The sequence below is a fragment of the Vanessa atalanta genome, chromosome 10 (assembly GCF_905147765.1).
Source record: "Vanessa atalanta chromosome 10, ilVanAtal1.2, whole genome shotgun sequence".
Taxonomy (NCBI): Eukaryota; Metazoa; Arthropoda; class Insecta; order Lepidoptera; family Nymphalidae; genus Vanessa; species Vanessa atalanta.
This window is the reverse complement of record NC_061880.1, coordinates 4,878,485-5,133,620: the sequence shown is the minus strand read 5'-3', so window position 1 is coordinate 5,133,620 and position 255,136 is coordinate 4,878,485. Positions and strand designations below refer to the sequence as shown.

The 255,136-nt window shown below is 30.8% G+C and overlaps 15 protein-coding genes across 24 annotated transcripts; 9 read left to right on the top strand and 6 right to left on the bottom strand.

Moving 5' to 3' along the window:
- Nucleotides 1–2,169: 2,169 nt before the first annotated feature.
- On the top strand, nucleotides 2,170–5,248 carry LOC125067066. The gene is made up of 5 exons (XM_047675445.1): nucleotides 2,170–2,294; nucleotides 3,464–3,514; nucleotides 4,003–4,113; nucleotides 4,651–4,878; nucleotides 5,159–5,248. The coding sequence occupies exons 1-5, from the start codon at nucleotides 2,253–2,255 to the stop codon at nucleotides 5,246–5,248; spliced, it is 522 nt and encodes a 173-aa protein (XP_047531401.1). The 5' UTR covers nucleotides 2,170–2,252.
- Nucleotides 5,249–9,424: 4,176 nt separating this feature from the next.
- On the bottom strand, nucleotides 9,425–49,636 carry LOC125067018 (probable serine/threonine-protein kinase nek3). The gene is made up of 4 exons (XM_047675387.1): nucleotides 49,510–49,636; nucleotides 14,132–14,222; nucleotides 10,560–13,596; nucleotides 9,425–10,408 (listed from the first exon to the last, which is right to left on the bottom strand). The coding sequence occupies exons 2-4, from the start codon at nucleotides 14,194–14,196 to the stop codon at nucleotides 9,578–9,580; spliced, it is 3,933 nt and encodes a 1,310-aa protein (XP_047531343.1). The 5' UTR covers nucleotides 14,197–14,222; nucleotides 49,510–49,636; the 3' UTR covers nucleotides 9,425–9,577.
- A 14,288-nt stretch (nucleotides 49,637–63,924) lies between these two features.
- LOC125066933 (MORN repeat-containing protein 5-like) lies at nucleotides 63,925–71,512 on the top strand. The gene is made up of 8 exons (XM_047675263.1): nucleotides 63,925–63,973; nucleotides 65,037–65,133; nucleotides 65,773–65,847; nucleotides 66,428–66,552; nucleotides 67,534–67,720; nucleotides 68,701–68,868; nucleotides 70,627–70,822; nucleotides 71,367–71,512. Exons 2-8 carry the CDS (start codon nucleotides 65,102–65,104, stop codon nucleotides 71,424–71,426), a joined length of 843 nt encoding a protein of 280 aa, XP_047531219.1. The 5' UTR covers nucleotides 63,925–63,973; nucleotides 65,037–65,101; the 3' UTR covers nucleotides 71,427–71,512.
- Nucleotides 71,513–78,553: 7,041 nt separating this feature from the next.
- On the top strand, nucleotides 78,554–82,338 carry LOC125066917 (dnaJ homolog subfamily C member 21). The gene is made up of 7 exons (XM_047675242.1): nucleotides 78,554–79,007; nucleotides 79,132–79,276; nucleotides 79,382–79,529; nucleotides 79,661–79,875; nucleotides 80,163–80,387; nucleotides 80,587–80,934; nucleotides 81,660–82,338. Exons 1-7 carry the CDS (start codon nucleotides 78,817–78,819, stop codon nucleotides 82,194–82,196), a joined length of 1,809 nt encoding a protein of 602 aa, XP_047531198.1. The 5' UTR covers nucleotides 78,554–78,816; the 3' UTR covers nucleotides 82,197–82,338.
- An 89-nt stretch (nucleotides 82,339–82,427) lies between these two features.
- Nucleotides 82,428–82,769, bottom strand: LOC125067065 (transmembrane protein 230). The gene has a single exon (XM_047675444.1). The coding sequence runs from the start codon at nucleotides 82,767–82,769 to the stop codon at nucleotides 82,428–82,430; it is 342 nt and encodes a 113-aa protein (XP_047531400.1).
- A 2,676-nt stretch (nucleotides 82,770–85,445) lies between these two features.
- LOC125066930 lies at nucleotides 85,446–102,821 on the top strand. The gene is made up of 5 exons (XM_047675259.1): nucleotides 85,446–85,623; nucleotides 97,063–97,166; nucleotides 98,403–98,519; nucleotides 98,981–99,213; nucleotides 100,039–102,821. The coding sequence occupies exons 2-5, from the start codon at nucleotides 97,065–97,067 to the stop codon at nucleotides 100,430–100,432; spliced, it is 846 nt and encodes a 281-aa protein (XP_047531215.1). The 5' UTR covers nucleotides 85,446–85,623; nucleotides 97,063–97,064; the 3' UTR covers nucleotides 100,433–102,821.
- A 1,806-nt stretch (nucleotides 102,822–104,627) lies between these two features.
- On the top strand, nucleotides 104,628–113,378 carry LOC125066993 (protein Son-like). 8 transcript variants are annotated; one of them, XM_047675350.1, is made up of 15 exons: nucleotides 104,628–105,570; nucleotides 105,654–105,755; nucleotides 106,159–106,416; nucleotides 106,512–106,675; nucleotides 106,790–106,965; nucleotides 107,111–107,254; nucleotides 107,623–107,684; nucleotides 107,947–108,026; nucleotides 108,772–108,845; nucleotides 108,929–109,009; nucleotides 109,310–109,417; nucleotides 111,797–111,988; nucleotides 112,428–112,595; nucleotides 112,730–112,831; nucleotides 113,135–113,378. In XM_047675350.1, exons 1-15 carry the CDS (start codon nucleotides 104,720–104,722, stop codon nucleotides 113,174–113,176), a joined length of 2,604 nt encoding a protein of 867 aa, XP_047531306.1. In that variant the 5' UTR covers nucleotides 104,628–104,719; the 3' UTR covers nucleotides 113,177–113,378. The 8 variants fall into 8 exon arrangements, 5 of the variants coding, with proteins under 5 accessions (XP_047531306.1, XP_047531307.1, XP_047531305.1 ...); XM_047675351.1 differs by having other exon boundaries at nucleotides 109,292–109,417; nucleotides 112,730–112,826; XM_047675349.1 differs by having other exon boundaries at nucleotides 109,292–109,417.
- A 356-nt stretch (nucleotides 113,379–113,734) lies between these two features.
- LOC125066995 (iron-sulfur cluster assembly scaffold protein IscU-like) lies at nucleotides 113,735–114,734 on the bottom strand. The gene is made up of 3 exons (XM_047675355.1): nucleotides 114,505–114,734; nucleotides 114,121–114,424; nucleotides 113,735–114,030 (listed from the first exon to the last, which is right to left on the bottom strand). Exons 1-3 carry the CDS (start codon nucleotides 114,595–114,597, stop codon nucleotides 113,957–113,959), a joined length of 471 nt encoding a protein of 156 aa, XP_047531311.1. The 5' UTR covers nucleotides 114,598–114,734; the 3' UTR covers nucleotides 113,735–113,956.
- Nucleotides 114,735–115,031: 297 nt separating this feature from the next.
- Nucleotides 115,032–116,911, top strand: LOC125066994 (probable phospholipid hydroperoxide glutathione peroxidase). The gene is made up of 4 exons (XM_047675354.1): nucleotides 115,032–115,193; nucleotides 115,391–115,596; nucleotides 115,719–115,882; nucleotides 116,578–116,911. Exons 1-4 carry the CDS (start codon nucleotides 115,105–115,107, stop codon nucleotides 116,719–116,721), a joined length of 603 nt encoding a protein of 200 aa, XP_047531310.1. The 5' UTR covers nucleotides 115,032–115,104; the 3' UTR covers nucleotides 116,722–116,911.
- Nucleotides 116,912–117,238: 327 nt separating this feature from the next.
- On the top strand, nucleotides 117,239–119,251 carry LOC125066998 (protein Son-like). Of its 2 annotated transcripts, none has more exons than XM_047675358.1 (5): nucleotides 117,239–117,442; nucleotides 117,670–117,861; nucleotides 118,301–118,468; nucleotides 118,603–118,699; nucleotides 119,008–119,251. In XM_047675358.1, exons 2-5 carry the CDS (start codon nucleotides 117,706–117,708, stop codon nucleotides 119,028–119,030), a joined length of 444 nt encoding a protein of 147 aa, XP_047531314.1. In that variant the 5' UTR covers nucleotides 117,239–117,442; nucleotides 117,670–117,705; the 3' UTR covers nucleotides 119,031–119,251. The 2 variants fall into 2 exon arrangements, with proteins under 2 accessions (XP_047531314.1, XP_047531313.1); XM_047675357.1 differs by having other exon boundaries at nucleotides 118,603–118,704.
- A 357-nt stretch (nucleotides 119,252–119,608) lies between these two features.
- LOC125066997 (iron-sulfur cluster assembly scaffold protein IscU-like) lies at nucleotides 119,609–120,607 on the bottom strand. Its single transcript, XM_047675356.1, has 3 exons — nucleotides 120,378–120,607; nucleotides 119,994–120,297; nucleotides 119,609–119,903 (listed from the first exon to the last, which is right to left on the bottom strand). The coding sequence occupies exons 1-3, from the start codon at nucleotides 120,468–120,470 to the stop codon at nucleotides 119,830–119,832; spliced, it is 471 nt and encodes a 156-aa protein (XP_047531312.1). The 5' UTR covers nucleotides 120,471–120,607; the 3' UTR covers nucleotides 119,609–119,829.
- A 297-nt stretch (nucleotides 120,608–120,904) lies between these two features.
- Nucleotides 120,905–122,784, top strand: LOC125066714 (probable phospholipid hydroperoxide glutathione peroxidase). Its single transcript, XM_047674946.1, has 4 exons — nucleotides 120,905–121,066; nucleotides 121,264–121,469; nucleotides 121,592–121,755; nucleotides 122,451–122,784. Exons 1-4 carry the CDS (start codon nucleotides 120,978–120,980, stop codon nucleotides 122,592–122,594), a joined length of 603 nt encoding a protein of 200 aa, XP_047530902.1. The 5' UTR covers nucleotides 120,905–120,977; the 3' UTR covers nucleotides 122,595–122,784.
- A 1,768-nt stretch (nucleotides 122,785–124,552) lies between these two features.
- LOC125066739 (delta(14)-sterol reductase TM7SF2) lies at nucleotides 124,553–127,393 on the top strand. The gene is made up of 3 exons (XM_047674985.1): nucleotides 124,553–126,097; nucleotides 126,266–126,686; nucleotides 126,965–127,393. The coding sequence occupies exons 1-3, from the start codon at nucleotides 124,805–124,807 to the stop codon at nucleotides 127,249–127,251; spliced, it is 2,001 nt and encodes a 666-aa protein (XP_047530941.1). The 5' UTR covers nucleotides 124,553–124,804; the 3' UTR covers nucleotides 127,252–127,393.
- A 5,128-nt stretch (nucleotides 127,394–132,521) lies between these two features.
- LOC125067064 (Kv channel-interacting protein 4-like) lies at nucleotides 132,522–243,523 on the bottom strand. The gene is made up of 8 exons (XM_047675443.1): nucleotides 243,513–243,523; nucleotides 243,213–243,385; nucleotides 240,457–240,840; nucleotides 206,380–206,400; nucleotides 141,710–141,904; nucleotides 134,509–134,582; nucleotides 133,951–134,163; nucleotides 132,522–133,727 (listed from the first exon to the last, which is right to left on the bottom strand). The coding sequence occupies exons 1-8, from the start codon at nucleotides 243,521–243,523 to the stop codon at nucleotides 133,617–133,619; spliced, it is 1,182 nt and encodes a 393-aa protein (XP_047531399.1). The 3' UTR covers nucleotides 132,522–133,616.
- Nucleotides 134,999–137,116, bottom strand: LOC125067027 (small ubiquitin-related modifier 3). Of its 2 annotated transcripts, XR_007119707.1 has the most exons (4): nucleotides 136,934–137,116; nucleotides 136,662–136,778; nucleotides 135,306–135,550; nucleotides 134,999–135,245 (listed from the first exon to the last, which is right to left on the bottom strand). XR_007119707.1 is itself a non-coding variant. In XM_047675402.1 (3 exons), exons 1-3 carry the CDS (start codon nucleotides 136,949–136,951, stop codon nucleotides 135,413–135,415), a joined length of 273 nt encoding a protein of 90 aa, XP_047531358.1. In that variant the 5' UTR covers nucleotides 136,952–137,116; the 3' UTR covers nucleotides 134,999–135,412. The 2 variants fall into 2 exon arrangements, 1 of the variants encoding a protein (XP_047531358.1); XM_047675402.1 differs by having other exon boundaries at nucleotides 134,999–135,550.
- Nucleotides 243,524–255,136: the final 11,613 nt, after the last annotated feature.

The window sequence follows — 255,136 nt, the reverse complement described above, 5'->3', positions numbered from 1 at the left end:
TTAATGACGCTCGAGTAAATTAAAGCTTATAACCTTTCCGTGTGAACTAGTTATGCTACCATTAAATGTATATATGGAGGCAATCGGAAGTGAGAAATATATATAATTATCATAATAATGTTTTTTTTTATTTTTTAGAGCAAAAAAATTCTTTATTTTGTAATGTTATGTAATGATCCCAACACAAAATTATTTAGTATTTTAGTAATTAATATTTTAGTCTTGTAAACACTGTGCATTAATTTATAAAGTAATTTGTAGATATTTTGAGGGTTTATTACAAAGATTAAAATATGTATTGCAAAACGATTAAAATTTATTGTTTACCAAATTTTTATTCATTAAAGTTAAAGATAAGTTGCTATTATGATTAAGCTTTTGAAACGAATTTTATGTTTTTACTCAAGCGCTAGACTAGTTACTCAATAATTGGGATAATAATCGCAAAATGAAGGGCAAAATTATTAAAATATACTAACTTGAACTAGATTTTTTATAATAGGTTCCCAATAATTCATAGCATTTTTAACACAAATAATACTTTTTCCATAACTAAATTGTTAGTATTAAATAGAAGATGCTTAAATATTATGAATAAAAATAAAATGGGAACCCATTTTATCAATTCAGTATAATTTACTACGAATAAAAATGTCCTAAATGTAACAATGTATATGTTTTCGTCTCACAAATCATTTTCCATAGAATAAAAGAACATGCATTAAAATTAACAGATATGTACATCGACGCATAGCGATTTAATCTGTTTCTAAGATTAAAAATATGGGTTGTTATAAAAAAATAAAATAAAAACCCGGCAAGTGCAAATCCGATTCGTACACTGAGGGTTCCGTACTACCACAAAATATTGAAAAGTTTACTTTTTTTCTTTTTTTTATGTTATAGGGGGCAAACGAGGCTCACCTGACGGAAAGTGATTACCACCGCCCATGAACATCTGCAACACCAGGGGGGTTACAAGTGCGTTGCCGGCCTTTAAACTTTTACTGGTTTTAGATTTTCACCAATAAGTAATTATGCTACAATCCATTACTTCTTGTCGTTATTCATGTCATGATTCTAAGTCAAAATGAAGTATCTTATAAGTTTTGATTCTCTACGCGAAATTATGGGAAATACGATCTTTCAATTCGACGAATTTTTTGAATGCGTAGGCTTAAAGGTTCGATTTTTTCACAGCTCCAAGGGACTGCAAACCTCAGTATTAATTTCTGAGAAAAAGGGTTTTGCTGGGCGGACAGACAGACAAACAGACGAACAGATGGGCAGACAGAAAACGAAATAATCTTATAAGAGTTCCTCTTCTCCATAGAGGTACGAAACCCTAAAATGATAATAATTTATCTTTTCTTTTTAATTTTATTTATATAGAATAAAATTAAAAAGATTGTCGATTTCTCTATAGATATTTATGATATCTATAAATTTCATTTTACAAAGTAAAAGTACAACCGTTTCAGCGTTCATTTTATTATGATATAAGCTCAGTAATTTAGTACTGCTATTTCTTTTTTTAAACGCTAGTGGTGGTAACAGCCATATTCACGGAAGATAGAGACACGAAATTGATCGATACGGCTTTAGTTACTTATATTTCCTTGTTGATTTTAGGCGAATGTGATATTTATTTAGGACAAAAGACGAGTACCAAGGTTCATTTTCGCCCGTAGACACTGGACCAAGTAAAGAAATACACCGTTCTTGCGCCGCCAACAGTGGCATCTAAAATGCTGTGCCTGTAACTATCCTGTGTATACAAATACTATAATAAAAAGTATTAATTTAAACGGTAATATAAGTAACGAGTGAGTCTATCCTACCCGGTGTAAAGATCTGCAAAATATCTCCAATGAACAATAAATAATAAATCTGAATTTCTTGTCAATCGTTATCATCGAATAACAACTATTGCGCTATTTTATGTAAATAACACATCATAAAGATTATGATTTAATATTGAAGTTATCGTTAGATATCTTATCCTTTCTGTGTTCCAAGATTTTTATAATTTAGTATTAAGACAGTACAAATATTTTTAAGAATTTTATATCGTAATGTCATTATTTTATTGAAATGATTATCTTATGCAACTTCAGATACATGTACAAAAAATAATCTTTGACATGTGACACCTTGGTGGTTTCCCGTGGCACACAATAGCCGAACATAATTGTTTGGTATAAAACCTAGCACACAAATTCTATATCATCACTGTTGATTCACCATCAATCATGTTTCGTATTTCAAGCTTCTGTCTCCTAATTGTCCTTCAGGTAATATATAAATATATATATATATATATTTTTTTTCAAACAATTATAAAGTACCATTAATTGTTTATACTTGCTATTTTGGTTTGTTTTCTCAGTTGGGTTTCTATTTTTCGCGTTAGTTATTAGAGATGTTTTTTGTGGCTTCGCTCGCAGTTTAGGGGCTGGTCGTTAGGAGTTAGGCATAAAAAGTAACATATGACCTTCCTCGGAGATCAAGTTTGTGTCATACCAAATATCATCAAACAGTGATATGTCATTATTCAGTGGCCTATACAGACAATAAGGAAGACAGTTACTTTCGCGTTTATAATATTAGTATATATAATTTATAAATACTTTTTATCTCTGAAGACCAATATACGACTCAAGCATATACAAGCCCAGGTTCCTTTCTATATTGATCCTTGCATAATACCATATATTTTGAGATCAAATTGAAACGTAATCATTTTTATTTGCACGAGACGGTCCTGCTTATGGTTATTAAAGAGACTTATTTTTCGTGAAGAATAAAAATATACACATGTATTTATATATTCATAAATATTTTTACAAAATAATATTTAAAAAAAAATGTTAAATGAAACAGCAATTTTTCTTATAAATATTCGAGGATAATAAAAGTATATTAGATATTAAAAACAATTCAATATTGTATTGGTGTACAATAATAGTGTTTAAATCATATACAAGGATTATATTTATTTAAATCCACGTACTAATAACTAATCTTTAGATTATTTTGTCTTAGAGAAGAATGCTTTTCCAGGCCGAAGCGAAAATAATATGTGTACTAACTTCAGGCAATTTAAAACAAAATCTATTATATTACCGCCTAATGTATTAATACCTTGTACTGATTTTTTTATGCATTAAAAAAAGAGCTCATGATCGCCACTCACGGAGGTTTTCTTTTTGGCGCGATGTTTGGATCCTTCGGACATACAATTTCTGAGTCATAGAAAATGTGTCGTTTAGTTGGCTTTCATTATAAATAATATTCATTTAAAATATGTAATTAATGTAGTTGTTGTTTGTTATAAGATCAGATTGTTATTAGACTATTCTTTTTAAAAAGTCATTTTGATTTCTGTTCGGTACGAACACATTATTATTTATTTTATTTTATTTGATATAATCTGCAAAACGTTTTTTTTTCTATATTTAAGGTCGTGACCGCAGAGCCGCCTCCTCCTCATTGTAGAGTCATTCCCCGAGTGGTAAGGACACACTACTTATATTAAACATCTTTATATTTCACAGCTAAACATAAATATCTCTCATGTTATTTTTTATGTCGGTTGATGGAAGGTTTCCTTACGAAGTTTTCCTTGACCGATTCACAGATAAATACAACTACAGCGCTTAAATATTTTCATGTATTTCATTAACAATATTTTAACTCGAAAATATATTAAAGATCAAAAGTAATGTACTAAAATATCATTTACATAACTTGAAAAAGGAAACATTCTCGTATTGATTTAGCTTTTTTTACTACACCTAATCGATTAACTCCGCACTCGAGCACTCGATTCGGTAATAGCCAAAGCAAGTTAATGAAAATATATTTACTCGTATATATGAACATTGACACCAAAAAGTAACTGAATTGAAATTGAATAAATAACTAAAATTATAAATTAAGTACAACACATGAGTGTATCCTATACATACACTGTATATAAACGCAAACATTTATTTACAGGAAAATCCTACAAAATGCTGTAATTTCCCAAAAATATTTAAGGAAGAGGACTTCAAAGATTGTGATATAGAATTACCACACGAAAACAGTTCTAGACCAGGCCCTCCAGATGTAAGTTATATTATTAATACCCATACCGCCATCTAGTGACAACTTTGTTAACTGCTAAGAAAGTTTACAAACTACAATTATTTAATATAATACATATTCTTTCATTTTTACTCTTTGGTTAGTCTCAAATATTAATGACGCTTATTTTTATTACCTTTTATCAAATCTATATTTTGATTATTTATAATTATTCATACTATTGATTCTTTTGTAAAACTGCACATTTTACTATTCGCTGATTTCTTGTATACCTTTTCTATTCAATTACACACATATAAGTCACAAAAATAACACATTCAATATACATATATGTCTTTATAAATAGCAAATGGCTGGCATGCTTCGCCATACCTATTTATTTTTTAGAAAAAGTTATTTTAAGATTACCGTACCTCCATCTATTGTACGCTGATGGTACTATATCAAAATTATATTTTGTACAAGCAACTGTTCGAAGCAATGCATGAAAGCATAGAATACGAACATAGACATCGACTGATTTTGAAATATCACAATTATCATGTCAATTTTTTTTAGTGCTCCAAGCAGATATGTTTATTGAAAAAATACAATCTCATGAAAGATGATACCGAGGTAGATAAGGATGCAGCGACCGAATTCCTGGATAAGTTCGTTGAATCTTATCCCGATTTCAAGGATGGTGTCGAAAAGGCCAAGGAATTTTGTATTAAAAATGATTTGCCCGAATCAAAAGTGTGTCAACCTACAAAGATTGTATTTTGCATTAGTAATGTAATGTTTATGGTAAGTTAATTGATTTATTTTATTCATTAGCTTAAAGATATTATAATTTAAAAAAAATACATTACATACAAATTCTTCTGATTTTTATGAGTGAAAATTCATTCCGTATAAGTATAATATATTTATGCATAAGAAAATATTGAATATCACATATCAATGTCATGTTTTTATCATAAGAAATGCATGTATGTTATACTTGTCTAAGGGCGTCAGAAGGTATCGATGGAGAAAAATCTAATCACCACAAACAAATTTTCAATAAATATATTTTTTCTTCCAGGAATGTCCGAAATGGGAAGACGTTGATGACTGTAAGAAAATAAAAGATTACGTTGAAGAGTGTAAAAAATATTTTGAAAAAACTAATTAACATATTTTCGACGTTATGTAAAATACTAATATTTGTTGTTTGATTTTTGTAAATAATTATTATATTATTAAGGCGCATATTACTCATATTACTATCAATTATATTTACTCAATTCACATATTTTAAACCATATTTACGTTTTAAATAATAAATAAAATTAATAAAATGAAGCTTTTTATGTGTGCATTTATTAATTTATCGACAAAGCACTCGGAAAGATGCTCGGAAGCAAATTTAACTCTACTCGATTATGTTATACGGGCTGATACGGCCATACGCGATTAAAAAAAGACATCTTACAAAACGATACATGCTTTAAGCTTTTTACAGGTTAAAGTAAAAAGACAGAAAAACGCACATATTCACATACACTTAGGCATATTGTGTATATGATTATACACTGACAAAAATTAATTCATTAACATGCATTTCAGTATAAAGGCAGAAAGTACATACGTCACGAGGCAGGAAATAAATCCAAATTATTTTATTATTAATAATTAGTTAAATTAAAAAGGTAGAGAAATATTCCCTAAATTTTTTATTTAATTTGACTGATTAATCAATAGTTAGGATCTTTAACTCTATTTCCAATCCGGGTTCTTAAACAAAAACATGGATCACTCAAGGTTTATGAAGTCTATGCGATATCTCAGCATAACATAAAATCAATACAGAATGAAAGATTAAAAATAATGCAAAAAGAGTATATGACACTCAAGAAATAAATGCTATACTTGGTGGTAGGATTTTGTGTAAAGTTATTATTGTATTTATACTTCTTTAGGTCGGTTCCAATCTAGCTGGTGTGAGTAACGATAATATTAATGCCACGACCTTACAACGACTTTGTTGTGGAACAAATAGATTCTAATGAAATTTTTGCTGTAATTTAATGTTAACGATGAAATTCCGATACTGGTCGGGATGGCATTCCATCTAGCCTTATTAAAAGGTACTCACAAACTCTATCCCCTGCCATATCTTCAATCAATGCTTCTGTTTTATATTACCAATATCACTAAAGAAGCTATTAATAATCTTCATCCTTTTGCAATTTTAAAAGCATTACCAAATGTTTATTTATTTTATTTATTTATTTATTAGAATGTTCTTACGTTTTGTGTATAATTCTCTTGCCTGATATATCGAACAATATCATGTCATTTATTTCCATTAAGTCGGTTAAAATAAATGAACATGACATTCCGTCGATAACCTAACTCTAACAGAATGCAATATGTGAGCTCTTACAGTGTTCCTAGACCTCAAACCATTCGACACCACACTGTGTTCAGAGGTTCTTAAAAACAACTTCTTCGGCCACTTTAACTGTCGGAGCGACAAGCTGTCGATTTCTTATGGTGTTTCATACGGTAGTATTTTTTTTGTAATATTTTATCCAAGATAATGTATTTGTAATTCACATTACACATCAATATCATCAGCTTTATGAAATTCTTCTTAATATAAACTGTAAACCAACTATACCATGTCTTAAAATTAATCCTATGAGCAATATGCTAAAGAACAGTTACAAAGCTTTCCCATTGCGTATTTATATATCTGCAACATGAAACTGTCTGTAACTCTCAAGTATTACTTTTAATCACCGAACTGAATTCAATAGATGGAACCTTTAGTCCATATATATGCCCTAGATTTTAGTTATTATTTTTGTTTAATTTGTATGTTTAGTATTGAGTGAAAAACATATTTTTTGATGTATTTCTCTTGCATAACACGAATACATTCTTAAATAAATATTTTCTAATGACAAACCATGACAGGCAAAAGCGTCATCGCCCATCGCCAGCGGCATATAAAATTACATTATGGTGCCAACATCTCAACAGGGTGTCGCTGAGGACCTTAAATATTATGTGTTGTGTTTAATATGGCATTCGGTAAACTTCCTGGATCTACTCTTGTATTTTCTATCGAGGGATAAACATCTTTATCCATAGGTAATTTAGATAGATTATTTTTGAAATATTTCTTCATTGACCAGAGAGTCTTTCTAATACACTTTTTATGATATTTTATTTATTAGATGGTATATTATATAATGATTTTCTAAGATTAATTTAAGTTATAATAATTCCGTTACATTCTTCTGATACGAAATATGTAATTGCCACTTAGCAATGTTTTGGTAACTAACTTATAGTTAGACACCACAAATTGTGACAATAATTATTATTTTTATTAACAAAATATTTTTATAATCGAAAATTGTTATTTACCTTAGATGCTTATATACAATATAAATCGTATACAATACATAGCATTATATTTTCATAATTGAGAAAAATATTACTTATTTTCGTATAGTACTTATATATGGTTATACATTTATATATGTTATACATTTAATTTAATTTTAAAATGCTTAATACAAAATTACAAGCCGTTCTACCAATTTAAATACCTTATTAAGAAATGTATCACGTACATGTGTGACGTTTAAGAGATATGTATACTAATGTTGGTGGTGTGGTCTTACGAGTAAAATTTAAGTGTCAACTCAATATTTTGTAAAACTTCAAAACGTTTGTTAAACATCGATCACACCTTCCTTTGTTGTTTCAAACTACACAGTAAACATAATCAGTCTTTTGCCATAATTCGTCGTTATAGGTGGGTTTAGAAAAAAAGATATGAAGTTGTTGTATCTTTGTGCTATATTTTATTATGTATCCTTTATTTGAATTTTCGATATTATTCTTATGGAGTTATGCTTTTTGATAAGATATTATTCAATGAATTTCCGATATTTGCAGAAAAAACAGAAGTGTATAACTTGTTCAATATTCGTTAGTGATCGACATCTATAGTGTTGTTAAGCAAAATTATTCATCATTTTTAATGAAACAAAACGAAAAAACTTACGTACAAAAAATGTATTTGATCAGTCTGGCGATGTATGTATCTATAAATATGAATAAATGTCTTAATAATTTCATTTAACCACAAATTTTAAGGCAAAAGGGCAATTTGAACCGATGAAGATAAAGCCAGAAAAATGTTATGGCACTGACGAACTGATGGTAAACATTGATGTAATTATTTTGTGAAAAAATATTCATACAAAAACTTAAAAATGAAATTTATCATATTTATGAAAAAATTATAGGACAGAAAATGTTGCATCTTTCCGCCTTTTTTCAAACGGGAGGTGGCTAGATCATGCGGTGCTATTTTTGCACTGGTATTCATAGATAAAGAATATAATGTCACAGGAATGAGAAGAGAAGCCGTCAAAAAAGTAAGTTACAGTTACCATATAATTCAACAAATGCGATGGAAATGGTGACATCAATTACAAAATATTTAATATCAAATACTTTTCATTAAAAATAATTCAAACGCAAGCTTAACGATAATCCTCAATTTTCATTTCCAGTGTGAACATTGGCGATGTATTTTAAGTAAGTATAATCTTTTAGATGCAGATGACTTCGTAAATAATGAAAAATATTATACCCACCTCGACAAGTGGGTGAATCTTAATCAAGAATTTAGTAACGTTATGACCAGTGCCAAAGTGTATTGTAGAGAAGAAAATAGGCTTCAAATGCCATTAAATGTTTGTGAATTTTTTGATTTTCAAATTTGTATCAGAAACTATATAACTGTGGTAAGTCTTAATAAGTTAATTTCATTAAGTCTATTTAATGACTATTTCATTAACATAATCTAATTTAAAAATTGATATGTAACATCTTTCGTCTCGCTTTCCTGTGATATTTGGTAATGATTTAGTGAAATGTGTAACGGTAAGCCAGGGAAGCGCGTGCTATTTAATGTAAATCTTGCTTATTACCAAGGTGACATGTGAGATGTAAGGCGCATTTTTTTATTTTCAGAGCTGTCCAAAAATAATAAAAACTGAAAAATGCTATGAATGGAAGGAATTTTACGAAGAATGTAGAGAATACTTCATATAATTAATTAAACAAAGAGTTTCATTATTTTATTTTATTCTAAAACTGCATCTATAATGACAATGAAATGAAATTAGTTATTAAAATGTACTACTACTTCATTAATTACAATATTTTACTTATAATAAACATTATTTCATTTGCATCATCTTATAACTACACACATTTCATTTAGAATTAGTATAGAGGTGAGAAATTACGTACATAATAATGTACAAGTTACCTCTATTCCAATAAACCGTAATACTGTCACATAAATGTTAATACAGTGAATAATTTCATACACATACGTCATACATATATCACACTCACCATTATACCTCATCACTTTCCTTTTAGGAATATAGTAAATTAAACTAAACTAGCAGTCTTTTCTAAACCTTCAAGGTAGAAGCCTTGGATTATATCTACCAACATAAAGAATCATGCCTGAAGGGTTGTGTCGTACAAAGAAGAGGAAAGGCCTATCGAATTTTAAACGAGCTGGTTGAGAATTTCTTGCAGGGAGTCTTGCTTGCCTTGGTCGAAGGTGTAACGGCAAGTGCATAGCGTCACCTACATCATGGGGATCATGGAAAGCCCGTTGATAATCTCGTGGTTCATCCCATCCAGTAAGCCACCTGGAAGTTCTATGCTTATGTGAAAGATCTAATGTTTCAGGGTATTCTTCTATATGATGCTGTTCTCCAATAACACCTTCACCACACGTAACAAAAGATGTCAATTGTATCATATCAGACAAATAAAGATCCTTCGATGGACCGTTCATTCCACCTAAATCGGCGTGATTTGCATCAAATAATTCTTTCAAGCCCATTTTACGTAATGTAGAGGAAACATTAAAAATTGATTTGTGAGACAATCTTGGGATTTGCAGTTCTAAGCCATTTCGTGGTAAAAGGGTTCTTAATAATTGATTCCATGCTGGTGTACTTAGATCAGAGTCTAGAAATCGTTTTTCAAGGTTTTCTAAATCTTCCGCATGTACAACGTTTCCTTGTTGGCCGGGCATTAAGAAAAGTGTGCTAACAACAGAATTTGTATTGCCTAGTGCAGCAGCTGTGGCATCTAAAACTGGATCGTAGCCGGCAAGGAAATTACTCTTAAAGACGACAGCTGGTACAGGGACCAAACGCCTCTGACGCACATTTGGTGAAACTACGAAATACATCTCGCCATCTCTTCCTTCCACAGATGATCCACTGCAGTCAGTCTGGAAAGTGAAAAAAATGAATCAGAAAATGCAATAATCTAATAATACTATTATAATTTTTAATACTTTTTAAATTATTTATTAGATATATTTTTTATTAAATAACTCCTATAACATTATCATAAAATAAAAACTAAAAAAACATTCTCACATGAAAAATGTTAGCCGAAAATGCTGCCAATGGAGGATGCATAGTTATACTGTTGGATTTCATATATTCAGCAATTTTACCCCATGTATATCTTTTCACAAGTAGATTAGTTCTTCTCCTTATAATGTCACTAATTAACTTGAAATTTATTTCTTCAACATGACCATTATAAAAGTGTTGCGCTCTTTCTTTATAAAATGTTAAAATTTTGCCTTTAGTTCTTTCACTGTAGAGCTCTCTTATAAATGCTGATACAGATACTCCAGATGCAGAAGTAGTTTCGATGGAGTCAGATATATTTTTTAGTGTAAAATGTGGATTGAATGTAACCATATCATCTAACTTAAGAACTTCATTCATTTCACCTGAAGTTGCTCCTTTTGCTCCCATAAACATCATTGCTAACATTGACGTTATAGAATAAGGAGAAAAAACAATGCTTCGTTTTTTGTCTATATTTTCAGTTATGACATTCCAATATCTAAACGCTAATTCATTGCAAAGCTCCGTGAATTGTAGTACGTCTTCACCTAAGTCCTTAGTCGTTACTTCTAGCCCCTGATTTTCCTTAGGAAACTCTAAAGTAATGCCCTTATCATTACTCTCGGGTATATAAAAACCTTCAACTTTGTGTTTATCTTTACTTACATCATAAACTTTTGGTGGTGTAACAGTTGATATTAATTTCCAGGAGTTATTCCTTTCATTTGCTAACTCTTTTTCGTCAATATTTACTTTTTGTATTTTCTTTTTGAATTCATCAAATTTTGGTATTTCTATTTCCAATTTCTGAAATTTATTGTTAACCTTATTATTTTGTTGAGTAGTGATGTCTGGCAAGACTGACGTCACAATATTGCTTTCAGTAGACAAATTAATAAGCGTAGATGACTCGATCTTATCCGCTGCCTTAATACTTTCTGAATTCATATCCACCTTCTTTTTTTCTCCAGAATCGGTCAAGTTATTATTATTAACGTGTATATGCAATATACTACTACTGTTTCCTATATTACTGGGATTCAAATTATTAGAATGTAGAACATTTTTTATTGTACTGATATTTTTATTCATTGTATTTTTTGATGTATCGTTTTCTATAACAATATTTTCGTCTTTAAATTCTTTTATTACATTGGTTTTCTCATCGCTATTTTTCTTAAGAGGAAGAGCAGTAATGTGTGGTGGAAGTATTGTAGTATCAATAACTAAATTCGTAATTGTGGTGTCAATACTCAACGAATCATGAGTCAAGTATAAGTTCTCCTCCGTTCCTTTAATACTTTCATCTGATTTTGTATTATTTTCATAAGAAGCTATTGATGTAGGAGCTGGACCTTCATTTACTACTTGAGATATTAAATCATCTACTGAACCTGTGAGAATAAGATCCATCATAGGAGTGTTAGTTGTACTTAATATTGCAGTCGTGCTTGAGGGTAAAGATGTAGTCTGCACTTCTTTGATATCCAAAACTTTTTCTTCAGTATTTTCATTTTTTATGTGGGGGTCAATGGTAGATATTTTTACAAAATTATCAGATTCTTTAGTATGGTTTGCTTTGATTTCATTTTCATTTGCATTTTCAATAGGTATTTCAATTTCTACGTTCTCCTTGCTCTCTATATCAATATTGTTTATTTTTGTAGTATCTAATAAACTATTTGAAGTTGGTATAGGGGCGTAATTGTTGCCAAGATCAGAGGCTATTTGACTTATACTCTGAGCCACATCAAATAATGGTAAAGAAGTCTGACTTTCTATATCTTCACTTTCATCTGCTTGTGTTTGGCTACTTACGTTTACATTGCTTTCAATTTGATTGTTTTGTGGCGATATTAATTCTGTTGTTGATGTTGTTGTTAAGGGTGAAACGGATTGTGTTGTATTGATCGTTAAAATATTTTCATATTCTTTGTCATTATTTTTTAAAGGCGAGGGTAATATTATGCTTGATGGAATGTTTGTTATATTTTCATGTGAAAATACTGTTTGCTTATTGTTTAACAAATTTGTTGTTGTTTCAGCAATGTTTGCCGTTGTGGAAACAGGCGAAAAAGTACTTATTTTCTCATATTGGACTGGCTTTGCTGTTAAGTTTCCAATAGAAATATTGTTCTCATTTATATTAGCAGTATTTAAAAATTGCTGTGTTGAATGCAATGAATAGATTTTGTTAGTTGTAGATATTATAGACTTTGTTGTTGTTGTAGTTGTAGGTCGCATAGTCGTTGTTGAACTTGTTGATTTTGGCCAATTTGTTGTTGTTCTAACTATTGGCTTACTTGTTGTTTTTCTAACAGGCTGTTTAGTCGTAGTTGTAGTTACCTTCAAAGTTGTAGTGAAAGGCTTTGATGTAGTAGTAGTAGTGGTAGTAGTTGTTGTAGGTAATTCAGTTGTAGTACTCGTAGTGAGAGAAACTTCAATTAACGGTTTTGCAGTGATATTATTATTTTTGTCCTTAATTTCGGGCGTTGAAACACTGGGTATTTCATTACTTTCTTTACTTTGCGAATTTTCATAGTCCATATTTAAGTTATCTATATCGATAGTGTCTGTCTCAGGTGTAATAAATGAACCCGATGTTTTATCTGGCACTATATCTACCCCTGTGTTGCCAAATATCGAAGGTAAGATCAGACTCCAAGAATCTGAAACATCTGGAGTATCAAATGTTGGTTGTACGTTTGGCTTATTTTTATGAGCTTCCATTTGAGATTTCAAAACATTTTGAACATTAGTAACAACACTGTGTACTTTCGTGTGTGACGGTTGGCTAAAGTTGAAGGCTATTGTGGGTTGATTGTCATTAGCGAAAGTAACTAATCCGTCTGTTTCTTCTCCTGCCGCTACTATAGCCTGTATTTCTTCTAAAGTCATTAATCTTTTAACAAGTTCACCAGATTCATCAAAGGTATAAAATTCATATCTATCTGGCGTAAGCAAATTTACTGGACTTCCCACCGTTGCTGGTACACTTGATGGTGGCGGAAGACTGTTGCCAACGGCATCAGCTACGTATGGTAATTTCGTTCGCCTGAAACGTAAAAAAATATGCTTCTTCAATATTTATTTAAATTATTATGTATTCATTTTGTTTGTAATTGGCAACTGAATTAAATCTTAATCTACTTTATTTTATATTCAAGTTAATCAATCTATATGATAGACTTTTTATAAATATATAAGCATCCCTCTTATACTTTTTATCAAGTATCACAAGCAGCATGAATAATTCTTTAATAGAAAAACAATCAAAGCATACGACATAGCGTACATTTTGAAAAAACAGATTTTTTTTTAGCATTAGCAGCCCGTAAATGTCCCACTGCTGGGATAAAGGCCTCCTCTCCCTTTGAGGAGAAGGTTTGGAGCATATTCCACCACGCTGCTCCAATGCGGGTTGGCGGAATACACATGTGGCAGAATTTCGTTGAAATGCATGCATGCATGAAAAAACAGATAAAAAATAATAATTATCACTTAGCCAATATGTGTCTGAAACCTGAATTACATTTTTACAATTTTAAAAGAAGTATCAAGTTTTAAGAATATTTTGTCATATCAATTACCTGTTTTGATTGTTATCGGCAAACGCGCACGTCGCGGTGATGAGTACGCACAGAGTGAAGTGCATCCTGCCACTCGCACTCCCCACTGAAACTGTTAATATAATACTTTGTAACAATAATAATAATAGTGAACAAAAAGATAAAGCTATATGTGATTTTATATATCATTACAACAATTTATTATGGTATTCATATATTTCTCGAATGTGGAACGAGAAAAACAAAAGAAGTACACATTTTAAAATTAGTTTCTGTTATTTTGTGAGAACAACAAAGATTGAATGCGCTAAGACTGTATATAAATTATAATTATTTTATGAAAACAAGCATGAAGTTTTTGCGGACAACAAGTGACTAGTCAAGTCTGAGGACGACTCGAGGCGTTTGAATTATTGTGCTCCTGTCAGATGCGTATCAGGTAGACAGACAGAGACAAGAATGAAAAAGTATTCTTGCGTATCCACTTGACCAGACAGAAACATAGTATTAAATAACTCGCTCATGTACCTAGGCACGGTATATAGAGTGCTCCAGGTCACTCAGATCGGCAATTGGGTAAGTGTACCGATTTTTTCGCTAATTCGATCACTTTTTATATTTTGTTCTCCAGTCAATAGAAGTCAGTTTTAGTAGCTTGTATTATCAGGAATATAAAATCAAAGGTGCTCGAATCAGTCCAAAATTCGATTGTTACAATATTAGCTCATTGCCGATCTTTATAAACTCACCCTATTATAAAAAGTAAAATTACAATGGGCATGAAAACTTAAAGACGACATTGTAATACGTATATTTTATGCTTGTGGAGCTTGTGCTTTAAGTATTATGACAAGGTTCTTTCATTTAATGCCAATAAATTTGATAAGACTTGTAGTTTAATAACTGGGTAAACAGATTTAGATTTACGAAACGTGATAAAACAATCATTAAGATTTTTATATCAAATTAAACTGTTATGCAGATTTTCATAATGTGAGACCATCCATTGGATAACATAAATAGTGCGATAATCGCAGTTGACTTCCATAAACAAAAAACGAACTGTAAAATTAAAAACCTGCTAAACAAGTAAAACCACGGTCATTGTCGCGCAAACTTGAACTACAAGTTATGGCTCGAGAGCAAATAGCCGTAAAGTTTATCGCGCACTAGCGATTATTTGTCACAGTGACATTTTTATCGCTGTTTCTTCGTACATAAATTTTATGACTGCTCTAAACGTTTATAGATAATTTAATCTACCTTAAAGACGTTATCGTTTCTCTTTGATGAAAAATCACCAGTGTGCGCGTGACAGAGTTAATGTTTTGTTTTGCACCAACATGCTATCGTTTCTTTGAATGAGTAATTATTAATGAAGTCTCAAGAAAAGTCATTGGCCTTTTATAATTTTATTTTTTAAATAAAATCTATGTCCACGATAAAACATAATTAAATAAACTTTAATAGGCTACTACTAGAGTTTTATTTTATAAATATATATTAATTAAATTACAAATTATAAAGCAGCAATTTTCGGTCATGTATATAAAATAGATTTTGTAATTATTTATGTAAATACGAGTAAACTGCGTGTATAATATTTTTTTAAAGTACAAACTACATATTTTGTTTCTATGTTATACATATGGTATGAAATATTGAATTAATTAATCAATGTATTAACCATACAAAAATAGTAAACTAAATATTCGCACTTAAAAAAATCCAATTGGACGCTCCGGACCTAAAATATTAGAAGTTTGTCAAAATCGGACAGATAACAATAAATTTACAAACGAGAAATTAAAAATGTCAAACGCAAATAATAAATCTAAGCACCTAGGTATTATTTAAGTGTACAGAGACATGTACATAAAACTTCGAACGCGTGACCGGTTGTGTTTTAACAAGTTGTTTGCAAACGATCTGGGACACTTGACACTTGGTTTGTGTTACAAGGCACAACAGTATCTGCCTAAGTTGAATATATACTGAGCTTTAATTTAATAGTACAAATAAAAGTATAATAAATCAAAATCAGAAAGCCCAGATAGTTCAATTGATGGAATATTAATCTGAACCGAAAATCTCTTCCGGACGAACCAATGACAAATTATTGAATAATTCATAATTAAAGTGACAGCACTTTTGACATATCAACAAAAAGATCGTGCGTGTCGTTTCGCACTTACTAGTATTGTATCGACTGTGTCACAAGTTATTTGCAACAGAGACAACTTCGATAAGCTAAATATACAAGTCAAGACAGCTTTACATTTAATTTTTATTTAAAGTTCTGCAAATACTTCTAGTTTTATTAAATGTATAAGAAAAAGTAAGCGAACAAATTTAAAGAGGCAAACAAGGTAATGTCATACTAATGCGTTTATAAAACCAAAAATTAATGTTAAGTAAATAAGTAGATTACTTATCAAATCTTATTTATTTATGTATTATAAAAATATTTTTTAAAAAAGCGAGCATATAGTGATAATGGATTGAGCCAATTTCAATGCAATCGGTTTAGATAATGAATACTCATAAACAATGTCTAAATTAAATTAAGACTCGGCTCGTCAATTTTAATTATTTAGTAACGCTAACGCTACTATTAATTATTAAGACGGTCAAGTTCGTGGGTTATATGTCATATAAGAAACAGGTTAAATATAATATAAGAGCAATTAAAATAGTAAAAGAATAAGTCATCAAAAATAAAACCTTCTTTCTAAGTTAAATGATAATATGAATGGCTGCCTGAACGGCACATCACGCTCTGATGGGCAGCGACAATCTGGTCCGTTAGGATGATGGGCCGTGAGATTCTGCATAAGTGAGTGCTACCACGTTATGTAACTAACGAGACTTAGAGACTAATGTAAAAATAATCTTTAAAAACTAATGAAACATGGAAGATTTTAAGGAGCAATTGATATCCGGTTTTCTATTTCGATTGTTGTGTTTTTTAACTTCAATATAATAGTATCGTCTATATTACAAAGCAGAAAAAAAAATGAATTATCCGAGTAATTATGAACTTTATTGCCAATTCCTGTCTATAATAAGATAAAACTACTCCGTTCTTTACCGTAATGTGAACAAATAATTTTACTATTTGTAAAGGAAAATACTAATACGAATTTTGATTTTATCATCTATTTTAGTTGCTTCTTTTGTTTGTAAAATTAAAGTATTTTTATCTATTTATTATTATTACATTACATATTAATAATAAGTATATAATCGTAGATTTTTATAGAACTAAATATCTAAATATATTCTAACCTTATCTGCCAACAAAATATCAACAAACCGAACGTTCTCACTATCTCATCGTACTCGTAGATGCAGTCGTGATAACCGAACCCGATGATTATCTTAACAAAGTATCGAGTCCTTGACACTATTCAGAGCGATCCATACGGAACCTGTTATAAAGTAATAAAACTCCAAAATTCCGCTTGCCGGTCTGGTCACTGAAAGTAAACGCGGAGGTAACGGTACAAGAAGGCTTCGTGACAACAAAGGTCGACGAACTATCTTCGACGTATTGTTTGCGGAAAAATGTGTTTCTTTATATCACGCGATTTAGTAAAGCTAGAAAAAGAATTCGAATCATGACTTTCATTTGTAAATTTGTAATAACTTTAAAGATGACATTCTAAGAAGCGTTCAAAAACTCTACTTTTAATACTAAATATAGCTCGGTGTAATTTACAATTGAAGTTCCATCTAGATGGATGCAGCATCTAGCGGCTTTAGATTTAATTTTTAATTATTTATCTTATACAAAAATACTTTACTTTTGTAAATGTTAGGACGCATAATTTTAGCTCAAGGAAGAAAATATTAAAGCTAAAAAATACATAGCTATCAAAACCTATTAGTGATTTACATATTATTTTAAAGTCGAATAACCTAGTATGTACCTACATTACAAACAATAGACAAAATTGGCCGTACGTACGTAATTTTAACATGCCTCACAATAATAAACCACCTTCATGCGAATCCTTTTATCAGTAGAGCTTAATAGTGAATGGAATGCTATAATAATGAATTTGCTTTGAAATCTATTTATAAAGCAGACCTAATTGACGGATGGTCAACGAAGGCTTAAACTATAATACATAGATATTTACCTGGAGAAGATCTTCATTTGTAATTTAAAGTAGATCTGAGAAAAGATTTTATAGAGTATTGATTTTAATCCAATTGTAAATTTTTTAGCATAACAAGGTAAATTTATATGATAATATACATTTATTGGGATTGGTAAATGTCTCAACACGTTAATGGCAATTTCGTCTCGTAATTTTTATGAAAAGGCACAATTACGTTTTCTACAACTTAGAAGATAGAGCCAGTTATTTATAATTAGATTGCTTCGTTTTAAGCTCTACAATGTTTACATAAAGGCAAAATGTACGTTGAAATTTATACTATAAAATTAATCACTATTTATACATAACGGGCAATATGCTTATAAAATTAAAGATTTAATTTTAAGTCGAGGCGCTCTTAATTATATTCCGCTTGTTTACGATACTTATTTTGAGATACATAAAATTATACTATGTAAAACTATGTAAAGTAATAAATTCTATGTTTACTATTTCGTTAAAGCTTGTTATTAAACATTAATTAAATGTAATGTAAATGATGAATGGATTTAATTGTTATGTTTCTATTACTTATTTGATTGATTTAAATAAATTTTATATAACCTTTTTTCTTGTTTCGTGATTAATATATTTGTATATATTATATGAATTCGTTTATAAAATATTTAAAAGTAGTCATGAAAATATGTAAGTATGTTATTATTGTTTGTAGTTTATCTAAATTTTATTTCGAAGGGATCACTGTCTTAGACCCAGGTTTTTACATTCGTCATTTTTAAATATTATGTTGTTCCTTAAATTTTACGATCTATTAATTATTGTTGTATAACTGTGTCTGTACAATGTACACGGTATTAAGCATGTCAAAAATAAAAGTTATTTTACTTTTTCGTGACACTTGACATTTGTTTTGACAATCTATGAGAACTCAAATAAATAGAATGTATGGAAGATTATATCAATACTAAAATTATTTCATCAATATCCTATTTAATAACATTTTTTATACCAATATAAGATACTGAATATTTTTTAAATACGAATTTTAATTTACGAACGAACTATAAAATTGTTCAAAACTAACATCATAAGAGCAACGTACTCATTTCTACTCTCGTATTTACTTTGAAGTTTCAATAAATCTATAGAACACTTGTGGTTTCACCGTAAATTTAATATAGAATATGTGTTGGTTTGTGTTCTTTTCATTTGGATTTCAAATTCGATCTAAAAATTGCAAAGTTTTTGCATTAGGTAGCTTAAAATTAATTCGTTTTATAATAATTATTATAATATTATTGTTAATAAGAAGTAGATAGCAAGTTATGTGTTTTTAATAATTTTATCTGTGATAAAAAATCATTAATGTTAGTAAGGCGACAAAATCGTGCTTATTGAAAATAATTATATCAAATACATGTTTATCAATTTTAATAATAATATTTTTATCTCCTTATTCTTATCTTATTATTCCACAAGAAACAATGTGTTGTGAACCCTCTGAATTATAGAAAATAATGCGCGAAATCTTTATTAAAATAAAATATCTAGAACGGTTATCTATTAAAAAGTATCTATATGAATACACAAATTCCGAAAAAGAAAGTCTCATTCATCTCAATGATAATGTCTTACCAACAATGGTAAAAGACGACCGGAATTCTGTAGAAACTGTGACAACGCTAATTGAATTCATTACTGAAATAGTCACATTTTGTCCTACTTCGTTTTATTTGTATGAGCAAATTAAACCTAAGTAGATATTGTAGGTAGGAAACGGTACACAATATATGTACAACAACAACAACACAACGAAATGACACGAACGACCACATATACAACACACGTATCACATAAATGCAATTAATTTCCTCAAAGAAATATTATTACTCTTAAATATAAAGACATAGATATTCCTCCATCGTGCGACTTCCGAATATGTTAATTTACGTTAACGTAATGTTGTACTGCTATGGACGTTAGCGGTAAATTTTTCTGTTATGTTTCCATTATTAGTAAGAAACATGTGATAATAGATATTTTAATTATAGTTTTTTGATCATATAATAAATGAAAGAGATACTTACAGAAAAAAAAAATTATGTAATTTGTAGACAGTAGGTCATAAGTGCCACTGGATAAGAAGTGGTCACAACTGCCCGTATAAAAAAATAAACATCGGCACATTAATAAATATTAATAATTCCTTACAACACCCATGCGCCACCATTCTTGGGAACTAATATGTTATGTCCCTTGTGCCTGTAGTTGCTCTGGCTCGCTTATACTTCAAACCGGAACACAACAATACTAAATATTGTTATTGTTACCGTTTGGTGGTAGAATATCAGATAAGGCGATAGTACATACCCAAACAAGCTTGCACAAAGCCTTACTACCAAACAAACTGTTTGACCTATAATTAAATAACTAAAGGTATATGTTAATAAATTTATTAATCAACGATAACCTCTATGATGTTAAAAAATAAATAAATATCGTCGAAATAAAAGAATAATAAAAATAATACTATACGAAATAATGTATTAACAATTAAATGACGTATATTTTTCTTTTTTTTTAAATTAGTTGATAACGTTTTTCATTGAATTACATTTCGTTTATGTGAAATTAAAATAATTATAACTAAAGTGAAAAATATGTGTAACTGGTAACTGTTAGATTTTATCTTATGTAACTAACTAATGTGTAACTGAATTAAAATATTTAATAATTCTTTATAATTTCTTAACGTAATAACGAAGCCTTTTGCGGTCAACGCATACTTGAATACTAAAATTGACAATTTTCTTTTATGGAGATACTATTACTACTATATTTTCGCTGAGCATTCGTTTCTAAAAAAACGTTAAGTTCTAAAAAAACGGCTTGGCATTTGACTTGGAGATAACACAACTGAAATCGTTTCTTTTATAAGTATAAGAATTCATATTATGTTTAAAATTGCCTAACATTTACTCTCAAGTCATTTGTCCCAATATTAGTGCAATGTCATTCTCCTTTTATACGAGATACGAGGAAAAGCTTTTTAGACCTTGGAGGTTGAAATACACCGATGACGAATAAGATAAATGAAAGAAAAAAAAGCTTAGTCCATCTTACTTTAGCTTGTCAAGGATAGATTATTCCTTAATTTATCTTTTCAGACGTAATATAATTTAACATTTGAAATACAATTTCGTATAAACACCAACGAAGAAGTAAATTCGTATATTTTTATCACAATTAATGTATTCTATTACAATTTACCTATTTTTTTTCCACGAAATTCAGCCAATTTTAATGTATATTGTAGAAATAATTTTGAAATGCCTCTATAAGACAATTAGGACAGCATTAATTTTATTTCCTATGCAATGTGCATGTATGGTTTTTGGAAATAATGTGCGAACGAGATATCCGTAATGATGAGCTAGTGGCCAGATTGACGTAATGATTAGAAACTAAATATAAACTACTACATATACAATTTAAATGCACCGTCAACCGTGGAATCTAAAATTATATGATTAATTACACAAACACAAACCAGAATAGTTATACACATTATTAATATTTGACATGAGAAAAATAGAAAAACGTGCACTACCGCCGAATACTTTTAGGATGGAATTGTTAAGTACTAAAAATTTATAAACTAAAAGATTTTATTTAATATATATTTTCTCTCTCGCTATTAAGCGTGTACTTCGCTGGGCATTAAATAAAAAAATAAATAGGTATAAGACATAATTCTCTAAAAAGATCATTTCACATTTTTGGAATTTTGAAGAAATAGTTTGCTTGACTGACACATTTAAGCCACAATACGAAATAATGACTGAATGGAAATATAGATATTTTTTAAAATGATGTAAATAAAATATAATGCATATTTGTTGGTTTTTTATTTTACATTTACATACATCCAAGCGACAATCGGGTATTTTGTATGTGGATAAAGCAACGCTATGTAGATATATGGGCAATGATAATATTTGAGGATTTGGAATTTATTCATTGTATTATATATCATTTGGTAGTAAGAACAATTCGCTGTTTTGCCTGGAATTTATCTTTTTATTTTTGACAGTATAGAATAAAACTATCGTTTACGAATTTACCAACCAGCTTTGCAACAGCATGGTGGAATTACCTTCAAATTTTCTCCTTAAAAGAGGTTAGGAAAAAGAGATAACTATGATACACATTATACATATATAAATACATCTTATAATCGATGGGGTTTTGATCAATAAATACTCCTTAAATGTTAAACAAGAATATTAGATAGGAAGAAAAAACATTCTAGTATAATTTCTAATTATTTCAATATAAGCTGAAATTCTAGTTACTAATTTAAAGGTTGAGCATAGAAACTTTAGTTAAGAAAACTTTAAGATAATTTCTAGAGAAAACAATTACGAAAGCTAAAAGCAGCGTTTCATTTTACACGTATTATTTTAACTATTGAAACAAGAAAAGAAAAAAAATACTTGTGTTCAGATGAGTCTCTTGGCTTTATGTATTCATAGATTACATACATATTATTATTTACTTATTATATCCATTGTAAATAATATCTAAGTATCTTTTTTCTTTTTTTCTTTTATGATATAATATATATATAAATATCTGATAAGTGAGTGGTACCTACCCAGGCGGCTAGCACAAAGCCCTATCACCAAGTAAAATTCTGACAAATGTTAAAATAATGTTGCTATAAATGCGTTTAATAAAATCTCAGCATTGCTCACTTAAATAAAACCATCTAAGGTATTATAATAATAATTGTACATAGAATTAGTTACTATTAAATAAATTCAAACCTAATATTAAACAATTTCAATCTGGTAAAGCTACAAATATATAAATTGAATAAACATACGACGCTAGCTTTGATATATAGTGAATAGTATTGACACAGTAAGCATAAATAAATACGCTTCAAACGAAATTAAGCTCTATGAAACACGGTACATTTTAGAGAGAGTCAATATATCAATATATTTTATAAAGTTACAATTTATTACAGTCACATATAATTGCTTTAATGCATAATTGATTTGTAAAACCCACGCCATCATGAAATATTTTACTTTTACTTGCAGTAGTACAAACTATACATTATATTGAGATCGAAAGATGAACAACAATTATTAATTGCAATCACAATTAACCTTATCGAAACATTTATCTATGACTTTCTATTTATCGAAAAGATAAACAATAATCGGTATTGTCTAATTAAAAGATTAAAGATAAAATAAGGAAGAATTCTAAGGTAGTAATAAACCGTTAGAAGTAAATTTTACGGTTGTAAAGGATCGCGGCTTACGGAAATCTTTGATTAGAAAAGTTTTGTCTATATTTATGTCTTAACGTCAAGATGTTATTAACTTTATATACGATATAAAAGTTTAAAATTAATTTGATAGGTGAAGTACGGGAACGACAATCTGTATAAAGTTTTTTACGAGTATTACCTAAACTTCATGCTTTAAACTTACATTTTTAATGAAGTACATCTTAAATTATCCGTTTAAACTGAAAAGATGTAATTTAAAATTTACCTCACTAAAAACAAAGGTGAATGTTTCTTTGTATGTTTGTTCTTTGACATAAACGTTTGTGTAGACATATACTCGTCTTATTCGAGTATAAAGTCAATATGAATAGAACCTAATTATGAATCTAATTATGAATAGATTTCAGGAAGACACTAGACGTAAAAGCAGGAAATATTTGCTATGTTATAAATGTCTTACTCATCACCTACAAAGTATCACATTAATAAAGTAGAAACTTAAATCCCAAGCTTCAAATAATCAACTGACGCATTCACTTTAATGAATTATTTTTTATAGATCATGAATCTATCATATGATCTCAGAATCTTAATTTATAATAAACGGTTAGTCGAAATAAGAGTAGTATAAACCAAGAACTTAAACATCACTTTTAATATTTAATGACATTTACTAAACATAATCTATATACATATAGCTTAAATAATTTAAACTTAAACTTAAATTAAAGGGAAATTATGCCCAAACGTGCGCGAATGAAGATATAAAAAACAGGAACCATACATTTTTATTTGTTTATTGTAAGAGCACAAAACGATTAAAATAAATTTCATTCAAAGCTTTTACGACTTTTTAATCAAGAATGTTAATTTATAAATAAGCGTAAGGTATCTTCTATCTATAAATAGTTGCTATGTTGAACTAATTAATTAATCACTTTACAATTGAACATTTATACCCAGAATGCAAATTAACCAATGGTTATTATATTTTGAATTTTTGGGAATATCAATATGGCTTTTTTAATTCAGTTTTGACAAGAGTACTAATAACGCACCAACCAAACAAACCAAGCCTAGGCATTAACATTAAACGAAACCTAGACAATTACATATATTGTTTACACGCTGTAAGTCGTAAAAACTTAGATGTTATATACGATCGATAGTGATGGCTCACTTAAACTTTAATGGAAGCATTAAACACAATAGATGAAATATACCAGGCGGACCAATTAGTACATAAAAATACAAAATTGAAAATTTTAGTAATAAACTTATACTTTATGCTGTAATAATATTTATTCCATAGACCAGTTTGATTTTAAATTACAGCGAGACTAGTTCATCCGTCGGATAGTAGGCCACGCTACCTCCGACCTGATTTCTCTTCCCCTGACTGCAACATAAAAATGTAAAAGAGTAAGATATTTTTCTTTTACATTTTGTTTGATAATAACTTGTATCAACAATATAGATCTTTTTAAATACGAGACTGCAAGTTATCAATATATGTCTTTTAGTGATCAATACTAGGGCTAAATAAATAACACGTAGGGCTTATTAGTATTTTTATAAAATACTAATAAGCCCTACGAGTTATTTACTAATTTAATATAATGAATTGATTTCAAGTTAGACAACTGCGTTAGCATTAGCAATTTTTTTTTTTTTTAAAAAAATAAAATAAAAAATTTGCTTAGAAATTGAATGAATTTCCAATTTTACTAGTTTTATTACTACGTCTTCGTCGTTTGTCTTCTGTGGACGAAGTTTCAATTTTGGCTACGTCATTCTAGTTAAAATTGCTAATATTTTACGATGACCTTTTATGTATGGTTATTTTGTAAGCTTACCCTTTTTAAAAATACAAAAAGTTTTAACGAAAGCATATTTAAATTAAAATAAATTCAATAGAGTACAGGCTGTATGAGTTTGAGCTCGAATAGATAAAAAGATCAATTTTTCTTAAGCTTAACAAACTGTAATAATTCTTAACGATACTACTAAGTCATACTACAGGCATCAAAGAAAAATTCTTAGCTATTTTTGTTACAATTTAAATCTAATAAAAAAATCAGTCTAGGATGCTGAATTGCTGATCAATAAAAAAATAACGAGTCGTAATAATTATCGCTAATTAAGCTTTCTTTTCTGAAACGATGATTCGGTAGTATCAATTAGCTACATAATTTTTAAATTATATTTTCCTTTGCGTTTCAAGGACGAATAGAAATCAAATTAAGCACATTAGATAACTGCCGCTAAAGTAATAGTGTACAAGTCATAATTTTTGAATAGTTAGTGATTGGATGGTAATCCGAGATGAATAAAAATCTAAGTCGTCTTAATCACACTGATCTTCGACGTTCTGCATATCTATTATCGCGGAAACCATCACAATAATTATTTACGATATGTATGTATAATTTCCGTTAGTGAAAATTTTAGGAATACAAAAATACATTAAACTCTTCAAAGATATGTATGAATAATAAAATAGTCATGAAAGTTTTCTAAATTTCTCTCCACCTTCTATATTTCTCGTATAAAGTATAAATTATTTAATACAAATATATTTTAAAATTCATATCGTTGTTTTATACATAAAATTGGTAGACGGACGACCTGCGCCTGATGGTAAGTGGTCACCACTGCCCATAGACATTGGTGTTGTAAGTAATATTAACCATTTCTCACATTCCAAACGCATATATCATAAAAAATAACAAAGTTAATAAATAATAAATAAAATAAACTATACTTATATTATAAATGCGAAAAAGCTCTGTCTGTCTTCGAATATAAAAATCAGTAATATAACATAGATAGTATAGATTATTATTTTAGAAAATTCCTGTTATCTTCAGAACTACATTATCTATTTCAGTTTCTATGAATAGAACCTTGTCATTTGGCCTGTTTCCTGACATTACAAAAGGGCGTTCCACATCCAAAACAAAAGCGCACTGATGAATAATAAGACCAATTTGTTTCTGAGTGTTGCGAGCGAATTAACGTCATCCATGTGACATGCTGGATTAAGCGCTTTAATTATGAAAATGAATAACATGACTTAATAATTTATAATGTTAAAGTAAAAAGTGCTTCACTTGATATAAAATTTGTATTTCAAGAGAAATCATTTTATATATTACTAATTAATTTCCCTAACTTGTGTAAAGTGAAACTGTGCTTGAAACATGTTCTAACCCAAAATTATTCAATACATAATTAGAGTTTTAATATGAAAATTGGATACGTTACATTATCACGTACATAGAAGTATATGAAAGAGTTTATTTATAAATCAATATCAAACTTATTTATATATCAGTATATATAGTATTCAAAATTATACTATCCAAAAAAACAAAATTCAACTCTTCTTTTTTTCTAGTAGCGGATCAACAAACTGTTAATTAATGATGTACGAGTATGTAGTGTAACGCTTGTAATTTTGCTCAACACATCCACGCCATTTCTGTTGTGCTGTTCACTGATTGTGTCATAGTTGTGATATACTTAGCTAACTTGAGTAAATTGCTTTTAAGTCACAACACAGGGCCGTTCATCGTTGAAAAGGTCTATAAACGACATTCCAGTTCTATCGAAGATTAACCGCAGGCTCGACTTTAATCTAGGGCTACCACAGATTGAAAAACATCTACAGATAAATTCGCAATGAAATAAAAAAAAAAAATAATCAATATTTATAAAAAAATATATGTTTAAATCATTCGAAAATATTGAAGTTATTATTTTTTTAATTATTTTAGCAACCCTAAACAAACTTAATATAGTTTGTATCGCTGCTTTGTAAACTGGTACGGAATTGCGTTCGACATATGTAAGATCAAAGTGAGGCTCTGATAAATAATAAATCTTTATGAGATGTACGATTCTATTTATTAGTGATGACATATACGCGTACCTCTAAAACTGTTTGAAGTATAAATCAGTACATTTTGTTTTTTTATATTTATTTTTGGGTTTGTATCAATTACACTAATACAAATATTATTTTTATATTAAATCAATATATAAATAAATTTAAGTGTTACTTATTAAAACGGTTAAAAATATTTATATTTCTTACCTCTTGACCTTTCTTTACTAAATTAAGTTCGAATGAACATTTTTATTTTAATGTGTATGAAAAAAATAATTTACTACAGGTTCAATCTTATAACGTCAAGATTTTTGAAGCTAACACAAATTTGTTATCATGTTTATAAACTACGGAACTGAAATTTATTCTTTGCGATAAAATTATATTGCAGGAATCTTTAATATTATGTCAACCAACGTTTTAATCGAATCAGTACATTTTAATTTAGTCTACGTTAAAATGTAATAAATCAATAGTTTTCATAGTAATCATTATTTTATTCCTATATTTTTAAGCATACATTACTAATTTTCATAGGTATTTTATACGACCTCTTTGCTTAAGATAAAACATCGATAACCCATTAACCGATACAATCTATTTTAATATACATGAGAAAAATAAGTTACTGATTCCTTGCAATTTTCTTATTAAGACAAAAATCATGTCGAGTGGCTAACGGTTCCCGTCTAAACCACTAAGTAAGCATTTAAGATTCTTGTGCTAACTGCAGCTAAGTCAAGAATTAAGTAAGAATGCTGCCGCCCCCTTAACCCAAGTTGTTTGTCAAGTTTATGATTTAAATCTCAGTTCTTTGCTTACATACAAATAATTAGCCATTACCTAAAGTTTAAATATATAATAATTTCTGCGTTTCGGATATATCATACACATTACATACATTTTATATTTTTTTAATATGAGTAAATATAACATAGCCTAACCCTTTGTTCAGAGATAAGTCTATAACATATGTGGTTGCAGGTTCTAATCCAACTAAGACCAATAAAGGCTATAGAGGTTTCTAAAAAACCCCACAAGCAGCAATAGAGTTTGGGATAGTTACACTCTAATGTACGGATAGATAGATATAGATGGTTGGGTAACACGATGAGATCTATATAGCGTATTGATAGATTGGTGAATGGGTGATACATAACTGATATTAGATATGGATTGGTATATTGGTGGTTATAATCTAAATGTTGGTTGGTTGGAGTTACCTTGGCTGAAATTCAATCAAAAGGACACATCGTTAAAATACAGGACTGATGAAGTGGATTTAAATTACTGCTTGTTGCCCGTGACCATCTAATTATTAACTACAGCTTTATTAAATTTGAAATATTGTTGGATACTTCTTTAGCTGAAAAAGTTTTTAAAACTGCCGATTTTATTTATAGTGATTATCAAAAGCTAAGAACGTTATTGGACTAATATAGTAATATCAGTAACAAGTTGTTGGAAAGAGATGGTGATGATAATAAGAGATGCTACGCCCGCAACTTGTTTCATTGACCTAAATACAGTTTTTTCGCAAAACGCGAATACATACTCGTACGTACGTGCAAAAATCAAATAAAGGAATTATTTTTTTTGGATTTATATAAATTATACAGTAATTTTAAGAACAGGTGAAATGAAATTTCCTCGAATAAAAATCCTGAACCTAAAAACATGAACGACCGATGAGATATCTCCTCAGACCAAAACTCAAAAATCATATTCCAATATATATATTAAATCGGGTTATTAATATATATTAAATTTGAAGCTCCAATTTAAACAGAATATGTACGTTAAATATTTGTTTATGAAATTAGTAGTATTAACGATGGTGCATATGCTGATGGCACTGATTCAAGAGCTCAAATGCAATACGAGCAGTCCAATTAACTGTTCTGCGTTACTGCATTGTCACAATTCCGCAATTTATAACTATGCAATTGTATTGTTTGTTTCGAAATTCAAATTTTCTCTGAAAATGAATTGATATTATAAAATTTAATTTTAATGTAGTTTAGGTTTGGTAACGTAAAATGTTATGCGATTTTTAAACTATTTTGAACGTGAAGTCATTGTATTAATAAATAAGACTGAAAATAAATAAAAAGTTTTCGCCTGTATTGGTTCCTTTGTCTATGATAACTATTTAACAATTTATAAAAGTAATACAATAATATTGTAACTACCTACTTTTTTTAAATATGTCTATTATTTTCTAATAATTAAAGTATTTCAAATAATAATTCTTTCATAACGTGCATAAATAACTACCTGTCACAAATTCGACAATCTCATTACGTCATGATTTTTGAAGTTATAACTTTGTCTCTATCGTGTTTATAGTTAATAAGGCTGCGGTAAAATATGGAACAGAAATATACACTTCACGATGACATTATATTAATCGAATCAGTACATTTTAATTTAGTCTAAGTTAAAAATATAATAAATCAATAGTATTCCTAGTAATTATTATCATATATTTTTAAGAAAACATAAACATTTTCATAGTTGTTATTTACGACCTCATTGCTTAAGATAAAACATCGATAACCGCAATGGGATGAAATATGATTTATAATATTCACCAAATTTCTATTGAATCCGCTTTTCGCGCCAGCGTGATGGAAAAGAGTATTTATATTTCCGTTTATAATGTGAATAGTAGTATAAGCTGCTACTAAAAAGAAAATCTCAGACATGTAAATAAATGTTAGCGTTATATTAATATATTTTTCGCAAGACAAATTTTTATAGTGTACTTAACGTGCTATTTCCAGAATATATAAATTGTATAAAATCTTAACTTATTGTGAATACAATCTCATGGTAGAGTTGTGATACAAATTGCGGCCGCGGGCGATTTAGAGCGACGTCGGGACTCGACTCGTCGATTACTTTTATCGAGGGCGATCTGTACGAGGGAGGGATTAGGATATATATACAACGGCTTATAATCGATAGTATGTACGATATAATTCAATACAAATATTTTGTATATAATATCTTTGACTTGTTTAAGTCTTATGAAAAAAAGATGTAAGGAATAAAATGAGATGTAAACTTTTATTTGGTATGATCCAGATAAAATAGATAAGAATATTTGTATGCTTTAGAAAATTAATTAATTAATTTTATCTTTATGAAGTATAGTAAACATTTTAAGGTCAATAATACTGAGTTAAATGAAGTTCTGGTAAGTAATAGTTACACTGTTATATCACTTTATTTGAAATCAATGGACACATAATTATTTGAGTTAAAAATATAATTAATGTGAAGTCAGCCTAATAGTTATCATAACCCTTCATATCCTGAGGCAAGTAGTTTTTATTATCGTTGAGATGAATACCACCCCGCTTCACATTTCAAGTAGACAGTATAATCTGCTATTATTATTTATTTATTTATTTTTATTCACAAATTGTACATTAATATTAACTTTTTTTAAAAGTATATATGTACATATATATTCTTTTATTTCTTTTTTTCTTATATACTACCAAGTAGTATATTAAATAGTACAAAATTCTGTCATATAATTGTCTACATGCTTTTCTGTTTTCTCATTAGGTAGAATACATTTTTACTTCAAAGTATACTTACGATTTAATTTCCAAAGCCTTTAAGAGTTTATTAATAGCATATTACTTTATATTCACTTAACAGTTAACCATAACGATAAAAAATATGTAAAATATTAAAAAAATAGACCGATAGATTCGCTAATATTATGGTCGCTAGACTTTGTATATTTTCGACGTGTTAAAGGTTAATGTTATTTATAACCAAAACTAAAACCAATTCAAATTAGTGAATTAGACGTTCGCTAATCGGAGTAAACTTTTTAATTGACCAAGTTAAAAAAATAAGCAAACATTTTGAATATTAAAAATATTAAAAATATTACTACCAAAGCAATTTACCTTTATTTGGAATTTATTATTCTGACTCTTATCAACGCTTATTTTTAATAAATGATTTCACTGGTAAAACTTATTCTCTTTATTATCTAAGACTCTTTATTCCTTTTATGACATAAAAGTCGCCTTTGGGAAATATGTGTGGGTTGAAAGCGAGGATACGCTTAGGTTAACGACTATAGTATTATTACTAGGATAAATACCAGAATGTCAAAGAAAACATAAATATGTTTTGCTAACAATTAAGAGACTTATTTAAGATGATTAAAGATTTTTACTGCTTGTAATAGAAATTCACGCGGTTTCATATTATGGCTATTTGAGACACATAATAGGTTTTTACTTAGTGGTAGGGCTCTAAGCAAGCCCGTCTAGGTAGATCTACTCATCATATATTGTTTCGCCAAATAGTAAAGCTTAGTATTGTTGTGTTGCTTAGTAAGGGTGAATGGAAGTGTATCAGCTATAGGGGATATAATAACTTAGTTCCTAAGGTTGGTGGTGCGTTGGCGATGTAGTAGTGGTTAATATTTCTAACAGCGCGAATGTGTATGAGCGGTGGTGACCACATAAGGTGGCCCATTTGCCCGTACTCCTACCTATATCATACAAAAAGTAAAAAAACCTTATAACATTTTGTAGTAATAGATTATCTACAAACATGCAACAAAATCACGTCACAAATATTAAACTAGAATCCAACAAAAGTTCTTCTGCGTCTATAATAAGGGCTTATTAAATGAAACTTATTCAAATAAAATGCTCATTAAAATATAAATTTACTTGTTTAAGTAAAAGGTACTTACAAAATGGATTACAAAAGGATTTACAAAAAGTTGTAAAAGTGTAATTTAAAAATAACTTATTTTAATAAATACTAAATAAAATCATAATATGAATACAGATTCATCTATCTACTAGTACTACTACGTACTATTATATAATTTCAAACAATGTTACTTTTCCTAAGTAAAATTATCAAATACTTAGAAATTTCTCTTATCTAAAAGATACTCGTATACTCTAAGGATCTTCTGGAATAGCCATCGCTTTGATACAAAAGCTTTGAAGAAGAAAATGAAGCTGTGAGGCATAAACTGGACGATCAAGAGAATATTACATCTTCAACGCTTAACGAGGCGCTTAAATGAAGTTATAAAAACATCATCAAGCTTAGTGCGAATATTACTGATACGTAAGCAAAAATTAAAAACGTTATCTCTTTACAACGAAAAGTAAGTTGGGATATCATTACAATCAAATATTTGATTATAAGGACTTACGATTAAAATCATCGTCAAAACATATGATAACTTATTTGAATAAAGAAATAATATATTCATATAAATATTAATTCGATACAAGACTCGTATTGCATAAAATTTGAAATATCTGAATAAATTGCTATTCGTCATTCCTAAGCATAAGATACTTCAGGATTATTCTTTCTGTTTTATATAAATCACATTATGTATTAATAATTAAACTATTTTATTTATATATTTATTGATCCAACAGTTTACGCACATATAAAATTACATAATTAGTTTGTTTACATATTGTATTACAAACTAGAAGACCTTCTTCTAAGAATTAAAGTAAACCCATAGTAAGTATAAAGATGAGAATATTTCTTTTTGAGTATGTCTGTATGTATAGATTTATATAGGAATATTGTGTTTTTTATTCAAATCAAACATTATAATATTATAATGTTTATATGGCGTGTTGAATATGTTCATACACGTGTTCTTCCATAATATGTATATACATATTATGGAAGAACACGATTGAGACCAATCACAGACGTATATTCAGTGTGAGATGGAGTCATTTATAATAAGTACGCCACCTGATGGTAAGTGGTCTCCATCGCCTTGAGATATTTGTACTGTAAGAAATATTAACCATTTCTTACATGGTCAATGTCACCAACTTTTAGGAATTAAGAAAAGAAATATTTTGAGCCTGTAATTACACCGGCTCACTTACCCTAAACCTATTCACGAAAATACTAAGTATTGCAGTTTAGCGATAGAATAGGTGATGAGGGTACCTACGGAGCATGCACTACGCCGTAGTGGTATGACTATGTATACAGTCAAGTAGTTTGTGCTAAGTATTTTTGTGAGAAATGTGACTAAATCTACTTTCTCTGCCACTTCTATTCAGAATTCTATTTTTAAAATAGCTATTCATTGCATAATATTGTAATTTACATAAATTACAAGATGTAAGGAACTAGTTGGCTGTAGTTTCTAACGTAATACTAGAGCAACAAATTGTTCCCGTTGCCCATAACAGGCATCCAGGATAATTTGTCCGCAATTTAATAACTTTATAAGTGCCAAGGCGAGTTCGTCGGTATTCTTGTGGCGTTGAAAAGACCGGCTCTAATGAAGTTGTTCAAGAGGAATTACAGGTTAAAGTGAGTGTTTTAGCTAAGCAAGTTTTAATGAAGTATGCGCTGTTTGGTGCCAAGTTCTGCATATGCAAACGTTTCATTTACGGTACAAGACTTTTACCGAGCCGTATATTATGTTCCGTCAAGAAATGTCACTTGAAACAGATTAATGTTTTGTAGTAAGTATGTGAAAGCTAAATGTTTGATTTGTAATCTATCGAAGATACGCATAAACATTTTGAAATTCGAATGATGCGAAAATTTTTGATTTAATCCCGACGACTATAAATTTTTTATGTAATTAATAAAAAAATATTAAATGAAAAAATATAAACGAATAACATTTATTTTCTGTAAGACAATTACAGAAAGTTAAGTATTCAATATTACCATAATAATGAGATGTAAGTTAAAATGTCTAATGTAATACCATTAACTTCGCTTACATTAATTAATGATGGTGCTAATTACTCTTGCACGCTTTGTGGCGTCACGATAGTCCATATTCAAAGGCCTGTATTATGTTCATTACTCTTGCCTGATAATTACTTTCTCTTTTGATTCCTGAAATCTGAAATGCGTGCAAATCAAAACTTTATTTAAATTGTAGTTAATTTAACTAATTAAATAATTTTAAAATCAAAAATTAGTCGAGTCCTTCTTGCGTAACGACATTTTTTTCAGTAGAAACATGCTGAATTAGTTTTCTGTAAAATCATGTCCAATATGTTTTAAAAACAAAAGTCACACGTAAAAGAAAAAGATCGTACCATATTTCAAAGGATAAAACTTCCCCAGAATTTTCTGATTAAGTATTGATCTGAGTTTTATTTTATGAGTATATAGATACTTCGATAAGAGTATATATCAAGTATGTTTTTATTTACTGTAATATTTATTTGTTTTATAACTCACTAGTCACCCGAGCTTCGCAAGCGTTTTGAGCATCGGTCGTCAGGTGCTAGACATAAAAAGATTATATGGGAGGATCCCCCATTATATGGGTTTTTATCTTACTACATACCAAAATTAATCCTAGATAAGATAATAAGTGCTGTGAAAGCGCAACAGACACGCAAACAGATAGATAGAGTTACTTTCGCATTTATAATATTAGTATAGATACTACCTTTGTGCTACCAGTAAATATTTATCAAATAAAATGAATTTACATTTCGAATATTTTTTTATTTAAAAAGTATAAAAAATAAAAATAACCAACTTATTCTTAAGATGAAAATTAACTGGTGATAAGAATAGTCTAAAAGTTAATATCCAAGATGGGATTTATTCATTAATCCTATTACCCAATCTTACCAATAATATTACATTTAAAATGTATATAGGTATTATATATAATTTATTAAATCATTGTAATATATTATTTATATTGATTTTTCATAAAACTTTGCGAGGCTTATCACAATATAAGTAAAGCTAAAAATAAAGAATAAATTCATCAATTTTCCACAGTAAAAACAAGGACAGTCGCACCTGTACACTTTCATTACCGCCATAATGGATACTGGGCATTACCACTGTTCTAATAGTCTCTCGGAGACTCATTTCACCCGGTTTCATAATTAACTAACTTCTTTGCATGATAATGTAAAGTGTTAATATCCGCTTTGAATCCTAGCCGGACACTAACTTGAGTAATAGAGAAATTGAATAGAATTTTATAGTAGAAGCAACCTATTTTACAAACGGCTCTCTTGACCCAGGTGACCTCGAAATTAAGCACAGAATTTCTGCTAAACGTGGTTAGAATAACCAAATCTAACCCATCTCCTTAAGAGGGGTACGATATATTTTCCGCAAGGACGGTTTTTGGAATACTAAAGTATTATTAGAAGTGTTTTTAATTACAGTAATAGGTACTTAATTAAATTAATGTAAAGCAACGGTACAGCCAAAATATGTCATCAACATGTGTGTGTGTATGTGTGTGTTTTTTTAAAGTACATTTTGTGACAATTAAAACATTACGAAAAATTCGAATGAAAAAATTATGATAAACGTAAAATCTTAACCAATATTATAAATGCGAAATCGAGTTTATTTATGTGTTTGCTTGTTTTACTCACATCTTTACTACTCCACCGAACAGCATGAAATTACTATTTCCTACCTACCACCTGTTCCGCCCACATCAACCCGGTTGAAGCCGTGGGTGGATATTACTTATTAATAAAAATAAAAGTCAAGTAACATTTGCCTAAATTTAAAAATATGTGTATTTTTAATCTGTTGAATGTATTATTTATTTATTCTCTATTTTTTATATTTTACGAAAGCTAAATATGTTACTCAATTACTCTAGCGGTCTGCACTTTACGTAATGTAAGTAGTAAACGAAACTCGGTCTTTTTATTGAAAAATGTTAGTCGGGATCTCGTCTTGGGAAATATACAAAACATTCATAAAAGTAACATCTTTTGTGTTGCCTTTTGATTTGAAAAGAAATATCAAATAAATACTATCAAAAAATATATTTTGAATGCTATTGCTAAACTGACTCATTAGTTGAAAAGTATTTTTGCGTAAAATTATAGAAGAAATTTCATTCTCCTCTGTTAATGTAAATGTCTGTAATACTAAGGTTTTAAATTCCAGAAAATTTTAAATGTTATGTACATTTAAAATTTTCTGTCAATAGTTTCACATACTTAACATTAAAAGAAAGATACCTAAAATGTTGTAGTTCGTATTATTATAAATAGTTCCATCTAATAAATACAATCGGTGATGCTGTTGATGTCGTTCCGACATTTATGTTTTCGTCCACGGCGACCAATGTCAAGTAAGATTAGGCATCTATTTACATTATAGTGAACAAGTGTGTGAGCCAACACAGATGCAACCTCTATTCCCTTACTCGGCACACTTTCAACTTCCAAATTCCGAGTTGAATTTTTCGGCATAAAAATTAAATTATTTTCTATCGGTACGACATCAGGATGTGCCGCCTTATATCTAGCAACTAGACTAACGGGGCAGAGGTAAATACATTAACAAGAGTCAATAAAGAAAAACATAATTTAATCTGCATGACAGAATTGTAAAATAAACTGTTGTGTTTCACGTTTTTATTGGCACAAAGAACGTGTTACGCTTACAAGAATCAGAATTCTACTTCAGTATTTAGCATAATTTGAGGCGCAGAATTTTTAGATCCTTATGAATAATTTCTAAATTAAACGTGGATTTGCTTTTGAAAACATTATATCCGAAGAAAAATAAGCCATATAATATGAGACTTAAATATATTAAATAAAAATATACATTTTATAAGTGTATTTTACAAGAACTAGACGTTTATGGGAAAAGGATAGCTATTGCATATACTTTATAGAAAGAATAAAACGATGTAATCATCATTGTACTCGTAATTATATAACAGACATTTGTTATTAATTAGCGGTACACATTTTATCTGTCGTATAAATTAAATATGAAATTAAACCTTATTTAACTTTATCAGCCATAATTTAAAAATAAATTATTCATAAATATATTTTAATGTTTTAAGTCAGCTATAATATAAAGCTCTGATAGGATCAATATCATTTTAATTAATATTGCAGCGCAACAATTGCTTTCAAGTTAATTATTATCGGATCATTTTAATTACGATAATGATTTGATTTGCACATATTTATTGACATAAGCTCATGGGAATATTTATAACAACAAAATAATAATGCAACTACTACACCATTGTTTAATTAGAAGCGAATTACCAATTGTTATTACCAAATTACAATAAAGTTAATTATGAGAATTTAAATCACCAACGTAGGTTGACAACACAAAACTAATTTTCTTTTCGTGGACACGTTACTTAAACCATAAATGACGAATATAAGTATTTACTTCGTAATTATATTTGTATCTTGTAATATTATAGTAATTTAATTATTTTAACTTTCACAAAGTTATATATTAAGCATTTTAATGAAGGGAAATATTTTGAAACGAGGAAACTTCCCTGTTAATATAGCACATACTTTGACATCTTGCCTGGAGTTTAATTGGATGAGAATCTCAACTTATAGACGCACGAGCATAATTTACACGCTTAAGTATAAGGAACATCACAGCTTCGGTCGTGTAAAATTTTAGTAATAAGTAAAGTACATAATGTGCTACCGTTACATCAAGTCTTTATCATCTTTTATTTTTTATCAAAAAAATATAAGAATTTCGATTTTCAAAGATCTTACTTATAATTAAATAATTACTTTTATTAAATACGAAAATATATTGTGGTTTATACAGTATTATATCAATGTTTATAATAATTATTTTGTTGTAAATCATCTATAATTTCTCGAAATCATCTTTTTCTTCTTTGCTTTTTTTATAGGAACATTTTTTCTTTAATTATGGTTATCCCTATCAACACAGACTATCGCAGAAGTTTTTGCCGCATTACTACTCGTTCCTTGTTCCTTACCTACAAACTACATATATGTGTGTTTAATTCATTGATCTAATGGTGACGTAATGCGCATGACAGATGACAATTTTGTAAATTCTTACATTAAAAAGCTAGAGAATTGTTTATCACACCGCAGCTCATATACATCGCACAAATATATATTATTGCTAGACTTTAGATACTTCGTCCATTTATAATTAAATTAAAATGCTCTTATAAAAGCTAAAACGAATAAAGAAAGCTACTACGGCAAAAGTATTTCGATTGGATATAACCTAATTGAATAATAGAATTCAATTCAATAATACAACTCACGTACAAAAATAATTTGTTCAATATAGTTTAATAGCTTCTTCTAAATACTTTCCACTTTAAAATGTTACGAAATTGGCAGCTGTGTGTATTGTTGTCTATTGTTAAAGTGTTTTCAGGGGAGTGTCAAATTATATAATTTTCAATACATAATATAATTTGATTTATCGATTTTTTTTATTTTATTACATAAACATTTTAGACATATGTGCATTAAAATTATACAATCGAAAATATTATACCCATAAAATTGTTGCTTTTAAACATGCAACGTTACTGAATAAATTTTAATAGACTTAGACTACTTGTATGCTATGCTTATACGTATCAAAATATCAATCCACAGTAGGGTAGTGTCGCGGAAACCTCTCTTATTCCTCCTTAAGAGGAAGACATCGGTGATATACATATACTTCAGTGTGTTACGAATAGGTTATATTGTTAAAAATAAGATGCTGATAATAAATGGATTGTATTAAAAATATAGTATATGAAGGAATATGACTTAAAAAATAATTTTAAATACCAGGTCATAGTTTATATTATGACCTGAAGAAGGTCGCCCGACCCGACTGGATGCAGATAGCGTATTAAAACCATATTAAAAATTCAATTACCACGGCGAAAAAGCTTTTAAAATAAAAAATAATATAATATATAAACCAATAATTAATTATATTTTAATGTATATTGAACGCATACGTGTAGTCACTGATTGAAATTACATGAATTCAAATTGTATAAAATAAATTTCTATTGGTCCAAAGAATCACCATCAGATGTATAGATATAAAGATATAATACAACACAAGGTAGACATACAAACGTTACATAGATATCAGTCCAGACCGAATTAATTATCATCACAATAGTGAACATCACATTGCTAAAATACAATAATTATTATCATTCGTCATAACATTCACTAACATTGATAATTAAGTAAATTCCTTTCACTCACTTTACTTAATTATCAAACCTTCAACTAGCAACTACTTCCGATCTAAAACCTAATAAAAAAGACCACTTTGTGTAATATATATTTTCTGATATTTCGTTCATGGATGTGTAACAATGCATCTGAAATTCAATATTATATAATGGAATAACAGGATCATTTTTCATTTTTGATTTTCGTTAAGCTTATACTTATTAGGACAGGAATTTAACACTTTCGTATAAAGCGAATGGAATCTTATTTCCGCAACTTTATGTGTAAGCTTGTAATACATTTAGCGTCACTTCAGTATACTTTAATTTTCCTTTCCTTTTACAAAACAAAGCAAAATATGTATTATCATATCCAAAGATATTAAGATTTCGTAATCTATAAAATAATGAATACACTTTTCCCAAAACACACATGATGAATTTAATATATGAACGCCATTTTATAAATCACATTGGTAACATCTGAAAATATTTTTATTTGTAATTAGTTTTGGCTTACAAATAAACCTTGGCACTTACGTTAGTATCGTAAAAAGTACAAACAATTTATTAGATCATGAATGCACTAATAATTCTAACAAAGATGTAGCACAAGGGACATACAGTACAAAGCACATATTACAGTCGGTGGTATGTTTGAGTACTACTACACAAAGCTCTACCACCGCTAAATCCTGAGACTACAGTTACGGTACATTCCTCTACAACAAATAAACATTAACGAAGTAATAACGTCAGAAGCGTTGTATTTGTTATCTATAAAACTTCATAACGTATTTCGAATTCCATTGTTTATATCTCAATGATTCCATCGAGACAGTACGGCATTTCATTATTTATCTCAGGAACAGTTATAAATTATGCAACGAATCCACGAACGCGATACCTTTTGTTTCCCGACATTGAACATTGTTTTGTACTTGATTAGCATCGTAATGATTACTTGCTCTATTTCATAGTAATCTGTAGTACGTGAGAGAAAGGTGATATTTGCGGAAGAAACATAATAGGTTTTCAAGAGGTCAAATCCATAAGTTTTCTATCTGAAATTAATAATCTCTTAGGAGAAATATGAGTCCTATCGAATTAAAAAAGTGCATAATAAAATTGCATATAACTTCGTTCCAGAAATACTTTTATAATTGAAGAGAGATGTTTTGTTTTGATTTATAATAAGGGATAAATAAAATGAAGAATGCATTACAGATAAAATAAATGTGCCGAGCTACACAATGCAGCAAAATGTGCGCGCGTTGAAAAAGTAAGGATTCAGAGTGCGTCCTAAGTGAAGGCGGGCTGCACACGTGGAATCCTCCAACATATAGTATTTCGAGTATCTATTACGTGCGCGGCGGAATCTGTGTTGGGATACGCCTTCACTCAGGACGCACACTTATTAATCTAAACGTCTAAAACTTTACAAATAAAAGTACAACCATCACTACGATCAATAAATATTACTTGTGACCGAATTATTAATAACTAAAAGCTTCGTTAACCAATTTAAAAAAATAAATAAACCCCTTGTCCCTATTCCTCTCCATTTCCTTGTAAATATTTAAACAGGTTGCTCTATTTAGTTTCAATACAGTTAAGCTATCATTAAACTTCACGAACTTAAGTCAACGGGACTGGAACAAAAACTACGTCGCACGACAACAAAACAACAACTAAACTTGATGCCTTTTAAGTTGGACATAAGAAAAGTTAAAGCGACTATACACTTCACAAGATTGTAAATCTTTAGAGGGGCAGACGTTTTCTGAACATGTGTACGATATAAAAAATACATAAGATTTTTTACAACTACACTTGCCTCTGTTTTAGAATAATGAATTTGACTAATATGTTCTATCCATGTTATTGTATAACAATGGCTGAACTAATTTTAATATTTCGTAATTAAATTTTATTCCCCTTAATAATATCCTTAGGATCCTTAATAAAGTTGATATAATTCTAAACCAAGGGCTTAAGGTTGATATAATTCTTAAAAAAATATAATGTCACAAAATAAATATATAAAATAGTTAAGATTATAATCCTTTTTTTATGTCCTTAAAGCATTAATAGAAAATAAAATATTATTTTCTTTACATAAAATTATAAAATCATTCTAGTAAGGTGATTTTAATCGAACTATGTAACGATACTTAATACGGTAATTCGCTTACGTATGAATAGTGAGATATTTAAATTAGATAAATGATTTGCCGCAGTGTTGAATTATGCTTTCGCGTGTTCAGTAAAGTTCTACCACTTTATTGTCTGTTTTATTGACCATTACTGGAGCTGGAGATTATTTTGACTGACATTAAAATTCGCCCTAATAAGTTTTTAATGGAGGCACCTTGAAATCTTGAACCTTTAAAAATTACAAAGCATTTTGCCAACATCGAGATGCAATCAGCCGAAATTTGTATTATTCTTCATCAACCTTTATAATAAAGACCAATTGTTAATCCTTCGATTTCTGTGCCTCAATAGTTTTAATAATTCAGCACGCAAATTTATTTTTAAATTACCAAAACTTTTATTCCTTAGAATCCAACAACTATTTTCCTAGAAGATAACAATAACCGCGATGAAAAGTTTAAAACTCGTTAACAAACAATCCGAAAATATATTATTATTTTGTATAAAATATTTTAGTACGTTCTATTCATAAGATTGTCTATAGTGTATAGTGTATAGTCTCTAATAACATCATAGATCAGTGATAAAAAAGATCTAAAAAGGTTTACGAGATTCGATTACTCCGATTATTGAACCGAGCCTTCTGATGATTGCTTTTTTAAACTATTTAAATACAAGAAAAGGTGAAGCTTCGGTTGTTGTAAATTCAAGTCAAGTACGACTGAAGTGAACGCCTAAATGACGTTATTTCCATTTCAAATATTTACACAGTACTTCAATAAATCCTATTCTGGTATAAATGTTGAATATATTTTATTTAATACAAAATGTTTTCATATTTTTCGTTAAATAAATATGTAACATGATGGATTTTACTTTTAATGTTAGTATCTTTAGAGATACTATTATTAAAATTAAAATTTGTAACGTTAGCGTTACAAAATGTCGTATGTGACTTTTTTTTAAATTATGAATTTGATGTTGTTTTAGTTTAACACGTAACTTAATTCTGTAATAATGATTATTAAAAACATTAATAAGCGGAAAGAGCCGACTTGAAATATAATAATTTCCGGTATATAAATATTTAAAAGTTTTCTCTATGACCTTTATTAATTCACAAAGTTTAATTTCAGTATTAAGAAATAATAATTAAAGTGGGATTGACATAATGCTGTTGATGCTTCATACCGTTCACCGTGTTCTATGAAAAAAATATATACATTTTTCTTCACTATACAGATCGAAACCAGACAAACCACTTTTATGGCTGTATTACTGTTTGCAGTTTAACTTGAAACATAACTCGCAGCAAACAAATAATACTATAACATTACTCATCCGGGGAATGTATGTACGTGTAATAGGTAGAAAATATCGATTATATTCAAATACATACATTGTACGCGACAAAAATAAACAAGGAAAAATAATTAATTTAAATTAACACAATTAAGAAAACCAAAATAAAACTCTCTGAACTTAAAATTGCGGCTCAAAACTTTGACTCCCATGTCTATTTCGCACTCAGAATGTAAAATACAGGAAAGTGTAACCAATCAAAATAGTATAAGCGAATATGATCTTTATTATGATGCAACAGTAACGCGTTTCGAATATTGCAGTTTATAAGGCTTCTGCTTTATCGACGTTCGAAAGGTACCTTGGAACTATCCCGATCAATCTCCTGTTTTAATTATAACATTTGATTGCAAAATGCATTTTGACTCGATGAGTTGTTTACCTAATGTTTGCCTATAACTTAGTATATTCATAACTGTTTAACGCTTATTTGCATAGATACATAGAAATATTCTAAGATTTAGACAGCCAAATTTCACCCTGAAACATATATTTTTTATCCTTGTTTACTAGAGATATTATTATTTTAAATCATTGTCATATTTATCGATTAAACCAATCTTTTTTTATAAACAAATGCTTTCAGCCTATATAAAATGTAATAGAAAAGACAAAAATACTACGCGAAATAAAAGATAATGAATATAATAGTAGCAGTTGTTAATTCGTTATTTATAAAATTAAGTGAAACACATATACGTGTAAGACCTGAAAATAGCATATTATCTGCCCAGTCGCCATAAACCCCTCTTCGCCTGCAGGCCATTCGATTATTCCTAATGTAATTACGCCACTTTGCCATAACGCGGTAGACCAGCTTAATTGACCTGTAATATGATTTATAGAGGCAGGGTAACTAAAATAAATTAGTTATCTTGACGTAATTACCAAATTCCAATCCTTATTCGACCAGCAAAATATAAAAATAAACGTTAAAAATAGTAATTGCAGAAGCTAGCAAATAACTATCACTTTGTAACGTTGGTTTGTTTTTGTATTATACAGTGTTTTTTAGTAACTTTAAGAAAGTTGATGTTTTGTGTAACTAAAAATATTATAAGGAAACTTTTTCCTTTCAAATCCGTGAACATATCGCAGTTTATTTTACAACAATCCGATTTTGTCAACCATAGTTATATAAATATTTGTATAAAATGTATCAATAAACGAGTATGATGATGAGAATCAAATGTAACCGCAAATCTGTGTATTGTGTGATACTGTATTTGGACATATTATCTCGTTACATATTTCATTATGATCGATTATAATTACGACAGCTAAAACAACACATATGAATATAAAGGCACGTCACACTAGCTGAAATCGTAAAGTTTACCATAAATGAATTGATTTAATATATTTACAGTAATTATCCACGACATGCATAAATTATTTATAAAGTAGTTTAAAATCATATTATTTAAATATAATATCTAAACAACAAACTTTATTGGTGACTTGACAAACCCAAAACGTTGCTGACCTAATTTTTATATGACCTGCAATGCAGCAACTAGCCTATACAACAAGCTAAAAGGAACTTTTATTTGCTCCACAATTGTACAATGAAAGTTTTACAAGCGAGAGCTGATTGTATGATAGCAGTGTAAAATGGAGCGAAAAATTGACAACAGAAATAACTAAATATATTTGTTTGAAAAAGTTGTGCGCTTTTATTCAAAGCAATAAATACTCGTGTGTATTAAATTTATTGTAATCATATGCTTTAGCTTACATATAAACATAAATAAATTGCACAATGGATTTAAAGAGACTACAATACTAGTAGGTAAACTATTCTACTATTCATTATAATCAAAAAGTAAAATTTATGATAAATTACATATTCATATTAAAAATATATGATTGTAAATATTAATTACAGTAATGTATATAAAATGTTGTATCAATGCTATGTTTTTGGCTGATTTATTAATGTGATTTAAGATTATTTTTATACATCGAAAATTATTGACAACTGAATGAAAGTAAAATATATGAATGATCTTATCTTATTTAAAGTACATAATTAAACTCTGATATAAATAATGAGAATATATAATTTGTGTCATTGGTACCTTTCGTATGACACTATTTTGTAAATACATAATTTATCGCTTCACGTTTTTTACAAGCTTTTATTTCGCTTCGCCTTTTAGTAACATTCCTCCGATTAAGATGAAATTTGACATACACTTTTGATGCAGGTACACTTAGTACACTTTATTCGACTGATTCTGGTAAATACTAGATGCCTGTGTTTGAAAAAGGTATTCAACTTGATATTTTTATCATACGTGTATTCAAATGTTGAAATACGAGTTTAAGCTTTAAAGCTGGTCTGGTGGCACTTTAAAAATGTATATTAAAAATATTTAAAATAAATATGTAATTTTTAAAACACATTAAATGGCTGTCTATGGATTGCCTCGTTGTAACCCCAATTCTCAGTAGAAATTCTAAGTAGCAGACCGGTGTCTAGAAATTAGCAATGCATATTTTGCCGTAGGTCCTGTTGCTGAACTATTTCTGGTCGTGCCAGATTTGCCGTCTTATCGGATGATGAGAATGAGAAAAAAAAAGAGTGCGTTGGGCTTTTTTTTGGCTTACCTCTCTCTTAAGAATGATTGAAGTGAATAAAACGGTCAGAAGGATATTATAGTCTATGTCCAAACTTAATCTATAACTTGTCGTTATATGTAAATCTCATAGCAAAATATAACATGCAAGGCGATTTCACCGTCCGCACTCGTACTAATTACATATTATGCGTTTGATACAAATAATTCTGATTGCTGATTAAAATTGTAATCTAATATTTTTTTTGCAAAAAAAAATGCTTCATATTTTTTTTTATTATGAATAGGAACGGAATTCTTTGCTGACAAAAAAAATGAAGTCAATTTGGTTATTATTATTTCCTGTTTCGTTTTATTTATACATGCACAGCCGTATATTACAGCCTCACTAGACCAACAAAGAAATTCTTAATCTTAAAAATATGCATCATACAAACATACCACATATTATTTCAGTCCTATAAACTTTCATAATATGAAAGTTTCATATCAATCGAACAAGCGTTAATCTGACTAAAACAAACAAAACCTCTCTCTCTCTCTCTCTCTCTCTTCGAATTATTAATATGATTTTGCAACACAAATAAATTCTATAGTTTTTAAACAATTGTGAATTTCTAGCCTTAAAACTTTTCGGAATAAATGAATTTTATCACACATTTTAGCACTAGCATGAACTTTTGCGGACACTGAGTTAAAGCATTTTTAATAGCTTTAAAATGAAACTTCCTCGCAACGAGATTATACCGTAATTAAAAGTAAAACAAAAAATTTAAATACATTCTACGAATAATAAAACATTTGAATATGTTAATGTATATAAAAAGTTAATTTAAATTTAGACAGGATTCTGATTCAACTATCAAATTTTTTTTTTTTTATCGATAAAAGCCGCTAAAAGCCTAACGTGCTCCTAAATATTATCTTAGAAACGTATCTATGATGAAATTACATACATAGATATGTAGGCGATATAATATCAAATATATTGCTTAAAGTGCTAATTTGATTATTCAAGTATCAACAATATTAAAAACTGTAAGAAATATTCTATTCATGATCCTGGATGAAAGATGAATGGTCGTTTACCTTTCATCGAAGAGCGATATTAATAATAGTAGTAGCATTTGAATTGACCAATCAATACAATATTGGTCGTAATTCAACGAAAAGCTTACAATTTCCAGTTATTATTGAAATATAACCACTATTAGCCTTATGTGCCTCTATATCTTGTACTATTTCTCAACGACCGGTAGGTACTTGCGAAGCCGTATTTACTATTCAAGATAGACACAACGCTGCACATACGTTATGAATGCCATATCTTAGCTTTCTATACAAATAAATTATGATATCGCGTACACTCGCAAGATGTAATGGAACGTTACTTTAACATTCTGTAGTCTATGGGACTACAAGGAACTCTATATACAATCAAGTTTTACTCGATATAGACTATAAATACACAACTTCTGCGGGTGACAGTTACATAGTTGATCGCGTCTTGTATTTATTATATTCATTGAAAGAAATAAATATAAACTATATTTGAAAAATTGTTATTATTAAAATATGATTAAATACTCCAAGAAATATAATTAGAAAGCCAACATGGGGGAGTACCCAGGTTCCTCTCAACGCAGTACGTGTCGGGTCCAGAGGGGACAGCCAAAAATAAAATGTCTGTTGAGTGTTTTAAAATCTTATCAAAAATATGTTTATAAAATAAATATCACCGTTATAACCATTAAAGAGAAAAAAACGTAATAAGATTACTTCGGAGACATTTCTTAGTAATTACAAAAATTTGTCAGACTGAAACAAATCAAGCTCTACTTGTTGTGTTTAGGCTTCAGATTTGAAATGAAATAAATTGTTTCCGTCAATCAGAATATATAACTAAAATATCATTCGAAAAGTAAGATAAATTGTTAGAGTCAAGTGATTCAAATGCTATTGGATGAATAATGATCTTATTACCATTAGATTAAATTGGTATGTTTATTCACTATTCCCAATTTTTTGTTTTCTCGGATGCTTTTTTCTAGATGCAAAGTTGATATTTAAATTTCTACCAGATTAACATTATAATGTTTTAACATTACATGTTTTTGTATAAAATACGATTGGTCAAAGTCCAAAAAGGAAAACGGTAATGTCTTGATTCCAAGCAAAAGTCGTAGTTGAAAATCACAGTGAAATCCAAACAAGAAATAAGAGAAGAATCAAAACATTTATCATAAGTGAAAAGCTCACATTTGACTTGATTAAATGTCAAATCAGTCGTCAATAAGAATTATCGATTCAACACACTCATTGTTGATTTCATTTATAAATTTTACCAGTGAACAATATATATAATATCTACTCTACATTTACAAGCAATTCTTCCATTTGAGTGAGTTTTGGGCTATATTGTGTAAGCAAAGTAAAATTGTATTGAGTTAAATATTGTATATTTATTAAAATTGATTTGCATCGAAAGACAAAATTTTATTGAAATTATAAAAGTACTGGCAACATTTAGACGAGCAACATGTATTTATATTTTTTAAATTCTTTTTAGACCTTTATTAAACGAAATATTGTTTCTGAGTGTTGTTTTTTGAAATGTATTTAAAATTCATACGTGGTAACAACATTAAGATGTTAAAAATTAATTAATTTTAAAGATATATCCAGAATGAGAATTATCCTTCTTTAATTTCGTAACGTTACAATATGATCATAAATCTTGGAGGGCCTGCATTAGTTTATAAAATAAAATATACATTTTAAATGAATACTATTATTTACTTTATAATAAGGTTTTTTTGTAATTCTGTATGCATTTCAACCATTCACCACCACCGCTAGTTAATCTACCACCACACAATAATACTTTATATTTTAATGTTCCGGCTTGGAGGGCAAGCAAGTCAATATTTTACTTGGTAGGTAGAGCCCTGTGCAAGCCCGGCTGGGTAGATAGTGGTATCTACCCATGAATGAGTTGTCATTCATCATTTATTCCACCGCCAAGTAGCAAAAATGCCGTGTTTCGGCTTGAAAGGTGAGTGAGCCAGTGTAACTACAGCCACAAGGGACATAATTTCTTAGTTCCCAAAGTTGGTGGCATTGGCGATGTAAGGAAGTATTAAAATTTCCGACAACACTAATGTCTATGGGCAGTGTAAACCACTTACTACCAATTGGTCTATTTGACTGTTAATATTTAAATATATGAAATATTAAATTTTTCTTTTCGAAATATGTCTAGTAAAAACCTCAAATACTTTTGAAAGCTTTCCATAAAAACGTACTACAAATATTTCCTTTAAAAAACCTTAACGTATATCGCAAGCAATCAAATTCCCGAATAAGATCACGTCTCATAGTAAATGTATACACGAGAATGATAATAAAATACCTGTCCAGGCTAGCGTTGATAAAAAATAGTATATAAGTTTAATGTGCACGTAGAAACCTCACATTTCCAAATAAATTGTAATGCGAACCTACACCGCGGTTCGCCGCGAGACACGTACAATATTACGAGTCCTGCTTGTAATCCCTGTATGAAGTTATGAAGCTTTATAAAGTTATGTTTATTGGGCTTAGTTCTGTAATAATTTTGTTGTTTGAAAACGTTAGAGTAAAATTAAAATGCAATGATTTGTAAAACTAATATATAAATAATTTCACATGTAAAAATATATATTACATACAACTAAATAAATATCTAGCTAATTAAAAAATAGTTTTGGTGATAATGTTATTTGTAAAATTTTGTTTTTTATCACATTATTAATAAAATATATGAAACTAAAAAAAACTGTAATTCAAAAAATATAAATGAAGCTTTATATGTAATAATAATAATAATATTTAATAAAAAACAATCTTATTTACGCTTAATTAGGTTTGTTTTTAATATAACAAAATATAAAATAAACATCTTAAGACTTACCAATTAAATCTGGATAAAGTTACAAAGCTAATAAGAGTTGAAGCATCACGTTCCACGAAAACCTTAACAAGATTATTGTTTTTACCGCGCGAGCCTTCGCACAAGCTTTGTCGGCTAATGTCAGTAACAGACTGAGTCGTTCGTCGGCCACCGTGCCCCGCCGGCTATTACTCCACTTTCTGTTATTCCCTCTCTTGAGACAAGACCGATTTATCACGCCGTATCTGTAATCCCGGAACATCCTTAACTTAAGGCCCCTCATTTTTTATCATTGTTAAAGTATTATTCATAGCATACTGTACGAGTATACTATGCTTCAGTTTAGCTTTAGCATATAGATAGGCAATTTGCGGAAGTATTTTAATTTTTTTTTAATACCGAACACATAGAAATTTTAAATGTTGTACCTGCAAATATATTTTTTAAACTTAGATATACTACTTGGCTTGTCATCTTGTGTTGAACGTAATTTCAGAAAGTCAAAGTTAAATACCTATACTACGTTTGCCTCCATTTTGAATACAAAAAAGGAACGTCTAGTTTAAATTTGTCCATTTTCACTTACATGATCCCAGTTTTAAATGCTATTCAAAACATGTTTTTACAATTAATTAATTCCTTAATACGTTTAAAGTCACGCATAATTCAACTTGCTTTGCTGCCAAAATACTTGTTTTATGATAATTCAATTTAAGCTCAACATTTCTGATAAATTGAACAAACTCTTCATATCTTATTAGCACAGTTAGTAAAAAAATATTTCACATTATTTACTAGCATTATACATTTTGTATATAGCACATTTTATAATACAATTCTTAACATCAAATATTTACTTCTAAGCACGTAAATGGTAAATTTATTTATACTTTAGATACGAAAATTGCCCTGTGGGTAAGAGCTTTGTGTGGCTTAAATTTATTATGGGTCTGATTATATGAAGAGATGCTTACTACTCTTTATGTCATTAAGTGTAATTATCTCCCAAGTGTAATATGTATATTATGTACATAATAAGAATATGTTTCGCTCTAAAAAACTACCTTAACCAATAGACTGGCAATCATTATCATTGTGCTACAATTCCAGATGTTCAGGATACAAATGCCAGTTCGGGCAAAAAAGCAATTACTGGTTCTTGGTAACAGAGTTATGAAGTTCGCAGTGTTACATTCCCTTGCGTTGGAAAGCTCCTAAAGCTGTCGGACCTAAGCCGGAATCATTCTCTGGTCGTGTCAGATTTTCGTCCCATTAGTATGTGAGTGCGGTGGCCGAAACTCGTTCAGGAATTATTATAATATTTTTTGTTATTAACTTCACGGCTTTTCTTATTTATTCTTTTTTATATACTCGTGAAATTCTTACATAAAGATATTTATAAAATAGCATGACTTTTGAACTAAATTTAAAATATCATAATTAGTATAAAATTTGTAAACATCGTCATCCTGCTTTCAAATTTTATATTGTAAGCGCAAAAATATACTACTAAGTCGTGTAAAAATTCTTCAGAGCTATATATTTTATGAATTAGTTTTTTATTAAATGCGTATTACCCTTCCCTTTCCTTTACCAACTTTAGGTCGAGATAGTATATTCCCATTATTCAACTAACCCGGTCTTCTCTATAAATCATTCGTAAATATTTTATTCCAAAAGGTTTTTGTTTGCTCATTTATTTTTAACAATCCGTCCATATTTCCTAAGGTTATATCAATTTACGTTATATATATATGGGTATGGTTCCTTTTATTTTACATCAGTTTGTAGTTTGTAAGAAGGTCGTTAGGCAGCGCCAGAGTTTATTGGCAGGATATGGAGGATTTAGTAGTCTGGAAGATTTCCGTCCGTTTAAAACGTAAAAAACTGAAAGATAGAACCAATCGCAAAACAATAATTCAGTTTTCATTCTATTTGTCTTTAAGCTATAATGTAGTCATGTTTTTAGTTGTCATAATGATATTATATAGCTATTTCCCTACAGTTGTAACAGTCCTGTCATAAACAAAGAATTCGTCAGCAAGCGTCCTAAAAAAGAACCAAATCAGACGTTCCGAAAAAAATATAGTCGTTATTTAATAATAAAAAAGCAATAAATGTCTATTTCTATAATTTTCAAAAGTAATAGAGGAATGTAAACCAAACTTTCATATTTCTTTTTTAATTTATTGAATTAATGTTTTCTTTTAATAAATGTTCGACTCACAATACAATACGTTCTGTCTGATAAATAATGAAGAGTTTGGGGCCTAAAATAATTAAAAATGGATTTTTTCACGGGACATTTTTAATTCTCCAGCCATTAAGGAAGAAAAGATAAGTAAAAATTAGACACATCTCACATAAAATTTCGATTTGAACTTATACACAACATTCATTTACTTTATATTTAATAAAATACGTCTGAATCGGATAAATTGAAAACTTATCAGGTTTTCCATTACCCGACGGATAAAATTGGGTTGAGTTATCATTTGTGCTTAACACGTACGAGGCGAAAGAATACATCCCACATAAGTATTCTTCTAGCATAAAATCGAACCGAGGATTTTAAGACAAAAAAAGATAAATGAAAATTTAATTTTTCAAAAATGAGACTCGTTACAAGAGATTTCCAAATAAAATACTAAATAATAAATTATAATTTAATTTTATTGTCTTGTTTTCGATAACCTTATATAGTGGTAATATAAAACGATGACCATTACTTGTATTTCGTAAAATTAAAAGGTCTCAACAGTATAACGTTGTCGCGCACTCTATGATTTAAAAATAAAAAACCTTGTTTCACATACCAAATTTTTGGATATTTTTTAACAATAAATACCTACGCCACTCGTATTAATTTCCTTATTAATATTATTAATATATATTTTATTTATTTATTTTTAATAAATTAAGAACATTTTCAACAAAATAAAAATCAATTGTCAGATAAATAGTAAGATTATTTTTTATTTAGTATCCAGGTCTATTTTTCATATTGATGTCACTTTTTAAAGACAAAATTTTTAAACACATTAGTTTTTTTTTTATTTCTGTAATAAATCTGATGGAACGGCATTCTTTTATTATGAATATACTTTAAATTAACGTTCGAAAAATAAAATAAATAATAATTGGAATTGGTGTTTATTAAGCTTATTTATACAAGGACGATATTTTAAAAACATAAATATCAATATCTCAAATAACATCTTAAAAATATTTTTAATAATTTTAATTTAATGTTGTAAATAAGTCCTATAAAAATATTCTTACTGAGACTAGTAACTAAGTAGTAGTAGAAGTAGTAAGTAAGTTGCTTAGAGCAGTCTTTCAATAGTTCTATGCAAGTTGCAACGAAGACGCGTAATAAAAGTGATTTACTATTCGTTATGGGTCAGATCGTTTGTTGGTAACAATCGAAAATTACACGGTTATTCTTCCGTGGTATTTTGATTATCGACCCAGTCTACAGGCTTACTTCCTCGTTATGAAAGATAATGCACAATGAAAGAGAACCTAATATAAGAGCTCAGATAGGCAAAAATATTTCATATAATCTTTTAAACAGAGATATATTATACTGAATCGATGGAAGAACAATATCAACAAATTTAATTACATAATAATTAAACCAGACGAGAATATATATATATATATATATATATATATATATATATATATATATATGTCTTTTCAAAGTTAAGTTAATTAAAAGCATTTTTAAATGTAATAAAAAAATTAAATTATTTAAAAGCAGAAATAACCTTTTGTTAAGACTTGAACTGCAACGCAAAAGCTCAATCCTATGGCACAACTTATCAAATCCTGTTGATATTATTATTAATTAGTTATTATTCGTCGTTTCTAACTTATATTTGGAATGGTAATGGTGGAAAGGAATGGTTAATATTTCTTACAGTGCCTTTGTCTATGGGCGGTGGTGACCACTTACCATCAGGTGGCCCATATATGGGGTTGAGAATCAATAAACTCTTTGATTGCTCTTTGGTTTGGACTGCCGCATCGAAGTTTTTTCCTTGTAAGAAGTTGTCAAAATGGTAATTTGTTGAAGCAATGTGTGCGTACCAGGGAGTACCGTGGATATCGCACAATTATGTGTGATCTTGCGTTGTCGTGAAGCAGCGGTAGCCTAGAGCGATTGACCAGTCTTGATTGTTCAGCAGCTAGATCTACCCTCATGATTTGCAGTTGCTGACAATAGATATCTGCCGTAATCGTTTGGCCAGATTTTAGAAAGCTGTAGTGAACGACACCGGCGCTAGTCCTCCAAACACTCACAAGTTACTTTTTCTGAGTCAATTTTCGTTTAGGGCAGGATTTGGCTGAGTCTCCAGGGTACAGCCATTGCGAGCGCTTCCGATTATCGTACAATATCCACTCTTCATAACAAGTAATGATTCGATTTAAGGTCCCTCCACTATTTTGTCGGTTGAGCCAAGTAACACAGCAGTCGACGCGTGTTTTACAAGTTCGGTTCACTCAATTCATGAGGTACCCATTTTCAAGTTTTTTACTTTCCCGATTTGCTTCAAGAAGATTAATACAGTTCTATCACTCCGCCCCGAAGCCTGTAGCTATCTCTGAAGTCCTTTGTGTATGATTTCACTTTGGTTTCCGGCAGTCCATGGGAATGGTTCTGAAGGTAGAAATTTCCAAAACGAAAACGTTCAAAACAAAAAAGTAACGTACTTTCTTTTACGATTAAAAAAACAAAACAAATGAAGACCGCGGGATTTTAACATTTTACAGGATAAAAAGTATGACTATAATCTATATATGTGCTGAATTTCATATAGATCTATGCAACCTTTCTGGCGTGAGTAGCAAAACTAAAAACTAACAAAAGTAACCTTAAAATTTGTAATAATAATTATGTCACATATTTCGCAAGTCGAAGAGTAAAAATGAGATTTATTCAGAGCATTATTCGCATTATAACGTAAGGCCATTAATGAAAAAGTGTCCTAAATATTTGAAAAAGGTTGTATTTGTCTATGCGAGACACGTCTGCCGTGAAATATGTAAATTAGAACTCAGCGCCAATCCGTACTGAGCCTCTGTAATTCGTTGATTTATTATCAGTCAGGTACCACTGAACAGACCACTAACTTATAAATTATAAAAAACCGTTGGGTCATCATTGTGGGCACTGATCTTTGACGATAATTAGTTTCTGCCTTGCAGTAATATTTTTTAAATTGCACTTGGAACGTAGTGAAATGGCTTTTTATTTAATTGTTAGCAAATAATTATGTATGTAATTGGATTAGCCAATTTTGATACTTTTATTTGTTTTTTATAGATTTATACATGTGTTTGCACTTAATGAGTGTAGGATAATTATAATTAATTTAATCACCGATTTAATGGAATTAAATAAATTGACTTTAGAACTTTAGTTAGTTAGAAAGATTATAGTTATTTAGAAAACAATTTATTAACAAATGTCTATAACTTTACGTATTTATAACATAACTTATTAATATTACTTTATATTCTGGACCGAAATCTTGTAAGAGTGTATTAAGATAAATAAAACTTTTGATTGATTCACCGATATACTGCATATCAGAAACAAATTAAAAATAATTTACAGAAATAAATAAAAAATAAAAAAAATATTAAAAGCAGTTGACAACGTATGAACTACATGTTTTTCCGCGTGATCTTGAAAGTTTTTATAAAGGTTCGCTTAAATTTAAAGTATTTGTTTCATTTTACTATCCCAATCAATACAAATAAAATCATATACGCATTACATTCTAATTAATTAGCTACAACATACGTTATCATGAACAATGACCTATCGTATGGTTTTCAAGTATGATTAAACTTAATAAAAATTCCCATTCCTGACATTCTCGTAAAAAACGCTTTTTTCGTTGTTCTTGTAACGAAACATACAAAATAGAAAACGCTGTGTAACATGAGTTGCGGGATCCAACCGCTATGTTTATCACGATCGGTCATTTATTTTTATTATCATAAAAGTAGCGGTCGGTATGGTATAAAGTACTTCTGTACCGTAACGTCACGCTTTGGATTCGTTTGTACCGTCCCTAACACATCTTACAGTTTTTTATTTGGTAATTTTTGAATCGGACTGCGCACGCTCTTACCCATTTAGGTACAGTGTCTGTCAAAAATAATTTATAAACTATCTGAATTGCTATAAACTCATCCAACACAATTCGTTCACCCGCAAAATTGTTATAACATAAAAATCTACACAATGTGCAGCGTACATCACCACATAAAATAATCAATTTTCTTGTAATTAAAATGGAGAAATAAGGAAATTATTTTGTAAACTAAAATTTCACTAGGGAAAAAAACGCGCTCCCAAAAGTAAGAAACAAGATAAAAGTTATATAGACATGATTTATAGATTGTAACATACTTATACTTAGGATAGTAATATACCTAGTAATGTACCTATAAATAGTAATGTACAAACCAATATTATATGTATTATATATGTCATATGTAACTTTGAACTGAATAAACAGTTATTATTATTATTGTTTAAATTTTTCAAATCTCGGTGTACACCGGTAAGTAATGATCACGGACCAAACTCAAGTAAGCATCATCTGGGTCCTATTCTAAAATTTTAATTATTGCGATGTTTTGGCAATGTAATATTAACTTTATCTGATTGCATAAATTTTCGTACTATCCTACATGTGTTCAGTATTGCAGCTTTCTGTAATTGAATAAATGTATGTGAAGGTAAGTCAAGCGCTTGAAGTGCTGATAAAGTTGTTGCGGGATGATGCCTGTAGTAGAAAGAACTATCGATACTATACCTAGTTACTTTTTGTAAATGCCAATTTCTTGTTATTTCATCGTTTAATTCTGTGTATTTTGCTAATTTTTCGGATATGGTATTCTGTAAATTATGAGTATTTGGTACTGCAATATCTATAATGTAGCCAGTTTTATTTATTTTATTTATAACAGTGATGTCAGGTCTATTGTAAGGTATTGTTTTGTCGGTTAAATTGCTCTGTCAAAATAAAGTCTGTATGTTTGATTTTCTAAAACTGTTTGGGGTTTATATTTGTAGTAAGCTGTACGATTCTTGAGATCTATAAGGTTACATTTTAAAGCTAGTTTTTGGTATATTATATATGCAACCTGGTCATGCCTATGCTTGTAGTCAGTATGAACTATTGTTTTACATGCACCAGTAATGTGTTGTATGGTTTCAGAAGAGCTATTGCATCGCCTACACATGTCTGTCGGTAAGGTGGAATTTTTCATTATATATTTTTGATAGTTGCGTGTCTCAATTACCTGATCCTGTATTACTATAATAAAGCCTTCCGTCTCAGGGAAGAGCACACCATGATTGAGCCATTCGTTCGACGCTAGTTTGTCGACGTTAGGTAGGTTCAAATCCTGATAGTGTCTTCCGTGCAGAGACTTCCGGGCCCATTCGTTCATTTTCATTTGTTTGTCAATCAAAATTTCATTTGTTATCGTTTTCTACTATAGCCTTGTGTAAAATTGATGATGTAGCTTTATGGTGGAAGAATTCTCGCAATGTGGTTATCTGCTTATTATGAAGATTTACGATATCAATTAGGCCTCTTCCTCCATCTTTTCTAGGAAGTGCTATACGTTGAATACATGAGCGGGGATGATGTTTTCTGTACTTTGTCATAGTCGTGTTTAATGTACGTTGCAATTTCTTTAAATCAGATTTTGTCCACTTAATAATAGCAAAAGAGTATGCTAATGTGGGTATAGCGAAACTGTTGATGGCTTTTATTAAATTTCTTGAGTTTAAATTATATTTTAGTAAAGAGTTTATTCTGTGTCTAAATTCTTGTACAATTTTCATTTTAGTTTCATTTTGTAAAATTTGCTTTGATTGATCATAACCTAAGTATTTGTAAGTTTCATTTTCATCTAATGGTTCGATTTGGGCGCCACTTTCTGTAAAATAGCTGTACCTATCAAATTGGCCTGCTTTTACTGAGCTGATTTTACATTTGTTTATACCAAATTCCATACAAATATCCTGTGAAAACCGTTCAATAGTTTTTGTTATGATCTCTAAATGTTTATGAATAGTTTCAATAGTTTTTGTTATTATTATTATTATAGTAATATAACAAGACTCATTAGATTTTCGTATCATAAGTTAAGACTCACACTAAATTTTTTTTGGATTATTTTCGGTTAATATACAAATGAAGCGTTTGGTTGGTTGTTAAATTTATTATACAATAATTGGCCGATATTAAAACAAAGATGAATCGTAATTTCAGTGTTACAATATTTAGTTTTGCATACCCTAAGGAACCGTTTGATATGTATTAATTTGAATTTAACGACAATTCTGAACAATTGCGTAAGACCGTCACCAAAATAAATAAACAGTCGAACAGTTATCTGTTTACAAATTGAATGTAACTCGTATATTTTATATAAATTCTTTCAATACGTATCATTGAAGTTGAATTACATACAGTCTTAGATTTTACCAATATCTATAATTATAATTTCAGATCTACAATAGCCCCGATCGACAATCCACAATTAAAGATCTTTAAAAAATAATGAGTTTTTTAGTCGACAACATATATCCGCAAAATTATTATAATCGAGATATTTTGATATTAAATCCATAAAATTCAATGACATGACAGTTTGTCAAGGTTGACAGCTATATTTGACGTTTGCGGGTGCGTTCAGAAAGTGTGTTCCAAATAATAATTTGCAGTGCAGGGGTATGGTAGAATCGATGGAAACTTATACACAATAAATTAGAGATCAACGTTTATGAAAAAGTTATATCTTGTATGAAAAATAAAGGTTAAACCGTATTTGTTTAGTTTTATTTATTTTACCCGAGCGAAGTCGGGTCATCATATGAAAATACTAGATAGTATAAAATAGTTTCTTAACTAGTGGTACGTTAACGGTGTGGAAACGTTGTTTAGTTTACTATTTCAGACAGCTGCCTGCCGTCCAAGCACTTTGAAAATGCTTTTGTTGTTGACTTAGTTTCTCGCCTTCATTCGAGTAGATGGACGCTTATATTTTTAATAGGATGGCCTAAACAAAAATCATTTCATCAATTCTTATGATAACCACTCGATTAAATAACTATTAACATGTACAATATGAAAAACTTGCCACCCGCTTCTTAAAAAATAAAGCCTGAGGAAAAGCATGGAAAAAATTTAAACTGTCCCGTAGCCGCTCCTTTACCTATCGAAAACAGCCATACAGTCAGCCAGATATATTAGTAGAGAAGAATCTCATATAACCCGATCCAGGACAACGAAAACCTAATTAAAGAATTAAGCTGTGCTAAAAAATACTTAATACTTTTACTCTGCAGGAAATACATATAGCTACGTATATATATATAAATAAATATATATATTTCCTTAACTACTTCGAGTTATAATTCTATGATTTGCGTTATCCTTACTAAGTTTTGACAGCTCAAGAAGAAGTTACGTAAAAGTTTGCAAAGACGGAACCACGAATACGATCTTCACTTAAGATATTGAGACCTAGTGAGCTAGTTGAGTAATTTCTTATAAAATAAGTCAAAGATAATAAGATAGTATGAAAGTTCACATTTAATGCAACACAAGATACGTGCAACACGATCTAACGTATTTAAACGTGACTTACAATAATAAGATCAAAGAAAAAAGCTTCCTATTACCAGCTTAATAGAATTAAGTGGTTCGAGAAAACGTTAGTTAGTTTAATTATGTAAAGGACATCTCAATTAATGTAAACGCAATAAATTTAATTAATATTTTTGCGTAGGAAGGAATGATTTTGGGAAAGATTATAATTTTATTTAGAAAACAATTTCTTTCAAATATGGAGTGTCGAGGGACGGAGAAATATGTTTAAGAATAAAATGTGTCCGTCAAAATGTTATAATTATTTTTATAGGGTGGCGTTCTTCACTTATCCATCTTTTCTGCCACCATTTATTTTAGGTTATATTAACAAAATTACATTTTCTAACTCGGCACACTTTAATCCGTTAACAACTGCTACATTCATATCTCTATCCTTATGCTTGCCACCATATTAGAATGTTTTGAACTTTTATTTACTTCGTACAACTGGACACATTTTCATCTTATCCTTGATTATAATATAGTGGAAGATATGCTGTCGCACGCGTCCCATTCAGAAAGAGTTTCGGTGCAAGACCATTATAGTGATAAGACCTTTAGTTTTTTGACATAACTACCAAATTTAGTTAATGAGATAATTTAGTTATATGGTCAGTTGAATTCGCAAATTTTAGTTGGAATTCACGAGGACTAACTACTGAACCACAATATACTAGATATACCATTGATAGTCTCACGACGAGTCCAATATAATTATTCGATCTGGCCGTGGCAGGCGTCCCTATTGCAAAGTATTATTAAAAAAGTAGGATGTACACAAAAGAAGCCATAAAATACTATTTTATTAAGAAAGAAAATAATGGAAGTGTTCTTGTTTTAAATTGTGTGAAACGGTTAACTTACTGTTTAAGATAGTTCATTTTATGTATCAACAAAAATTACCTTATTTAATTATACCACAACAACCCTTATTTTACTTAACAACACGTCTTTTTTTAAGCATCATTACAATTAAAAAAAAAGAACTATTCTTTTTTTGTCTTCAATAATGACGTCCCATAGAGAATTCCGCTTGAAGCTGCTTTTAAACTTCATAGAGAATGAGGAAATAACACGAGTTGAACGCTTTTAAGCCTCAGAGTATGACATATTATATGAAGCTGAATTTTCTTTACGAGAACTTACTTTAGAGGTTGAATAAGCGACAAACCTCTTTACATATTTCATAACCTATGGAAAATATTAGATGTTTGAGTTGAATATAGTATGATAATTATAAATGTATTATATAATTTCACGTAATATTTCTTCAAAATATTAATAACCTTTATTTTTAATATGATCCATAAATTTTCATATAATTCATTAACCAATAACCGAATGTAAAAATAATAAAATTAACAAAAATAGCTGATCGTGATAGGTGGGTACATTCATTCATTCAGGTTAGCGTTGTTTTGATTCCTTTAAGAAAAGTATTTGTGTTGATTAGATTTTTTCCAGTCGACGTGTTATTATCATACAAACGTGTGTAACATGTTAATTACTTAATTTACGAAACACAGACAAAGGAAATTGAAGTGTTTCGTTGTATTAGTTTTAGTAAATTACTGCTTAAAGAAGTTTAAGAACCATTCTAATTACATTCAATAATATTGTATTAACTCTGTCATACACCATCTTAAGAACATTAGAAAAAAGGTTTTATTAATAAAATTACATATTTATTAATAAAATTATTTCATTATATTTCAACTCCGAAAAAATAAAACTTGCAATAAAGAGCTTAAATAAACATTACATATACTCAGTAGAGCATCACATCAAAGCTATTCGAATTTCGAATTTAAATTAATCTCGTTGCTTTGTACATGTTCCATTATAACATGCATTCACAAAGAATATTATAGTATAACATACCACTCTAACACTCAATGGTCTGCGTTGAAACAAAACGTTAGTGTTGTCCCGCTAAATTCATTTTCTCTACGAGACAGTAGTTACAAAAGAAAGAGTTCAATGTGTCCAGAGACGATTTACACAGGAATATAGTTCTTAATGCTTTTTGATAAAAATGAATTCAGCTTATCGCCAGCAAAAATACCTATATATAAGGTAATTTTATACGCCCTGACAAACGTAACTCTGCACTAGCCCAGAGCATTCAGTACTGTAAATTTGCATTAAGCGAGTTACCGTAATGACGAAATTTAAATGTTCAATCGTATATGAACGCCAAATGTAAGTCTGTCGACCTGTTTGTCAAAGGGACTTTCTCTGGGACGAATCGTTTACAATTAACGTAACTAATTATAAATACGTTGTGTGGACAACTCGCTTTAGAGACGACTATCGTCTGCTGGTTTATTGTCATGCAGAAATATTATGTAGAAACATTTATGTTAGTCGGTAATAAGTAATTTAATTTTTTTAAGCGGCTTTTTTAGTACTTAATATTTTTATGTAGTTTAGCAAAACACAATAATATGATTATAGAACCAAAATTAAGAGGTCAAATTCAAATATTTAATAAAAAGTAATTTCGACAATGTTTAAATATGTAATCGAGAAATAATATCCTTGTGTTTAATTTGTTACAAAGGATGGTTCAATTTTTTTTAATATATTTCCAATCGAACTTCTACAAGTTGGTAGTACCACTGATTGATATTAAAAATCATAGTTTAGGATATCCATACTTGATTTATTACAAATATTTTATAACGTTAAGTGCAAAGATTTTGGGGTACTCCCCAAGATTGAATATTTTTTATTAAAAATATTTTAATATAAAAATATATTAATGTTAGGTTAGGAACTTATTCACATGTGGCAGAATTTCATTGAAATTAGACACATACAGTTCTTCAAGATGTTTTCTTCAACGCCGAACACGAGATGAATTATAAACTCTAATTAAGCTCATAAAAAGTCAATGATTACAATCATCGATTACGATGCAGGATGAAACCACAGCCTCTTCCATAGCCAAACCTTATAGAAATTCGATTACCCTTCTACCGCTGTAATACATATACATTAGTGCTAACCTAAAGAATATAATGTAATTCCATTGCGTCAATGTTTGATTTTTAAACTCAGGAGCCAATTGAAAGCGAGTTCAACTTGAGTTATTCTGTCGTATTGAAACAAAATTGGTCACAGGAGTGACTTTCGCCCAAAAAGAAAAATCCACTTTTTTAATTTATTGTCAATAACAATTAACATTTTTTTCTACAAGTAATCAATTTGCTTTTTTTATTGTTTTTTTATAATTTAAGGTTAAACTTTAAAGTTTCTGCTATTTTTGGTTTTTATTTACCTTGGAAATACCTCCAACAATCTGTATCCACTACTGCATATTTTAAATGTTGTAAATTATATATTAATTTAATTAATAAATTAATACACTAGTGGGTCGCACGCGAAACTTCTCGTTGCGTTTGTACAAAAGATTTTTATAAATTTCGAAACCTGTGATAGGTTTTTTTATTTAATTTCATTGTAAACAGACGACGTCTGTTCACGCGATTTACATTTGTTTTTTTTTTTCCAGCCATAATGCCGCTCTCTACGTGGCCTAAAATTAATTATTTGTTAAATCATAAAAATTTAATAAATTGCAATCAAGAATCCTCTTTATTTTTGTGCAGATCTAAATGAGCTGGAGCTCCTCAAAATGAGACTATAACCCATTTTTTATGTGCAGCTATCGTCCCATAATCATTGAGACAAAAATCGGCTTACGGTATTAATATATAAGATTGTTACATATAAATTTCTGATTTTCCAAGTTCGTATTGCGATTTCATGTTTGTTCTTTCAGAATAGCTCTGCTGCTTTGATTATTTATATGTCTAGATAGGTTGTCAAAGCTGAGAACGCGTCGGAAAAAACAGTGACTAACCGTTTGTTACTAAGTACACGCACACTAGTAAAATAGTATGACGTTTAACGAGTGTCAACCGTAGCTGTTATGCACACCAAGATATTATAGTTGGCTCACTTGTTCAATTCTCTTGTAGTGCGAGACAATATATAAATAATCACATAAGCTCTGCTGTATCATATCTTAATTTGTGAACACTGGACGTATAAGTGTACTTAATATTTTTAAATATCAATACATACATAACTCAAAGTGTACGTCGAAAAAACAGCCAGTTATTATTACTTTTTATTTAAATAACAAAGATCAAATAACATATGTCAAGTCAAACAATTTTTGTCACATTCCAAAATATATAATATTTTTGTTAATTATTTAATATTTGGATAATAAAGTGTAAGTATTTCGAAAAGTATTATATGACCGATCCTCTTGACCAATCTCAAGCGATACTAGCCAATTACGCAGGATGAATAAGTGCACAAGTGTGTGCGCTACCACAGAAGTGCTCTCTATTCCTTATTATCTGATGTGGTGGTAACACCGACACGACCGAAAAGAGTTCAGGCATAGGACCAACAACTTTACGCGCTTTCCGAGGTACTGGAATGTACACGCTCTCAACTTCCAGACTCCGGGCTGTTACTGAGAATCTTTCTACAGAGGAATCCAATAATGTTTAATAAAGATCAGGACGGGCCTGGGGTTTGATCCCAGAATCTCTGGATCTGTTACCTTATACCTAGCCACTAGACCTACGAGACAATCTTATAACGACAAATAATAAAAGAAAACTAGAAATTATTATATAATTATGCTTCGACACTAAAATCTTATTCAAATGAAATGAAAAGTCGGTGAGTTATGAAATGAATGAATGCGAATTAACATTCGGCCCTAATTTATTAGTACCTACCAGTGTTGTAACGAGTCAATAGTAAACGTAAGTTATGCCTAATTGTGTTACTAAAATAAATGTGAATAAGTGGTACATACACTGAATAATTTTAAATATTAATTGAATACGCAGTCACTATCAATAATATAATTGGACGTAAAAATAAGACTTGTGTATTAAAAACGAGTATTATTTCTACTTTTGATAATAAATATTGTCTACTATAGGCTTAGTTTATATATAATGCCGGATCCTATACTAGACAATTGATTCTCAACGACTCATTCTCACATTCTTAAAGCGGATTTTAGACGATGCAGTCATAAATAAAAGTTAAGCGACGTATTCATAAGCGAAATTTCACTCTTTCTATATAAATAATGCATGCACTGTTTGACCATGACCGAAGAATAAATGCCATGAATACTAATACGACGAACAATAACATGCATTTCTCCTATATGTTAAATTTCCCGTAAGGCTCTAGCCGTTTAGTATGTCGGGACACGTTCCATACATTTGTGAGTTTAATTGATAGCAATAGATTTCGTATTTGTAAATACTGTGTGTGTAAATGGAAAACATAAAAACATACTAAAATGTATGAAATAATCAGTATCAGTAATGTTTATTTTTAGCTTGCAACTAAATTTCTTTTAAACAAAACTTAAATTTTTCGCCAGAATTATTTTCTCTTATCAAAAAAGGAGAAATAAAAAATTGTTTCTATATTTAAATGAATTGAGTAATCAAAATCTAGGTATATGAGCTCTAAGATACCGTTGTTTATACTAAATACCTTTAACTTGGCTTGCATATTATATTGATAATTGTAAATCAATTTGTCAACTATCTTCTTCGATAAAGATATAGTGATACTTTTTTTCAAAACTGAAATTATTATATAATTTATTTAAATAACTAAAGAAGATGATCACTAGTAAAATAATCGCAAATGTATTGCATCTTTATATATTTCAGTATGTCTCGCTTTAAATCTGGACACGATTACTAACTTATACAACTAGCTTGTGATGTTTACGCACTCGTTATTATTTTGTTAAATAAGTTAAGTTTCATTATTATTAAAACAGCCTTTATTCCACAGAAGATATTTTTCTGAGGACGTTTTTATTTCATTGCTCTCCATTTATCCAAACACTTGAAAAAGTGATGTCAATAATTAAATCAAGGGATAGCGCCGAGTAAGTTTCCTTTTTCTTCTATATTTGAAATTACGAAAATATGGAGCATACTGAATCAAAAGCTTTACTCTGTTCATTTGCTCTTAAATTCTGATCTATAATTGTTAGTTTCTATGTGCACAATTATATATAAAAAATCATCATTAAATCAAAAGAAAATATTCGTTATTTTACATATTTGACTTTGCACATGGAATGGTTTGCCATATTTTAGATTATTCACATGGTTCCACATGAATTATCCCAAGATCCTACTAATGACGATCCGGCTCTACCTTAATTGTTGTTAGAGCCGATTAAGGAGTTGTATTGGCTGTTTAGTGTACTCGTCAATACTATAAGTTAGCGTAGGACTTAGTATCTCAAAAACTCCTAACAAAAGCATTCTCAAGAAGAACTTGCGACAAGCTGGCGACCGACCAAAAAGTCTGCCAAATGCTTTTTTGCAGTGCTATAAAACACAAAACGCCAGTCCCAAATAAAGGAGATAAAGGATCAATGTTAAATATCACTTGATATATTTTTAACTGTATAAAAAAGACATTAGAATCATTTGAATTTAAATAAATTGAAATATTATTCAATAAAAAGTAATAAACATTAATGTACATTGTAGATAATATAAAAACCTAATTACAGAGCTGGTGCAAAGCGCGTGTCGCAATGGGAAGATTTGATGAGAAAGTTTTCAGAAGCTCACAACGTGGAATGCAAGTTAGTTTAAAAAACGGATGTTAATATTTTTGACACAATTATCTTCACCTAACTTTGTTCCTCATCCTAATCGTAATTGTAGAGTTATTCGTCCTGCGCCCTATTTATTTTAGAAGATTTTTGTTTAATTTTATAAATGATGTATATCTGTAGATAATCGGTAAACAATATATACAAAAATACACCGGATACGCATTTTGTTATTATAATGTAGCAGTATTTTAATGTCAGTCCCCAGAGTACAATGTACATATCATATATACACTGTATAATACAAATTACCAACTTTACATTGCTGTTTACAAGTTCTAAGGGTAAATGTTCCAGTATAATGAGAGGTACAAGGGTCATAACATCTTATATCCCATGGTAAATTAAATCGCTCTCATTTCAATGTTCATTGCTATAAGCCGAGATATCAAGTAACCGTCACGTGGCCCATGGGAATGTCTGTATTCGTGCTATAAATAAAAACATAAGATTACAAATAAAAACAAACGTTCATAAAATAAACGAAATCTATTCAAGTGCTAGACTTGGATTATATACAGAACTTCTTTGAGCGTATTCGCATCCACAGAACCATATCTTTGGATATCCCCCGGGTCCTGCGATCAATGAAGAAGTTTCCCACGGGCTCCCAGTACGAAGGCACGTGGGACATGTTAGGAATGAGCGGCTATGGTGTATACAAATTTCTAAACGGTTGGTAGAGTTCGATTTAACAAAACCATTGAGTTAATTTACATTTACAGCATGAAGCTGAACATGTTGAATATATGAACTTAAAAAATACATAAGATACCAAAAAGCAAAACTATTTCTTCCTTTATAGTAAAAACACTATCAAAATACAATAAATTTGCTATTTCTAATCGTACTGATATGGACCGTCGATGCACGTGGATTTGTGTGTGTACAAGTGATTTACAAATTAGTTATTACAATTGTATTAACCTTACTAAGATTTTTTTAATAAATTATGACATATAAATAATTTGTATGTTCTATATTTGCGATGAAAAAATATTTACAAAATTTTTACTGTAATTAGTGTTAATACTATACAGTGTACTTTATGTCTGGCCAATTTAGCTCAACATCCCCTACATATATTAGTAGTTAGTATAATAAGGTTACTCTCGCTGTAAGTTAGAGGTAAACCTCACTACAAGGATCATTTCCTTAGGAGTACCTTGTTAAGCTTAGGAAATTTGACCGTACTTGTTAGCCCAACGGTGCTCAAGCAGAGATATACGATATTAGGTTTACGGTGCATACCTTGTTTGCTGTACCTATTGGAGAACACTGTATTCAAATTAGTCCAAATATAATATTACCTTGATTACACTAATATATCGTTTTAATTATATTTTACTTTTTGAACTCTCTACGTTGGACACAAAATAACAGTAAACCACTGTTATGCAAAACTCTCTCCTCGATAGGAGAATTTTTGAGACTTTTTCTTTACATGTTTTTCCCATGCGGGTTGGTATATTAGGCAGATATTTATCCCACACTTGCAGGTTTTTTTGCAATTCCTTAACCGTCGCGACAAATAAAAATTATAAATACATATTAATTTATGAATAAGTCCATATTCATAAATTATTTATCCGTTTTCGCAGAATGTTATTTTAGTCATTCAAAATAAATATACATATAATATGATTTTTTTACCAGATGTTGTCTACGAAGGGGAATTCGATGATGGGATGTTCCATGGTGAGGGGCAATTAGTATATCCAAGTGGTGCTATCCTTCGTGGCACCTGGAACAAAGGTCAGTTGACTGAACGGAAACTCATCTTTGCTGATGGCTTGGAGTACAACGAAATAGATTGGAAATATTGTAGAATGCCAGATAGGAGGTTAGCCGAAGAGTTTATTCCATTTATTAATAATCAACCCGAATGCAGTCTTATAAATATATTATTACTATGATTTAAAAATATAAGATAAACTACGCTCCATTAATCTAATTTTGTATTTGGTATAAGTTCATTTTGAATTATGTATTTTGTATAAAAACAATGCAAACATTATAATTCTTTTTCTTGCAAAATTTTGTGTGCATGCTGAAAACTTGGCACAGTCCATAGCTCTCGCGTCGGCTATTATGTAAGTAATTTGTGCTTTGCCAATCAGTGGAGAATAAAGAGGTCTTCTTTTTTAAACTGTATTTGGCACACCAAAAAATATTTTTATTACATTATTTGATCTACGCGTAGAAAACACACACGAATAACTTACTATTTCCCAAGTTATTATAGAGGGTTCAATTTATGTATTATTTATACTTATCGAAAGAACAAATACTTATATCAAATTCAACTTATTTGATCTCATATTCAATTAGGTATAATGGAAACCTAATTAATTTTAATCAAATATTTTATCTTTTTGCGTATAATTTCAACATTTGTTTTGTCATTATATATACTTCGGATTATGTATGTAACAACAATAGATCTGATTCACAATGATTCGTGCCAAAAGTTGCATAAAATTATTTCGATTCGGCTTAAAATGTGAAACTATTATTTGTATCTAAACATTGCAAGATTTCAACGTTTTGAAATGTGTAGTTTTAAATATATTTTGGTAAAAAAATGTAGTAATTTTTTAGGTACTGTTTTATAACATTTTTGAATAAACCTATGTATTCCAAAGAAAGAAAATCAACATTTAAAAATATCTCAAATTTCCTGTCCCGCTTGAATATTGGGACTGGTTGTAATGAGCACCTAATGTCAATAATAACTTAATGGTTCAGATTCAAGCCATAAAAAATAGTATTTTTTTAAAAATTACATTTACTTAAGCTTAGTAAGAATTTTCTTTATTCTAGGTACACTATAGAATACGATAATGGCTTAAAACCAGCTGGTGAATCGTATTTGACAGCAGATCAGCCTTCGCGACCAGTACCACCTGGCTATTATGACACGGGGGACGGCTTTTATGATCCTAAGACCAAAGTTGTATACAAAGTAGAAGACCTGAATGCTATAATAAGGTGAAACGAAGGATAACTATGAACTTGTAATCTGAATTATTTTTGTACAATGTTTCCATAGTCTCTTAATGCAAATATTACTGAAATTATTTTAACATTGAAACCTAATAATCGAATCGATACACATGTATTTTTAACCTACATTTATATAACATAAATTTCGCACTAATAATATTTTATTATAAAAATGTTATCAGTGAAAATTTTCACTATAACAAAAACGTGTAAATAATTAAAAATTTCGCTGCGAAAATCTGAACCATCACACCGATTCACATCAATCGAGCTTTATTTATAAATCAGTCAATCGTATCGTGATCGCTGATAATTGTCTGGCTGATTGATTAACTTCATTTTCATGAATCTGGGGGATTGGACATGAGCTGGATTCAGCATTGTAAATGCTTTTTATTAAAAATGTGTAATATAAATTTACTCATTTTATTTTAAAATTTTCAATTGTATTTTTTAACTGATAAACACGGAGAAAATAAAATTTAAGCACTCGGATATAAACCATATATTATTAGTTTAAATCCAATATATTTTTATATGGTATGGGAACGTTTAGATTCTTCTCGTGCTAAGCCGTGAACGAAAATAGAACTCTAAACTTATTTTAATATATTCCGCTTTTTTATCGTATATATATTCTAAGTGTAAATTTATTGGTAAGTAAAATGAAAAGAGTGTGCTTTATTAAAAGCACTTTATAAAATTATAAAATTCAACACCCTCTCCATTGCCTCCCTCGCCAGACTCAATCTACGACATATAAAAGTACAAAGCGACCTTTAATGCAGACTAATTAACTTTTTGTTAGTGTAAGTCACGAGTACGTATTTTAACGTCTTAAATTTTACAAGTCTTAATCTAAGATAAGCTAGGAAGAGTAATACTTTTAAATTCATCGAAATTTTAGCAAAGGCAATGCAAATATAATATACATAATACATATATAGTATCAGAGTAACTCATAATGCACAGGCATTATGAGCCGAGATGGCCCAGTGGTTAGAACGCGTGCATCTTAACCGATGATTTCGGGTTCAAACACAGGCAGGCACCACTGAATTTTCATGTGCTTAATTTGTGTTTATAATTCATCTCGTGCTCGGCGGTGAAGGAAAACATCGTGAGGAAACCTGCATAGGTCTAATTTCAACGAAATTCTGCCACATGTGTATTCCACCAAGCCGCATTGGAGCAGCGTGGTGGAATATGCTCCAAACCTTCTCCTCAAAGGGAGAGGAGGCCTTTAGCCCAGCAGTGGGAAATTTACAGGCTGCTAATGCTAAAATGCTAATGCTAAAATTGCTCTAAAAAGCACCTTCAGCACCATAAAATACAAATTGAATATACACAAGCTAAAAATCTATTTCCTGCTAAAATAATCCAAAACGTTTCGCTTGAAATTTAATTTTAGATTTATCCCGAGTTTCTCATCCTGAATTTTAAATCATAAATACATCAAACGTCGAGATCGGATAACGGTAAACGATTTAAGAACTTTCAAGAAATATAACAAAATATCACAGTACTCAGTTATCAAAACATAAGAAATATATCTTAAATCTAATTTGAAATAATATTAATAAATATTGCTAGTAAATGAACAGTCAAAAACAAATGTCTGCCAAACTCTCTCCGGAGCCCCTTCTCTTATAATAATATATTGTAAAATAAAACATTGCTATAATCAATTTTAATAAAATATTTTCCAAATTACAAAGGTGTAAATAATGACTTTGTAAACAGATCACCATCAGTGCGCGAACAGAAATGGATAATCGAGAACTGCCGTACATCACCAGATCTTCCGCTTGGACCTCGCAAAGATCTTTACGAAGAGTGGCTCGAACCGCAAGTAAGCCTCCCCAAGCCTCCACCACCGGCGTCGACATCTCGCACTACACAATCAACGCAGCCAGCAAATGAACTGGAGCCCGAAATTGTAAGAAAATATATTTGTAATATTACATTATCTAAACATACTATATGATATAAACAGAAAATTACAATAGTCTTATACACGTTCGACTTTAGCCCACTGATTTATATTTTTTACGCAAAGAAAAAGCCATATTTTAGCTAACTCACACTTCGGTTTTTTATTGTGACATTATGAAAAGAGGTTGATAAGAACATCGACATTTGACATTCAAAGTAGTGGTTTACAGTCCCCGTAATTATGGGTGGTTATCACCAGCACATACGTTAAGCACAGCTTTCTTGTCTTAAATATAATATTCAAAAAATATTTTTCTTATGGGTCGATATAGCCCAACCAACACTATATTTTAATCTCCTGCTTGGAGATGAATGAAAACAACATCGGTAAACCTTCTCATCTTGGATGAAAATTTGCCATATTTGTAATCACCAACCTGCATTAAGCAACGTGGTGTAACAAACAACAAGCTTAAAATATACATATAATTTTATACATAATATTTGATAAATAAAAATCATATAACAAAATTTAATTATCCCTGCAGGAGGTGACATTTAAAAACTTAGAAAAAGATGAGTCTGAATCATCATGCAGTTCCGATTAAAATACTCTATAAATTCGATCAACACTGTTAAAATAATATTTAATTATTGCTGTCATTGTTAGGTTAAGAAATTGATATCTAATTAAGTTCACATATTAAGTTTCGTTTCTACTGAAAAAAAATTTAATTGACCATTTTTTCTCTTGGGAACAGTGAGATTTATGTTCCATTTTAGTTTATATTATAAATAAAACTTAGAATATTATTAAATTACATCACTAACATTTATTAAAATTTAATTAACAAAAAAAATTAAAAAGTTTATTTCTACTAATTTTTGTACAACCACATTCCACAGGTAGACGGAAGAGAAAGTATCTTTTGGAGGAAATCTTCCTCGAGATGGAACCAACGGCCACTTATCCAATTTGATGCTCAGCTTTAATATGTTTTTTTTTTTTTTATAATACATTATTCATAAAAAACCGCTTTATTTTTACTTATTTTTATTCAATGAGGTAAACAATTAAAAATCAGAAACCTTAGAAATTATAAGTAAAAATATGAATTTTTTGCCCCATTTGTCTGATGTTTTGCTTCGTGCAGTTTGCCATACGCATACCTCATATTAGTCGGCATAGCAAAACATAATATATATTTATATTATAAATAATAAATATTTTAAAATATCCATTAAAAACTATTATTTTATTTTCATTTAATTTACTGTATGTTTCCCGAAAAAAAAAAAAGAAATATAGCATGGCTAATATGCCACCTGATAGTAAGTCACCAATGATGACTTACTATTATTATGTATTATGATGAGATGGTCTTATGATGTATTACAGTGCCACATGGCATCAGCACTGTAATAAATAGCAACCCTTCCTTGCCAATGTGCCACCAACTTTGGGAGCTAAGATGTTATGTCTACAGCCCTAACGGGAGCTCCTTGATTTCAAAACTTCACAATATTCTTTCAAGGCTTTACCTCTATTAGGTAGGCAGACTATCATAAAGGTCACCCGATGGTAAATGGCTACCACCGACCTGCACTCAAGATTGTCTACTGATTAGCATATTCCTCAACAATTAACAGCATGGACACGAAATTATGAATAAGAATTTAATTGTGTTAACCTATTATAAGTGCTAACTTTGACACAATTACCATACTCATGACTGGCTCCTGACGGGAATCTGTTCAACGGTCAACAGCAGACACTAAATTTTGTAAACGAATATACTTGTACCTCGATAAGTAGCATGGTAGTACATGGCATACCTACTGCACTCACTGTGGTGCGGACTGGGCCGCCATTCAACCAGAGGCGTGCCCCGAGTGGAGCACGGCACGGGAGAGAAAGACGATATCAACACGATTCCGCCTCTCCAGTCTGTGCCGGAGAAGGCCATTGCAATGGTTTTAGTGATAATAAATCCTTATATAAGGCAGTTTCCCTTCAGGGGTATTTTATGAGGGCATTAAGAGTTGACTTCTGAAAAGGGAGCTGCTGAACTGGCAACAGCAATGACACGAAAACTTGTTTACACATTCGATTATGATAGCTATTAGCATTCTAAAGTCTGACGCAACAAAAATGGTGTTCATCGTATTAAGTCCACATCTTTACAATTATATAGTCTACAAATATATAGTCACATTGTCTATTTAGACTCAAAACTCTTCCGTGATGGCATAGCATATGTTATTCTTTTTTTTATCAGTATTAAATTTATGGTCTTATGTAATGACTAATTACATTACAAACTAATCATTTATTAGAGTCTTTCAGAGTAGACCTTAGTATGAGGCAATGAGGTCTAAATATAATCAACTACTACCTATTTACTACATTTTCCAATTATTATTATATTTCTATCAGTTATATCATTGTTGTAAATTAAGGGGACTACATGAGCTAAATGCAAGTTTTATAATGCAAAAAAGTATATGATCCAATGCAGTAAACCAAATGAAAAAAATATATGATAATCTTCAGGATACATGCTAAGTATTTGTTATTTTGAAAACATGATGTAATTAATTTGGTACGATAGAAAAAAATCACAAAGTTACCTCTAAAAAGATCTTTTAATCAATAATAACTATACTTATATACGTTCCATAATTCTGGTTTTTTGTCAGATTATTCTACAAGCAATATACTATTTAACCTGGGTGTCACTTTTTTAGTAAAATCAATAGATTTTTTTTAAATCCGATATTCTTATTTTCGAACAAAATGCGTACGCATGTGTGCGTAAACGCCGTGTACACTGTACAGACAATGCCGGCCGAGGCCTGATGCTATACAGACGTGTCGATCTTTTTGCCGCATCATTCATTACGTTACGAGATATTTTTTTGTAATTTTAATTGTAAATTCATTGTTTCATGTTTTCTTATAATAAATTTTATTCTTTCTTGTAAATAAATATATTAAGTTAAACTAGTGTAGTAGTAATTAGGCATTTGTTTTTTTATTATATTATTTGTTATAAATTTTAATTGTGTAAATATGGGAAATAAAGTGAAACGCGTGAGGAAAACTAAAAAACGTTTATATAAATCAAGCGCCGAACATACATATGAACGATATTAAAAGGTAAGAGTATTTAATTAGTAAACATATATTTTTTTTTATAAATTATGAATATTGAAAACATCTATTAGAAAAATGTGCAATCAGTTCGCATATAATCAGATTTTTCGAGCCATTTTTAATAATTACGATAGAGTATTTGGTCAAAGGAAGGAAAACATCAATTGACTTTCATGGGGATCAAGTGACTACATTCGATCCCCATGAACTCGAAGCATTTTTTTTTCATTATAACTACTATGACATATTAAAATACATATTTTTTAAATATATAATTTTATAATTAATAAAAATGTAATTACTAACATATATTTATTTTTTACAGAATAAAGAAAGTCGAAAACAATAACACGGAAGCTATTTATATTGCGTAAGAGTTTAATTTTATCGATTGTTTATAATAAGAATTAAAGTTATGTATGAACTAATTTTAATAATAATAAAAAAAAGTAAAGTCGTAAAAAAAAAATGTAATTGTTGTGAACCAGAGAACTAGAATATTTAGAAGTGTCATTTGTACGTAATTCATAAATTTAAATTTTTTTGTAACGTCCGCCATATTGGATTGAATATAGCAGCAATTCATGAATCGTGCATTGTCATCGAGATTAAATATGTGTGCCAACTTTCAGCTGAAAGTGGGTGTAATATTTATTCCAAGATTCCAGGACATATGTAATAACATTAATACATACAAGTGAAATTAAATAAAAAAAATTAACACTAAATGTTTTTTTTTTGTAGTACTAAATATAAATAAAAATATTTTAAGTTTAATTAAATCAGTTTTATTTTTTAATCATTTTCGAATAACAGTCAAAAGCAATACAAATAATTCTAATATATACTATAAACCTATTATGATTAACCTTTGATTCATCAATGATTCAACCAAATCGAATTGACAACATTTTTTTCTACATCCTAGGTCTTCCTGTTCGGCTAGGCCGAACTGGGTACGGGCCTCGAGGAATCCCTCCTTACCCGGGCAACTCCTCCCCGGTAGCCTTAGCTACCGTGTCATTTTGTTTTGACCCAGTGGGTCAGGGTCCTATGGACCCAGTGGTTAGTCATATTTATTAAGGTTGTCTCAATCGGGTGGTTGTCTAGTCCGGTGGTTGTCGTGTCCAGGGTTGCGTCGTCCTATCGCTGCTCCAAATCGTCGTCATCAATGCCTGCGTCGGGGCAGGTGGTCGGCGACAGTAGGAGCTCACGAGGCTGAGGACGCCCGTCAGGTGGTCTTGCGTGAAGCGGGGCAATGCCGTGGAGGTGACCGCACACACTTGTGTCCGCTCGAGCGAACATGGTGCGCGCGAGGTGGCGGACGTATTCCTCCACGGTGGGCGTCCTGGTGTCGTTGTGGATGACGTCATTTCTGACGTACCTCGGAGCTCCTACTATTAGACGCAGACATCGATTCTGCTGGATCTGGATCCTTCGCCTCTGGTGCGCTGAACAAAGTGCGTACCAGGCGGGGGCCGCGTACGTCAGGCGCGAGCGGACGTAGGCACCGTAGATCCTCAGTTTGGTTCTCGTGTTGAGCCTGGAGGTGAGAAGGGTGTGTAGCTTCGACCGGGCCGCCACGGCTTGGTTCACCGCCTTGTTGACGGTGGCAACCATTCGCAGCGACCGATCGATGTGACACCCCAGGTAGCAAACTGAGGTCTGCCACTCTACGTCCTGGCCTCGGAGGGTGAGTTGACGCAGCGGCCTCTCGCGGCCGATAAGCAGGGCGGCCGTCTTCCCGACGTTGACGGCCATCCTCCACTTGTCCAGCCACTCCGGCAGCAGATCCAACAGACGCTGCATCTTCCTTGCAGCGACGATTTGGTGATAGGACGACGCGAAGAACGCGCATAAAGGGCCAACAGCACGTCCTCTTCACCCTCACGCAGATGGTCGCGGAGGGTGGGGATGTCGTCCGTGTACACCGCGTATAGACGCGGCGACAAACAGCTACCCTGCGGTACTCCGGCTCGGATGGGGCGCGGTTGGGAGTCCGCCCCGTCCACCGAGACATAGAAGCTACGGCCTTCCAGGAACGACGCTACTACTCGCATTTTTTTCTAGTAAATATTTAGATTTTTTTTTTAATTGAATATATATTTTTTCTTTATGAACCAATATTAATAAAACGAACAAATACTACGCTATATGTTACCCCACAGTCACTACACTACAGATTTCGAACACTTACGATTTTATTATATAAATAGATCATTAAACTTTTATAAAATGTTTGTAGCAGCACTTTGTAAGACGCCGTCGTTGAAACAAGATTAGTCCCGAAAAGGACTGTTTTGCGCACCGCGTTTATATTTCGTCGTTGAAACAAGATTAGTCCCGAAAAGGACTGTTTTTCGCACCGTGCTTATATTTCGTCGTTGAAACAAGATTAGTCCCGAAAAGGACTGTTTTTATTATTACGTCATGTTCGATTGAAACAAGAAACGGCACGCAAGATAGCTCTGATAAGAACTGTTTTGGGATTCGTTTATCTTCATATCTCTTCAAGCATCTTCATCTTTCTTCAACACTTCAAGAACTTCACTTCACAACACATGGCGAGTCGACACGGCGATCTTCGGTGCAGTCGTCCTTTCTCCGCGCGGCGCTCGAACAAAATGGCTGACGCGACGTGCCGGAGCGTTATTTATAGCTACGGTGTCGCGGGTATGCGAACTAGCATGATGCGCGCGCAGCTCGGCGCGTGACGTCAGCGTGCGCGAGCAGGACGGAACGACATCTCCCGCCTCTTTTGTTACTTATTGTTTTTGTATACTGTTTTTTAATTGGCTAATTGATTTTGCAATTTTTGTATATATACCGGTGCAATTTTCGATTAAATCATTCATTCATTCGACAACTCATCAAGAGTATTATTCAAGAAGCCTGAACTCTCCTCTAAATGTTAAAAATTGGTATGTTTCAATATTTAGTATAAGAACTAGTTGTGGTATAATAATATAAATAATAGAAAAAAAAGGTTAAAACTAACTGTCTATTTTATTGTATACAAAATATAAATAAAAATATTGTAAGTTTAATTGAATCAGTTTTATTTTATAATCATTTGTTAACTAACATCGAAAGAAATAAAAATAATTCTGTTGTCCTATCTATTTTTTATGACAATTATGATTGATCTTACGTCGCTCGGTTTGGCGCCATCTATTAGAATATTTGAGCGTAATCTCGTTACCTCGCTTAACCCTTAGTACACGGGCTTGCCGTTTTTGTCGATTTTGTAAGTGTGTGCGTTCGATTCTCAAGGGCACTTAGCTCTTGTAGTCCCCTTAACGGGCGAGCTACTGGGCAACAATGATGCACTGATTTAAATGAACAGAGTTATAAACATTCCCAATGAAAACTAAAGAAAGATTAAATAAATACTACAAATTTCCAAATACACTTTATAAAAGCTTGTCGCAAGAAAACATATTATATCCTGCCGTAAGTAATTATAAGTCAATAAGTATTTTAACCTTGAATAAAAAAGACATGAAAATCTCGCTTTTTTTACTACTTATTATTTTATTTATTTCTCCATTTGTATCATATCCTTAAAAAATAATACTATAAATAATAAATAATAAATAAATATTGGACAACATCACATACATTACTCTGATCCCAATGTAAGTAGCTAAAGCACTTGTGTTATGGAAATCAGAAGTAACGACGGTACCACAAACACCCAGACCCAAGACAACATAGAAAACTAATGATTTTTTCTACATCGACTCGGCCGGGAATCGGACCTCGGAGTGGCGTACCCATGAAAACCGGTGTACACACTACTCTACCACGGAGGTCGTCAAACACGACCACGACCACTATATATAAATTGTTTAAAAAGTTATAAGAAAAGTTTACATACAATATAATAAATAAATTGCTTCAATTTATTTGTGATTTAATATGTAATTACATTTGGTTGGTGAAACTAAGACTTACTTAAGTTATTCAAAAACCGACGTATTTTTCGTAAGTATTTAAAGCGCTTAAGTAATGTATTTTGAAAATTTATTTCTTAGTGTTTTCGTTTACGTTGTAAAAAGTTTCACCATGCTCAAAATTTCACCTTACACCTAACGATACCGCACCTAAAACTACAGCTTTAGGTCCAGGATCTTCAGTATGTTAACCCTAGAATGAATATCTTCTAAAATACCGAGTAAGAATATATTTCAAAAAGATTTATTTTAAAATAACAATAGTAATAAGTAGTAAGTATCAATAAATGTAATAGATAAATGGTCATTTTTATACTAGCATTAACCAAACGTAAACCGGAAACAGTTGTTTGACGTTACAATGTTACCATAATGTTTCTTTTTTCCCAAAATGCATAAAAGTACATGTATATGAAAAAGCAAATTAATAATAACTGATATTTCGTAAGATTTTTAGTATAAATTACAGCAACCATAAGTTTGGTACTTTTATTTTTAGGAACCAGTATAAATTTTATTTTTTTATTCATTATTGTTTTCAAATTTGTGACATGTGTATGTTTGACAATTTCAATCAGGGGTAATTTTCCTTCTAAAATATACCAACACAGATGTTATGAGCGAAAAAAAAGGAGCATGGAGTCGTGTAAATGGACATCGATCATTATTATTTCACAATAATATTTGTATAATATAAATTAATCAACTCATTTTTTATCGCAAACAATTAAGTTCCTATTATTTATTTGCGTAATAAAATTGTATTTAATCGATTTTCTTACGATAAGTGAAAAGCCGCTCGTCAGGTTATATTATTTTTTGCGAAAATTGTAACTGCAATACACTTGAATAATATTTTGAAATAAAGCTTATAATGTTAGAAGAATGAAGTGCCACTACGAAGTTTTGTGCGTCACGCGAGAGGCAAGTGCATCGGAAATAAAAAAAGCTTATCGACGTCTCGCACTGCAGTGGCACCCCGATAAAAATTTAGACAATTTGCAAGAGGCAAAAGAGCAATTTCAAATAGTGCAAAATGCCTATGAAGTACTCTCCGACCCTCAAGAAAGAGCATGGTATTAGTAAAATCATTATTAAATAATATTTAATTCTATTCCAGTTAACTAATTTGTTTATGCAAAACATTGGAATAGTGGATTTGGATGTATAGATTTTTAAACTTATTAATTGAATCTCCAGGTACGACAACCACCGAGAGCAATTATTGCGTGGTGCAGGCAGTTCCTATAATGATGATAGTCTTGATGTTTACCCTTACTTTAGTCCGTCCTGTTATAAAGGCTTTGGTGATGATCCCCAAGGTTTCTATGGAGTTTATTCGGAGGTATGTGTGTGTGTGAGACTTTTCTTGTTAATTAAATTATTATTTATTATCATATTATTTTTTAATATTTTGTGGATTATGATTAAAGTATTATTTATATTAAAGGTATTTTCCAAATTGGTATCTGAGGAAACAGATTTTTTGGATGACCCAGAAGATGTTAGCAAAATTCCGAAATTTGGAAACTCAGAAACTCCTTATGAAGATGTGCATGAATTCTATGCTTATTGGATGGCCTTTTCCACTAATAAAAGTATGAAAAATCTTTTTTAATGAGAATTAGTAAAGAAGTTTATTTTATGAAGTTGCATTTATTATTAAATTAAGATTGGACATAATGGAGGAGACATTTTCATTTCTGATTCTTGTATTATATTTTTCCAGGTTACGTTTGGTTAGACCAATATGAAATATCCCAAGGTGATAACCGTAGAGTAATCAAGTTGATGGAAAAGGAAAATAATAAAATAAGGCAGAAGGCTCGCAAGGAAAGAAATGAGGAGATTCGAAGGCTAGTGAGTTTTGTTCGCAGGAAGGATAAGCGTGTTATTGAACATACCAGACAGCTTCAAGAAAAGGCTGAAGAAAATAAAAAAAAGGTAAAATAGATAAAAGTATTAAATAAAAAAAAATCATAGTCTTTTCAAATACTGATTGACATGTAACCTTGTATGGTATTTATTAGGGTACAGGGTGTATCCTAATAAATACCATCATCCATTTAGAAATAAAAGTAAAAAGCATTTTTAGATTCTCTTCAATATTTCTCATTAATATGCTTTCTATTAATCAAATTATTTATTTAATTAAATATTGCTCAACACAAATCTTATATTCTATTTCTTTAGGTGTAGTATATATTACCCAATAGTCCAATTACTTTCAGGCAGAACAAGTTAGAAGAGAAAGAATAATTCAAAGGCAGAAAGAAATAGAAGAAGCTAAAAAGAAAGAAGGAGAGTCATCTTTCCTTCAAAGTGAAGATTACCAAAAGAAACTTAGTGAAATTGAGTCATTATTGGCAGAGGAATTTGGTTTATCCTCAGATGATGACACTATTAGTGAAGGAGGAATGGAGAGCAGCAATGAAGAAAGTTCAAAGACTGAAGAAGTAATTAGTAACTTTTTGACTAGAGCAAAATTAAACAATCCATATATCAAATTAACATATTATTTATTTTACTAGACATTATTATGGTTTATAATAATAAATTACTTATGCTAGTTTCTATTTACAATTATATACTATTTCTATTTTCATATGTTTATGCAATTAAAACTAAACTTTTAAAATTTATTAAAATTTTCAGGTGAGTGAAACTTCAAGGGCAACAAAATCATCAGCTAAAAGTAAATCAGCTATCAAAAATTTATACTGCACAGCTTGTAATAAGCTTTTCAAAAATATAAATTCATTTGAAAATCATGAGAATAGTAAGAAACATAAAGAGAATGTTGCCAATATGACTTTGGATGATGACATTGATATCTCTGATGCTGAAGAAGATGAAGAAAGACAGGAGAGTTTGGATAAGAACAAAGAAAAGAAAATTAATGGACAGACTGAGGAGGAAGGTGATGTATTGGAAAATTCAGCATCTGACATTGAAGACAATGACATAAGAGAGACTTTAAGTGACGATTCTGACAAAATACAGGTATGATTAACAGTTTTTAATGTATACATCAGTAAACTTACTTCTTAATGTTTATTTTATAATATACGACACAGTTTAAAACATCATGTAATATATTTATTGGAAACTAAGATATTATACAACATTGTGTAATTTTACTATGATGAATAATTTTCTTAATTTAAACTTTGTATGCCTATCTTTGTATGTCAGTCATTTTATAATGTTCATTAATTGAAATGTGAATTTTTTGGATATATATTTTATTGGTGAAATAACCAGTGCTCTGTTACGCAACTATAAGCCATATTCTTTTTAATTTATAAGGCTATTATTAAAAAAAAATATGAGGCTCTATTAGCCACCAATATTTTCATACAATTTAAGTACCTCTAAGGACTATTTTAATACTATTATTAATGTATTGCTTGTAGCTATCTACAAGCAATACAATAACCTAAACACTAAAGTTTGGTCATATTAAATATATTTTTTGGTTTTATTTGAAGTGTCATGGTTAAATTATTTTTTAATCACTTGTCCTTCAACAATTGATATATAATCATAACATGCTTTAAATGGTTGGACTGTTGGACTTCATATTGTTTTTATGTGTTTTGTCCTATTTCATGCATTCATAAATATAGGCTTATTGAGTGATATTAATTAACCATTCTTTATTATTCTCTGTCACATTAAGTTTAAATACATTTTACATTTTAAACATTCTGTTTTTTAAATTACAGGCTTTACCTAAAAGTCAGAAGAAAAAGAAAAACAAAAAGAAGTCTTTTATACCAATGCCTGAAAGTGAAGGCAATGATAGTCATGATGAAATGAGTTTTAATGAAATAGAAGGACCGTCAAGAAGTAGGAAAGCTAAAAAGTTTAACATGCTTAAGAGTCAAATTCAGGCCAAGAAAGAAGCAAATCTCAAGAAAGGATCACAGTCTCAAACTTCAACAGAGAACTTATATGAAGTTTCGAGCACAACACCTACGGATGATGCCTTAGGTGAAGTTGGCTTGCCGAGGGACAGACCCTCTTTACCAAAAACTCAACGAAACATAAAAGCTAAAAAATTAGTAGAAAGGAAACCGGTACGAACAAAAGCAAGCGAAACTGAAGATTCCAGTAGTGCACTGAATCTTAGATGTGTTGTTTGCCAAGCAGATTTCCAGTCAAAGAATAAATTGTTTGACCATTTAAAAAAGACAGGTCATTCTATACCACTTCCTCATACTAGCATCGCTCAAAAGAAGGGTAAGAGAGGTAATAGGTAAAATGTGCAATGAATTAGATAGGAAGAGAAGTATTAATTATTCACTGAGAATCAAAAGATTTTCTTTAAATCCTTACAAAATGTAAAGTGACTTTATCATTCTATTTATTAAATTTATGATCACTCAATAAAGTATGCCTAATGATGATGTTTTTTATTTATTTATAATGGATATTATACACCATATTTGTTGTCGACAAATCACATTTATATCATTTCATTTGGCTACAAACTATTCAAATTCTGGTATATCCTCGAAACTGTATCCCGGATATTCCTTATATGCACAATATGCTATTCTCATATGATAAGCACCAGGAAGAAACATTATACAACCTAAAACAATCATTGGCCATAATCTGTCAGAATATTTTGTATCTATATGACCTGTTACAATAAGACTCCCCACTATTAATAAAGAAGTTCCAACTATAAACAAAAACGCCGCTAAGCTTAAGGCTTTCCAAGGTATCTTCTGAGGTGGTGCATCAAATTGAGCATCCGAAAACCCACTGTCGTCATTGGGCACAGACATATAACCATCATACTGACGCCGAGATCTAAACCGGGACATTTTGTGTAAGCTGAAAATAAATAAATGCTTTCAATAACATGAGGTTATCGCTCTTGGAATAAAACCAAGTTTTCTATTATCTTACTTTATCATCATGATTACATTCTAGTTACATACCTTAGATAAAAATTATTTATATTTGCAATTAAATGTACTAAAGTTATGTGAGTACCGATTGCTTATTTATTTCCTATCAAGTTATAGTAAGAATATGTATACAGCAATTAACATTTAACAACATTTATAACTGTCAAATCGCAAATGCCAATTTTCTGTCACTGTCAATATAAAATTCATAGTTTAGACCAAAACGGCTACCAATCATAACCTAAGGGCAACCAGTCTGCATTTAAACATAATAACAATTTTGATTCACGTCAAAATATTCAATAACTTCAATAATCATATGAAACTGCCGTAATTATTTCTAAAATTCAAATAAGAAATCTAATGATCACTAGGCAACATTAGTAGAATTAAAAAATGTTACATATTTTTCAAGCATTTTTATCCACGGGTATACACCAGTAATCATTGTTTTATTAATACGATTTGATTTTCGTTAATAACTATTATTTATTAACTGTTTAAAACTCGTTAATAAGACTCAAATAATTGCATTTTTCGTTTAGGTATTTGAAATAAAGAATCAAAACTAAAATAATTATAATAAAATCTAACACTTTTTTGACTAAAATAAAGCATTTAGCCTTAACTATTTGTTATATCACACAAAAATATTTGATATCTTAACTTAGTCATTGCCTAACAAAGCTGCGTGGTGATGAACAGGACTGCAGAGTGGCCTTGACCCAATGCGGCACGATGCAGAATATTTACTCGGACACATGATTTTAAAAACTTTAATTAAGATTATTTGAAATAATTACTTCTTTCAAAGTAAATTTTTACAAGTTCAATATTATATTAAATAACCATTTTATTTAATAAAATTTCAATGCTAAATACCGTTTTATAAAATAATACCCTTATATTTTTTGAAATAAAATGTGATTCACATTCTTTTATTACTTCCTTTCCTCCTTAGAAAAAAGTTTAAGGTGCATATTCGACTTCAACACAAAGCGAAAAGCAAACAATGGAATGAGGCCAAACTGCTGCATCTAAGAAAGAATGATAGTTACATTCATAACACGACTTGATTATAAAGAATTCAGCATATTGTAGGAGCTAGTTTTATAAAGCACACAAAAGATTTTTTGTCAAAATAATTAAGCGGCCAAAACTGTTTGAACTTTGAAGTACACTCGATTTATAGATATGATACGACATTTTCTTCTTATTTTACGAAATAAGTAGTTACATTGGTCACATGTATTGCAAAGAAACTCAATACATTTTTATATAAAAAAACTTCAAACTATAGCTTTATAAATAACTTGTAATATAAAGTTATTTGAATACCATATTTGGATACGTAAGTTTTTTCAGCAGGATTGTTGCAACTCTATGTAAAATAAAAACTAAGGCAATTTTACCTAATTTTTTGAGTGAATTTGTTTGTTTGTTGTGCTTTGACGTCTCAACTAAGCCTCACCTGACCGATCACCATAAAATATTATATGCACGTTGACGGGTGCAGAAAAGAACATAGGCCCTAACAGTGCTACTAAATATCTTACTCTCAAATGTAAATAAAGTACAATTTATTATCATCTATTTTACACTAGATTTAATTTAATTTATTTGAATTCTTCAATTTTCTACTAAATATATATGTGTATATATTTTATCTAAGTATATTACAACTTCAGCGAATTTATTTTCATAAAGTGTTAAATTAGATTAAAATATTAATCGCAATATGATAGGATGTACCTACATTACAATATAATTATACGACACAAAACATTTAGCCTAAAATAAGAAATACATATGTAGTCGTAACAACTGCTTTGAACATTATTATTCAAAATATTGCTGTTCAACGCATTAATATGTGAGTATTGCATGTATATGAGCTTTGTTTTAATAAATAATTATCATACGCCAGAGTGACGTGGCTTAGTTATGTAGGTACCCCTGTCTATATCTATGTCAACAAACTGACGTAGGCCTTGCGGTCTGGACGCTAACATGAATATTAAAGTTAACTTAGATGTAACATATGCCTACTATTTAATAGGTATTGTACACCCACTTAGATACTTAAACAGCTTAGTAACAAGCATCTTCGACGCCAACCCTGGACCGACGCCAAAACAAAGAATGTACTACACTTCACGCTAACGGTGAAAGTGGTCACGATCAATAACAACTTAGTTATAACTTAGCAACTAATGATATATAGCATTTTAAATTTACATTTTTTTACATGACTTTTCAATAACTTTTGTTCAAAATATTAAATCTAAACTATCAATATTTGATAGAACCTACTACGCCATACCATAAAATCATATTTTACAATTACTTACGACGACTAGATTACAATATCTATATATTATTCCATTTGATAGATTACGTCTAGAAATGGCGTTTAATGGCCGCAATGGCTTACTTATCCTCAAAATCGAAGTATTATAGCGCATTGTGCGTGTATAATGTGTAGATTAGTTTAATCGCTTGCGGCAGCGGCAATGGCAGGCGCTAGAGGGCGCATGCGTGGTGGTGCAGCGCGCGCACCCTTCGGCACCCGGCTGTCACGAGCCACTCCACCGGCAAACCGATCTCGACGCACACGCGCGCCCAAGGTTCGCTACGCCAAGCAACGCCGGCCCCTCGCGGCCAGGAGCCCTGCAAGGCGCTTCCACACCCTAAAACACGACACCGATCCATCTGGGGGGCACAGTACCAGCGCCGGCGTTAGCAAACAGGGCTCCGCGGGCTAAAGGTAACCGTTTATTTTCCACTGACATGTCCGCCCTCGATTGCTTTTCACATGCACTGCAATATCACATTTGTTAACGATTTAGAGACATAACTTCCCCTATCATGTAGAGTCTTAGCATTAAGTTAGGGGTAATAATTTTCTAGCATTATGTTGAATCCGTGCTACTGTCCGTGTCGGAAATTAGTGTGACCTTATCTCATTAAGGCTTCGTATAAAATTTGCTATGTATTACTCGACTCGACTCACACAAAAAATTAATATCAATTGTCTAAATTGGGTACTTATTATTATTACGTGTACGGTGTATTAAGGCTCGATTACGTCAACATTAAAGATTTATGTTATGTTTGAATGTTTCATGATTGGTTATTTCAGTGCTTAAAATTTTCCAAATAAATTAATTTGATGTCTTTTTGTGTTTAGGACGCAATATTGGTAGTAATTATTCCAATTAGTCATAATGATAAACTTTCAAACTTGCTTTTTAGATTAACTATTGCATACAAAGTCAAACATCAAGCAAATATAATGTAAAGCCTTACTTAGCATAAATAAAATAATTTTACCTTGTGTAAATCATGTTCAGAATAATTAGGTAAATAAGAAAAAGATATTGACGCAAAGAAACACTGGTCTATGTAATAAATGTTATTTGTAAATGTTTACAGCATTATGTCGAATCTTTTATTGTTACATTTTTCCACATAATTTCCATATCATGTAAAACAAGAGGAAAAGAGAGATTTTTCATTAGTACTCTGAACATCAGCATTGCAGATACAACAACGTTTTATAATATTATTTTCTTAGACAATTTGGCAAAGTACTGCATTCAAAAATAAACTAGTGATCGTTCCTGACATCCTGTAATTACAATAAGAACATATTCATTTTGACAATTTATTTTTATCTGTAATAGTAATTTCGCGCCAAGCCGTCTCTTTCCATTCTTTTTTCACCGGCGATATTAAATATTGGCACTTATTTAAAGAGGCAGTTATAAATAGCGGCTTAGGTAAATTAAAAAATATAAATGGCACGTTTAATAACTAGTTCAGCGGTTAAAAAAATATTTAAAAAAATATCTAACCTAACCTCATTCTATCATTTTCACCGCTCATTCAGTTATTGGACTGCTCGATTATTTTTAGAATTGACATTGTATGATAAAATAACCGACTGATTGATTTTTTATTTCTGTCCATATTTTACTGTCGCAATAATTAATCAACCACCACTAAATTAAATAACTGCTCAATATGTTTTTCAACTGATCGTCATACAATCTCGAATATTTAAATTACAGCTCAAAAAATTATTTCCCTTAAATATTATAGTCATGATGTACCTACTCATCGGCCCTACCTACCCTACAAGGCTAATGTACCGATTTTTTATTGCTAATTATCTCTAAAATGATTAGTCCAAATTAACAATCTATATATTTATTTGATCTACATTAAATAAACAGCATTGTCTTAATTTTATAATGGATAAAATTTAACTATTTCTTTACGAATTTAATGTAACTTCAGTTATGCGTTAGGTAGGTTTTTTTGATTTATCTATGTAATAATATCAAAAAGATTGTATATTTAAAGCATTTTTGTAATCCATAATTTATGTTGACATTATAAAATATGTGTGTTCAAAATCACAGCTCACTTTTAAAGAACTATAAAGAATATAAAGTAAATACGTATAGATGCTATGTAGCAAGTAGATCTCTTACAATCGGATTAATAGTTTAGACTGAATCCCTAAAAACTAATGAAAATATTTCTTTTGTTTTAAAATATTTATACATTCTATACATTTAAAGCTCCGATATTATTTCATTTAAGTTCATCTGAGCTTAAATCATTTAAACTAGGTATTTTTTTACATAATTTATATCTACTTACGTTATATAATCTAAAAAATTTACACGACTTTCTTTTTAAAATTCAAGAACATTATGAATACCAATAAAAAATATTTTTGTTTATTTAGCTTTAATTATTTTCCGTTATTTTTTTTAAAGGCTACAATCTTAAAATTCCTGAAATCTATGTAGAGAATCTACATTAAAAAAATGGATAAAACTATATTCAATAGTCGGCTGCCATTTATTTATGTTCAACACACATTTAACAAAGCCATAACTTAATCCTTTGGTTCTATTATTCCTATTTTTCGCATATAATATCAAACTGCCTGCCTAAGAAATCTATGCTAACTGTGAATTTGTTGATTTGTTACATTTTCACGACTGAAACACTCAACCGTTCATCATGACATTTTTGTTTTATACGGTGGCGTACACGCGGGTAAAACTGCGGGCGGGAACTCCATAAAATTGCGAACACACTTACTTTGAGAATTTATTTTTGTCTGGTCTTCAAAGAGGTAACTAATTTTTTTTTTTTTAAAATCATCTTTTATTATTTAAAGTTGGTCCTTTTTAAACGGTTAATCATGACCCTGGAGACTACGAAATTAAGTAATTAACTGCGATACAGCTGTTTTATTTGGCTTTCATACTTAAATTAATATGCTTTCCATAAGTTTTCTAAACATTCTGATTTAGTCAGCTCTTGCGCTCTTTAACGAATCCTTGTGTATCTTTTAGTTAAACATTTACTTAAAATAATATTATTATATTTATATATAAAATTATTTAAATTATGAATTTATTATTATAATATTATGTAATCATTAAATATAATTCAGACAATGACATATTTGTTATGCACAATTGCATTCAATGTGTAAGTACTTGATGAGTACTTGTTCTCCTATTTTTATAAAGTAACCGTAGGTGGATTGCATTTTTGGTAAAAATACCAAATAATTGATTAAAGCTGATTGTACTCTTCCACCAACCCGCATTGGAGCACCGTAGTGGAATATGCTCCAAACCTTCTCCTCAAAGGGAGAGGAAGCCTTAGCCCAGCAGTGGGAAATTTACGGGCTGCTAATGTATGTATGTAATGTACCCTTCTTAGTATATTTTTGTGACATAAGGTTCATATTCATTGGATTCATAAATTACATAAGTACTTTTTATTGAAGTGTTAACTTATCATAACATTTTACTTTTAAATAACCCATGCCCACAACTTAGGACGCGTAGATTTTAGTTTATAACGATGTCATTTCTCATGAGTTTCATGAGAAAGGTGCAAGGGAATGCACTGGAAATTACATGAAAGAAAATAGACCAAAATAGATAGAGAAATATTTATTTTTTTATTACCTTACCAGCAAAAATCATTCATCATCATCTTCAATCATTGATCGATTCAAATTGATATCAATGTCTATTTTTTATACTCACCTAAATCTGAATACATAGATTATATTTTATTTGCTCGTAGTATAATGTGAAGATGTAGATGCACCTCCCTGAAAATAATCCTGCCGGTGCCAACAGATAGCGTTTATAATATTAGTTGTGTTTCAGCTTTTTTTATACGTTTATTATATCGACTACAAATGAGACAAAAAGCAAAAAGTCTAGAATGAATTTTACGCCCTAACTATTTCGTATATATTCTTCCAAAGAAAAATATTTTTTTCAAATTGTAACAAACAAACAATGTATAAAAAATTAAAATGTAATGCCGCTGACAAAAAAAAAGTTTCCTAAATTAATTTTATTAAATCAGACATAAATCGTAGCGCGCGGTCAACACGAAATTATTTGCCTTATTGTAGATTTTACTTTGATGATACACAACTTAAAACAAGTAGGGCTTTTCTATCAGAACAAGCACTAACCACAAAACAAGGTCATGAAACAAGTGTCAGGAATCGAAAGATAAATAAAAAGCCTATAAACGTATGTCAGTTTTCAGAAATTCATGAGGGAGAAGTTCCTACAGAATAACACTGGACAGAAAACACGTATTTGCTATTTCATTCATTCATATTTTGCTATAATTGTGTGCTTCAACAGCACCTAGCTAACTAAGTCCTCTATAATTTGTTGTATTTGGACAATTAATGCAAATAAGAGGTATACGAACATGCTATGCCAAGTAAAGAGACGCCTTGGTGCCGCCATTGGTTTATTATGTGCCAGCCACACATAATTTGTAGACATGAATTTAAAACATTTCATTTATTTAAGCAAAAATAAAAATAAAATGCCTGGATTGAACAGATTACTTTGCAATGTAAGAAGTATAAACCATTTCCCACTGCGTCAATACTTAACCAACCATATAAGATCTTATTACCCTTTAGCTTGAACTTACTTGCTCACCCTTAAAACCGGAAGGAAATAAAAATATAGCAATACAAAGTGTTTTTATGACAATAATAATTATTTATACTAGAATATTTTGTTAATATAATCCGATTAACGTACATTGCTTATGATCGCAATATACATTATATACCTGCTTTACACTTCATTAGTAGTCAAATGTAGCATTACCATATAAAAATGATGAATCTGGAGGACATTTTTATTATTACTATTGATTTATTATTTTAATGCATGTGTATCATTTTTATTTAAATTACTTGTTAATTTTTAAATGACTCTTATTGATCCAAATTTCAGTAGGTTAATCCAATATGAGACTTATTACATTCCTGAGAGCTGATGGAACCTTTTAAAGTAAAAAGGCTTTTACATTTTATATGACTGTTATGCTATACGATGTTTAGGTTATGAATACATACTTTTGCAAAACAATGCTTATTAATAGAGTAGATAAATATACAAATATCGATAACGCAAAATTCACTTCATTCAAATCGCTGATTTAAATCTTCATCGTAATCAACGACGATATAAAATATTTTTAGTTTAGGAATACAATTACATATAGTTATTTTATGCTTGTATCTCTCGACCTCATACCTAAAACAATAATATAGCAAACACATACTACATATTATTATTGTTTTTAAATTTAACGATATTTATCTACTATATCAAGCTATACCTAGTTGAAGCTTATTTTGCAAAATTGCTTGTTAAAGTAGTAGGATCTTAAGTTTATTTTAGTCCAAGTATTTTATTATTAATCCAACTACATATAATTTTTTAAGATAATTTTTTTTTTGAACAGATTCCTTTTCCAGGTTGTTTGATTTGACTTTATCATTATGTTGTTATGTTTTGGACAGCATATATATTATATTTTAAAAACATATATATTATACCTACGTAAGCTTTTAACATTGTTACAAAAAATAGTAAATGGACTAGCTTGAACTTACCATTTATAAAACATTAAAATATTTTTTGCCACTTGAACAAATATTTTATAACTTAACTTATTTGCTAAATCCATTATGTTTACTAAGTATACTTACCTTATACTTTTAGCAAATATTTAATTATCTAAATATGTACATCCTAATGTACCTACTATCTTACGTAGTGAAGAAATAAAATAAAATCGTATTTTTAAATTTCATATTAAAATTCATAAAAAAAAAAAAAAAATTATTATAACCCTTATAACTATACATAGTATACCCAATTTTGATGACGAATATAAATAGAATATAATAAATTGGTATTAAACAGAATGTCAATAACTCTTTTAGAATGTTTTTACCCTATATGCATACCAATGGATGTAAGTTATCCTCAATAAAACAATGTATTTTGAAACTATTAAAAAAATTGGTTACACCAAATAATTCTCACTCACGTGAACGAACTTATGTATGGAAAATTTTTGATACATTTTCTCAAATCATAACGTAAGCTTATAGTCTTACTATAAAATAATTGGTATTTTCATTTTATAAATAATGTATTTGAATCGCCAAAAGTTAATAACAACACACACAATATATAGTAGCTTTAGAAATTATTTACTTAAACTCAAAAAAAATATTAAAGTATCGCACTGAAAATAAAATTATTTCCATTCATAGATTTAAGATATGATTTACGTAGAAAACGATAAATAATAATCATATTTCGAAGTAAATAAAGGTACATAATTTTATAATACTTAATTAAGTTTATATTAGAAATTATTCGACCAATAACCTTCCTCGGTTTAAAGTTGGTACATACGTAGCAAAATGCTAATAATGTAAAAAATCGAATTGTTATTTTACCGTTATAAAGAGTTCAAATCAGAATTCAAAGCTTGTTGAACCAAAAGTTCGCTTCGGTTCACACGACAATCAACACACGCGATGTTAATACTACAATGTACTACCATTATTTTAATAATTTGTTATGTGACTACTTTATTAAATCTAATCATTACCATCTTTAATAATTAAATATATACATCGATACTAAAATAATAAATCGAATTTAAATTACAACACTAGCTCAATGTCATTGGGCTATATTTTTATATTTAATTCATAATCGGGAACAACTTTTAACAAAATATTAACTTAACAAAGCATTCACAATTTTGCATACTTATCAAATTATTAAAATAATATTATAGATAATATTTTATTTATTCATCAGTTGTCAGTGAAACAAGCAAGCTTACATTTTCTTTGTTACTTATTGTTATATTTTGCATGTCATATACAAAACAATACACTTAATCTCTCTCTGCCGCACTATTAGTATTATTTTATATACAGCTCATTTAAAATCTCACTCGGGATAAACTAAAAAGTAACTTATGGTTATATGTTAATTTAACGCATTTATCCTTTAAATGTTATTATTATAATAAATACCGATTATCACTGGCTTAAATCTTCATTGTTCTGCGATTAGTTTCGACTTTGTTCTTACAATTCGACATCTGTGCACGTGATGTGTAAACGTATGAGGATGTATCTTGTTTATTAGTATTTATTATTCTACTTATTTATATGCAATACAACAACCATTGCAGGTAAATGGTGAACTTATTGTTGTTTATTATAACATAAAGTAACAAATGCCTTCGAATACATAATAAATTACTTATCATAAATATCGCTTGACTTCGTTGATTGGCGTAATAAAGTTTGCTTCACACTAAACATAAATAATAAGTTATTGAGTATACATATACAATATCTCCTCTCCTATAGAGAAGGCATTTGTCGAGCAGTAAGATATTTATAGATTGTTACTATTACTGTTACCTTATCGTACCTAACTTATATGTTGACACACAATACAATACAAACTACATAAATATACCTAATATAAAATAAGATTTATTAAATAAGACTAGAGAAAGACATCTATACGATCCTTATGGACATTATATAAGGCAATTATTTATTATTATAAATTCCTAACAGTATATGTCAATACATTTTTTTTAAATAACTCGAGCTATGTTAGTTACTGGAAAAACCTTTGACTTGACTTAACTTTTGAATTTTTGATAACAATGACGCTCGACAGCGCAACGGCAGGAAAATGAATGCCTGCAAACCCACTGCCTTAAATAAATGCACCTTTGAAATTTTCTAAAGAATGATAAACACTGCTTCATTACGAATTCATCATCACGAAACTGAGCTGGGTTAACAATTGTTATCATACAGCTTTAGAATGAAAATTTTAGAATAACATTCGATTTTTTTTTAAAAAAAAAAAGCTTTTTAATACCTAATCCCTCGAATATATAGGTATATAAAATATGTAATACGTTTTTCCACTCGTTCCTAATTAAATTACATTGTAGTCTAAAACGATACCAAAACGGTATTGCTTACGATTATAATAAATACTTACTACGTTTTATGTTAAAAAACCCTTATTTGTCTTCAACTATAATTCAAGAATTAACTGTGAAGATTCCAAATAAAATTATATTATTTAATCATATTATGATACATTTTACATATTTTTTTGGAAATCATAAAATGGAATTATACTTTTTTAAGATAATACCTTATTATTTTACAATATTTAACAATATGTCATGTAAAATTTTGAAATATTCAAGAACCGCCATGAAACAGTAGTAGCTCTATTTCACCAATTTACATGGGTATTTTGATTAAATACAATTATTATCTATCCTGCACGAAAATCTATAAATAATTGAAATAATATATTGAAGCGACATAATCATATCCAATCATTTTTTCACTGCGTCATTATAAACAAACAAACAAACGAAAAAGTGCACTGGGTATATAACTTAACAGACTTAATAGAAAATAACATGTAACTGTTCAAAATAAAAGCACTCGATTTATTTCTTCACCGATTAGACTATTTCATCTCACTATCGTAAAGTGGCACTTCCTCGGCCTTCATCATAAGCATAACACTTTAATGTATTTTTAAAAATCTTATTGAGGAAACTACGAACTCTTTTTGGTTGAAGACGCGATAAAAAAGTGTTGAAGTGATCGATAGCTGACGGGTAGCGGGTACTGCAGTGCTTCTGCAGACTCAAGGGCGTCGCGCCGCAGCCAAGCCTATTCGATTCTCACGCAAATTATGCCACGGAGGCTTTGTATGTGTTCATGTGTTAGGACTTAGGACTTTAATATTTAAATTATATTTGTTTCCGTCTGTAACTCGTTTGTATTTAATTTTAATATTCAATAAAATATTATCTTTTTGTTTATTAATTTTATTCTGTTTATACGCATATTATAATTAATAATCATTTAATAAATGGCATCTGGTCGATACTAAAATCGGTTGTTTGTAAATTTTATTAATGCGTGATTTCGTAAATGAAGTGTTTATCACTTTACTTAGCACCTAAAGAAAATTAAAAACTAGATAGGTTTTCGTTGGTCCTGTCTGAAGGGTATGAACGAATCCTACGATCGCTATTGCGTTAAAAAGGGAGCTTAAATCAGCCGAACGGTCGGGTAAAGCGAAAGAACATTACAAACAAACGCAAATACATAGTAATATATTTAGGACATTGTAAACGCAAACTTATGCCAAAAATGAAAGAATTATCAAGAAAATAAAGAATGAGGTCAAAGAAGCCAAGTTTATTAAACAACTCGCTTTTCTTGCTCTTGCTCGCTTATGTCGTAATTGGTTAAGTGTTTGCACGAAGTATAAAGTTAAAATGTTATTTACTCTTTGGTAGTAGTATATTACCAAAAAAAATTGTCAGCAGTCAGGTATATGAATGTCTGTGTTCTAGTTTGACGTGCTTTTCGTAATTCCGCTTCATGTGCATTTATTATACATATAAACCTTCCTCTTGAATCAATCTATCTATTAAAAATAAAACGCATCAAAATCCATTGTGTAATATTAAAGATCTAAGCATACATAGGGAGAGACTTTGTTTTATAGTATGTAATGATGAGTAGAACGTGCTGGTCAAAAATGAGTTATATTCGTACGAAATGCTGTAACTTTAATAAAAAAAAAATATCTAAATATTTATTGAGAATATATTATATAACTACAGACCTATCATTAATTATAAGTTTTTGTATTTATTTATTTTTATTTTTATTTAAAGTGGAGATTAAATAATAAGTGGTTTTGTTTTAATACCATCCTGCAACACTTACGATACATTTATTGCTAGTAATTTATGAAATTACGTTTCTCAACTTACACTGATAATATTTTTTTTGTAAAACATTAGTATATATACAAGTTTTCATATTATTTTCTACTTATCAAACATAGAACACAATATTAAGAGTTTCTTTTTATTAAAGATGTACTGAGTACTGAGCCGAGATGGCCCAGTGGTTAGAACGCGTGCATCTTAACCGATGATTTCGGGTTCAAACCCAGGCAGGCACCACTGAATTTTCATGTCCTTAATTTGTGTTTATAATTCATCTCGTGCTCGGCGGTGAAGGAAAACATCGTGAGGAAACCTGCATGTGTCTAATTTCAACGAAATTCAGCCACATGTGAATTCCGCCAACCCGTATTGGAGCAGCGTGGTGGAATTTGCTCCAAACCTTCTCCTCAAAGGGAGAGGAGGCCTTTATCCCAGCAGTGGGACATTTACGGGCTGCTAATGTAATGTATAAAAAAGATGTACTTACTTACTTTTTTAAATGAATATATAAACATGTCATATAAACTGGAAAGTACATAAAACACGTTAAGCTAATTAAATAATTATTATTTTTTGAATTATTCATATATTGCAATGTTTTCGTAACTGCTACGAATAAACGTAGCACTACTAAATTTCCCCATATTTTAAAGTTACCGACTATTTTAGGATATGTCTTATCTATAGTAGTTTATTTTTTTAATTATTTTATTATGAAAAATCTACATGTACCACCAATTTGTATTTAAATGCGTATGTTCGCGTGTTGCAAAACATTTAGACCTTGACCTTTGATGCAGTTGCATTTAACACAAGTGATGAACTAGACGTACATATGTATATATAAAGTAAACTATAGATAGATGATACATAATAAGTTCACTAACCAAAATAATAATAACCTGGAAATGAGCTGGAAACAATAACAACTTTTTATTTATAAAAGGAAAACTAAGGATTATAAAAAATCCATATTCAAACGCGCGAGCAGCTATAGAATTTAATTCATGTTAAAAGACCTTTCGTTGACTTTGCACGGGTTAAATCAGTTCACCTAACCTCACCTATTGGTAAAAAAATTAAAAAAAAAAGGTTTACTAATATTTGAAATGCGAAAGTTTGAATGGTGATTATAAAAACAACCTCAAATCAAACAAAAAAAACTGATAAGCTACTATTTATACTGGAAAAATGTGCTACGTACAGTACTTGATCCCTCTAGTCTAGTATGAAAAGGGTGCGGAAACTAGTAAGATATAACTTAAACAAATTGAAATCCGCCTGGATTTATTTGGAATTTGAACTAGTCTACTTTACAATGCATGAACGGTATTAATATTACCTTCATTAATTTTATTTATTCTAATACAAATCAATAAAGATGGCTCTTGATGTTATGCGCTGTCGCTCACTATTCGGGATATATTTTTGGGATCTACAAATTTTTCATCCATTTGTTAGTTTTGGAAAGATCCAACTATTTACATTCCGATTGTTGACATGAATTGTATATTACAGCTAGCTTCCATAAATTATTTATGATAATTACTCTTATTATTCGAAATATATTGAAGTCGAAAACACAAAACCATCCTTGAATCATCGAATAGAATTATCGAGATTTTTTTTTTTCAAGTAAATTAAACTATTTTAAGCAAAGGCTACTGGTACTTCATTACTTATATAACAATATTATTAAATGAAGCTGACGTAAAATAAAACGAATTATTTGTTGGTGAAACATGAAATATATTTATTTGTTCATCAAAATCATGCTAATTTATGCGGTTATTATCATACTTATTCTTCAAAAATAGAAATAATATCTATAAGTATAAGTATGATATTTCTTTTAAAGAAACCCAGGATTCAAACGCATTTAGGTATACTTAAAAACTTGAATTGCAGGAGTACATACAATTTAGTGGACGAAACGAGTATTCATTGTTTTTTTTGGCGCTATTTTACTTATTGTGGCTGACCTTAAAACCTCTATTTGTTTTAGAGATGGAAATCGTCCCCGAGGGAAAAAACTTCCGATTGGTAACCGAAGACGAGCTCCCAGCGGTCGCCGATATCTTAGTGCAGTATATGCCTGAATCTTTAAAGGTAATTTAAAAAAGTATAACTTTATTTAATTGTAACCATGTACATTTAACATCAACAGTAACCGATGCAATTGAAGAAAGTATGTTCTCTATCCGTCTAGTTGAAGTCAAAATCTCATGGAGTTATTCTAGTCTAATAATACAAGAAAATATTAAATACGTTTTTATTTCTAAAATTACTATCCCGTCAAAAATAATACCTGGCAAACTCAGACTCAGTTGTATTAAAAGTTTTGTTTGATTCTCGAAGTGTTTTATGCAATAGTATCCCCGATTAAATTAAGTATGACCTTATTTATATTCAGTTTTAATGGATAACAAATGGCTACAATATAATTTTAATGGATAGCAATAGCTTTATATATATAGATAGCAGATTATTTGAAGAAAAAACAATACGTAGTGTGGGATTATAGCTGAACATAATATTGATTTTACTTAGGAAGCCAAATTTCTTGGGCAACTAGCCAGATAAATTTAAACCATAAAACATACATTTTAAAACATGGAACTTTTTTTGTCTACGTTACAATTCATGATATATTATGGTCGCAATATCTCGCATTACGTTCGCAAGCGTAAAGTATAGTAATAGAGTCGTCTAATATATTTTTTAAGGCTTTATTTGTGTAATTACAGAGATCCTTTGTAAGTTAATGTACGTAAACTTATTCATAATTTTGCACAAACATATTTTGAAGGAGTTCTTTTAATCATGTCACTGCTCTACCCTACATAAGCAGCCCGTAAATGTCCCACTGCTGGGATAAAGGCCTCCTCTCCCTTTGAGGAGAAGGTTTTGGAGCATATTCCACCACGCTGCTCCAATGCGGGTTGGCGGAATACACATGTGGCTGAATTTCGTTGAAATTAGACACATGCAGGTTTCCTCACGATGTTTTCCTTCACCGCCGAGCACAAGATGAATTATAAACACAAATTAAGCACATGAAATTTCAGTGGTGCCTGCCTGGGTTTGAACCCGAAATCATCGGTTAAGATGCACGCGTTCTAACCACTGGGCCATCTCGGCTCTACCCTGCATCCTATTAACTATTTTTTCAAAACTCATAATCCGACAAAGATGAAATTTGTAAAATGAAGCACCTCCCTTAATTCCAAAATGTCCTTTATGAAATAATGTGTCAATTAATAAAATAATATAAGATTTTAATTCAGCGTAGATTCAAGCATTATGTTAGTCTGTGTCACTAATTCTATTAATTTTGTATTTAAGTTTCATCAAACGATTCAAACATATCTAAACAACAAGGTGTGGGACTTCCATTTTTATGTAGCGAAAAATTGGCCGGAGGATCCGATTTGCCTACATTTCCCTGGATGTACTAGCACGGTAAGTTTGTCCTAGTAATTTACAAAAAAATAAATTGTAATGTTTTGATGAATTATTGGAGAATTCATTTATATTTGAATCTTAATAAACATCGAATTAATAAATTATATTTAAGAAATATCTCATTTCTTATAACAAATTTCAAATTCTCAGTGACACAACTTTTCTTGTGACACATTTGCTACGTCACTGCCTTCATCTCATGACGAGAGCCGAACTAAGTACTCTTAAATACAAGTGTTACTTTTATACAAGAGACATCTTACCTTTTTAATTTTCATGGTGCATTCCCGGCATGATGCTGTTTTAAAAGTATTTATGTTTATTAATAAAAATATTTTTTTAGATATAACTAGTTATTATTTTTGCTGCTTATGTTTTTGTAGCTTATATTTTACTCTGATATTTTTTTTGTCAAGATGTTTATTATTTATTCTCTTAATAAATTACTTTAATTTCAGCCAAACAGTCAAATTTATGAGAGCGTAACTATATTCTGTCCATCGGAGCGCGCAGAATTGGTTGATTTGTTGACATCCGAAGACGTGTTACTTGATCTAACACAACCATTGTACCTGAACTTCACTCACCAGGCTATTGTTGGCCGCTTTGAAAAGCGCTATGAAGCCCATGACAAAATCACTGGTGATGTTTACGTGTGTGACAAACCACCTGAAGAACCCACTACTGATGAGTAAGACAAACAATTAATGTTCCACTATATAATATAAATGGCCTGACCCAAAGTACAATAAAAATATTATAATTATTTTATGGCTGTTATATCTATTATTATTTCAAGTTATTATTTTCGGGTAATAATAATAAGTTGAAAATTAAAAAATCAGCTGCTGTAGCAGGTATGCCAGGTTGCCAGTAAATGTATGCCTATTCCAATCGAAGGAGTAAAGTAAAAAAATCCCATATATATATACGTATTTCATGCCATTTGCATTAGCAAAATAATAATATTTTTTTTATAATACAACACTATTCCACTAAACTTCTCCATTCCAAAGTTTCGATAACGACTTCGTTAAAATACAAAATCAAAAACGCTTTATGTTCGCGAATATCATCGGCTATTTGAGATCTGAACCAATTTTATCGCGTCAGTTCGATCTTATAGTTACTTATTACTATTTTATTCTCTTCTTATAGTTGATATAGAAAAAAATATACAATGATAGTGCACTTGTTGTTTATTTTTTATATATTACATTAATAAATACCTAATCAACTGTCTTTAATTAACTCATAAAAATAAAGGTATTTGATATATAATCATACTTATTTTAATAAAAAAATGAGGCAATAGATAAAATAATTTAATGTTTATTTTATTTTACATAAATAAATCAACGACGCCCCGGGTCTGTAGTCTCGGATCCCCTTAATCCTTTCCCTGTTATGTTATCAGTGCCATTTCTATTAAATATATAATAATATTTAAACTTGTATCATAATTATAACTAAATTTCTATTAAAATAAGTTAAGTTAATATTTCATATTTTTCAGACTGCCACCGGACGTGGAGCTAGTTCGTTTACAGCCAGAACATATGAAGGCAGTCCACGATTTGTACCCAGCTAGTGATATCGAATGCCGAGAAGTTTTCGAAAAGCTAGTTGCAGAACTGCCTGCATATGGAATATTTGTTGAAGGGCAGTTGGCCGCTTGGATGGTACAATCCTATTATGGAGCCATGTTTTCAATGCAAACGCGACCTGAATTTCGTAGGAAAGGCTATGGGATTTTCTTAGCGAGGCGCCTAACCAAGGAGGTCGCCGCTCGAGGCTATAAGCCGTTTGTCGTGATTCGTCCGGAAAATGACGCGTCCCGTTCCCTCTACTCCAAACTCGGTTTCGAGAAACGTTTCCGAACGGTGCGCGCCGTTTTGCGTCCTCGCTAATGCGTTAAAGTTGATCACTAGCAGATTTTATTTTTTTAAGACTTTTGAAAAAAATCAATTTAGCTTACGATCTTTGATCGTTTAGAAAACTTTAGTAGTAGCTATAAGACGGAGCGGCTCTTGCTTTTGATATGCATTTTGTTACGGATATATGTTTTTTTTTTTCAATGTATGTAATGAAGTTCATCAACCATAAATTATGGTAAAATATAACCATTCAATCTGTTTGCGTTAAATATCACGGAGTAAAATTAAAGTATTATTTTATAGTATTGTTATATCTAGAAAAGTGGACTTAGTAGAAATCATATTTATAGTTCAAATTACACGCGGTTTCAAAAGCGATAGCCGTTCGCTGCGTTTTAGCGCCAGCCTAGTTTCTGATCTTAACGACGCTAACTTGTCAAGAAATTTGGAGTCTTGGACCAGACGAACGATTCAATCTACTTAACGCTATTATTCCGTTAGCATCCAAAAAGTTGACACTCATTGTAACGCTCAATTTTAAAGAATCTTAGAACGGTTTAATTTATTTGACGGTATTAAGATGCAACATACTTCTTGACATAGTTAACTTCTACAAATATCTCATTTAGGCGAACGCTTCATTATCACTCGTTGATCGAGCGGAACTGTCTATCTCATGGTTTATAAAATTTTGGGACCCGTAATGATCTCTATGATTAATTAAACGTATTCCTACTTATCACGATACAGTATACGTGCAAACCTGGGCCCTGGGTAAATTGTACATGAGAAATGCATGAGAAGAAAGTTACCGTCGTAGCACTCGCGAGTTGCACAATTCTTCGAAAGATTTAAGCACCATTATTGTTCATCTGACGCTAGGAATACGGTTCTATAAAAGTTTAAGGCTATAATTTTTACGACATTCAACCAAAATCAAACTATCCGGCGAGATTATTAAACATCCTTTCAGTCAACTAGGTATTGATAGATTTTGATAAAGGATTACATGTTGGGAGAGGTACATACATTTTCATTTATTTTATACTTTTGCTATTTTTTGATATAATTAAAGGATATTGAAAAGGCTGGAACAAAGAATATTGAAAGTTAGTGTGACACGCGTTTTATACATATAATAATTATTCGTAGTCTACGATAGTTTAAACTGTTTTTGATAACTGTTTTTCGTTTTAATATGAATTTTGTAGGTACTATGTTATAAAAGAGAACAATGACGGATAACGCGTAAAAATCATTAAACAATTTGATACAAAAAAGTAGATAGGTAGGTATTTTAATACGGGAAACTATTTTACAATTATATATCGGCGTAGATAATTCGAAACGTTTATATCCGTGATGTATCAAAAAAATGAAAGTATGTTAATTTATTAAGCATTTTTTTTTATTACTTTTACTATTTGTGATCTAATTACGTACTTACTAGTTTTGTATTAGTGTATAATATGTTTAGTTTGCTTTATATAAACATGGATTTGTATATCTGACTGTACAACAACATTTGGAAAGAATGGACGAAAAGGCGGGAAGTTTTGACAGTGAACGTTTTTTAACCGTTTTCATAGAATATCAAAATGATGTATGTTTGAACAACAAAATAATATTATTTTACCCTACAATTGGTTCGAATGGCACTTTTTAAAATTGGCACATAGCTTAATTTAAAAAATTGGCATTGAAACAAATGATTGCTCAAAATTTTCGAGCTTCCACAATACATTAAAAAATTGTGTGCGTCATTCGATTAAACAAGAGAAGGCCAAAGTTACCTTTAAAAATTTTAATAAAATAAATGATTTTTCCGTACTTATTACAATTTAACGAAAAATAAACCGTAGGATAATTATGAACAGTTTAATGATAATTATGTGCATTCTTGAATTCATGTCTAATTGTGTGTTTCAAATAAGTAGATGTATGTAGCGATTTGAGAATTCTGATACACAGTATATGTATGAATAACACAAGCACATTTCGAATTATATCCATTTAAATTTTAAAGTCGTACCTACGCATTACGCGATACATTAAATATCAACACTCGATCTACATACATCTACTTATTTAAAAGTGCAAGAATCATTAATAACATGCAATCATGCTAAATGCTTTCCACATTCCTACTCTACGTAGGTACGATTAAGTAGTTTGAAAAAAAAATCTTGAAATTATTAATTATAAGAGCAGTTTTCAGAACACTTTCCCTTGCCTAAATAAACAATGATGATATCAGGACATTACTCCGTCCTCGACACTGCAGTTGAAGCAAAATGTAATCGCATATATTTTAAATAATATATTTCAATCTTCTGCAGCTACACAAATAATGTAGTGTCCGTTCTGTATTGTTTATCACATTGACCTTGCAAAGGTATCAAGAAATTAATAAAATGATATATTATAATGGAAGTTTGTCTTATTTATTTTTATTTTTTGACCTTTTCTCAATAAATGTGTGTAACGCAGATTTATTTCAGCCAAATGGGAACTACTCTAAGTAAAAACTATCTAAAAACAAAGCCGTTATGTCTATACGATAAATTTTGTAATCATTTCTTTTTTATATGAATTATCTTAATATGTTTTTGAAGATATTTATATGACCAATAAAGAATATTTAGTGCCTAACTAGTCGATCAAAAATGAAACTAAAATATAATAAAATAGTTCAGAAAATTTTAATACTGACAAAGTTACTATTTAAAAAGATCTTTATTTTATAAATAGTTTAACTTAAATACTAAATAAGATATATATAGAAATAAAATAACACACGTACAAACTCAGGAGCTTGCACGGTTTTAACTTGCTAAATCTCCGGCTAAAATCTATGAGTTATAAGCACAGGTCAATCACATATCATATATTATATTGGAAGTATAATGAAAAATAATCTTCATAAATAACAAATATTAAAAAATCAATAATAATAAAAGTTACCATAGGTTGTTTTCCTAATTCTTATATGCATATATATAGTAGTCGTAATTATGCAGTTTCAGTATTTTTCTGGAAAAACAACGACTTGTTTTTTTAAAGAGAACTAGCGATTCTATCGATAGTATTGCTCTCGGAGAGCTATCGATAGTATCGATATCCTGAATAGATTTCGAGGTCAACTATCGATAGTCAAACTATCGATAGTTCTGCAACGCTGCTGTGAACGGACTGTATATTAAGTGAAGTATCATGCACCGGTTCGGAATGCAGATTATGAAAATGAAAATAATGTTAAGCTAGTTAATGCAACTTTTTTATTCTTTTTAAAAATGTTTCTAAATGCTTTAAACTCCAGGATTAATTAGAAACTACGCAACCATAAACCAGTTTGTTAAAATTCTAACTTAACACTTAACAATTATTCTTGGGATACCACGACTATGGCTATTATTAATGATGTATTATTAATGATATATGCCTTCTTGTGATTAAACAATCATGTTGCGCTGAAAGTGTACTAATATTTTATAATATTAAATGCTAACTATTCTGCACAAAGCTTTTAACGTTGATGAAATCACTTGTACACAAATTATTAGTATTCTGAGGTATTGGACTCAAATCCTGGGTTTGGTCATTGAGAATTGTTGTGTCTGTTAGAGATAATTAGCTGTCATATTAATGGCCAGTGAGAGTCTAGAGATTGACCTATGTTTGCACACATAGTTGTATCCATTACTATTTTTCACGCAGTTGACTAGGCTCAAACATTGCATGTCACGGTAGCATGCGCAAGCGATCCCGTGGCGCCCGCCGAAAGACGGAGAGGGTACCGCTGGTTTTTTAGTGGGTAAACCCGGCGTACCTGGGCGCACTCGGCGTCCAGGGCTCCGGGGAGTCCCACACACCCCCCCACCTTCCATCACGTGGGGGAAGCGCGTAACGCGTTTTTCCAGCGAGAAAAAAAAAAAAAATAGGCTCAAATATTGCATGCCGTTGCCAAAATTCAGCTAGGACTATCATTATTACAATATCATAGAATAAAAGTAATTTGATATTAGTTATTGTCACTGATTTCATTTCATATCTTCTTTATATTAATCTTAAAACTCATAATTTTACAGATAATGTATTAAATAATTTATTATTGATAGTGTGTACATGCCTTATTTATCGCGCACTTTTAAATGTATCTGTATATTAAATGATGTAAAATATGATAATATAATCTGTAGAAAAAAATGTCAAAACTTCAAAATGGAGAATTGTTTGATGTAGTTATTAATGTTTTGCTTGTGAACAAAAATAAAACGTGTGTAAAATTATTCATAGACTATATTTTCATCACCTAAAAATATGGCTACTTTAATTGATAAAATAGAAATGTTAATTAAAAGAGAAAAGACTACACCAGAACGAAAGAAAGATGACACCACAAAGTCCTCGAGTGAGATACTTTCCGAACTATTTAGTGCCTTTAATGCCGACCCACCGAAAATTGACGAAATTCCTCATAAGAAATCTAAAAAAAGTAAAAAGAAACATAAAAAGGAAAAAAAGAAGCGTAGTCGTAGTGTAAGTTCGGGTAGTGAATCGGAAAAGAGTGAATATTCTCACAAAAGAAAGAAAAGAAAAAAGGCTAAATCAAAGAAACGAAAGGAAGTGCGATCTCCTTCAAACTGCCGTTCAGGAACACCCGAAATAATAAAACCTAAAACAGAACTACTCAAAACAAAGATCAAAAAAGAATCTATCCAATTCAAACCTGAATCTAAAATTAAAAAGGAAATCAAAATCAATAAAGTACCGGATAACAAGGTACCTGTTAAGACTGTAGATTCCAACAATACAAATTCCTCTTTGAATATAGATGCAAGCATGATACCAATGCCAGAATCTCCAAAGGAAATAAAACTTGAATCTAATGATCTCCGAATACAGCTGGACAAAAAGATTGATACCACAACAGAAAGTGACAAGGCAAAAGGAAAAATTCAAATAAAAAACTTAAAATTTAGTGCAGTGTTTGAAGAAACAGTTAAAAAAGCAGAAGAAGAAGCGAGAAAGAAAGCTGAAAAGGTTGAGGAGGGTGAATATACTGATTCATCAAGTAGTTTAGAAAGAGACGAGGAGTCTAATTCACAATTCCCCAAGTCTTCAGATCCTGGTGGTATATTAAAACAGCAGGCTGCTGAGGAAGTCAAAGTGTATGTTTATTATAATTGTCCTAATTGAATCATGTAATTTTACTGTTAAAACAGCTTAATGCTCAATGTATCTTTGATTACAGTCCTGACAAGGTGAGCACTGAAGATAAGTCTTCCATTAAACAAAAGCAAACAGAAAGTACAAACAAGCCTTCAAAAAAAGAAAGGAGTCGATCCAGAAAGAGGTACATCTTATTATGATTCTTAACTGGTTTTTTCCCATGCAGTAAAAAGATATTCAATAATTGACACAAAAAACAACACACTGTAATTATACTATGAAAAACTTATTTCAAATTACTATAGAAAATATATCTGTACACGAAGGGAACCGTGTAACGGGAAGCAAGTTATCACCTGCTACCCTATACATACCCACCAAGATATCATTTTAAAGGATGTTTAATTACATCAATAATATTTATCACATTTACCATATGAACTATTCTCACTCATAAACAAGCAACATGTGCAAATATTATGTATGGGATTAGCAGAATAATAAAATAAATTTCAACATAGAATCATCAAGGGAATACAATAAGTCATTGATTTTGTTTTTTCGTATTTACCTATTAATTATTGCAGATCCCGCAGCAAGTCCAGACGTTCCAGATCTCACTCGACATCACGGCGTAGACGCCGTAGATCACGGTCAAAGTCAAAGCGTAGAAGTCGTTCCAGGCACAGATCTAGATCAAAACGGAGATCTAAATCAAGATCGCGGCACAGGTCTTCCTCAAAATCACGCCATAGATCCTCGTCGAAATCACGACACAGATCTTCCTCGAAATCACGACATAGGTCTAGACATCATTCACCGAGACATAGGGGTCGGAGATCGAGGTAAAATATTTAATCTCTTAGAGAATTATTCCTTTTTCTAAAAATTTATAAACCTATATTTATAGAAAGTATTATACTCATTCCGTATGTTGTAGATCACCAACAGGTGTAAAATTAGCTGATAGTGAAAAGAAACGTCTTCTTGAAGTAGCAAGGCGAAACGCAATCAACATGCTTAAAAATGGTGCTGTACCAGCTGGAGCAGCTGTTTTGCCTCCACACACAAGAAATCAAGTCATGGCTGCCATACAATCTGGAGGTAACTGACCTTATATTATTGATACTATGTGATAGTACACTATGATACAAATTCTCAGTAAATGTTATAAAAGCCTTTATTTACAAAATGTATCATATTACTAAATTTACACAGGTAAATCTGTGGATGAACTGACAGACTTCTGCAAGCATCTATCAAAAAAAGAAGCACTCGGTGAACTGTCATCTGTCTCCTCTAATGATGATAACATGAGTGAGAATGAAGATACCATAGCATTTCATCATCCCTTCTTAGTCAAAGAAAAGGCTCCTATTGTTATGAATATAAGAGTGAGTATAAAAATAACATTTACAAAATATCTATATAATAATAACAATAAAAATATTATTTTAGAAGTTTGTTAGTTCTGAACTTACAGTAATTACCTTCAGAACAACTATAATTAAATCTACAACTCTCTAATTACTATTACAGGGTGGGGCCCCTCTGCCAGCAAAATCCTCTATACTGCCAATAGCCAATAAAGAAGAACTTCGACTTCAGTTTCCTGTGTCTTCTGGTACACAGCATAGAGAAAAAGCATCAGAATGGGTTCCCGTTTCACCTAAAAAAGACATGGTAATTTTATTGAACATTACACAATTTTATGATAATAGTATGAATCCCAATTTTATCTGGTAATAGTATAGTTCACAGACATAGTGCAGATACAGGGGTAACAATCTGATCTAACTATAGGTCCAAAACAAGATCAACAACTTTTTGTGCTGTCCTTGCTACGTCAAGAAACTCTCCGTAATTTTAATGAAAAGAATTTCTTGACTGTAAATCTAGAAAATAATTGTTTATTGGCTGGGCTGTAGATTCTGATATTAACATCTGGCTACAAAACTACTACTCTCTACAAAAAAATAGTTTCCATCATATATAAAATTGGGTTGGTCAAAAAGTCAAGTCAAAATTTATGTTTTATATTGTTATTGCAGCAAGTTGCAAAGCTGAATGCCAAATCACCAACAAGATCCACCACACCTCCAGAACCATTTAGGTAAGCCTTCTTATTTTCTTATGTTCCAACAATTATAGGTCAAGTGAATGTTATTTATTCCAAGGTTTTTTTTTTTAAATGCGAAACATCCTGCTGCACTATGCCCTGCATAGTTATTTTACATACAAAGTTTTGCTTTTACATGTTATACTTTTGGCAAAGCTCACTTGGAAACAGTGATGGACATTTTTCCCTTGCATTTCTAGTTATAAATATCCCATCCATCATGTTTATTGCGTTAAACTTCGTTTTTTGTTTTTAGTATATGTTCTGCCCCATTGGCGCTTCCTGCGCCGCCGTCGACTTCTCCTTCATACTTGAAGAGTTTTACAACAGGGAGCCGTAAGTGTTCACTTTGTTAGTTTTTATCAAGTAATTACTGAAAAATACAGTACTGTACTGTGCGGTAACATTTACCAATTGGTAATTTAAAAATAATAGTGACGGCTATTATATGTAATTCCTACATGTATTGTTTGTTATTTTCAACAGTCCTTACTGGTTGTGTACATTTTGGGTTAACTGTAAAACAACAATTCAAAAGTTAAGTACTTTTGGACTAATAAAATTAAAAAAAGCTAATGTTTTATTAACTTTTGTGGTAATATTGACCACAAATCTTAAATAATAATAAAATTATAAACTAATTGTATATTTAACTAATTTATGACAAGAAAACTTACTGAAATAAACCTTCCCCTTGAATTACTCTGTTTATGGATGAAAACCTCGTTAAAATCCGCTGCGTAGTCTACATGATCTAAGCATACAGACCGCGGGAAGCGTTATGTACTATGTAGAGATATAAAAGGAGTTATTACCTGATGGAATTCAAAAATTTGAATATTAGCTTAGATAGACAAAAAATAAACTTCATATATGTGTTCAAATATATTATATCATCTATAATAATATAACAGTGCTTAGTAAATCGGGTTTAGCATATTAATACATTTTTACACATAAAAATCATCAGTATGTAATCAGTATACCCCAGGATACCCCATTCGAAAGGTGTTTTAGCTCAGTTGCTTTGTTGCTGTAGGCACTGTATAAATTTATATTAGAATATTATTCTTCTTTTCAGAGCTATCATCTGTTCCTGCTTTACCAGCTCCCGGTCCTCAGGCATATCCCCCTGGTGTAGATTCTCCAATTATCGTAAGTCGAAAATACCAATTATATAAATTATGAAGTCCTAATCGATTGTATAGATTAGTTAATTATTGCATCTTTATTTATAGGATGTGGAGTCAATCGTTTCCCAGAAGTTACTAATGATTCGTAAAGAACAGGAACAAAATGAACTAGATAATACACAAGGTGTAAGTACTTTTTTATTATTTTGACATGGAATCAGTTTTAACATTTATCTCTTAGAATTACAACTACAAAAATGTATAACATCAACAAAACAATAAAATATTAATACAATTCATCTCTAAGATCCGATAACGTAACTGTTGCTAATTCTCACTTTATATATATTCACAGATCAAATCATTCCCTTCATTTCTATTCTATCTAACAACTACAATTTACATCGAATAAACGAATTTGACAATGAATGATAATTAATATGGCACGCAATGCGGTCAACCCATAAGGTAATATCGCTCCCGCAGTTCGGCTGGACGAAGGAGAGTCGGCCGGGCCAGTTCACGGGCTCCACGGGCGCGCACATCCTCACGCCGCGCGAGCTCGCCAGCGGCACGCAGGCCTGGGCCAAGAAGGTACACGCGCAATGTTCTCACTCTACCAACTTGTTCGATACGTTTAGCGGAGAAGAGAGGTATGTATATACTGGCCGGATTTAGGGGAACCGGGGCAACTGCCCTGTTATAATAATTATACTAATTGACTGTTTTAAAAGTTACAAAGAGTAAATAAATTATTAACAAACCTGACTGACAGAAATGAAAATGTTCAAATTCATTTGAAAATAATAATTAGGGGCCTCTACTCCTCTGTTGCTCCAGGGCCTCCACTCCTTTGTGGCCCCAAGGCCTCGGCCAGGGACACTTAAATCCGGTCCTGTATATATTTTATGAGACTCTTGAATGGAATGGAATGGAATAGCGTTATGCAATTTTTTAACATTTAAAGTAGTATGTTATTGATCGTCTTCTCCCTGCGCCGCCTCCGTTTGAAACCTCGAATATAAATACCATCTAATCAAGAATTTAGAAAACTTATTATATATACTATATTTTATTGATTATGTAATTCTGTTTCTATATATTGTTAAATTATACAAAAATTACACCAATTTTAACAGTACTCGAGTCATTTGTATAACTTGTGGTATAAAAAGGTGACCCAATTAGATCGTTTTGATTTGTAATTTGTATGCTTAAAGAACAATAGTATCAAACAGAACCTGGCGAAGTGTTTTATTCCTACATTACATTTTTATTTATTTTTATAAATTTTATTTCTATTTATGATAAACCAAGAAAAAAGGTATTATTTATTTTTATATTAATTTGAAATGTTCATTTACATTATCAAACACATTGTTTAACATTATACTTTTTTCTATATTTTAATGTTTACAATCAAAAGCCTTAGGTTCTGTTTAATACTGCGATACTCTAAATAACTTTTCTTTCAGCTCGGATCGCCGTTCGGGATACGGGTTATCTACTCAATGGTCCGGCGGCCTCAGTCAGAAATTATAATACTATGTATTATTCTTTCTGACTTTATAAATATTTTGTGATGGTTATGACAACATTGCTTACAACATTAGTTTTGTTATATGCTAATACTAACTATTCCCCGCCACCTTCGCTGGGCGTTAACAAAAAAAATGATCCATTTTGATAATATTAGTAACAATATGCTAAACTCTATTTAATGCTCATTCAAAGCAAAGGCTTCTTCTGTTCAACACACACGGCGCGAGATTTACTCTTGTAATTATTATTCGTATTCATTCCCACCACAATAATGTTTTCACAAAATTAGGTAACGATAAATTATATTTATTTAAACAAATACTGTAAAAATTATCAAGCTTAATTTACCTTTGGTGAAGTTTCATACGACAGAGTCTCAAATTAAAACTGAAAATAATAATATTCCTGTATCAAATGTATACAAATAAAATATTAATTACTTGTTTAAAAAAGTTCTGATGTTTTCGTTTAATAAGGAATGTATTTCAGCAGCTAATGTTGTTGTAACCATCTAGTTAAAAACCCGATTTACTCACGTCAAGTGTAAAGAGAGAACTTTTTTAGTTCGCTCATTACACTCTTAAGTTACTGTAATTGCACAAGATGGTAATTTTCATGCCATAGATTATGGCATGTCATTTATCATTGCCATTATTGCATACAGATATTCAGTTTTCCCCTTCTTATAAGACTGGCTAATAAAAAAAACAGTATTAGAAACACAAATATATATATAACTTAAGGGTGGAGTTATCATAAAAGAAAGTTAACACTATTTCATATAATATTTTAAATAATAATATTTGACTGTTTAATTGGTAACCCATGCCTTCAATACACTTCACTCTGTATATAAAAGTTCGATTGTTCTTGAAAGAAGCATAAAAATTACAGATATGCTTTAGATTATATTTTAAATGAATATAAATTAATTTTCTTTTATGGATCTATTTTTATAAAATAATTGATATTCGTATGATTAAGCAATCACAACTTGCCCAAGCACTGTTTAACTTAGTCAGTCCATGTACATTATATAGTCTAGTGATTTTTTGGATAAAATCAACCGGTCTCCAAGATAAACTAGGCTTAAATGGGGAAATCTTGAATATTTGTTGCAGCTTTTAAAAGATAAGGAGACGCGAGCACTTCGATAGACGCACCGCCGTCGACCATAGGTGCAAATAATGTACCCGTTGCAAAGGTAAGGAACTCAAAAAGGAAGAAAAATGTACAAGAGAAGACATATACACAAAAAATATATCATTGAAAAGTGAAGTTCTTGTGTTGTTACCGTAGGAATAAATTAAAATATCAGTACAATTCGAGGGACTATATAGGTGTAACTAAAGAAAAAAACTAATCAAAACATTTTATTTTGTGTAAATAATTTAGTTTGTAATTATTATTAAATCAAGTATTTGAACATAGGATCAACTAGTTCGTGCTGCGCCTGTTGAAGGCGGTATGGGGATGCAACTTCTTCAGAAGATGGGTTGGACACCCGGACAAGGTTTGGGCAAAGAAGGAACAGGAACATTACAACCTCTTCTTTTAGAAGTTAAGTTGGACACAAGAGGCTTAACATCCAAAGAAGAGGTCAGTAGCAGACATGGAAAAAGTGTAAGTAAAGCATACTCCTATGCATGTTACTGTAGTTTTTTTTTTGTGTCGTCATAATTAATGAATGAATTTGCTTATTCAAAATTAATTGCTTGGGTTCGGTTTTCATAAAAATCTATCTATCTAGTAATTAAGTCACAATGACCAAAATATCTTAAATCTCACTATCAGAATTGTTTAATTTGAACTGTAATTATTAATGTTGATAACAAATTGAAAGTAATTATTGGCTATGGTGATTTAGCATATCTGTTGGTTGATCATATTAGCATCTTAACTACATATGAGGATGGGGAATCCACCAACTAGCATTTCCAAGAATCACTATGATTCTATAAAACTTATGGTAATGCTAAAACTAATTTCATGCTACTGTTTGTTCCCAAAGCAAAGAAATACTGATGATGTGGCTATTAATAAAATATATTTTTTATTGCAGATGAAACCCCAACGATTGGGTCGAAGAGGCTCTGCTCCATTAGTGGCTGGTGGAAAACATCCTGTATCTTTACTCGGAGAATATTGCTCAAAACAGAAATTAGGGCCACCTGAATATAACTTATGTTTTGAGTGTGGTCCTGATCATAAAAAAAACTTTCTATTCAAGGTTTGTTCTCATTTAATATAAAAAGAAATACTTATGTTTATAGTGACAATTGCATAGTGATTTTTAAAGTAACATTGTTACATAATGTTATTTACATTATTTTAACAACATTTCATTACATTTTCTCCTTACAGGTGAAGGTTGCAGGTGTTGAATATCAGCCTGCAGTGGCTAGTGCAAACAAGAAGCAAGCAAAAGCTGATGCAGCACAACTAGCTCTACAAAAATTAGGCATTGTAACCTAGAAAATAAGACAATTTTTATATTTATACTGTAATAAATGTGTTACACATTTCTTTTTTTTTAATAATGTTTAACATTATTACATTACAGTCTAATATTAAATTCAAATATAAAACTGTTAATATTTCACAAAGCAGCTAATTCTTTTTGTGTGTAAATATTTTGATTATATGATTAAATTCATTGCTAATATTGGTAAAAATATGATATAAAAGTATTTTTTTATACTTCCTTTACATTCATGGGTAGTAAAAATTATACACTAATAATATATTATAATCTACTCCTGAACTTAGGCAACTCCAGTCACAAGAACTAGCCAACTGAAGAGACAATAATGCGACAGAACCAGGGAGAGATTAGAGAGACCCAAACCGACAACTTTACATTCTTTCCAAGGCAAAGGATTGTAAAACTGCAAATTGCTAAACTCCAGACTGCTCCTAAAAATTGCAAGATTGAAGAACCCAACAACCTAACAAAAGTTTTGTTGGTCGTTAGACCATTCATGGATTTATTAAATAAATTTATTAAAATTGATGTTTTCATTTAGATGTTTACCAATTAGTGATAATCCTCTTGATCTTTAGAATTTATTGATGTAAAAAAAACATATTTCAGTTTAATGGGATTAAGCACAATTTATGGACCATTCAAAAGAGTAATAATACATTTTAATGTTATTGACCTATATCACACACTATAAGATTAGCTTTTCCTGCTCAGAATCCTACAAATTGATTTCTGATAGGAATATAAAAAATTGCGAAATGTTTATTCATATTGTAGTTTGCAAGAACTTAAATAAAAAAAAAACTATATACATTTAATATCATTGTTTACAAAAATTATAAAGGATTAATTAAACCACCAATTTGTTATTCACATAATTTATTATCTAACATAACAATTGATTAATATTACTATGAAAGGGAATTCTACACTTTGGAATAATTATATCCCGATTCTATTAATACAACACATAATGACAATAGATAAATTTTTCAAAGTGGTTAACATGTAATGTTTAGACTATTCTTTATTTTTTTTCATAACCAGATACTTCCCTTTACAATCACAGATCTGTTCCAAACATTATCTAAAACTACATATTGCATTTATTTTTTATCAGCTTCTTGTTGCTTGATCCTATAGTCCGAGAGTGCAGCCTTAATAGCATCCTCAGCAAGCACTTAAAATAGAAGTAATGATAAAATTAAATTATTAAACATATCATTTAAAGACTTATGAATTGAAATGAATAAACGAGAATTAAACTTACTAGAACAATGCAGCTTGACAGGAGGCAATGAAAGTTCCTTAGCAATGTCTGTATTCTTTAATTTTAAAGCCTCATCCACAGTTTTGCCTTTAACCCATTCCGTGGCCAGGGAACTTGAAGCAATTGCAGAACCACATCCAAACGTTTTGAATTTTGCATCAATGATTTTACCGTCGTCGTCAACTTTTATCTGCAATTTCATAACATCGCCACAAGCTGGAGCACCTACTAAACCTGTTCCTACATTTCTGTCCTTCTTATCTAGTGATCCAACATTGCGAGGATTTTCGTAATGATCAATTACCTAAAAAATATAAATTCCCTATTAATAATATCCATAAGAGATAAATCGATAAACCTTGGCATTGTACGTGAAAAACTTACATTGGCATGATACGACGCAGTTTGTACGACGTTGAGCGCAGCGCGATTTCTCACACATAGACATCTCCATATATTGGAGAATAAATAAGCCATACTTAAGAGATTCGAGAGTCAAGAGTTATTACTTGAATTAAGTTGAACTTTACAATCTTTCTTTACTATGTAGCTTGTTTCGAATTACCGATTTGCATGGAACAAATTCGATTTGTCAGCTAGTTGTCAGATTTACGTCAAAATCATAGATAAACGATTCTGATAGGTAAAAGTTGAAACTTTTATGTAACGTAAAATCGGTTTTCCTTTAAATATAATATATATATTTTTATCAAAACTATAAATAATATTAAACATTAATCTTTTTAAATGCACCAAGAATACAGGCCATTCTACTTCTACTAAGTACTGAAACTATATATTTCTTTCTATTCCAATATAACTATAAAACAAAACTAATAATTTTAAAACTACTGTCGAAAAACTACTTTCCTTTTAAACAAGACCTATATTATCATGTAAGCAATGACTAACTGTCTATTTAAATGCACCTCAGAATCAACCGGTAGGAGTTGGAACTATAATAATAAATTTCTAATCAATAACATGACAATCGGATTTAGAACGATATCAAGGCTTGTTGTGCCTGCTTTTGGAAATCTATTTTGCTTAGCTCGAGTTCAACTTAGTACTATGTAAGTATTGAATGTAATTTGTGTATAAATAATGAAATAAAATAAATTAATGAATTATCGTTGTTATATAATAACGAACCGGTGACCGGTATGTTATTTGTTTACATTGCACCATAATATAATTACATTACCTACATTTTATTTGTATGATAATTAATATTTTATTTTATCCGTGTATGATATTAATTCGTCAACAGAAATATGGCAGAAAATAATCCAGATTACAAAAATGCTACGAGCATCCATGAGTTTACAGTGAAAAACATCAAAGGAGAAGATATTAAACTTGATGTATATAAAGGTCATGTTTGTATCATTGTCAATGTTGCGTCCCAGTGTGGTCTTACAGCGAACAATTACAAACAACTCAATGAACTTTATGATCAATACGCTGAAAGTAAGGGTGAGTCTTAAATTTATAATACAGCCAAGAATAAGTAAACAACAAAACTCAAAATATATGTATTATAAGAAAAGCTAATTTGTTATATATTTTAACTTTTTTATATTTATTATTTTGTGTAGGACTACGCATTTTGGCATTCCCATGTAACCAATTTGCTGGTCAAGAGCCTGGAAACTCTGAAGAAATAGTTTGTTTTGCAAGTGACAGAAAGGTCAAATTTGACTTGTTTGAAAAGATTGATGTCAATGGCGATTCAGCACACCCATTGTGGAAATTTTTGAAGGTAAGTTTAATACAACTGTTATCTTCAAGATAATAACAGATCTTACTGTATATCTAATAATAAAGTGTACATTAAAAATATGCTAATAACTTCAATAAAAATGTAAATCTTTTTAGACTAAATAAATTAATTTAAAATAAGAAATGTTTTTGGAGAATTGTCTTAGAAAAATTTTGAGTTTTTAACTGCAAGTATTTAAATTATCCAATTGTAATCACTTTCAAGTATAAGTAGAATAACTAAAAAATAACTGATAATATTATGCTTAAATTTCTTGGTATAGGTTGGTTAGTATAGTTGGTATTGGTATAGTTGGTAGGCATAAATATCAAATGCAAACACTTTTTTAAATGGTATGTATCAAAAAGTGCATGCAATTGATATTTGTCAATTTTATATTCAATTTAATGTCAATTTGTTTAAAATAAAATGCTATAACATCCTTTTTGTTTGTAAATACACCTTATCTGATAGTACTAATCTATAAATAAATAAAAATCAATAAAGCCTTTACTCGATTTGCACATTAACTATTCATATGAATTGGTCATGTATTCCTTATTGATCTTTAATAACCCTGAATTTCTATTGTTGGCTATAATTTGTAACTAAGTAACATTGCTTGGTTTAATATACATATATAGTCTTTAAATCAATACTTTTGATGATTGTCTTAAGATATCCTTTTTTTTCAGAATAAACAAGGAGGTACTTTGGGCAGTTTTATTAAATGGAATTTTACTAAATTTATTGTTGATAAAAATGGAACCCCTGTTGAAAGACATGGCCCAAATACTGATCCATTGGACTTAGTAAAGTCTCTTGAAAAATATTGGTAAAGTTATTAGTGGCATTTCACAAAATCAATAATGTCATTGTAGCACTTATTTAATAAGCTTTATCTGTTTTGTAATGAAATATTGATTTTGATATATATAATGAATATCCAAAGTTAATGCACTGTATATTTATTGTTAAGGTTTTTGTTAAAGCAATAAATAAATAATTGATATATATTTTTCAGAATTGTCTTTTTATTTAATTGATACACTAGTCACCTGTATTATATTCAAACAAGTAAAAGATTGATTTGCTCATACATTGCTAATATGTTGTAAAACTTGCTGAGAATTAAGACAGGCTTTTATTTTATTATATAGTAAAATTGCACATAAAACTGGTTTAAATTGCAAAGTGCAATTTAAACCAGTTTTATTATCTATTCAAAACAATAAATCCAATAATGTATTAAAATGTATATGATATATCAATACTGATAACAATTTACTTAATAACTATTAAATTGAATTATAGTTGTGTTTATTTTTCCTATTTACTGGCAACTTTCTACTGCCCAAGCACTGTTTAACTTAGTCAGTCCATGTACATTATATAGTCTAGTGATTTTTTGGATAAAATCAACCGGTCTCCAAGATAAACTAGGCTTAAATGGGGAAATCTTGAATATTTGTTGCAGCTTTTAAAAGATAAGGAGACGCGAGCACTTCGATAGACGCACCGCCGTCGACCATAGGTGCAAATAATGTACCCGTTGCAAAGGTAAGGAACTCAAAAAGGAAGAAAAATGTACAAGAGAAGACATATACACAAAAAATATATCATTGAAAAGTGAAGTTCTTGTGTTGTTACCGTAGGAATAAATTAAAATATCAGTACAATTCGAGGGACTATATAGGTGTAACTAAAGAAAAAAACTAATCAAAACATTTTATTTTGTGTAAATAATTTAGTTTGTAATTATTATTAAATCAAGTATTTGAACATAGGATCAACTAGTTCGTGCTGCGCCTGTTGAAGGCGGTATGGGGATGCAACTTCTTCAGAAGATGGGTTGGACACCCGGACAAGGTTTGGGCAAAGAAGGAACAGGAACATTACAACCTCTTCTTTTAGAAGTTAAGTTGGACACAAGAGGCTTAACATCCAAAGAAGAGGTCAGTAGCAGACATGGAAAAAGTGTAAGTAAAGCATACTCCTATGCATGTTACTGTAGTTTTTTTTTTGTGTCGTCATAATTAATGAATGAATTTGCTTATTCAAAATTAATTGCTTGGGTTCGGTTTTCATAAAAATCTATCTATCTAGTAATTAAGTCACAATGACCAAAATATCTTAAATCTCACTATCAGAATTGTTTAATTTGAACTGTAATTATTAATGTTGATAACAAATTGAAAGTAATTATTGGCTATGGTGATTTAGCATATCTGTTGGTTGATCATATTAGCATCTTAACTACATATGAGGATGGGGAATCCACCAACTAGCATTTCCAAGAATCACTATGATTCTATAAAACTTATGGTAATGCTAAAACTAATTTCATGCTACTGTTTGTTCCCAAAGCAAAGAAATACTGATGATGTGGCTATTAATAAAATATATTTTTTATTGCAGATGAAACCCCAACGATTGGGTCGAAGAGGCTCTGCTCCATTAGTGGCTGGTGGAAAACATCCTGTATCTTTACTCGGAGAATATTGCTCAAAACAGAAATTAGGGCCACCTGAATATAACTTATGTTTTGAGTGTGGTCCTGATCATAAAAAAAACTTTCTATTCAAGGTTTGTTCTCATTTAATATAAAAAGAAATACTTATGTTTATAGTGACAATTGCATAGTGATTTTTAAAGTAACATTGTTACATAATGTTATTTACATTATTTTAACAACATTTCATTACATTTTCTCCTTACAGGTGAAGGTTGCAGGTGTTGAATATCAGCCTGCAGTGGCTAGTGCAAACAAGAAGCAAGCAAAAGCTGATGCAGCACAACTAGCTCTACAAAAATTAGGCATTGTAACCTAGAAAATAAGACAATTTTTATATTTATACTGTAATAAATGTGTTACACATTTCTTTTTTTTTAATAATGTTTAACATTATTACATTACAGTCTAATATTAAATTCAAATATAAAACTGTTAATATTTCACAAAGCAGCTAATTCTTTTTGTGTGTAAATATTTTGATTATATGATTAAATTCATTGCTAATATTGGTAAAAATATGATATAAAAGTATTTTTTTATACTTCCTTTACATTCATGGGTAGTAAAAATTATACACTAATAATATATTATAATCTACTCCTGAACTTAGGCAACTCCAGTCACAAGAACTAGCCAACTGAAGAGACAATAATGCGACAGAACCAGGGAGAGATTAGAGAGACCCAAACCGACAACTTTACATTCTTTCCAAGGCAAAGGATTGTAAAACTGCAAATTGCTAAACTCCAGACTGCTCCTAAAAATTGCAAGATTGAAGAACCCAACAACCTAACAAAAGTTTTGTTGGTCGTTAGACCATTCATGGATTTATTAAATAAATTTATTAAAATTGATGTTTTCATTTAGATGTTTACCAATTAGTGATAATCCTCTTGATCTTTAGAATTTATTGATGTAAAAAAAACATATTTCAGTTTAATGGGATTAAGCACAATTTATGGACCATTCAAAAGAGTAATAATACATTTTAATGTTATTGACCTATATCACACACTATAAGATTAGCTTTTCCTGCTCAGAATCCTACAAATTGATTTCTGATAGGAATATAAAAAATTGCGAAATGTTTATTCATATTGTAGTTTGCAAGAACTTAAATAAAAAAAAAACTATATACATTTAATATCATTGTTTACAAAAATTATAAAGGATTAATTAAACCACCAATTTGTTATTCACATAATTTATTATCTAACATAACAATTGATTAATATTACTATGAAAGGGAATTCTACACTTTGGAATAATTATATCCCGATTCTATTAATACAACACATAATGACAATAGATAAATTTTTCAAAGTGGTTAACATGTAATGTTTAGACTATTCTTTATTTTTTTTCATAACCAGATACTTCCCTTTACAATCACAGATCTGTTCCAAACATTATCTAAAACTACATATTGCATTTATTTTTTATCAGCTTCTTGTTGCTTGATCCTATAGTCCGAGAGTGCAGCCTTAATAGCATCCTCAGCAAGCACTTAAAATAGAAGTAATGATAAAATTAAATTATTAAACATATCATTTAAAGACTTATGAATTGAAATGAATAAACGAGAATTAAACTTACTAGAACAATGCAGCTTGACAGGAGGCAATGAAAGTTCCTTAGCAATGTCTGTATTCTTTAATTTTAAAGCCTCATCCACAGTTTTGCCTTTAACCCATTCCGTGGCCAGGGAACTTGAAGCAATTGCAGAACCACATCCAAACGTTTTGAATTTTGCATCAATGATTTTACCGTCGTCGTCAACTTTTATCTGCAATTTCATAACATCGCCACAAGCTGGAGCACCTACTAAACCTGTTCCTACATTTCTGTCCTTCTTATCTAGTGATCCAACATTGCGAGGATTTTCGTAATGATCAATTACCTAAAAAATATAAATTCCCTATTAATAATATCCATAAGAGATAAATCGATAAACCTTGGCATTGTACGTGAAAAACTTACATTGGCATGATACGACGCAGTTTGTACGACGTTGAGCGCAGCGCGATTTCTCACACATAGACATCTCCATATATTGGAGAATAAATAAGCCATACTTAAGAGATTCGAGAGTCAAGAGTTATTACTTGAATTAAGTTGAACTTTACAATCTTTCTTTACTATGTAGCTTGTTTCGAATTACCGATTTGCATGGAACAAATTCGATTTGTCAGCTAGTTGTCAGATTTACGTCAAAATCATAGATAAACGATTCTGATAGGTAAAAGTTGAAACTTTTATGTAACGTAAAATCGGTTTTCCTTTAAATATAATATATATATTTTTATCAAAACTATAAATAATATTAAACATTAATCTTTTTAAATGCACCAAGAATACAGGCCATTCTACTTCTACTAAGTACTGAAACTATATATTTCTTTCTATTCCAATATAACTATAAAACAAAACTAATAATTTTAAAACTACTGTCGAAAAACTACTTTCCTTTTAAACAAGACCTATATTATCATGTAAGCAATGACTAACTGTCTATTTAAATGCACCTCAGAATCAACCGGTAGGAGTTGGAACTATAATAATAAATTTCTAATCAATAACATGACAATCGGATTTAGAACGATATCAAGGCTTGTTGTGCCTGCTTTTGGAAATCTATTTTGCTTAGCTCGAGTTCAACTTAGTACTATGTAAGTATTGAATGTAATTTGTGTATAAATAATGAAATAAAATAAATTAATGAATTATCGTTGTTATATAATAACGAACCGGTGACCGGTATGTTATTTGTTTACATTGCACCATAATATAATTACATTACCTACATTTTATTTGTATGATAATTAATATTTTATTTTATCCGTGTATGATATTAATTCGTCAACAGAAATATGGCAGAAAATAATCCAGATTACAAAAATGCTACGAGCATCCATGAGTTTACAGTGAAAAACATCAAAGGAGAAGATATTAAACTTGATGTATATAAAGGTCATGTTTGTATCATTGTCAATGTTGCGTCCCAGTGTGGTCTTACAGCGAACAATTACAAACAACTCAATGAACTTTATGATCAATACGCTGAAAGTAAGGGTGAGTCTTAAATTTATAATACAGCCAAGAATAAGTAAACAACAAAACTCAAAATATATGTATTATAAGAAAAGCTAATTTGTTATATATTTTAACTTTTTTATATTTATTATTTTGTGTAGGACTACGCATTTTGGCATTCCCATGTAACCAATTTGCTGGTCAAGAGCCTGGAAACTCTGAAGAAATAGTTTGTTTTGCAAGTGACAGAAAGGTCAAATTTGACTTGTTTGAAAAGATTGATGTCAATGGCGATTCAGCACACCCATTGTGGAAATTTTTGAAGGTAAGTTTAATACAACTGTTATCTTCAAGATAATAACAGATCTTACTGTATATCTAATAATAAAGTGTACATTAAAAATATGCTAATAACTTCAATAAAAATGTAAATCTTTTTAGACTAAATAAATTAATTTAAAATAAGAAATGTTTTTGGAGAATTGTCTTAGAAAAATTTTGAGTTTTTAACTGCAAGTATTTAAATTATCCAATTGTAATCACTTTCAAGTATAAGTAGAATAACTAAAAAATAACTGATAATATTATGCTTAAATTTCTTGGTATAGGTTGGTTAGTATAGTTGGTATTGGTATAGTTGGTAGGCATAAATATCAAATGCAAACACTTTTTTAAATGGTATGTATCAAAAAGTGCATGCAATTGATATTTGTCAATTTTATATTCAATTTAATGTCAATTTGTTTAAAATAAAATGCTATAACATCCTTTTTGTTTGTAAATACACCTTATCTGATAGTACTAATCTATAAATAAATAAAAATCAATAAAGCCTTTACTCGATTTGCACATTAACTATTCATATGAATTGGTCATGTATTCCTTATTGATCTTTAATAACCCTGAATTTCTATTGTTGGCTATAATTTGTAACTAAGTAACATTGCTTGGTTTAATATACATATATAGTCTTTAAATCAATACTTTTGATGATTGTCTTAAGATATCCTTTTTTTTCAGAATAAACAAGGAGGTACTTTGGGCAGTTTTATTAAATGGAATTTTACTAAATTTATTGTTGATAAAAATGGAACCCCTGTTGAAAGACATGGCCCAAATACTGATCCATTGGACTTAGTAAAGTCTCTTGAAAAATATTGGTAAAGTTATTAGTGGCATTTCACAAAATCAATAATGTCATTGTAGCACTTATTTAATAAGCTTTATCTGTTTTGTAATGAAATATTGATTTTGATATATATAATGAATATCCAAAGTTAATGCACTGTATATTTATTGTTAAGGTTTTTGTTAAAGCAATAAATAAATAATTGATATATATTTTTCAGAATTGTCTTTTTATTTAATTGATACACTAGTCACCTGTATTATATTCAAACAAGTAAAAGATTGATTTGCTCATACATTGCTAATATGTTGTAAAACTTGCTGAGAATTAAGACAGGCTTTTATTTTATTATATAGTAAAATTGCACATAAAACTGGTTTAAATTGCAAAGTGCAATTTAAACCAGTTTTATTATCTATTCAAAACAATAAATCCAATAATGTATTAAAATGTATATGATATATCAATACTGATAACAATTTACTTAATAACTATTAAATTGAATTATAGTTGTGTTTATTTTTCCTATTTACTGGCAACTTTCTACTAAAGAAATACATATAGAATATTCTAGACAGATTATAGATTTTTAGATTCAATCAAGTTGTGGCATTACATTAGCCTACTATGCTACTGTTTTAGTGTATCTTATGTATGGTCAAAGTAATTTGATTAGTTATGTTAAAATATTATGATCTTTGATTGACATTGAACTTTATAATTTAGTAACAAATTAAATATAATAATATTTTGTTCTATCTTCTAGGCAAAGGAATAAAGGTATATGTAAAGATAGTAGTGGATTGTGCCCTCTGAGCCCTAATGTAGGAACTGTGCGAGTGATCTCTCGTCTCATGACCAAGTTATGTTGATTAATGATTATAATATAATCAGGTGTAATAATTTCGTTAGGCCTTATAATTTTCGGGATTTACTGACAGTAGCGTAGTTTACAGCAGATTTATATAACGAAACTAAATAGTCTACATAAAGGAGATACAATTGAGATTTTGATTAATTTACAAGTTCTAAATATAATCTTTAAGTAGATTGTCTACAGTAAGGAGACAGTAATTTTGGTAAATTAGTTAAATATTTTCTAATTTGCTTCGATTCATTTGATTACAAGTTTTGGTTCAGATTAATTAATATTAAACGACTTGTAAAAACCGCCGGTAAAAAGTCTTGGACTTGAGAGTTGTCTAAGTCAGCGAGAGCCGAGAGGAGATTAATTCTTTGTAAACTAAATAAAGTAAAATGAAATTGGAAACAGTAAAAAATAATAATAGAAAATTGTTTCCAACTTAAGATAATTCCTGAGTAGTGGAGTCTAGGACTCAGCTTGTGGGTTGTACCTATCTGATATTCAGTCCACCAACCCTTACAAGTCACAACTACTGTCAACCAAAGCTATATTTTTATTTGGTTATACTTATGCTAAAAACAGTAACCAAAAAGTACAACAATGAGATAAAATTAAAAATTACTAATGCCAACATACTATTATATAGAAATCAAGGTTGTACAATTTCTAGTTGGTGAGGTTATGTAATGTAATGAGGTGAGGTAAGGTTCGAAAAGATAAATAAAATTAATAATTCAATTTAATATTTAATTAAAGGATAGCATAAGACGAACGGATACTTATGAATAAATAACTAATCAGAACGTATAAAATAAAAATAAAACAGTGGTTAGTAATTAACTTGAGTGTACATATTAAACAAAAAACTGTCAAAAAAAATAATTTAAAATGTCTTCACCGCGCATGTCTGGATGCACCTAAATACGATAAAAATACGTATGATCGTGATCCAATCCTACGATTCGATAATCGGATGATTGAAGTTGCTAGCATTGAAATAAGCTTTCTTTTTCTCTCTAATGGTCTAAAGGGAGATAGCAAACTGCAACTTCCCGTGTCCGTTGTTGATAGCGCCAACTGCTTTAAACCAATCATAGCATTTTTTTTTCAAAATTATTCGAGCGTCGTTGACGCTTGGCATAGCATAGATTCTTGAATACAAATTGTGAATTACGAATTAGTTACGTATATCAGATAGTATTTTGTATATGATTCTTGAATGATAACAGTCTCTTTAAAAACAATATTAACGGCTTCTCTGAACGTTCCTTGTTTGTGTATTTTCAGTAAAACTGAAAATCTTTGCGTGTGGTCATGTCATAATTTTACAATTAATATCAGAAGTTGTTTCACGGGTTGTGTAAATATTAGTGAACAATAATGTCTACAAGAAGTGGCCGGGTAAGACAGAGTCTTATTGAGACCAGCCCGCCGCGCACTCGTAAAGGAGTATCACCGACGCGGTCTCCCGCCAGAAAACGAAAAAGTTCACCAACCGTTCGTTTGACTCAAAAATCACCCTCCCGCAAGTCCCCAAGTCGAAAGTCTTCCTCTAAATATCCAGCTCGCAAATCACCTTCGAGAGTTGTGAAGGAAGCTAAAGAAGAAAAAGAAGCGTCGGTGCCTAAATCTCCTGCCAAACGACCTGGCATTAAGAAAGATGTCGAAGTTAAATTAGAAAACTTGTCTTCCAAAATAGAAATCTTAAAAAGCACGCGATCGAGGCGTTTTGAATACTCAATCAAAGATATCCCTGCAACGATACCGAAAATAGAGTCATCGGTTCGTGATGAAAAAACGAATGGACTTGAGAGTATACATTCAGTGAGTGATATTTACAGTCTGAGAAATAGAAAAAGTTTTGACGATAATCTCCCACGCAGATCTAGCCGGTTGAGGGATATTGTTGATAGTGTACCTGATATGAGACAAAGCTTCAGTAAGTCACTAAGTAAATCAATAAGTAAGTCAATCAGTAAGTCTATAGATACATATTCTGATGATGAAAATACTGATGATATCTTACTCAGAGAAAAATCTCAATCTGTGTCGAGAAAGCTTGCAACTCCATTGCGCAGCAGTGTGACACTGTCTCAAATAAGTAATCGTTATGAATTTGGTGGTAGGATAGGTGCAGCAGCCTTATCTTTATTAATACCATTGACAGTTTTCTACATCTTAATATCATGCTCAAAATCTTGCTCCTCCGTATCACTTCTGGAGCTATTTAAATTTACATCAGTATTTAACTGGTTCAATACTCAAGTATCTTTTTTTGTTATCAGTAATATTGTTTTGCAAGCCATCTTTCTGTCTATACCAATATTTGGGACTAAAGAAGTTGATGAACAGGGAAAAAAGTATTGTTTCAATGCATTTTTTTCATGTTTTTGTACTTTAAATATATTATTTGCTTTGGACTACTACAAATATTTCATTATTGATTCACTTCTAATGTCCTATTTAAAAATGGCCACAACGTCTTATCTGATTGCATTGTTTCTGGTAATAATATTACACCTAAAGAGTTTGAAAGTTGATGATAGAGACTTAAATCCATATGCTACATCTGGACAAGTTTTATATGATGGCTTCATGGGCCGACAGATACATTGCTATTTCATGAAGGTTAATGTGAAACTGTGGTTATCAAGAATATCCAACATTAGTACTGTAAGTATGATATAAATATATTTCTATTAATTTTCCATTAAATATTCTTGTTTAAATCACTACTTTAGAATAAAATTTAGTATAGTTTTGTTGAGTTTCTTTGTAAACTGCCTATTGTAATAAAATTACTTTTACTTAAGTAATGCTTTGATTAATTTATTATTTCAGCTAATTTTGGCAATATTAATCTTCAGACATGGCTTTTCTATCCAACTGACAGAAATTGATAGCATATCATGGGATACATTTATGGAGATTCTAGACAAAGTACAAGTTAAGCCAACTTTATTGGTGTTTAGCACCATGCAAATTGTTTATGCGCTATACTTTATACTGGGAGAGAAAAAAATCATAACAACATTTTATTGGCAATCGGAGGGTTTGGGGTATCTTCAAATTGTTTCAAGTGCTCTATACCCTTTCTATTTTACAACAATATCAAAATATGTCGCAAATATTGATTTACAACTATCAAGTAATATACTAATAGCTGCTTCTATGCTGTACTTACTGGGCTTAATTATAATGCTTATCAGTAACAATATTAAACATGAATTCAGGATAAATCCACTGCAGCCTAGCTTGACACGTAAGTTTAACTAGTTATTTGCTTATTTGTAATTTTGATTAATATTTTCCAGTAGTGGCTTTAAAAATATTTTTATATTAAAAAAATACATATTTTATATAAATATGTATTAGTTTAATGAGCTACTTAACATTATTATGGTGTTTTAAAAACAAGTGTTAATGTTTGTAATAAATGTGATAATATTGTTAGTGTAAATACAAATATTGTTTAATGGATGTGATGTCTTTAGGAAGGAATATATAATGACATGGAGATAAATTGTTTTTTTTTTTCAGACTTAGACTCGATGCCCACTTTTCATGGAAAGAAACTTCTGGTGTCCAACCTTTGGGGTATTTTACGCCATCCTAATTATACAGGCGATATTATGATTCACGTAGCGCTTGCCTTGCCAGGTATCCTCACACGCAATGTCATAGCCACCGTACCAGCTTTAGCAACCATAATTGTATTCTTACATCGAGCGTGGCGGGACCATAACAGATGTCGTCGACGATACGGGGCCGCATGGCAAAGGTATTGTAAGAGAGTGCCATCTGTTGTTATACCTAAAATATTATAATCTCTCTGGCTAGTAAATAGCCTATTCAGGACTAGAGTGAATAGTAACTTATGACTGCATGCAAAATTCACAATAAATGTCTTAAAATTTATCAATTTTAAAGTGCTTTTCAATTTGACATTTTTAGTAATAATTTTAGTTTTACAAAGAAAAAGATTGTATTGAAGAGATTTTTTTATACTTTACATTATGTATTAAATTTAATTTTTTTATTCTTAGGTTATATTTATATACAATTGACTTATTTTTAATATAATCCTTATAAATTTTAATATGATACATATGTTTTATGCATTCATTATTTTTAAATAGGATAGAATGTCCTTGCCATAACTATACCACCGGACAAATGGAAATTAATTTAGCTCTCTTTTTTATTTCGCCTACCTTTCCTTTTTTTTTTGTTAACATAACAGTAACGATAATTTATGTAGTGATTTTGAATATTAATTAATATTTGCCGTGTGTAATACTACAAATATAAGATGTGTAACGCATACACATTATGTACAACATTCGCAATGATCGAGCAATTTTTAAAAACATCGTAGGTTTAGACTACCATTTTTCTATCATGTTTTTCCTTCATGTGTCCGCAACGTGTTGTCATCGTTGTAATGTACATACGTGGTGTTGCGAACATTGTAGCCTTGCGTTTAATGTGTATGCGTTTTATAATTATAGGATAATTTTATGAAAAACAATAAAATGTGCCTAATAGTAACATATATTTTTGAGACAACGAAAGGCATAAGCTCAAAATTTTAAAATAAGGTCTAGTTTTAAAAAAATGTCTATTTTTTCCAAAATATCTGTTTAAAAATAATCTTTTGTATAAAAATATTTGGTTGTTTTATTTGAAAAATGATTAGTTTTTAATCATTGGGTATATATAAGATATATCTATTGATCCCTCTTTTTTTGATAAAGGTGTAAATTGAGCAATTAGGATGACGATTTTGTCAGTGATAAAGCTGGTATAGTAAATATGATTCTTCTCATTAAAAACCGCACATATATAGACATAATAATAACTAACCAGAAGATTGCAATTTATTTGAAATTTAGATAATTTGGTAATAAACTAAAAAGTGCTTCTATGTTGTATTACTTGAAAGTTATTGGTACTTCTCTTTTGAAATCCTTTCTTAAACTTATATATATGATACATTTTATGTGGGTTGAACGACAATAAAAGTCGAAGTATATTAATTTATTTATTTTTCTAAAAAATACACATACATTTGTAAATAAACAATTCAATATTCAAATACATATCTAATTATAATCTCTGTTTCTAACAAAGTATTCATTAAAATCGACTTATTACGATGGTACTCATGGATACTTCATACGATGCTAGAAAAACGCTGGCAGCGATAATAAACGCTTCTTATGTGAAGTATAGTATGCATTTATTAATGTCGCTAATTTAATAAACATTGTTACAGTGAATATCGATTGTGTTGTCGATATACATTCAATTTGTTTTGAACTTATTTATTTAATGACAACAATAAATGCAATATGAAATAAATTTATTTAAAAAAAGCTACCGAAAATATTCAAAGTTGACAGGTTACTGATATGTAATTCGTGTAGCATTTATTAAATTAGATCACTGTTTTTATTCTGCTGCCTAACTACAATGATTCATGCAAAGGTAACAGCAATTACGACTACTAAATAAACTAACACCAAGTACCTGCTCATTTAGTCTAGTACGTGGACTCATGAATTTAACATCAATTTATAGTTACGTTTAGGTCTAGTAGGCCATAAGTGCCAGATAAAGATTGCAAAATTACCTACACAGCAATTTCAGATTTATACAACATGATGGATGAACTTTAATGGAAACGTGACTAGAGTAAGTACAATTTTATGGTTGTAATTATTAAGCACTTCCTTAATCCTAATATGTCCTCATAAAACATAATAAATTAAGTGTTTTTATATATACTTAACATTTTTATTTGCAATAATCAATTGGCTGGATATCAATTATTGTTTTTAATTTTAGTTCCCATTTATTATTAGTTATCTTTTAAATCAAAACGAACCATTTATAAATACATCCAATAAAGATTTTGATTTTGGCACAAATTAGAACATATGAACTTTATTGTAATTATAGGTATTGAAATTCAAAAACCAATTTGGCATGTCGAAACAAAAGAGTACACCTTACCTTATAAAAGTTAAGCAGGTGAATTCATCTTTATTAGTATATTCAAAACATGAAGACATCGTGTAAATACGACCGATTAACGTTTGTAAATAAGAATTTGTCCATTTGAATATAAAGTAATTCGATCACATTTTAAAAACATATATAATAAGGAAAATTATCATCGCTCTCTTGTATTACAAGTACATATTTAAGGTGTAATACGAAATATTTGGTCATAAATTTTGGTAGGCATTATCATGGCATTATAATAAAAAAGAGCATTATATAACAATAAACTCGATTTCGTCCACAATTTGCGGTACTAATCTTGTATGTATTTAATTCATTGTAATACGAAAAAGCGGTCTTGACTATTGCTTCATAATAAAAACTAAACGATTACTGTTTAGGAAGACAAATATCTTATCTATTTAAGCTCGACCAATAATTTTACGTTATTAAGAAAAAAATACAAAATATGCAAATCATATAGTGATTAGTGGAAACATAAAAACTGGACACAGAGGTGTAATAAGACTTTTACAAGCATAATTCGCTTTAAATATTAATTTAACAACTTATGTGACGTTCATTTATATATTATTATAAACGTATTATAAGCCGACTAGTTATTTGGTTCCATTTAACATTTACTATGAAAATATACATTTTAATTCTATTTAATCGCATTATGTACAATTAAATATTTACATTGCAGATGACAAACGAACCTGTTTAGAAAATATTCTCTGTTAGTTATTTATTAGATATTCTGTAGTAATGTACATGTAACTTTTATAGCACTTAAAAATGGTAATCATTAGGTACTTAGTTGTTTGTCATGAATTTAGAATTAAGAAGTTGTACAAATCGTAAACCAACAAACGTCACAATGTCTATAATTTTAGAGTGCTGTTTTCTACGTGTTTTAGGTATGAAGCAAATAATATTTTTTAATTTATTTACGTGTAGTATTTGACGTCATTTACGACATCATTCTTTAACCGATTTCACGGTATATTATATCTAGCACGTATATACCGCAATCCTATTTTCGTCATTCCTTCTTTGACATTTAAAATAATAATTAAAAACGGTTACGAATTTACAGATAGTATGTAATATACATGTTATTTATAATGCTCTAAGTAAAATTATGAATAGTTTCGTATTTTTACTTCAAATCAGTCATAAGCAAATACATATTTGTCAACGTAATCCTCAAATACATTTTAAAACAATAATTATTAATATTCATTTTAATCATAACCCATATTTCTAAATTGAAGAACTCCCGCCACGGACAGATATAGGAGCCGTATACAAATACTACTGCATCGCAACGTTACATATACTATACGTTACGTTATATATAGTATTGTATTAAACTAAAAATAGTGAAAATAACTGCATTATGAATTATTTCGGGCAAACGAATACATTTTAAATAGTAATGATTTAAGTATTATAAAAAAAATATTTTTATAGGGTTAGTATGTTTTAATAAAATTAAGTAGGTACCTAAGTAGTACTGTACCCTTAATATATTACGGTTCTTACTTGTATATACTGCTTATTTACTCGCCTTGATTCTCTTAAGCATGATATAATTCAATACATGATTAGCAATGATCTTAAAGAATACCGTTGACATAAGTTAGTGAGAAACAATGAAAAAAAAAATAGCCATTGGCGTTTATAAATATCATTCGATATTAACTGAAGTTCCATCCAACGCTTGTACAGTGGCTATAATTCGACTTTAATTTCATTTGTATGATACAAGCAAATAACACTTCCACACTTGACACAAACCTTAAATAAGAGTATAGTGCGTTGGCTCATTTTACCATTTGATATTCCGACTGATTCGAGCACCTTTTACTGATTTTGTTCTGTCGGCAATACAAGCTAATAAAATTGCTTCCATTGACTAGAGAACAATATATAAAAAGTGGTCATCAGCCAGTCAGTTTTTTGCTTCTATTAACCTGTTTTTTATTTAAGTTAAGAATTTGTATTTTACTGTTTATAATAAATATAGAATGCGCATTTTTTCTTATCCGCTGATAAAAATGCCAATTTATTTCCAGGCCTAGCATTTTTTTTAAAATTATTAATGTAGTGGCAGTGTTTTTATTAAAACTTGTAAGAAATAGATATTTTTTTAACCATATAGGTAATTCATTTCTAAATTTCTAATCAAGGTCTATTACAATTTTGAGTATATTAAAAGTAAGTATAAATAAAAATAAATGACTGATTTAGTCAACAGGTGTATCTATATTAATATAGTTTATAGATAAGTTATTTAAGTGTAATAAAAGATAAATTTGTGTAGGGTAAAATGGGATCAGCACTGGACTAAGATCGTAACGAATCTGCAGTAAATTCGTGTACCTATTTATTGATTTTGATCTCCAGACTATATAAGTACTACTTCTATTGATTAGAGAACAACAGACAAAGTAATCGAATCAGTCCGAAATTATGATCTATACGATCTCATCCATTATCGATCTTGCCTCAATTAATCCTACATTATCTTTTATTAAACACAAACAACTTTTATTTACGTAATTTTGCTATTTTGGTGTTTAGTGTTACTTTACTATTTGAGATATGTTTAGAAGATGGTTTTATTAAGTGAAAGTTAACAATAAAATTATTTATTTTATTCATTTGTGAAATTAAAAGGAGGAGTGAAATAGACTTGTTGATTATTTTGTTCTTTCCATAAACTTTGTATTTATTAGTAAACAGCGGCAAAACAATTTGTTATTATAAGGTTGCTATCTATCAGTCCACGTTTTGTTGAAAAAATACTAAAAGGGAACAAAATAACATGTAGAAATTATTGTATTCCAAGTAAGACACCTATGCTAAATAAAATTGAGTAAACGCTATATTATTATTACATTGTCATAGAATTATTATTCTAAAACTATTAAAAATGGCCGGAATAATTAAAAGAAGGGTAAAAAGCTTGACTCAAGTTTGATCAAAATAATTATCAACGGGGAAAATTAGGATTCGTAAGTATTTTTCAGGAAAAGATGGATATTTTTAAATATAAGTAGAGATAAACACTCTCATATCTATCTACACGATTTATTACAGACATATCTACGATTTACACAGCCATTGACTTAGTTGATGGCATTCCTACACATTCATTATGGACACTTAATTGTATAAAATATTATTGAACTAAAAGTATAGTTTCCTTCACTCTAATCTTATTGTTTCAACATTTACACGAAAGAGATAGAAAACGTACTTGTAGATACTAGACAGGCATAAGTATATTAATATTCTTTCCATCGATTTCTCTATTAATTAATTTGTAATAGGGATCTAGTGAAAATAGATATCTATAGGAGAAGACATTTATAATGTTAAACTACGATATAGAAAATTTTAAGATTTACAGTTCTCCGAGCTCGAATTTTGCTTTTATTTCTATAAGGCTAATTAAAAATATCGATTTTATTGTTTCCCATTTATCTTTCCATACTCGTGACTACTATTACTATTTTTTATGTAATTAAAGGCGAACCCTTCCTTTTACAAAGTCTAACAAGTAACAATAATTGTAACGAGTCAAGCAGCAATGTCGTCGGATTCACACCTTTAGAAACATTTATCTATAATTATCTCGTAATAATTCGAAAGTTTAAAAATTGAATTCCAGTAAAGCGCGTTCCTTCGATATATAATCAAAGGGCAGATTTTTGACTCTATTTCATTAGAGATTCGTAGTATTTGACAAACGAAGGGTACAGGCAAGAAACCGGCAATGTCTCTTTAGTTTGAATAATGGCGTCACTATTAGTTATTATAGCATTTTCAATCTCGATGACTTATTTTCTTCAAAAACAAATAAGGATACTGTTCTCTGAAAAGAGAAAACACGTAATGAATTTAACCGACTAATCAACCAAGAATATTTAAATTCACCAGGGATGTAATAATGATATTTATACAATTATTGATTACTATTATTTTAATATATACCTACTTTTTAAATAGAAAAATTAGTATTATAATTATTAGCTGTCAACGAGTAAGTTTAGAGTAAGTCTTTGAAATTCACAATCCTTGTTTTTTTGCCTGTACCCTTCCCACGCTACACGACCGCGGCCGAGGCGCGTGTGCGAGCGCGCTAGTGCCGGCGCGCGACCGCGGCGCGTCAGAAGTTGCTGTCGAACACGCCCATGGAGCGCGTGATGTCTTCGTCTCGCAGGCAGCAGTCCAGGAACTCGTCCATAGTCAACACGCCGTCGCGGTTCAAATCCATTTTCTAAACAACATTTCATAGATTTAGAGAAACAATTACAATAATGAACCTCGATATGTGATGTGCTATTGTTTATTAAGTACGTATCACCAAATAATTAAAGTAAATGATTGAATATTTTCTATGTATGATTACTGACTCAATTAGTATTCTTTATGAAGCAAATTATAAACATCGCTAGTCAAAATGGAGACATTAAGAGCAGAAGCAAGAACCTTTACCCCACCTGGAATAGTCTCTCGACTTTTTCTCGCACAACTTCGTCATCAATCATAGGTTCTACGATTTTACCCATGAGGTCGTAAATTGCATTTACAATTTCAGTCATTTCTTCCTTCGTGATATATCCATCGCCATTTATATCATACAGTGAGAACGTCCATCGCAATTTCTCTTCTAATGTTCCTCTTGAAAGAATGGACAGGCCAGTTACGAACTCCTGTAAAATGTTATTTGTATCAAAAATATAACATATTAATAGTAACCGTTTTTTTCTGTTAAACAAAAGCCTTGAATTGGTTTTAGAAAGTTGTTGTATTCTCGTTTGAATATAACTGTCCACTTTGATATATAGTAATGCCACCTAGGAAAAATTGTTTTGTTACATTGTTGATCGTTTATCCGTTGCTAACATTCGAGCATTGTTAAGAACAATATATAATTATTTTAATGCTTATTTTTCTTTTACTTAAAAATATATTTTACTGTGTTTAAGTGATAAGATCTTAAAAAATCATACAAGATTGTGATCTTAAGCTATTATTAAATTTAAATAGTAAATTACCTCAAAACTTAACAACCCACTTCGATCTTGGTCCAGTGTATTAAAAACAAAGTGGGCATATTGTGCAGTGTTGGCTGAAAATATAGAATATATTTTTTATTATTATATATCGTTACAGAGTAATTTATAAGGATATGAATAACTATTATAATATTTTAGGAAACTTTATTTTCGTTAGTATAAATATTTTGCTTTTAAATAAAATCATAAGATGGAATAGGAAGATAGTATTTTTGAAAATTTATTGATTTTTTTAAATGTATTACTAAACTATTTAGTATTAAAAGTAAGCGAACTAAATGACAGCAATATAAAGTTATATAAAGATAATGTGTAGAAATAATAATTGCATATTATTGTGAAATGTTTATTTATAGAAATGACGTCATTTATTGAATTCAATCTGGGCATAGCTACATAGAAATATAAACGAGATAGGATAAGGAAAGCATAGACAAACATTGAAATACAAAATAATAATACACATAAAATTATTACATTTACTTTATTCCAGATAGGTACATCAGCGGTTATAGATCTGACATTTGGAATGGACACAAGTCCAATAAATTACAGTTAACCACATAGAAACATGAAAATGCCTTAGTGCTTCAGCATTTAAAATACTGGCTGATTCTAGACATGTCAACTAAAAATTATCACAATGGAATAATTGTTGAAGTTACCTAGAACATTTGGTTTACCTCAAAAATCCGTCTTAATTACTATGAAATTTCCGAGACATAATGTAAAGGAAAATCTGCAAGGAAATTATGTCTCGGAAATTTGACAATTTTTTTAATAATCATACAAATGTTGGTATTAAAATTAACTTAATGTTAAGTTTTGAGATGGGCACACTGTGGCGATCTTCGCACATATGGACAGTTCCTTAAGTTATAATTTACACTAAAGCCCCTCCCGTCTGCTGCTGGTACACCTCTATTGTGTCACCTTCTTCCATCTCCAGTGATGTAGGTGTGTCATTTTCATTGATTGGTTGTCCGTCAAATCTGAATCTGACTACTTGCATTGATAGACCCTGAAGGAAATATAAAGGTTATTCTCATGTGTTGTTTGTAGTATATAGAAATTAATGCCTAATCTCCTGCAAAAGTATAATAATCTTAAATGAAAATTATTACTATGCAAGATGGTCATTATTCCTATGGTGGACTATGGAAGTAACATCTATTAATTATGAAATAAGAACATTTTACAAATTGTATCATAATAAAAAAAATAATTGTAATGTAGCAGTAGCAGCTCGTAGTTAGTAAAAACATAAACTTTATATAAAACATTTGTCCTAAATGTTGCTATTATTAAGGTTGTTTTAGTTGGGTGCTATCTAACAAAGTAAACTGCAATATACAGTTATAACACCTACAGGGGCAATCTAGTAACAGATCACTATTTACTAATTGTAGTAAATATTAGGAAAAACATGTATTTATAAATAGATGGTAAATGAATGCCGCATTACATTGTTATTTATAATTTCAGAGAATACTACTATTAGCTTTACATTTAATACAACACTGTAACATGACGATTCAAATGCTTTTATGAGCCTACTTGAATTTACTATAGACACATTTTTTTAAATAAATTTTCTGAGACGTACAGCCTCTCCATGTAATTGTTATTATAAAACATGTGGTGTGAAATTCCTTATTCCACATACTTAATACTGTAATATAAATATATAAATTTTTATACTGTATATAAACATTAATGTTCGCTATTTTCTATAGGAATTTATAACCTGCCTCAATAAATATGAATGTCACATGTATCTCATTTGTTTTAATGATAAGTTAGATAGATAAATTTTGTAACAATTTTAAAATAATATATTCACTGATATATGAGTAATAAATATATAAATAACACTATTTGTAGTCACAAAAAAAGGTGTTAAATATTTTATTCAGTATAATATTCGGACTGAAGAATTTGATAATTCATTAGTTCCGGGAATCACAGGGCGATCGATATTGGAGATGTCCCATTTTGTGTAAAATATGCCGGTACGTTACTTCCATACTGAAGCATATTGAATGGATCCTATAGATTTTCTTTTAGTTTTAATGAAAATTATGAGCACTATTCTTAATATAAAGTTTCAACTCTATGCATAAGATACTAACCGCTCTATCACAGTAGGCATTCATCAATTTTCTGAGAGGTGTGTGTTTCTTTATTTTGAATTGGACAATGGCATTATCCTGTCCTAGTACTTTTAAGTTGATATGTTCGCTTTCACCCTGGAAATAAAATATTTATACGTCACGTATATGAAGATTTACACATAATCACAATATTTAATAATGAACAAATAACCACATTGCACTAAGAACGCCATGTCTGTAGGCTCAAATTTAATAATGTTCTATAACTGACAATACGGTATATTATGTACCTTTTTTTCATCCGACATCTTGAGATTTTATATTTATTGTTTTCTATAAACACGAATAATAGAGAATTAAAATGAATTATCGAAGAACCACACAAAACTACACTGTGACAGATTTGTGATCCGGTGGCGTGGTAATGGCGTCCGGTGGAGTGGCTTGGAGGAAACAGTCAATGCTGCCAACATATGCGCAGTTCGGCATAATGGCGCGCTTCTGCGCACTGAATGTCACTCAAATCAATTTAATATCACAGATTCCATGAAAAAACAATTTTGTTTCAATTTGGTCTTATCTTTTACACAAATAATCTATTAACACAATATTTAGGTATTTCACATTCGTAACTGCGTAGTTCCGTTAAATAGCTTTTGTTTCTATAGAGAAATGATACAATCGAAACTATCGGGATGTGTATAATTATTTTGTAATATATAAAATCTATTTTTAACTAAAGGTAATGATAATATAGATGTAGCGTTTATTAGTATAAAATCATTTAATTGTTTTCTTTATAATAACAGTCTCTTGACTTCCTTTTTTGTACAGTACTGCCAACATTTTATTTGAATGCAATAAATAGTGTGAAGCCATAGGGCTGTTTATTTATCGTAATTTTTGCCGGAAATGATAAGGGTTGTTCTTGGAGTACGATTAATCAAACGTAATTTTTTAGAAACATTTTAAATGGGATCGATAAGTTATATACGTTTTACATAAACATACGTATCTTAAACGATAAAGAAAATTTTAATCAAGTGGAAGATCATAATTAAAAAAATGTGGCCTATTTTTAATTTAATTAACCACATTTCTCATTTAAATAAATTATATGATGAACTGCGCTCATTTGATAATTTTCTTATTTTTGAGTCTTCTTATTTATTAAACGTAGTACAAATAGCTATTAATGGCATATTTTTTGCAAAGATGTTATATTTAATATACATATATTTTTATGCATATTGCATTTTAAGTGCAATTTTGTATACGAAAATGATACAAAGGTGCTAAAATGCTAAAGTCATTTTAGACCAATTTCTGAAAAGTATTATAATTGTAGTTTGTTATGATTGTTCAACATTGCAGCTTTTCTGATATATCTGTTAGATTAAAATTATTGTTTTTTTTTGACTTATCACTATTTTAATTTTCTGTTGGCCAAGAATTACTATATACTAAAAATAGTTATTGTATGCTTGACAAAGTTAGGGTTACAAAACCCGAAAGTTTGCGAAAGCGTTGAATATCAAGTGCTGACTAAGTAAGATACCGTATTTGACCGAGAGAACGTGTGCAGAATAGATTCAATACATTGTTACTAGTTACAGTTTTGACTCAACGGTTTCGATTTTTTTCTAATACATTATTTACAGTAAATTATGACATTTTTTTATATTCTAATACATTGAAATTTTTTACACCAAATTTGTCAAATAAATGTTTTTGTGTAAGTTTGTTTAAATTTATATGAAAGATTTTCTTTCTTTAAGTTTTTCTTTATATTAGTTAGTTGAGGACCATTCTATTTCATTATTAGGTTAGTCGCGAGTCGGAACTTAAGAAATAAACTAAAAAATCTGCTATCAGAAATTTATTAATATCCAATTTGATGTTTTTTTAAGAAATTGTATTTTGCTATAATTTTCATGATAATTTCTTTAGAACAAAAATTTTGTAATGTAAATGTGTTTTTTTTTTAAAGAGTTTTTTGCAATGCCTCGATCTTAGTCAAGGCAATTAATTATCTCAAGACAAGAAACACATAACAAATCGCACATGCAAAACTAAAACATATGCACTTATAATTTCAAAATAATGAAGTTAATTTAAAAAATATATACTAGGTATTAGATTAATGAAAAGAAGAAATATAGGGTATATTAATCTTTATAATTTATTGATATTCAACATTTGGTACTGGGTTATTATAATAACATTTAAATATTTTAATATGTTATAATAACTTTTAAAGTTTTGAACATACATACTATATTTTTAAGCCTATTCGCTGTTAATTTTTTACCAGTAAGATGTGAAACTTAGCTTTTTTTTTTGAAAGGTACTAGGCAATGATTGTTATATTTGCTGGGTTAGCAATAGAGGCCGTATGTCGTGAATCGGGAATTTGTGGCCAGTTCTAACCGATAACAGGCGAAGCGAGGAATTATCACAACCGTCCCACATATATTGTTTGAATTGAATCGGTATACGTGATTTGATTTTCGAATTCTACTTACATATTCCACATATATAATGTTAAATACCATAAAATGAAATATATTATTTCTATGTGTATGCAATAAGCATTGAATACAGTACTTATACAAAAACATATTTTAACTAAATTTGCTATATTATTACAACTCAATAGATAAAACCTTAAATAAAATTTTGAGCATTTCAGAATGTTCAAATATTTGTCTATTCAAATGCACTGGCTTGAAATGTTGAAGAAAGAAATTGTGATATCGCAGTGAAGCCACATTTTCAAAGCGGGTGTAGTAACAGACACTTGAGCCATTTGAGCACAACTTGAAAGTCCCTCGCTCCAGTCTAGGTACGTCTACTTTATGAAATGGATTTCCAGAAAAACGTCTACTGAGAATGTTATATTTATCTTTTAAAAATTCGGAAAGGATCCATAGTGTTTAGAGAAGCGAAAATGATTACTCGCTTTATTTTAATCTTATGAATTATATTTATTTAGGAATAGAATTCATTAATAACTTTAAGTTTGATAATGAAGTCGTTTTTAGTGTTTCTTAAGTGAAAAAAAAAAACTAATAAACCAATTAGCATAAAAATATACCAGAAGTTGCGGTGCGTTTTGTATAAAATATTCATTCATTCATTTCATAATTATAGCCAGGTCTGCTGACGGTTTTACTTGCATATACAATATACTTTACATTAATTGTATTAAAATATATAATAGTGGGTTCGAGTATAATAGATATTTACACACACACATGAAGTTATAGGCACATATTAAACTAGTAAATAGCATTAAATTTTATTTCATAATATTCACGTCCTAAACACACAAGTAGGCATACAGAATATTGGGCGATCCAAAGTGCCCGCACCCAAACACTTAACTTGATAGCATTATATAATTATGTGATGCGTTTTTCGTGTTCAAAGTGTAATAGGTTTAAATATGTATTAATTTTTAATACCCGGTATATGCTTTTCTCATTCTCTAGAGCTTTATATTAGTTTGATCAAATCAAAGCATGGTATTTGAAAATTTGTATACTTTTAGTAAGTTTTTTTTATGTGTACCTATATGCTAAAAGATTTACATATAAAGATAAATGTTTTCCTCAAAATTATTCACGTGTTCGAAAAAAAAAACATTTGATACATTATTACGAGGCATGCTTTCATATAATAGGCATATATGAACATATAATATTTATTCTGCAAAACGGTAATAACTGATAGTCCCAACATAATTTTATTTTTGTGTAGATGGAGTGATGTACTATTGTGGAAGTGTTGATGTCGTCCTGACCGATCTCGGCCGCGCCGTCTAATCTCAAGGGAGACTAGACAATTACGAACGACATTATAACATGTCGTTCGTGCACGAGTGTATGCGCAAACACAGGTGTTCTCTCTATTCCCTCATTCTCATAATCCGATGGGACGCCAAATTCGATACGATTGGAAAGACTTTAGGCACAGGACCAATGACTGTACGTTCTTTTCGAGGCATGGCAATGTACACACTTTCAACTTTGAGACTCCGGGATGTTATTGAATGATTTTTAGAAAACTCCGAATCTCTGGCTATATATCTAGTCACTAGTTCAACAATCATTTATGGAAGTAGTAGTATTAAATACCAGTAGTGTGAAATTGGTGAAGAACTTATTTTAACATATTATTCTTAAATTGATACAGTTTAGTGAATTTAATATATTCAGTTTTTTTTGTTATTTAGAAGTAGATTATTGACATTAAATCAATGGACTATATGAAAACATTGGTCAACTCGCCATGTAACAATTGTCACCCTTTTGTTCTAAAACGAGGAAAACGAAACGACATATCTTCGACAAATAATATAGAATCTCATGTTTGTTTCTGAACAGACGTGGCCTGTTATTAATGCACATGTTGAATAGAAGAGGACCAAGAATGGATGCCTGAGGGATCCTCATATTTACTGGAGCTCCGGGAGATCTCTTACCATTTATACCAACTTAATGCCGTAGTGACGTAGCTTCCTGACAATGATAATAAATTGACTTAATAAAACATTAAACAACATTAATAAAATAGTTTACTTACCTTATTTAATCTTACTATAAAATAAGATTGTATTTTTTTTGATTGGCTTAATAATCTTGAAAGGGTAATAAAAGACACCTAAATTTCCGTATCACTTTATTAATTTGAAAACATAATGTAGAAAGGTGGGTTTTTTCCTAAGGTATTTTCAGATAGTTGCAGCACTAAAAAAATCACTATTTAAAACAACCATCGATATCTCGACAACCAAACAAGCTATCAACAACAGCCTGTAAATATTAAACCATTAAGCCTTCGTTTTAAGAAAATGTATGGAATAGATATAATTTTGCCTTTTATAAATATTTAAATAACGTATTAAATATCTCCTTTTTTTTAAGAATCCGGAATTAGAAAAATCTTCTGTATCTTCCGTAATTTATTTACTTTCGTTTGTTATAAAAAACGCTTACAAAAAGATTTAAAAAAAAATAACTCTCGTAGCGTATAGCCGGTCATATTTAATTGAAATTCCTTACCTCCTTGTGGGAAAAATTGCGAGTATATGAGCTTGAAAGTTTCTTCCTTCACTACGCCCGTCGGACATTCTGCCTTGAAACCTCGGTACAATCTCTTCAGCTCCGGTTCTGTGAAGCGCGTGGCTCGACGCAATGCTGCGATCGAGTCCGGGCGGTACCGAGGCAGTTGCTCACCCAACTCCTCGAGCTCTGAATCTAAAATGAATTAAAACTTACAGTTATTTTTTTTTATGTAAGCAATTTAAGAAGAGAGATAAAAAGAGAGCCAAGATGGCCCAGTGGTTAGAACGCGAGCATCTTAACCGATGATGTCGGGTTCAAACCCAGGCAAGTACCACTGAATTTTCATGTGCTTAATTTGTGTTTATAATTCATCTCGTGCTCGGTTGTGAAGGAAAACATCGTGAGGAAACCTGCATGTGTCAAATTTCTGCCACATGTGTATTCCACCAATCCACATTGGAACAGCGTGGTGGAATATGCTCCAAACTTTCTCCTCAAAGGGAGAGGAGGCCTTAGCCTAGCAGTGAGAAATTTACAGGCTGCTAAGGTATGTATGTATGTAATGTAAAAAAGAGCATGTTAAATAGTCTTTTCCATTCAACAGTGGAACTAATAACTCAAATGGGTCTGCCATTTGAGTTATTCCACTGACGAATATTACCTATGTAACGTTAATACGTTTTTTGATGTGAAACATTTGTTCGCGTGCTTTGGGTGTAAGAACGACTGGTATGGCGTGATGGCAAATGACATGACGCTCTCTAATGCCGTCCCCTCTTCACTGCCGCTCCTTACTCCCTCGTATGTGTGGCGCGTATACTACCTATATTATATTTATTTTACTGTATGTATATTAATTAGTTTTATCAAATTTTAAATTATTTCAATATCAATAAATTTCGATGTTTCATATCCTGTGCCGGCTACATTTGTTTTGGTTATTGGAGTGCAATAAAGAATCAATAAATAAATCATTGCTCATACATTTTAATTGACTGCTGTGATAAAGAATTTTTATAAACAGCTATAATTGGTAAGGGTCGGTAATAGTAATAATCATAAGCGATAAAATGTTTTCATAAACGTACTGAAGAGTCTGAGGATTGAAGAATATTATTTGTTCATATTGAGGGAGAAATATCAGTGCTCCAGTATAAAGTCGGCAATAAAGGAGTCATATAGCAAATCGTTACGGTAATAATCATTTAATGTAACCGTTATCTTTATGACGCATTAGTCGAAATGTGAATTAATTTACCGCGATATTCACACTTACTTTTATACCATGGGTTTTGAGGCTAATGACACTATTATTATTAGCAGCGCTTTGGAAGCGCCTACTCTGCAGAGTGGTTAAGATGAAAGCCTTTCTTGTATCCTTTTGAGTTTCGTGCTTTATCGACAAAGAGCTGAGGCTTTGTGTTCACAATGAAAGCCGAACAATAAGGTCAGATCGTGATCTTTAGGTATCTATCAACCTAGCCGTTATCGCTGTTAGTTTATATTTTCAGTAGTCCTCAAAATGTTGGTAAAATAGTTAATTATAAAGTTATTTATTATATCTTCAATAGGCGTACGCTTGAATGAATACTTTATGGAAAATAAACTATAAATTAATTAACTTATAATATGATTTTATAACAAGATCATTGTAATATTCGGGAGTAATTGACCTCTTATAACCGGAATACAGTTTATTGTACTATTTTAGTTAGTTAATGAATATTTAAAAAATAACTGACTTCAGTGAATGTATGTAATTAATTTCACTTAACTTATTAACAAATGTAAAGATAGTAAGACTTGTGGAAAACAGCGCTACTAGAAAGCAAGTTAATAAGAATGACTTTGCAAAGCAACTTTTGAACTGAAACTTTTCATATTACTTCGCTGTTTTCTGAGAAACTGCGACAAAGATTTACTTCGTAATGGCTTATATATATATTGCGTCGACGAACATTATTTCTTTAAAATAAATCGCTTGTAAGTTGTAATTATAGTATCTTCAAGGTAAATTCATAAGACAAAACAATTTTTATTTTACAAATATGGAAGATAAAAAGAGTTTTTACAGTAATTGTGTGCTACATACATTTAATTATTCTGTTAACATATATATTTCTTTATTTTGTTCTTGTGGCAGGTTTTAATACAAGAATTAATCTATTCTATATATCAAAACGAATTTGCAGTTCAATGCATAAAGCTGGATTAGGAAAATTAGTTGCTTTATTAATTGCTAAGCTCTCTCGGTTGAGCGTTTTTGCTGCAGATGATTGCTGAGCGCAGTCTGCTTTTGACGTTGAATAGTGGCTTCTTACAAGATCTTAGGTTTTACACTATCTTCACTTTGTTTTCTCTGGCAGGAAGTGGTATTGTAATTTTCTTGCATTTTTTAAATTGCAAGTAAATTATAGTTGCTGGTGATAGTGGTACAATGTAATTAGTAATAAAAACTGTTATAACGCACAGTACTTTTTACTAATATTATTTGATTCCAAAAAAAAAACTATAATATACGTAATATTACTTAGTTCACTTTACGTGAGCTCTTACGAGTTGGGTCTTCGATCTTCGATTCAGACGACCACTTATTATGACAAAGTTCCTCAGGGAAGCGTTTAGTAAAATTGACTGGACTAGGAATATAAGTTTCTAAGATCTCACTAAAAGGAAAATATTACACACGAAAAATCCAGTGGAATAATAAAAACATGCCATACTAAAAATATAATTTATACATAAAATAATCAAAAGAAAAATAATTCGGACATGGACATGCGAATTTTATATTAACTATTCTAATAAATTTACTATACTATTATATATAAAACGGGAAAAGCATTTTGTCATATGCTATTAGTCATAATTTAATTCGTCAGTTAAAAATACGGGTAATACATACAATTGCATTATTTTATAACATCTGTGACAAATTGTTAAATTAAAAAGTCAATTTTTGTCGACAAATAGCCAACAATCTTGTCTACTTGGATTTTAAAACGATAGTTTATGAGTTATTAGCCGTTAAACCCTCCACACGTCACATATATCCTACTTCGAAACTTATGAAACGTTTTTGAATAACATGTCTGATTATGTATACACTAAACCTAAACGACAAACCTTAATTTTGTTTTTAAATAGTATGCAAATATTTTTAATTATATTACGACACACGTAAAGTTATTACTGGTTTTATCTGTGAACAAATGTTGTCAGCAATTGCAGTTTCAAATGTCCTTTGGCGGATTCCGAATTAGTCTTCTACTCCTTTTTCGAAATAATTAAGCCGATAAGATAAAATTTACTGCTTTCTCGAGGCAAAGAAACCACCTGTTTAATGGCACCTCGAGGCACGAAATTAAAATTGTTCGCAAGGTTTCAGAATGTCTGAATTGTGTGCCAAATTACAGTGAGAACAATTTGAATTTTACTTTTGATGTTGAACTTTAGGAAGATAATTTAATTAATAAACATTGTTTAAATAATATACGCATATTTATAAATACGTATTTTTTCGAATAATTATAATGAATTGAATGATCATTTTGAGATTGACTACTTTATGAAATAATCTATTATATGATGTATGCAATGCTCTATATATCAGAGGACTTAATGTATCCAAAGTATCAGTTAGTATACTTGCCTATATAATACAAATGTATTCGTACAAATAAATGCTTAAAATTGAGTTGTTTTATTAAAACAAAAGGTAAATTAGAAGTAAAGCTTCGAAATGTCCAAAGCAAGCCATTTAAATTAGGCAGAACGCTGGCAGGCATGACCCTGATTAGAATATTAAATGAGTGTATACAGGACACTCCGATTTCAAATTGGATAATTTATAGGAACCGAAACGTTTTACATGACGTTTAAAGCACTGCAAATTTAATTTTATCGAAATTGCTATTACGATAAACTTAATTCAATGACGCCTCTGTTCTAAAAGTCATTGATGTAGATGGAGGATAAAGGCCTTAGTGTGGCGTTTCACTGAGAAGATATTTAATAGGTATCTGCATTTATTAAGATAGTATTTATACAAATATACATTTTGTATAAAAAATAAACTGATTTTTTACGCGTCAATGGAGGAAAACACATCGACACAAATAACGAATAGCTATTGTAGATGTCATTTTTAAAATAGTAATTTATAAATGTCAATTTTATACGTCTATCGTGATTTGGTAATGTTAGTATTTTAATTTGATTAAATTAATCATTGTTTTATTTTAGAAACGTTGTCTCTAGTGGGCCTGTTGACCACATCTTATTATATCTTATTACACGATTGAGAACAGCATATATATACATATTTTTATTCAAAAGTATTTTCCACTCGCATCGTTGCCCCTGTGTGTGAGAGTTTAGGGTGCAGGTGTTAGATACCCTGATCCTTTTCAGTACCCCTGACAACGTGTATTTCGGATGAGTAGAGGTGAATACGTAATAAATAATGAAATAAAGAGCTTATCCTTTTCTCGTTAAAAGATTTTTATAGAGCATAAGATTCTCAAAATGAATTTCATAATACTGCCAAATGGCAGATTTTTACCCCCAATTGCATGACACCAAGCCTCCGAGGAAATGCTTATGTTGGTATGTTGGTTTGTCGCCACCAAAAATGATTGAGAAAATTAACGCAAGGCTAAGTGTAAATAGCTTGAAATGTCCCACTACTGGACTAAGCTACCCCCGTATATGAAAGCGGTCCTTAAATATATAATAATTTTGAGTATTAGATATAATTGCAACAAATCAACTAACAAGGGTTAAGCTATATACATATTCCTAATGGTCTGTTAAATATTTGGAATATTAAATTAATTAAATATGCTTAACTTGACAGTTATTAAATATGCTTAATCTTACTTCATTATGCCTCATATATTATTATTTACATTTATTATTTATCCGAACTTGCTTCTAATTTTAAGCCTACCAACCAAAATTCTAAACGATTGAACTAAAATTGTGCACAAAGTTTTAATTTTGATGATGTGGTACAAATTTGATTAATATGGATTAAATAAAAGCTTGTTTACTAAAAGTTGAGGTTATAACAAATGGAAAATAATAAGGTTTGTGTAAATAAATATATCAAAAGTTATTTATTATTATAAAAGTGTAAATAGCTTTTAAATATTTACATAATGCTTCTAGAGTAAGCAAACAACGACAACAACAATAATCCTTTCAACATTTCTAACCTCCCGGAAATCGTATTTAATATCAGTCAACTACATATATTCGTTTTATAAGCAAACTCTGATAACTGGGAAGCTAGTTAGAAAGCAAAAAACCAAGGGCTTTCATTTCTGCTTTTGTGACACACACAAGAGTCCTCTTTTAATTAGAGAGGAGAAACGTGACTCGCCATTATTGTGTAAATGTCAGGCATATTTCTTTTGATACACACATGCATGATATGCTTGAATACTGGCAATGTTGATTGTGTGTGTTATGATTCTGATTGTGTTAAACAATAGCGCCCCGAGATCGACTATTATGTATGTATTCTATGGTTAAACTGTATAAACATAATTCGCTTGTGCGCGTGTGTTTTTAAACTAGGTTAATATTGTTACTTTTCCGCTATTTAAAACCTAAATTTCAAATTTTATAACTTCGGTTTTCGAGTAATCTATAATCTATTTATTTAAAGGAATATGTCAAATTAAGCATTCAAAATCGTTTATTCATACGGCCAGAGATACCGAGACAGTTTGCAGTTGAAGCTTGGCACGTGCGTGGAGTGCCGCGCGCTCATGAATATCAACCGGGCGTTTCATACTTTACATGCTATGAATGTCACACTAACTGATTTACAGGGTTGAAGATGGATTACACGCAAGCTGGGGAGGCATTTAAATGAATAAACTGGGTTGCTGCGTATTATAACCACTTTCTTTGAAAATAATAATAAATATGGCTTTACTATAACAAGTTACGCTCAAGATAAGCTTATAGTGAAAAATATGCTGTAAAGCGTTAGACACGTCTATCGCATTATACATATTAGGCTATTATTTTATATATTCCTTATCACAAAGTTTCTTTATACATATTATTACATTTTATAAAATTAGGTATTCAGAAAACGTTCTTAAGTACTACCCGCACTGCGTCTCATTATGGATCAGGGCTGTTTGAATAGTCGAAAAAAACCGCTTGTAACAAATAACAAATCCATAAATCCGCAAGTAGTCAGGTGTTCGCAATCGTTGCCAACTTTGGCTTATAAAATTTGGAGTGTTGTAATTTATTGACCACTTTGCTAATATTGATTTCCGATTATATTTTACTAACTCAATTTGAAATGTATAAAACTGAAGAAATTATGAAAGTTGAAATGTTGTTTTGTTTATTTTATCATTACCATATGTAAGGTTTCGTATTTTAAGTAAGATTGAAGATAAATAAATTAATAGGTACTGTTATTTAATTATGCCTGAAACCGTAGAAGATAGAATAAACTCATGACATAATAGAGCTAAATCAAACGATTTTAGTTATTTCAAAAAAAGTTATACATATATGTGTTATATATAATACCAGTATTTTAAGCTATTTATATACATAAAAAATCAAATATGTTACATAAGTTGGAGTTTGTTGGTTGTTGGACCAAAGAGTAAGGTGAAGTGCTTAATATACCGGTAAAATTACCCTTCTTTAGAGTTAGGTCATTGCGTGCGGCAATGTAGCTCTCGGGTCAACGGTAGTGGAAAGTTGGAACAAGAGCTCTTCATAAAATGATCGAGTTTCCGCCCCCTACGGTCCAAGTATTGCCACTCTAACTGGCAAAAGTGCAAAATATCTTCTAAGGCTTTCTTATATGTGTAGTATGAAATAATCTACACCTGTTTCCTGATTAGTAGTTCGTTTGAATGGGAGTTGTTAATCTATCCATAATAAGTCTCACGCAACTTTCTACTAAACGAATTAATAATATATGAATAAAAAAATTGGGCCTAGCATATTTAAAAGGGATGATGTTGGTGATTTAATTTTATTAGAAGAGTAGATTCATAATTTAAAACTAGTTACTTTATAATTATACTACACCTACACTAACCTACAAATCGTATATATTTAAGGATAATTGATCTTGTGAGCCGTGATGGCCTAGTGGTTAGAACGCGTGCATCTTAACCGATGATTGCGGTTCATGCCCAGGCAAACACCACTGAATTTTCATATGCTTAATTTGTGTTTATAATTCATCTCGTGCTAGACGGCGAAGGAAAATATCGCGAGGAAACCTGCATGTGTCTAATTTCAATGAAATTTTGCCACATGTGTATTCACCAACCCGCATTGGAGCAGCGTGGTGAAATATGCTCCAGACCTTCTCCTCAAAGGGAGAGGAAGCCTTAGCCCAGCAGTGGGAAAATTACAGGCTGTTGTAATGTTGTACTTATCTTGATAGAAATATGAGAATTTAGGTGATTAAGTTATGTTTGTAGACGTGCTGTAAAGAGAACTCATGTACATAGTAATATTTTTTTTTTTTTTTAGCATTAGCAGCCCGTAAATGTCCCACTGCTGGGATAAAGGCCTCCTCTCCCTTTGAGGAGAAGGTTTGGAGCATATTCCACCACGCTGCTCCAATGCGAGTTGGCGGAATACACATGTGGCAGAATTTCGTTGAAATTAGACACATGCAGGTTTCCTCACGATGTTTTCCTTCACCGCCGAGCACGAGATGAATTATAAACACAAATTAAGCACATGAAAATTCAGTGGTGCCTGCCTGGGTTTGAACCCGAAATCATCGGTTAAGATGCACGCGTTCTAACCACTGGGCCATCTCGGCTCTTAGTAATATTTAATAACTAGAATTTCATAAATAATCAAAATGAGTAAGTCTACAAGTGGATTGTGATTCTACTGATTTTTTTATTTCTATTATATTTTATAGACTAAATTTGCCAAGATTTAAACGAGTATTCATAGTAACCTCGAAATTTGTTTAAATGACGTGCCTATTATGGGCAAAGAACTATAGAAATTAAATAAAGAAACAAAATTTATTTCTTAAAAATATGTATAAATTCAAATCAAGGTTTTTTTTTTAAATAAAAAAGGTTCTTGTAATATTCTAGTAAAATTAAGGAGGTTTAAAACATAATTTTTGAATGACAAAGTGCACAAGAACTTTGTACACGTTCGCACGTAAATTCATTTTTTATGTTAGTGAATGTTTTAAATTATTTATATGAGTAATTTAAATTAGTACTTTATTGATGATGTTGAACCTTTGAACGTTGTTTCTCGAATTTCAAGTCCGAAACAATATCGCAAGCGAAGTCGTGGCCAAGGCGTTGGAAGCCAGGAAATTGCATTCTGTTCTCTTCGAACGGAAGTATAGACCGCGAGGAATAAAGTCAGTGCTATTATCACCTACACTTATGTCTGTAATTGGAAACTCTGTGTACTATCGTCTGATTCACTGTATATAATAAATTGTTTTTAATGCGATTAAATTTATATTTCCAGTATTGGAATATGTACCTATCTTATCAAATAAAAAATGCTTGTAAAATTGAAGTGGAGTTCGTAATCTCCGATGACTTACTTTTCTATAATATTTTTATAAATATACTTCATAATTAAAATATATATTTTTTTTAATTTTTATTGTAAAAAAATAAGACAAAAGTAAACACAAACCGAATATAGTTTGTTTTTTCTAACTCATCAGGTTGTCTCTACCTCTTTGATTAATCCCATAGTGGAAAATGGAATGTATTTCACATATATACGTGCAAAAAGTTGACGCAATAAAAGGGAAGGCCTTCCTATACATACGCGACCACCGCCGACGGTTAGCCGGTGGGCTAACTGTCGGAGTGTCATGTAAATTGCGCAAGTCCCGCGATGCTCCCGAACAGAGTGGAGTGTGTACAGGTGTGACAGGGCTTTGTGCAATCCCGTCTAGGTTCCATCAAATCATCACATATTATACCACCAAATAGCTATTCTAAGTATTCCGAAAACTATAGACACAAGAGACTTAACATCTTAGTTCCCAACAATAGCGGCGCATTGGCAAAGAAAGGAATGGTTAATATTTCTTACAGTGCTAATGTCTATGTGTAATGGTGACTACTTACCAGCAGGTGGCGGCGGCAACTCTCACATATACTTCATATGGGTGAAACACGTATATGCGTTTCTTCAGCAAGATAAAAAAAAATCAACGAGAACATGATTTGCAGATTCTTAATACATGGAACATTCATGTTTAATCAAACATCTACCAGACCTCGCACATATACACATCTACATAATTTATAATAGTCGAGTATTTTCATATGTGGAGGTTGCGTAACCTTAAGGTTACGTTCGTAGCTGATTAAATGTAGTTATATAAGAGAAATATACATGAGCTAGATAGGTAGTTACTAAAAAAAAAACCTTTGATTTATTTAATTTATAACTAAGTGGTAAATAGTAAATCAAGAACTGTTAGTAGTGCATAATATAGTTGAGCTATTAATTATCAAATCGCGTATAATACGTAAACGTAAGGTTTGTTTATCTTCATTTCGTCTTCGATTGGAATTGATGTCGTCCGGCCGATTTCGGCTAATCTCATGGGAGACCAGCCAACTAGGCAGGCCATATTACAGTGCAGAAGTGTTTGCGCAAACACAGGTGCGCTCTCTATTCCGAATCCGATGGTATGGCAAACCGACACGACTGGGAAAAGTTCAGACGCAGGCCGAACGGCTTTACGTGTTTTCCGAGGCACGGGAGTGTAAACACTTCCAACAACCAGATATAGGCTGTTACTGAGAATTTTTGGCAATAACGCTATTGAAATAGGCTATTTATAAATAAAAAAAAATTACATTCTGAATTCGAGCTGATAGTATTTTAATAACCTTGCATGCAAACATTGGAATAAATATTAAAAGTTCTTGAAAAAATACCTTAGTCGTATCAAAGCATTGTAAACTCTATTCTTAAATGTCGAATTTATTGTGAGTCTGGAAAACATGTGAAACCTAGGCCTTGGACACAGGATTGTATGTCGGCGCGATTGAAACGATAATCCTATATGAGGTTTTAGGCGAAATTGAATTTCGGAGGCAGTCTTTCGCGATTAATCTTCCCTTTGCTTCGGTGGACCTCTCGTTTGATTGCGCATATCCTAATTTTAAAGGTTTGCCTACAAAAGATTTTGCAAGGCGCTTTTTATTGCCGACTCGTGTCATTATTTTGTGTATTATTTTACTCTACAATTTTACCTCCAATAAATAAATAAAAAATATATTTTTTATATAAATGTTACTGACTAGGATAAACCGATATTATTAAGCTTCGATACGAACGTATGAATGATATTTAAGGCGTAAAAGTGCCTCTTTTTCACGTAACAAAGGAAATAAAGCAATGGCTTATAAAATTTTAACTTCATTGTCCACTTCGGTGCAGTTTTGGGAGAACGTTATTCTCGCAGTCTTTTGTGTGGTTTATCAAACTGGAAGTATAAAATAGTAAAAGTGCACTATATTATCATTATTTATTCAGTGAAGCATGGAAAGAATGAACTTTTTGAACAATTTTCGAGACCACATCCGCGGATCGACTGTGGTCAGCATTTGAATTGCATGCATTTTAGTGAATTTTGACATTAAAAATTCACATTCGTGAGAAAATGAAATTCAGTTTATATTGAAAAGTTAAATAATAGGATTGAACATATTTGCCAATCAATGCTAATTGTTATATTGTTCATGTACGTGTAAAAGGAGGTTAACATCAACTCGAAATATGCACTAAAACAAAAAAAAAATTGTTTTTAAAATGTATTTTCCCGAAATAACAAATATAATCTACAAAGGTCTATAAAAATTATATAATTACAATAAATTATTTGTTAAATGTTAGATCTAATGCTAAATTATGATTGTATCCGGTCAGATAAAGTTCATTTCTACATAAAGGTCAACCTTTTCACTAAATGTTATTTCTAATGCTTACAATGGAAGCAATCTTTAATTTCTCGAGTAATGTTGGTTAACAGAACGAGCACTATAATATTGTATTAGACGAACGAAATTCGGTTTCCTTTTCAGCAGCAGAAGCAAGTGACGTTGATTGAATTTTGTGTGTATTGATGATAATTTTTTTTAGAAAATAGATAGATAAAAAAACTTTATTGCACTCAATTAGGACAATAATAAGCTTTACAGATATCAGACAAAATAACATGCGACTAGAGATTAGCTCGCAGTACCACTAATGTTAATTATTTCTCAAGGCAAGTAGGCAGCTTGATGGTAAGTGGTCAACACCACCTATAGACATTAGTGCTGTAAGAAAATAGTCTATATCGCCAATGCGTCACCAAACTTGGAAACTAAGATGTTATCGTGCCTGTGATTACATTGTCTGGCACTCCCAAGCCGGAACACGACAATACAATATTGTTGTTAGCGGCAGAGTGTATGTCGAGTGAACGGTACCTACGTAGACTAGTTAGCACAAATTCCTACCACCATCTAATATATATCTAAGTGGAAATATATATATTTAAAAAATACAGTTACTATCGAATAATAAAATATCAATAATATACCCATTTAAATTTAACTTATCTACAGTCATCAGTCTCATCTTTATTTATTATGTGACTTAAAGTATTTTATTCATATATTACTTCGTGTAATAGATTATATTATTACTCTTTGCTGGATGCTTTTATATTTTTTTTAATTTAAAGTGTTGTACTCTATAAAAAAAAAATAGTCACTTTAACACACTTTAACTTTATATTGCCCTTCAAAATTATAACTAGGAATAAGAATAGGATACAGGATACAGCGAGTTGAACTTATCATTAGTAGGCTAAATCCATACATCATCTCTATTCAAAGCTTAGGTTAGAGGGCCCCCTGAGCTCCGGGGCCCTGGTGCACTGCACCACCTGGCCCTACGATAGCTACGCCACTGATAATATGTTATTCAATTGTTTTCAGGTGCAAATAAAGGCGAGCGCAAATATTTCAGGTATCCCAAAACTATTCGATTCGTCCCTTTCCAAAGATTCCGTGAAGAGTTATGACGTTATTGAGCCCCTTCTGAGGTGTGAAAAGGGAATTATTTCCGTGAGATATTGTCGCCATCTATCTTATAAACGGCGGCTTGACCTGTAATAATTTTATATTGCATGCCTTACTTGCTGTTTTAATATAAAAAAAATATCTGGTAATATTTATTGATTGGTTAACAATTTTATTTATTTACATCTTCTGCAAAAGAAGGAGGGCTTGACGTCACGTCATTCTCTACCACCTAGCAGCTAATACTTAAAAAACTAATACGAAATTAGGTTAGCAAAATTAAACGAAAATTATAAAAATAAATTTTCTAAGAAGCTAAAACACGAAAATACAGTTTTATCTTCATTCCTTAATTATTTTAAATGACTTTAGATACTTAAGGACATCGTATAAACACAAAATATTTCCACTATAACCCACTTTTAAATTATATATCATATTATTTGGGTAAGATTAACTATTATATAAATAAATAAACATTAATACGCTTATATTAAGTTTTCAATTAAAAATGGATTATGGATAGCAAAAAATTGTTAACAAACGTGTGGTATTGAAATAAGAATGTAGGATAAATTCTGCTAAAATTGTATAAAAGATTTAATAAAATTTGCAATTACAATGCAGACAATGATAAAATAAGATAATACTTAACACAATAATTAAAAAAAAAACTTGGGCAGTTGCCAACATATTTTATAGACTTACAATAAATATACTAATGAAGAATGTGAAACAATAAAGATCGGTATCATAAACGCACTTCAAATTTTAAGTGCACATTGTTACGTAAATAACAGAATCGAATTGTTTTTAATTATTTAAGTGCATGTGGGTTGGCAGCTATAGGCAATGCTAAAAACATTCGTAAATTACTTAGGTTTTTTGCGAGTGGCAATCCCACAGCATCGACGTACCGTTTATTTTGTTTTACAAACTCGGTTCGCTTTTTTAATGTTTTGGTATAGTAAGACACAACCTAGATGTAGCATCGGCAAAATTTGTAAAATCGATTACAACCAAATTAAGTGACTTCAAAATTATTATATATCACATATTTATTTATTTCTTATGCGAAAATGATCTTTGCGCAAACGTAATGATTTGAAAACGTAAAAATTCATATAACCAAATACATTCGCCAAATTGACAATTGTTTTTTTTTTTAATTTGTTGATGCTGTATTTAAATTTTGTCGTACTATAAATATATTTATAAAAGGTATTGGTGAAATATTTTAAATATTATGTACATTTTAAAATAATTATGCTTTTGTCTTTATTAGCTGTCGACATAAATCAATAATATGATCATCTATTTCTCTAACGTCTACGTTTATCTAACGCTTATTTATGCGTTTGAGTTGGACACTTAAAGTTTTAACTACCTATAGTATATATATACTATAGGTAAAATTTATTCGGCGTATAATACATAAGTAAGTTTTTGACACAATATATTTTCTAGCTCTTTAGTAAAAAACATTATCGATCGATTCTATAGTAACCTAATGTTTTGTTTTATTCTTTCAAATGTCAAATTACCGGTGTCACTAATAACGTTAATAACAGAATGTCTATTTTGTACTGTATTATTTATATTTTTGTGGTATCGCACTCTTTTTCTCATGATTACTTTATATTAAAATTTGCATTCATAAGGTCTTAATTAAAGTACATTGAAAATATTTTTAATTGGTCGTAGAGCTTTGTGCAAGGCCGTCTGGGTTTGTACCACCCATTCATCAGATATTCTACCGCCAAACAACAGTACTCAGTATTGTTATGTTCCGGATTGAAAGGCGAGTGAGCCAGTGTAACTACATGCACAAGGGATATAACATCTTAGTTCCCAGGTTGGCGTATTGGCGATGTAACAAATGCTTAATATTTCTTACAACACCATTGTCTATGGGCGGTGGTGGCCTAAATGCTCGTCCGCCAACCTATACGATAAGAAAAACATTATTTCACTTAAAAAATATATGGGGGTATCATTATAACATTTCAGCGTATTTGTGCTAGTGATCCTTATTCACCGAGGTAAATGATATGACGATAAAACAAAGCATGATTATTTATACGGTTTTTGAAATAAGCTCGAATATAAATAATATAACAAATAATTTCGCGATAAAAAAAAATATTAAGATTAATAATTAAACTTATTATAATAATCCATATACTTATACTAGCGGCAAGATACGATGGCCGTTTTGACACATTAAAAAAGTGATGTGAAATGTAAATTTATTATCGATATAATATATTCAAATCATTGTTTTTTTGCAAGTAATTTAATTCAAGTTTTTGTTGCAAGTAGTATCTGATTAAAAAGATTTAATAAAAAACATATAAAATAAGTTTAAGTAATATATTCGAACGAAATCAATTTAAATAAAAATTGGAATTAGAATGAATAACTTTATAAACACATTACATACAAGAAATAAATTGATACAAAAAAAGAAACCAAAAACACTAGTGGCTATATTTAATCGGAGTCGTCCATATTGCTGCTTTCACTCTCACTGCTATCGTCACTCACATTAATTATAAGTTCATTTTCTAAAATATTATCTATTTTCACATTTATTTCATAATCGTCCTTTATTAATTTAATAGTTAAAAGTTATCTTCGCGGTACCCTAATATTTGTAGTTTAGAAATCACATTCGATAAATTTTATGACTAACTGCACGTCACTATTGACAATAAAGAACAACAATTTGCTCCTTTGATGTAATTATTTATTAAATACGAAACTTCATGAGCGGGCAAACGTCAAAACGGCCATCATAGCGTGCCGCTACTATAGATTATGTCTCAGTAAAACTGTTACCTCATCAAATGCTTACATTCTATTTTTTGTTTTAATTTTGATGTGGTTTCGACCTTTTGAACAAGAAAGTGTGGGATGTGTGGTATATATAATCTACTATATTTTATCTATTAAACTTTGGTAGCATATTTATGCAAATCGACAAGTGTAGCCACACCATAAATATTCTCTTTCTCATTCCTTAAGGGAATTTTTACTGAGTGGGATCAGACACTGGTCAGGCCGGTGAAGGGTCATCTGTCTACCTCCTCGTTTATATTTTTTTAAATGGTAAAATATATATCGAGAAGTGCGAGATGGAGTGGAGTGAAATTCTTTGGAAGTATTTACGACGCTGTATCCTTAGTAAAATTATATTATTTATATTAATATTTTTTTAGATGCTCGATGAAATGTTCATTATCTATAAGTAATATTGATATTGAAGGATATTATATTATAAACACAAAACCCAAATGTTCTCTAAACAAACATCACGATCACAGACTGTAGTTAAGTCTTAAATAAATAATAAATATAATAAGTCTTCACTTTCAATACAGTTTATATTTTGATATGAATTTGACAACAGTTATCACCCTCAATAGTTGTCACCCTCTTTGTATAAATTAAGTAAAGGCTGTAACGTAAACAAAAAAAAAACTAAACTTGATATAATGGAATCTAATTCTAACCTTACTTGTTGTTCTATGTAACAATAACAGAGTATGTAACAGGCAGGCTCTTTATGTGGTCAACAAAATAATCATGAGTGTCTATCTAGTGGCTTTGTATTTTAGGGTTAATCAAGTAGTTTATCGAGTGGGCGAGATATTAAGGGCAAGACTTGCTTATCGAGTGAATAACGAAGAATGTTTATGGAGGTCTATTTCGCACAGTCCTAATTTTATTTTCTTATACTCATAGTGATAAATAATTAATCTTAGTTGATAATATGATATGAACTGATTTTTTTAAGATAATTTTGATATGTAACAATTAATTGTTACTTTCTCGTAAAATATGATTAAGAACATCTAAGGAGGAGTTAAAATGAAATTCGTTTATTAAATTTAGGAAGTTTAAAATCATTTGTTAAAGAAGTTAATAAATGGGTTTACCGGTATCTAAACCACAATAATTTTGGGTTAACCATTGGATTAACCCGAAATTATTGAACCATTGGGTTCACGCAATCGCGTGTTTATGTCAGCACTCCACAAAGCTTGAGAGGTTATGAGACACTAAATAAAGTCAAGACTTCAGCTTGTTTATTGCTGATTCGTACGAAACATATGGGCTTGGAAGGGATATTTATTCTTAAAATAAGAAAGAACTAAGGGTAAAAGTGCTATAAGAAATACGATTGCGAATCGCTATACCATTTGAATTGTTTTAGAAATTTGCAAGTTAAATCTATACATTACCATCTCTCCGATTTGACTCGGGTTTAATTAAGGAAAACTTAGCTCGGGACGTGTTTTGTAGTAAAGTTACTTTAGTAACTATGATGTGTATAAATAAATTCGTTAAGTAAAATTGTTTCCCCGTTAAGATTAAGATTTTTTTTTAATTATCTTATGTGAAAAATTGAATATATAACTGAAAAATTATATAGTAAACAGAATACTAATTATTGAATACGGCGAATAATCCTACAGGGAAAAAGTTCTTTTCTGTCTCGTTGGCCGAGATGGAAATAAGAAGATTTTCGTTTTACGAGTATTTTGTGTAATTTTAAGATCTCATAATAAAATATTTTATTCATTTACATCATGTCTTACCAGTAGCATTACGAGCGAAGTATCAACTCACTTTTTTAATATCTAGTTCCTTGGTGATAATTTTTTATGACTTTAAAGAGTACGCATCTAGATAATTTGGATTACAGCAATTTGTATATAATCTTTGAGAATAAATAACGACTCCACCCACCTCATCAGAATGCATTATTGTAGTTGATTACCTTTTAAATGTTATAACCTCTGATCTCCAATGTCACCTTAAAAAGGCTTTTGTCAAAAAACCCTGTCTGACCAAAGATTTTATTTTGCCGGATAAAAAAGTTCGTTGCTTAAGTTTTTGGTTGATTTGTTACCCATTCTCCCAATTACTCAGCGATCAAAGTCTTAAGATGATGCTTTTATTTTTCAAATCATTAAGTAAATATTGAGATTCATACTTCATATATCGACTGAGTTGAAAAGGTTGAAGACGAATTTGAGGAATAAAGATACGGTCAATTAGGTTAAACGCTGACGTTCCAATATTAATTAGGCAGGTTCCATTACACAATCTCTCAGATGGATTAAATTTTATAAAAGTAAGATATTGCAAGGGCGTTCTAATATTTAACTATTCTACGAAATAGCCAAAAATGTTTTTATGATAAGTTCTGTAGGATTTTTCTACAATTATTTAATCAATTTCGAAACTAATATTTTCATGGGTAGTCTATATATCTGTTGTAATTCATAAGGTCAATAATCATAGATATACCGAATAAATGGTTTGCAATCGGCTCTTCTATAATACTCTTAAGTGCTACTTTAGCATCGTTAAATTTTAGTTAACATTTAGCGAATTTTAAACGTCATTACTTCATGCTATAGCGAATATTGACCAAGAATTGTTTTATCGACACATTTTTAATACATTTATTTATTTGACTCTGGTACTTACAGGTTCAAGAATTAATCTACCGAAACAACTTTACTTATTGGTGGCTTTTGTGTAAGCCAGTCTCGGTAGGGAGTCGGCAGTAGAACATATGAATGTTCTACTGCCAAACGGCAATATTCTATATTGTTGTGTTCGGATTGAAGATCGGTGGTGCGTTGATGATGTAAATGATATTGAAATAAAACTAGTTTTTAACGGATTTAATCGCGTATATTAATTATTTTATTTTAACATCCCGACGTTTCGAGCACTTTGCAGTGTTCGTGGTCACGGGCAGAACGAACGAACACTGCAAAGTGCTCGAAACGTCGGGATGTTAAAATAAAATAATTAATATACGCGATTAAATCCGTTAAAAACTAGTTTTATTTCAATGTGTAATAATCGCGAAAATCTAAGACAACATGATGTAAATGATAGTTAATATTTCTTACGGTGTCAATGCCTCTCCGCGCGATAATCATTTACCAGACAGACTGGCAAATGGGTTTCGTGTATCTAAGTAAAATGAAATGACGCGAATATAAGACATAATTTTGTATAGCTTTACAATTCGTAACCGAAATTATTAATATACATTATACGCATTTTGATTCATTTTAATTGAATTTATTTATTCAAATCAATATTGCTTTGTCTCGGTTTATCCGCAATAATTTTGTATGTTAACAAAATGTACTTGTGTTGATATATAAAAGAGAGTTTATTTTATTTGTGAAACGTTTATGTTTACAATTACACGAGTGAGTTGCCTGCAAAGGCTCCTTTATGGCATTCTTGCTAGGACCTCCGCCTTTTAACTTAGAACATTTGAGCCATAATTTCTGTTGTACCCTAATAAAACGTTATATTACAAAAGAAGCGCGAGTTTTAATAAGCCTGAAATATTAATAGGATTATTTATACACAGATAATTATTAATTACTGCATAGGTTTAAATAAACATTTCCAGACTTCAGGTTGTTATAGAGACAGAAAAGTCCGAAAACTGTTTATAAGCCCGACCCGAGGCAAAGAATCCATAACCTCGGAATTTTCGGTCGTATATGTTAGCCATTTGCCAATGAGGTAGTCGTCAAAGTAATAACAAAGTATTAAAAGGCCATTGTATAACATTACAACTTTAAAATACCATTAAAATGTATGAAGTTAAATCAACCACTTCCAAAATGTTCAAAGTAATTCGTTAACTTTACGAATCAGTAGCGCCGAAAAGAATAAAAAGGCTCATAAACTTTTTCGCATTTATGTATTCGCATTTGTTACTTTGAACTTTTTATCGCATCATACATTCTAATTCACCTTTCAGTTTGATCGTAAACGATAAATTTATTACTTTGAAACTGGGCCAACTTAAAAGCTAAATGTGGACTAGATATTATATAAATATGTCTATATAGTAACCAAAATCCTTCTACGGTATTTTATAAAATAATATTCGAAGTAGAACAGACGTTTAAGGAAGCTATTAAATGACTTTTAAAGTTTTATTGGATAAGTTTTATAATATAGTGTGTTTGTGATTTCGCTACATCATTTTACTCAGAAATTAGTATATACTAGTAAAATTATGTATGTAATGATTCTTCCACTTTTGTGATATAAAATTATATGTATTATAGATAATTTGTAAAATGATCCACAAAGCGATTAAAAGTTGTAAAGACTTGGTGATGCTTTTAAATAATATTATGTATTTTTATGAGATTATTCCATAACCATATTTTACAAGCATTTGTTAACGGATTATTCGGTAATATGTGGAAAATTTAATACAAACATCAACGTATAGGTGTCACCGCTTCGTTAAGATAAATAAAATAACATTTTCTAACATGATTGATTTAATTAGATACATAGTTATGAATGTATTGTGTGTAACTAATTTTTCATTGAGGCTTGGGTACTTTTAACAATCAACAGTTTTACGTTTTTTAATGTTTTATATTGTGAATTATAATAATAAGATTTGAAGAGCGCATTGAATATGGGAAATGTATAATAAATAAATTTTTATAACTCTTGTATTATAAACGTAAAAAAAAAATCTTGTACGTATTTGTTTGCTTAAACATTATATTGAATTTGAACAGTTATTGAGGCATTCGAAGCATTGAAATACGGTATATGTTTGTTTTATTAATATCGAATCTTACGAATAAGTGAAATCTACAAACAATTTTTATTTAACTATTTTCTCTTACCATTAAAAGTAAAGGAAATTAACAACTACAATCCACTGCTGGACTAAGGCCTCCTCCTCTTTGAAGAGAAGGTTTGTAGCTAATTCCACCACGCTAATCAAATTTGGGTTGGTGAATACATATGTGATACATGCAGGTTTATTCACGATGTTTTCATTCACCATCGAGCACGAGATGAATAATAAAAACAAAGATGAGATGAATTTGAACCCGCAACCATCAGTTAAGGTGCACGCTTTTTAACACTGTGCCATATTGGTTGTTTCGAGTTCAAAATATTAATTTGTTATTAACAGGTACTTTAAATTCAAATCTGAGTATAATTAATGATTAAACCTGCATTTTAAGCTCTACTAGAATGGTATAATTGTACTAGTTCCGACTACAATGAGTGCTTCACAACCTCCCCATGACAGACAATTACGGGCGCAACTGAACAAAGTACCCAGAACTAAGTGCAAGAGTGGTGACACCTATGCGTAACTACATGTGTAATTAGTGTTTACACTTTGCACTCAGCATTCAGGAGTCTAGTATAATTATTAGAGAACTTAGTGTACACTGTACAGGTAAGCTGACTTAATTATTAAATAATTCATTGACGACTTGACTCAAGATAATGAAAACGAAACGGTTGTTGATCAAATTAGTAACACATAAGAATAAAACATAGAGTTGTTAATGATTTTGATATAAATAAAGACCTACATTAAAAAAAAATCGCATTCAATGGTAATGAAGGTTTTTAATTTCCCGTAGCTTCAGCGTAGCACCTGCGTAGCGACAGGTGGCGACATGTTGACACGTCGACTGTTAATAGGTTGAACGGATTTCATTGTTATAGTTACGCTCAGAAATAAAAGGAATACGAAGCGACGTCATTAAAGAAGAATGAAAAAATAAATAAATGGGAAACAACTCTTTTTTTAGAATAATAATAATGTAAAATATTAATGAATTATCGAATTCTAATTACACTTACACTTATTATCGATCGATTGATTCTAAAATTGTTCAAACTATTATTGGATTCTCATTATCTACTAATAAGACAATTAGCGAATGAATTATTGATGAAATTATAACGAACTGATCTCAGTATTTAAATATGTAAATGAATGAATTAATAATTATTAAATGCCACCCTTAAGCTATTTAATTCAAGACGCTATATTCCGCAGAAGGAATATTACAATGTGCGATTTATAGGCTTATAAATTACGATGAAAATTCATGACCATTTGTCATCGAAGAGTCATAAAAACTAAGTGATAACAAATTACACTTTCGCCTGTCGTGTTCATACGTTGATTATAAAATCAATATGAATTGCATTTATGTTCCATTAAAACACGATACAATACCCGTTTCTGTAAGGGATCAGTTGTGAAAGTTGGTATTATCTTCTTAGAGGTTGTACGCCTTGATCAAGTTTTCGTGGAGACGTTGAATTATCTCGGAACTATTTGAGCGGGAATAATTAAGCAGCTGCGACGGTGATAACGATTAGTCAGTTCCGCGTATGTACTTAAAATGTTTTGTAATAAGTGGAAGAATTTCACAGTAATTTGGAATTGTTATCAAAAAATGAGTTTTTTTTTTATTCGCGTTCAATTCATGTAATACAATAAGTTTTTTTTTATTTGATTCAAAATCTATGATACGTGATGCACATACCAATCAGAGTTAGGGATCTATTATGTTAATTCAGCGCTCTAGTTAAATGTAAATGAACGATAATATTACCGATATAACAAGCGCTTTGAGCAACAAGTGAGTCGCGTTCATCATTGAATTATTTATGCTTTATCGTTGCTGATTACGGGTAATTTTCGTTCAATGTTTCGGAAATAATGCGATTTGTCATTCTTCATGTATTTTTGTCTAATACGTAATCCGTTGAATTCTATATATCATCATCAATAGTAGAAGAACACTTTTATGATAAAAATTTAAAACTAAAGCGAATTCTAGCATTGTATTAGTATAACTTCTTAGGTTATTGTTTATCTAAATGTTTTCAAATTTAATAATATGGAATTTATTAATTATGGAAGATTGATAAAATATTGTATTTCCTTTTAGGAATAATAGGATATCGTTCGTTATCAAACATAATACAATTATAAGAAAGAAAATGCAACCTTTGTTATATTTTGCGTATAATATAATAGATAATCTAACCTGTTTTTAAGATTTAGTTACTTTATATAATTAAAAAATAACAATGTGAAAGTAAATAATAATTATTTTATTAAGTTTTTTTTTATTTAAATAATCTAATATTATTTAAAAACCCTGTTTAAATTAACAGTATTCATTTCTAAAAATCTAATTGTTAAATGTTTATATATTTTAAAATTCGTTTGATATAAATGTTATGATCTATAGTAGTAAATAGGCGCAAGAGGAATGTCAAATATAATTATTCTCTGTAGTTTCGGTCGGCACCCAGTTCGTGAGGAATTTCATTAAATTTGCCCATGCGTTCTCTCACGCTCTTGCATCCGATGATGTGCTAATTTTAATTGACGCTACATATACATATTTCTGTTGCTACTCATATCTAAAGTTAAATAAATACTATGCCAGTGCTTATGTATTCCTCATCACCAACTTTATTTGTTTTTGTAATAATGTATATCAACTATACAATAAAATATCTTAATCGGTTCTTAAGATCATTTACTTGTCTCTTATTGTCTTGATCTTATTTAAAGTTAGAAATAATGTTTTAGTATTTTCTAATATTCTTTAAGAACAGTTTTATGAAAATCTGCTCCTTAGGTTCAACAGGGTGGAATGGGGATTCCACTTAGAAATTCACATCTATAAAACATTCTATTTGGTCGATATGTTAGTGTTAATAGATAGGTATACGATGTCCGCTTGAGCGATTTCGATCAAGGACAGCACAGAAATATTATAGTTGCACTTTTTTTGCAAGCACCACTGAACTTTCATGTGCTTCATTTGTGTTCGTAATTCATCTCGTTTTCGACGGTGAAGGAAAACATCGTGACAAAAACCTGCATGTGCCTAATTTCAACGAAAATTCTGCCACATGTGTATCCACCAACCCGCATTAGAGCAGCGTGGTGGAATATACTCCAAACCTCCTCAAAGGGAGAGGAGGCTTTAGCCCAGCAGTGGGAAATTTACAGGCTGTTAATGTAATAATGTAAAAAATTCATGAGTGTTTATGACGTGTGTGTTGAACGTTTATTTAGTCTTTACTTTACTTTTCAAGAATGCTTAGATTTTATATTGAAAAAATCAAAATATTTATAAGGTAAAACAAAAAAAGAACTCTTTTTTGTATCTAATACTTGTGTATAACATATTGTATAAGAATCCGCAAATACATTTGTATCTTACGTTTTTCCCGAAGTAATTTACCGGAGACTACTTGACTGAACATTAATAAAAAAGAATTCCTTCGTTAGGCTTTAAATACAACTCATTATTGGTTTTGTCAGTCAGGTTGATTTATGTGAACGAATTTTTCCAGACATAATTACGTTATTTAATATGGTTAAAAAGGTTCATAATATATATTTAGCTATAACAATTTACTTTTTTACTTTCTATAACCTTTTCTCTACATATATCTGTAACCTTTGGTGTATTTATCCCTTAATTTGACTTACGTTCACTTCGACTTAAATTTTAAAAGCCTTACCTACGTACCAGTTTTCACTGATAATTAAAAAGATAATTTCACAACGGTTTGTAGACCCAACCTTAATATCAAGATTTGGTATAGCAGAATATAATTGAAAAAACAAATTGTTCGCTTGAATGCATCGAATTTTATTGACTCGCCCCATAGATATCTGAGTGAATACAGCATTGAATTTTCGTACAATGATTGAGATGTAACATAAAAGAAAGTAATTTGACAGCACTTCAGTTATCATCATTTCCGTTACGAAGATTTTTGTGTCGGTGCTACAATCTATTTATTTTTTAATGTAGTTATTGGTTTCATTGTATGTCATTACGTATAAGCTTTTATATAACTTATTTTTTTATGATAGAATTTCGCACACACTTTTACTTCTAATGACGGAACAAACTCATGATAAAAGCTTTATTTTTTTAATAATATCAATTGAAATAACATTTAATTTAATTAAATAAATAATTAGGTATGTATGAATATAAATTTTCATAAATATAGATTAATTGTTAGTTGTAGAAATAATAAAATGCAAGTGTTAATCATAAATAATAAAACTTACTAATAATAATAAAACGCTAATAATAATACTGTAAGTATTATTGGTCAATTAAAAGCTGAACATATAGTTTAGAAATACTAGGTATATTCCTATTACAAATACGGTGCAAAAGTAAAAGTACCCCTCGTTCTAAAATGTAAACAGCAAATACATTGTACCGGTCACATAAGTAGCTAGTAATGTTCGGAAATTCGAAGTGAATTGGACAAATGATTCAGCAAATACGTGAAGTTTAAGTTGCGAAAGGGCATTCTTTAAATAGAAATTTAATTTTGGAATCCTATTAACATTCAAAATGGTACTTTTCGTTTGGAAAAACCAGTAAATGTCTAAAAGATACGATTGATATTTTAATAGGATTCTTTTTATTAATAACGAATACATTTCTAGCCTAAAAGAGTGTTCTGTTTAAAAGTGAACTTAACCTAACATTATACAATTATACTAATGTGTACATGCATCGTAAAGTTTATCTAGTATTAGTTTGTTAAGGTATGCGGTAAGTATTTAAAGGGTGAAAGCTCATTAACAAGGCGGTAGGGCTTTGTCAAGTCGGTCTGGGTACATACCACCTACTCATCATATATTCTGTTGCGAGACAGCTTTTCTTTTTATTATTATTATATGTTATATTATGGTTTTTACACACACACTCACAAACACAGTTCTAGTCTAGTAGCCTATAGGTTATAAAGACATATTATCTCAGGTTGGTGGCGCGTATAAAATTCATAGGGTGCCAATGTCTTTGGGTAATGGTGACCATTTAACATTAGGTGGCTTATTTTCCCGTTCGCCTTCTAATGCTACAAAAAAAAGGTACGATTACCAAGCCAATGACCAATGGTTGAGGAGGCCAATATCGCTGTCACATGGAAATTTGAGATCTAAACAAAATTTTATACTAAATAATTCCATGTATAGTGTATACATATATAATTATACACGATGTGTATGTACTCGAATACATTATAGACGTTACAATTTTTTAGCATTTCTGATAAAGTCACCTTCAATAATTGTTATCGACACTGTAAAAAATGTAACCAAATTATTGCATAGTCGATGCGCTTTGAGCCGTGTTACCTGAAATACGATGTCCTTTGTAGTTGGTTATTCAATGTCACACTCAACTATTACATCGCAACAAAGCATTACAAACTATTGATGTTTAGCTACATAATAACTGGTGAGTGGTGATACCGAAACAGAGCCGGTACATATGGGATTAATCAAGGTAAAATGAAACCATAAATTAATTAGGTAACTTCGTGTAATTACGTTTTTCAAGTATCGCTTTTTTGTTGGGTTTGACTTTATTTTATTAAAATAAACAAATTAGATACACATATACCACAGATCTGTCTTGTCTTTCGTTTTGATTGAATCTTCTTTATTGTATTTTGTAACATAATAATTAAAATTTTAGGAATACCTACTGATAAATATAAAATTTTGTTGATTGTAAGCTTTATTCAATTTTGCCTTACCTCTTTAAGCCAGCTGAATGTCAGTCTCTTGTATCGATTTTTTTTTCCCAATTAAAGTTAAAAGAGTTTTCGTTTATCACTAAATATTTACTCTCAATCATTAAAAAATGATGTTACCACAATTGGCTCTTTATCTTAGTTGGCGACTCCCCAGAGAGCTTTCACCGCCTAATACATGAATCACTTTGAATTGTTTCAGAAGTAGACCCTTTTTTGTTATTCTACTCGATTATTTGTAAAAGTAAATTAATAGCTTCTGAAGCTTGGAAGCGAAGAAGAAAACTGTAATCATAATGTTATATATATATATATATATATATATATATATATATATATATATATATATATATATATATATATATATATATATATAACATATATATATATATATATTTATATTTTTATCTTAGCACAAGTGATAAACTGAAAGGAGGGGCCTTTCAGTTTATCACTTGTGTTAAGAGTGGGGATGACAATAGCCCAAAGGGTCAGGATCGATCTTGCGACTTTTTACACGGCTAGGTGTCCCGTATTGCGCTATTGACGCTTCAACTATTATATTGATATATATTATTATATCATTATAATAAGTAACGGGCGGGCAAAAGGACTACCTATATATATGGTATATGATCTCTATCATAGCTAACCATGGGTTCCTGTGTTATAGATTTGTTTTCACACAAAAGCGCGTCTCCACGTTAAATAATTATCAGCTTACAGTAGTGTGAGTGACGCTTGTGCTTACAAGATATCTTAGTGTGCGTGAAATAACTAATATATAATACAAGTTAGATTACATTTGTTAATGCACGCCGATAATTTAAGAAGAGAAGATCTAGAATCTGAACAGATCTATACCCCCTTATATCTGGTTTCATATTTGTCATTTACTCTTTACACTGAAACACAGTAATTAAAAGTATTATTGTTTATGCGTAAATATGATGGGGCATTTTATTGAATACAATATGAATACTATGATATTTATTTGAAATGACATTTGATTAATATTATAATAATATGTAGTCAATGTTTCCTACAATTTTTCAGTATAATACATTAAATGGTATCGCAATTAACCCTTTATCTTAGTCAGCAACTCCCCAACGAGCTATCGTTCATTACTGCGTATTGTTCCCAGAATATATACTTTTAGATAGGTATTTTTTCTGAATATAACATATACAAATAAATTTGTGTATTTTTATTTTAGTAAGTAATTTTTGTAGGATAAAGTTAAAATAGTACTCATTTTATATCATGCCCAAAATTATTGGTACTGACTTTGTATAAGAAATTTGGATTTGAAATATGATTTTCATTCAAGTGCATTATCAAGGATAAGGAAACAATGTACTCAAGGGATTAATTTCATTACATAATTACAAAATGTACTGAACAAATGATTAACAAAGACTCTTAACGACGGTTTAAGTACCGTCACTAAAAGGTGTTAAGTAAATTGCCAACCTAATCTATTTATTCCAAACAGTAATTGTAACGAAAGTACGATTGTACTTCTTATTGCTTTCTATGTAGAGCTCACTATTAAACGAATTCAAATATATATGTTAAGGTAGTATTTGTAGGTATCTAAACTGACTATACGCGAATAGAATAAATATCTCAATGTGATAAAAATAAAATAATATAACATTGAAGTTGTCAATAGAATTCCTATGATTCAAAAACATTTTGCGAAACAGATCTACAGAATACAGAAACCTTTGCTAAATTAATTAAAAATATAATTCAAAAAAAAGAATAATCGCTCCTAATACTAATCAAAATGAAAGAATCTTCGAGAGTATGAAAATTTTCACAGAAGCAAGAAATAGTAAGCAGTTTTAAAGACTAAATTACATTAAAGATTAGTTATGAATCATCTTTGGGTTAGGTGAATTGACCCAGTGAATAAAATATGAGGGTTTTAGTCCGAGGGTAACCGAAAATCTCTGTTTCAAATAATCCTAATTTAAGCCCATTAAGTTTTTATATTGTTATATTATTTTTATGTGCACGGCGATGATAAAAATAGTACTAGAAATTTAGCATTTGTCAAAATAATTTCTGATACATGTTTATTGTATAACATCCACAGTCTGCTGGAAGCATCGTGCTGGAAGTACATTGTTGCACGAGAAGAGTACAGTATTGAAGGTTTTGCTCGGCTGTCAGACATAAATCGATACTAACATGCGTAACTAAAGATCAATGATCTTAAATTTTAGTGGTTTGCTAATATGGTGAAGGAAAGTTATAAGAACTCCTCAGACACTAAGAGTACATTTGTTGACTTTGAGTATATAGGTACGATGTTATACTATTATCAGAATATTTACTGATATACGAACTATGTTGGGTGGACAATATCACCACCAGATAAATCAACAATCAACAAATAATTAATTACCGTACCGTACCGTACCGTAATATTATACATTAAAAATGTTTCAAGAAAATTAGTGCATATATCAAAATATAAATCAAAACATTTAAGCGCTTAAATCTACATAATATAAGTTTCATATATTTATAAAGTATTTATTTGTTTCATTTGTAATTTCATGACTCATTATTATTAAAAATGAATTTAAAAAAATAATAGAACAAGTGTTCTCTAAGTCTGAAATACATATTTAATGTGTTGTTTATAAACTAAACCATGATTTTTTAACTAATTACCATTATAAAGTAATTTAATTGAAAGTTTTAATTCCTACCTACAATAAATGATTAGTGTTAATCTTTTTGTGGGATAACGTGTGTGTGTGTTTCATATAGGCCAAATAACCTAATTGATTGCTCTTTTGTTCTATGATATGAAAACGAAAATAATGGAAGCTATTAATAAGAGAATAACTTTATCGTTGAGGTTTGGTTATTAATGTTGACGAAATATATGTGGAACATTTATTTATTGAACTATATCTTTGTATAAAGATCGTTGTATTTTTTTTTATTTTGTTCGCTTGCAGTAAACTCCGCCATATAACTTTAAGAGATTTTCATAATTATTGGTTTTCTATTTCAAGTTATCTCTAAATAAAATCTAGTGTATCGATTAATACCGATTTGATGAAAAATACTTAATAGGTTATCCTCTTCGTAAAAATATTCACAAGAAATTTGATCCTACTTTATATTTCTAGTCATTCACGTAGGTGCGCCTCTCCAGGGGTACATGTCAGTCACCTCCTCGTGGTGTACCCTGGGCAACGGGGCTGGCTTGAGCTTGCTCGTCGGCCACGGCTAAGACTGGCGGGAGGGATGCCGCGAGGCTGCTCCTGGTGCGTCCCTGATCGGTGTCAGGGCGGACCATGTGAGTGGCCTCGTTGGCTAGGAGGGAGTGGGAGGGCTCGCTACTCGAGCCTCCCAGGTGTTTTACACCGGCGGTCAGCGGCGGAGCCTACCATCTTATCCGTCGCAGGGCGTCAGCTTCGTTGACGCCCAGCCTCCAGTGGCGGACTCGGGGGAGTTCGCCACATTCCCACGTGGAGGATGAGGGGGAAGGCGCGCACTAGGCGCGCTTTCCATGAATATTCAGCCACCTTACGGCGGCTGCCGCTGGTGGGGTCGCGGTTGGCGATTCCGTGGCCTCACCACTCGGCGGCATGGTGGAAACCCCAGGATGGTTTTAGTGGGTAGGACAGGGCATTAGCACTAGCGTGCCCTGGCACGGGGCATTAGTTCCCGGTTGAGTCCCACATAACCGTCCCAGTCCTCCGACCGGGCGGCATGCGTAAATGCATTTCCTCCTCGTTAAACAAAAAAAAAGGTGCGCCTCTCTACGTTTAATTATGGGCGTGCATTAATAAATATATTCAAATTTATAATAAGTTTGTCTCAAATTGTGTCCTATTATAATTTGTGACGAGTACTTACATCTTTGATGGTTACCTAGTTTACCAGTCGCAATAGATAAAAAAACCAGGCACAATTTACTTCAGTTTATTTATTTTTTATTTTAAGTTGAAATGAAATTGAAATTAGCTTACAAATTCTTTACAATCGATTAAAGACCAAATGATAACAAATGATCGATTTACTTTGAAATTAGTTAATAGCTTGTTAAAAACAGGACATGCATTCGCCACCTTCAGATGCGCTGACGTGACGCGGACGTGACCCCAACGTGACGCAAACGTGACGAGGGTATAGGCTTTAATCCATCACTCACGTTAGCATTCAATCACTCCATGTTATATTAACGGCGGGTAAATTTATTACATTGGATGCTGGTTGCTTATTTAATTATTTTTAACGCAGTAAGACATAAAATCATTTCTTATTTTATATTTCTTGAGCAGTTGGTTTATTTTCATTATGATAAATTATTTACGGAAAGTTTGGTGAGAAATTGAAACTGTAAGTCAGAAATTTACTTCAATTAGCTACAAAGTTAAAATAACACGAAAGGAAGTCCTTGAAGTATTTTTGTTGAAAAACTTGTTATTTATAGAGCAAATCAATGAAATTGAGAAAAAAGAAAATAAAAAGAACCTTATTTTCTTCGTAATAAGTACGGTATCCATTTTTAAACCATTTGATGTACGTAAGTAACATATGTGTCAGTATGTAAGCACTAAAGGATTTAAGTGAATTATAACTGTAACAATATGTCAGAATAGACATTATATAATGTAGTTATGACTTTTTAATTATATGTTCGTCGCTTCATTCGAAGATACAATTAACTAAGTAGTCCTTTTAACTCACAGGCCTTGTCCGCACGTTTAGAGAATCGATTCATAATCGACCTCTTTTTATTTTTATTTTTTATAGCTTATTTTTTCATGTCGTACTGTCACTTGTCACATCATTCTTTTTCCGAGCGAGGCAACGTTCGCACGGGCCTAGGAAATTTATAAAAAATCATCATGACAAAACGAAGAAATGAGGAAAAGATTAGTCGTTATCGGCGCAAGCTCCGAAAACTTCAAGAAAAACAACGCAAACGTAATCGGATCGTCTACTCAACATCAGACTCCGATCAATCCGGTTAGTATTTTTTTTTAAGCCATTATCCATTGATATCAGTAATTAAAATACTAGACGATCACGCCTAGAGGGTGACCGTGTGTCATCACAAAGGCAATTTTTAATCCCTTGAGGTTAACCGTGAGTTAACACGTGGGTTTTTAGTGATTGTCAAAAAATCCTACTAAGTCGAGTATGCATTCTCAATACTATTGGGTTAAGTATATAATGCCGGGAGGTGGATCGTGTATCCTCACGAAGGCAATTTTCTTTTTATATACTTCATATAACCCATGTGATGCTGGGAGGTGGATCGTGTATCCTCACGAAGGCAAATTCTTTTTATATACTTTATATAACCCATGTGATGCTGGGAGGTGGATCGTGTATCCTCACGAAAGCAATTTATTGTTATACAAATAATATCTATCTGCGATATAATGTCAGAGGTGGATCGTGTATCCTCACAAAGGCAATTTCTTTGTATATACTTTATACAACCCATGTGATGCTGGGAGGTGGATTGTGTATCCTCACGAAAGCAATTTATTGTTACATAACTAATACTACCTGCCATATAATGCCAGAGTTAGATCGGGTATCCTCATGATGAGAATTTTTATGCTCACACTCTGGTATAGAATTCGAATTATTTTTATAAATCGATTAAAGGTCTTTGGCTTCCCTCAATAATATTTCTCTTTGTCTGATTTTTTCAGACAACGACTATGGCGAGCTTACACGAGAATCACAACACAACAGTGATAGAGAGAATTACTTAGAGGGAAATGTCGCGGGTAGTGAAGAGTTAACTTCGTTGCCAGTCCCGGAATCGGCTCCGGAGCTGGATCCGGATATTCTTTGCGCCCTGGGCGAGATTGCTGAAGAACCTCTCAAATTCGGGCCAAGCATTCATGAAAAGCTTTCGAAACTTTGGTTGCCTATTTAAAAAAAGGGTCTTAATAAAGATACCAAAGGAAAACTTATGAAAGAATACACGATACCTGAAAACTGTTCGTTACTACAGGCACCAACATTAAATCCGGAAATTTTGGCTGCCATAGCTGAAACTACCCGTAACCGGGATAAAAAGGTAGAAGCGGTTCAGCAACAATTAGGCATAGGTATAGCTGCACTTAACAAAGGCTTAGAATTACTATTAGATGAAGGCAAAGATAGGCTTCAAGCCATAAAATTTCTAAGCGATAGTTGTCGCATATTATGTGATTTACATCACACCGAGACCGAGGCAAGAAAAAAACTTATTGCACCAGGCTTAAACAAGGCCTTTTTAAATATAATGCCAGATATGGATCGCGACGACATGCTTTTTGGAAATAAACTTTACGAAAAAATTAAAGTATCAAAAGCGATTGAAAAGCAGGGATTCCTAATAAAGAAGCCTCCTACAAACTTGAAATCTTTGTCTACGTCCTTACCTGTCAATCATCAAGCATCGACAAGTCGCTCACGTCCCCAGGGAAACTGGAAAGCCCCCCCTCGTTTTTCATCGAACAGGGGGGGGCGAGAAGGACAGAGAGGCCGAGGTGTTTTATTGAGTCGGAAATACCAACCAACGGGCCCTGCACAACAGAAGCCGCCTACGCAGGGCAAGCAGCCACGTTCGATAGCTCAACAATAAAGGTACATGCAGGAAGAATACAACTCTTTTATAGTTGTTGGGTTCACGTTTCTAATAATATAGAAATACTCAAATGGGTCTCAGATGGTTATGCTATTCCATTTTGGAAATATCCTAAGCAAGTTTCAACTCCAAGGAACTTGCTTGCTGGTACTGATCGGGACGATATGTTAGTATCGATTAATAAATTACTTGACCTAGGCGCTATATCTCCATGTAATAGATCTAAAAATGATTTTTGTTCTAGTATATTTTTAGCTCCTAAGCCTAATGGATCAAAGAGATTTATTCTTAACCTTAAATCATTAAATAAATTTATTCATACCACACATTTTAAAATGGAAGACTACAGAACTGCAGCTAAATTAGTTCCAAAAGATGGCTTCATGGCAAATATAGATTTAAAAGAGGCATATCTATTAGTACCTATACAAAAATCACACCGTAGATATCTACGTTTTGAATTTGATGGTATTCCATACGAATTTAATGCCATGCCTTATGGTTTGTCAGTAGCGCCTAGAGTTTTCACAAAGTTAATGAAAGAAGTCATGAACTATTTACGTAACAAGGGTTATAAATCAGTTATATATATTGATGATATATTATGTATAGGAAATACGTCCGTAGAATGCCAAGACAACGTCAACAAAACTCTTGAGTTGCTTCAATGTCTTGGTTTTGTAATCAATTTTGATAAAAGCAATCTTAAGCCCATACAGGTCTGTAAGTTTTTAGGTTTTGTATATGACACGGTAAAAATGACATTAAGTTTACCAGATGAAAAACGTCATAGAATTTTGTTTTTAATTAATAAATTCATTTTATTGCCAAAATGTTCTATCAGAGAATTATCACAGTTTATCGGAGTTCTTACTGCTGCTTGTCCAGCAGTCAAATATGGTTGGTTATATACCAGAACCCTCGAACGTCAGAAATTTTTAGCACTAAAAATAAATGTAAATTTTGAGGCAAACATTAAACTAACTGACATTATTTTACGTGACTTATATTGGTGGAAACAAAACATATTATCAACTAAAAAATCCTTAAGATGTGATACGAATTTTGAGTTGGAAATATTTACTGACGCTTCTAAAACCGGTTGGGGAGCTTTTTGCAACGGGAAACGAGCAAATGGAAGATGGAAAGTTGAGGAATCATCCTTCCACATTAATCGTTTAGAACTATTAGCCGTTTTTCTAGGATTGAAATGTTTTGCTAGCTCACATTCTAATTGTTCAATATTGGTACGGGTAGATAATACAACAGCCTTATGCTATATAAATCGCATGGGAGGGATTCGGTTTCCTCATTTAAATGACTTGGCTAAAGAAATTTGGCAATGGTGCGAATTGCGTGAGATCTCTTTATTTGCATCATATATTAATACTCACGAAAATATTGAAGCTGACCAAGAATCACGAAAACCTAACGTGGATATAGAATGGGAACTATCTGGCTGGGCATTCCAAAAGATAATTCATATCCTTGGTGAACCGCAAATTGATCTATTTGCATCCCGTATCAATGCAAAATGTCGCCAATATATTTCTTGGAAACCAGACCCCGATGCAATGACAGTCGACGCGTTCACAATCAGCTGGTATCCAAATTTTTTCTATGCATTTCCACCGTTTACTCTTATTCTTAAATGCTTGAGAAAAGTTATAACGGACAAAGCTATGGGTATTCTGGTATTTCCGTATTGGCCTGGACAAGCTTGGTTTCCCCTTCTAAAAAGAATGATCATATCAGATATTATGATTTTCGAACCCAGTAAAGATCTTTTATGTTCAAATTTCAGTTCGTGCCACCGACTCCACCGCAGCCTTTCCCTGGGGGCCGCGACGCTCTCAGGGAAGCATTTAATAGATTAGGAACCCCCGAAATAGCATTAGACTTAATGGTAGCCTCAATTTCAGATAATAGAATGAAACAATATTCAGTCACTTATAAATTGTGGTGGTCATTTTGCTCAAAAAATTCGGTTAGTATTTTTGCAGCACCACTGTCAGCAGTAATATCATTTTTAGTTAAAATGTTTAACGAGGGTGCATCATATGGTACCATTAATAATCATCGATCTGCCCTATCATTACTTCTCGGAAATAATGTCGGATCTGACGAGCGTATTAAACGTTTATTAAAAGCAATTTATAGACAAAAGCCATCTCGGCCTAAATACACCACAACATGGGATCCAAAGCTGGTACTCGACACTGTCTCCACTTGGTACCCTAATAATGACCTAGATTTAGCCAAACTAACAAAAAAATTGACAATCTTATTAGCCGTATGTACTTCTCACCGAGTCCAAACGTTATCACTTATCAAAGTGGCCAATATCAATAAGACTCCCTCTGGTATAAAGATCACAATATCTGATATAATAAAGACATCAGCAACTAATCGTGACCAGCCTGTACTATTTTTACCTTTTTTTTATGGACAACCCAAGCATATGCCCTGCAAAAACATTGGAGGATTACCTTCAAGTAACATCAGAGTTGCGGTCTGAAGACACAGATAGACTGTTATTGAGCTGTAAGAAACCTCACAAAACAGTATCTTCTCAAACAATAAGTAGGTGGATCAAGCAAACTCTAGCGGAGAGTGGCATTGACGTATCTGTGTTCAGTGCACACAGTACTCGTCACGCCTCCACATCGGCAGCAGCATCAGCAGGAGTCTGCATTGACACTATTAGAAAGACAGCGGGCTGGACTAGATCATCATTGTCGTTTGCTCGGTTTTATAACCGACCCCTTACGAATGATGGAACATTCGCACGTTCCGTTTGTGGAATTGATAATGGTTAATAATTAATATATTAATATAATACATATGTATAATTTAAAATGATAATTTTGTTAATTCTAATAAATAAAATCCATAAATGTGTGAAGAATAAAAGTTTTTATTTGTTATATGAATATTTTATTGAAATGGCTACATAAAACATTATTCATAATAACCATCTCTGAACAACTACTTAGTTAATTGTATCTTCGAATGAAGCGACGAACATATAATATGTGATCAAATGAACTTCTTGAAGTGAAGTTCGATCATTATTATATGAGTCGCTTCATTCGAAGATACAATGTTCCCACCCACCCGCGGCCAGACTAAAAACTTTTTATTGTAAATCTCTAAACAAGAATGATGTGACAAGTGACAGTACGACATGAAAAAATAAGCTATAAAAAATAAAAATAAAAAGAGGTCGATTATGAATCGATTCTCTAAACGTGCGGACAAGGCCTGTGAGTTAAAAGGACTACTTAGTTAATTGTATCTTCGAATGAAGCGACTCATATAATAATGATCGAACTTCACTTCAAGAAGTTCATTTGATCACATATTATAAGGAATAAAAATTCAGACATCCGCTAGCGCCGGTCGATGATGATACTCGAGAAGCCGGTGAATCGTTAATAATTACAAATAGAAGAGATTTCAAATGCAGAATATTATTCAATCACTTGACAAAATTGTTCGTTCATCTATATTTAGTTGCCATTGTTATATTACGTAAATGTTTGACTCCACGACTCCTCATACGTATAATTTGTGCATTTAATGTATTTCTATATTATGTTTTGTTGATTAAAAGCAATTTAATATGAACGAAAAAAAAATGAATAACTCTTAATGCTTATTTTAATACTATATGATTTATTTGATGAGACGGCTCTGATCAAGCCCGTCTTGGAAATATACCTTCTACTCATTATAAGTATATTCTACCGCCAAACAACAATACTTAGTGTTATTGTGTTCCGGTTTAAATTATACGTGAGCTAGTGTAATTACAGGCACAAGGGCCAATACAATTTAGTTTTCAACGTTGGATGCGCGTAGGTCATGTAAGGTAAGCTAATATTATTTTTAGTACCAATGTCAATGGTTAGTGGATACCACTTACAATCAGTTAGGTCATTAGACCGCTGCCTGCCTATTTTATATGAAAAAAAAAATAAAGCAAGAAAAGGTTTGTTTTTATTAAGTTACATCCATTCGCAGGTGTTCTTTCTAAATAAAAATTATCTCCACATTCACGACGTGGATCGCCAATAAAAGCTTGATATAAAAATGATTTTAACCTTTTTTTTATAGTATACTTAAATAAAAGTAACCAAAGCAACATGATATAAGTATTATATGAAATAAAAATGTATTTTGTAGATTATAATAGACTATATTCACTACATATTTATTGAAGATAACAAATTTATTTCAACACCTACAAACAAAATTATATTTAAAGGTTGACGTGAAAGAATTTTCCATGTTATATTTACGAAATCAACATATTATTTATGACAAGAGCGTCGAGATCAAATACTGAGGTTATATAGAATATTATAATAATAGTTATTGTCACAAAAGTATATAATAAATCTATATCTGACTTCACCTTTACATCGATTTCCTATGTTTCATTCATCTAATAAGGGTTTTGCTCCAATTTCTTACATTTGCCAGATGGTACACGCTTGAGAGAATAAGAAAAATATTACATCAACTCGATACGTTCGGCTATGTACCTTGTCCTATTATTTGTGAAAATAACATTATTATACGTACATTGACAAAACTGTTCTTCTTTTATTGATTTTTTTTTTGAGTATTAACTGTCATTACGATATTATTGACGACCTCCGTGGTCGAGTAGTGTGTACACCGGTTTTCATGGGTACGCCACTCCGAGGTCCCGGGTTCGATTCCCGGCCGAGTCGATGTAGAAAAAGTTCATTAGTTTTCTATATTGCCTTGGGTATGGGTGTATGTGGTACCGTCGTTACTTCTGATTTTCCATAACACAAGTGCTTTAGCTACTTACATAGGGATCAGAGTAATATGTGATGTTGTCCGATATTTATTTATTTATATTTTCAAACGTAAACAATTGACCGTAGACTATGTTATAATGAGTTTCCTATTTAATTATGTCCGGATCCTCATTACATTCCTGACACGTTGTGTCTTATACTAATATCAAGTTAGCTCATGCGGCAGAAATAATCTCGATTAATTTTGGGATAAATTTGGAAGGTGAAACAATTTTCGGGATTACCGAGGGTGGCATCTACGTTGTCGGGGCTTAATTTGGATTAAGGTACCACGAACGCCATTGCGTATCTATTTGTTTGTGTAATGTGAGGAAACAGTATTGTGGGCCAATGTATTCACTTGTTTAAATATCAAATCATTACATTTACACTACTAAGCATGAAATATATACTCTAAATTGATGTAGAATAAACTTAATAAATATTATCCTTTAATTACCTGAACTTCTCTGTTCTATATTACAAATGAGAACATTTTATGTGTTTTTGCATAGAAATTCACAATAGTTTATTCGTATTTATTCAAAGAGGTCAAACAAAATAACTAGAAAAAAATTGAAACGAAGAAATATAGTTTTACGTAGTGGTTCTTATTTAATAGGCTTCATATATTTTATGGAGATTAATTATCTTTTTGAAATGATCTAATAATATTGATTGAAGAGAACAATTACTTTTTTCAGGTTTGTTTTTTATTCGAAAGCACCCATTATTGAATAAATAGGAAGTAATATGGAGTAGCTTTTAATTTTCCAATTACGAACAAAAATTTAATTTAATATTAAATCAAAGCATAACTAAGTATGGTAGTTAAGAACTAATATAAATCATAATAAGTGAATTAATATAATATGTTAATTAAGTTATCTAATAGCACATGTACATAGTAATTAATCTATGACACCTTGATATTGATGATTTGATTGGATGTAACAAAGATTAAATAATATACGTAGTTTGTTAAATTATTATCTATCAGATTTGCTGCTAATATGTTTGTGTGATTTGCTTGGACCATTTTTATTTATCAATCAATCAATCAAAATATACTTTATTCAAGTAGGCTTTTTATGTATGTATGTACAAGCACTGATGAATCGTCATTTTACAGACTATATTAAGTAAAGCTACCACCGGTTCGGAATGTGTCTCGGTAGAATCTACCGAGAAGAACCGGTAGTTACTCTTTTTCAACTATTAATTTAAATTATTAAATCTCCGCAGACGTATCATTTGTGCCTTTGGTGATCTTTTCATTATTTTGTGTAACAAGTGATGTATTATATTGTAATCGATTATAATCATACGATACTTGTTATTTTTTAACAAAAATATCTATAATCAGGATAGCACTAAACATTCAGAAAACATTAGCCGAAATCCAAAAGCTTAGTCGCTAGTGTGGAAGTTACTAATGGGAAAGTTTGATTTAACCAACTCGTATTAAATAAACCTGGTAACTTGCCAGGTCGAGCTGTTAATCATTCGTAGTCTTTAGGCAAGTTATTAAAATTATGTGTACTTGGTTTTATTTTATTTCATTTTTACATACGTACGAAGTTTTTCATATGTTATAAAAAGATAAACACGATTTTTTATAGTCTATTAACAAATTATATTACATGAAAAATAATAGCGTTTAATTTTTATAAATAATTTTTCTTTTACTATTTTAAAATTGAATCATGTATATTGCAAATAATCTATAATATATAGATATTATATATTATATTATATATATATATATAATATATAGATATCTACACAAGGCTATATAAATACATATTTGAAAATTAAACGATTATTACGTCATTTTATAATTTAAAATGGGATATATGTATTGATTATTATTATTTATTGTTTTTATATTCCTGTTATGTAATAAACTTTAATATGCTTATGTTTTACAATTATATAATGTGAACAACCGTAAGTCTACTAAATCTGAATGTAATTTTGTAATTAAAACCAAAGCCAGAATCTACATTTAATATATATAGGATTATTGATTGTCAAAAACCACCATCAACTCGGAAAGAAAGAGATACTTGAGAACAGCTATGAAATTCAATCAGTTATCTTTTTATTTTTAAATTTTACGAGTATCTGGAAGCAATCGTGTCATTCACAAGGATTTATCGTTTATAAATTTAGTTTTATTAATAAAGCTTTTATAAGTCCAGTCTCAAAATGTTTTTAGAGTGTATGTAATTTTTAACAATTAAGGGTTTCTGTTTTAAAAGTGTGTACTTTATTCATTAAAAAAATATTTACCCCGTGTTATTGAGCAACAAAAATAGCAGTTTTAGGATATTTCCTTCTAATAATAATACCTTCAGCGAAAAGATAAAAATCTCTTCTGTCCTTAAATATATATAGTGCAAATCTTATAGTTATATATACAGAAGATAACGTAAGAGTGCAGCAATATAATTAAAAAAGAATTTCATTTCTTTTGAATGTTTCCTTTTAAATTACAATCCTAATTGAGACATCCATTTTGTGTCATCCTTTATCAATCGATATGTTTGTTCGACTTCATCGAAATTCGAATTCGTCTCCACAGTTCCGTTAAATTGCATCAACAACGGAAACTCTAAACCACACACTACGTGTTTACATTTGCATGTATATTTTGATATATTTGTAGAGCCAATTTATGACGTGACAAACATAGAATGCATTCGGCTCAGTGCATTGAAATTGATGAATCGGAACATGTCTTTTCGATACTGAATGAGCTGAATGCAATATTTTTTATGGATATTTTTTTATTGGATAGGATAGAAGTTAACATGTAATTTGACTTGTACATAAAATAGTTTTAAAATAATCATTTTCGATCAATAAATAGAAATTAAAATCTTTTGTTTGATGAAGACTGTTGGCGTCAAATCTTTAATCGTAACCATCGGTTGCCTTTGATTTCTATTAGTCGGCTTTACTCCACTGTCTTGAATAAAACATTAAAACTCCTTAATGAAAAAGAGGTGCCATTGTTTTTCTTTCCCTTCTTTCTTCCTTATACCGACAGGAAAGTATAATGTGTAAATGAATTGAAATATGTTTAAAATGTACATATATATAATGTATAATACTATTCCATTTGGTATATATTTATTATTTATATTATTATATTTGGTTTTGTGAAAAGTGTAAAGACATATTATAATAATTAATATATTAATAAAGAGAGAAAATGGGTAGTAAATAAACAATAAGCAATATATTATTAATACAATCATGATTATATAAAATAAATAACTTTATAATAAAAAATAATAATTATAAGATTGATATAAAGTTTTTTAAAGAACAAAGCGGAATAAGTTAAAAAATATTTCGATCACAATATTTCAGAATCCAGAATATATTACATAGGTCCTCTTACTAAGACTTTTATTGAAATATCTGAGATGAAACACTTCGAAATATTTACAAATTGACTTCTGTTGAAATATTGAAACTGTAGTTTTTGAAATTATTTTATAAAACAGTCTAGCCGATGATTTAACATTACTTTTAGGTCTGAAACACATCTCTTCACAAGTAAAGATAGGTCAAGTGTTGGTTGATGGATGCTTAATCACGAAACCTAAGCCTTTTTCGAAATAGGTTTTTCTTTTCGTGCCTTATACAAGATAGAACAGCTTTGTTCGGTCTAGTTTATTTTTACACTTAGTGTTCGTTGTGTTTTTTTATTAACAAAACATTTAATCTATGAATGTTACTGATAACTTCGATCAAAAAGGAATATTATTAATAACATATAAACTTCAGTAGTTATGATCATTAGTTTTTTTTTTTTTTTTTTTTTTTTTTTTTTTTTTTTTTTTTTTTTTTTTTTTTTTTTTTTTTTCGGGTAGGAGTAAAAAAAAAGATAACACCACTTTTAAAAGCTCTTAAAGATTTTTTTATTTTTATAGTATAAATATTTATTTAAAACAAGTTAATTTATAATATATTATGTGTATGTAACCTACTCTACCCACCAGATAGTGAATCCTCTTTAAAATTACTTATCACTTGAATTATTTGTCACTTTAAAACTACACAACAACAATGGAATCTATCAAGGAGTCTCTGGCTGCAATGACCGACTTATTCAACAGCCGTATGAATGAATTCCAGCAAGACTTGCAGAGGACAACAACACCTGCGACTGTGCCTTCTCTTTCATCGGAGTTCAATTCTTTTAAGTCTTTTGTTCTCACTGCACTAAGTGGACTTCAGCGACAAATTGAGTTCCTCGCCAGGGAAATGGATCGGACTGAAATGCAGAGACGTCGAAAAGTGCTTCTTTTCCATGGTGTTAGCGAAGAGAGATCCGAGGATACCACTGCTCGCGTTACCAGCCTTGTTGCGGAGCACTTGGACTTGCCAAACTTTTCTACCAGCAGTATCAAATCTTGTCATCGCTTAGGAAGACCTTTGGACAGCAAGCCCAGACCTATAGTGGTCAAATTTACCGAGACTGCTATTAGGGATAAGGTCTGGTTCGCCAAAACGAAGTTGAAGGGCACCGGTGTCACAGAGTCAGAGTTCCTGACGAAAAGCCGACACAATGTGTTTTTGGAGGCCAGGAAGCGGTTCGGCATTAACAAGTGTTGGACACGAGACGGTTTGATACACATTATCGCCCCAGATGGATCTAGACATCGTGCCGAATGTTTATCTGATCTTGACTCGATTCCAACTTGTAAGTCCCCAGTCCAAAAAATTCCCATCGCAAACACTAGTGATAAAGTTACATTGCAGAGGTCAAAACGCGTAGTTAAGAAATAGTTATTTTATATTTATCTTTCTTCTTATTATTGTTTGTTTTTCTATAATTTTAAAATTATTTCTCTGTCTACCTGCTTTCGATTTAATTTTGTGTTGTGTAAAACTATTTACGAATCTATTTAGTTAAAAGTTAACGTCATTCTGACGTTTGTCAATCAGGCGCCATAGTTTTCTTGCTTTGGATGGTTAGTTTTTTAGTTCTATACTGGACATTTATAAAGATTGTCTCTATTTTATTTTCATATTCGATATAGATAGATAATAGATAAATATAGATATAATATTATTCCTTTTTAGTTAAAAATTTTGTTATGGCTGCCTGATAAATATATGTTTTTTTTTTTTTTTATTGTTAATATTCGTTATTAATGTTATTATTGCTTCTATTTTGTTATGTTTGTGTTTAAGTGATTATTCCTAGGCAACTGGCGGGTGAGTGTTCATATGAAATTAATTAACGTATAATTATTCATTTACCTATTTTTATTTTGTAATTATAAAATTAATATATATTATTATTATTTTACATATATATTTTATATATTTATCTTTATATTTTTACTTATTTTATTTGCTGAATATTTAATTTAAAAATGTCTAGAAACAATGACGATTTGGACGAAACTTTTCTTTCTTTTTCTTCTGATGGATTGAGCAGTAATGACAGCTTTCATAGTATCCCTTCGCTCGGTGAAACTATATATTCTTTATTCTCAGACTGTCTGAAATATTTTAATGTTATCCATATTAATGCTCAGAGTATTCCTGCACATTATCCTGATATGTTATCATCATTCGATTGCAATAAAATACATGCTATCCTCGTATCTGAGTCCTGGCTTAAACCCTGCTTACCTTCTACTTCCTACTCTCTTCCTGGATTTCATTTGATCCGTAACGACCGTGTAGGTCGGGCAGGTGGTGGAGTGGCGATCTATCTCCGTTCTCACATTCCATTTTCAATTATAAGTCAATCGACACCTCTGTCCGTTGAAGGGGCTGAACACCTTTTTATTGAGGTTATCTTTGGTCATATTAAGATGTTATTAGGTGTTTACTATAGTCCTAACCTCACGGTCGATTACTTTTCATCATTTGAAATCCTTCTAGAGCGATTTAAACCGTTGTATGCCCATACCATTCTTATGGGAGATTTTAATACATGTCTTTTAAAAAATGACCATCGCTCTAGTCTGTTGAAATCTGTACTGAATAGTGCAGATTTACAAATCCTACCCCTATCTGCTACTCATTCCTTCCCTAACTCTATCCCTTCTCTTCTTGACTTAATTTTGGTCTCTTCCGTTGATCATGTTGAAAAGCATGGGCAGTGCTCCGCCCTTGCTTTTTCATATCATGATCTTCTTTACCTCTCCTATAAAATCAAACCACCCAAAGCAAAATCGAGAATTCTTCTGCAGCGTAATTTTGGTGGAATGGATTTGAATAGTCTGCGGAAGGATGCTGCCAACATTGATTGGAGTGTTATTTTGAATGTTGATACAGTTAATGAGCAAGTTACAGTTTTTAATTCTCTAATAACTCAACTGTATGATTTACATGCACCAATTCGTCCTGTCCGGCTAAAACACCTTCCGGCACCTTGGCTCACCCCAGAAATAAAGAAGCTCCAAGAAAGAAAGAATGTTGCCAAGGCCAAGTATAGGTGTAATCCGACTGACACAAATCGCGACAAGTATCTGAAGGTTCGCAATCGCTGCAACAGGCTATGTAGGGATAATCAACGACGCCATATCCATAAATCTATAGCTGAGGAAGAGGAGTCAGCTAGAGTCTGGAAATTTCTCAAGTCCTTAGGAGTTGGAAAAACATCCAAAAACATTAATACTCATAATATTAATTTAAATGAATTAAATAATCATTTTTCGTCCTCTCAAACTTTCGACACTGCTGTGAAGTCTAATACTTTAAAAGAAATTTCTGCTAAATCAACTCCTGAAAATTCTCCTTTTTCCTTTAGTCAATTTACTGATAGTGATGTTAAGAAGAACATTTTAGCAATAAATTCTGATGCCGTTGGTTCGGATTGCATTAGTCGTAAGATGATCCTCCCAATCCTAGATATCATAATTCCTGTAGTCACACATATTTTAAACCAATCCATTATCCTTTGTGAATTCCCTGAATCCTGGAAAGACGCACAAGTCATCCCCCTCCCCAAAAAAACAAATCCTTCATCTTACACTGATTATCGTCCTATATCCATTCTCCCTTTCCTGTCTAAAGTACTTGAGCGCCTTATTCACAATCAATTAAACCAATACCTTTCAAAAAATGTCCTATTGAATCCTTTACAATCTGGCTTTCGTCCTGGTCATAGTACGACTACGGCTCTGATCAAAATAACTGATGACATTAGATTAGGAATGGATAATCAACAGGTTACTGTGTTGACATTATTAGATTTTAGTAATGCTTTCAACACTGTAGACTTTGATATTCTTCTTGCTATTTTGTGTTCTCTTAACATATCTCCTAAAGTAATCGGTTGGTTTCATTCTTACTTGTATGGGCGCCGGCAACGGATAAGAGTTCAAGATTCTTTCTCAGAATGGGCTCCTATAACTGCTGGCGTTCCACAAGGTGGCGTGTTGTCTCCCCTCTTGTTTTCGGTCTTTATAAGTACCATCACTTCTCATATATGTTCTCTCTATCACCTGTATGCAGATGATCTTCAGATCTATTCACAAAGTAAAATTGCGAACCTTCCTGAAACTATACATTTAGTAAATAATGATTTATTAAATATTTCAAAGTGGTCTACTGCATTTGGATTACGTGTAAACCCAAATAAAACACAGGTGCTGATTATTGGTAGTTCAAAATTAATTTCACGTATATCTTTTTCGGATCTCCCGGCTGTACACTTTAGCGGTGTTAACATACCGTTCAGTGTTACAGCTAGAAATTTGGGAATTACCTTTGACCAGCACCTATCTTGGGAACCACAGATAAGTGAGATTAGTAAAAAAATTTTTGCAGCCGTTGGCTCCCTTCGAAGATTACGCAACTTTCTACCCATCCCTACCAAAATTATGTTAGCACAGTCACTCCTACTACCAATTCTCGATTATGCCGACGCATGTTATCTTGATCTAAAAGAGGAGCAACTTAATAAACTTGAGCGTCTCCAAAATCTTTGCATCAGATTCATATTTGGTCTTCGTAAATTTGATCACGTTTCTGAATTTCGTAAAAAGCTCAAGTGGCTCCCAATCCGGCTTCGCAGGAATACTCACATCCTTCAACTTCTGTACTGTATTCTGTTCAATCCGTCCTCTCCTTCATATCTAAAAGAACGTTTTCAATTTCTCAGTTCTTCACATAGCCATAATCTTCGTTCTGAAGAGAATTTGGTGCTAAAAATACCTCCCCATACAACATCTTTTTATAGTGACTCATTTACAGTCCATTCAATTCGTCTTTGGAACTCTCTTCCACTAGAAGCAAGACGAGCACCAACTATTACTTCTTTTAAAAAAATTATAAAAGAGCACTATCTTGCTTCATGAAGAAATACTGCAATTCAATATTTTATTTATTATGTAAGTATCTATAGTATGTAAATGTATATATTTATAATGTATATGTATATTATATTGTTATATAATTATATATTTATGGAATATTTATTTATGTATCGTATATATACATATATATATATATATATATATATATATATATATATATATATATATTGTATCTATTTTTTTTTTTTTTTTTTTTTATGTATTAAATAATTTGTACACCCCTACCATCCTATCTCTCTCCTCTACCAAAGGTTGCCTGGAAGAGATCGCTGTTTTAGCGATAAGGCCGCCTATTGTACATTTTTCTTTTCTTTGTTTTTGTTGTACTCCTATTATTTTTGTCTATATTGGTGTGCAATAAAGAGTATATAAATAAATAAAATAAAAAATCTCATAAACGTTATTGATTTTGTTATCAGGTCAAGGCAAACAATACACAAAGCTGGGTTGTTATATTTGTTAATTAAAAAATAATTGATTATAGAATGTTTCAAGTAAAATATAAAAATATCTATAAAAATTACATATTAAATTTTAAATTAGATATATTTTAAGACCTCTTTTTGAATTTGTTAATTTACATAAGCTCAATAATATTTTGTTGGGAACAAACGTCGTGCTGTTTTTAAATTTTTACATTCTGCATGTTATTACATGTTAATATTTCAGAAAAGTGGAGTACGGGCTCCAAATGCTTAAAGTAACAAAAATCAATGAGCCAAATGTTCGCTTGATTGCTTGTATTTCATCACTCAACTTACAGATAGAAGCAAAAATTTTTAGATCTCTGTACATTAATATAAAGTATTAATAGAAGCAATATGGCGCGTCAAAGAAGATAGTGCATATGGTGGGACTCGGATTCTTATCGCCAAAATGACCAAGAAAGCCGTTCAATTGTATGGCAGGCTGTCGCATACCCGAACTACTTTGCCAATCGGGCATCACTCGATTTCGATCCATACCTTTCGATCTCTTTTAAATGCTATGAGTTGAGTTTAATTAAATACTGATGTGCAATTGAAAGCTTGGTTAAGTGATATTTTCAAGTCGAAACCGGATGATTTCAATCAATGAACTAGTGAATATCTTGTTAAAACTTAGAATGAGGCTGTAAACGGCAATGGAGAACACACTATCGATTGGTTATATGTTAATTCTTATTGAAAAATTTACATTGCAAAAAACAAATTTTGTGTACATACAAGTACATATGTATAAATTAACCCTAAATAACTACATTACCTTTTATAAAATAGACCAAAAACTTTTACAATTACGTAGACAGTTACGTAAACTTTATCTGATATTATATTTTCATCAAGGCTAAGAACTTACTTAAAAGAAAAATTGCTTGCCCTGGGTAGAATTTTTAGTACTAGTTAGCGTCCAATCCTTGACTTAGCGTAATTCCGAGAGCTATTGACCTCAGCTTAACTGACAGCTTAGTAATTAGGCAAATGGGTAGTATCTTAGTCCTTCATTTTCTTAAAAGGTTTATTTTTTTTTAAATTTAATTTTCTTTATAATGTTGAACTTATTCCATAGTTATATGTATGTATTCCATGCACATATGTGTAATTGCTTGGTTGATACTATAGCTAGCTTATAAGGCTAGAGTTTCGAAAGTTGCGAATTCGAATCAGGAACTAATGACAATGTATTGAGTTTTTTAGTTATTAAATCTCAGTAGTAGGTAATAGTTTGGAAGTTGGCAGTAACGAATTGCTTTCGAATTGCCTTCTCGACCTTATATCTGATATCTCTCCTATAACGTTGGATTATCGTTGTAAATAAAAATCGCTCTATAATAGTTGAAATAATAATCGTTGAAATGAAAATCTAATTGAGAGTGAGATAATTGCGAGTGTACTTCTATTTGTATAAACACTTGACAATTATATATAACTCCTTTGGAACTGTACTCAATATTTGAATTCTGATTATTTTGAGTCAACGTCTCCCGTTGATTGGAATGCGTCACTATTTTGCTTTGCCACAAGAATTAAATTTTTATTAAATATTAAAGTAATGTGTTCCAATAACTTATATGGTTAATGATTATTCAGTTTATTTACAAATAAAAGAAAAATTGTCTTCACGGATTCGATTTTTATCCATACATTTGCCTACAACTAAGCTCATGTAACGTTTTCATAATTCTGCTGCTCCGTACATCTAAGTAATTAGCACTGGAGGGCATGTAGCCAGGAATGTTGTCAGGACTTAATTTAGATAGACTACGTTGGAACATTCCAGATTATTAGTACGAAACTAGATATATTCAAAGTATCTACTTGAACTGGTTTTAAAGTTATAATACACATTTCTAAACAAGTATTCGTAATGAGTTGCATTTTTTACTGCAAGTAGCATATTTGTGTACATCTTTTGAAATTAAACTCTTATAAAAATTCCGAGAACACTATATACTGCAACTGTTTATTTGATAATAATAATTATCTTCAACCTAAGCGTGTTTACCCAGATGTATAAATGTGCTATAAGATGCATTTGTCCTTTCTAGTAGTCTATTTATGTTGAAGATATAGTAATGATAAAGTAACAAGCCACAGGTGACTTACTGCAAACATATTCACCTATGTAACGAAAAGTTACAGGCTCTATTCTAGTATGCTGCTGCTGTGGGTTGATATACACGTGTCACAAATATATCTGTTACATGCAGAGTTCTTCAAGATGTTTTCCATCACTAAAACGTTATATGTTAATATTGAAGGTTACAAGAATGCGGTAGCGGGAACCGGGCCAGCGAGCGCATTTTACTTGCTTGAAATTCAAAATTAGGCACGCTTATATCGTTCAGTCTTTGGTCGATCGTAAAATTTGAAAATATGTGGCATTGTTTTATCCAGACTACAGAAATATAGATAGTTCAATCCACTTGACAACTTAAACCTCTCGAGGGCCCTGCATGGAATAAATTTATTATAATGATGACATCATATGAAGCACGAATTCCACTCTTGAATGTAAAAATTAATTTATAAAAAATAGCGGAAACAACCACCATTTTATAATGATATTTTTTATGGTAGATGCGGACGGACAAATAGGTGACCTGATGGTATGTGGTCACTAGCATCTATAAACATTAGTGCTTACGTCGTCAATGCGTCAATGCGTCAAATAATATACTTAATTTCTCTTCAGCAAAAAAGTATCCAGATGAACTCAGAGGATTTAAATTCGGCAAACGCTGTCTGTCTGTGGCCGCAGAATACCGCCGTAGATCAAGGGCATCATTCAACTGGTACTTCTATACGGAGGCGAGTGTTCACTAGCCTCATTGAGTACGCCAAGATAGTGCTGGGCATCGCTAGCACTATCTTGACTATATATATGTAGGTACACTGAAGATTCATGACATGGAGATGAGAAAAGTGAGAAGAAGAAAAGTGCCTCGATATATCTGTCCCCAGAATTAGACCTTCCGGGAGCTCAAGGAGGGGATGGTTGAATGTCGCGAAACAGGACACAGCCATGGACACACACAGACATGGACTTACACCGGATGGTGCTAAAAACTGTGTGAAGTGGATTTTGATTTGTTGATAGGCCGACCTTGGCAATAACGAGGATTATTAAATAAAGTCACAGACAGAAGAATAAGAATATTAATAAAATAAAATAGAAAGTTAACATAGACTACAAGCACGGCGATTTATTATATTAAAATAAGCTATATAATATAAAAATACAAAAGCAGGTACACCGCTTATACTTTTTGATTATGCATTTCAGTTCAGAAGAATTCAATTTTCTGCAACAGTTTGTTCGATCAATCACTAGATTTCATGGCGAGACTGTAAAAATAATATATAAATTGTTTTTTGAATACTTGTTCGTTCAAAGTTAGTTAGGTTCGATCTGAAAGGACTTTCAAAGGCGTATAAAATCCGTCATTGTATATAGGTTAGTATACGTTTCTCTTTAAATAATTTAAGTGTACGGGGCAATGTAGACTGTGCTTATTGTACGATATTTGTAAAGTGCTAAATTGATTATGTATACATAAATACTTACAAATTTTACAAAAAAATAATTACATTCTTTTCATCCGTGGTTGTGTGCACAATTTCAAAACACTTTTTCATATATTTCCATTGAAATAACGACGAAATATTTTTAAACATCCATAAAGTGTATGAATTAAATTTAGTAATATTTCTTGCTGCACGCATACTTATCTTCTTGCTTCTCAGATGAGAGTGTTTGGACATTGGACATACACGTAGCAAAGTTTTATTCTGTGTCGAGAACGACATCTTGTTTATTTTTTTATTTATTCCTAAGTCACGTGAAAACTCCTGATCATTTCGGACTACGATCAATCGATAAATAGATGGTAACAGGCTATATTTTTTTTTGATTCCGTTGATCTCTACCACTTTTTTATTTAATATTAAAAGAAGCGGACTGAAACAGCTAGTTAATTATAAACATAACTTCAGCAAGGCTTTTGATTAATATCGACGCAGACTCTAAATATTTACCTATGTCAGAATAATTTGACGGCAGGGCTTTTTTAGGTAGGTACGATCGGTTTGACGACTGAGTAAGTCCGTGTTGTATTACAAGCATAAAGGACATAATGTCTTAATTACCAACGTCGGTGGCACATTGACAATGTAAGAGGTCCATTTGCCAGTCTCTCTACCAAATTTTCAATAATAAAAAATCTCTGAAGCAATATCAACGCTTTTCCTTCTTCTTGTACATTTTTGTATTTTAATAACGAAAATAAATTAAACTATATGAAAACGAAATACAATCAGATATTTTAAAAACCGTCTATAAATATGCCCTGTTCGCGTGGGACTTTATTTAATATCTGTGTGCAACCGGCGTCAAATCCCTCGACTGTAGCCGCCTGTTGCCGTTGATTACTATTAGCTGGCTTTGTTGCCACCGTCGCCGGTTTGAATTAAGTATTATTTAGTCATTAACTCGGGATACAGATATTGCTTACGGCATCAACGTTTTTACCCGTTGATGATTTATCTCATGCAAAATACTGTGAGTAATTGCGTATTTATTTTGCGTTAAATGGTAAATTCTAAATTGTATTGAAAATTATGTGTTAATTTTGTTATATACGTGTTTAATAAAAAAAAATCGAGTATGTATTTTCATTGGTAATAATATTATTAATATAAATATGATGAATGTTTGAATTGTAAAACCAAACAACCGTTGTCGTTTCGGATATATTGGAAATAGTAATGAATATCCTATAAATAAATAGTTATTTATTTATATTTTTTTCTCTAAAACGCTTATTAATGAACATAAGTACTTTATATATATACAGAAATGCGGATAAACATTAATGGACTCCATTAATAAATCTTAATTCTTGAACTTATATGTTTTTGTTTAATTACGTTCCTTATCAATATTATTCTTATAAAGCTTTCATCCTATTTTTAAAGAAAAAAATGTGTTTACTGTATGTAATGTAACAGTTAATTTCCAACCTATTACTTAGTAATTTCCAAAGTTTTATTTAGTTTATATACAACTTTGCTAAAAAACAAACAGCATCCTAACTCGTGGTCATTAATGAAACAATTTATTGATACATTTTACAAACAACGTGTTCATTTAAATTAATTAAAAACAACTAACAATGACCAAAATAAATATTATTTTATTTTAGAATGTATGTAAACAAAATTGGTTATCAACTATCAAACTGAAATACGACCAAAATAAATCTGAAAACTAAAGTGTTGTAATCATATATCATTCAATCGCCCCAATGTTTTTTTGTACCTAAAATTCGTTACGGAAAACTAACATTCCATTCTCGTATATTTGGATTGACATACTCGTATTTATCTGACAGAAAAATTTCACTGTATTGTCCTATGAAATGTCAGCAACAGAAACACTAAACCACAGAGCGCTTACATTTGCATATATATTTACACATTGCGTATATATTTACACGTGTGCAGCAATTTAGGACACATGGCAAATAGAGGCGAAGTAATCGACTCTGCACATTGGACTGCATGGACAATCAGTTTATGTGAAAGCTGCGTTTTATGGCAATTTTTTATGTACGAATTCCGTTTTTGGATTTGCAATGTGTTTATTTACGAGATGGTTCGCCATTGTGTATTTAAGTTATTTAAAATCTTTTAATTATAAAGTTAATGTAATATTAAAATTGTAAAGTTAACTATTAACTAATACTCTACGCCTGTTTCGGTTTGTGTTTTTGTCATAATATGTGGTGACCTGATTGATTTTAGTGCCTTTTAAATGTTTTAATAATTTATTTAATTACAACTATATGTCTCCCTCAACAATAAGCAAGAATATTTTACGTGTTTAATGTAACTTTCTTTTTAATTTTAATTTAGCACTTTCTCGATCTCGCAAGGCTTTATATATGAAATAAAGGCAGGGTTTTTTTTTTTATAAAAACCTATTTTACGGTTAACCACTTACCATTTGGTGCTTTATTAAAGGACGGACAAGTAAGTCAACTGCTGGTAAGTTGTCACTATCATCTATTGACTACGGCGTTGTAAGAAATATTAACCGTTTTTTACATCGCCAACCTTCCCAAGGTTGTTTTACTAAGATGTTATATCCCTTGTAGTTGTCCTGGCTCACACATCGTCAAAACCAAAAAACAACAAACCTAAGTATGGATGTTTGACGGTAGAATGAATAATGATGATCTAATAAATGGGTTTTACCTACCCTATGCCTAGACGGACTTGCACAAAGCCCTACCATCAAGGTAAACTAATTTTACTTAAATATTAATTATTAACCAGCCTCTTTAAGTTATTAACTACGCTTAGATTACAGTACTTGCGAGCTTTTAAATTGTACCTGTATTTATCCAATACATTGACACATGCCAATTTCTAGTGATAAACCTGGTATAGCCACATGACATTTTAACGTGAATTTAGTTCGCTGCAGCTAATGTTTCCTGTTCCTATTGGCCGAGCTCAAACCAGGGACGTTAGTCTCTTGAAAATTTTAGAATTTTGACATTGCATTTATTGCCTTATGAAGGTACAAACGAAAATTTGTACCTTTATAAGTTTATTAATTCGTTAAAATATAGAAAAAGCGAAAAAATATATTTGTACAGAGCACTTTAGATTCCTCTAATGCTTAGACGTCGCATTACCTTTTCCATCTGTTTCATCTTCCACGGTCACGAACCAAATGAATTGAGTCACGTACACTAATTTGGAAATAAGCCCAAAAACTCCAGGTACAGGATAATATACGCATCCTTGATTACAGTTTTATTTGAATACACCTTAACATTTTTAAAAACTCATCAAGATGACTAAGATATTTATAAAAGTTGTTTCTAAATAAAATAAAGTTTAAATAACAACAAATAAAATATATAAATGGGAAATGTTGATTTCAAAATGAATGTTGATGTAATGAACTGAACAAAATGTTTTGTAATTTCAACATTGTTATAGTCGCAGAAAAACACTGATATAATGTCATCATACCCTTACTTACCCTTACCCTTGATGTAAAAACTTTTGATACCTCGATTCCCTACAGATATATTATGACGATGAAATAGACCGATTTTTAAAAATAGAATTAGTTTTATTTTTCATATATAATCTCCATCCTGAGAGTCCATGACCTGGAATAACTAAATTGCTAGATTTTTACATAATTTTTTAATTGGTTACATACAAACATAACGAATTTATAAAACTTTGTTCACTTATCAGACTTTTTGTCATGTCTGTATATTGGATATTGGGCTATTTAGTTGAAAAGCAAATAAATTTAAATAAGTTGAAAATTTTGAGATATAAGTATGTGAGATGTGATGATAATATTGAATAGACTACGAATGAGTACATAATGTATGTTGACCAGTAACTTTATTGATCGAAATATTAAAGGAAATTATCATGAAAGGAAGGATAAATATAACGGTTTGTTCCTATATATTAATTACAAGAAGAGTATTAGGTTTGAGGCAAATGAAAGGCTTACAAAAATAGAAGGGCGTTACGTAAGAAAGGAGTGGATATTAATGAAGGGAAAACAAACTGCGCGATAAATGGAATGGGATTGAGGAAAGTTTTACTTTCGTATTTTTTTAGTAATTAAATAAAGAACTTTATAGAACTGTATTCAATCCAAATAATTGGATAAAGGGTTAAGCAAATTAGAACGTTCAACTAAATACCCTGCCTTCGTAATCCTTTTACACTAGTTGTGTATGGATTGGATGGACCATCGATAATTTAATATCGTTTCTTGTCTTCACTACTTTTAACTAACAGCTTATTATATTGTTGGATTATAAGTTATAGTATTCTAAAATAAAAAACACGCACCTGGTTTCTGACCTTTTTGAATAGAACTCATAATCTTAGAACGCAAATTTTTTAGAATATTATCAATCAATATGTATTTATTTTTTAAGAATTATTAACATGATGTTTTAACTATATATAAATTAAAATTACAAATAGTTCCTGCATGTATTATAACCGCGTTGAATGTTGGTCAGAAAGCTAGCAATATTTCCCGATTGAATCGCAATTCCAATCTTCTGTGCAAAAAATTAACCAATCCTCCTGTCACCAGTAAAGGAAATTATTGAGTAAGATAATATGCGTCAAAAGAGTCTCGGTTTTAGTAAAATTTTTAAATGTACGATAACTTTCCCCGATTAATGTAAAAGCTTCTCAGAAGAAAATGTAATATTTTACACTAACAGCTGAATTATTGTACTTGAAATTGAATTTACCACGCCTGTTTGCCGTCGTGAAATCTTTCAGTAGAAGTGGCCTTTTACCTTTGATTTCAGTTAGCCGGCTTTGTCATTCGTGAATAAAACATTAGCCTAACCGTAATGAGGTAACTGGACACTGTTTTTGAGTTGATAATTTGCATGCATTTAAGCTGGTTCAGTTAATACCTATTTCAGTTTTAATGGGCTTTTGGATGGCTGCGCACTATTTACTTTAAAGTTAATTTTGAATCTAGTTGGAGTTAGATCTGTTATTTGTAAAATACCCATCGCGTTTGTATGATATTACTTTAATTTTAATTTTAAGTAATATTACATACTCATATACCTACATATACGATATATAAATTATTAGTAGTCATCCGCGGCTTCGCTCGACTTTTATTAGTAAGTCGTCAGGTAAAAGGCATTAAAAAGAAGCCTACGACCTTCCTTGGAGTTCAAGATTGCTTCAAATCAAATTTATTTCAATTCGGTTAAGTGGTTTGTGCTGTGAAAGAACAATAGACAGACAGACAGAAAAAGTTTACTTCAGAGTTACTTTCGCATTTGTAACATTAGTATAGAAGTATAGACTATGCACTAAATAATACATGAAGTAAAAACTGTAACTTTGATGTTATAAAGGTATAGTACGACACAATTTGAAGGTAGCATGGAATTTAAATTAAAAAAAATAAACTATTAATCGTCAATTTGGCGAATGTATTTGGTTATATGACATTACAAATTATTACATTTGCATAAAGATCATTTTCGCATAACAAATAGATAAAGATTGATGATTTTTAAGACGCACTTAATTCGGATGTGATCGTTTTTACGAATTTTGTCGATGCTACATCTAAAATGTGTCGTACTGTATATGTGAATAAAATTTAATCTTGTTTAATTATCATTAAACCATGAGTCGGCATTTTAATCTTTAAGTAATAAGCTATTGCATGATAGCTTGATAGTTCAATGATAATCATGGTAGTTCGTCCAACTATATCAATGTATAAAAATAATCAATGAAGTACTCCTGACGACAAAAGCCAAACTAGATATAAAAGTGTCTAAGTATGTAACACTTTCTTCGCTCACTCATAATATAATAGGACTATCCGACATAATTAGAGAAAGATAAGACATGGGACAGCAACACTGCCAACTTCCTTACAAAATTACTTGACAGATAAACTCAAAAGATTTTCATACGCCTGATTCGAGGTTTAAAGCGAAATTATTTGTGTTTGCAGCCTTATATAATATATATAATCAAAGCATAGTATCTACAAGGGCAGGTTTGACTTTATAAATAACTTTGTACAAACAAATACACGTATGTCAATTGCATGCTGTTACAAAAATAACGATTTGCAAAAAGGCTGTATTGTAAATGAAAAAAAACATGGTTTCTTAAAATTTGCTTAAAACAATATATATTATAAAACCTGACACGAATATTTTTTTACATAGAATGTTGTTTTATAATAAAACCTATAAAAGCAGTAGTGATTAATAAAAAATCTTCTCCCTGGATACGGAGTCGTCGAAGGTTGAATTGCTTTATGAGTTATTAAATGAAAAATTGCCTCGGTTCTCACAGAAAGTCAACATCATAGACCAAATGGGAATATTCGTTTGTAAGACAATATTGCCCCTCAACTAAAAAAAATACTGAATCGGACGGATCTAATACGGAAATGCATTCTTGATCAAACAGACGGCCTCGCAGTGTGGTCTATTCAGTGTCATAGAGAGTTATCCAACACGGTAAATTTTAAAACCCAGTCGCACTACATTCTTAGATTCTTGAATAAAACATCCGACAGTGCAGCGTGTACTTAGCGTTAGATGCATGAGTTTCTTCTCCAATGTGGGGTCTGTGTACTTTCTCGTTGTTTATTATATATTAAGAAAACTTTAGTTTAGAAAAATCAATACGTTACATTAATTTCTGAATCATCAAATATTTTTAAGATTTTTCAAGGACTGTAAGATTTGTACAGCATACACAAGGCCTTGACAAAAAGAGTCAATCTTACAACAAATGAATACAAAAGGTTTAAAAGGTTTTTTTTTATTAATAAGTTTTTATATAAAGTTATTTTTATAGCTAAATAGCAATACTTCGATTTTATACATTCAAATAATATTTTAAAGCACATATATGCCTTTTATTATATAGATATATATCTTTTACTCACATTGAAAAAAATATGCTGATTGAGTTATATATATTCAATCATATTATATTATATACAATAAAAAAAATCAAACATATTGTAGGGCTCAAGTGTTCGCAAAGGCATGTGAATTATGTAGACCTTGGAAGGCAATAGAATAAAATCAGAGATAATTCAGAGCGTGCTTTCCGAGTTACGGACGTTGCTGACTTTTAAGGTCGGCTAATAGGAATTTTTTCGTAGAAAAATCCAATATTTTTTTCAGCCCCAATCTAGGGTTTGAACCCAGATCCTCTGGATCTGCTGCCTCATAAGCTAGCCAATACACCAAAGAGTCAGCCTATATTACCATAGCAAGGTCATCTGAAATCAAATCTACTTAATCCGAGTTTCAATTTAATTTGAAATATGACTTTGGATGATAATATTTAATGGAAAGAGGATTGAGTTTTCCGCAAGCGAATTGGTTGAATCACTCTGAGTGTAGGCGAAAGATGAAATAGCAAACTGTAGCACAATATTTTATAAGTCCTCATTGATTCTTGTACTTTATTACTATGTACATTTACCGGTTAAACTCATATTTTCGACAAACTTTTTTATTATTTATAAAAACAAAGACTGAGTCTCTAGTTTGTTTGTTTGTAAATTTGACAATTGTAGTGTACCTACGTGATGGAAACTAACATTACATAAATGTCAAACATATTTTTATTTTTGAAATAATAAAAATGTTGTATTAAAATTTAATTCATATTCGTACTCAATAAGCATGTTTCTTAAATAGTTTAGTATATGAGGTCGATATGTTTTAGGAGAAGCGTAATGCTTAATGAAGTGGCATTGTTATTTTGTCTACCAAGATTTTCTTCTAATAAAAAATATTCAATTTTATTTTATTTATTTTAAAGTTTTACTATGTTAAAAGTTTCTGATTTCCCATAACTCATGAATTCACTTGATTTTGGATAAATTTTAATGTACATATAAAAACTAAAACAAGTATCTAATTATTTAATGCTGTATTTTTAAACTCTCTTTGTATCTCACTCGGTAAGTAAAAACTGAATTTTGGGGATATTTTGAAACGTGTATCCCCTAAATTTTACACATAGCCATTGTCGCATACAACCTGACATCCCATCATCATTTTCTGCTATGAGCTGTATTTTGAGTTTATTTTTACAGAATCGTTCAGCCGGCCACAATGCGTAGATTTAAAATGCTCCTCCTACCAACAGCACTAAGCTACCCAATCAATATATTATTGATTTAGAACGATTTAATGTTTAAGATTTTTGCAACTTACACTTCTAATCAGAGAAGTAATAAAGTGTATTATTTTAATTTTATACTTAAATCAGAACTAAATACAGGTATTATTTATTTTATTTATTTATACTCTGCTCATTTCATATAACAATTATATCACAAGTTGATTAACAATGATGATTTGACCGACTAAAATATATGCGCATCGTACATTAGCCGTTGGTTTAGAACTTAATTTAGTTTGTTTTGTTAAAGAAACACTATGTTTCGAATCGGTTACTAAGTGGTTACGATCTTGTAGCAACAACATTGTTTGTTTCATTCAATTTGTTTCAACCGTGAGGTTTGTAATGGGCTTTAGGTCAGTTTTATAGCCTTTGTACGCAATTTAATGATAATAGATTATTGTTTGAACGTATAGGCATAGAACACTAACAAACAAATATATTTGTTAATTGTAATGCAATGTACAAACTATATCAAACAACTCTCATCGACTTAAATAAAAATCAAGATCAAGAGACCATTTGATTTCATTCGTTGGAACCATGATGCGATAACCAGGTAATGTTAATTACAATGTTTTGGGGAGATTCTAAACATTTTGACTATAATTATAAATTAGTTTAATTTTAAATAAACCGCAGTTAAATTATATGCGAATAATATACGCTGCCAATGTGACAAACATACAAGTTAACTTGCGCCAGTATAGCACACGCGGACTATGTCGGACGAATGGAAACAATAGTATTTTTAACATTTTCGACAGCTATAGTTAAGAATAAAGATTAAACGGGTATAGAAAGTAATGAAAAATTATATCTTATTTAAATCACGATGAAAAAACTGTCGTAGTACGAAATAACTTTTTTCTTCGAGTTTCTGTAGAGGTCTCATTAAAACTTTAATTATCCACTCCTTTGAAGGGTTTTTAAAAACTACGACGTCACCACCTTGGCTAATTTTAAGAGTTATTAAAGCTCATAAGAAAGTTAACTTATATTTTAAATGAATTTCCTATCTGATTAATATTTTTTTCTTGTATAAATGTTTAATCTAATTACGAATTATTAAACTTTAAATTAATTTCACGTAGTTTATTTTTTATAATGTAAATTTGTTAACTAATAAACGCAACTATTTTCTAATGTAACTCGGTTGGTATATTGGTAAAATGGTAAGAGCTATTAACCATACTTTGCATCGCCATTGTGCTATCGACCTTGAAACCTAACGTGTTGTGTCTCTCACCCATCTAACTGGAACACAACAATAATAAGCATTTTTGTGTGGCGGTAAAATATGTATTAATTATTCTTATTTGTGAAATGTTCATAATTATCTTTCCTTTTTTAATAATTTCTAGTTAAAAAAATAACTATATTTTAATAATTCTACTAGAACGTTAATAAGTAAGTAGGATCCGGAAGAATCCTTGAAGATATTTTTAACACACACGTAAACCGAAAAAAAAAAAGTTACAAAATACATAATTAAGTTACGAGCAATTTTCTTAACACGGTTTTAATGAAACTTGCCTTGTCATCCAGAGGTTGTTACTTGCATAACAATATCTGTATTTACATAACAAAGTCTGTATGTTGATTAATCTAGGAAATCGATTTTAACTATTTTTGACCTAAAACTTTGCATGTATTTGTAATTCGAATGACATTACGATAAATTATTACCTTTGTATGATAATAGAGCGGGGAGGAATTGTGGAATTTTGAAATTGATCGATACAGTGAATGTTATGGAATCTTGCAAATATGTAGTATCTATTTTAACATTGTATTAAAAATACATGTAAGTGCTATAATAATTTATAATTTATTTTTATCGAATAAATTAATATTCTAAAAGTTACGTAATTAATACATACTGCTTTCTACATAGTTTTGTTTTTTATGTTTATTATTTTTTTAACTTCGTTTGTGTAATACTCATAGGAATTGGACAAATCATTCACAACTGAATTTTAAATCGATTCCCAGCCGATAAAACTGGAATTTTGCACGAACTTTTGCATATAATACAAGACTAATTTCCTCAATTTTATTTGTTTTACTTATTACATGTCTTTAATCCAACCATTAGTTTCAATTATCGTCAAGAAAGTCTAAGATAGGAATACAGCTGACATTTAGTGGTGTTAGACAACTATTTTGCAAGCATTAAGTATCATATATATACAATATTAAGTATCACATATATACAATATTAAAGAGATTTATTTTACAATTATAATTTTTTTTTATAAATTACAATTAATAAATATATCTTTTGAATTTGCTCACTAAGTTACGGTCAATTGACCACAAAGGATTTAGTCGAATGTGAGTAAGCTGCTGGAGCTGGAGCTGACGGTGGTTGACAGTTAGTTCAGTTAGTCAGTTGACGTTCTTAATAAGTTCGGACATTGTTTGTGTATCACTAAATTTATATCGATTATTATTTCCTTGCTTCAAATGTATCTATAGCAATTACCACATAGAAATGTTGTTATCTGATCTTTCTAAGAAGCATTTCACCTTTTGCTTGAACTATCAAAGGACTAATAAAGGGAGTCGGGTTTTTAAATGAAATAGCAAAGAATTTTCAACTTCTTTTCACAAACTATTCCGTTTATAAGAGCTTTGTGTTACTATAACTAGCTCTGAAAAGAAGAGACTTTAGAGCGATTGTACAGAGATTGGAATCCAAGCTGGCATTGACAATATTTATATTATTAAATATAATTTGTATGAATATTTTTGGTTTATTACATGCAAGCCAGGTAAAAGTCAGATCAGGAGGCGAATCAGGGCTCTAACCCAACGAACCCTGTTTTGCAAATGGGAGGAGGACCTAGGACTGCCATCTGCAGCCTTGGCAGCAATAGAGGCGATTTGCCCCTATTTCAGTCGCTGGATAGCGAGAAAAGGTGATACATTTACATATATAAGCTAACTCTGGTGCTTACCGGATATGGTTGTTTCGACAAGAACCTGCACGATATAGCAAAGTGCCGCGTAAGGGCACCAATCTTTGGTGGCGATAGTCAGCGATTACTTACTACCGAGCGTGATTAACTTTATGTTCGGTACGAAAACCAGAGCCAGTGAGAGGTGCTGGATAGAGATGGTCTCTTTCTCCAAGAGTCTCACGTCGGGGATAGAGGAGGCCGCGGGGTAGGATCGTGAGGAGGATGCATCTCCTGATTCGAATCCCCTTCTCTATGTATTGTCGTTATCTACTATACAATAGTTTTTGGAGTAACAAAACGTCCAAGACACATATTCTGGTTAAGGTGTAGAGTTTGTTAAGTTAGGAACTCGGCTCTACATGAGATCTGATAGCTTTTTGAATGTTCAAGTCAAATTGTCTCGTCTTGACAACATTTTACATTAAAATGTTTTTTGGTAAAATTTTATTTCTTTTTAAAAATTATTATTATTTTTATTTATAATAAGAACGAGTCCTTATATGAATATTCAGATCTCTAGCGTCAAAATCTTGGAGCTCTCATACAAACTTCTATCCCCTAGTTGGAGGATTTTATGGATATTTAGGTCGCAACTTTATTTGAAAAGTAGCAAAAGTATAATATAATTTTACGTAAATGCATAACTAATTAAAAGGTAAAACAAATAATTCAATACTATATCAATAACAAGTATATCTACTTAATAACATTATTAATTGATCGTATTACGACCAACGCACAGTCTAAGCCAGTAGGATTAACAGAAAGAAATTTTGTACAAGAATGAATCTTTTGAAAGTAAGTGAGCACTAAGAGCGCATTTTAAAAAAACATCTACTCAGGGTTTGAATGGGGAATCAAAGTTTGCATAAAAATACAGTCATTTATGACGGAAATAAGTATTTTGGGTTTTTTTTTTTGAGTCAAAGACAGCTGTTAAACTATTTCTGAAAATTCATCACCCAAGAAGGGAAATTTGAAAATGAAAGTTTGTATTTCTATACAAAAGTCTATATGTATAAAGTATAGAAAAAAGTCGAACTTCTGTTCGACTTTTTCAAGGAAAGAAACTCCGTTAAGAAACGAATGTGTTGCGATGTTATCAAAGTATACATGGATCGCACTTAATAAAGTCCTAAAACTCAAGGTCTAACAAGATTTAAACTTAGCTTTTTTGAAAATCGATTACCTAAGACGCAGCTTAGGATAACGGTTTGTATGGAAGTATCATTTTTTAAAGTTAAACATAAGATGTAAAAACTAATTAGATTTAATTATATAATATAATTTTGTAAAAGCTAATAACTGTTACTTTTACAAGGCCTTTGACAATTTATCTCATACAGTGTAAAATTAAAGATGAAATTTCGCATGGAAGTCATTTTGATGTTGTAATTATTGAAAAAGGTGTTTAAGGTTTTGCTTATCGGTAAAATAAATTTGTTACAATTACGTTTTACTTGGCGGTAGAGCTTAGTGAAAGTCTGAATAGGTTCTACCCACTGATCTCATGTTCTACCATCAAACAGTACAGTAACAGTAGTACTTAGTTTTGTTGTTTTCTGGTTGGAAGGTTGAGTGAGCCAGTGTATCTATGGTCACGAGTGACATAACATCTACTAGTACTTATTACTTATAAACTCTGTACATAATTAAAATCGCTGAGATGTTTCACTAATCGACTACTATATTTATATAAGGCTACTTAGTTTTACTTGTTTTTATTCTTACTTTATTTAGCAAACATATTCTGAATTTTTCGTAAAATTACCAAGTTTTGTGGAGCTTATCCAACTTTGGTATTGTTAAGAAAGAATTAATAAACTTGAGCTATGAAAATTTCTGTCACCGCTTCGCCCGAGATTTCAATGAAGAGATAAAGACAGTACAGCGAGTTTTTTTCACAATAAAGGCGAACGGGAAACGTTGAAAACGTAAAATTTATATTTTCACAAATAACAAAGTTCGCAAGATACGAATTTTTTAGAACGGAATATGGTTCTATTATGTACGCTTTTTGAATTTGTTTTTGAATTCAATTACTTCGTTATACTTTTATAATGCATTTGCAACAAAGTCTGGTTTCTGGTGTGAGTTTTGTAAAAAATTAATTGACTGACTTCTTGTATTTTGAAGTTTAAATGACTTAAAATCACGATTATATATTGTATTTTATATTTGTAATAAAAACGTGAGTTTGTTAGTCTGCAGTACCAAAGGGATTATATGTTACTTGAATATAAAGTTTATACATTTTGTGTGCTCATGTTATTTCAGAAATAGCAGCTCGGGGAGTATTTTTGTTAAGATTGTAATTTTAATAAACGACAAACATATATCTAGGATCAAAATAAACTTGTTTAAAATTAATTTTAATAAGTCAGTATCCTACTTAGGTATGACTGACTTAACACTGAATTTGACTACCTTGTTTTTCTATTGATTAGCTTTGGTCCAAGAGATCCAAAACTCTTGGGTTGCTACCCCATCGGATTATGATATTGAAGGAATAGAATATGTACTATATGTTCAAGAATTTTTAAACTGGCTCATTAACTTTATAAGCCAGAATACAGTTTAACCTATGTAGATGTAACGCTGTTAGGGCTGCAAGTAGTTAGATCAATAAATTTTTATACAATCTCTAACATGTAAACATTTTTTTTCCTATATTTTAATTATTGCAATTATATCGAGTGGTTTTAAACAAAAACATAATATGCATAAATATAAAATAGTACATTGTTTGAACGTAAACTCACCTGTGTATCCAGTACTTAATTTTATAACAATAAAGTTTTCTGAACATACAAAAATGTCTACAAACACAAGGTATTTGATTGATCATTCCTTTCTATAAAAAGAGATGAATTAAGTAATTTTCTTTAATTCACTACATCATGCGAAATTTCTATCAGAATGGAATCAGACTATTCATACTCATGGCTATAAAACCAAATCTATAAATGTTACAGGTTCTAAATAAAATGGGGGGAGGTAGGTATATCCTTAGTTGCAAGTTCGTGATAATCAAAATCTATGATAATATTTTTTATAACCGTAATATATTACCACAACGAATAGATAAAAAGTAGCTACCCATTGATACGGATTATATTATGCACATCATTTAAAACGTAACTGTTAAAAGTTCGATTAGTCAATTGTAAATCCATACTAATTTCCTATCTTTCATAATTTATAATTTTTTTATTAAATGCATCGTTTTTTGTTAAAATTAAAATTAATTTAAATTTTAGATTCCAATTAAACATTTGAAATGTTCTTTAGATACACGACTACTTTTTACACACAGTTTTTTATAATGCCTTTGGAATTTATTTTGACACTATATAATTATTACGCGTATCCTTAAAAAATGTATTTTTGTTTTTACTGAAATAATCTCTCGAGGCATCATTATATTTTACTACAAAATATACTTCATATTATATAATAGTTCTGATATTGTAAGATATATAATCAAATTTTGATATTGAAAAGTTTACGTTTTACATAGAGTCTATTTGAAATATTTATTTATTAGTTTAAAAGATCGAGAGATACGATATGAAAAAGTCCGTTCAGTGTGATGTTAATTAAATTTCGCGTGTAAAGGGCAATATCTTCCAAAGTTAATTTTAATTTTACTTCAAAACAGGAAATATCATAGCTTGAATTTTTAATATTTACTTTAACTTTCTTAAAGTTAGGCCCTTGGGTGACACAAAAACTTGTCAAGGTTGTGTTTTTAGCGATGTAAAGTGTTGATAATGTTCTATGAAATTATCTTTTGGTTTTAAAACATTTACCCTTTAATATGGTCAAAAAATTATTGCAATTTAAAGATATTAATATGAATATATTAATTAAATCATATATACTATGATTTTTATATCCCATAGAATAGGTATCGAGCTTCATTCATATAATCTATATTATAGATTATATAATAATAGTCTTGCAACTAAAGATACAAAGACCTAAAGTGGTCTCAGATAAACAAAGAGCTGTATAAAAACACCGTGTAATAGAACAAAGTGGATGCAGCAATGTATGAAATATGTATGGGATTGAGTGAATCTAACATGCTGTGTGATGTTCTCTTACTTTCGGACCGCGCTGTGAGACCTGGGAAATACAGTAACTTGTTAGTATTATTTGACACTACGAGTACCTAGAGAAAAAAATATTACTGTCATTATTAGATGTTATTTCTAATATTACAAAGTATTGTTTTAAATTAAATAATTGTTAGATATATTCTAGAGGATGCATAAACATTTATATTATGTTCTTAGTATTACTTTTTATCGGAATGTATAATTATATACCTATATTTAGTAACATAAGCGTATTTAATATACAATTAAAACATAACTAAAGAATTTAAGTTGAATTTTATATTGGAAATACTTACCTGGTTATTATTAATAATTACTTAAAAATAACATGATTTATCATTTTGTTAAATACTCTGTAAGGGAGTTTTGCTAAAAGAATTAGACGAAAAGTAAAGGTATATCTGATAAGGTTACCTCATTATACTAATTCTTCTTCTATATCTTCTTTGAACTTCTTTACTTTTATTAAGTACTTCCTTTACCTGATGTAAGCCCGTGACTTACTTTACTCCAAACAATGCATTTTGATGGTGTCATATTTGCATAATATTTCATTAAAAGTTGATTAACAATGCAATTATTGTACAATTCGACGATATACTTTCCTGAAAAACTAAGGAAATATTTCAAGTCTATTGCTATTACTCACTTACCGATCACATCGGATTAACGAATAATAATCAAATGAGAACCTGGAAAAAGCAATGACTCCTAAAATATTGTATTTCTATTATTATATATAGTTTTTATTATACTTAAATAACACCAAGACACTTTGTAACAAATAAAAATTAAAAAAACGCCCGCTAATATATCCCAACGTCCGTCTTGTATATATGCTTTTTCATTAGTATAAGTTTCTTTGTTTGTTTGAATGCGTTATTCACATAGTCTACCAATCCGATATGAAAAGAACTGTTTACGTTAGATAGTCCATAATAACTGTATATATACCACACGGAGCAGCTCCACTTGTAATTCAATCTCTAAAATATCTAAATCAGGTTTTAGAATTACAATAATTATATACAGATACCGTTTAAAACAGATATAGCATTTTTATTTTAATGACCAAATAATTCTCATCTCTCCGTAAAATAAATTGAACCTAAATGGACGTTAATTTTGTTACTTTTTTAAGCATAAATAGCTTTGCTATTTATTCTTTTTTATACAAACGACATTTTTCTATATCTGATGTATTTTTCCATTATTCGCTTAAGATTCGACTTTCTCTCCGAAGTAGTCGACTTAATTAGCTAAATCTCGTAGTAAATAATATTGAAAAACATATCATAGAGTCATAGTTCCTGAAATATAATCATAATCATGTGAAAAGTTTCATATCAATTGCATGAGTCCGGAAATTACAAATAACCGAAATTTAACTGATCATTATTTCAGTATGATAACATCTATGAGATTATATATATGTTGCTGACCGTCAGATAAACTTTGAATATTGAATTCGAATTGTATGTTATTGTAATGCTTTATGATTCACGTTATTATTGTTTTTTTGGCGCGTATATGAATAATTTTTTTGGCATTACGATTTTCGTTTAGGAAAGTTAATATAGACGTAAAGTTTTCTTAAATTAATATTGATCCGCGCAACTTCCTTAATTTTTTTCTTAAATAATTAGTCTAATTGGTCCAGCCTTCACGTGTGATGCCGTGACCAAGGGAAATAGATATTCATTTTTATATATATAGATATATATGAGATAATGAACATCTTAATGACACACAGAAGAAAATTACGCTATAAATTACACTTTATTGCTAGTCATAAAATGAAATAAATCCTTAATTATTCTTTGTTTATCTTTCCTTTCATAGCTTTTATGAAAGTGATTCGAGTATAAAGTTAGCGTTGTGTTATTCCCATAATAAATTGGAATAATCTATAATAAACTTTGTGTATTTACTAGCGAAAGATGTTCAATTATGATGGGCAATAACATATTTAATAGCTTATAAAGCCTTACGGAAATTAATATCATAAAAAAATACCTATATTTATATTTATTTTATAAAGAACACAGTGTAAATAAAACATACAATTGTACTTAACAATTTTCTATTATTATATTGACTCTATAATAAGTAAAATTATAAATATATAAAGCGATATTACTTTGTAGTATAGAATTATTGTCACCTGACATAAAGCTTGTAAGTTAAGGAATTTAATAAATATATAATACAAGATAAATGAATAACAGTATTTTTTCTTATCGAATTCAAAGCCGGCGCAAGCGGTACGCATGAATTTATTAGCCACATCAGTCAGTACCCTTGGTACAATCGAAATGAAATATTGCCTAGCACAATGAAAGAAATATTGATGAATACAAGTGCAATCAATCACTGCTGAGGACCATATCGTGTTTCATCAATATAGAGGGTACTTTTGCATCGTTAATCATTACGCGTTGACCACACGAGAGCTGATCTCTTTCGAGAGCCATTAAAAACATCTGCCTACACGTGACTGTAAACAATGGCTGTAATTTATATTCTAAAAAAAAAATTACCTCTTACAGCATTGTTAATGCAGGAGCACATACAATAATTAAATTCACGTTGAGATAATTATACATCTATTCAAACATGTCTAGAGTTTTGAAAGTTTCGTCAACCTCAATAAGTTCGCGTAGTAGTCAGTTTTCCATTCAATGGAGTTTGGAAGCTTTCTGCGATATCAGCACAATTACAAGTTTCATCATACGGTCTGAATCGAAAATGATAAGCTATTTTCCAATATCTCAACTAAATATTTCATTTAAAAAACATAATTTATAGCATAAAACGTGTTAATTCATTATATTGATTTAATATTCAACTTTACACACATGTTTAAATTTATAGTTGGTTTGGAATAAAATTAAAATTATTTAGAAAATAAATAACAATTTCTAACATTTTTTTCTGGTTTGTGTAGTTATTTCGATGCTCCTGGTACTGTGCGAATACGTATGATAATAATTGTTGCCCGGGGAGAACTTTGAGAAAATATATTTTTTTATTCAAAAATGTATCGTATGTTTGCAGTTTCAGTTAAAATATTATTTCGACGTTATTACCATATTAAACAGTAGATGCATGATGCATATTACTACAGACAGCAATAAATCAATGCTTGAGACTCTTGAATAGTTTAATTTCATTATAATATATAATAATAATATAATACAGGCTGCATATGAAATGTTGTGCGTTCATTGGTATACTGTACGGTATACTTATATGGGTTGACGGTCTTATCGCTCCGAACAAGGTTTTCCAGCGGAGACCACAGAGGATCATAGCGGGAAGGGCGATACGTGGTTAACTTACGGTGTCATGGACGGCGGCAACGTTGCTCGTGAGCGATTCGCTCTGCGAATTCCTGAAAAGGGGGCACTCGTGGTTGGGAGCCAGGACGAGTGGCTTCCACTCGTGGTCTCAAAGGATGGCCGGATAAGGGCTAATCCACCAAGCCCTTATTCACAAATGGGAGGAGGAAATAGGTTCCTGATAAGCAGGCATCAGTGGAAGCCATCCGCCTCAAAGCGTCGCAGAAGGAGACCGAGAGAGGGAGCGTGAAGAGAGTGCTTCCACTTCGACTTACTCGATCAAAGAAGACCAGGGAGAAGGCTACATAATATAGAATATCATAATTAAATAATAAGGACTTAAATATAATAAAGTTAATTAATAAATACGGACGGAAAATGTATCACAAAATGAAGCAGTGTTTGTTTGCCTATGAGGAAATTGAGACCTTGTCAATTTCCTAAGCTTTCCGTGAAGCGACCGTAGCTCTATTTATGTGGCTTTAAAAATATTTAAATTAGAAAATAATGAAAATATTCGTATTTTGAGTTTGAAAATTATTTTCTAGCGTTTGCATGGAAACAGAGCACTATTCTTAAAATTCAAAATATTTTTTATTAAAGTACTAAAATAATAATAATAACAAAAGCACTTGTTATATTATTGAATTAAATGCAAAGTTATCACTATTTCGGTGTAGACGTACTAATGTACAGAACTAATGTAGACGTAGAAGAACCGTAGAAGCTCAGTTGTTTCAATCAAATATAATTAAATTTGTATATCCTGCCATATATTAACTTAAACCTTTTTAACATTATTGAAATTGTATCGTGTAATATGTCTTATTTATCAATGTTTTTTTTTCATATGATATTTAAATTCATTAATAGGCTAAGGTAAGAATAACCGTGGAATCATAGTATAGAATATACAATGGAATAAATAATTCGTTCCGAAAGGAGTCTCGGGTACCAAGATTACAAGTAACACGTATACTATAATAATCAAAGCATTGTAATCGAGTAGTATTAACATCAGTTATTTGTCTAACTTTCTTAAACGCGTATGCTGGTAATGACTGTCCCTGTCTAATGATTATACAAAATATAAATACAAAAATGTGTTGGTTGGTTCGTTTTTCTTTCATTTTTGTAATATAGATAAGAAAGTGGCTTATAGATTCTTATATATAGATGGCTTATAGGACATATAGATTGATAGATAGTTAATATCTAAGAATATTTTATCCATTGTTTTGCTCACGCATCTCGTAAGCCTTAATAATAAAAAAAGGCTTGTCGTTGTCAACCAATCGTTATTCAACGCATCCAGCATAGTCCTCTTTGAAATTGCGCTAAAGCTTCTGGCTCTCTGCCTTCCGCATCCATTCCAGTTTCACCTTCAGGTCACCTCTCCCCCTACCTGGATACCCTGGGTACCCTCAACTGCAATCAAGCTTTGTTTTGGTAACTCCGGTTTATCTCATTTCTGATTTTATACTTTTAAGGTATTCTATGTATTTTTATGTATAAATTTGTGTTAGTATAATAAATGTAAAGTAATACAATAAATAAACGACGGACTATTATTGGTCACATATACATTATATAAAAATAAATCGCTTATTTTATATATGTTTGATGTAGTAGATGTGTGAATTCTAAGTTTATATAAAAGGTCCTTATAAAATATTTATGATGTGGGAATAGCGTTCTCGAAATTGTATTCCTTTGATGGTCGGTTTTTATACGCACTTTCTATATTTGTGAGATACGTACTTTCGAAAATTTAGACAAAAATGATAAAACTATTTTGTGTTCAATTTTAATAAAAAAATGACATTTACAAATTACGTTTAATATTTTCACGCGTTCTATTACGTGGTGATAAGATAATCTCAATTTAGATGCAACAAATTAATAAAGATATTTTTACCCTCGCATTATAATAAGTATAAAGTTAAACATATTATCGTCCTTGTTGTTCCATCAGCACTGCACAGTCGAATGTTGTTAATATATTACATCTTTAATGGAGATCTCAATATCATAGAAAGTGAATATTATAAGTATTTCGTAAACGTCATCATCGAAGGAAAACGAATACTCTTTACTTTTTCAGAATTAATCAAAATGTACTTTACTCGAGTAAGTTCTTACGAGCTCTTTTGAATGATCACTTTACAAGATTAAAATAAACTTAAAACTACTGACTAAAGTGATACTTGTAGAACCACCGGACCGGAATTTAGATATTCGAGGACTGACAAGAAAGTCACTGGTAGTATTATTCGTTAGCTAAATAACATATTATATTTTATTTATAAACAACAACATTTTAAAACCTTATTAAAAGTAAATAAGAAATTTACAATGTCTCTTTTTTACACTGTATGCTTTTTTTCAACGTCAATTCCATTGTGTTGACTCACTTATTAGTACATACTTTTGCAAAGGATTTTCAAAGTATTTTTGTATAAAAAAAAGAAAAGTTGTTGCATGCCGGCTGTTAAGTAGCTACATATAAAATCTTGTATTGTAATTTACAACTTTTATGCCCACTTGACTCGTGATAGCGTTGCATGCTTAACCGATATTCATGGCTCTCGTATTAAAGTAAAAATAGTTTTGAAACAGCCTGTAATTGTCCTACGGCCGGTTAAAAGTTAACCCAGCAGCAATGACGGCTTCTTGGTGATTTCTCACGACGTTTTTCTTCACCGCCGAGCATGACATGAATAACAAATCTCTTATATCCTGAAACTTATTTATTAATAAAATTGATTTTATATCAGTTAAAGTAATAATATACTCTAGCTATCTAAAAAATAATTCTACTAATGTAATTGTTAGGAGCATTAAATAATCGTTCAGTACATTAACAAATGTTTATGTGCTGAACAATTTATACTCCATTTATTACTAGAATGGAACTTTCCACCAATCTAAATAAGAGGAGACCTTTGTGGTAGCAATAAAGCGAAATGTTAGGTTACTAAAATATGTGAGTAGGTCTTAATAAGACAGTTTATATGGTTGCTCACCGGAGTGAGCACAGAGTGAGTGGGTTCTTTATTATTTCATATAACTGATAATTTCTTTAATACAGTGTAATATTTCTATGAAAATGAAAAATATATATATATGAAGTTATTATACGATGAATGATTGAACACTCGATATGTCTAAAACTACAGATCTAGTTTAGAAACAAATCAAATAGTAAAAAATATACTTAAAAGTGTAATAATACTAATAGTCGCTATTTTATGGGATATACGAAAAATTCGTTTTTAAATAATTCTTTTAGAAGAGTGTTCATTTAAAATTGAGTTGCTTCAACGGTAGCTACATTAAATATTTGAAGCGTGAAATAGCGCAAAAGAACTTTTGACGTTTTATATTGTTTTATTTTCGAGTGCCATTTATTTAAAATACGATTTTTTGCATCTTTTATAGAAATAGTATAATGTATTCAACGGCTTTTACCCATAAATACTTTTGCTTTAATCTAAATTTATAGCAATCATATTTAAATATTATTGTCAATACTTAAATATAATAATATACCCATACTGTAGTAAATAAAGGTAATTGGTCGTTACTGAATTTACAAAATTATTGTTACAATTAAGGTTTTCTAAAAGTAACGTATGATCCGTTTACTGTTTTCGATTAAAATAAAATTTATAAAATATTTTTTTATTTACAAGTATTTTCGTGTTTCATTTCGTCGTTTTATTTTTGGGTTACTTTGAAATGAAGGAAGAAATAACACATTATATATAAGATATAACATATATTGTTTCAAGTATAATTTAATGTTGTAGTATAAGATCGGTGTAGAAAACGATCTTCACCCGTCTGATTAAATTTTATTCATCCTAATGATTAAATAAGTACATTTTGTACTTCACTTTGTGGTAAAAAGGTTAAAGACCGACATGTCAAGCCCGCAAATCATTGTGACGTTGAATACGAAATAATCATCATCATCAGCAGCCTGTAAATTTTCCCACTGCTGGGCTAAAGGCCTCCTCTCCCTTTGAGGAGAAGGTTTGGAGCATATTCCACCACGCTGCTCCAATGCGGGTTGGCGGAATACACATGTGGCAGAATTTCGTTGAAATTAGACACATGCAGGTTTCCTCACGATGTTTTCCTTCACCGCCGAGCACGAGATGAATTACGAAATAATCCAACTAAAAACATATATACTTTAAAAATTATATTGATTGTTTCAATAAAAAAAATCACAAAATTTAAAGATTGTAATAACGTTAAATGCGTCACAATATAACTACGGATCGAATTGCGTTGTTAATGTTGCAATTTTGAGCCTGGCCTATTTATAAATAAAAGTTCTACACAAATTATTTTACTACATTATAACTTAAACAAAATAAAAATTCCAAAACTAGTTTATGTTTTTACAAAAAAACCACTCTTGTACAAATTGACGTAGGACTCGTGAAAGCTTCAATATCCGCCATCGTCATTACTTTGCATGCGGTTATCGCTTATTCCTACGGCAATTTAATATGTATGAAAATGTGTGCTATTTTCCTATACGCTATTTTGACTTCAATTCTACTACGCAAATATGAACTCACTCACTTGCAAATAGGTCGAAAACACTTGCTTTAACATTAAAAGAGAAACATATTAGTATAATAAAACTATGTCAATGTTACAATATCAAATAAAATCTTCATGATATAATATATTATGCGTATATTAGTTGATTAGTATCAATATTTACTTATAAAATGATTATTGACTGTATTTTGTAATATTCCACACAGATTCTCCCATCGGTTGAATCACTGAGTTTTCATAATTTTTTGCTTCTATTTTGTGTCCACGGTCTTTCAAACAATTTCAGAATCAATGCCACTCGCTGCAACTCTATTTTACCGTTTAAAATCCAAAGCAACGAATTGTTGATTTCAGTATCTAGTTAAACACAAGTTGCATAGCTATCACAATGCATGCGACACAAACAAAAATGTATCATTATTCATTTCTATTGAGAAGTTTCAATTAAAATTCATTCGTTTTAGAAATAACGTAAACATATTATTTTAAAGATAGCTTTGTCCCAAAGTCGATTTTGTTGTCTGTGTCAATCTAGATTAACAAAATAATATTTTGCTTTAAAATATTCACCGCAAAACGTAATATCAGCACGAATTCTATGGCTAGAAGCGAAATATGCTCGATGGGGAAAATTTCCATTTAAAGGGGAATGAAGAGTTCTTTAAAACTGATGACGTTGTAGGAGGATAGGGCCATCAGCGAGCCTCATTTTAATGTCGCGGGCACTCTTAGTGTCCTCTTAGCTTTGACACATTGTTAAGCGCCATGGTAATTGGCTGTTGGGATATTAATAATCTTATCGCTGGGGCTCGTAAACACTTATCGAGTCATTATCCGTTCGAGGGATAATAGGGATTTCTTGAGTGAAATTTTAATTAGCCTGACAATCTTCGAAAGCCCGTTAATTAAGATTAAATTTTAAAGATATAATCTTTATTATCATTAACAATATTTGCACTTTTATTGTACAAGTACTCGCAGATAAATATCAAAAGTTATTTTTAACTATACGCATTACTTGTTAGTCGTTATTCATTTGTTGCATTATGTAATCCATATTCTTTTAAAAATCATAATATAAAATTATATAAAAAAATATACATAAACCCCACCCCGTCTTTTAATTTATTTTATTACTCTGAATTAAATGTTACAGTCCAACTGAATATATGTTGAAATTATAGTCAACATCGATATTATTATTTGCGTAGCCGACGAATGAATTCAGTACAAATATTTACTATTCACTGAAACGTAGTTCGTATTCCTTTGAGGCAGCTTTTGTTGTGTTTCAGTCACTGGCGCGAATAACTCGCATGGCTTGTAATATTAGTGATTCATTAAATATTTTCTAACATATTACAAAATTACATAATTATTCTAGACTTATACAATTATAAACTTTGTGCAAGAACGTCTGGGTAGGTATAACACACTCATTATATTTAACTGCCAAACAGCGTTACTTTATATCGTTGTATTACGGCTGGTAGGAAGACTGAAGTAGGTAGGTAGGCGCCAATGTTTATGGGCGATGGTGCGAAGATGGTGGACACTTACCATGAGGTACTCCATTTGTGCACCAACCAAATATTATAAAATAAATAAATAACGAAAAAATTACAGTTCGGACGTTTCTAAAATGCAATAGCATTTAAGACAAATCGAACTAGCATAGGGAATTAAACTATTTGACAATCTCAATATTCTTGTCATTACCAAGCGTGAAGATCATCCGGCATGTGACATAGTTTGAGCAGCGAGCTGCTCAACGTTTATTGAATTTTGTGGCGACGCTAGCGAGAGGCAGACGTGACTACTGTATTATATGATATCTGAGAATGTTCAATCCGTTTAAACTATTATATACTCCTATGAGTATTTATAATTTATTTCCATTAACTTGATTATTCAGTTTACGACATAGGTTGAGGTGAGGGTCTTTCGAGTTTTGCAGAGTTACAGACTTAATGAATCGTAATTACTTGAGTATGTGACGTACATCTAAATGTACAATTAATTACCTCTTATGTGTTTTCTAGAGTTCAAACTTAAATATATTCTAATGTTTGCACCACTGCTCCTTCTACATGGAATTAACGTGATGCTAATATTAAAAATACTCTATATATATAAACTTCTAATAAAAATGATCATCGTGATTAAATAATGCACAGTATAGAAGAGGAAGGATATGTAATATCAGGCGACAGCTTATATGAAAATCGCGCGTATATTTCTATAGATACATTTAATTTTAATTGTATATTTGTATTATGTATTAGTTTGCACATATCTTATATTAGTCATCAACCGGAAATTACTTAGTAGCCTTCAGAAAATCGTTTGTACTACGAAATAATTAGTGCTAGACCTTTTAAGAATGATTTTCGTCTGATAAACGATGGAATATATGGAGAAAATATAATTTAATAATTTCTACATCAAAAATGAAATTCATGTATACTGATATATACAATCTATAGATATCGGAAGCTGCCAACATAATAATGTCAACGTTACAACATGTAATATAACAATAAAAAACAGCTTTATTATACTATAAATATGCAAAGAATGCTTATACAATTTATCTTCGTTTTTATCTATCCCTCTGACAAATTTGATGTCAATTAGGGCATTGATTTTCGAGATCTTTCAATAAAACGAATGAACGCGAATGGACATTTTTCGGATCTCTTTTGTTGTTTATATTTTACTGAGGGCAGTGATAATGTCCTTCGTGACCTCGTCGCTCTGATTTCATTTTAACGCCAGTCATGAAACTGGATGGCGTTTAGTCCATCTTGAAAAATAGGAAGTTTTGGGTTTTATACATTTTTCCTCAAGGACAAAATATTTCTATTAAATATTATTTAGAATTAATTTAAACTTCTAAGCGTAATATATCTACGTCAAAATACTGTGCTGCTGCTTAGAAAGCTAACAGAATACATAATACGGGTATTCCTTCTTCACAATGAACTACACGTTTTGTAAAGCCACTTTGCTTTTGTAATAACATCATTGGAGAGGTTATTTCCTGACATTTAGTTATGTACTACTGTTATAATATCCAACCTTAGTATAAAATAATAATAATAATAAATAAAATATATTTTACATTACTCTGATCCCAATTAAGTAGCTAAAGCATTTGCGTTATGGGAAATCAGAAGTAATGACGGTACCACAAACACCCAGACCCAAGATAACATAGAAAACTAATGAACTTTTTCTACATCGATTTGGCCGGTAATCGAACCTGGGACCTCGGAGTGGCGTACCCATGAAAACCGGTGTACACACTACTCGACCATGGAGGTTGTCAATATGTCAGTATGTAACCATTTTTACAAGATTTTATTTAACTTGCAATGTTTGTTTGATTGTATAGGTCAAATCTTGCAAGCTTAATTAGAACCACTTCCTCTTAACTTACAGTGTTGAAATTTCACATGTTGATTCAGTGAAGTTTTTATTTTTTAGATAATTTTTTAATTCATTTTTTATCCCTTGAGTAGTAATAAAAAGCAATCATGGAGTAAGTATGAAGAATATTCGTCCACCCCCTTGCACTGTTAGATTGTGAATACAAACATTTTATTTGTCATATTTCTTTTTACGTAAGCAAGTTTGTTTTGATATGTCTTTGAAAGTTAAAATATAATAAATTGAAAACGTGAGTTAGTAGAGTTAATATAAAAAAACGACAGTTACTCGGCAGGTACCTAGTATTCGCCTCGTCCGGTTTTTAATTGACTACAGTTTTGCGAATTGGAAATCCATGTTTTCCGTGTCGCATCTAGCGATATATGACTTTCTAAAAAAACAATATGCGTTTTATCATGACATGTTTATGTACGATCTATAATATCGAATATTATTCGCTGTTATTTTTCTTATATAACGGTCCTTATAAGAAGTTCTTATTTTAATAGCTTTAATACATTCTAACAATATGTAATAATCATCTTAATGAATCACAAAACATCTTTTTCTTTTTTTTATTCCCACAAAAAAAAACAACGATTAGGCATTACGTTTTATTACAAGGTAATACGAGACCACGTTTCGAAAAAAATGATAATTACAACATGTCTTAATACTAATCAATTAAATTCGACGGATATTAAAAGTATTAATTTGCATAATTTAAGAAGGTTTATTGCATATAAATATTTTTATTCACAGGATATGAAAAATATGTTAACAAAAATAAATTACCTTGTATCTTATCTTACCTGGTAAATCTTTCATAATTGACTTTCCAGTGTGGTAGATGAAATTAAGTTACGCAAACTTTTGCAACCAAGCATAGAGTAAAGTTAAAATAAAATTATGAGGATTTTGATTTTCATTAAAAATATAATAATGTAAATTTATATCATTGTTTGACAAATGAAAGATGTAGGCGATAAATATAACAATTATAATTAGATTAACCTAAATTTGAGATTAACATAAAAATATTTTGAAAGGTTGATTAGTTTAAATATTCGGTGTAATCCTAATTTCAAAAACAATAACTGCATTCACTAAACTACAAATATAAGTAAAGCCCTAAGTAAGTAAGTCCTAAAATACAATATTACACGTATGTATATTTATAAGGTGTAATTTTTTTTTATTCCACATTACGTATGCATCTTGTAGGTATACAAAAAGTCGTTAAAATTACTTTATTATTAATAGTCTTTCGATATTGCGAAAAGCAAATAAATTTAGCGTTTTAGGATGAATCCTTCGTTATTTACGTGAAAATTTCGGTTAACCACATGTCAGTTCAGTTTTGTCTGTGTAATTAGTTTGGTGGGTGGGAAGGTGCGTTAGAATTTGCGGTTAAATGCGGCCGTTTAAGTGGAAGGCGAGTATTAACAAATACCTCGGATCAAGCATATGACAATAATTAAAAAAATAAATAAAAGCTATTATCATTAAATTATATTTTGACATTAAGTTAGTTTTGTATTTTTGATAAATTAAAACATTTCGATAATATTTTACAAAATGAAAGTAAAAAAACTTAATTATAAAAGTATTCCGCAGCATATTATAAGAAAGTTTTGTATGTACACAGTGTTAAATCAATTACTCGCTTGTGTTTCTTGAACAAAGTTTACGAGTTCTCGAATCTCTCACAATGTTTGTGTATTATTAATTGTGTAAAACTTCATCACATCGACTATTACCATTTACATATTTTCATACGGGTAGAACTTCCTTTGAATTATTTTAATAATAGCGAAAGCCTTGAGCTCACTCAAGGCTTTACAGGGCATTATAGATGCTTCAAGGGAATTGGCTATTTCACTGATTTTGAATGCTCTTTATATAACACTAATAATCGAATTGTTAAAATCATAATAACAAAATTCAATCCAAAAATATAGGTATACTCCAAATTATTTAATATTTTTTTTATTATTTTTTTATATCAAAACACTACTAACTGCATGGATTATTTCTTGTATAATCTGTTAAAATCGCTTAAAAAAAAGCGTAAAATATTTTTATTTTTCTTACAAAAGAATTATGATTGTGTAGTTAAATACTGTTTGTTTTAGTTTGGATATTATAAAAGATTTTTAACATCAACTGTTTTTCATTTTCATCATTTGAATGTTTTTGATTTTCAATTATCATATGTTGATAATTGAAAATTTACATTATATTAAGATGATTAAAATAATAGAACATTGTTTTGTAAGATAGTTAGTCATATTTTTTTATCAATACTTAAAATAACACTGAGATGAATTTGTTTCGTTTCGTTTCGTAAAACCATCGCTACATTTAGCACCGCTTTACATAATTTATGTTTTGAAATTGGGTTAAAGGTATAATTTATTCACCCATCTCACACCCTCGGTATAACAGTCTCTTACAGTTGTTAAGACACGTGACGTAGTTTCAAATTGCTTATTGAAATTCGTCTCAAGTTCGTGCATTTGTAGCGATTTCGTGAAGAGGTTTAAACAAACGTATTACATATTTTAAATGGCATTTAAGGTATCACTAAAAGCACTTTAATTGTTTGTCTAAGCAAAGGGCGGCTATCAATATTTAAATTCAAATCAAGATAAGTAAACAATATAAAACGAACATGGTATGTGCGTACAGGTATATTGGAATACTCTTTAATCGTTTTTTTTTTAAATTCCGAATCACTTGATGGAATTACTATATACTGGCCTGACCTTGAATTTGAAACCATAAAGCGTGGAATCTGCATCCTTATAACGCCGCTAAGCCATCTAAATCAATAACAAACAGCATCTTTTATAAGAATTATTAAATTATTTATTTACTTCTTTCCGAATTTTAATTAGAAATATAAATAATTTGATTGCAATGTCCTTTTAAAAGATTGTTCGGTTGTTCGATGTTCAAATACACTGAATAAAACCCTTCACATGTTAAATTTGTTCGAATGTAATTGAAGTACGGTAGTAAAGAAAAAAAAAATAGAATGTGTAATAAGCGTTGGGTAGCTGAAAATCGCCCCCAAGTGACCAATACGAGCGCCGTTCCGATTTTAATTGCCTAAGCTTCAAGAGATTTCGTATATATACTATACATTCCATACTGTTAATACTTCTTTATTTTGAAAAAAATACTGTACTATAATTGGACAACGACAATTATTTGATTGCTTATCGAGAACCCTATTACGTTCGAAAATAAATTGAGCCCATTAGGGGTTCAATTTCTTTCCTAAGTATAATCCCCCCCCCTTCATTTACTTACAGTTTTTGATTTTTACGAAACAAACACAAACAAAGATATATTTATATTATTGTTTAATATAAGTAAGTGTGTGCTGAGCGAATATTAGTTTGTTTGTCCTACTTTCACACCTTAATCGATCGTCGTTCAATTTGGAACAAGAATAGATTTAGATAGAGATAATGTCATTGTCCCGATCGCACAAGTATTCCTATTGGTAAAAAATTGTAGATTTTTTATTTATACTGCCGAAGAAACTTCGTTAAAATAAATTTTTGTTCTCGGATAAAAGACGTCAAAAGTTCTTGAATAAAGAAAATAGGTATTTTATGATAAATTCGTGATTTTCCGATCACGAAAATAGGTTCATTGTATTCAATCGGTAACAGTTTTGTTCTTAATGTTTCAGATTTGTTTTTATTCTGGAGAGAATATCTTTTAGATAAGACCATTCCCTAAATGGCATTGGGTTCAGTAAAAGACTTAGGTCACATTCCTTTCCATCCGCGGTTTAACCCACGTATGAGGAGAGGGAGGTGTAATTGTTCGGTTAAAAAGTGAAGACTAAGTGCTATAGATTACAATCTATCTCTGTGATAAATTTCATTCAGATCCGTTTAGCCATTTTCGCGTGACTGAGTATTAACTTTAGTAAGATAAAAATCTCAGTTCTATTTGGTTTAAGCGCTGAAAAAATTAAAAAGCTTTTTAAATTATTATTTTTCCTAGTACCTAAAATGTGTGTTGTTTTATTTGGGATGCTTGAATAGTTTATTGTGTTTAACGTAAAATATTAAATTTTAGAGAGTAACACAATTTTATACAATACGGTAACTACAACGCTGCATCACTTAGTAAGTTTGTGGCTTACATTTACTTAAGAACTTCTTGTTTAAATCATCTCTCGGATAGTTTTTTAATTAAGTTTCGAGGAAGAAATTGATGAAGTCAATTAAAACAAGATAAAAGTCGCTTATTTATTTTAAATAATACATTAGAATTTAACATATAAAATATGCTATATTAGGAGTAATAAAAATATTTTGCATTTATTTTTGGCAATATTTAATATTTTTTAATGATCCAGACGAAAATTTCTTTTTTGTGATTCAAGTTTGGTCTCATAGGTAGTTGGGCGGACATGGATGCTTTAGTAAGTGAACGGAATAGTCAGGCGGGAGATAACACCCTGCTGCCATGAGTGTGAGCGCCTTCGAATACGGCACGCCACTTGGGGCCCCAGCGATTTTCCCTGGTGGCCATTATCAATGGAGATCTCTCGCTGCCAGGCGTGATAATTGCCATGCTGGGAAGTGAGGAGATGGCCTCCTTCTGCGAAGACGTCATGTCGGAGCGGATGCGTGATGCACACCTTCGACCCCCGCTGTAGGCGTCGTACGAACTGGGGGGGTTCTCTGTAATTCAGGGACCCGCATAGGCAAGCCAACCGTTGGGTGTCACGGTTGTATGGACAAGCGACCCCGTGGCACCCCTTAGAATGACGGAGAGGGTATAGCTGGTTTTTTGGTTACCGCTTCATGAAGGAGAAACGTGTAAATGCGTTTTTTCCAGGGAATAAAAAAAATAAAAAAGACTGCTGGGCGTTCGGCGTGCAAAGCTAACCTCTGAGTGCGCTCAAAAAGTTAAATCGCCGGAAGCAAAGGACGTTTCAGTAACGTGGCATTCCGTTTTCAGGAACAATGCGAGCCATTCCGTTACAAAGAAAGCGACATGTCACCTTCTGAGTTATAATGTATATTACCGGTCATGGCTAAAGCTTTTCCTGTGTGTAGTCGTATTAGCAAGTCTATACAGGGAATCGGCATGGAGAGCCGCTGCTTTCTTACAGGACCGTCATGGTCCTTTCCTGCTTTCCTACTGGATAAGATGACGGCAACGGCTTAGCGAAAACAAAATTGACTGGAACTTTGTTTTTAAAGTCGTTTAACCAATACTAATATTTAAAAGATTTAAATACTGGATCAAAAACAAAATATTTTTTTTTCTGCATATAAATTCTCAGTCTGTAATTTGAATGTTAGCAGTGAACGCACGTAGAGCTGTGGAACCTGTGGCTACACTTTTTGTTGTCGTGTCGAAGTGCAAGAATTAAAAACGTGTATCTGTATTTGCACAAACCATTCATATTCGACAATTATATCGAATATCTTCTTCATACTTGGTTGGTCAGAACATCATAAGGATATTTAAATCACAATTTGATAGCGTGCAACTACGCATAATTATACTGTTGGAAGAAGTTAAACAACGCCTAATAGCTTAAATACTTTTTTGCTATCTCTTAACTTTTCCTAGTGTCTGTCAATGTGTTATGTCACTTGCACTTGTTTTCAATAAACCGTTTTTAATGCTTATATTCTAAATCTTATTATTTCTACAGGTTATGGGCCCAGACTCGTATACCTAATTTAGAGTAAACATTAAAATATTTACCGTTAAAATAAGTCATAGTAAAGTATTGCGCGATATATTGTACTTTGCCGGTCCCGTAAAGAATGGCCATGAATAACATACAAATTAAGAAATTGGTCGGACGGGAGAATTACTCCACATGGAAGTTCGCAGTAATGTCATATTTACAATTGGAAGAATTGTGGGAAAATATTGAACCTGGTACCGATGTCGATTTTAAGAAAGATGTCAAAGCAAAGTCGAAGATAATTTTGTTGGTTGAACCTATGAACTACGTACATATCGAAAATGCAAAAACAGCAAAAGAAGTCTGAAAAACCTACAAAATGCGTTCGAAGACTCCGGGCTTTCGAGAAAAGTCGGCTTACTTAAGGATTTGGTCAATACTTCATTGGACAACTGTTGTGGTATCGAAGAATATGTGAATAAAGTTATGAGTACAGCGCATAAGTTGCGGAACATTGGTTTCGAAGTAGATGATGAATGGTTGGGAACACTCATGCTGGCAGGTTTACCGGATAATTATAAACCAATGATCATGGGTCTGGAAAGTTCCGGTATCAAAATATCATCAGATTTTATAAAAACAAAGCTCTTACAGGAAGTGAAAGTTTCCGAAACTTCTGTATTTTTTACAAAGCATAAAAATACCTCTCACGACAATAAAAAGCCAAAAGGGAAGGGGCCTCGTTGCTATAGCTGCAATAAATATGGACATTTTAAAAATCAGTGTACAGTACAAGTACAGAAAAGTAATCAAAAAACCTTTGCAGCAGTTTTTTCAGCTTACAGCACACTGAACCAGGATGACTGGTATATTGACTCTGGAGCAACAATGCACATGACAAGGCGCTCAGACTGGATGTATGATGAACAGACACCTCCGGTTCATAGAATAAAGGTGGCAAACAGTGAAGCGATCCCTGTGCAGAGTATGGGTAAAGTAAATATTCAAACCAAATTAAACAAAGATGAACATCGAATACAGGTGAGAAATGTTCTGTTTATTCCTGAATTAACTACAAACCTATTATCTGTCAGTCAATTGACAAAGAATGGCTGTAAAGTGGAATTTACTAATACTGGTTGTAACATTTACAATGGCAATAAGAATTTAGTAGCAACAGCGAAGCTAATAGACAATATGTACAAACTTAATGTTGTAAGTGGAAATGCATATGCTGTGACAGATTTAATTACATGGCATAAAAGAATGGGTCACTTAAATATGGCCGATGTAAAGAGGTTACCTCTATGTACTGAGGGTGTAACTATTTCTGGTAAAGAAGTAAATACTGTTTGTATACCCTGTTGCGAAGCAAAACAAACACGATTATCATTTCCAAATTCGGGTTCTAGAGCAAATGCATTACTTGACATTATTCATACTGATCTGTGTGGTCCGATGGAGACTCCATCTTTAGGTGGAGGGAAGTACTTCATAACCTTCATAGATGATTATTCTCGTAAAGTATATGTTTATTTTCTAAAGAACAAATTGGATATCACATCAGTGTTTAAGAAATTTAAAGATGAAGTAGAAAATGAGCTAGAGAGGAAAATAAAAATATTAAGAAGTGACAACGGAAAAGAGTTCTGTAATAATGATTTTTCTGATTTTCTGGCAGCTTCTGGAATCAAACATCAGACCAGCACTCCATATACGCCCGAGCAAAATGGTGTAGCAGAGAGGATGAATCGGACGCTGTTAGAACGTGCAAAGTGCATGTTGTTTGAAGCAAAACTGCAAAAAACATTCTGGGCAGAGGCAGTCGCCACTGCCGCATATATCATAAACAGATCCCCATCACGTATACTGGCTGAAACAACACCATATGAGAAGTGGTCTGGAAAGAAACCACACATTTCTCATTTAAAGATATTTGGTTCTAAGGCCATGGTACATGTTCCTAAGCAAAATCGTCGTAAGTGGGATAGCAAATCACGAGAATTAATCTTTGTAGGATATTGTGTGAATACGAAGGGATACAGGCTTTATGATAAAGTTAGTAAAAAGATTGTAATTAGTAGAGATGTGGTATTTATTGAAAATTGTAACGTTTTGGAAAATGTTGCTCCGAAAACTGTGTCAGTACCACAGCAGATTACACTTCCTCTAAGTAGTAAAGAGATTGATTGTTTAGACTCAGAGAATCAGACAGAAGAAGCAAGTATCAATGAAAGCTCACAAAATGAAACATCTTCAAGTAATGAGAATTCATCTGATAGTAGTATCTCGAATAGACAAACTGATGAGACTTATTATCCTGATACAGATGATTATGATGATTGTAATGATGAATATATACAAAGTAGAATTACATTGAGGTCACATCAGAGAAAAAACATGGAAGGCAATAATTTCATGGGTTTTATGGAAGTTTCAGATCCAATAACTGTTGAAGAAGCATTAACAGGTCCAAATGCAAGGCAATGGAAAGAAGCAATGGATGAAGAGTACAAGTCCTTACTTGAAAACAATACTTGGGAAATGACTACTCTACCAGCTAACAAACGTGCCATACCATGCAAATGGGTTTACAAGGTAAAAATAAATGAAAATGGAGAAACAGTTAAGTATAAAGCACGTCTAGTGATTAAAGGATGTTCACAAAGGGCTGGAATCGATTACACTGAAAGTTTTTCACCTGTTGTGAGACTTGCATCTCTAAGATACTTGTTAGCTTTGGCTGTAAAATATGATTTGGATATATGTCAAATGGACGCAGTATCAGCTTTTCTGCAAGGCGACATAGAAGAGGAGATTTATATGAAGCAACCACATCTATATGAGAGTAATAAGAAAGTATGTAAACTTAAGAAATCTTTGTATGGGTTAGAACAAGCGAGTAGGCAGTGGAATAAGAAGCTTGATTCTACGCTGAAAGAGATAGGTTATCATTCCATGACGAAGCACATTGATGTGAGGCATCATTTTGTTCGTGACAAGGTGCTTGGTGGGGCCATTGACGTTCGCTATGTTCAGACGGACATGATGGTCGCAGATGCCCTAACGAAAGCCACGACGCACTCAAAATTGGTTTTCTGTGCCTCCAAGATTTTTTTTTTTTTTTTTTTTTTTTTTTTATGTCATAAGGTGGCAAACGAGCAGGAGGCTCACCTGATGGAAAGTGACTACCACCGCCCATGGACATCTGCAACACCGGGGGGCTTGCAGGTGCGTTGCCGGCCTTTCAGGAAAGAGTACGCTCTTTTCTTGAAGGTTCCCAAGTCGTATCGGTTCGGAAAAAATCGCCGGCGAAAGCTGGTTCCACAGAGTGGTTGTGCGAGGCAGAAAATGTCTTAAAAATCGCGCTGTTGTGGATTTTCGGACATCTAGGTGGTGCGGGTGATATTTGGAATTTTGACGAGATGTCCGAAGGTGAAATTCAGCAGCCGGGATTAATCCGAACAATTCCTCGGAACATTCCCCGTGATAAATTCTGTAGAAGATGCAGAGCGATCCAACATCTCTACGCAAAGCCAAAGGATCAAGCAGATCGGAAAGGGCTTGATCGTCGATAATTCGAGCCGCTCTACGTTGGATACGGTCAAATGGAAGGAGCTGGTACTGGGGAGCACCCGCCCAGAGGTGAGAGCAGTATTCCATGTGAGGCCGAATTTGCGCCTTGTATAGTCTTAGACGATGGGCCGACGTGAAATACTGTCTTGCCTTGCTGAGCACACCAAGCTTTTTTGATGCCAATTTGGCTTTGCCTTCCAATTGACCGCGGAACTGAACGAGACTCGAAACATCAACGCCAAGTATTCCGATACTAGCTGTAGCGGCTAACGGAATGTTCTCGAATCGTGGAGATACGACAAATGGTGTTTTTTTAGCAGTTAACGCGCAAACTTGCGTCTTTTTGGGGTTGAAGTGAACTAGGTTTAGTCGACCCCAGTTCGAGACTTTGTTTAACGAAGACTCGATTTCAGATACAAGTTTGTTCCGGTTTTCTTCGACGTTTTCCCGAGAAATATTAGCACGGCCGGTGTATGAGGTGTCTACGGTGCTGTCGTCTGCATAGCAATGAATGTTACTGATTTGCAACAAGTCATTGATATGCAGAAGAAACAGAGTGGGTGATAGAACGCAGCCTTGTGGAACACCAGCATTGACGAATTTTAAGTCAGAGCATGCACCGTCGACAACGACCTTGATGCTCCGATCTGCCAAAAAACTGGTAATCCAATTGCATAATTTCCCGGGAAGCCCATAGGAAGGAAGCTTCGAAAGAAGCGCTTTGTGCCACACGCGATCGAAGGCCTTCGCTATGTCCAGACTGGCTGCTAATGCCTCCCCCTTGCTCTCAACTGCTTCCGCCCATCTATGAGTAAGGTAAACTAGAAGATCACCGGCTGAGCGACCCCGACGGAAACCGTACTGGCGGTCGCTAATCAGCTGGTACTCCTCTAGGTACCGCAGGAGCTGGCAGTTTATAATGGACTCCATTACCTTGGAGAACAAGGAGGTGATGGCTATAGGCCTATAATTGGACGGGTCTGAGCGGTTGCCCTTTTTAGGGATCGGATGCACCAAAGCAGTCTTCCAGGAGTTCGGGACGACGCCGAATGCATAGGATTGCCGGAAAAGACGCGTTAAGACCGGCGCCAACTCGGGAGCACAAGTCCGTAGCACGATTGGAGGGATGCCATCGGGTCCACTCGACTTATGAATATCCAAGGAAAGAAGTGCTTTACGAACTGCACTTTGCCGGAATTTAACCTCCGGCATCGTGGTATCACACCGCGGGATTGTTGGTGGTGACTTTCCTCGGTCATCCAGAGTCGAGTTCGCTGCGAAGAGAGAGCCTAAAAGATCAGCCTTCTCCTTCGCTGTATGGGCCAATGACTCACCGTCCTTGTGCAGAGATGGTAAGGAAGGCTGACAGAAATTCCCTAAGACAGCCTTGGCGAGAGACCAGAACGCACGTGTTCCTGAAGGGAGGCGCACCAGCCTCTCGCCAATTCTGCCAATGTACTCCGTCTTCGCCTTAGCAATCACGTTTTTGAAGGACCTAGAGGCAGAGTTATATTCCTTTCTGATTGCGCTGGTATTTACATCACGAGACGCTGATGCGTTAGCCCAGTCTTGGTAGCGTTCCCATTTTCTGCGTGAAGCCGTTTTGCAGAAACGACCAAACCAGGGCTGGGACTTGCCACCAAAGGGGACCGCAGAATACGGAATGAATAGTTCCATACCCTGAAGTACCACATCGGCAACAGAGTCAGCAACAACACTCGGATCATCCGGCGAGAAACAAACCTGCCCCCATGGGTAGGATGCAAAGAAGGACCGCATCCCATCCCAATCTGCTGACCTGTAGTGCCACACGCGGCGGCAGCCCACGAAACGAGGTCGTGAGTAACGCGCAACCGGCACTGTACTTCGGATGAGACAGTGGTCCGACGAGCCCAGAGGGGGTTCGACGATAACCTGGTAGCCATCCGGATGGGAAGTCAGCAGAAGGTCCAACAGGGAAGGTGTATGATCCTCCACGTCTGGTATTCGCGTTGGCGAGGGGACTAGTTGTGTCAAATCATATGCTAAAGCGAAGTCGAGAACAGATCTACCCGCATGATCGGTAGTGCGCGATCCAAGCCATTCGGCATGGTGGGCATTAAAATCGCCAAGAATAACGATCTCTGCGGATGGGATCTGCTGCAGTACGGAATCTGTAGCCATTTGGACGTGCTCAACCAGTCGGTCGGTTTCGGCATTACCGCTATGGGACCTATAAAGGCAAGCGTAGATTCGCGGATGGTCGTCACAATCTACACGCAGCCAGATAATTGATAGGTCCTGTCCTTCAAGGCTGCCGAGGCGTCGAGAGCAGATATCATCTCTGACGTAAACGCACACCCCAGCTCGTGGTACAAAGGAATGTTCCAATTTATACCCGGGGTAGGAAAGAAAAGTCGTATCGGCAGGAGAAGATATCTGAGTCTCGGTAAGAAAGAGCAAGGCCGGCTTCGCCGTCTCAAGGTGAAAGTGGACGGCGTTCAAGTTCGAGTTGAGTCCCCTTATGTTGCAGAAGTCCACAGTGAGGGTGGTAGGGGTTGCCTTATGATGCCTGCTCCGCTTGCCCCGAACAGTGGCGAGCGCAAAATTGCCCCCCCCAGAATTCGGAGGGCAGCCTGGGCATCCCTGCTCAGGTGGTGTATGTCCTGAGCATGGATGCCCAGAGAGGGATTCTCCACCGCAGTCGCTGATGGTACCCTCCTGGGGTAATGTAACCAAATTCTGCACAACCATCATGTTTAAGGGGGGGGGGGGGTATCGGGCCTCCGGTACTCTCACATACCAGACGAAACGCGGTAACATAGCTACCACTTCACGCCGATTTTAAGTGAGAGAGTGGTACTTCCCCGGGCGTGCCGGCCCATTCGGCTGCAACCCGAAGGTATGCAGTGTGGCACTACCACTTACCAAGATGGGCTTATGTTTAAGAGAGGATGTTGGAAGAAGTTAAACAACGCCTAATAGCTTAAATACTTTTTTGCTATCTCTTAACTTTTCCTAGTGTCTGTCAATGTGTTATGTCACTTGCACTTGTTTTCAATAAACCGTTTTTAATGCTTATATTCTAAATCTTATTATTTCTACATATACATATTACTAAGTTATTATTTTTGTTTCTTATTAACTACCGTCACCGCTTTACTTTTTTATTATCGTAATCTATAAATGGTCCAATAAATAGTGAATCTGTTTTTAAAGTAAAGTATAATTTGTATACGAAAATTAAATATTCAACCAGATTGAATGAATTTGATAATGGAAAGCTAAATAGTCTATGAAAGTTATAAGCGTGAAAATTTAGGATTAATAAATGTCTATTCAATTGTGTGTCGTGTAATTACTGTATCCAAGCCTAATAAATTGTGGTGTGCAGATATGTTAATGTTTTTTAGAATTAAGCTGTTATTTTGTAAATAGAATAACATTTTTTTACCATGTTTATTTAAAAAAAAATATTTAAATACCGGCTAAGTTAATAAATGGAGATGAATTATTATTTTATTTAAATTAGTTACTACTGAGTAGCAGTCAATAATTTAAGCCTTAATATACATTTCAACAACCCTATATTTCATTATGTGACTGCCATATGTCCGAATTGTTATATCCGTTGGGCTTTTGTTATACTCACTATGACTCATTACTCTCATGATATTCATAGCGCAAGCTTATATTGCTTGGATCACAAATAGTAATACTAAAAATAAGTAAATTCGATTGTATCTGATGCTTTGCAAGTGGGCCACATTAAGGTACTATGATGGATAAGGACAAAATTTTATATTTTGAATAAGCACTAAGGTGTAAACTGTCATTAAGTTTTATATAAATCTTTTCCGCGTGCTTTATGTCTTATGATAATAGAATTATAATATACAGAAATATACTAGTTACAATTTACACAAAAATAGGTTAATCTTGATTTCAAGCTTAAGGGACCATTTTTAAAAGATAGGCTTTGAAATACCTTTCTATATATATATAAAAAAAAGAAATGCCTATGAAAATTTATAGAACTAATTTTATAAATATACTATCTCTTAAAATGTTGTCAAATCAATTAATTATTGTCAATAACGTCACGTTTGTGTCCTGAAATAAAAAACCTTCATTTATTAAAATATCTTTATCGCGTTCTAAGCTTGCGTAACACGTTTGTCACTCTAATGGTGGCACAAGTAATTATATTACCGCCAGAGCCGACAATAAGACGTCGGGTGATGACAGGGCTTTTTAAGGTGGAGCGAGCACAATGGCTCTTCCAAAACAACTGAATGATGCCTTCATTACAGTCGCTGACGTTTCACAAATACTCAGTGGATTGTTCCGGCACTCCCGTTATAGGGATAAGTGTCCATTACATACAATTACGACGTCAAATTATAATACAAAGAAAGTAATGGAAAATTAAAAAAATACTCGTAATTGCAATTGAGTGATTAAATGATTTACGTAATCAACTAATAGCTCGCAAATATTTTAGTAGCTTGATGTATTATCGTAAATGTACCCGTCGGCACGTTAGATAATGGAGCCAATTATAATTGTGTTCAAAACCAAAGTGTTGATTTTTATATTACATTTAAAACATCAGCATTCTAAGTATACATTTGAAATCATTTATAATATATACAATAAGCAATTTAAAGTATATATATGTTTACGCGCGTCTGTTTACTGCTGGATCGTGAGTGTTCATGTTAGCGCTTTACAACTTATAGTCGACTGTTATTGCTCGTGAAACTACGTTCGTCTATTACGTACGTAGTTTCGTGAGCTAAACACGTTGTTGCGATTTGAACTACCTACGAACCCCGGCAAATTTTAGCATGAAAAATTGTTACAACTGTGTAACTCACTTAGAAACAGAAAATATAATAAACATGAAAAACAAACATTCACCTCACAAATCAAAATACACACGTGGATTGTTCACAATTGGAGGTTTGTAATATAAATGTAAATACTAAAACTTATGAACTATTTTGATATTTTATTTGAATTATATCCAATTCGTATTGGGGTTGCAAAGAATAAAATCCAAACATTCTGCTCAAGAGAGAATGTCACCAGGAGAGAAGGTCAAGGGCATTTACAAGCTTTAACTTTGTTACTTCATTACTAAGCGGAACAGATTTAGATATTGATTTTTTATAAATCTGGATGAACATTTATAGCCGTACTATGACATTTGAGTTATTCGTGTTTTTAAATTTAAATATAATATTAGTTCCGGAAAAGTATATGTTTATGAAGATTTGTACAAACGTTTTGGAAATATTGAAAAGTCGAAACTCTTTGAAAACAACCTGTTACATACACGTTTCGCAATATTTTCACAGGTATAAGACAAGGTTACTTTTTTCTTAAAACGTTGAAAAGCAAACCAGTCATAACTTGTTGTTGGTGATATTACTGAAAAATACATACAGTCATGGGGCAGCTTTCTTATTTTACGAGTATGCATATAATTTTAATAATTACAAAGAATAATTTTGCGCGTAGAACAAAAAATACACGCACAAAAATACTTAAATATTTATTATCAGATAAAACTTTGCATGACACATTTAAAAATCCCAACGTGTATTTGTAAATTAATTTAAAAACGTATTTTTTTAAAACTATGATTAAATTAAAAAGAAAATTTTAATTAGGTCGCGTCATAGAATTGTTTTATTGCGTGTTTTAGACGTTTAATAAGAGATTTATTTAAATGTTTTTATATTTTTCTAAATAACTTGAACATAAATGTTATATAATTAATAATTAAAAAAGTAGGGGATGTAGGGGGATTCCTGATAACATGAAAAAAATAATAATTAAAAGTAAAACTTCGAATGTTCGCATATCGTTGTATACAAACAAATATTAAATAGAATTTAAGCGTACAAGTTTATTCGACGATTAAGTAAACATAGCATTTCGGCCGACGTTCTTGACTCTACGAATAAAAGCCTAATAGTGTTTCACGTAAGTTTGAAAGCGTTTTCAATGTTACCGAAACAAACAAACGCAACTTGTTTCACTCGCAAAACTCAATTTAAAAGCACTTACTCGCGATTTGCCTGAGCGCCGTCACAGCCGATCGTATAGTGTTGAGCGTACGACGTCTCAGGTTCTTTTTAAAGGAAAAGTTTTCCATGTCAATGTTCACTGACATTTTATTATATAAATCTGTAATGTTCGCCCTGAATACCTTTTGTACGCGGAGTCGCGGATATACTGGTAAATGCACATTACTATCAGCCCGTCCACATACGAAAAATAGGTGTAATCAAATCAAACAGGGAAATCTGTGGAGATGAACCGCCGTGTTTTGAAATATTTTATTGATTGGTGTAAACAGTAAAGTTGGATATTTTATAAAATAAAAGTCTTTCTGTCATTTTTAAATTAAAATTTTTAGATTTTGTGATTTATAAAAAAATCATCCTACATTGATTTTTGTATATTGCTAACAACTCTACTTTTATTTATTTTTAAAAATATTTGCATACAATTGGATTTAATAATTTACTTTCACCCTAAAAGAATAGATCTGTCTTAAAAACTGCCAGATATTATGTGCGCAGTAATAAAAAAAAATTAAAAACTTAAAACATTGTTTTAAAATTATAACATTTAATTTTTAAATGTTATCATTCGTTTTACTTTACCAAAATTGGCGATTAAGAACAAATGATACTACGCAAATTATAAACTTCAAAATGTTTCATTGAATACAATATTACAGATAACTATCACGACTCTTTCAAACTAAAGTCTGATAATATATTCGCACTTGATAAATTTAAAGCCTATTTACATAAGGTCGAGTGTGATGCATTGTATACGTTTGCTAGAACGTACAGTAAACAGCGGGCTATTTTCGAACAGCTACTGGATTCAGGTTCATTAACAGAGAACGGCCTTAGAATATAACAATGGCGATTCTAATTTTGTTTTACGATTATTATCTCTACGTCTTTGGATAAGACGTTATTTAAGTTAAATAATTTATAATAGTGACAAAGAACGTAAATAATTATTTTGAATTTGACATTCCGTAACTATATCCGATATTATAGAATTATAATTGATTTTGAAGAAAAACGAGTTCAATTCCTTATTTTTAACACAATGTTTGTGTGTACACACACATTTATACAATGATCGTATCTATGTATCAATAATTTTATCTTGCTGACAATTAATAATCAAAGTCAAAAATCTTTATTTAATATAGAAGTGTTTACACTTGCTTATTGATTGTCAAAAATCTACCACCGGTTCGGAATTTAGCACCTCAGACCTGAGAAGAAAGAAACTCAGCCGCATATATTTTTTTTATTTTTTTTTACCATTTTCCATGTGCAATGATAATTATATTTTAGTTAAGACCCTGGAGGCGATAATTTCATTCCCAAGGTGTGCAGTCAACTAAAAAGTCATTAGTGTTGTAATATCCTTTAGCACACAAACGCTCTTTAACGATTCTTTTAAATTTTATAATTGAATAATTTTGAACGTTTTCTGGGATCCTGTTGTAAAAACGTATACATTGTCCCAAAAAAGAGTTACTAACCCTGTGTAATCGGGTACTTGGAGTAACAAGTTTATTCTTGTTCCTAGTGTTAACAGAATGTATGTCACAATTTCTGGGAAAAAATTTATGTTTTTGCGTACATACATAGCATTATCAAAAACAAATTGAGAAGCGACAGTCATTATTTTAATTTCTTTAAATTTACCTCTTAACGAATCTTTTGGGCCCAGGTTATAAATTGCACGAATAACCCTCTTCTGCAGTACAAAAATAGTATTAATGTCAGCTGCATTACCCCAGAGTAGGATGCCATACGACATTATACTATGGAAATAACTGAAGTACACAAGGCGAACCGTATCCACATCAGTCAAAAGTCTAATTTTTTTTACCGCATAGGCTGCAGAGCTGAGTCTATTCGCCAATTTATTTATATGGGGGCCCCATTGGAGCTTAGAGTCTATTGTCATACCAAGGAACTCTGTTGATTCTAAAACATCTAATGCTACCCCGTTTAAACGTACACTCGTTTTGACACATCTTAGATTGGGAGTAGTGAATTTAATACATTTAGTCTTTTTACTATTTAACATTAAATTATTAACACTATACCAATTTACTATTTCAGAGAGAGTATTGTTCACATCGTCATATATTGAAAGACGTCTTTTTATTTTAAAAATCATCAGAAGTATCATCAGCAAACAATACTAACTCGAGTTTATCACCTAGGAGATGTGGCAGGTCATTTATATAAACAAGGAAGAGAAATGGTCCAAGAATTGATCCTTGAGGGACGCCCACAGTAACTGGAGACCCGGGAGATCTCTTTCCATTTACATCAACCCTCTGAATCCAATTGCTCAGATACGAAATCAGAAGACTGAGTGCAGTGTCCCTAATTCCATAATGACGTAGCTTCCTGGCCAAAGTTTCGTGTTGCACACAATCAAAGGCCTTAGATAAATCACAAAATATCCCTAAGGCATCCTGTGACTCCTCCCAGGCCCTGTAAATATATTTAACGAGCTCAACACCAGCGTCAGTTGTCGAGCGACCCCTTGTTCTCGACTATCGTTAATGTAATGTTTAATTACATATTAAGCACTTAATTAAGTTTTCATTTTAAACAATTAATCAGTCGCTACTGTTATTGCAATCTCTAAAACATAAGATCAAAATTAGAATTGTAAATGTAAAATTTGTAATGTAATATATATTAAATCTGGGTAATTACACAGAGTTGAAGTAGAAGAATTAACTACGATTGGTCGAATTTTTGTCACAATGACCATTCAAGGGCTAGATTTCTACGCAAAAGATATTGTTATGTGTCTGTTCTCTCGATCTTAAAAGCCGATGAGGCGCAAAAGCGAAACGAAGGGAGATACTCATAGTGTAATCGCAATACCAACCCCTTTCCGTGCTTTTCAATAAACGGGTGTTAAATATTGCTCAAAATCTTAACACGAAAATTGGTATGATGTAATATTTTTTTATTGACCTAAAAAAGTATTTTAATTCAGAACCTAGGGATAGGGGGCCTTATTATGTAGCCACAACAACGGCCAAGGTAATTAAAATTTATATAAACTTAATTTATATAGTATCATTTAAATTTTATGCTGATATTATCTTTACATAGTATAAAAAAAATTCGCTTAACGCTGTCTGTCCCTGTGTATGCTTAGATCTTTAAAATCACATAACGGATTTTGATGCGTTTTATTTCATTAGACAATTTTATTCAAGAGGAAGGTTGTGCATGTATAATACATGCACAATATATTAAAGAAAAACTGATTATTTCAGAGGTTTCTAAAATGATGTCGCAAACAAAAACATTTTTGCGCTTACATTGCAAGCGCTGGCTGAACCCTAAGAGATAGATCAAAATAATGTACTACGGTATTGTACACCTTAAAAAGGCCTTCCAAAATGTCCGCGATGGTATATGTCTATCTCTTAGGGATAACCCACAATAACCATTTTTTATCCTTTACTTTTTATGAGAAATAATGGCTTATTTTCGAAACGATTTTAAGCAAAACAGCATTAATCTTTATCTAATTAAGTACCTTAAATACATTGTGCATTTAATATAGATCAATATGGCCCTTTACAACACGTAATTTAATTATTTTTTTCAAATATATTACAGATCTAAAAAGCAGGGGTTTGTATTGGCATTATATTCTTCATATTCTTTTAAAATAAAATCATATGAATGTGTGTAAAAATATTATATTCGAAATAAAAACCTTTGAGCTATTAACCAGATTGTTTTTGTATATATTATCTATGTAACTAAATGTACGATAATTAGTTATGTATAAAATATTTAATGAAAACAAATCCGATATCTGACTGAATGTTAATATGTGATTTTCAAAACGGAAAGCAAATTATGACAAATTTAATTAACTAAATGAATAACTGGGAATCAGTAAACCACCTGTGACCGACTCGAGAGCAAGCGTCGTTAATAATTAATTATTCTTGTGTCGTAAACGAGCTATTCCAGATTTTGCTCGTTTATTTTAAACGCGAAATACTATTAAGTTTCCTGAACTGTGCCGAAAAACAACTCCCGAACAATATAATCGCAGTTTTCGTTGAACTTTAATTTTATAATTAATTGGAAAATTGAATTGGTTCAGTGATTCATATTTTTTGTTTTATATATAAAACACGACGTAAGAATATTATTCATTCCTGGGGATGTAAGCCACTGCTCCACAAACCTTCTGAAACAAAGATGTCTCTTGTGCTTGTAATTTCACTAGTTCATTCACGCTTCAAACCGGATAATAACAATATTAAGCATTTCGGTTTGGCTATTGATAAGTGATATCTACACAGACCAGCTTGCACAGAGCCCTACCACCAAATAAAGTAAAGTAATATACTATTGCTTATAAATTTTCTTATTAGATCTGCTCATTAGAGTCAAAGTATGTATGTATTTCCATCATGCGTGTTACACAATGAGGTAAGTAGGTATATATAGATTTTAAATGAGCATTGGGAATGACAATTACAGAGGCTATTATATAATTATTAGAGAGAATACGTAATATGTTTGTATAAGTAATTTAGATAGAATATATAATTCACAACCGAATTATAATTATGATCCATGTATACATATAGCGTGACGTTACACAAGTAAGAAATTATTACGTAAAAGAGTATCTTAGTGGACTGTCTGTTGACAAATAAATCTATATATTACTACGCGAAGGGAAAACTTTGTACTTTTTAATTGTGAGCCCGGGCATTGTTAAAGTTTATGTAGAGAAGGAGTGCAGAGTGCTCAAATGTATACGTAGTATGTTTATAATACGTGTAAGTAAGTAGAAATGAAATAAAATATTCATGGTTTACGGCCTTACGGGTTACGATAGTGAAAACAAACATTATGTCATACTTAAGAATCAATAACGCATTTTGTAACATTTTTATGGAATAAATATCAAATAGAAAAAAGATTAACCGCAGAAAAACGGGAGTTGGCGTCATTGATAGAAAATTAGCAGAGTAAAATATCGTTGCGCTGGTCACATATTATGTTGAAGTGCAGATAACCGTGGGATGTGGATCAGCAAATGCCGCGTAGGGTACTCTCTAGCCAAGTGACCCAGAGACCTGAAAAAAGTGACGGAAACCGACTGGAAAGGAAAAGGGAAAAAGCAGGACCTTTTGCGTATCTTACCTACATATGTTCAACGGTGGACTACGGTTTGCAAAATGATAAATGAGTATGTCAATAATCCATTACGGTATCATAAATTGCTCTCAAGAAAGATAAGTGCGACTTGCACTTGTGTTAAATATGTATTAATGTTAATATTATAATATATATAACGCTTAACACATTTATTATAAATGGGGTTCATAAACCTACTCAGATGAGCATATTAGTTTTTTAAATAACATTTTTTTATGCGTAGGTACTGTCTTATAATGACAAATTTCTCGAAATTACATCAACTCGGAATTTGTGTTGTGTGAATCAGAAATAAGATTGATAGTAAATAGAAACCTTTCTTCCTTGTTAATGTAATTAAAATGAACTTTTACAGAAGGATAGCTCATAATTTCTAATTTATTGTTGTGTATATTTTTAATATATATTATGAGATACAGCTAATTAAGTGAAAAAGTAGCTCAGATAAAATTAATATCTTGATAATTGTAATCGCTTGATGTTTCGCTTAGATTAATACCTAAATGCAAATAGTTTCCTCAGCGAAAAGTATATAAAAAAAATCGGATCAAATTAAAGTATATGTAATTCTAATATTGGTAATATACAAGAAATATTTCTATTAAGAATAAGACATGGGAAAGTTAGTCTGAGAAGGTTTGTATTATTTATTTGATATTAAGTCCGATCCGAATTCGGCGATATAATTCCAAGGGTATTTGAAAAAAAAAGTTTTTATCAAATAAAGCAAATATAAAATAATAAATCTGTTCACAATACAAAAATATATATAAACTTATTATCCTAAACGCATGAATGTTGTACCAGCAGTATCGAATGTATCATAAATATTCGGTGGTTTTTTTTGTTGTTTTTGCTACAATTAATAATTAATTTACACAATTTATATGTAATAATTCTACTCTAATACGTATGAACCCAAGTTGAGTTAGTTACAAAGTATATGAGACAAAATATATTAGGACAAATGATCGTTAGAAATTCATAAACTTTTTTAAGCATAGTGCTTTGAAAGATATTCTCATGTGTTCAATTTATTTTCATAATTCAAATAAGTGAAGGAAAACATCGCGTCGAATCCTACATGTGTCGGATGATAGTCAGACACCTGTCACACACGTTTACAGTCTGTATTTTACTATTTTTAGATTAATAAATACTTTTGAACTGAATTTGTAAGACTAAAATAATGAAATAATCTAAATAATACCATCTGTAAGCAATATCTTTTATACCGCGGTCTGTATTGAATGGCGAAAGTTTACGGTTTTGGAGTGGGTCAGACGACGTGACTTCCACCATCTGCTTTTATTGGAACATTTGACTTCGTCTAAAACCTAGCTTTATTGTTATAATACTTTTTATGTCATTTGTTTGTGTGAAAGTATTGTCACTTTTGTAACAGGTTATATTTTTTTTTTTTTATATTATGTCTTGTTCGTTTTTTATTTTATAAGTAATGTTATATGAATTTGAGTTATAGGTGACAAATAAAAAGAGTTTCTATATAAAATCCGATGTATTTCTTTGCAAAATATTGGTTAATTTTTTGGCAATGAATAAGAAATACGCAACGAGCTTCATAACAATTGCATACATTAATAGAACGTAATGTACGATTTAAATATAGAATAATATGCATCAACAGGTGTCATGTAGCCAATTTCAATCCAAGTCTATACTCATTGAAAACTATTGAAATGTGATTGGCAACTGTTCTCTGGCGAAACTTTGCCATAATCGATATCGCACGGAAATTTCATTAATTCCACAAAGTGTGGAGTTTGAGGTAAGTTAGATGGCACGTTTCGTTTGAGCTCGGCCTTGTCTCAGCCTGTTTAAATTGTTCTCGAGCTGGGGAATACACAATTTGAGGACTTATCTATGACAACTAAATAAGTTTTAAAAAGTTTCAAGAGATAAGCCGATTTGTTGAAGGTTCAATATGAAATAATTTATATATATATTTATATTTATATTTTATCTGTAGTTTAAAATTGTCTTTTATTTCGTAATAGTTAGTTTTGTTTATAAGAAACGCTTATTGTTTAAATGTTTATTTATCAATTAACCTATTAATGTTTTAACAAAGTTTTAAACAACAATAGATAATATTATTTTTCAAGCGTAACACAAGCAGTAATGTCAGGTTTTAGTACTTTAGAAATAGGCAAGCGATAAAAACTGTTGAAACTTACTCAAAACAATTTTAACCGTCGTCCTCGTACACGTCCAAATGCAATGAAAGAACTGAACAAGACGCTCTCTGAACGAAATCTGTTTAGGTTCCAATTCGGTATCTTCAAATCTAACTCTTTTCTTTGCAGTCTTCCCTTTGTTCCCCTTTTCTAACTTTTTACTTTTAACCAAATTCGATTTGTGTACTTTCACTTCGTTTAATATTTCTAAAGTCGGTCGATATATATTATCACTCAATAAATTTAATTTGGTGGCACTGTCCAACTTGTGATCAGTATTAGCTACATTTTTGTTAATTTCTTTTCCTTCTACATGTAGCGGTCTTGCTTGAGCACTTTGAGCTTGTTTATAATTTTTAAACGCCGTGTTTATATTAGGACACAATTAGATGGATTTATAACTATAATTAAACTTTGAATATGTCTTCTTGTGTACACAATACAATGCGGTACTGAGGGGTTTTCTGCTATGACGCCAATAATTTGCAACTCGACGACGCGTCTAGACGACTCTTGGCTTTGTTTCAACTGTCGACTTTAGGGCGCACTTAAATATGAACCAAATGAAGATATTCATAATAATAAATTAATCGATATGTTTGCTCGTATCAAAGTTTCTTAATTATTTATATATGACTATTGTAAAGTAAAAATAAGCACTGTAGAAGAAAATTGATTCCCATTTTATTAGGTTTATTTTTAAAATTTGTCAGATTTATTAAATATTAAGTGCAACGGGTATCCGGCTTTATTTTGTTAATTAATTACTTCAGCCACGATATTCGAGTTTAAACATGTTTTTCTATATCGTCGCAGTTCAGTATACAGAATGTTACGACAGCACTTTGTTTATTATCATCTCAAAGGGTGGCTTGTTTGCAGATGTTTGCATAAAACAACAGGTTGGTTACGCTTTTAGGTAACATCATGGTTTAATTAATGTTCGTAGTTGTTGCCATTATTGATTTAGTTGATTCTTTCATTGTTTATAATTTTTTTAAATCACATTCTAATTTATTTTAAAATCGTTATATATGGTTTACCAAGTTGGAATTTAGAAAGTTGTTAAAATACATTATGTCAATCCACGCGGCGGTAAATTATACATACATCTAAGGTTGAGTACCTTAGTGTTATTTTTATGGGACGTGCAAATAGGCTACGTACCTGGTCACCACACCATAAAAATTGGACATTTAATATAACTATATTAATGACATTTTTCTTCATCCTCCTCTTGGGGATAATTTTTTATAATGTTTATGATGAGAAGATAGAATATATGGTTGTTGCTACCCAGATGGGAATGCATTTAGCTCTACATAACATGTAAGTATGAATACAATTGCATGTTAAGATATATAATACGATATACGAATAAAACATTTTTTATAAAGAATAAATTATATTTTAGTTTACCCATTTGATTTTTTTTCTAGATAAGTTTATGTAATTAAAAAAATCGGTCATTTTGATATTATACGACTGAATTCAAAATGGTGTAGTAATAATACAATTGTTATCAACTATAAAAAACTATAAAAGTATTTTGAAATAAAATAATAAGAAAAAAATAATCTAAAATAGTTACTAATTAATAAGGTTCTTTTTTATTATTACAGTTACAATTAAGACTTTCTCGCTATTAACTCCTAAATAAAATAGCCATAACATTCAAAATTACGAGGCCGTATAATGGGATATGGGCGGGACTTTCGCTCACAACAAAATTTATTATTTTTACTCACATTAATGTTTATGGAGTTATAACGAAATAATGGGTGCCAAATACATTAATAGTCGTAACTTCCAAGTCAAATTAATATATTCCATTTTATTTGATAAAACAACTTGAAATTGATTTAAACTCGTGTGAATCACATGGTCAGTCAGTTTTCTCTTTATATAAATAAATATTAAAAACAGTCTTTTAGTTTGCAAAAATCAATTTTGTAAATAATTTTATGATTTAAATGCATAATTAATCCCCCTGCAATATCATTTCGTGTAATATTTAAATTACTGTTTCAGTTCTTTTTTTTATTCTGAAAGGTATTTTTTGCTCCTGAAATTCACTGATTGAATGTAAATTTATGAAAATGTTCTGGATTCTTTTAACAAAAAATGATAGCAGCATACGTGCAACATACAGATTATACATATTTAAATTATTGAACTATTTTTGTAATTAGAGGAAATTTTAAGCCTTTTATTGAGTGATAATGATAGGTAAGGCTAAAGAACGTTTAAAAATATTTATTTGTAATCATATGTAGATGATTAAAATGTCGTTGTAGTTTATTATAGTCATAGGAATAAATCACGTAGTTAGCGTAAAACTTATTCACAAATCCTCCTTGAATATTTTGTTGACAAAAATAAAAATATGTAAGTATATTTTGTTCTATATTATTGGTTTCAAGCACATTGATATAAGAGAACTACTTATTAGCAGTTTCGATACGTAGAACTGTAAAAATATACGTTAAAATTTTTTTTTTTGCTTTGTTGTTTAGGGAAAAATATTTCAAATAATATTTAGTACCTACATAGAATAATTACGTTGCACTTTTACAGTAGAAATGGATGAAATACATAGAGTTAAAATATTTGAAAAATAAATGCATTCGAAAATGTGTCAAAGAAACCTTGAGTTTAACTAAAATTAATAATTATGTTTAGTATTGAATCCTTATACAAATTTCTTACGTGCTTAATTATATGAGCGCATTGCAAAGTATATAAATTAAAATTACCTAGAGCAAACTTGACGCCAGTCCACGCGGTGCGGAAATAGTGGAACAGGCGGCGGTAGAGCGGGCGGTGTCGTCGGCGGCGCGCTGGCGCCTCCGCGTCGGGTGCGGGCGGCGCCTCCGCCTCGCCCGCACCCGCTCGGCCGTCCACCGACGACGCCGTGTTGCGGACCCAGCTTTGTGATCCGCTCCGCTAATGTGACCGCACCATTATAACCACAAGCTACTCGGATACATTGTTCGCGCGTCGAAACTTTTCATTGGCGTTACACTGTATTCGTTGATTGCTATGTTCTCACTTACACTGTTTCCATTTATATTCTTATAATTGTTTAAAAATAAATAATATACGATTTTTTAAAATTATATTTTGCCAATAAATGTTGTTTATCGCAACACTAATACTTATTGTTTTAAGTGAATTTAAATTTGAAGTACATTAATTATTAAAAACTAGTTAATAATTAGTTTGTTAGTTTAAAGTTGAGGAAAATATTTTTTTTTAATTAAGCATGCCGAAAGCGTCTGAAAAATATGCAGCCGTAAATCTGTGGACAAAGAAATGTTTTTGTTAGTTTATGTAGAGACAAACAAAAATATTTTTAGCATATTACGTATGAGATGAAAACATATTATTTTTACTTTACATGTTTTAATAGTAACAACAATAATCAAAACATTTTGTTAAAAGTTAAATCAAGGCGTGAGAAAGTAGTCTTTGGTAAAGTTAGTATATTAGCAAACTTATATAAATAAAGTAAGTAAAATCAAAGTCAACATATTAAAACAGTTTGAGTTAAAAGTTATTTAAACTGAAACTTCACCGTAGTTATGAATAAAGCCGTGGGGTTAAAACTTTGCTTGTTTGTTTCAGATTTGCATTAGAATTGGATTTTAGTGTGGCGTGTGTAAATGAAAGAGCACGTACGTAATTCACTTATGGAAAGTATCACGTGATCATTTCTAGAACCGTAATTATTGGCTTGTTTGCCGTGCAGTTGAGCACGTATGAAATAAATATATTTGACTTTCAGAGACCGACTAACAATTAATACACAAAACCGAAACAAAAGTTCCATAAAATAAATGAAATTGAGCTATCTTCCATATTAAATCTACTATAAACAGCTGGTTTAAGTTATATTTTTTTTTATAAAATACTATATTCTACTTTATAAAAACAAAACAAGATTATCAGTTCTATGAAGTTTAATGAAGTTCTTAATTAGAATGTGAGATAAAATTGTTTTTCTCATCAGCGAAATGAATCAGTTTTGTAAAAGATTTTTTTTTATTAATCTGCATCATTGCAGCATAATATTTTTTAGCAGCATGGCCTCATAAAATCATTGCTACATATTGCGAAGTCACTCGACTAACCGAGCCTCCCAGCTTTATTTCTAAGGGACAATGGCAACTGTCGAGAGCGCCATACAAACTTGTACAATTTTGTAACTACGGTACCTACAAGGGATTTTAAGCCGTAAAGCTAATATAGAAACAGTATATCGGAGAGCATAAAATGGTTTGTAGGTCCATAAATTAGACCATGCATCACTGTCACCGTGGCGTGGTAGAAACGAAAGGATACTTCGTAATAACCTGTGAAATGAACGTTTGATGACCACTTGCTTTGGAAAATATATAGGAGTTGCCAAGTTGGATGGCAGGGAATAATGACGCGATCGAAGTAGATTGGTGTGATTAAACTTTGTGATTAAATTTGAGTAAAGTTTTCCTAATGGCATAAAATCTAACAGTCTTTAGTAATTAAAATAATCAAGCCATTACATAATAAAAAACACAAAGATAAAATTGTATTGTTCACCTTTAATTATACATGTGATAGGTACTTTTGGTGATTATTGGTTTTAATAAATAAAATTTTATTTACTATTTTCTAATGTGATAATAGTAGATGATGTTTTTATTGAAAATTTAAATATATCGTATTAACGTTTCATCGAAAAGTTTCAATTTACCGTTTTTTTCTAACGATTTCTTGTTTTACCTTTTGACGTTCGAAATTGAAAAATTTCAATAAATAACACTGTCATTTAAGTATTTTTACTTTTACTTTAACTACTAATTATAAAATGTATATGGATTACAAAGATTATTTCATTGGTAGAGAGACATTCTTTCCGTATTATGAATATCTCAGGGGAAATCTTGTTTTGGCTGCTTGTGGGTGTGAGTGAATTATTTATTTAATTTTGAAATCTTCAGCATATCATTCGCTTTTTATCGAGTTTGACAATATATATATTTTCAACAATTATATGTAATTTAACCGTGATTTAAAATTAAAAGCGATATGCTTTTAGATAAATTGTAAAAACGATCCTATAAAAATATATTAAACAGGAAAATAATAAAATAAATACAGTGGAATTGAATTACTTCGTTTAGTTTTGTTTAATATTTTATTTATTAGAACGCATAAAAGTTTTCTATGTTTTCCAAAACTTTGTTTCTAAATAAATTTAAATATCAATGCAATAAAGTCTTCTCAAAGGATGACAATTGGACGTTGGTTATTTGAGTTTCAAGAATATCAGTAGCATTTTTAAAATAAGACATTGCGTGATCAAATATTTATTGTGAAGCAAATCCTAAAATTAAGCTTCAGAGGCTATAGTCGGTAATTTCCAAGATGAGCTCTCTTCTGCTTTACCGTTATTGTATTAATGACTTCATTATCCCGAGGTAAAATATTAGGTACAAAAAAAAGCAAAACACAAACTGAGAAAACTAAATTCGTCCCGATGACAATTTAATGTTCTATATTCGTATATTTTGACGTTGTGGGATTTTTGTACTGATCCTCTGAATGTGATACTACCCACTCATCACTTATTCTCGTAGTGTCTATAGCTACGGGGCATGGCAGTCACTAACCATAATCGAACTTTGATAAAATCTCGTGACGATTTTGTTTCTAGAAAATACCAAAATATTAAGAAATGATACATATTATATATATTATTAATAAAATTTATTATTTTATTCGTTTTAAAGTATTTGTTTTAATGAATTAGTTTTTTACACCGGTCTTCTGTAATAATAATACGATAGTGAAATATTATGCGAAATAAGAGCATTTCTTAAATATTTATTAATCTTCTCGTGTAAAATAAGGTTTGAGGTTCATTCCACAATTCTGATTCAGTGTGGGTTGGTGAAATTAATGAAACAACATTCATGAGAAAAAGGCAAAACAAACAGCCATTGCCACCGGGGATGGTAGCGTATTTTTGTCATTTATTTCATCGATAAACAGTAATCATTTGTAAAGTAATTTTTGGGAGGGATGTAACATTTTAGATTCCATAGTGAGCAGCTTATTCTACGTCATCCTACCTACTTACTTATTTAAAAAAATCTGATTTAGTGAAAAATAATAAAACAAAGTTAAGACTGATTGCGACGTGTCCAATGAGCGATTGCCTATTAAGAGAATTAAGAGAGCACTTTAAAGATTACGTGCAAATCCGGGTTTTCAATAAAATAAAAGGTAAAAACCCGTTAATGTCTCACAGTAGGTTAGCGGGATTCCAACAAGGATCCACTGACCTAAATATTTACATGTAGCTCAAATAATGTTTGAAGACTTTGTAGTGAATTTTTAAAAGCGAGAAATTTACTAAAAAATGTTGAAAACCACAGAACACGCTATTGAATCTTTACTAGCGTGAATTTAATTAAATTTAATTCGTAAAATTATGATTAAGTCACAACTCGTCGTTTATTCAAAAAAACTTTAGCCTAAGTAACGGGCACAAAAATGGCAGACCGCAGTATTTTATTTTAAAGGCAGTTTTCGTAAAAACTCGTTTTAATTTGCACGAATTTGAGCCTTTGAAATGATCTTCAATTCTATTCACATATTGTGTCCAATATAAGTAGATCCTAATAATAATAATTAATTTGTTAATGCTATTAGTTACATATGGATTTATATTGATTAATTATATATACGTACTTATAAGTTACCTTTTTGGTGACGTCTGAAATATTAACCAACGCGCCACAAACCTTGGGATATGAGATGTTACGTCCCTTGTGCCTACGTATGGGTCACTCACCCTTTAAACTGAACCGTAACAATACTAAATATTGCTGTTTGACGGTAGAATATATATATAATATTATAGAATATGATTTTTGCGTGGTACGTGTACGTGGTAAATATGTTTTTTAGTTTTGCAGAGAAAACCGTAAAACCAATTTATCTAATAAAATGTATTTTTCACAATAGTGACTTCGAATATATTTTTAAATTATTATTATATATATAAATAATATTTTTTTATTTTGATAAAATAATTATTTAAAGTTGAATTTTTTTTTTAAATTAAAATTGTAAAATATACATATGTAGGTTACGAACACTGCATAGTTTGCACTTTCATAGTGCGGGTTAACGCAAACATTTTGAAAAGTTTTATTTCAATATAAAGTAAAGTAACAAAAGTATTTTAACTTCGCACGTATTTTGCTTTTCGATATATTTTTTAGGGTCATATTTATTTGGTGTCTTTTTAAATTAATTATATTTTTTATTAAATTCTTTCAGAATTACACTTTAGTCGTTTTAATTCAAGATAACTCGTAAATAGTATATTGATAAAATATATATATTTATATAATGTATGGCGAAATATATGTCACATTCTTGTACAAATAATTCATTCATCTTATTATGTTATATACTTGCTTTTTATTTATGAAGTTGCTTTAGTTTGAAGCTGAAAAAAAAATACTAAAATACACGAAGTCACTAAAATATATTGTGTGTCGATTTCTTCTAGAAAATAATATAGCTGGATATACCTACTGTGAGTTGGACATACAAAACGAGAACCCATATTATCTATTTAAATATTTATATATGTCGTGGGTTTTAACAAACATATCACGACAATCGGTCATAATGTATTATTATTACCTATTAATGGAATCACGCTATAAATTTATGCGTGGATTCAAAATCGTATTGTGAGTATGCTTTTACTAGATAATTCGTAGTAGAGCTTTTATGATTTATTATAAGAACCAGTATTTATCAATAATAAACATTATGAGAAATTAGATATTGTTTATCTAAATTACTTTGTCGATCGGTGTGGATACGGCTCGCCTGTTGTAATTTTAGTTACTTCAAAACATTGACACTATATGGAAGGAAATTATCATTAAGAAAATGAGATATTTGACAATGACTTACATTTGTAAAATCATAGAAGATTATTCCAGATATTTTGAAACATTTAAACTATTTCGGAAATAAACATAAATTTATTAGGCTTAATAAAATGTTACAAACCGAATACGATTATAATTTTTAACGGTTTAAATAACGTTTAAACAATCAAAATACTGAAAATAGTAAAATAATTCCACTGGTGATATATTTTCTTAGAAGCTTTAACTCAGGTTTGAGATATTTCTATCCGAACCTGTTGTAGATTTTTGGACTATTATTTAATAATAACTAATAAAATTAATACTAGATAGTTAATTAACAAGTGTAATTCTTCTAGATTTTATTATGATTTGGACTTTGATTTTAAATTTAAAACTAATATTTGCAGGAATAATTTGTGAACGCTTTTTAATTTAAAAATTGTTTGCACCATATTGTACTATTGTGCAACGTATTGTTCCGATAAAGGAAGTAAATATATATTTTCTTGAAATATTTAGTATAGGAATGCCATTTTGAACATACAATATATGTATACAACGATGTATAAAATTATATTTATATACAATAGGAAGCACTATACCTTGTGGACGGTCAGGTTATAATTCGATGAATTTTCACGAAGTGTAAGTTTCACACCGATACTACGTTACGTCGGTAAAAGTTAATGATCCATGTTAAAATAATGTCTTTTGTTCTGTGACTCCGTTTCGTTTAAGCGAACGCTTCGATACTTTCACAATAGAGACAACTTAAGTGGAAAATATTTGTTATATTATATCGCTTTACGTAAGACAGCAAATTAAAGTAATATTAAGACCGTTTTAAAATTATTATTATTATATTATTATACCTGTAGTATGATATATATTATTATGTCATACTACAGGCACATGACATCTTAGTTTATTAATCCATTAAATATACATTTTATTTTAAGTTCTATTGTTTTAAAAACGATGTAACAAAAACCCTATTGCATTTATCTGTGCATCGATTGTTTCGTTGTCAACACATATGGAAATAAAAGTATTCCATAACAAGATAAAATATACAATAATTAAAAAAATAAAATAAAAAAGGAAGGTACATAACAAATAAATAATGTTACGTTTAGTTGCTTGTGTCTGTTTTTTTTATTCATCAAACAGCGATAAGTGGATTGTCGCGGTGCCTATTCATGAACCTGCTTAGAGCAGCATCGTTTAGCATATACAGATGTTCCATGAAATGTATTGATTACTTTATATTTCAAAATATACGTCGAGTTTTTTCTTAAGGGTTTTATACTTATTTCCTGTTTTAAAGTGTTTGGCAGACTATTCAACAATGTTGGTATAAGGTATTTTAAGGTCTGCCTATCGTAAAGATTATTACATCGGGGGACAATAAGTTTCGAGTTTGATAGATTTCGTATTCTTATTGGGATATCACTCAATTTCCCAAGGCTTATGGCGCATTGGCGAGGTAAGGGATATTTAATGTTTCTAATAGCACCAATGTCTATGGGCGGTGGTGACCACTTACCATCAGGTGGCCCATTTGCCGCTCCACCTACACATTACATAAAAAATATAAAATAAATTATTGTTTTTTTTCTGAGTACAGGAAGCGGTTGGTCTATGAGATCCTTACTTAGTAATATGCTTTATGATGGTTCTTTTAAAAAATTACAAAAGCATTTCAAGTTAATCTGAGACGGCCACCGCAATGAAAAACTTCTGAACGGATTTAAATAGCCTTCTTTAAAAATATTTTCACGCGATGAAAAGAGTAGAACTTAGAAAGCAAAGCCCACATTTAATTCTACCTTTTCCATTTCGACACTGAGATAAAAGTATACGATTTAGGATTTGTTGTTCGTTTTTCCTTTATTGCACAACTATTTTATATATCCTTGAATATATCACACAAAATTTACAAAGACTATAATTTTACGCTAAAATATTCACAGCATGATTTCTCGGTGTACGTATAAAGTACCACTATAGTGCGCCTGTTGGTTAACAAAATGCAGGAAATAGATACATTATATTAAGTTAATTATTATGCAAAATCATAATATTTAAAAATATAATAGCCGTAGTAAGCTAGTAAAGGTGTCAAATAAGTGTTTTAATTATATCAATAACTATTTAATCCTAATATATTAACATAAAATATTCAACATCAACAGGGCTTGTAATCCTATCCAAATACGAGAATGAATCACCCTAGTAAAATAAGGTTAATTTATTTAATGTCTCGTATATTTAAAGTTAATTAATAAATGAACGAAGCTTACTCCAGCTTTGTTAAACACGTTTAACATAATTAGTATTAGCACAAATAAGGCAAAGACATTTTATTCTTAAGATATTCGTTTGAAATAAAGTTTTAATTTTTTACAAGAAATTCTTTGCGATTTCATCATCATTACCTAAACTTGGCTGGATTAAGTGCTCATTTAGTGGATGTAAAAAGGGTAATGCACTAGCACCCAGCTTCTCTCGCAAAAAGTAATCCCTAAAACGTGTTTTATATAATAACAACGAGAAACCATTTTGCTTAAAAAATTTTATGCTTCTGGACTAACTTTATATGGTAAGTATTAAAGTTATATTAAGTAGATTATAAACAATTTTTACTCTCCACAATGTTACATAACTACGAAACTGGTGCAATAAAGTGAAAGCAATTACCTAAATAACTTTATATTAAGAGCTAATAACCTACGTCAAAACATTGGACTACAATCTCATTTGTAGCGAAATAAAGACTAATGACCAACTTGTCACAAACTTTTGTTTTGCAAACTTGTGACAAACCGAGTCGTGTCGTCCAACAGTGAAGCAGAAAAACAAAAAGTTTTAGATTTGATGTCAAGATAAATACGAGTACCTACCTGAACGAGTAGTTCTGGGTGTTTCGGTAACTTTTGATTTCGGAATTTTTATAATGAGTGTTTTTGTAACTTGTATTTTAAAAATACGACTAAAGTATTCGACATAGGTATACTACTGTTGATCAAGCGATTTTTATTTCGTGTTTCTAGAAGGTAAGTAGATGTGAATCATTCAGTTGTAAGGTGACTAAACCACAACCGTTGTAAGTTATTTTGCGGGATAATTGCTTGATGATAGGTAGTGCATTCGCCTGTTAGGCATAAGTTTATTCTCAAAAATTATACAGATTTATTTATGACTGTCTAAATTGTTTTTAACTAAACGCATGATCTTCAAATCTGACTATGACTAGGCTAAAGAAAGTTTACCTGCTTAAAACTAAATTAACTATGATGGGAAAGTCGTATAAAAATAAAATAAAATAAAATAAAAGTTATACTGGTAAATGTTGTTAGATTTATATAAGAACTTTTTATTTATAAATTTCTTTCAGATATTGCTTACAAGTTTTAAATTATCAACATCAATATTAAATGTTGCTATTTATTTATGTGAAATATAAGATATATACTTTATACAGATATACAAGCCATTACATACGTCTGCTTAGAATAAATTGATATCATTATTCAATCCCCCAGCAAAGGGATTTAAGCTGTCAATAAAATACGACACTAATCTACGTACGACGCTGACTTGTAAGGAAGTTTTAAATCTTTTTGAAACCTTCTATAGGTTGTGCGTCGTACATTTTAGCATTATTGTAATCGTTCTGGCCGGAACATTAAGAGGAGGCGTAAGCACTAATAAAAACAATTATTCCCAAGCTGCTTAATACCCTTTTTAGTCACATTATAAACACTAATAATCAGGGGTAATTTGAGATAATTAACTAAAACTATGGACGGTCTCAAAACACAGAAGCGAAGAAAACATTGAAAAAGTTGACACGCATTTGTGACATAATACAATGAGACATTTATACATACATATATACACGAGACAATACAAGTATTTTTCTCTCAAGCGTTTAGGTACTTTGGTGATTTACTGAACTTTCTTGTGTCAGATAATAAAATTGCATTTAAAACTACATCTTAGTAAAAAAAGTTTTATATCAAAATTATAGAAAATAACAAAAAAAAAACATTTGTCGTAATTTTAAGCCCATTTAAAAACTTAACACCATTTTCTTCTTCGAGAAGTACATTCTTATCTAAACTGATATTTAAACTTACAAATTGGTAAGTTCAAGAACCCCGATTAAAACACCAATTCTTAAAGTGTGATGAGATGGTTATAACTCATTGAATAATATAAGTAGTACAAAATGTTTGCAGATGTTGGCAGATGTTCCGGCCCTGTGAAATCCTAATGGATAGAACTTGATGCAGGAAGATGGGGCCTCCAATTCAACACATGGGCACATTGATATACAGATCATATTTAAAAATAATTTACATATTTAAATATACATTTATTCAAATATGTAAATTATTGTTTATGATATAATAATATAATAAAAATTAGAAAAAAAAATTAACTCACATTCCAAATATTTGAAACTCATTTGAACTGGTATCTGAAAATAAATTATTTTATTGATATTATTTTTCGATATATGTATATTTACAATTGTCAATTTCACTAGACTTATCGATATCAATATCTGTTATTATAAAATAAAATTAAGCATTACAAAAATGCTTGTTATTTAATTGTAAATGGAATAAAGAAAAAAAATATCCATCGCTTTTCTTTATGTTAAATGGGAAAAAAGAAATATAAGAAAGAAATGATAATAAGTTACAGCAAACATCGCCCGCGGGCGTCGTCAAGGAAAGTACGAGTACTTTGTATGGAATTGACAAATCACTTTAACTTAGAGAACGAATTAAAAATAAGATATATATAGACAGTATATTTTTTATTCAAAATATATTAAATGTATTACGGTTTCTAATAACATTTTGATGTTATTTTTTTATTAGTGGCAACGTTGAAATGGATGCTGAAACGGATATCTTGACTAAAGTTTCCTGGTGGTAGGGTTTTGTGCAAGTCCTTTTGGTTAGCTACCTCCCACTCATCACATATTCTACCACCAAACACTAATACTTGGTATTGTTGCGTTTCGGTTTGAAAGGTGATTAAGCGAGCGTAACTGCAGGCACAAAGGACAAAACATCTTAGATCCCACGGTTGGTGGCGCATTGGTTTAATGTATGGAATGGTTAATATTCCTTACAGTGTCAATGTCTATAGGTGATGGTGACCACTAACCATCAAGTGACGTAAGCCTATTAAATAAAACAAAAGTTATGGGATCAACATTTTGAATATAGGTTTCCTTGCATTTATAATAACAATAGTTAATTCTGCATAATTAGCCAAGTGTTTAGCCAAATTATACGTTGATGTGTCAATTTGACTGAATGGTGTACATTGCGCACTTTTGAACGTTTTGATTGCGTAACCTGTTTTGTTGAAATATTTGTATACTTTCTTTGTGAAATATGTGTTCCTAATTAGTACGTGTGATTCTATAGTTTTTATTTTAACCACTATGCTACATTTGAAGCACGTCGTATTATGTAGGTACTTTTATAAAATTAAAGGATCTCGAAGAACGTTCTTTGTAGTTTGATTATGTTACTATATTTGCAACATAAAAACGTAATAGAAGTTTTCGTATATATCTATAGCAGTCAATGTTAAAGAGTGCGTGGAGCTCCCAGTCAGCTCGTGATTATGACAGGTGCAACTTTGTCGAAACGACAGGCAAAATAATAACAACAGGTATGAACGCAATTAAACCCCGAACATAGTACGCGTAATATTAAAATGCCTAAAGTTGACAATCTGAATCGTATTTATTATTATAAATGGATGGCAGGGTTCCGTATTAGTAAAATAACTTATTTTATATTAAAAATAAAAACACAATACTTACATCTCTAATAAGAGACAAAATGTATAAAATGTATAGATATATTTTGTTTTTTAATACAATATTAAGAGTGTCTTACTTTTTACAATATTTAAATTGTTCCGTATTAAAAAGATCGACCGATTGCTAGACGATGAAATCCGTGTTAGATTTTCGTAATTTTTTTACAAATTCAACTAAAATTGATGGACCAAAAACGATTGCTCCTGACTAACCAGAACATTTTCATATTTTTACATTTAAAAATATACAGAGAACCACGGGCGTCACAAGGATGTATGTCAAGGGACTTTAGAAGCACTCGAGGCGCCGAGGCAGCGTCGAGTCGCCAATTATTCCTCGCACTCACAAGTTATTCGCTTCTCATGCTTGAATGTTTTAATCTTTTATAATTTATAGCAGTTGAGTTTTTTTATAAATATCAACTAATATTTAGATAATAAGTAAAAAAATTGTAATTATGTATTTTCACGACCAGAGGGTTGGTTTGATGATAAAAAAAAATCGATACCAAGAAAGTATTTTTCTATTGTAACTTATATTTTAATGCTGATATTGAATTAACTCTTCTCCTTATAAACTATTTATATCCTATTTACAAAAACTATTTAACAAACAAACTATTTAACTATTTACAAAAATTCGGATTATTCACTGACAGTAAGCAATGCAGTATTGTGTGTTGATTGTACCTACTCTTATTTTTTACTTACGCAATTAATCATAAAATTTTCCGATTTTTTAATATATGTCGTAAATTGCTTTTAAGAACAAACGCACATACACTGATTTTCATTTTAAAGATTAAGAAACGATTTTATATTTTGTAAATGATAAATTTGATTTAAACGGATCTATGCCTTTTTTATCTCTCGCTGGATAA

Coding starts and splice junctions, on each gene's coding strand:
- LOC125066739 (XM_047674985.1), top strand. CDS start 124,805: ATGTCTACAAGAAGTGGCCGGGTAAGACAGAGTCTTATTGAGACCAGC. Junction 126,098..126,265: donor GAATATCCAACATTAGTACT/GTAAGTATGATA, acceptor TTATTATTTCAG/CTAATTTTGGCAATATTAAT. Junction 126,687..126,964: donor ACTGCAGCCTAGCTTGACAC/GTAAGTTTAACT, acceptor TTTTTTTTTCAG/ACTTAGACTCGATGCCCACT.
- LOC125067066 (XM_047675445.1), top strand. CDS start 2,253: ATGTTTCGTATTTCAAGCTTCTGTCTCCTAATTGTCCTTCAG. Junction 2,295..3,463: donor GTCTCCTAATTGTCCTTCAG/GTAATATATAAA, acceptor TCTATATTTAAG/GTCGTGACCGCAGAGCCGCC. Junction 4,879..5,158: donor TTAGTAATGTAATGTTTATG/GTAAGTTAATTG, acceptor TTTTTCTTCCAG/GAATGTCCGAAATGGGAAGA.
- LOC125067065 (XM_047675444.1), bottom strand. CDS start 82,769: ATGTCCCGGTTTAGATCTCGGCGTCAGTATGATGGTTATATGTCTGTG.
- LOC125067064 (XM_047675443.1), bottom strand. Junction 134,583..141,709: donor GCAATTTTTCCCACAAGGAG/GTAAGGAATTTC, acceptor CTATATTTTCAG/CCAACACTGCACAATATGCC. Junction 133,728..133,950: donor AAGTCGAGAGACTATTCCAG/GTGGGGTAAAGG, acceptor AATGTTGTTTAG/AAAATGGATTTGAACCGCGA.
- LOC125066997 (XM_047675356.1), bottom strand. CDS start 120,470: ATGGCTTATTTATTCTCCAATATATGGAGATGTCTATGTGTGAGAAAT. Junction 120,298..120,377: donor CTGCGTCGTATCATGCCAAT/GTAAGTTTTTCA, acceptor TATATTTTTTAG/GTAATTGATCATTACGAAAA. Junction 119,904..119,993: donor TGTCAAGCTGCATTGTTCTA/GTAAGTTTAATT, acceptor TTCTATTTTAAG/TGCTTGCTGAGGATGCTATT.
- LOC125067027 (XM_047675402.1), bottom strand. Junction 135,551..136,661: donor ATGCCTACTGTGATAGAGCG/GTTAGTATCTTA, acceptor TATTTCCTTCAG/GGTCTATCAATGCAAGTAGT.
- LOC125066995 (XM_047675355.1), bottom strand. CDS start 114,597: ATGGCTTATTTATTCTCCAATATATGGAGATGTCTATGTGTGAGAAAT. Junction 114,425..114,504: donor CTGCGTCGTATCATGCCAAT/GTAAGTTTTTCA, acceptor TATATTTTTTAG/GTAATTGATCATTACGAAAA. Junction 114,031..114,120: donor TGTCAAGCTGCATTGTTCTA/GTAAGTTTAATT, acceptor TTCTATTTTAAG/TGCTTGCTGAGGATGCTATT.
- LOC125066994 (XM_047675354.1), top strand. CDS start 115,105: ATGACAATCGGATTTAGAACGATATCAAGGCTTGTTGTGCCTGCTTTT. Junction 115,194..115,390: donor CGAGTTCAACTTAGTACTAT/GTAAGTATTGAA, acceptor ATTCGTCAACAG/AAATATGGCAGAAAATAATC. Junction 115,883..116,577: donor CATTGTGGAAATTTTTGAAG/GTAAGTTTAATA, acceptor CTTTTTTTTCAG/AATAAACAAGGAGGTACTTT.
- LOC125067018 (XM_047675387.1), bottom strand. CDS start 14,196: ATGCACTTCACTCTGTGCGTACTCATCACCGCGACGTGCGCGTTTGCC. Junction 13,597..14,131: donor GCCGATAACAATCAAAACAG/GTAATTGATATG, acceptor TTTACGTTTCAG/GCGAACGAAATTACCATACG. Junction 10,409..10,559: donor TTTCGGCTAACATTTTTCAT/GTGAGAATGTTT, acceptor TTCACTTTCCAG/ACTGACTGCAGTGGATCATC.
- LOC125066930 (XM_047675259.1), top strand. CDS start 97,065: ATGGAAATCGTCCCCGAGGGAAAAAACTTCCGATTGGTAACCGAAGAC. Junction 98,520..98,980: donor TCCCTGGATGTACTAGCACG/GTAAGTTTGTCC, acceptor CTTTAATTTCAG/CCAAACAGTCAAATTTATGA. Junction 99,214..100,038: donor GAAGAACCCACTACTGATGA/GTAAGACAAACA, acceptor CATATTTTTCAG/ACTGCCACCGGACGTGGAGC.
- LOC125066933 (XM_047675263.1), top strand. CDS start 65,102: ATGTCAATAATTAAATCAAGGGATAGCGCCGA. Junction 65,848..66,427: donor GCTCACAACGTGGAATGCAA/GTTAGTTTAAAA, acceptor TCGCATCCACAG/AACCATATCTTTGGATATCC. Junction 66,553..67,533: donor TGTATACAAATTTCTAAACG/GTTGGTAGAGTT, acceptor TTTTTTTACCAG/ATGTTGTCTACGAAGGGGAA.
- LOC125066917 (XM_047675242.1), top strand. CDS start 78,817: ATGAAGTGCCACTACGAAGTTTTGTGCGTCACGCGAGAGGCAAGTGCA. Junction 79,530..79,660: donor GGCCTTTTCCACTAATAAAA/GTATGAAAAATC, acceptor ATATTTTTCCAG/GTTACGTTTGGTTAGACCAA. Junction 79,876..80,162: donor CTGAAGAAAATAAAAAAAAG/GTAAAATAGATA, acceptor AATTACTTTCAG/GCAGAACAAGTTAGAAGAGA.
- LOC125066998 (XM_047675357.1), top strand. CDS start 117,706: ATGGGGATGCAACTTCTTCAGAAGATGGGTTGGACACCCGGACAAGGT. Junction 118,469..118,602: donor AAAAAAACTTTCTATTCAAG/GTTTGTTCTCAT, acceptor TTCTCCTTACAG/GTGAAGGTTGCAGGTGTTGA. Junction 118,705..119,007: donor CTCTACAAAAATTAGGCATT/GTAACCTAGAAA, acceptor TCCTGAACTTAG/GCAACTCCAGTCACAAGAAC.
- LOC125066993 (XM_047675349.1), top strand. CDS start 104,720: ATGGCTACTTTAATTGATAAAATAGAAATGTTAATTAAAAGAGAAAAG. Junction 108,027..108,771: donor GAGTTTTACAACAGGGAGCC/GTAAGTGTTCAC, acceptor TCTTCTTTTCAG/AGCTATCATCTGTTCCTGCT. Junction 112,596..112,729: donor AAAAAAACTTTCTATTCAAG/GTTTGTTCTCAT, acceptor TTCTCCTTACAG/GTGAAGGTTGCAGGTGTTGA.
- LOC125066714 (XM_047674946.1), top strand. CDS start 120,978: ATGACAATCGGATTTAGAACGATATCAAGGCTTGTTGTGCCTGCTTTT. Junction 121,067..121,263: donor CGAGTTCAACTTAGTACTAT/GTAAGTATTGAA, acceptor ATTCGTCAACAG/AAATATGGCAGAAAATAATC. Junction 121,756..122,450: donor CATTGTGGAAATTTTTGAAG/GTAAGTTTAATA, acceptor CTTTTTTTTCAG/AATAAACAAGGAGGTACTTT.